Source organism: Pholis gunnellus (assembly GCF_910591455.1).
Source record: "Pholis gunnellus genome assembly, chromosome: 3".
NCBI classification, from domain to species: Eukaryota; Metazoa; Chordata; class Actinopteri; order Perciformes; family Pholidae; genus Pholis; species Pholis gunnellus.
Window position 1 is genome coordinate 18,328,713 of NC_136529.1, and position 288,358 is coordinate 18,617,070.

The 288,358-nt window shown below is 42.2% G+C and overlaps 18 protein-coding genes across 21 annotated transcripts in view; 8 read left to right on the plus strand and 10 right to left on the minus strand.

Moving 5' to 3' along the window:
* Positions 1 to 8,298: 8,298 nt before the first annotated feature.
* kif21b (kinesin family member 21B) lies at positions 8,299 to 59,225 on the minus strand (the record flags this gene model as incomplete). The annotated part of the gene is made up of 34 exons (XM_079156530.1): positions 8,299 to 8,398; positions 9,497 to 9,696; positions 13,882 to 14,052; positions 14,152 to 14,269; positions 14,876 to 15,040; positions 15,284 to 15,464; positions 16,088 to 16,224; positions 19,183 to 19,221; positions 22,727 to 22,837; positions 22,990 to 23,058; positions 23,711 to 23,955; positions 24,704 to 24,752; positions 24,838 to 24,898; positions 25,054 to 25,219; positions 25,770 to 25,871; positions 26,025 to 26,228; positions 26,782 to 26,965; positions 27,180 to 27,496; positions 28,096 to 28,203; positions 28,315 to 28,514; positions 28,643 to 28,831; positions 29,340 to 29,481; positions 29,569 to 29,692; positions 30,606 to 30,836; positions 31,801 to 31,864; positions 32,006 to 32,195; positions 32,752 to 32,947; positions 33,140 to 33,255; positions 33,601 to 33,768; positions 33,926 to 34,060; positions 35,236 to 35,385; positions 36,385 to 36,567; positions 37,360 to 37,582; positions 59,185 to 59,225. 34 exons carry the CDS (start codon positions 59,223 to 59,225, stop codon positions 8,299 to 8,301), a joined length of 5,079 nt encoding a protein of 1,692 aa, XP_079012656.1.
* An 8,892-nt stretch (positions 59,226 to 68,117) lies between these two features.
* lhfpl5a (LHFPL tetraspan subfamily member 5a) lies at positions 68,118 to 71,085 on the plus strand (the record flags this gene model as incomplete). Its single annotated transcript, XM_079186343.1, has 2 exons — positions 68,118 to 68,523; positions 70,790 to 71,085. The coding sequence occupies exons 1-2, from the start codon at positions 68,121 to 68,123 to the stop codon at positions 71,083 to 71,085; spliced, it is 699 nt and encodes a 232-aa protein (XP_079042469.1). The 5' UTR covers positions 68,118 to 68,120.
* Positions 71,086 to 72,277: 1,192 nt separating this feature from the next.
* Positions 72,278 to 88,314, minus strand: srpk1b (SRSF protein kinase 1b). 2 transcript variants are annotated; one of them, XM_079156940.1, is made up of 16 exons: positions 88,283 to 88,314; positions 87,525 to 87,579; positions 79,065 to 79,192; positions 78,661 to 78,769; positions 78,349 to 78,436; positions 78,185 to 78,272; positions 77,302 to 77,408; positions 76,912 to 77,077; positions 76,449 to 76,474; positions 76,118 to 76,343; positions 75,619 to 76,029; positions 75,191 to 75,285; positions 74,912 to 75,019; positions 74,336 to 74,405; positions 74,026 to 74,118; positions 72,278 to 73,708 (listed from the first exon to the last, which is right to left on the minus strand). In XM_079156940.1, exons 1-16 carry the CDS (start codon positions 88,293 to 88,295, stop codon positions 73,512 to 73,514), a joined length of 1,980 nt encoding a protein of 659 aa, XP_079013066.1. In that variant the 5' UTR covers positions 88,296 to 88,314; the 3' UTR covers positions 72,278 to 73,511. The 2 variants fall into 2 exon arrangements, with proteins under 2 accessions (XP_079013066.1, XP_079013067.1); XM_079156941.1 differs by lacking the exons at positions 87,525 to 87,579; positions 88,283 to 88,314 and adding an exon at positions 82,674 to 83,396.
* A 1,667-nt stretch (positions 88,315 to 89,981) lies between these two features.
* mapk14b (mitogen-activated protein kinase 14b) lies at positions 89,982 to 108,651 on the minus strand. Of its 2 annotated transcripts, none has more exons than XM_079186520.1 (12): positions 108,245 to 108,651; positions 101,557 to 101,686; positions 98,634 to 98,692; positions 97,589 to 97,700; positions 97,177 to 97,206; positions 96,882 to 96,929; positions 96,672 to 96,786; positions 95,766 to 95,837; positions 93,676 to 93,755; positions 92,807 to 92,885; positions 92,340 to 92,513; positions 89,982 to 92,182 (listed from the first exon to the last, which is right to left on the minus strand). In XM_079186520.1, exons 1-12 carry the CDS (start codon positions 108,361 to 108,363, stop codon positions 92,115 to 92,117), a joined length of 1,086 nt encoding a protein of 361 aa, XP_079042646.1. In that variant the 5' UTR covers positions 108,364 to 108,651; the 3' UTR covers positions 89,982 to 92,114. The 2 variants fall into 2 exon arrangements, with proteins under 2 accessions (XP_079042646.1, XP_079042647.1); XM_079186521.1 differs by lacking the exon at positions 93,676 to 93,755 and adding an exon at positions 94,189 to 94,268.
* Positions 108,652 to 109,956: 1,305 nt separating this feature from the next.
* tmem167b (transmembrane protein 167B) lies at positions 109,957 to 113,281 on the minus strand. Its single transcript, XM_079156926.1, has 3 exons — positions 113,150 to 113,281; positions 112,112 to 112,243; positions 109,957 to 111,627 (listed from the first exon to the last, which is right to left on the minus strand). Exons 1-3 carry the CDS (start codon positions 113,157 to 113,159, stop codon positions 111,545 to 111,547), a joined length of 225 nt encoding a protein of 74 aa, XP_079013052.1. The 5' UTR covers positions 113,160 to 113,281; the 3' UTR covers positions 109,957 to 111,544.
* A 4,726-nt stretch (positions 113,282 to 118,007) lies between these two features.
* Positions 118,008 to 119,541, minus strand: b3galt6 (UDP-Gal:betaGal beta 1,3-galactosyltransferase polypeptide 6). The gene is made up of 2 exons (XM_079157164.1): positions 119,486 to 119,541; positions 118,008 to 119,040 (listed from the first exon to the last, which is right to left on the minus strand). Exon 2 carries the CDS (start codon positions 119,028 to 119,030, stop codon positions 118,011 to 118,013), a length of 1,020 nt encoding a protein of 339 aa, XP_079013290.1. The 5' UTR covers positions 119,031 to 119,040; positions 119,486 to 119,541; the 3' UTR covers positions 118,008 to 118,010.
* A 1,305-nt stretch (positions 119,542 to 120,846) lies between these two features.
* Positions 120,847 to 129,659, plus strand: dnajc16l (DnaJ (Hsp40) homolog, subfamily C, member 16 like). Its single transcript, XM_079157049.1, has 15 exons — positions 120,847 to 121,184; positions 121,397 to 121,463; positions 121,630 to 121,775; positions 122,576 to 122,751; positions 123,977 to 124,161; positions 124,375 to 124,479; positions 124,939 to 125,097; positions 125,193 to 125,323; positions 125,590 to 125,767; positions 125,915 to 126,097; positions 126,188 to 126,264; positions 126,503 to 126,583; positions 126,863 to 126,952; positions 127,280 to 127,450; positions 127,687 to 129,659. The coding sequence occupies exons 1-15, from the start codon at positions 120,997 to 120,999 to the stop codon at positions 128,168 to 128,170; spliced, it is 2,421 nt and encodes an 806-aa protein (XP_079013175.1). The 5' UTR covers positions 120,847 to 120,996; the 3' UTR covers positions 128,171 to 129,659.
* Positions 129,660 to 130,121: 462 nt separating this feature from the next.
* On the minus strand, positions 130,122 to 131,703 carry LOC306694359 (cytidine deaminase-like; the record flags this gene model as incomplete). Its single annotated transcript, XM_079157162.1, has 4 exons — positions 130,122 to 130,235; positions 130,384 to 130,441; positions 130,888 to 130,999; positions 131,517 to 131,703. The coding sequence occupies 4 exons, from the start codon at positions 131,701 to 131,703 to the stop codon at positions 130,122 to 130,124; spliced, it is 471 nt and encodes a 156-aa protein (XP_079013288.1).
* Positions 131,704 to 132,436: 733 nt separating this feature from the next.
* Positions 132,437 to 136,573, minus strand: LOC306715655 (trypsin; the record flags this gene model as incomplete). Its single annotated transcript, XM_079186096.1, has 5 exons — positions 132,437 to 132,586; positions 134,508 to 134,765; positions 135,823 to 135,964; positions 136,174 to 136,324; positions 136,513 to 136,573. 5 exons carry the CDS (start codon positions 136,571 to 136,573, stop codon positions 132,437 to 132,439), a joined length of 762 nt encoding a protein of 253 aa, XP_079042222.1.
* A 4,349-nt stretch (positions 136,574 to 140,922) lies between these two features.
* LOC306694310 (trypsin) lies at positions 140,923 to 145,421 on the plus strand (the record flags this gene model as incomplete). Its single annotated transcript, XM_079157096.1, has 5 exons — positions 140,923 to 140,980; positions 142,226 to 142,385; positions 143,459 to 143,600; positions 143,772 to 144,038; positions 145,251 to 145,421. 5 exons carry the CDS (start codon positions 140,923 to 140,925, stop codon positions 145,419 to 145,421), a joined length of 798 nt encoding a protein of 265 aa, XP_079013222.1.
* Positions 145,422 to 149,288: 3,867 nt separating this feature from the next.
* Positions 149,289 to 150,358, plus strand: camk2n1a (calcium/calmodulin dependent protein kinase II inhibitor 1a; the record flags this gene model as incomplete). Its single annotated transcript, XM_079186007.1, has 2 exons — positions 149,289 to 149,457; positions 150,288 to 150,358. 2 exons carry the CDS (start codon positions 149,289 to 149,291, stop codon positions 150,356 to 150,358), a joined length of 240 nt encoding a protein of 79 aa, XP_079042133.1.
* A 14,990-nt stretch (positions 150,359 to 165,348) lies between these two features.
* Positions 165,349 to 169,401, plus strand: LOC306716114 (ATP-dependent RNA helicase DDX19A-like). Its single transcript, XM_079186689.1, has 12 exons — positions 165,349 to 165,532; positions 166,002 to 166,041; positions 166,125 to 166,220; positions 166,329 to 166,464; positions 166,730 to 166,822; positions 167,026 to 167,128; positions 167,283 to 167,397; positions 167,553 to 167,730; positions 167,816 to 168,053; positions 168,371 to 168,533; positions 168,716 to 168,907; positions 169,081 to 169,401. The coding sequence occupies exons 1-12, from the start codon at positions 165,476 to 165,478 to the stop codon at positions 169,140 to 169,142; spliced, it is 1,473 nt and encodes a 490-aa protein (XP_079042815.1). The 5' UTR covers positions 165,349 to 165,475; the 3' UTR covers positions 169,143 to 169,401.
* Positions 169,402 to 171,325: 1,924 nt separating this feature from the next.
* On the minus strand, positions 171,326 to 182,515 carry pusl1 (pseudouridine synthase like 1). Its single transcript, XM_079186690.1, has 8 exons — positions 182,275 to 182,515; positions 182,131 to 182,191; positions 180,978 to 181,165; positions 177,767 to 177,916; positions 175,140 to 175,310; positions 171,963 to 172,017; positions 171,573 to 171,735; positions 171,326 to 171,456 (listed from the first exon to the last, which is right to left on the minus strand). Exons 1-8 carry the CDS (start codon positions 182,328 to 182,330, stop codon positions 171,395 to 171,397), a joined length of 906 nt encoding a protein of 301 aa, XP_079042816.1. The 5' UTR covers positions 182,331 to 182,515; the 3' UTR covers positions 171,326 to 171,394.
* Positions 182,516 to 183,991: 1,476 nt separating this feature from the next.
* On the plus strand, positions 183,992 to 235,848 carry acap3b (ArfGAP with coiled-coil, ankyrin repeat and PH domains 3b). Its single transcript, XM_079156948.1, has 26 exons — positions 183,992 to 184,158; positions 209,278 to 209,335; positions 213,098 to 213,217; positions 213,756 to 213,809; positions 216,352 to 216,410; positions 216,656 to 216,839; positions 217,072 to 217,116; positions 217,368 to 217,463; positions 218,001 to 218,075; positions 219,318 to 219,329; positions 224,769 to 224,881; positions 225,207 to 225,258; positions 225,472 to 225,572; positions 225,812 to 225,923; positions 226,054 to 226,286; positions 226,879 to 226,948; positions 227,114 to 227,208; positions 227,479 to 227,699; positions 227,847 to 227,939; positions 228,197 to 228,289; positions 228,460 to 228,680; positions 229,077 to 229,186; positions 229,794 to 229,904; positions 230,649 to 230,710; positions 234,047 to 234,096; positions 234,902 to 235,848. The coding sequence occupies exons 1-26, from the start codon at positions 184,112 to 184,114 to the stop codon at positions 234,968 to 234,970; spliced, it is 2,556 nt and encodes an 851-aa protein (XP_079013074.1). The 5' UTR covers positions 183,992 to 184,111; the 3' UTR covers positions 234,971 to 235,848.
* A 985-nt stretch (positions 235,849 to 236,833) lies between these two features.
* On the plus strand, positions 236,834 to 243,088 carry ube2j2 (ubiquitin-conjugating enzyme E2, J2). Its single transcript, XM_079156944.1, has 7 exons — positions 236,834 to 236,952; positions 239,983 to 240,113; positions 241,731 to 241,771; positions 241,988 to 242,090; positions 242,188 to 242,326; positions 242,428 to 242,508; positions 242,606 to 243,088. The coding sequence occupies exons 2-7, from the start codon at positions 239,983 to 239,985 to the stop codon at positions 242,894 to 242,896; spliced, it is 786 nt and encodes a 261-aa protein (XP_079013070.1). The 5' UTR covers positions 236,834 to 236,952; the 3' UTR covers positions 242,897 to 243,088.
* A 2,221-nt stretch (positions 243,089 to 245,309) lies between these two features.
* On the plus strand, positions 245,310 to 247,203 carry LOC306694204 (uncharacterized protein). The gene is made up of 3 exons (XM_079156946.1): positions 245,310 to 245,375; positions 245,512 to 245,925; positions 246,041 to 247,203. Exons 2-3 carry the CDS (start codon positions 245,606 to 245,608, stop codon positions 246,156 to 246,158), a joined length of 438 nt encoding a protein of 145 aa, XP_079013072.1. The 5' UTR covers positions 245,310 to 245,375; positions 245,512 to 245,605; the 3' UTR covers positions 246,159 to 247,203.
* A 1,128-nt stretch (positions 247,204 to 248,331) lies between these two features.
* Positions 248,332 to 261,103, minus strand: hipk1b (homeodomain interacting protein kinase 1b). Of its 2 annotated transcripts, XM_079156939.1 has the most exons (18): positions 260,804 to 261,103; positions 258,435 to 259,168; positions 257,052 to 257,243; positions 256,773 to 256,954; positions 256,495 to 256,618; positions 256,075 to 256,194; positions 255,865 to 255,951; positions 255,566 to 255,750; positions 255,319 to 255,469; positions 255,036 to 255,222; positions 254,799 to 254,917; positions 253,829 to 253,963; positions 252,691 to 252,851; positions 252,207 to 252,278; positions 251,942 to 252,106; positions 251,616 to 251,830; positions 251,389 to 251,501; positions 248,332 to 250,327 (listed from the first exon to the last, which is right to left on the minus strand). In XM_079156939.1, the coding sequence occupies exons 2-18, from the start codon at positions 259,164 to 259,166 to the stop codon at positions 249,869 to 249,871; spliced, it is 3,399 nt and encodes a 1,132-aa protein (XP_079013065.1). In that variant the 5' UTR covers positions 259,167 to 259,168; positions 260,804 to 261,103; the 3' UTR covers positions 248,332 to 249,868. The 2 variants fall into 2 exon arrangements, with proteins under 2 accessions (XP_079013065.1, XP_079013064.1); XM_079156938.1 differs by having other exon boundaries at positions 255,566 to 255,951.
* Positions 261,104 to 266,004: 4,901 nt separating this feature from the next.
* Positions 266,005 to 288,358, minus strand: part of LOC306694196 (calmodulin-binding transcription activator 1-like) — a gene marked incomplete at both ends in the record, with an annotated part of 47,827 nt that continues 25,473 nt past the window's right edge. Inside the window, 18 exons of the mRNA XM_079156935.1 lie at positions 266,005 to 266,035; positions 266,199 to 266,270; positions 267,003 to 267,074; positions 267,155 to 267,300; positions 267,855 to 267,923; positions 268,145 to 268,388; positions 268,486 to 268,634; positions 269,695 to 270,227; positions 270,923 to 271,190; positions 271,288 to 271,366; positions 271,448 to 271,632; positions 272,554 to 272,705; positions 276,607 to 276,741; positions 277,243 to 277,369; positions 278,434 to 280,310; positions 281,702 to 281,855; positions 283,706 to 283,777; positions 286,126 to 286,261. Coding sequence (XP_079013061.1) covers positions 266,005 to 266,035; positions 266,199 to 266,270; positions 267,003 to 267,074; positions 267,155 to 267,300; positions 267,855 to 267,923; positions 268,145 to 268,388; positions 268,486 to 268,634; positions 269,695 to 270,227; positions 270,923 to 271,190; positions 271,288 to 271,366; positions 271,448 to 271,632; positions 272,554 to 272,705; positions 276,607 to 276,741; positions 277,243 to 277,369; positions 278,434 to 280,310; positions 281,702 to 281,855; positions 283,706 to 283,777; positions 286,126 to 286,261 — 4,501 coding nt within the window. The remainder of the gene's footprint in view (positions 266,036 to 266,198; positions 266,271 to 267,002; positions 267,075 to 267,154; positions 267,301 to 267,854; positions 267,924 to 268,144; positions 268,389 to 268,485; positions 268,635 to 269,694; positions 270,228 to 270,922; positions 271,191 to 271,287; positions 271,367 to 271,447; positions 271,633 to 272,553; positions 272,706 to 276,606; positions 276,742 to 277,242; positions 277,370 to 278,433; positions 280,311 to 281,701; positions 281,856 to 283,705; positions 283,778 to 286,125; positions 286,262 to 288,358) is intronic.

Genomic DNA, 288,358 nt, shown 5'->3' on the forward strand with positions numbered 1-288,358 from the left:
TATACCTGGCTGTATATGAGCAGTATGTTCTCACTTATTGTCAGGTCAGTGGTGCTGCCTTCTGCATCCTCCATTAGACAAACATATCATTACTCGTCTGCCCTTCTTGAACTTCTATTGCTCATTTATTGCATTTTTAGAGCTTTCTTCATATTCCCCAGCCAGTCCTCTTAACTGAATTACGCCTCCTTCGTCATTGTTCTTCTATCCATCGCAATCATTCTCTACATTCAACTTTGTTTCCAAGAGGCTGCTAATTATCAGTCTAAGTTATTTGCTGGTTTCAGTTCTTTTGCATCATCTGATCTGACTCCCACTATCACAGACAAGGGCTGTCATAAAGTTACAGCTTGAATAGTTACTAGATAATGTCCGTCTTTCCCTTTCTATGACCACTACATCAATATGATTTTAGTTACACAGGGATGTGATTAGGCCCCCAAAAGTTCAGATACATACCCGAGGTAGAACAAAGCACAATCATGTTTTTGTCATGAGTTTAAGACATCTAGTTTTTGTTAATAGACGGATGTATTAAAATATGTTACTGATAATTAGTTGATTTGGTTAAATATTGGATCATCCCCAAAACCGAAAGAGGTGACAACGTAGGCTTTTTCAAGAAAGGTTTCATCAATACCTTTGTCCTTCTTTTAAATACCTAAACACACATTGAACACAAAATTGAAGGGAAATATAAAATCCCAAAGGTATGTGTATTTATGTCTGTTATCATTAAGGTTAGATGCCAATCATGAATAATGTGCTATGGAGTGCTATTCGCAGTTCTAAGAGACAATACAGGGACAAAGAGGAGTCTGATTATCAAGGCAAGTCTGGACTAAGAACCATCGCAGACTACATACTATTCTTCTTCAGACATAATTTACTATGCTTTCTTATGACTTTTTCAACATCCTTTTTTTTTTTAACTTAAATCGACAAACTTTTCTGTGACTTTTTTCGACTTACTAAACTGTCATTTTTGATTCGGCATGGGTTTTACACTGGATGTCCTTCGTTATGCAACCCTCCCCATTTATCCGGGCTTGGCATAAAGAATGCACTGGCTTGTGCAACCCCAGCGGCTGGGTTAAAAAGTCATAGTCCTATAGACCTGACCTACTAGTATTGTACATTTTGTTTTAAATTAAATTCTGAGTGGCATTAAAAAGTCTTAAAAGTAAACTTTCAGAACTCTGACCTGATAAATTACAGTATTTTTATTTGTAATGGAGTTAAATACATTTTTGTTTACCCACTTGTAAGCATAATCAATATGGAACATGTCCTATTCTCTCAGGGCATTTGGCTAAATGTCAAAGGATGTTCACAGTTACAGGATGATGGATAGAGTAGGACAGAGATTGATGGATCAGCAAGCAAGAACAGACTTACAAATACATTGGTGTGTAATGAAACAGACAAATGCATTGAAATGAAATTCGGAGTGTTATATAGAGAGTGCAGATGGAGCACGTACTGCAGGGACGTGACAGGGTTTGTGTATGGATGTTTTTTTGTTTGTGACTGGCATCTTCAAATGGGTTTTGCCTCCTCGGAGGCGTTAATGGCCGTCGTACATCACAGTGCTTGCGTCTCCCATTGCGGCTGGGACAAGCGCAGCCAGACATGAGGTAATGATCAGAGTTTGCAAAGGAAATGAAGATGTACGAGGTTCTGAGTCTGTATCTCTAGTCCTGAAGTAGAAAGAAATGCATCAGGATGAAAAACATCTCCCCAAACCCATATCTCAGCCCTTACAACCTCTTTGCCTGTTTATCTCGATATGATAAATAAACTCCACGTCCATCTGCAAGGTGAAGGAGATTTGTTTTTCTTAGCAACTTTGGTCTTTACATGAAACAGAGGAGATCAAGAGCTAAAAGTGATCTGCAGACTGCTGAGTAAATACAAAAAAAAAATCCCAATCAATGTGATCTTGTGAAAAATCTTTAATTTGTATTTATGATCCCAAGAAGACAATATACAATATTCACACTACCCAAAAAAAGACTGTTGTTTTTAACTTATTTATTTTCTTGAGGGAATGTTGGATCCTTCATTAAATACTTATTTACATTATTTACAGTTCGTTATTTTACATGGCTCGGTCACATGCACATTGTCATATAAAAAAAAAAAAACTGTACACACATTTACACTCATTTCAGAGGGAGTAGTCTGTGCAACACAAGGCACAAATGACCGTTGACCCTGCATTTATGACCCACGAGTACATATTTCACAGACACTGCCACATATCGTATTACCATATGTGAGCTCAACATGACAACACACGCATGGAGAAAAACGACTTGAGCAGCTGCAGAGAAGACCTGCGTTGGTGTATGATAGCGATCCACCGACGAGCAGCAAAGCAGCAAAGCGCCCTCTTGATTGTGTCTAAATGCGATTCCAACCCCTCCAAGTCTTTTCAGCCATACTGATAAAGCGAGACGTCGTCTGACTTAGAGCAGAGTTTCACAATCTGTAGGACAATCTACAATCCTCAGAATAAGTCTGTTACAGACTCAGGATATAAAGTGAATGTTTATCAATGTCCTACATACGCATTCTGCTTCTTTAAGGCAGTAAGGCCGGTTGGCTGAGGCAAAAGGCTGAAGCTGAGCTGTACTCCCGGGTTTCACGTCCTAGTGGTCATAAGATGGTTGGGCCAAACTAGAAATGCTACAGGTGGTAATCACACAACCAGTTTGACTGACAGCTCTCCTACCGTACCCGTCCTGAGGTCCTATACCTAATACCAGACGGACTGGTTACAGACACTATTTTTTGGGGTTTGCTTGGGAAAATTAGTGCTGTCTATGTTTTGCTTCCAGCCAATTGACCATTTGCTAAACCCCGCCCCCCAAGCAGCGATTGTCCAATCATGGCTTAGCAACCGTAATGGTCGATATGGCAAATTAATTCTGTGTCACCAGGTGAGATCCATGGATGCATTGTTTTTTGGCACAAGATTATTTCAGACATAAGTCAGACATTTTCAACTACACACATAGTGGCTTTAAATAGTGATCAAGGCTGCTGAACAGTTTTCCAATTTAAACTAGATGCTATTAGTGGCTACAGGAACCTACAACTGATTTTCTTTTTCACGTTTGGCTACAGAACATTGGCTGCAGCTTGTGTATCAATCCGGGATGGTACATCTGGTGTGATAATAATTTACGGTCAGCTCTTATCCTCCTGTATAGCCTGTTTTTGGTCAGCAGTATTAATAGGAAACATGTCAGAATATCAGCAGACAGCCGGAGACATAAGGATGGAGATCTCGAGTGTCTACAAAGGTGTGCATGCTGCTCTGTCAAAGAGAAGATTCTCCCTCTCCAGAAATATTTGCTTGAAAAGGAGGACTTTAAAGGCAGGGACCTACTGGGGACTGTCTTTCTACTTCTTGACTGTTATCTTACATACTGCATCAGCACAAACATTACTATATTTGATTTCTAAACCTACTGTAGAGCTAAACAGGTTTTTTTTCAGTACAACTTCAGTGCTTTAAGCCTCGTTTGGGACTCATAAACTCTGTCTTTGTAAACTAAGTCTAAGAATAGGCTTAATACATATCTGAAAAACAATTCATAGAGTATTCACAGCAGTGTTCGTTATCCAAAATGCATGTAAATCCTAACTTGCAGAGATTATTCTGAGGCCATCTGATGAGGAAGACGTCAATTAACTAAATCTCTGTAATATCAAAGAAGGTATGACACACCTATTTACACATCATCAAGTCATGAATTGGCGCTGACCTGACATCAGCAGAACAAACAACTCAGGGTAACTTTGGGTGGGGCTGATACAAGGCCAGATAATATGGTAGTTTAGGTAATTAGGGCTTCACTGCTTATATACATAAATCTTGCAAGCAAGCGTATTTTGTGAAGCACGCATTAATTTTTTGCAAATATTTTTACGCATAATTAATTGACTGTCAATGCTTCAGAATCCCTCTAATATTTTGATAAATCCACACAGGTATCGAACATTAAGGTTAACAATAGCAGTGGGAATTAATTGACTACTAAATTGCTATGTTTTGAGGCGACCAATCAACCGATGAGCACCACTAACCTCATGCATCCTTCAGCAAATGTACAAGCACAGGGCACCCAAGAGAGTGCCTAAAGCTACGACAAGATCGTCTCCAGCATTCAGCAGGAGTCTGGAGAAGGGACACAACTGAGATAAAGGCTGTCTTAGCATTACTATCACATGAAATCCACCAAAGAGCAGGTGAGCAGGGTCAGTTTGGCTTATGAGCAAAGATAGACACGTAGTGTACAGTGAAGGGCCCAGTGGAGTTTGACTCAAGGTCTATAGTATAAAACCCATTATGTTGTGGAGGTTAATTTCCCCACTGACCACAGTCTGTACCGCTCACTCCAGTTTACTATTATACAATTACCTTATTTTATGCACATTTTAAACAAGTAATTATGGTCAAAAATCAGTGCACATCCTCTCAGACTTACAAGACTTTCAGCTTTGGCCAGATTGGAAGATAAGATGTGTACATTTTGTACAGGAAAGCACAGTATATAGATAATAAGTAAAGGGAATCAAATGCTAAAGAAAAACATGGAAATGAGTCTTTTACAAAAAAAGGATGATACATAATAGTACCTTTGTCCCAACGTAAAAAATAAATCTCTCAAACAATGCATTTGGTCGATTCAAAGAGCTACCAAAATTCACAAGGTCAAGTAATGACTTAAGCTTGACAAACAATATCCTTCAACCTTTACCTGAGTTTCTAAGAATGGCAAAAATATTAAAACAGACAACCATCCACACATTTGCATTCAATGCACTCCCCAACAATATAAAACCAAAACCCATATCATTACTTTTGGAGAATGTAAGCAGCTTCAAACTCATCTTGGCTACATCAACAATCAGCAGAACATACTCCTGCTTGGAGGAGACTTTGTCGACAGTGTTATGATCCAAGCTTTGTTGAATTAAACTACACGTTTCTTTTATAAGGAAAAGTGTACTAAATGACCAACGTATTCATTTCTTTTCAACAGCAGGAGTGATATTTCAGAGCTGAACAAAACGATTCTGTGCTGTGGTATTTTGACACCATGACATGACTTGCTCTTAAATGCTGCATGTCATTTTGAACTGGTAAAAAAAAGCTCAAGTTTATAAACTGAAAGGGATGCGAATGCTCGCTACTATCCATTTTAGAACAAAAAGAGAATTGAATTGACGTGTAAGACTTGGGCTACTACTGTGTGTGTGTGTGTGTGTGTGTGTGTGCGCGCATACAGTATGTGTGTGTCAGTGCAGTGCTGAATGCTTTTCATGAGAGAGACACTAAATCAACACAGTGAGGGATGCCACGACCTATTAAGCAAGTCGAATAACCGAAACATCCACTGAAAGCTTGTGTTTAGTGTGTCCACGGTTTGCCCACACATATAATCTACCACAAATACAGATTTGTACATCAGTGCAAGGGTACAGGAAGTTTCTCCCACTCTTTAAATGTAGCAGCAAACAGTGGGTGGAAGAAAATTGGGATTCTAATAAGAAATCCCTCTCAGTTACGACCTACTTTCCCCCCCAAGTAATCATGCCTGAAAAGCAGCCTGAGCTTAGAGACCTCTAATTAAATTGGCTTCCCAGAGAAGTTCAGTAGCTGAGAAGGAGGTACGCTGTTTAGTAAGGCTGGTCAGTCTGATACAGTCGCTAACCTTAAAGATCAGAGTGGAGCTGAAAGCAGGCAGGGGGGAACTGATAGGGCTCCTATTACCATTTGTGTGGAGGATAAATGGCAGGTATGGGCCACATACTGTAGGATGGTTGAGATAATGATCTGGCACTTTGGCCTCAACAGAAGTACCCGGCTCACAAATGTCTTAGGAGCGTGTGCTGTAGGTACGCACTGTGTCATGTGCATCTGCAGGGGTGGGCTTTTTTTGCCGCAGTTAGCAGTTTTCAGAGCCGATATTACAATTCTGTCAGATCCTCCGGGGCCAGTGCTACCTTAGTTGCACTGCTGGTCGTGTGCTTTCCTGTTTGCAGGGTCAGCAGCTAGACAGTCTTATAGCCAGAGAGCCACAGAGGACACATCCACATAGAGATGAAGAGACGGGCATAAAATAAAGACTTCAAAATGTCAAGCACCAGGTGTTTCCACAGAGACCTGTAAAAATGTTCCCTCCCACCTCACGCCAAGGTCCGAAACAACTGAGGTAGGGAAAATAATAAATTAGTAAAAGTCATTAAAAAAAAATAACGACTTGTGGGGCACAGTAAAGTTCAGTGAGATACCGAGAGCGACTTGAAATTAAAGGATTGGAGGGTGTTTCCGGTGTGAAATACAACGGTGTTTCGTAATTGTCCAGTGATCCATCCACCACAATGAGCCCATAGCATGACCCTCCAATGTGTCCATTATCAGAACAATGCTAATGGACACTGACAGTCTTGAAAGGAGGAACGAGGGGAAACTGTCAGAGGTCCAAGTTGTTAGTTAATGTCCCTCTGGGATTTAAATTCAGCCCGCGTCATGACTTTGAGACAAGGTAGATAGATACATGAATACGCACGTATTTAAGCGGATTCCTCTGTCACTGTTCTACAAGGATATGGAAACCTTGGTGAAAGAACAGAAGGACACTTGTTCTTTTCCTTCTAACGCCAGGCTGTGGTAGTTTTAATGTCAGGAGAGAGAAATTGTTCTGCCTGGTGAATCCACGGCGAGATAGAGACGGTTCATATTGTCCAAGCGTCACACCTGAATGGCTCTTTAAAATTGGCAGTCAAAGAAAATCTGAAAGGCAAATAGTTTTTTGCCTTTGAATACATATTCCGCCTCTGCTTTGTCATTTTGCAACCCCGACAAAGAAAAAAACACCTTGATTGCCTTGGAAACGGTGTTTGCAGTTCCACATCTCGTTGATAGAAGTGAGCAGGGCACAGATCAGGAGCTGAAGTTGCAGCAAGATGGGCGACAAAAAAAAACCACCTCTGTTATCACCTCTTCCTCCACACCTTCGACGACCAGATCTTCACTGTCTTGTCGCTAAACAGAGAGAGAGAGACAAAAAGAGAGGGGTGGGATGATGAGCGAAGGGAAGCGAGGAGAACACAACAAAGGGAGAAAATAACAAGACATCAATAAGACTTCCCTTTTAAAACAAACCATTGGACATCAGTACATCAGACACAGCACAGAGAGATTGACTTAATAGTGCAGTTCACACACCAACTTCATTAAAGACCGCTCTCATGGTGTCAGTAAAAAAAAAAACCACCTCTCCAACTTTCCCGAAAAGAAGACAAACAAGTATGATTCATAACTCTGCAACAAGTAAATCTAATCAACTCTACTCTCAACTGACCAGGAAATTTAATTTTAATTTTCCAGGACATTCCCGGGGTGCTAATCATAACACCTTGCACTGGTCAATTAAGCATTACCCAGGACAGCTTTGTGTTTTCCATTAACACTAGCTAAAGAGGTTAGCTGTGCTCTTTGCTTGGTGTTAGGAGAAGCTAAATGTCAATTGAGTGGATTCTGTCTGAAAGGATAATGCTGAAGGTGTTAAATAAAAAGTTCCACTTGCGGAGAAATACACTTCTTGTCCAGAGTTTGATGAGAACATTGACATCCCTCTCATGTCTGTACGATAAATATGAAGCTACAGCTAGCAAGTATTTAGCTTAGCTTAGCATAAAGACTGGAGACGGGGGGAATAGCTAGCATGGCGTTGTTCAAAGGTGACCTACCAGCACCTCTAAACCTCACAAATGATACAGAAATATATCTTGTTGGTTAATCCCAATGAAAACTGAAATGTGCAATAGTCATGCTGGGGTTTTACAGGGGGTTACACGCCAGACTAGATAGTGCTAGTTTAGCTATTTCATGCATTTCAGTGGTATTGAACTTGGCAAAAAAAATGTAATAAGCATATTTAAAAAAAAGGAGCAGCAGGCTAATCTGTACACAATTAAAAAAAACATAAATTACAAAAAAAAAAGTAAATAAATACACTGTGTATAAAACTGATAGCTATTTCTCCTAGCGGAGGCGAGGAGCTCTAAATGAACCAGTAACCACGATAAATGTCAAAGAACAAAAGAAAACGTAGAAAGGAATGATAACAAATGGATAAAAACAGAACAGGGGCAAACAGAAGAGCGCAGGGACCACCCCGGTAAAGAAATACAAGGAAGACATTACGGAAAAGAAGGTGGAACTTTAGTTAAGAGAATACCAGAGGAAGGGAGGGTTGGTGAGCGGAGAAGAGGCAATCATGGGAGGCTGGTGGCTCTGCCTTTGATGGCAAGGACCCGTCGAGGAAGACACGGGGTCAAGCCTGGCACATAGCTCCACAACTTCACCCTGCAGTCACTGGTGTAGAGGAGGAGGAGGAGGAGGAGGAGGAGGAGGAGGAGGAGGAGGAGGAGGGCAAAGTTTAAGAGACAAAACAAGAGGAAATATCCGTCCACAGAAAAGAAGACGAAAGAGCATTAAGAGATAACGATAAAAGAAGTGACGAAACAAGAGTGAGGAGAGGAGAAGACAGGAAGAAGAGGAAGTAGAAGGTTAGTCAACTTCAGCGATAGCCCACCAGCTGAACGAAAAGTGGGAAAAAAAATGAACACAGACATGCAGAATGCCCCACTCAGATACACACAAACAAGTAAACAAGCATTATCTGACGTAGCTATGGGCTCAGCAAAACACAGATTTGGAGAAAAACAGGATGTAGCCTCCCACTCTCTGAGCTACAGAGGCTGACACACAACTGCAGATTATTGCTTGGGATGAAAAGAGTATGAATCATTCTCCAGTGTTTCATTCACATTTTCTCTCTCTCTCTCTCAAATATAAACACTATGTTTCATGTTCTCAGCCTCCAAACCCTCCTGATAAGGCTGGCATTATTATATATATATCTTTGCTATTGTCAACAAATACCACAAAAACAAAAACTAACAATGCATTATAGTTAATCTCTCGTTAGCTTCTGACTTCCCATACCTCATCTATGGCTCTGAGCTGCAAGCCCATATGGTGATACTGATGATTTAAATATTAACAATTGTATCCTTAAAGTAAAGTTTCATTTTTAAAGAAGGCCAAGTCATTTCCTTAAACAGCAGGGCACTGTAGTTTTAAGCAAACCTTATTCAAAAAGGAGTAAACTGTGTATTTGTTGGGGGCTATTTTCAGCAGCGGATTAACACACATTTTGTGCTCTAGTGAGTATTTACAGCAGTAAAAGGTATGTGTGGGATTGATAAATAATGTTAAATAGTTTTTGGACAACAATCAAGCTCTATGGCACAGAGGAATGAGACACATCAGGCCGGCAATACATGTTAGCAGGATCAAATCATTCAAATATAATACAATTTGATGGACACTTCTATTTCACAGTACTACAACAGGAAACATTTTTAGATTAGTGGCAGTGCAGTCTTTTTGCATTTCCTTTGTTTTTACCTGGACGCAGTGAAGATCTGTCTTGAGTTGGTACATATGGCGTTAATGGGGCTTTCGTGACCCCTGACCTCTCCTATGGGGGTGAAGTTTTCTACGTTCCACACCTTCAGCATGCCGCCCCTACAGGCGCTCAGCAGCATGGGCCGGCCCGGGACATGTGCCAGAGCGCACACCCAGTCCTTATGGGCGTTGGGGATTTGCTGTGGAGTCAAAGCAGAGACAAAGTCAGAGAGAGATAATTATATTAGCATAAATCTCCCGTTTCTATAATAACTCTGACATGAGCCGCTGTTTCATAAAGCAACAGGAGAGAAATAGCAAAGAAAGGGTGCAGACGTGTGAGGAGAATCATCAAAGTTAGTAGGAAGCGTTTCAATTGTCTTCATTTCAAATTACTGAGCAAGTATTTGGCAAAGTGTGACGGCTCATTTATGAGTCATTTCTATGGTCAGACTTAGTGTCGACATGACTTTTTAAGAGATTCTGATTGTATTGGATTAATTGTTCCTGCAGCTCATCTTCACACTTCTGCTGCGAGGAACACATTGTAACACACTGAGAAAAACATCTTGACGAATAGTTTCAAAATTGACATTCCACTTTTTTTTTTTAAGGACTTCAGTATTAATCAAAGAGATGAGGCAGCACTGCACAGTTGAGATGTTAAACACAGTCCGCATCTCAAAATACAGAACAAACAAAGAAATATTTAAATTTGACACAAGGCTTATTAATTTAGGTCCAAACAGAGGAACACATGCACAGGGAGATAACTTTTATTACATTAATCTACTTTTTCATGTTTGCTTCTCTCACTCATTATTTTCATACAGCATTTGAGATTAGCTTTCCACCAAAATAACACTGCAAATGAAGTACCCTTTGATTATTGTTGTTCCATTATTACCTCATATATACTAATTTGTTTTTCTTTGTCTTACACACTGCAGTTTGCAGTTAGAAAGCATATGTTTTTTCTCTTCAGCTTTCTGGGCATAATGATAAATCAATATTATTTTGACTGAAGGAGATTTTACCTTGAAACACAGCCCTAAGTTGTTTTTCTGTTCAGCTTTTCTTGCAGAACAATAGTCCCAGCAAAGAACAACACACATGTTGTGAGAAACATTTCACATGGCTTTGTATAAAGAAAGGAGTATATTTAAAAACACCATGAGCAGCTCTCAAGAAATCATCATGATTCACAATACAACACAGAAACTGTTGACAGAAATGAATAGAGGTAGACAGAAACAATGTTTGTTTACAATGCACAGACAACAGGTAGGTAGACTGAAATCCTGGATTCATGCTGCTTACCCAAAAATCTACTTGAAGGTTTGAAAGTTCATGTTTATGTCCTTTGGCAAAAAACTGATGTGTTTAACTGTGAAGTGTTTGTTAAGTGTGTTTATGTGGCCTTCCTCTTTGCCCTAAAGAGTCTTTCACTGTAGAACACAAGGATGTATTGGCCACTGGCATCACAGGTTTTGTCCATTCTCTATTAGAGCTAGACTGACAAACTGTCTGGCTGATAAATCGTGTGATATTAGTTTTTCGTCAATATAAGTGTTGAATTATAATGTCGGCCGATAAGGAAATAAGAAATGTCAGAACAGAAATGCCAAAGATATATTTGAGGTATTTAGAAGCGCCGACAAGTTTATTGTTCAACTGTAAAATATCACATATTTAGGGGAAAAAAAACTATATGGCTGATGTGATGTTATCATATTTAAATTCTTTAACTCTCAGAGATCGATGCCATTGACCCTGGAAACCCCGATACAGCTCGGGCTCTTGTCTCATCATCGATGCTGTTATCATAGATACTAGCTCTGGCATCAGTCATTGCAGTGTGCCATGTTCAATGCTGTTCATTTATGTGCTGAACGAGATGACGTTGATTACTTTTTCTAAGCGCCTGTAAATCAAAAAATCATCTGCATTTCCATCTTGTCGAAAACTAATATAAATGTTGATATACATGTATTTTTAAGTAATTGCATGAATATTAAATGGGTTTAAAATATAGCACCATCTCAGTATAATCTATTTGAAGCACCCGCCATGACAGCTGACAGGACAACTTCCTGATTCCGGGTGTCAGCAGTTTGTCATTTTTAGTTTCGGATCTATAGGCCAGAAAAGTGGAGAAATTAGAAATCCTCCCTTAACGCTCAGGGGAAATGGAGGAATCCTGCCCTGACCCTGAATCCACGGGTAATTGGGAGTGAGATAAGAGCTGTAGAAGGGGAATAGAAAGTACCAAAAGAAAGGGAGAAAGTTCTCACATATATTACTTCTACCTCGCTATCTCTAACAACTTTACACCAGTGGGTAAAAATGTGTCGGTGCTTTCCAACACCTCATAGAGAGCAAACATCACACTGCAGCAACAGCTGCATCGGCATGTCGACAAACCAGCAAAACACACACAAACTTGAAATTGTTTTTGGGAGGTATATTTTTATAAAGCAATTGGGAATCACTAAACTAGAATTGAGTAATTATAAATAAATTGCTTCCCATATTCTCCCAAGAAACACACTATGGCGTATGCATTTTAACAGAAGGGTCGGAGCAGCAGAAGTCCTGGAGGAGGCCGAGTCTACTGTAATATATTCTATTGTACCCTAAGCCACAATTTGATCCTATTACATAATTAGACAGAGACTACAGAGTTAGAGAGGCTGTAAAACGGATTGTGCTGGCTGCTTCACAAATGAGGTTAAGGTTATATGCCGCAGACCACAGCACTAACTGAATTGATATAATTCAGCCTTTGAATGGAAACTGTAAGGTCTTATGTTCTTGTTTTCTCTGTTCGGATCAACAAAGGCTAAATAGAACTTATGCAAATAACAAGAAAGTGCCGATTAATATGCATTTTGCTGTGTATGCAAATGAGTAAGCCACATCCACCCACAAGGGGCATTATAATGCACTATAACATATGCAGCGCCAATGTGGGATGCACTAGAGACATCACAGGAGTCAACACATGCATACAAAGACAAACACATACAGACACACACATAAAACCTTCCTGTCTGGTACCTGTGGCTATGATGCGTGTGTGCTACAACACCCTGACATAACAACACTCTGTTGACCTTCTCCACAGAGAGAACCCTCTGGGAAAAGGAAGACACGAAGGGAGCTGTCCACCAACTGAACGCTCAACAGGCAGCGCATTTCTTTTAACAGCAAAGCCAGTGTCAGATAACGAGTAAAGTACAATCTCTACTGGGACTGAATGGTGTGTGCGTGTGCTTTGTAATGTGTGTAACTAATGGTTATTTTTACTCTCAATTCTTTAGTTCTTCAATTCATCATTTAAATAATCATGACATTTCCAACCAATGGTTATTTAATAATAGAATAAAACAAGAAAAGTATCAAACCCTCACATTGGAGAAGCTCGACCCAGAAACATGTTAAGCGAGTGGCCGGGATGGCAATATCAGTCTGTCTGATACGACATTCATGCCCCCCTCAGGATAGATTGTAGAGACTTTAGTGATCCCCTGACTTTTTAACTAGTGTCACTCTCAGAGCAAAATTTAAATTCGTCTAATACTTTTGGTTTAAACTAATGACATCCCCATCTGCCTCAGCTGTACTTTGTGTTGTTCTTTTTGGGGGTCTAATGACCAAATGTTCGCATGCTTACACTCTAAACTAGGATAAACATTATACCTGCTAAACATCAGCATATTATCTCTGTCACTGTGAGCATGTTAACATGCTGCCACTATCATTTAGCTCAAAGTGCCGCTTGACTAAACACAGCCTAACAGAGCTGCTAGCTTAGCTGCTAAATCATTTATTTAATTTTCAATCAATTAAATGTTTAATTACTCAAACAATCAATTGATTATCAAAACCACGACTCCACACTAGAAGCATATTCAAATTTGGTATCCTCACCAAAAGGAATAATTTCCCCACAATAATCTCCCAAAGCCCCCTTTGTACTGTGTTGGCAGTCTATCGGCACTTCATGCACCGTATAGAAAGTCTGGCTTTGAGCGCAATTTAAGGGTCAAGATGTCAGGAAAGAATAGCCTCAGAGAACGATGGACTTCTACTACCTGCAGGCTCGCTGCCCCTAACGTCAGGATTTTAAACTTTGATGTTTAAACTCTGCCTCCACATGAATATTTAATAATTCTGCTGCCTGCTGAACTCGACCCCGCTGACCTCACATACTGTGTAGGAACAGACAACACATGCGGTCTTGATTTCAAATAACCCTTAGCGAGTGTCTGTATGTCTTCAGCAGAGTAAAAGAGACGTGTTTTATGCTTTAAAGAAAAGCCCCTTCTTCATCAATAACACATATCTTGACAAAAACACATGCTCTCCATGCAGACACACACCTGAGTGAGTTCCTGATGCTCTAAATCCCATTTTTTGATGCCGTTGTCTCTGGACCCGCTGAACAGCACATCTCCCTGTACAGCCAAACACTCGATGCCGTCATAATGGGGCGGCTCAAAGTTATGAGCTGGACCTATATTACCCAGCGCTCCCTCTGCCACGTCAAACACCTGAGGACAGAAGAGGGAGCAGGAGACTAGATGTGTCTGCATCTGTGACACTCGGATATGGTCTGAATGTGTGTGTGTGAGAGAGAGAGTGTGTGGTACCTTGACATAATGGTCTTTGGAGCCAGTGATTACTTGGTCTTTGCCCAGCAGAGACTGCCCCACTGTCAGGCACATGACAGACCCGCTGTGGCCTGTCAGCTTCCCCATTCCTTGCATCCTACACACACACACACACACACACACACACACACACACACACACACACACACACACATACAATTGGTGAACCAAACATCTGTGAAATACATTTTCAAGGTTTCACTGAATGAAATCGCTTTCCATCTCGCTAGTGAAGCAAAACTACTGAGACACAGCAATGCCATAGGCAGAGACGATACTAAAGAAATGTTTAATACATTCATTTTTCATTTCTGGGGGCTGTTATGCATCATTAATTGGGTCTGAGCCCCTCAGTGTAAACTGTCTGGTCCAATCTGTTAATCATTTCCCTCTAGATGCATAAAAAGACAGCGAAGCTGCTGGATCTCAGAAAGAGGTGCCTTGCAGAGAACATACTCAAGCACACGTCAGTGCTGAGTTTGTGCCCTTTCTTTTGACAGCCTTTTTAATCTCTTATGTCAGATGTTAATTAACTCTCTGCTTGATTAACATCCGACAAGTGAATATATACATCCACGTCAAAAAATGATTTAGGGCTGAACCAAAAGAGGTGGGGGATGACTACGAATATTAATCAGTGAAGGAGTTCATAAATACATACATACATACAAGAATGACTAAATTGATTAATGAACAAATATACCTGTTGAGGTCCCACATGCGAACAGTGTTGCCAGCAGCAGCGTAGAGCACAGATCCTGACGGGTTGAGGGCTATCTGGTTAATCTGACACTCACCCTGAGCAAATGTTATTGTGCGGGTGGTGGTGCCCGCACATACATCCCCCGAAACCACCTGCCCCGATGAACTGTTTGGGGTAAAGAGAAGCAAAAAGGTTTAAGAGAGATTTTACAGTTGTCATATCCTGTGGGTGCATTTCACGTAAACATTTAGCACATTTAATTTGTCACTTTCCTGCAACTTGATAGATCAGTGAACCGAAAAAGCATATCCCAACATCGCTTCTAAAAATGATCTCCTGAGCTGCAATTTTTTTTTGTTCCACTGCTCCAAAGCGTTCCATGTGGCGGGGTGAAGGGAGGAAACTTACGTAAGCGTGCGGACACACTTGGCAGAGTCGCGGATGTCCCACACCTTGATGTAGGAGGTGGAGACGGAGAAGACCAGACAGGAGGAAGGACAATATTTGACTGAAATCACGTTGTTTGGGTGGCCTTTGAGGGTGACGATCTCTTGACCCGTTACCAGGTTCCACATCTTACAGGTGCGATCTGCACAAGGAAAAAAGGTAGTTCCCTTCAAATTCTCTCTTTGGGTATCATACTGCAATAAATGGATCAGATTATTCTATTCTTGCTACATAACTCATTGTCAGTAATCTGACTTTTGACACATTTGAGAAAAAAATTATTAAAGTTATTATTTTTACCCAGAAGAGTTTAAATGCTACGCCTAGCTTAGCATAAAGTTTTAATGCTTAGCCTAGCTGGGCAAAACCAAGGAAGCAGGGGAAAACAACCAGCCTCTCTCCAAAGCTTCAAAAACATGACTATCCACATCTCTAAGGTTCACTGGCTAACATGTTGCATTTGTTTAATCTGCACACAAACACAAATGTAAAAATGACAAAGCCACAAAAACTACAAATTGTCTTTTTTTATTTCTGTTTGTGATGGCAGATTAGAGGCATTGTTTGAAATTTTGGAAAATATGCTTATTCACATTCTTGCAGAGTTAGATGAAAAGATGGATACTGCTCTCACGCAGAGCAGCTGTGATTAGCTAGCCAGCGGCACACAGGGACTCACATGCACACTTTAAGTCATCATGTTATTTGTTTCAACATGAATCCATTTAAAAGAGCTTTTAAATATATATAGCATAGTATGTGTACCTTTAGATCCAGTAAATAGCAGCTCATCTGTGGCATCAACACACAGGACCGCCTTGGAATGGCCCTCGGCTACAGAAACACACTGCAGGGGCGCTGTCCGACCCCCCTTCACACCCCCGATGGGATTGATCACACCCCTAAAGATCACACACACACACACACACACACACAGACACGGTGTCACAGTGTCTTCCAAATTCATCAGTGAGGATGATTTCTTTCCACATATCTACAGGTGTATGCACTTTAAAAACACAGGCCGATCACAAACATGCACACAAATATAACACAAAAATAAAACACAAATATTCTTCCCATTATACAGTGACAATACAAACCTCAATAGATACAATGTGCTCCCCTAAAAACTATGCAAATATGCCATCACACTACTTCATGTTGGTTTTCAAAGCCCACCCACTCTATCTCTCCGGCCTGCCTTTACTCCCCCTCCCCGCTTTCCTGTTGTTGTGGAACCAATTAAGGCATTATAAGAGCTGCTTTCCTATAGAATCTCTCTCTTTCCCTCCTATGTTGTGTGCAGTCACTCTCTCTAGCTGAACCTCTGCAACCCCCCCCCCCCCCCCCCCAATCTATGTCCCACTGACTGGAGAGCAGTCAGCAAAGTGAAAAGAATAAGAGGGAGCAATGTGGGAGAATTGGTCCCCAGTGGTAATACCAGTGGTGGTTAGTGTGTATGTGAGTGCAAATGTTGGTGAGAGAGAGTGAGGTGCAGAGCAAAACAGTGAGGGAGAGCCAGAGGATGTGAGTAGGGAAAAGAGAATCTGTGATCACACACACAAAACTTGGGACAGATTTTGTTTCTGCACCCAGTGAGAAAAACACAGAAGGGTGTGCTTAAAAATAAAGATAGCAACATGCTCCTCTTCTGTGCCTGCACGTACGCTGATGTCACAGCGGGAAAGCACACGCACACAAACAAATACACACGTCAAATAAAAAATTAAACACTACACACCATACTTTCTGTGTATCTTTTTTTACGACGTAAAAATGTCAACCAAAATCAAAAACCGTCAGTGAAAAAAGGTTGCATGCATGTCTACCAAGTCTCATGAAACACAAAAGAGCACCGACTTGTGCAGAATAAGCTCAAAACAATTGTTTATGACAGCCACAGCCTGAAAGACCAACTACACAACAGCCTACAACTCAAAAATAAACCACAGCACAACGTCCTCAGACGCCGTCATCATCACCACATGCAGCATCCATTCTCCGCCAGTCAGGTGGGAGCTGACTCTCAGTTCAGCATCCCCACAGCCAATCGCCTTTCAGGGCCCGGGGAAAAGGGTAAGTGGTACATGTGGGTAAGTAGAGGAATGTAACAAGTTGATAACACAGTCAGATTATCAGCTTCTGCTCTTCTGCAGAGCTGCAAAACCTGACTGTACATTCAATTTGTCCCACCCACTTTTTGGTCCAAATCCATTTTTGCAAAGACTTTGGAAAGGTATTTGATAAAAGAATGGGGAGAACCATTGATGTGACTGATATATTAACATGTTTTTTTGGTAAATAGAAAAGAGAAGGGAAGGTTAACGGTCACTGAAGGCTGTTAACCCTATTGTGTTGTCTGAGGAAGGCCTTACGCTCCATTCTGATTGGTAAATGGGAAGTTGGGTGAAGTACGATGTTAAAACTTTTTTAAGTCATTCTTTACTTTAAAATGAAAAAAAACATAATTTCGCTATTTTACCAGAGCCCCTATATTTACAACCAAATTGTACCTGCTACGGAACCATTATGTTGAGTTATTTTCAGAGCTTTCTTTAGAGTTTGTCTTCTGTTTTCTCTGTAAAGGACATACTGTACACTGCACATACTGTAATATTGCTTAATGCAGCACTCTGTTTCTCACAGCACGGCGCTGGTCCAAATGGCAGAAAGTGTTCCAATTCTATCAGCGCCTGTGAAAGATATCATAGTGTGCCGTGTTATGCGCTATGAGAGGGCTGTTAATGGCTGTTGCAGGGCCAAGCACCAAGAGACCAGCAGACTAATGAAAACATGGAGGGAGAGGAGTGTGTGCTCTCTGCCATACACATAAAAACAGACAGAAGAGCCTTGGTGAGAGGTGCAGCTAAAAACACAGAAATAGACCAGAATGAAAGGAGAAAATTATGTTTTTATCATTATTATATCATTTGATTCCATTTGTCTAAAAGGCGTAGTTTGACATTTTGGGAAAACATTTAGCTCATTTGCTTTCTTGCTGAAAATGATATAGGAAGATGGATAACTCTTTCATGTTTTTACACTGATTTCAATACTACAGCTAGTAGTCAATTAGCTTATCTTAGCATAAAGACTGGAGACAGGGTGAAAGAGCCTGGCTCTGTCCAATGGTAAAAACACTAACTAACTCATTAACTTGTTCTATTGCATTTAAAATGTACAAAGAAAGAAGTAGAAAACTAGAGCCTCTGTTGGTTGCCTGGCGAATTCACAGTGATGACAAGAAGCCGCTGTATCCGGTCAAAAAATAGTCCGGCACATAACCCCCCTCCCTGCAAAACCATAATTTGTTGTTTTTACACTTAGAGAGCAGGGCTTAATGTCCCCCCCCCACCCCATTTCCACTCTTTGTGCTAAGCTAACTGGCTACCGCTACAAATTTAACAAACAGAGTGACACCAATATCTAACACTTGACAATAAAGCAAGTGAACTATTCCTTTAATTTATAAGTATTTCTAAACCTCTTTCAATACTGCAGGTTTTATTGGAAATTAGGCTGTATAGTAAATTACTGATCATTGTTGTTGGTTGTTTCACATTTAAACCAGGTGGTTGCTAAAGTCATAAGATGTTTGTTTCAATAATATTAATGGTACGGTTCACTCAGGTTTTGTGTGTGCGAGCAACACAACGTCACAGGTGAGAAAGGCCGGCGGGTCAAGAAAGCCGCATGTGGTTAAAACATGCAAGACAGCGACCTCACCCACAGCGTGGGGCAAAAAGGAGGCGGAGGAGAGGCCAGGCGAGGCACTGACTACCGGTGGAGACGAGATGACACCAGGTGACTTAACAGGCAAATGGGGAAACAGAGAGTGACAAACACAGTTCCTCTACCTGAGCACCTCGGAGAGCGAGGAGTCGCTGTCATCCGACCTGGAGGCAGAAGAGGAGCAGGAGAGGGGAGAGCGGGGTGGGAAGAGGAAAGGGTTAACCACGCTAAGGAAAGACAGAAGGGTTACTGGCAAAGGGTTAAAAGGAGGAGTGACTGGAGGAAGGGTTTAGATATAAAGCAGAGAGCAAACTGGCAGGAAAGCTCAGTCAAATAATAAAGCTTGTCCAGTTTTTATCAGGCAGTTTGCCATCAAACGGGCTTCTTCCCAAAGATGACTACTGAACAGTCTGTATTCTTTAACCGCTGTCTGCAGATGTTTACCGTAGGTAAAGGTTGGTTAAATGGACGTTTCCCTGGTGGTGTTAGGGCTAACATTAAATGTTAAAGGTTTAAACAAATAGTTAGACATTTTGGCTTGTCCACTTTCTTGCTGAGTTTGATGAGAAAATTGTAATCAAAAATCAAAAATCAAATATCAAGTTACAGCCAGCAGCTGGTTAGCTTAGCCTAGCTCTGCCTGACGTTAGCATAATTTAGCCTGCCAGCACCTCTAAAGCTCACTAATAGACAGGTTATAACTACTTTGAATTAGAAAAGTTACACGGGGTTATGTGCTGGGCTATAGCCAAGACTTGTGATAATTACACAGCGTATTACCAATTAAACAAAGAAACATGTTAATTATTGAGCTTTAGAAAGGCTTTTGGCAGGTTATCCCTGTGTCCAGTCTTTATGAGAAACTAAGTTAGACGACTGCTGGCTGTAGCTTCATATTTGACATACAGACATGAGAGTGGTATCAATATTTTCATCTAACCTTTGGAAAGAAAGTGAAAAAGTAGTTCGCACAATGTCGAACTTTTCATTTGAACAAGGCAGAAAGGTACTGAAAAAAAGGAAGTAGTCGAGGGACCACTAATATAAAGCTAGTCATACACTCAGGTCAAAGAACTGCACGTTACAATTTGTACACTTTTGCAGCCCCAATGCACGACTCCCCTGACGCCAGTGTACGCTCTCACATCAACTCTTTCCAGCCATATACAGGCAACTAGTGCAGGAAGGAACATATTAGGATTAGGCTCCAGGGTTAACAGAAGGGAAAATGGAGGATACGGTTGTGAAACTCACAAGCCGGTCCGCTCAAAGCTGTCGAGGGAAAAATCTAGACCACACCAATATAGTACTTCCACTGAGTGGACACAGTGCAATGAAAGTGTTATTATATTGTAAATATTTTATAGCTTCAGGTTTGTCGCCACGGGTGCCTGTGCTTTACACGCAGAATCAGGAGACAAGAAACTCATTGAGTCTTTCAAATCTGTGTCAAACGCCGGATCCCTGTTTCATAGCCAACCAATCTCTTCAAATATGATTTGATTGAAAAACAGAAGCAGAATACATCCATACAGTCCCAATCACAAAAACCTCTTATTGCATTTCAATAAGTTTTGTGAACTTGCAAAAGGTCACCACCATCTTTTGTATCTTTGCATAGCAGACAGCTTCTCATTTGGCACCCAATTACACAGAAATCATACGATTCAGACTGGCTTTATAATGATTATTTGTATAAATTGTCTCCACTTAAAGCGTTGAATGTATGCTTGTTGTGATGCATTAAGTGTCGGAGTTAGGTCAGTGTGAGTAATGTTAGCATAATGAAACCAAACAAACCGAAAATGATTAAATATTGAATCTTTGGTAAAAAAAAATCATTGCATCCAGTATTTACTTCAGTAAAAACAACAAAACATTTACCTCCAGACACACCTCACTTAAAAATAGTGTAAATGACAAAAGTATGTTACCACCCTCCATCAGGTTGCAACTATGCAAATACTCCCAAATATGAAAGGAAAAACAACCTCACACCATTTCATCCTCATACATCAGGCTCTACAGGAGGGCTTCTCCTGTGGGAACTACAAACGCGACCCTAAACATAAATATCCTCCCTCACTGACACACTGGCTTAATTTTAAATGACTACCAATCACAACAGCTGCATGGAAAGATGACAAGAGCCAACTACCCGTGCTCCAGATAATGAGGACCCACAGGCTCCTATAAACAGAAATATTCACACACACTGCGCACACACAAACACAACACCATAACTCATTTCAAAAAGCATCCTCGCTAACAATTAGGGGTCAATAAAGCTGAGAAATGTTCCGGATTAGTGAATATTACAAAACAAACAACTTCAGAGCCAAACGCTCACTGAAAGGCTGCGGTCCATCGGGACCAAGACCTCACGACACATCAACAGTTTCTTCCCATCCGCAGTCGGGCTCATCAACAGAACCCGGGTCCCCCGCTGACTGTCATCCCCAGGACACTTTCCTACCGGTCACTCCCCCGCACATCCCTTCTAGGTTCTTATTTAAATACGCTCGACACCTTTACACTACACTTACATCTCACTTGTTTATAGTCCTGTTATCTGTTCGTTTGTGCACTTTATTCTATATTTCACTTTATTCTATATTTTTCTGTACATGTTAATATGTTTCTACTTTGCACTGTGTTGATTGTTAAATGTTATGCACCTCCGGTCACGTCAAATTCCTTGTATGTTCAACATGCCATGGCAATAAACGGTTCCGATTCTGAAATTAACTGTTGACATTTGTCAGCGTTGAAAGCTGGAATTGATTGTGAGCAGGAAGGGAAACGGCTGGTTGCTCATTCCAGACTTAACACTTTTGCGGCTGACATAAAAATGTGTCTTATATCCACATTGTGTATCTACCCTTCTCAATGTGTAAGCATGGAGTCCAGCTACACACATTGAGACACGTTTATCAAACATCTAACTACAGCCTCAGAAATTACCATACATTTAAATCTAATTCTCTCTGACAACAAACCTGAATAATATGAGAAAAAGATTTATTGCAGAGATCTTTTTTTATTGGATTAGATTGTAGAAGGTGATTTATCTTTCTCTTGTCCAAATGCACCTCGTGACATCTCAGAGCAGACATATTATACCACATCTTGCTTTTTTCCCCAAACAACCACAAGTGCCCTGCCAGTTTGCTCCTACAGAGGATGTGAGAATGTGAGCTGATTCCCTCCTGTTTTGCATTTGTTTCCTAGTAACTGCTATATGTCGACTGGAATCATGCTGCAATTAGTACAGTCTTGTTGGTAGCCTGTGGTTGTGGCTCGGATGATCCGATCTTCCATGCCTCTTGAGTGCACTTAACACCTGGATTCTGTGAATGTTCGCACCATCCGTCCTCCCAGGAACTACCGGTACATTAATCCCAAACAAGAAGTTGTTTTTTTCCTCGAAGAGGGGATAAGAGCGATTCGTCTGAAGATAGACAGTTGGAATAGCACACTCTTACAGCTACAACGCGTACAAAAAGCCTGACCATCAGCCTGTCTACAGGGCCACTTTATACCATGGAAGAGAAGAAAAGAAAAGAAAGGACTGGTTCAAAGTGAGACTGAATTGACCCGATGAGAATGCAGGGACAAAAGGACAAAAGCAGTGAGTGTAAGTTTGTATCTGTGCAACAGTGTACTCACTTGTCCAGAGCAGAACCTTGGGTTTGGTTGCTGGTGAGTCTTGAGAAAACATTGCGGTCGTTCCTGGTCCTTAGAGGAGGGGAGGAGGGGGGAGTATAGCCGTCAGTGGGCCTGATAAAGGGGCAGGAGGGTGAGGAAGGTTTGGGATAAGGAAAGACAAGAAGAGTTAAGAGGGAAAGAAGTAAAGAAAAATGACATTACAGTAAAATAATGTGATCAATCTGCCAGCAAAATAACAAAAGATTTGAATACAGTGCATGTACCTGTACGCGCGGTCGTAAGATTTCCTCCTTGTTAGAGGGGAAGTGTCATAACCCCGAGACTGCCTGGGACTGACACACACACACACACACACACACACAAAAGCAAACTAAGCAAATCTTCAAGGGAGTGCACAGGAGGATGATTCACGTCTATGTAAACTGTTGGGAATCTATAAGCAAGAGGGGCTCTTTGGAATTCAACAGCACTTCTAGCAGACTAAGCAACTGGCAGACTAATTTCTTTAATTATCAAATTGCACACAACCATCCCCGAGGACTGATGCAGATCTGACTGACTCATTGGCTTCTCTTTTTCTCTCCTTGAAGCCGTTTTCTAACCTAAGAAATGTCAGGTTTCTGGTAGTTTTCCAGTGGTTGTTAACTTGGTAGTGTGCAGAAGGAAAAGGATTTTGACAACTTTGTTTCTGTCATTAGGATTAATAATGTTCCTGTTGATTTGTGATATTCCACTGGGTGTATGGTTATGCAATTATCCTTGAGTTTTTATTCCACTTGTTTGTTTATCCTCGTAACACGTTTCATGTTTAAATGTTCCAGTTCAACACGTCATCGTCATTCCATGACTCTTCTGCTTTGTGGCCTATAACATTTGCATATTATATATTATATTTAATTTCATCTAACTTTAGAATTTCATCCTAATGATTTTCTTTGCCTCTGTAAATTCACCTTGCTTCATCACATATTTTGATTCACTTACAAGGTGTGTCCCCTGACAGGTAGGCTGATGGTGCGGGACACCCGGTCCCTGTGGTAGTGGTCTCGTATTGCCAGGCTGAGCCCCAGACTGGCTGTCCCCAAGCTCAGGCCGTCCTCCTGGATGTCCGTCAGCGAGGCCAGAGACTTGGTGATGTGCTGCTGCTTGCTGCCTGATGAGGGGTCGACGCTGGGACCAAGATACTCTGCAGACACCGCCTTCATCTGAGCTGACAGACGAGGCTCCATCTGATGAAAAATGTTCCAGGGGACAATAAGAGGGAGGATGATATGAGAAAGGAGGACAGTGTGATATGAATAACTGAGCAATACAATAAAGATAAATATTGACTTTAATTAAGGCACAAGAGGATATTAAGATGCTGCCTGAAAAAAAACAATCAGCGAGGAGAGAAAAACAGTAAAACAAACATGCTTGAAAAGAGACAGCAGCCAGTATGGGGTAAAACAAAGGCTGGATAGGAAAAGCAACTAAAATACCCAATAAAAGGATAAATAACACAGTATTAACATGAGGATAAGAGGGTTTGCTGTCAAATCAGGGGTACCTCCTCAGAATATTCAACCAAGTTTTTGGAAGTGGAGACATTTTAAGTGTTTGCTTATACTGCCACCTCATGGTTCCAAACAAAATGGCAGCTGCTCTGACAGACAAACTGTGGCATGTGTTGACAGTTAAAATTAGAGCAAGGTTCTCAACACAATCACAAACACTAACGCCATCTGATAACATGCGGTGTCATCATGGTTCATTCAGGTCTGACCGTCTAGATACTGAAAGACGCAGCACTACCCGATGCTTTGAGCACTGACACTAACAGAAATAGATCTATTCTGAAATATGAAGATGGAAGTAATGTTAACATCTGGGTTTAAGAAAACTGGACAGAGGACACCTTTCCTGTGTAAAGAATGTGGATTTGAATCTGCAACGGCTAAAACAGCTACGCACTTCAACAATAAAAATCTGATTTACCTTTATTTTGAAATCATCTTGGCTGTTGGATTGTTTCATTTGAGATACACTGCAGAAAGAGAGGAAATCAGACTTTGGCACATTGTGGTAAACTTCTTTTTTTTATGATTTTGCGTGGGTGAATGCAGTCTCACCTGCTGTCAGAGGCTTGGCTGAACTCAGAGGGCTCCTCGTCTGTGCTGGCATAACCATTTTCTGGAAGCACACAAAACATACGACTTGTCAGCCCCCAGCACACCGTACATACACTTCCACTTGCTAATGTCATGACCTATGACACTATCAGCATTCAATACAAAGTCTTACACACTGCCACACAGAGCTAGACACAAACAAAAAGCACCACTCACCCTGCTGTACATTGTGGATGAGAGCCTGAAGTTCAGGGATGTATTCTGCCTTTTCCCTCAGGGCATCGAGGATTATGTGATTGTGAGCTGAGCCAATCACATCCGTCTGTCTCAGCTGACCCTCCAGCAGGCGGATCTGAGCCTCCTTCTGAGCCACCTGTAGACTCTGCACGCACACAATGACCGGACAAATCAAAAATGATGATGAACACACACACACACACACACACACACACACATAGTAATGTTGCCCTCAACCGTTACACCTGATATTAATCAAACAACAGTAAAGCTACTGCCTAGTAAATATAGTGTTGTACTTTTCTGACTGGTGATTATTTGCCAAGATAAAGACCACAAAAAACATCTTGCAGTGCAAAGAGACACAACTAGATGGCACCACACTCCATTATTCAATGCACCTCCACTTTTCTCACTAGAGACATTGCAACATCAATATATAAGAATAAGGAAATAAAATGTTTGCCAGCTGCAAGACATGATAACAGTACACAACTATTTTAGTTCACCGTATTTAACACTCATACTAAGTAAGTATATACTTTTATCTTTGTTTTGTTATTAATGCTACATATATTCTTTCACACCTCCAAGAGTGCAGATTTAAATTGTTCATTATTGATTTTTCAGATGTTTCTAAGCCTGCAAACCCACCTATTGTTAAGTTTTCGTAGGGGCCCTGTGTGATAACTTACTTTGTCTATGGAAGCCTTCAGGAAGTGGTCCAGGAGGTGGCGCGCTTCAGCCAAAGAGCAAGAGCTGATCACCACTGATGTGTCCACTGAGTCCAGCTCATCCTGCAGGAAAACACAATCATAGGCATTGCTATAGATCTTCTGTCACTTTTCACAGCTTCGAGGCAAACATTACGTGTGTGTGTGTGTGTGTGTGTGTGTGTGTGTGTGTGTGTGTGTGTGTGTGTGTGTGTGTGTGTGTGTGTGTGTTCATACCTTGGTCTCCTCTATCTGTACAATGGTGGCCTGGCAGTCAGACAGGCTGTCATTGATGTAGTCTATGTTGGCGTTCAGCACCTCAATGTCCTCGTTAATTTCCTGAAGGAGGCGGTCTTCTGCTTCTGGCCCCTCCCCGTCCGCCATTAGTACCTCCCTCTTATGTGAGAGCGATTCCTGCTGGACTGTCAGCTCCTCTCGCTTCTGACTCATCGAAAACACAAATGCACACAGAGAAAAAGAAAGGTCAGAGCTATACTTACAAAAACATATGCAAATGTAAAGGATAAGGACATGAAATTGTTATTTCCACAACAGGAAACTATATTTACTACAGTATATCCCTGTGAAATACAAATACATTTTTATATATGCTCTAACATCTTGCAGATTCATAGAAAAACACTGATTTTATCAGTGTTTGTCTATGAAGAGAAGAGGAAGGGAGAGCCTCACTCACTTAGGTTTGAAATACTTTGATGATGTGAGCCAAAAACAGTCACTAAAATGTCACCATTGAAACTGCTGCTGACACTACAATAGGTCATTTTAAGTCCTTGTATTTTAATCACTGTTAATAGTGCTGCACATCTCATGGTGTATATACATTTTGGCAATTTGTATGAAACGGTACAGCCCTGCGGAGGCTTTTCTTTCTCTAGCGCCACCAAACCAAATGTAATCGCACTAACAAAGACGCCTCAAATAGCACCATTTCCAACTTAATCTCGAGAGAAAATGTGAAGGCCACCCCTACCTTGATAAGGCGATCCATGTCGGCCTCCACGTTGGCGATGGTCATTCTCTGCATGACAATGTCAATAATGCGACGCTCGAGTGCTTGCCACTTCTGACGGGCAGACTTTGAGAAGCTGCTAGCTCGGCCCGCCGCTCCAACGCTGCCCAGGCCTGCTGGCTTACGCTGCAACTTCTTCCTACTGCTGGGAAGAGATAAAGGGAGAGAGGGTTATTTTGACTGGATGGCAAAATAATTAGCTGAAATGATATAAACTATAAAGCTCTGTAAAGCTGAGGGGAGCTGCAGATTCAGGTGATAAAGCATCACTACCAGCAAGCCCTTTTGCCCTTTTGATAAAAACATCAATAACAAAGACAGTGTAAACATGTGCACATGTAACGTAGAGCCCATCTTACCTAATGACCCTGGATCCATCCATGCTCCCTTCGCTCTCGGCCATATATCCAAACACATTGTTTTTGTTGTTCCACTGCTTCACCAGCCCGCTCACAGTCCTCGTAGTCTCGGGTTCAGAGCTGCTCGCTGTAGTGCTGGCCGATAACTCGGCTCCAGAGTCTGTAACTGAGGGAGAGTAGTTCCAGCGGGCCACACGCCCGGCCACGCGGTCTGACATGGGCTTGGCCAGGCGCCGCAGGGCGGTCACCTCCTGGGTCTTTCTGCGCAGCACCTGCTCCTGTTGCCGCTTCTGCGACTCTAGCGCTCGAATCTGGTACTGATGGACAGGACGGAGAGAAACAGTCCTTTAATATGTGTTTATCAGTCCTCGCCCACATCTTTTTTTTTATTGATCTTGAAACATTTTTTGGTTTATATTCCTAAGCTAAATAAGACGGTTTCCACAACAGGCTTACAAAGTGTTGATCATGAGAGGATTTTAGAACGAAACCCTGAATAAAAGGATTACGAATAAGGCAGTGCAAATGTTTCCCTCTCCTCCTGATATTCAAAACATAAAAGTTAATCCAAACGATCTGTGTGCAATATGTACATGATACTTAAATCGGTTTTAAAGTGCCAGGCTGACAAACACAGCAACTCATCAGCATGAATCATTCTTTAAATAATCAAATGAGAATGTGGACCATGTTGACAACGGCTGAAACATAGATTGAACACGCTCATATGCAACATTGCTCATACTGTCTCATCTTGCTCCCAATTTCCAAATAATTCTATTCCAGCATGAGACATTAGAGGGAGCCGAAGCACCAAATCAAATATGTTAATATGTGTTTCTGAAGACAGTAGTATCTACTGTTTGCGGTGCTGAAAATCTGCGTCCTAAACACACACAAACACATGCATTCTGACCTCTTGTCGGCGCTGCTCTTTCTTGAGTTGGGCGATCTCACGGTTCCTCTTTGCCTCCACCATCCTCCTCCTCAGCTGCTCCTCCTTCATTTGCTTCATCAGCGTCACCTGGAAATAGCAGAGAGGGCAGGTTTCTTAAACTGCACTAGTAGTCCTGCTCAAACCATGTCGTTTATCCATGCTCCTGGATCCTCCCCACGCACTCTTCCTTCTGTTTACCTTGGCTTTCTTCATGTCGTTGACCTCTGTCTGGAGTTTCTTCAGCTCCCGTTCATACCTCCCCTGGTTTTTGAGGAGACGCGCATGCTCTTTTTGTGCCACCTGTAGCTTTAGCAGATCTCGGTTCATCTCCTTAAGACGTTTCTCATAGTCCTGCTTGATCCTGCTGGCCTTCTCGTCCGTGTAGTTCTCCATGGACACTGTGTAGCCGTGGAATAATGTTAATGACCTGTTGTCAGGCTTTACCTTTAGCGACACTTTTGACTTTTCTACTGATCAACAACTTCCCAACCACATGTACTACTCCTTTCATGATGTTTAAACTCACTGAGATTCTGCAGTACGCGGTCTCTCTCCAGCTGAGTGTCTCGGATCTTGTTTTGCAGGAGAACGAGCTTCTCCTCGTACTGCAGCTTCAGCATCAGCAGCCTCCGCTGGCTGTTCTCCAGCTCGTCTATCAGCTTCTGTTTGATCTCGATCTCGCAGGTCAGATCAGCCAGGTCCGCCTGGAAGTTGGCTGCAAATTGGAAGGGAAAAGTCATTGGAAGGGAAAACTGCATAATGTTCTTAAGAAAAACAAGATGTAGGTTACGTTAAATGGGACGAAGATTCTACAGCCACGCTAGCAGCTCTAAGGCTGAAGACAAATTACATATCAATCACGTGATTAGTTTTGCAAAGATTTAGTCATAAATTGCAAATACATTGAAATTTAGACCAGAAGATGGAGCTAGAGGAAAAGTTAGGGAGGTCATTATGATACATCATCTAGGAATCATGAATGCAAGATTGTTGTGTCAATTCATCTGATGGATGTTGAGAACTTTGACCAGCTGGTGGCGCTAGAAGAAAAGTGTATCGTCAATTAATTAGGATTCATCCTCTGGGCACAATGATTGACTGTACGAAATTGAATGGCAATTAGTGGCAATCATCCAAAACTTCCCGATCGACCGACACAGAGACAGACAGAAAAGGGTGAAGAGCTCTGTTAGTTTTTTCAGCAGCAGTTGTCAGGAACACACCTTTCTCTTCAGAGTCTGAGTCTGAATCCACCAGGCTCTCGTCACTGTCAAACCCGTCCTCTTCCTCCTCCCTGCCTTCCTCTTCCTCCTCCCCCTCATCTTCATCACAACCGCTCTCCTCCTGCAGTGGAGACATGACATCCTACACACAGAAACACACAGATACATCAGACTTTGTTCTGCTTGTTTTTGTTTTAAATTGGCACGAATGCAAACGTGTAAACATTACCTCAGTGTAATTGTCGTCTGAATCAATCTCTCCATTCTGTCCATTCTGACCACTCCGCCCGTTCTCTCCATTCTCGTGAGTGTGCAGTTTCACTCGTTTCTTCAGACCTTTCTCCAAATCAGGACTAGAGGAAGAGAAAAGCATGATTGTTCAGCAACATGACAGTTGGCATTCTATCATCAAATTATTTTCCTTCATTTCTTTTACTATTTTCACCTGTGGATGATCGTCTATCAAATTCAACTACAGTAATATGAAGGTTTTTTTTTGTCCATTACCATGTCTTACAAACACTCTCTGTCGTGTAAGTGAGATGTCACACACTCCTAACAACCACCATTAAGGCTTTGGGACTGTTGCCAAGTGATGTGCTTATGGCAAAATGAGACCTCTGAAGGCATTAGCAAAGTCTTCTTCAGCTCATCTACTATCTCATCTATCTTGTCCTTTTAGCTCTTTACTTTTTATTGCCAATTGTATTCCCCTTTGATCCCTCTTTTACAACCATCCCCAGTCCCATCTCTAAATTCCCGTCCACCTCCATCTCGATCCCATTAAACCTCAATTAGCCTTTTAGGCTTTGGACTCTTCATTCTCATGACCCACTGGCCGACTGAATAAGACCTTTTTGTGTCCAAGCCAGCGTTACTACTCAGCACTGGCTGCATCCCAGTTCTATTCAGAAGCTGTCCGTCCCAAAGCACTAATCGACTTGTGATGTGGCTCTTAAGCTAGAGGAGAAAAGCAATGAGAGGGGGAGAGTATATGAGCATGCACAAAAACGTACTCATTATACTCTCCTGGCTTTTAAAACATGCACAGGTTAATTGACAATGGCTTAGAGGGAAGAATGAGAAATTAAATTTACATCAAGCTGAGATATTTCTGAGTTTAGATATATGAGGAGAGAACAGCTTCCCGGACTTCCTTAGGATGTGACTCCTCCGGAGACTTGTGCCATGATTTCAATTATATTCTATATTGTTTTGTGAAATTAGAGTGTGATAACATCTTAAAATGCATCCCTCTATCCTCACCTCATTCTTCTCTGCCTCCTCTCCTTCTTCTTCAGCCTGTCGATGTCCAGCTTGGCCCGGCGTAGCACGTCCGTCAACTCAGCCTCCATTGACAATGAAGCAGGGGAGGAGCCAGGGGGGTGGCCGGGGGCGGGGCTGAGAGTGGAGGAAGGGAACGGCGAACGCGAGGAAAGTCGGACTGTCTGCCGTCGCAAAGACTCGTTCATGGCCTCGCTCTCAAGAAGCTTGGATCTGAGGGAGGAGAGAGGAAGAGAGGAGGAGAAAAAGACAACTCATCAATCCATATCTGCTTTGTCCTGAGAAGAGGAGGAAATATCAAAACAACATTCAAGTTCAATTCATAAGCAAAATAAAAATGACCTTATCTTCAATTCAATACACTCAGGGGTTTAACCTTTACAGCCTTGCTTGGTTTGGTATTACCAGAAGCATATAGTAGCTTATTTTAGCTAACATTAACAAATTTGCTAACTCTAATTTAACATTGTACCATAATTGTCACTTGTGGTCACATTTTCAGCAAAAGTCTTGCTTTAAAGGTATAATTTGCTGATTTGGCAGTGAAAAATTATGATAGCAAACTTAAAGTACAGAAAAAGCAACTGATCCAACCACATCCATTTGGGGAAATGGAAGTGGTCTGCATAGTAAGTCTCATGCTTTCTAGTGGCGAGTTAGATGAGACAATTTATACGGATCTTGTGTCTCTCTGGTCAGTATGAAGCTCCATAGCCAGATGGTTAGCTTAGCATTACAACTGAAAGAAGGGCAAAACAGCTAGCCTATCTCTATCCAAAGGTAGCATCCATCATTTTTACATGTGAGTCTTTGACCAGATTAAACAAACAACATATATCTTGTAAAATACTGAGCTTTGAAGGTGCTGGTAGGCGCACTTCCAACAGAACCGAGCGAGCTGTTTCCCCTTGTTTCCAGTCTTTATACTAAGCTTGGCTAAACGGCTAAAGGGCTTCAACTCCATATGGAACAAACAGAAACAAGGGTAGTATACATCATCTCGTCTAACTCGTGGCATGAATGCTCATGAGCGCATTTCCCAGGAATGTCAAACTATTCCTTTAAAAAACAAAGTCAGGTCAAAAGTTTGTAAAGTAAGTTTCAGATTCGATGATTTCAGTGATTGTAATGCTTCAAGCGATGGCAATACATAAAAGGTATAATAGGAGGTTCTTACCTAAGTTCTTCAACCTCTCGGATGTAGTTCTGTATTAATGCACCGATCTCCTCATTGCCCTCACCTAAAATTCAAAGGAAGAAGGAGCCTCAGCGCACAGAAAGCACTCAATACAATAAGGATGCATGAAAGTAAGATTCAACACGGGGACTTAGGAGAAACTGAATTCATACATTCAGAGCAGTTACAAATCTCCCTCACGTACTTGACTTAGTCAGCAGAGTGTTGACCTCATTGGCCAGCATATGTGTTACACGGGTGTTGAGGTGGTCAATGGTCTCCTGCATGGCCTTCACCCTGAGGCGCATTGTGTCGTTTTCTCTCTGCAGCATGGCGTTCTCCGTATACAGGTCGCTGTAGCCCTCTGAACCATCCTCACCTGACACACGCTTGCCCTGCACAGAGAGACCCAAACAGTCAGCATGAACATCAATGACCCTGAACTCTACAAGCCTTTTATTGTCTCGTATCATTCGCCACTCTCCAGTCTTCTTTCTGCATAATGGTTGACATTAGATAAACCATGTGACACAGAGCTTCTCAGCACAAGCACATTCAGATTCAGGATTTATTTCTTTGGAAAATGCTGACGTTCCACCGATTCATCTTTTTCATACTCTGCATGCACTATAGCAAAAGTATAAATGGATGTGTGTGTTCCAGTAAAGATCTTTAATCTGATATAGTGATCAGCTGCTGCTGCTGCTGCAGACATGGTCTCTGCTTTTCTTACTCACTCTCTAATACCATCTTCACATCGCTCCCATTAGTGTTGTCTTTTTTTTCTTCTTCTACTCAGTGACTATTCTCAATTTCATCCATCATATCAGCCCTCCCTTACCGCCTCATTGCATCAGTTATACTGACAGCCATGTGTTGTCTCTCTTCTTCAACTCGCCCCCCCCATTTTTTCCCCCAGCTTTTTTCTCATCCATCCCACCCATCTCTCACCGCCTTGTACTCCATCAGTTCCATCTGAAGCCGGGCTATCTCGGCTCGCAGGGAGCTGATCTGCTGGCTGGTCTTGTCTTGGTTCACCACCACCTTGTTCCTGATGTTTCGGGCACGGTTGGCGTACTTCAGTGTGTTCAGTGTCTCCATGAAGTCCCGGTCTGACGGACTGACGCAGGCGATCATCACTGTGCGACTGAAGAAGAAGGAAATGTATCAACTAATCGCTTCAGCTCCAGTGCCATAATAAATTACGACTTTCTCTTTTTTGAAACAATTTTCATATTATCCCAGAATTATATTATTTTCCTACGACATAAATAATTTGTCTGTATGTACAGTGTGTGTGTGTGTGTGTGTGTGTGTGTGTGTGTGTGTGTGTGTGTACCTGTTGCCTCCCAGGGAGTCCTGTAGCAGACGAGTGAGTTTGGAGTCTCTGTAAGGGACGTGCCCTCCCTTCTTGGTCTGGTCTCCTAAAGCACTGATCACATTTCCCAGCGCCAGCTACAGCACGCACACACACACACACACACACATTCAGAAATTGATAAACTGATTTATAGTATTATTAACATGCTGACATATAAAAGGTTCTTAACACTGTTGTTTGCTGCTTTATTAATGCTCTGGGTATTGTATCGAGAACCTTTAAGAAAGCAAAAGAGAGATATGGAAACTAAATACATCCGAGTACAAACTGACAGTGGAAGAACGGATGAATGCTTTGTCACTTTCTTTGTTTACATGTTTTTTCTATCAGGACACACACACACACACACACACACACACACACACACACACACACACACACACACACACACACACAGTTTATATGTCTGTCTGTCTCACCAGTCCACAGTTAATGGAGATTCCCTCACGGGCTCTCTCTCCTGTAGCTCCTGTGCGTTTCAGCCTCTCAGAGCCGGCCAGGTCCACAAAGTGGAACTTGGCCATCAGTGTCTCGAACTCCGGCTGAGCGATGGGGCTGGAGTCCACGCCGTTCAACTCCCCGTTCTCTTCTGCTCCTCCGTTCTGAGGGGTGGACAAAAAACAATTCAAAATGAGTTCATGAGTTGAGAACGTCTTACTCGAAAATAGCAATGAGTTCGTCACCTTTAATGGTACTATAACTGTAATACTAAATTGCCCCCCCCCACTCCGCTCCATATCTCACCATTTGAGCCCGCTGGAACACTCTCATCTGACAAAGGTAGATGGTGAAGATGGCATGCGAGCGGGAGCTCGTGGCGTTCATCTGTGTGCTGGCTGTGGTGCGGGACAGAGCACCGAGCTTCAGGCACTGCAGCAGCTGCAGCACACACACACAATATGGAGGACATTTGGTTACGACTGGTTAGTTTCAACTAAAGCAGAACATTTCTGAGAAGAACTCAACACATGAGTCTTTGTATCAAATTTCTACTTTCTTTTTTCTACAGAAAATGCTGGCAAACGCAAGAGTTTTCTCCTATTTTTGCCCTCTGTACTGATAAGTCCTCTCCTGCTTTTTATCCTCAACCTGATCAGCTGACTTTCCCCACTTCCATCAGTCTCCCTCCCCCTGTTTCGAAATTTCCCATCCACAGGAGCACCCATTCGTCTCTACTTGTCTCTCAGCTGTCTGAAATTTGGGGAATAAATGCATGGATAACCTCACCCAAATTAAGCATCTCTTCTTCTTTTCTTTCTACTTTCATTTAACAATCTGCTCACATCTTTCTTTCTACTCTGTCACCTATTTAAGAAGAAACAGGCCTGGACCAAGCCAGTGTTTTCTGTAGCCCTTCCCCTAAATCACCACCTGCCACCTCGTCACACAGACATGACTCCTGCCCTCTTGAGCCCATCACATCCTCCGTCTTTCAAAACGTCACTGCTGATCTGTTCCCCCTCTTGGCAACGATCACTCACTCCTTATATTTGGAAACTTCTCAATAAAGCTACCCTCAAACCGTCGGGTTTCACAAAATAGCCTCGTTGGTTTAACCAGTCTGGGAAAAGGCAGCATATTAGCACCAAGTCGCCCTTATTATCATCTACCCATTTGTTGTTTTTGACGACTGACCCCCAGATGGTTCATGCCAGACATTTCGGGGTGCTGGGGATCTCTGGCTGCTCCCATACTCTGCCTCAACCAATCAGCATTCATTCACGTCTTCACAGTTAATTGTTTGCGATGAAATGCAACAATCAAAGCAAAAGTAGGCTTTTGTAGTATTGTGTTAAGAGAAGTATCAAATATAATACAGACAAAGCCATAGCAGTGGATGGGGATGACCTTTATGATCTTTAGAATTTCATAGTCTTATAAATTATAAAATGAAAGAGCCTCAAATAAAGGACCTACAGACCAACACACATTAGCAGATGAGTAAATGCGTAAGAATATAGTGTACAGAAATACTACGTATTAAAAAAGATAAAACGATGATGACTGCAGGTGGCGCGCATACGATACCAACACACACACAAACATGCACCCACCTCCTCCTCGGAGTTCACCAGTCTAGCAGTGACTCCAGTGGTGTAAATGCTGCCACTGGCGTCTTCATGAATCTTAATGTTGGACTTCCTGCTCCGATGCTCTGGATCTCTGGCTTCGTCGAACAAGTCCAGGACCTCTTCATTGTACAGCTGCAATAAACAGAAAGCACAAACACGTATGCATCATTATACAATATATATACACCCAATGCTAAGGCAAATACTAAATTTTAACATTACCATGAAACATAATGAATTAATGAGCAGTTTGTCATATGCTCCTCATGGTCTCCCCTTTTCTCACAGCTGTGTTTCTTATTTACACACAGGTCAAAAGATTGACTCAGAAACTAAAGAGGGCAAGGGCCACAGGGGTCAGCCGAAAACTCAGCTGTTCCCACACACACACACACACACACACACACACACACACACACACACACACACACACACACACACACACACACACACACACACACACACACACACACACACACACACACACACACACACACACCTGTTAACCGTCAACAGAGATAACCTTGTAACCTGAGAATAAAAACACATGTACAGCAGAGAGCAGGACAGACATAGGACATAGAAATAGGACAACAGACATTTATTTTATTGTAAGTATTATTACAGAAATTGTATTAAAGTAATTAGATCATGCACACACACACACACACATAAATGTCTGCCCCCACAGGCAACCCAAACATTTGCCTGCCAGAAACCTCTGGGGGAAATGATTACTTGTCATATTATCTCATTGCTCATTGCTCCTACACAAGCATCCCTCCCTCCCTCACTCTTATCCATCCTCTACCACACAGTGATGAGGAATAATGTCCGAGGTAATGGCCAACATTAATCAAGACCAACAAAGCACACGCAGACATTCCTGCCCATCTGTCATTGGGTTGTCACTTCCTGTTTGTGGAAGAGGGGGCTGATCCTCTCGTCTCCCCGTTTTGTCCCATCTGGTTAGAGTTAATATGGACCAATAATCATCCCAACACACACACACACACACACACACACACACACATTTGCAAGCAAGAATATCAATACCCTGTTAAATTGTTAGATCAAGTGTGGTTGTACATGTGCTCAACATCCATTCACATCTACATGTGTGTCACCCACCTCTAGGAACTGGGCGCTGACTTTAAACTCGGGTGGCTGGATGCCGGCCTCCTGGGCGCGCAGCCTACTGTTCTGGATTCCCTCAAACAGCTGGTGAACAGCCCGTGGGATGATGCCCTGCTCATGCTGGCCCAGGCTCAAATCAAAGCCCGTCCCCATGGTGTAGGTCTTACCCGAACCCGTCTGAAACACAGTTCATCAACCACGATGAGATACAATTTACCGAGTACTCCAACCATCATACATCTATGTACAGCCTCCTGTTTTCACATGCGTATATTGTCAGTTAATTAAACTTCAATAAACTGTGTGTTGAGGTGCGTGTGTGCTTTTATTCAACTAGAATATTTGGGCACCAGAGTATCAGTCGTTATCAGTTATCCAATAAGTACCAGGCATATAGATCGACATCATCTTGGTCTAACTGAACCTCTTACAGAGAAATCTCAGAGTAAATGTTCACAGTAAAATGTAAAAACAGTAAATATACATAACACAACATTCAAAACTTTAAAATATTCAAAATTAGTGCTGGGAACATAAGTGCATAAGTCATGATAGTGACAAGCAGTGTATGATTAACCCTGTGTCACCACCCACTACTAAGTGCTTTAATTAGCTTGATTTGTTTTGCAGCTCCAAGCTTGATATGAAACAGAAAAATCAATCACAAATCTAGAAAACATATATTGTTCCAAGATAGATCTCGATTAAGTGCCAATTGGTGTGTTTAAGATGTGGTCTTCTTCGCTATCTCTCACATGTGTCATCAGTGTAACATGTGCATCACCAACAGGATTGGGATCAGAATTGGATGGGTATTCAGCCTGCTTCTTTGTTTTTTTATATATATTTCTTACTTATTAAAATATTATTTCATATAAAAAAAAAAACGACAAAATCTGTGGAACTCTTTTCTATAAATTCATTAAAAAAAAAATCCCGAATATAAAAATCCAAGTCTCTGCATCATACCTGCCCATAAGCGACAACTGTTGCGTTGTAGCCCTCGAAACAGCCCTCGATGAGCTTGTAAACACAGGCCTGGTAGATTTGCTGCTGCTCAGAGTCGATGTCAAGCACAAAGTCATAGGTGAAGGCTTTGTCTTTACCCAGGAGGACTTGTGGTTCTCCGGGTGTGACCAGCGTGCACACATGACAGCCCTCTATCTTCTCCTTGGCCATCTGAGGACGAATCCTGGAGGAGATAAGAAAAGGACGGAGTGAATGGAAAAAAAAAAGATTCTCGCATCATAAATCAAAAAGTGTAATATGGGTGTCACTGTTTTAATGCACCCTGCAGATCCAGCATGACAATCTGATCCGCAAACTAGACACGCTCTGCTCTGACCTCATGATCATTTTGAGTGGAAACATTTTAAGTGGGATATGGAAATCATCCAAAACTAAGCCAGGACTGTAAAATCTGTAATCTATTTAATAAGATATGACCTTTAAAACATCAGATGCTTTATCATAGTAACATTTAATCAAAGAATACATTTTTATCATGTTTTCTGCTGTTTCTGTACGTATTTTAAACATATTTTGGAACTGGGTTGTCATTGGTATCCATTGTAATAGTTGTGAAGCCAAACTTACTGCATGTTTTTAATGTTTGACACTCAAAACATTTTTCATTGAAGTATTACTTAAAACCTTGGTTGTCACTGTCCTGGGTCTGCAAACATCACTGCTGATCCACAGATTACGAAAAGGTGTACGCCATCAATTTAGCATTATATTCACAAGACATTAACAGACTCCAGACGCAGGACTTTAAAGGATCAAAGGGGGACCAGAGATAATGTATTTTATATTCCATACATTGTCAAAACCTGGCGTCTACATTACCCACAATGCAACAATTCACTTCACTGTACGGATTTGGGTGTGTTTTGCTTGTAGTTGCTAATATAGCTTCAAGCCGCTGGCCTCAGGCAGAGATCGGCAGCAGACTACAGAGGTCAATCCTTTTAGCTTTCTAATTTTTCAAACTTGTAGTCTTCAGTATCAACCGACACAAAGGAATTTATCCAACTTTCCAGATCCCTCTGGAGCCGGGAAGGGCTGACAAATAAGGCAAAGTGGTGTAGGTTTATGACTGATCTTATTGGTTGCCTTGTAAAAAAGTGTCCCATTGAGAAGAGCAGAACGTATATGGTTGAGTGGGCTAGAACATCTACCACACACTAACTTTATAGTCAGCTTACAGTAACCCAAAACATTTACTGCAGAAACCCATGTTCAGCCTTTTATATCAAAACCCAGCTGTGTCAGACAGGCAAACTAGGGCTGACCTCAACCAAAGAAATTCTTAGTGGATTAACACTCGCACCATTTTGTCGACTAATTGATTAGTTGATTTAATCGACAGATCTGTGAAACTGGGTGTCTCCACAAAGAATTGCATAAAAGCACCACTTGTGTTTACCAAATCTGTAATGATGAATTAAGAAAGCATAGAAAAGAATGTTGTCAACTAAGACCCTAACTAGCCCTTTAGCAAACTTTGGTCAGGAACATGTTATATATATATATATATATATATATATATATATATATATAAAACATGTATTCATAACCCGTTTGTTAACATGAGTTTACTCACTCACACCATCCTCAAACACAGCTTTATCCAAAAGGGGCATTAAAATGAACCATACATTTGATTGACTGCTAGAGGAACGTGAAGACAAACAAGACATTCGCTTCACTTGATAGAGTGGAACTAAACAGAAATCAGTAACAGAAGAACAGCCCTGAGGACAAAGATCATACACAGTACTTTGTGCTGTTGATTATAAAGTCGGAAAAGTGTACGAAATGAGTAATGAGCCATAAATAAGACAGTTCTGAGAGAAACTAGAGGCCACTGAAGATGATGTGGCAGACTTTGGCTGATAAGTCATCATCAGCTGTTAATCCTGCTGCTCAGGACTCAGAGTTCTGCTGGGCTCTCTTTCCTGACAGGTAGTTCATCGCAGTTAATTGCCTTCACCTTGCATCCCATAATCCCTGATTTGATGAGTCTGAACATCGTTGAGCTCAGTGACAGAATGAGGGCCGAGTATTTAAATTTAGGCTCATTTCTTTTATCTTGTTTGGCTGCAGAACGACTGAAAGCCTTGCAGGCATCCCTGCTGATTAGAGGAGATGTAGCTGTTAAAGAAGGGACACTTTTTTTTTTCTTTTTTTTTTTACTTGCTTCTGCCGCAGCGCTAATTCATTGTGAGAAAAACACTGCAGAGAAAACTCAAGAGTATACGCAATGTACATAAAACAGAAGATCTGTCACATGGCACCACTGTTAATCTTGGGCTTTCAGTGGTACAATGCGGACACAGTTGGGAGGTAATCACTTTAAGCTGCGGAAAGAGCTGTGAGCCAGCAGTATCGGAGCACTGGGGCCACCTCTACACATGCTCCCCCCCCAGTTCAGTCTTCAGGGGATGCAAATCAACTCCCCCGCACACAGTGAGTTCGCTCCACAGACTCCCTTTGGGATGCAACAACAAAGACACACACACACAAGCTGTATAGAGTCATAAAAAAAACAAGAGAAATCCCCAAACACATACAGCTGCTATACGGATAGCGGGCACTTCACAAAGCCCCACAGTAACTCAAGACACAAACACTGTACACACAGTTCCCAAACAACCTAATGTACTATCTTCAGTTCACACATGGTTCCTCTCAAGCATGCATTAAGAACCACACCCACTGCTAACACTCGCAGTAATCATTTTACCGCACGTCGTTATGGTGCTGCAGAAACACACACACACATACAGCTGACAACAGCACTTTTTGGTCCTCTTTTAGGCCTTGAGGCGTCATGGAAGAGGGTCTTCCAGGAAGGAATTAAAGACATTAGAATAGTCCAATTCAGCAGCAGCATGCTGACCCCCGACCACCTTATAATAGACAGTGTGATATAGAAAGCAGCTTGCAGACAGATGAGTCCTTTATATTACTGGAGGTGACTTTGACACGGAGGTTAATGGATCTAGAACCACAGATCACACACGAGTCCGGTTTAAGCCAATTATTAACATAAAGTGGATGCGGCAGGAGGAGAGCGCTGGCTCTGCACAATGGATTTATGAGAAGACAAACCGTGTGTGTGTGTGTGTGTGTGTGTGTGTGTGTGTGTGTGTGTGTGTGCTGCAGCTGTATCGTAAAAGGGTTGGAGGTCATTCATCGCTCCTTGTCTTTTGTGTGCAATATTTATAGGTCAGGTGTAACACTTGACAACTGACATTTAAATGAAAGAAAAGAAAGTAAAGTATACAGTATAGAGTCTGGGTTGGTAATTGTTTAATTAAAGCAAAAAGTAGAAGTGTATTGAGTATCACATCCATTTGCTGGGACTCTCATTGAGGTACCACATTTTGAAATCATCAGTTCGTCCCCCATTAAGATGATCAACTTTTCATCATCACTCACAGTGAAACAGAACATACCAGCTTTATTACTACTTTGCTTTGTCTCGCATTGACCACTGACTGACTCAGAGAAGATCGGCCTCTGCTGTCTGATCTCTGACGCAGTACATAGAACAGACACTTTCCAATTCAGAACTTCTACGTAGCCCGACACAGCAGTTTGGTTTTACAATTTTGGTTTCCTTGAGTTTAGCTGAGACCCGAATGCTGCAGTATATCCGTGGCAATGGCTGTTGGTTAAGTGGTCCACCACTGTTTGGAGAAATTGAAGACCATAAATGTCTGCACAGAAATGTAATTGCAGAGGATGAAACCCACAGACTTTGGTGATCTGCTGACTTTTACCCTCGCACCATCATCAGGTCAGAATTTTACCTCCAAATACCTGCAAAACGAATAAGCTGTAATTTGTCGTCAGCAATGCTAAACATTAAAACAGTCTTTTGTATGCAGACATGTTACCATTGTCACTGTGGGCACGCCATGTTATCATGCTGATATTAGTATTTAGCTCAAGTCAGCAATTTAAGTCATTTATCAAGCACACATTCTAACCATTTGTTAGTTACTGCTTGTCAAATGTGACTATTTGTGCTTCTCTGTGTTTTATATCAAAGTCAATATTCATACGTTTGGACTCTAGGTCAGACAAAACAAGAAAAGTAAAGACATCCACTGGGGCTCTCTGAAATTGTGAAAAATAAATTCAATTTCCAACATTAATAATTGATAGAAAAGATTATAGAAAGACCGCACGACAATAAATGATCATTGGCTGATGCCCAAAGTATTCCAAGATAAAATAGAGGCCTGTGTCGACATGCATCACTCTACACACGTCTTCACAGAAGAGTAAAACATTCCCCAGACAAGTCTGGCTGAATTCAGGAAAGTCTTGACAAGCTTTATATCAAACAATAATACACACACACACACAACAAAGAGACACAAAGACAACAATGACAGCCCGTCAGTTATCCACAGGGAGAAGAAATGGAACAGCTATAAATAATCAATTCACACACACACACATGATCACACCATGGCTCAGCTGGATGAACATTTAAGCCAGCTGTGCGAACAAAAGATGGGATCCATAACATTGATCGGAACAGTGAACATCACACACACACACACACACACACACACACAAACTTAGACCACACACTCACTGAAGAACATTTAGCAGCTAAAAATAGCCCTTAACAACGCGGCTAAATGAGACAGAGTCGTAGAGGGACACAAAGAGAAACAGACTGTGGATCCCTGATGCGGCAAATTAAGGCATTTATCTTTTCTCATCTTTGTACACGAATAGAAAAATGGTTTAAATAGCCTGAAGACTAAACAGAGTCCATGAATGAAGCAATACAAAGCTACACACACACACCTTTCTTTCTTTTACTTGCATTCTCTATATACAGATGAATGTATAGGTAGGAACATGGTGTCTATACACTCATTATGCCAGTGTTTTCTCAGGGGCTCTTAACCTAGTTCTGTCAGACACACAAACAAACACACACACACGCACTCAAAGTCAGAAACTCATTATCCACAAGCTCTGAGGGAATTCACTTATTACAATAATTATCAAACCCAATAGTGCTAATTAGGATCAGAACCATAAAACACACACACACACACACACACACACACACACACACACACACACACAGAGTAATTGCCATATCAAACCCTGATAGCTGCAAAAGTCATTGATGCAAGACTTGAGACTGAAGTAATCTGCAGCATGAGGGAGGCACAACTGCAAAGTCCTTGAGACCTTCCTGGCATCTACAGCAACACTCGTCATCCTGCCTTTCAGATTTAAACTCATCAACAAGAAGACAAACCATCGTCTTCTACATGTTGAGAGCCATTGAGAGGAAATCGTGGCACTCCCAATCTTTGATCTCGCACCATCAAGTCTTTGTATGTATGCTGTATGTGTCACGGTAATATTAAACACATGCATTGAGAAGTAACTGAAAAATCTGTAAAAACCTAAATGTGATATATGACGGACTATAAGGGGGGAAATCGAGATTGACATTTGAAATATTTTGAGAAGCCGAGTTAATAATATTTAAAAGAAAATCACAAATTCTTCAACACAAAGTTGTAATATTTGAGGGAAAAGTCATAATCTTTTGAGGAAAAAAGTAATAAGAGAAAAAATAACTCAACCTTGTTTGTAACAACTTAGTTCTGAATTAATCTGAGACTATAATTCCAACTGTTATGTGGATGAACATGCTTCTTAAGGTTCATGCTGCATCTGTTGTCTTACTGAAAAAAGAGCTTGTCCTGATATGAAGGAACCATTTCATTAGTACCACAATATTTTCACTATGGACACACTACGAATGCTAACAGAGTCTCATTCTAGTGTTCAGTTTTGTTTTTCATCAGCTGGCACACTTTAGGAGGGTCCAGTTTCCTTGGGAACTGCAACCACTGCTCTGGGACTTGTAATGTGCAATCCTATTATGTCTGTGAGCATATGTGTGTGTTTTTACACCAGTCAAATAAATAATGGTATTCTAGTGGTGCAAATTGCAAGTTACAAAATGCTAATGCCCCAATTATTCAGTTATCTTCACCTGAAAATCAACTGCTGGCCAACTATCCAATCACAATCCTGGAAATAGCCAGAACCAAATGCCAAGGCTGTTACCAGCAAGCCCAGAGTACCAATAAAATCAGCCCGCAGCGAGTGCCAGTAATGCCTGTGTGTGTGTGTGTGTGTGTGTGTGTGTGTGTGTGTGTGTGTGTGTGTGTGTGTGTGTGTGTGTGTGTGTGTTCCTGCTCCATAAACATTCAAAGAGACCGGTGGTAGCCACAGAGCTCATTTCCCTAATGTAAACACTTGAGTAAAGACACAGCACACACACACATAAAGAGACAGAGTTAATCGTATTCTCTTGAGCTGTGAGCGTTTCAGAGCTCTGTTGTCTCCCCTCCTGGCTCTGAGCCAGTGGAGGAAGCCAGCCACTGCGTCCACGTTTCCGTTAACACCATTTATCAGAGGACATCATCTACTCTCTTCAACTTTTCTCAATCAAGGACTTTTCACTCGCTACCCCCTCCCTGTTATTTGTTATCTTTTTTTTTTTAGCTTTATCATCACGTTACAGGAAAAGGTAATTTGTCTCTGCTTCTGTTGCCGTGCTCTTGTCCTCATCCTCACACCTCAGCCTGTTTCACAGCCCTCACGCAGTTCGTTGCCAGTGAAAACAAGATTATCGGGCCGAAAGCATGAATGGCAGAAGCAGCATAGGGGCTTGTTCCATTTCCTGTCTCCTGATAACAGCGGAGACTAACCGCCTCACTTCCCGTCTTTCTTTCTATCGATCAAATATCACCTTCTTAATGGAAAAACACATATCCATCAGTTGGTGTCTGTTCCTTAACAACTGTTTTAAATGCAAACACGCAGTCACCCCCTCTCCTCCAACAACTGCTGACAGACGACTAAACAGTCAGTCCGCCATTCAGGAAAGGTTGTGCTTACAGGTGGAGAATAAACGGTCTACAGGTGACTCACTGTTAAAGACACATTGATCAGTGTTAAGGGATGGAAGATACAGTAGAAATGCACAGTAAAGCTTGTTTAAGGACTAGAATAAGAATTAGAATTGATTTTGTTTTGAGGATCACGTTTTAAGAAGCGGGGAGTGCACTGATCTCAGATCGTTGTCCAAGTCTCCCAAGATCCTCTCATTCATGAGGATCAGAGAGGCTCTCAGTTCTGTCTTTCCAAACAAAAGCAGACACAGAGTTATTGTTTTGAATCATGTCACATCCACATTTATGTTTGAAGCAGAATGCAATCAAGCGGAACTCTTGGTGAGAGTTTGTCTGCATACAAAAGATTTGATTTTCCACAGAGAAATTCAATGAAGATGACAAAATCACAGCAGTAAAGCTCCACTAATCTTTTTTGCTTTAACAGGAACAATCGTTAAAATGACTGCGTAATGTGGAAAGAGATCATTATCACAGTCTGCAGGCTCCCTGAGGTGGACATTTTACAGTCTTTCATCTTATTGCTTTGGGTTTATGGCCACACATTTACTGGTTTGGTCCAGTCTGGAAAGTTAGCAGAGTTTTTACAGATAGTTACAGTCAGATTAGCAACTTGTGAATGGAGTTAAGAGGCAACATCTACGACAGGATTGTTTAAAAATGTATATTTTAGGTCTGCGTCTGCATCATAAAACCAGATCCTGCCCTACACTCGTGCCCTGCTCTCTCCTCTCCTGACAAACTAGGAGGTGGTGAGACTTAATAACCCCTTTGACATCCCACTCATTAATTCCCACTCAGCAGAGAGACGAGTGTTAAACCTGTCCTCGTATCCCCTCTACTCTCTGGCCCTCTCACACAACTCATGTCCTTTGTGTAATGACTGTTGGTCCTCACACAGTGGCCCCTGTGTCCTCCATACTGAGCAAGCAGTGTCCATTAGGCAATGTTGTCTAACAGCTTAATATTGGTGCAAATCAACACCTACAGAGGAAGAGGGTTGTCAGGCAGGAGGAATCCATGTTCATTGTATGTTTATCAGTAAATAAATGGTTGCGAGTCTTGTGCATCTATGTTATCAAGTCCTCCACATTGAGAATACTTTCACTTTCCACAAAAAAAACCCTCAAGAATATGTTGTTTTGTTCTGCATTGCCGGTCAAAACCCATCTTTAATCGTTCTTCTAATGAACGTTAACAGTGCTAAAAGGTGTTGCCCTGTAATTCTAAGCCTGCCAGTGCCTGTCTGTGGTTGCTAACGTGGTTTCCCAAACTGCTTGAGGATGCATGCTGACTTCTCTGTACCATCAAACTGCTGGTGGGGTGTCGGCTCCACAAACACACCGCAGGCTCAATTACTCATAAAACCTAACAGCGCTTTGCAATAACATACTGCACAAACACCTACAGACGGGGTCTCCATTTATCAAAACAGGTCACTGATCTTAATATGAATATACAATTATTTCTTGAATTATACATCAAAACTCAATGCTGTGCATGTGTATTGCTTTTTGTAAATGAAACTACTCATGACCAAAGAGACCATGTGGAAGCAACTGGTCCGGTCATATTACACACAATAACATCATGTTAAATGCCACCGGCCAGTGACAAAGATCATTTTGTTATGATGAATACAAAAAGTGAGTTTATTTAACCAAAGGCACCGAATACCAAATACAAGCCACACACCTGAAATGAACTTTATACAATCACAGTCTTGTGATGTTATTAATAGTGAGCAGGACTGCCTTTCCCTTCCTGAGAGAGATTAACTTCATACAACTAGCCCAACAGAGATTACATAAACAGGACCACAGTGTCTCCATCTGGATCTGTTCCGTTTGCTCGTACCATACCTCTGATTAGTGCTTTGTCATTGTCGGAGTTCAGATTAGGATTAACACAGCTGGCACAGCGGTGGGTGTGTGTGTGTGTGTGTGTGTGTGTGTGTGTGTGTGTGTGTGTGTATGCACACCACAGAGAGGGATACAAACGTCATTTTCAAAATATATTTGTTCCTTTATTTTTTCTCCTAGAGTGAAAAGTATAGGGTATAAAGTCATGCTGTCCTATTAGTCACAAAAAAAAAACATCCTAAAAACAATCTCCAAGATGAGAAAGAGTCCGACACTAAACAGCTGTAGCTGTAGTGTGTTTTCTGTGTGACAAACCCAGCTGCACTCTTATCACTGTCAATGTGAGCACGTCAACGTCCCAAAATGTGAGAAAAAAATACTACCGTAAAAATATTTTGAATAATAGTCGTATTTCTCTGTCTTTTCTTGTCGGGAAAAACTACAATAATACATCTTAATGGATATTACACCCAATCACACTGTACACCTGATACAAAACCTCTGAAAAGCAGTCGAGGTGGGGCTGTTTAACGCTCTTTGAACCATTTATCTCCCTCACTGTATCTGCCTCTTTCTTGTTCAGTCACACAAATAGAAAGACAAGAGAGGGAACAAGAGAAAAGGGAAAACGAGAACACGAACAGTAGAGGGGGAATAATATGGCTTTTCACGAAGACTGTTGCGTGTCTGACATGAAAAGCCCTGAGAACTCAGGAAATTGGCTTGGCCTATTTTGAGTTAGGAGCTCTGGGCGTATCAGTGACTGTGGGATGAAATGTGAGAGGCCCCAAGGTGCAGCGATGGATAAAGGAGAGGCAGACCAGTGGCTGCTAAGATCAAAACAAAACAAATACATTTGAACAAACTGAGTTATAGAGAAGAATGTAGGGTAAAAAATACAGGTGTTTCAAGGCTGATTGATCAGTGGAGTGTCCCAAACATTAGCTGACAAGTAAGACTCACATGGAGCTTTTATCTAAGCCAAACTGTACTGTTGATGGACCCAAACATGTGTTTTATGTTGACATTTCATCATTAAACACAAAGTACAAGCTGATGAGAATATCATTAGTGTTTCAGGGTTTTGGACACAAACCAAACTAATTCGACAAAGAACATTTTTGACCATTAAAAGGTTGGAGTTATTACAATTCATCCTGACACAAGTTTCTTGGCAATCCTTCCAATAGTTGACAAGTATGCCAACCTCAGTGAAACACCAAGGGGAGGAGTCAGCGGATCATTTCAATCAATAAGGTTATCCATCCAAACAGCTGTTGACATGTTTCAGTCTGGATTTAAGACATTAAGTGACCAACAAGTAAACTTCTCTGGTATAGTTCATCTAAAATATAACAATTTTCATATCAAAATGTATTTTTGTTTTGCATATTTCTCCAATATTTAAAAAATAAATCACCGAAGAAAATGTTCACAAACATCATGAATATTTACAGTAATATGTGTTTTGCATTCCAATGCAGTTTAGCTGGCTGAGAAATCATCTCTGGATGCAATTCCTTGCTTTAATGTAAATGTATTCAGCACTAATGAACATCTTCTCGTATCTTACAGCTTTCATTAATTAAAGCCTATGCATCAAAGAGTTAGTGTAATACCAACCACATATATAAAACACGGGCATATTTATCTTAACGGCTCCATTTCTGATAATTGAGCTACAGTAGGCATTTCTGTCCTGCTCCCCATTTAATCAGTCCTCCCATTGATTTCCTGGATTAACTGTCTGCAGAGATTCGGCACATCAACCCCTCAACTCCCTCTCCCCCTACAATCGACCTTCTCATCTCTCCGTCTCTATCCATCACAATCCATCTAAGGCACCGCTCCCCTAGCATCTATGCCATGCTCTTATAGTGATCAGTTCAGCATCTGTGCATGAGTGTAATAGCAACACACGCACACTCACGACAGGCCATTCACTAAAACAATCTGTCTCTCGCTTCGGTCTCCAATCCTCCACATGGGCCCGACATCACAGCAGGCTAACAGGCTGGTAGCCAAACACACATATACATATACATACACACACACGCACACACACACACACACACACACACACACACACACACAGAAGCTCATATGCTGGTCCAACACTCTCCAAGAGGATGGCAGAAATATGCTAAGGGCACGTGGCTGTGCTTTGTCCCTGGCAAGGTGAGGTCATGTACGCTATGAATGAAATAAACTGGCATCAAAATAAAAGTGGAAGAGGGTTGAAAAATGGTATTTAGTGAGCATTGACTTCTGATTTAGGGAGAAAGAATACCAGGAGAAAAAGGAGGCGAGTTGACACAAAGGCAGCAGCGTTCAGAGAGTAAATGGCTGGCTCAGGTGACACAGGAAGAGAAAGCACTAACGAGGACCACTTGGACAAAACGATACGTACACTACCGTTCAAAAGTTTGGGGTCACCCAGGCAATTTCGTGTCAATTTTCAGTTTCTTCGCAATTTCTCGCATGGAATAGCCTTCATTTCTACGAACGAGAATAGACTGGCGAGGTTCACATGAAAGTTCTCTTTTTCTGGCCATGTTGAGAGTATAATCGAACCCACAAATGTGATGCTCCAGATACTCCTATGTAGATATTTCATTAAAAACCAGACGTTTCCACCTAGAATAGTCATTAACCACATTAACAATGTATAGAGTGTATTTCTGATTAATTTAATGGTATCTTCATTGAAAGAAACAGTGCTTTTCTTTGAGAAATAAGGACATTTCTAACTGACCCCAAACTTTTGAACGGTAGTGTAAATGGGAAAGCAAAGAAAGCAGCGCACATTAGAAGCAAGCCTCCTGTGACAGTGGTCACAGGAGGCTGGACCCGGGCGAGGGCAGCTGGCTCGCCCAGGTGGTGGCAGGCAGACTCCGAGTGGACGCCTTCTGCCACTTCCATTTGGCGTCCGTCTCGCCACACTGAGACGCACGTGCTGATTCTCCCAGGGCGCCTGGCGCAACAATGCTTCCACGAGGCCACTCTAACAACCACATACTCAGAATAGAAATGATGTCCTGTGGGCTTCATCCTCATGTTTGTTTACTTACGCAAGCTAGAGCTGAAACAATTAGTCGATTGACAGGAAGAAATAATCTCAAACTACTTTGATTGATCAATAGTCAATTGTGAGGATTTACTTCTATAATGAGATAGTAAATTAATATCTTCAGTTGAGAATTTAACATGCATTTCGTAGCTGTTCTGGAGCTTTCAGTCACATCATGTGATCTTCATCAGCAGATGGCGTTTACCCAGTAGTCGTGGAATTTTAACATTGGAATTTCCATTTCTTCTACAACGTTGGCATCAAAAAAGGTGAATCTATCTTTAGATTTTGGACTCTGAGAAACCAAAGGTTAAATGAATCAGTTAATTGAAAACATTTGAGATTAATCAGTATTGAAAGTATGTGATAGTTTCAGCCCTTCTCTAATGTTTAACTCTAATGTTTAAGATCCTACGTCTTGAAAGCATTCATATCAATTCCATCTACCGTCTTAGTATATAAACCGTCTGTGAAAAGTCTCTCTATTGTAGCAGCATTGAGAATAATGACGTACACTCACAAACAACCACACCATCTATACAGGATATTCTCTGCTTCCTGGATTACATCTGATAGTGCACTAGCAGTGTATTCACCTCTACACTCAGACATACAATAGATGTGAGCCACTGTTCGCGTCCTTTGTATTAACCCTATCTATGGTACTAACCTCACAGACTGGCGGCCCCTGTGGCCCGAGGCACCGCTGCCGATTGGTGACCGGCGATAAGGAAGAGCAGTGCTCACAAACACTGTGCTCATTGGTTTGACTGGTTGTGTTCGCATTCAATGTCGCACAATGGAGCTCAAACGGGCGAAATGGTTCATCGATGTTCACAAGCGTTTTCTTAACTGAGCCAGACTTCAGGGACGGAGATGTCCTACATTGTCTGGAAAGAGCTGGGTCGACTGCTCCGCAAAGATCAACTCACTCGCTCCTTCAGCAACTTAAAAGACATACACTGTCATCGTAGGTTGAAGGTCCGTCTTGATACACAACTGTGGCCTCGTTGCTTTCTTTTTGTCTGCTGCCCTTGTTGAAATCAAAAAGATGAATAGACATCCATGTCCTGTGACAACAAACCCGCACATTAAAAGGTAGAATGGGAAGTGAAGCCGAGGCTTCAGAGGGGGATCTGTGGGACATTTTCAGGGTCTTAAATATCGCATTTTCATCCTGATAGTACCAGGTAAAGTGAGACAGAGCTGCGTGGCTACGCATGAAACTGGTACACAACACAAAGTGAACAACGTCAGCTGTGACAGACGTTGGCCTCAACTTTAACAACCAGCCACCACAGATTATATTTACTGTCTGAGTCTTTTCACACTCTCCTCATACCTACAGGCCTTTAATGTAAACGTCTGATACTAAGATGCTATAAAATTCATTAGTAATTCATACTGGTAATAGTTTTAACTGAGTAACAATAGAAGACTTATTCACAACACCAGTGCAATTTCAGTTTCTTTGATTATCAGGGCGTGAACTGCACCCCTCACTAAAGGAAACTAACTTCTCACCACTGTCAAAGACGAGTAGCCATCATTCAATTTCAGATGAGCATCTCTCATTGTTACAGGGTCACATCAGTCCGCATCATCGGAGCTGATTCTGGGTCAATCCCCCCCCCCCCCCCCCCCCCCACACACACACTTCCTCATCCCCCATCTCATTTCCCCTCCCTCCCTCCCCCCCACGTCTGCTCTGTCTGCCGCTCCATGGGGGAGGAGGCGGCAAGAAAGAATCAAATTAGCTTCCTTTCCTACATCTCCGTGACAGACGGCCTTGTCAAGGTCAGGGAGGTGTTAGCCCATTTCTGCATGATTCCAATTAACTTCAATGGCCTGAAAGAGGAAGCACTGGCTATCAAGATAACATTTGTTGTTTGTTTTTATGGATACTGGAAGCTTTTAGCCAAAGTGCTTCTTCGTACCATGAATGTGTATAATTGCAGTCTGAGCCACCTTGTCAATACTCAGAACCTGGAGGTTGTTAGTGATTTACTCAACTAACAGACCACAAACTATTTCCCAACATTGATCCGGTGTGACATGAAATGATGGCAGTGGGAGAGTGGGAGACCCAGTATGAGGTTCATAAAAAGATTAATGATTAAAATACAATGTCAACAAGAAGTCCTTAATAACCACAATGAGGCAAAACATGTGGTTTGGTTTACGTTTTGCTTTTAATTATCCAGAGTTCAGCACACTTACAACTAAAGCACATGTGAAATAAATGTTTCCACATGTGAAATATCACAGATGTTTGTGCCTGTAGTATGCCAATTCTTTCACATGGGAAACATCTGAAATATGTTTTTTCACATGAAATACCATTTTTGCATGTGATAAACCACACGTCTCTATTAGTGAATTCATCACATGTTAAATGTGTTTAACTTGATATAAGGTGTGAAATTGATGCTTTGTGGAGTATTCAGACGTGAAATAGTGTTTCACAAGTTATCTAACAGTGTAGTTAGTAGTAATAGTGGTAGTAGTCTAGGAAGTCCAGAAAAAAAAAGACACCAATACTATGCATCATACCATATTTGTATGTTGTGGTGTATATATTTCAGGAATATAAAGGTTTCACGTCAAACAAACACACAGAGTGGTTCTGTTCCACTTTATTATTCACACTCTGCCTACAACGCACGCTGCTGAGCTGCAGACTGCTGCCATGACTCTGCTTGTCTGTCTGCCTCCCTGGAGGGCTGGTTAGCATTAGCACCAGCCCAGCCTCCCACTCTGTCAGACAACATTTAGCATGAGTGCTAATGTAGCCACCGCGTCTGTCTGTAGGAATGTGTACTTAGCCAGGGGGCTGAAGACCTAGCTTTTCTGTCGGGTACATGTACACACACGTTTGTTCTCTTTAAATTGCTGCAGAACTATATGAGGTTATGTGATAAATATAAAAAGAAATATCTATAACATTACTAGACTTTTCTATTAAGTATTATTTCTGTATATTTCACTTTTTTTAAAGAGAGATTGTCAACAAGACGAAGAGTCTACCGCCATGTTAGCAAGCTTTCCTAGACGCACAGCGGCGATTTAAGCTGAACGCTAACATCAGAATGCTAACATGAGCATGCTAACATTACAATTTTACCGTGCTTATGTTTAGGAGGTATAATGTTTACCATGTTAAGCCTTCAGTTTGGAGTGTTAGCATGCTAATATTGGCTTAATAGCACTAAACACAAAGTGTGGCACATAGTTTTGCAGCTATTTGGTCATAAACCAAAGTAGCAGACAAATTAAAGTAGATTTTAAGTTCATTACTTATTTAGTGATAAAATCAGCCATTTTAAAGCCTCGTCCTGCTGTCGTCTCTCTCCAAACACACCCAACTACACAAAACAAACTCAGAGACACAAACTCCAGCAGTGATTAAGCTACTTAGTGCTGAAGGTGATTATGGGCCAGCTGGTCGCACACACACACACACACACACACACACACCCCTTCATATCTGCAGAGCAGACACTGACAGCAGCTCTAGTGAAGCTCTAGTGAAGCATGCACATAGTACACAGTCTGGCACAAATTCAGGTCTTCACGTCTTTTCTTTCATCCATAATACTCTTCCTCACTGAGCTGAATGTGAATAAATCCATTTAAGATGGACACAGTGACATTAAGGCTGACCTGCTTATAGTGTGCAATGCTTAAAGAGACACAAAAGCTATTAAGTGATTAATAATTATCCACTCCTATCACTTGTTTACTGGCAAGCCATGTTATATTGCTAGCACACAGATTAAAAAGCAGAAGAGAATGGCATTTTAGATTGTTTAGAAAGATCATGCAACAATAAAATAGAGAAGTAAATAAACTATACAGTCTAGACACAACACCTCCGTCTCTTCCTCCCTCTGTGGGAATATGGCAAACACGTGCAGCTGCGCCCAAATTATTCATACACACGATGCTCAAACGCGCGCGCACACACACACACACACGCATGTTTGGCTAAGAGCTCATATTTGCATGCTACAGTAGCCCCTTTGACAACAGAAGAGACACTTGCTCCTTTTTCCACCCCGCCCAACTCTGTCCCATAATCTCTTTGATTTTTCTTTGTATTTGTTGTGTTGAATTGCAGGAAGCATCGCTCTTTTCAAAAGGAGGGAGAGCAGTTCATAAAACAAAGACGACATCAGAAATAGACTCCGCAAACCTCTTTCTTTCGCCCCTTCCTCTCCACCGTACTCTCTAAAATCCAATCCAATTCTCTGCCCTTGCAGTGTGTCTTTACATGCATATAAGTGCGTGTGCGTGTGTGTGCGTGTGCGTGTACATGTGCGTGTGTGTGTGCAAACTCAGCACAGAGCACAAAGACGTGCAGTGACATCAGACTCATTCACACTGTGTCCTCTGTCTACGCTCAGCCGAGAGGTGCTCTGTTTAAAGGGCCTCTGCTACGCCTCATCCCCCCACCACACACACACCATCAAGCGCGCACACACACACACACACACACACACACACACACACACACACACACACACACACACACACACACACACACACACACACACACACACACACACACACGTCCCCTGTGACTCCTAAATGACCACAACAATGTCAACACACACTAATTGGTTATTTGGTTTATCAAAATATTCAGATCACAGATCACTCCCACCAACATGCTAAAGAATCAATAAAGTATTTTCTGTGCTGACCACGCAGTCCATAGAAAGGTCTTCTCGTGTCCGAGCCACATGAATGATTATAGTTCGGACTGTTTAGAAGGCCAGCAACTGACATATGATGACACCCGGATAACAGAATGTTCAATGCAAATGCAATGCAAATGTTCATACTGAAGCGCCTTTCATTCCTTACTGAATTCAAATGGATGAATTCAAATAAATACAGCTGGTGTTGTGTGTGTGTGCGTCTGTGTGTGTGTGTGTGTGTGTGTGTGTGTATGCACGTGCAAGAGAGGGTGAATAGAAGGTGGAAGGAGCTGAGGAGGGGGAGAGAAAGCTGGTGACCTTCCAGCATTCTGGTAACAGCTCCATGCTTTATTTTGCTCACAGTGCAGACGAGCTTGAGCAAAGGGGAAATAAAAGGATGAGGCAAGTTTGAGATGACGTATCGTCATCAGAGAACACAGTTAGCACACCCGGGATCAATGTGGGTTTTCCATTTTTGAATCAGTAACAGAAGGCCCCTTTCTGTCTCAAAAGAGCAGAGAAATGTATTTTATAAAGTAAAAAGTCATGCTCTCATTCAGCCTACAGAGCAGAAGACTGATTCCTCGAAGGTTTTTTTTCTTCACACTCTCACTGAGGATCCAGTCTTAACTGAATTGTGTCAACAGGCTCATCAGCAGTTCATAAAGCAGGAAGTGAGCAGGAAGTGTGGATAGTCCAGAGACAGACCTCACAGGAAGTCATTCTGACACAGCAGCACACCATTTGGGAGTGCACACCCGTTGCACAACTCATTTTAATGCCAAAGCCTGGGCCACGTCCCTAATATTTCCAATCAATTGGATTAAATACACACGCCATGGTGTAATAAATTCCACCCTATCAATCTCTATACATAAGCACTACTTCCCTCATAGTCAGGCCTTTTCAGAAACACAGTCAAATAGCTCTATTGTCATTAAGAGGAGTTGTGTTTTTGTTTGGAAAACCAGGATTAAATGTCGTAGCTCGGCAACGTCTCTAATGTCTTTGTCCTGCAGACCTTTCGCACCTCCTCAGCCACAATCTGCTTGTTTAAAGCCCCGGAGCCCAAAGAGCCCGATTAAGCAACAGTTACTATAGGTGATAAACAAAACACTCGGTATTATTCATTTTAAGCCCATTACTGTCTGGAACTGTTTGGCTTCTTGCCTTCCACACATCACTATCATTTTGAAACATGACGTTCCGACCAGGTCTCATGTCAGAGCATACAGGACACACAAATGCTGAGCCACTCTAGACTAGCTCACACAGAACTGTTAGGTCTATTAGGTTTGAAGGGGGAACAATAAAAAAAAAAAAACATGTGACCAGCAGGGCAGCGTGAGGAGGAAGAGATGTGCACAGCTGTGGACGGCCAACTTGGGTGTGTGCTCTGTCATGTTTCCTGCTCCTCTTTCCTCGGCAGCGGCCAAAGTTACCGATCAGAAACAACATCGGTGAGCGACTCCCAACAACAAAGCAAAACCGCTTTCGCTTCTCCTGGCGGCCCCGGGGGGACTGTAAATCCGAAGCGAGCCGGTCAATGGGGGATAAATGTTGTAGACCAAGTGTGAGAATGCATTCATGAGGAGATTACATTGCAGCGCTACCCTGTGACAAGTGCATAGGCCGATGCCTCGTCTCTCACACAACGACAACACACACAAAACCGTTTCCCCACCAGAGTCCAGCCATTTTTAAAGAGAACACCCCCCCCCCCCCCCCCGGGGAGATGTGTAACCCAGACAGAGCCTGTGTGGCAAACTGGTAACACACACAGGAAACAGGCGAGACTGGGAGCCTACACAGGACATTCGTCCTGCAACAAAAAAAAAACTCCCATTTAAAAGGCTTTGTGTCTCAGCTGTGAGGGGGCCCCTTCCGCAGTTGTATCCCGCTACTCCTGTTTTGTTTTGAAGCCAGTGTTGTGGTCATGGGGTGGCTTGAGTCTGCAGCACTTTTATGGATTTATAAGAAAAAAACGTCTGTGTTTCTGCAAAGCACCATTTTGGTGTGGTTGATCAACATGTTAGCAGAGAGAGCCTCGTGTTCATGCTCAGCTCCCTCGGCCTTTAAGGTACAACGTCTGCGTCACAACTGTCCACAATACCACCGTTTTTCCACCTGTGGGGTCTGAAAGAACACTGGATATTTTGTGCTCAGTTTCCAAAAGATTTTTTTATTTTTCATTCTGCGCCGTTGCCGTCGTCACTTGAACCACAAATGCATGAAATACAAAAGGACTGAGGAATCATTTACTCGTGATTCCTAAGGCCATTTTCCGGCAAACAGCTTTCAGATTACACAGCGAGGAAAGCCTGGAGGAAGACTCTGTAAAGGTGAGAACATCAAGCAGCAGTCACAAGTTCAGAGACCACAAAAGCTCTAAACAGATTGGTCTTTGTGTCTATTTATACAAAGATACGGAGGCTGACTTAGCACTTTAGCGGAAGACGAGAGTCGCTCGCAGGTCTGAAATGAGTAAGTGGCAGCGCTGCAGAGAAACGAGAGAGATTGATATACGCAAATGGAAAAGTTACACGCTGCTCGTAACTCAAACGTCAAGTTAAACCCGACATACATAGCAAGCACACACAAGTGGAATTATTGACATTTATAACAGCAACATAAAGCTTTCAATCTGGGGGAAATGCAGCACTCAACTTAACATCAGCGAGAGGAGGGGGCTCCCTCGAGATGAAGTGAAACCGTTCACATGTCGGTGTGTGAATATGAGTGTGTGTGTGTGTGTGTGTGTGTGTGTGTGTGTGTGTGTGTGTGTGTGTGTGTGTGTGTGTGTGTGTGTGTGTGTGTGTGTGTGTGTGTGTGTGTGTGTGTGTGCGCGTGGGGGTTCAAATGGGTGAGACTCAGGAAATGTAAGTCTTCTCGTTCTTATATCCTGTTTGCATCTTAGCTTGTTTTTAAGTGAATGTAGCAGTTTGAAGATGAAACAGCCAAGCCAGAAGCAATTTAACGACGGCCACTTAGTAGGGAGTTACATTACATGCATAGCGTCATGTTTGACTGCAATGCAGAACCATTGACTGAAGTTAATGTGTGTGTGTGTGTGTGTGTGTGTGTCATATCCACATCCATTCCTGAGGCAGTCAGGTCTGAATGCAGGATTGTAGGTCATGTCACTGGTTATATAGCCATTGTTTAGGGAAGGCAGTGCAGACATTCAGGAAATGGATACTGGCGATACTCAGACTATGTGTGTGTGTTGGTTGGCCCACATGACAACCCCATTGCCCTCCAAATGCATACTCACACATGCAAACACAGAGTCCCAAGCTGTATGCAGCCTGCCCGAGGGCTGCACAACATGGGAGCAATTATACACACCATCCTCTCTTGTCAGCAGCCGACTTTCTCAGGAAAAAAAAAAAAGACGCATGGCGATCATTGGGAAAACAGTCGCTTATACGACAGGAAGTCATCCTTCTCGGTGTTTATTTGTGGGCTTCCCATTTCCTGTCAAACGCACAGACGCTTTTGGGGGCATTCGCAGTGCATGTAAAACACACACACACACACAGATCACACACGATGAAGAGGAGTAGCGCTGGCCCGCCCACTAGCCTAGTCATGTAATTACACAAACTCTGTTTAATTACAATGTCAAGTTTGTGCTAATAAAACTGATTTAAAGGGGGACTGCTGTGATTATAAGGCCCTCTGTGTTGACTGTTACCCTGTTTTGACAATATGCTCATACACTGACAATCATGTCAATATTTGCATCACAAAAAAAAGAGGGGGGGACAGCTGAACACACAGGCGTACCGTACCGGTGGTGTGTGAGGCCGAATCTGTCACCTTCACTCATTCAGCTACACTTACACGACAAGCCTCTTTCAGACTTCAATCAATAACTTCAGTTGAGCAGCAGCCACCAGCTGGCTCGTTGGCTTCTCTTTTCACCTCCTCTCTTTGCTTTTTTTTTCCGCCAACACCACCCAGCCCACTTCCTGTTACAGTTGTCGCTGTGAGCGAGCACAAAGGAGATCCACTCAGCGGCTGATTGACAAGTGACTCCGAAAACCTTCCCCTGGGGAAATGGGGCCATCGGTTGTAAGGTTCATCTTAAAAAAAAGGGCTGCTCTACTGGGCCAACCACCGCCCCATCCTCAACCCCCACTAGGTTGGATCAATGGTTCCCAAACTGAGGTTGGAGGACCTCAAAGGGGTCTTTTAGAGAGGAATAGTTAGATTTCACTATTACTTTGTTGCTCTACATTTGCACAATAGGAGAGGGTGTAAGGATGCCTGTTTTCTCATAATCTTCTTATAAAGGATCGTCAGTATGACCAATGGGGACTCATTAGCTGATGTGACTCTGGGAGGGTCTGAGTTAAAGGACCACCACCGCCTCACACACACACACACACAACACACTGCAAAAAATAAAACGCATGATTACAGACGCAGACCCAATCACACTCATAGAGGCACGCAGTGTCAGCACATTTAAGTGATCCCTCCCAATATGCATTTAGTCTTGGCACACACACACACAATTAATGGGTTGCTAATATCTCCTTTACACAAATCCAAAAGCTGCTCTGCTGCCTGAGCTTTTGGGTGCATGTCCGACAAAGGCAGTGGATGACACAGCTCTGAAGGAGAGCATCTCTTTGTGCTCGATTCATTTTTTTCAAGCCTCTGGTTTCAAAGCCTTGGCTGTGGAGCTAACTCTGCCATACACATGTACGGTGCTCACTAGACACCGGTATGATAAGAAAACACTGCATATAGTTGTCTGTAGGAATAATAATACAGAAAAGGGGTTTGAGGAGAAACGCCCATTCTCCTCCCTGCACCTGGCTGCAGCTGTCCTTGTCACTTCACCCAATGTTAAATAATGAAGCCGCCGATACACATGCATCACGGACTAATGCCCTGGATGACTTATGCCCTCCAAAATGAAAACAGTCATCCGGAGACGGTGGCGCATGCTTTTGCCTTATCAATACCGTGCACAGCACCACCCATGTATTACAAAACAAGGTGCTCGCACTCTTCTCTGCAGCTGTTATCTCACAATGTGCAGAGAAGGTGAGGAGTAGTGAAATAACACAATAGGGTTTTTGCAGGACGCATTTAACTGCTCGCCGGGAGGCACAATATGGTCTGCTAAGGTCGGCAGGTTTTCCAGCATGCACACGTCGGAGGCTTACCTCAATGCAACCTTCACACAGCAGTCACCCTGGCTCGCCATTGTCGCGTTCAGTGTCCACCGGCGGGATGTGGTGGAGTATTTCGGCTCCGTTGGGTTTTCGGCGTGCGTGTAAACCGTGCGGTGCTGGGCGGTCTCAGGTCAGCGGGACAGCCGTCAAGACCTGCCGACGATGAGCTTCCTCATCGGGACTTCTCCTGTCTTCTTCTTCTTCTTCTTCTCCTCCGCTGTGCCGCACATTTCTGTCTCAGTGGTGTTTAGTCACATCGCTTTCTTCTTTTTGTGTGTTTCCGTGATGTGTCTCGGTCGCTACATCCTGTTTAAAGTGCGTATGAGCGAAGCTTTTCGAGCGCTCCTCAGACACCACACCGGCTCACAGTGAGAGACGCGATCACGTTGAGTCGGCGCTGAGATCGTAAAACTGGAGGGGATGCTGCTGCCTTCAGGGGCTGTCGGAGAAATTGAAAACAACCGTTGTAGCGTACATGGCCTCTCCAAAATCTAACCGTGCACTACAGGGGACCATGGAGGATAACTTCGCCCAGAATTTAGATTAAAAGAGAAAATGGTGAATACAAAATCATTTGGCACACTCAACCCATTACCATGGATACCGATAGAAGCTGGCACAGCTGCTGATATATTATGCAAATACAAAACATCCAAGAAACAAGAAGAATGTACCGGGCACACAAAGGTGTAAGAAGTATTCCGGGTTTTTTTTGCTTAAAAGGGTATTCAAGCAATGCCACTTCCATAAAGAGACCTATTAAAACAACAATAGTCCAAATTGATGCAGCGCAGAGGACAAAATAAACTGACTTTCAGTGCCCAGTGTTGCTCAGGTTCCAAAAACACTGGATCTTACATTTCCAACGATGCAACCGGATCGCATATCCACCTTCTCAAACCCCATAAGTCTCTAAAACTCAAGTTTCAAGTTCCCGTTTAAATTAAACTGCATTTACTGTGACAACACAATAATACGAGGAGCCCCTGAAAGCAGCATAATCGCAGTCGATTGACATGCAGTTGGACTAACTGCTGTATTAGCCCCACCACGATCGAACATTATTGACCAATCAGCGGGCTCGATTGGCCTGTGTGGCCCCGCCCAGCGGCACACCCACAACGGGCTGCACAGATCACACACCTACAGCACACCGACTCCCGGCGCCGACATCTGAGGACAGTTAAACAGCCATAAACAGGGGGAGACTGCTCCCATGACGGAGAGGAGGGGCCACCGGTTTAAACGCCTTGAGGTCAAAGGTTGAAACTCCTGCGAACGTTATTAGGTTCTTGCAGAAGAGTTCATTTGCCCTGGTTTGAATGGGAGTTCCACATCTGCTCACTTCCCTCTACTGCTGAGTCAGATTTCTTGAAAAGGAGAACTTTCTTTAAGTTGAGTCAAACAGACATGATGCTTTCTCTTCTCCTCAATATAGTTTCCTCTCACAGGTTTTTGTTGGACTTCTTTAACTGCTCCATGCAAGTGACTTTACCATATGTTCAGTGCCACTGCAGCTGTCAGTGATTATGCCAGTGTATCTAGCAAGATTAAAATCTACACTTGCGGAGAAAACCCCAACTTTTTCAAATCCTCAGCCTCTTCATTATCTATGACTCATGTTGAATACTGACAAACAGTTTGCCAATGACAGTCATGTCTTAACTGCCGCAAGTTATTTCCCAGCACCGTGCAGTTAACAATTTCACAATTCCAGAAACATACAATTTAATCTAAATGGCCAAATATGCATATTCTAGTGTCACCACGTAGACGCCAGCTCAGCAAAAAAGTCCCTGCACAGCCACAACACCAATCATTTTTATGTAATGAAACACAGTCCGCAACTGATTGCATGAGCTATAAACCCATTCTGTGTGCACTGAGGAGCTTATGACTCTAAGCATGTGTGTGTGTGTGTGTGTGTGTGTGTGTGTCCTGAGGACTAGGTGCCGATGTCAGTGCTGCACAGGCTACGATCTGCAGAAGCAGTGTTGGAATCCACACAAGATTAACATCCAGTTATGAGGATAAAGCTACAATCCTCCTAGATCTGCTGGGAACTGGGAACTGGCCACCAGCCACCGCAAACAACAACACGCACAAACAAGGGTGGTGCACACACACTCCCTTCACACAGCTTATTGTGTCTGGTGAACTTTTAAGACCATACCAATTATTACATAATTAGACTGCATTGTGTCCCTAAGCACATGTTAAGTCCCTTTTATTCCTCTTCCGGCATGTTTACAGTCTTAAAATAAACTCTGGCTGATTTGTTACATGTATGCCACCTCCTCCTCAGCACTTTGAAATGTAAAAAGCACATTTCACAACCAGACTGTGTGGGTTATACAACCCTGAAGATATTTTAAAAATTGCAATTGCCAAACTGCAGCATAATCCCTGTATTTAGGGCTTCATGTAGTCAAAATAACAGCACCCTAATTACATAAGAGGCCTTCAAATACAATCATTTCAGCCACCCTCGGGTTCTGGCAGTCACGGTGAAGTCAGCAATTCAGTCTTCCTCTTTGGATTTGACACTTTTCTTCTTCCAGCAACACACACACACACACACACACACACACACACACACACACACACACACAAACACACAAAAATGATCTTCATGAATACTTGTGGTCCATCTCCTCATTTCTGCAGCATGTGATTATATTGTGACCTGAAAACAAGACGACTCTTATCTTTAATGTGCTATCTTTTTGTAGCTATTTTCAAATATTACATATTTCATGGCCACACTGATGGAAACAAATCTAAAAGACACTGGTAATGCACAAAAACAGAAATCATTCACTGCCAAATTTCCGACACAATATGCCACCATAATACACTATGACGTGTAGAACCCATATAGCAACCTTGTGTTTTAGATTAAGCAAAGACTACGATGCATTTATTGCCAATGAATTCCCAAATCCTCTTTCTCTGCACCAACGTCTGCGTCACATGGCTTCTTTCGGTGAAGAAGACGAGAAAACGAGACAGAGAGGGAGGGAGATGGAAGACGAAACTGCACCCTAATATATTCTCCATCCTTATTCTTTGATGTGTCTATAATCCCTCACATGCGTTCTATATTTGGCTTTGAAGCTCCATAAACTAATCCCCTATTCTTTACCGTAACAAAACTGTTTGAATTGGCCATGATTTCTCAAACACACATTTGATGAATACCCGGCTAGCTAGCAGAGGCAGAGGTGCACCACCGCAAACAAAAGTTGAATTGTGCCCATGTTGTGTAACGTGTATTTTTTTTGCTTCCCTCCTACATGACTGAGTGTAATGATTGTGTGCACAGATGTTTGATGGTGTCTGTGTTTTATGTCTGCCTGTGTGTGACAGAGGAGCTGCTTATGTGGTTTAGATTTATGTGTGTCAGCTGCAGTGGCATAATGCAGAGCAGGTCCTCGCCAGGTCCTGGCAGTGATGGACCCCTGTAGTGCTTTGTCCCACCATCACCCTGCAGAGCTCAGCTGTCACTGCTTACAGTAGAAGTAGTGAATGTCTTTACTGCAAGGAAGTTAACCCCTAATCCTTAGGTTCAGTATATTCTCAGTGTTGTAACATTTTGTTGCCAAGATAGTGCTAATTCTCTGCAAGAAAGTCAATAAGCGTATTTCCCCACATTTTAAACTATTGTTTTATTCTAAAGTACTTTTATTGATATAACAATAATTAATAAACATTAACTGCTCTTTCCTCACAGCTACAACTAATCAGATAAGAAATGTTTATCCCAGGAACAAAAAACATTTAAACAGTATCCCAATATGATATTTAGTTATATAGTTAATATTGTACTCTGATATTGTAATAGATAGACAGATAGATAGATAGATAGATAGACAGACAGACAGATAGATAGATAGATAGATAGATAGATAGATAGATGGTTAGATATATATCTATATAGATAGATAGATAGATAGATAGATAGATAGATAGATAGATAGATAGATAGATAGATAGATAGATAGATAGATAGATGGTTAGATATATATCTATATAGATAGATAGATAGATAGATAGATAGATAGATAGATAGATAGATAGATAGATAGATAGATAGATAGTTAGTTAGTTTATTAATCCTGCAAGGGGAAATTTATTTGCTACAGCAGCATTTATAGATACGGGTAAGCAATCAAAGTAACAGAGTAAAAAAAAAGAATATTGAGTATAAAAATGAACAATATATACAATAAAATAGATTAATATCAAATTAACTAACTAAACAGTAGTGCAAAGATTTAACCAAACAAACAAACAGCAGTGTAACGGTGTTATAGTTGTTTATTATAAAGACTTATTGCAGTGGGGAGGAATGATCTCCTGTATCTGTCCTTGTGACAGCGGAGCTGGATGAGTCTGTTGGAGAAAGTGCTCCGCTGTCTCTGCAGTAGGTGGTGGAGAGGGTGATCCGGGTTATCCAATATGGATGATAGTTTCTTCAGTGTCCTCCTCTCCACCACCGTTTCCAGACTGTCCAGTTTGCAGCCAATGATGGAGCCGGCCTGCTTAACCAGTTTGTTAAGTCTGTTGGTGTCTCCTCCAGGTTTACCACAGCCCTTCATGGCACAATTAACATGCTTAGAAAAAGCATTATACTGTACGAGAGCCCATAAGAGCCTCTGTGTAGAAGATCATGCACATATTCATACACGGAGCTCCAGTTGCAGAGCGATATAACGATGGTGAGCGATCAGTAATCAGTGGAGAACATGCTCCCCTGTAGAGCAGACCTACATTCCAGCTTGCTTCCCCAGGGCACGTACTGACCCATTGCTCCGCTTCCTGCCGGGCTGTGGCCGGGCAGCGGCTCGGGTGGAGGCTGGAGGGCGGCTCATCGTGGCTGCTGCAGCCTCGGGGTGTTTCAGAGATGTAGTGACACCCATTGACTGATTTACTGCTATACATCACAGGGCATGAGGTCAGAGTGTGTGTGCGTGTGTGTGAGTATGTGTGCGATATGAGAGTAGGAGGTCAACAAGGAGGGGTGGGTCTTTGGTCCCCGGCTTCGAGCCCACTGCATGCTGTTTTTCACACATTTAAAAAAGAGTAATCGAGTCCATCTGTGACAGCTGACCCCCACACAGCTCCAGGAACAAGCCGCCCCGATACTTAAATCATAAGAAATAACTATTTACATGCGTTTGGTATCCATTCAGTACACACGCAGAGTATATCAGGTGGAACATATTACCCATAATACCTATGTGAATGTGTTATTAACAATGCACTTTCGTAAAGGTATCATTACCAGATTATTTCCTGTCATCTTACCCCATCACCTCCCTGCTCATCTCTCTGGGGGCGTCCGGCACCTTGTTTCTATGGGAACAGCCTCTAAAGAAGGGGGGGGGGGGGGGGGGGGGGGGGGGGGAGTAGATGCTGAAATGGCAGAAAAGCCTCTTTGTGCTCTCAAAGGCTCTCCGATGAAATAGCCCTAAAGAGAGGGTGAAGGGTTAATCACACACACATGCAACCTCCATCTCAGGCAAAATGGAAGAGACTTTGCGCATCAATACATTTCTGAATTCCCGTTGAAGCCATTTAAAACTGTTTTTTCACTAAGCGTCTCTGTGTGTGTAGCTTCTGTTAAAAGTCTTTCTGTGGTAAAATAGTGACCACTGTCAGCAGGGTCTTGCTCATGATTTGCTGCCTTTTCACATCACAGTTAATGTATCCACTTAGAGAGCTGTGATTAACAGGTTTGATCACATTATGCATTCATAGAAGAAAGACGCCAAAAAATAAAAACATGGACATGCACAAGGAAAGCATTCAATCCCAGCATCACACTAACACACACACACACACACACACACACACACACACAGCCACACATGAAATCCCACTCCAGTCTGTATCAGAAAATTGGATTGCTGGTCCCAAATAACTTGATTATAAACAACGTTCCTCTCACTCTAGGGCGGCATCACTTAATAAAGCTAAGTGCATTGACATGCCGGCGCCCATACTCCTACACACACACACACACACACACACACACACCGCAGATCTATATATCAACCTATTACACGATCCAGATCAACAGTAGAAAATATTAGGCTAAAGTAAGAGTGGAAAAACATCACAGGCACGTCTTAGGGAAAATTATGGATTCTGGGTCGAAAATCTCATTATATCATTATACATATTATTAAATTATTCAGTCAGCAAGGGGCATTGTTAGCATACGTATTGGCTGATTAGTGCAGCAGTTTGTGGGCCAACACTGAAAAACAATGGAGAAAAACACTGTGACAATGAGATGTGTTATGTTAGCTAGCAACACAACTTCCCTTTAGTTGTGTGTGAAATGCATTGTAGAAATATCTGCGTCTCACTGCACCAAAGCAACACAAACATGACTTTACACATTGCTTTGTCTGACATGATCATTTAATGTTGCTGGAATAAATGCAGCAATTGTGCGATATCATTTTGAACAGGACACCACACACATCAAACAATCGGTGAATACACACCAACAGGAGAAGAGGAAGACAATATAACATCCTCTTACACCAGCTTATGGGTTGATAGGCTACGACATTTCAGACGGAAATATTTTACTCAAATATGGATTTTACATTATGATACAAAACATATCATCTTATAAAATATAATTTATTGCTATAGATTTAACTAACCAACCTAATATAAATGCGTTACATTAGCATTACATTATTAAAGTGCTTATACATGAATCAGCAATAATAGTAATCTTATCATTTATTATATAAATACGTTGTACATACAGAATATATGCAGTTTGAAAAACCTAATTTGTAGGCTACTTTTACTTTTGGCATTCGTTTTCACTAATAATACTTGTTTATTTGCATCCAGGATGTTGTAGGCTAATTGATTTATGGTATTTGGTATTGCAACTTAACATACAGACGGAAAAAATAATGTTACTTTCATCAGAACCACTGACATTTGACACCCTCAACACCACCACCACCACCACCACCACTCAATCAAAATTCCTGTGGTGTTTGACACATCTGGCCTGTTAAATAAAGATACAAAGTTCAAATCCTGTCAGTTTCCTTTAGAGCAGTGATTCTCAACTGGTGGGTCGCGGACCCGTTTTCAGTGGGTCGCGGGTCTTTGCCTGGGGAAAAAAACAAAAACTCCTTAACAGTATTTGCCGTTAATGCCTTGTAATGCTAATAGACACCCGGCGAAACGCAAGTACGACACCGACTACATGAGACATGGATTTTCTTACATTGAGGACAAAAGAGGGCAAAAACCTCAGTGTGTCTTGTGCAGCGAGGTTCTGGCACAAGAAAGCATAAAGCCGTCAAAACTGAAGTGGCATTTGGAAACAGAACACCCTTCTCTCAAAGATAAACCTGTTGAGTACTTTCGAAGACGACTTCAAGACCTGAGGACATCACAAAAGTGTCTTACTTACCTGCAGCCATGGACATGGTGAGAGAGGTGTTGGCTCAATCAGCAGAGGATGAACTGAAAACTATACCTCTGTCAAATGACACTGTAAGGAGGCGAATTGAAGACATGTCGGATGACAAATGGACGAATCTACAGACATAACAAACAAAGCAGTTTTACTCGTTTACGTGAAACGTGTGTGGGACGGGGACTTACAGGAACAATTTCTCTGCACAAGAGAGCTCCCTATACTGCGACTGCAGACGACATTTTCAGCTCAGGTTCAAACTGCACCATCTTTTCATTAAATACATTTGAGAAGTTGAACATTTGGGTCAAGGCTTGTCATTAAGGGGTGATGGTGGGTCCCACAGCCAGACCAGTTGAGAACCACTGCTTTAGAGTTTGGAACATGTGGTCACACTGAAGTTCTGTAGCTCCATCTGGTGTTAGACTGTAGTACATATAAGTTATTCAGACCTTCACAGGCTCTACCACTGGCTCGGTCTTTACTTTTGACAGGAAGGATAGGTTCACATTTCATAAATTGAATTAAAAAGATTGCTGGAACATGGCTCAGTGGTCCTTCAGTCAGAGGATCGGTCGATGTGTTCTTGGGCAAGACACTTGACCCCAAATTGCAAAAGGCTGTGCCTGCGGTGTATGAACGGGGATGGATGTTAGATAGTCCTGATGTACAGGTGGCACTTTGCATGGTAGCCCCTGTGAATGGGTGTGAATGAGTAAATGACATGTCGTGTGAAAGGACTTTTAATATCAGTGTTTTACTGTTATAAATGATGTTTCTGGATTTAATATGACTGCTAAATGATTGTTTGTTGCATATTACTGCTGTGGGTGGTTACCGTTGTGCTAATTGAAGTCCTTTTTATACCGTGGGTATAAAATCTACAGCAGTGCATCCTATTCTGTAAGATGATCATATATGTGACACATGAGTCCAATACAACAATACAAAAAGACTCCATTACAAGTAAAAGTCCTGCATGAAAAAATGTAACTTAGGTAAGAATACATATTAGCAGAAAAGCGTAGTTCAAGTATCAAAGTAAAAGTGCTGATCATTCCTGATTCCCTCTGCTGTGGGTGTCATTTCTTTACGTATTTGAATCCATTTAAGGACCATTGCAAATGTGTGTCTAGGTCCTTACAGCCATTGATTCTGTGGATCTTATAACCATTAATCATTCATTAGGCTACCTGAGGACAGCAGCCGAGAGGAAACACATTGAACACACTGGAGAAAGTCCTTGCTGCTACTGCAAGTCGGTTTATGGAGACTTACTACTTCTGACATTAACTACAAAGACAGATTATTGAGCATCTAACGTCATATTTGATCCAGGAAACTAAAGGGCATTTCCTGTTCACTCTTTAAAGACATTTGCAGAAGGACAACCCAAGAAAAAGGACTTTCCCTCTTTTTCAGACCATCTCAGAGACATTTGAGAAGCCAGCTCCCTGTCGCCATGCTCCCGGCTCAGGAGGCCGCCAAAATCTACCACACCAACTACGTGCGTAACGCCCGGGCCGTGGGCGTGCTGTGGACGGTGTTCACCATCACCTTCTCCATCATCACCGTGGTGGTGTTCATCCAGCCCTACTGGATCGGGGACAGCGTCAACACGCCGCAGGCCGGATACTTCGGCCTCTTCCACTACTGCATCGGGAACGCGCTCACCTCGGAGCTCACCTGCAAGGGGAGCGCGCTGGACTTCGGCTCTATCCCGTCCGGCGCCTTCAAGACGGCCATGTTCTTCGTGGGGATCTCCATGCTGCTGGTGGTGGGCAGCATCGTGTGCTTCAGCCTCTTCTTCTTCTGCAACGCGGGGAGCGTCTACAAGATCTGCGCGTGGATGCAGTTGGCCTCCAGTGAGCACGAGGTTTTCAAGTTTGTAGCTGGATAGAGAAGTTTACAAAAAAAAGGGCCTGGCAGTTTATATGATTCATATAAAAACTTGTAATATAGCCCCTTAAATTGCATTATGAAAAAGGCTATTAGCATTTTAATCCTATATATTTTGAAACTATTTCATATACAAAACAAAATGCAGTACAAAAACAATACAAAAATACATGAACTTCGTATTCTTTCAATGTATTCTTTAAAATTATGGGTTGCATCTGTGACTTTGAGTTTCTTTTCATGTCTGCACACCCAGTATACTTCTTTTACCACACTAGTGAGGACCTTCTCATATCACATTGGTTTACTGAACACTTATTAACCTTTGCCATTGTGCCTAATTTTACCCCCAAAGCACGGACCCAAACATATTTAAGTTTCTGAATTCAACATGAAATTATTTATTCTGCTCTTTATCATTTAAACAAGTCTTGAATTACTTCACCAACACATAAAGAAATAGACAGGAAATCTCAGAACACCTGCCACCACTAACCGTAGGCCCTTCGGTTATACAGAAAGAAACGACGAGTAGGTTCAGGCATAGAAGTGAAAGAAAACTCTGAAAGAAACTGAAATTGCAAGACAATTTCCAGCTACATTCCAGTAGTTCTCTTTAACAGACGCAGAAGGGAAACATGATCCTGTGTTGGAAACATGAAGCAGCTTGTGAACAGATGTAGCTGCGAGTGAAAGGACGAGCCTGTAATGAAACTAATAATGAGATTAACCTGGAGGTGTGCAGTTACACTTTCTCCTCTTCCTCTTCATGCCGCTCAGTGTGAATGAGTGCGCTCCAATAAATGCCAGACTTTTTATGTCTGTATATTACACACACATGCATAATATGCCTATATCTGTAGTAATCTATTCAAGCCTTTAATTAATGAACCATGTTTATTCATTTTTTTCCCACAGAATCCATCCTAGCTACTAAGTTGGTCTGAAATGTTTCCTTTGGGGTTGGATCACAGAACTTTTGTACATTAATTTGTTTTTAAAGATGCTATGGCTCAGAAAAAATCTAAACATCCCATATTTTTTTTAAATTGTATAATAGGAACTTCATCTCCTTTCATAGTGCGTAGTAAATCTTGAGGTGTGCGCTTTATAAAATATGTTATTCCCCAAAATTAGCTTTCCCTAACGTTCATGGATGGCCATGCCTGGTGCCGGCCTCAAAACACAACTTTTTAATTAACAGGTTTGATCATGTATGTACACAGGGTAATACAATAATTGAGTCCTAATTGTTTCAGGTGGTGTCAACATTTAACTTGATGTGTTAGTAGCCGATGAGAAGTTGCAGTTTAATGATAGATATTGAAATTAGGGAAGAGACTTGAGAAAGTGAGCACGAGAGCTTTGAGAAGGTTGGAAGCGTGTGTGAGGCTCAGCAAGTGAAAGTGTGTTCTAACATTTCACCTCGTCACCAGATAGTTCACGTGGCTCCTCGTGCTTAGGTGGGACGGCACCAGGGCGAGAGTTAATAATGGATGAACAAGTTCGTCTTTCTGGAGTTGAGATACTCTGGAGTTGCTAGGCAACTCAACAGCGTGTGTGTGTGTGTGTACTTGAATGAGAGGAGTGTATATTTAATTTCTCCGGCGGTTTCTCTGTCTTGTTTGCTGTTTCAGCGTTGGAGGTGGAGGTGGTGGTTGTGGTAACAGCATCAAGAAGCGTTTTTTACCAGTTAGCATGTCAGTATCTAAAAATCAAAGACATTCAGTATTGAGATCCTTTACTCGAGTACAATTATTAATACCATCCTGAGAAAATACCCCATTACAAATCCTAGATTTAAAATATTACTGAAGTAAATGTAAGAATAATCTGGTAAATTTATATTAAGTGCTTAATGCGAAAGATGCCCCATGTGAGTTATACGACGTATCATTATGATTCATTACGCATTGATGTGTAAGCAGTAAGTTGGTGGAGGTGAAGCTGGCTTTTAACTATTTGATATACTGCAACTAATGACTATTTCCCTTATCTGCTGTTTGTTTTATCCGTTGTTTGGTTTGTAAAAAACTAGTGACAAAAGTCCATCACAATTACCCAGAGCCTAAAGTGACGCCTTCACAATGTTCGACTTATCCAACCAACAGTATAAAGGAACAGCAGTAAATTCCATCAAAATCCTTGAACGTTTGCACAAACTTTCAACAGCTAAGAGTGAGTGCTGATGTCGAAGTACCCGATTTTAAACCAAAACTCCCTCTTTCTCAGGCACCTGCATGGTGATTGGCTGTATGATCTACCCCGACGGCTGGGACTCGGAAGAGGTGAAGCGCATGTGTGGCCAGCGGACCGACAAATACACCCTGGGCAACTGCACGGTGCGCTGGGCCTACATCCTGGCCATCATCAGCATCATGGACTCGCTCATCCTCTCCTTCCTGGCCTTCAGCCTGGGCAGCCGGCAGGACAAGCTGCTGCCAGAGGACTTCCAGGTGGAGGGGAAAGGTATCCGAGTAAAACAGTGGGGTGATAGAGGAAGACAAAGGCTAGATGAGGATATTTAGCTGGAGAGAAGAAGAAGATGTAAGAGGAAGAAGGAGGCTGGAGGACAGGGAGTTAGCAGGAGGAACGTTAAAGCTCTCAGAGGGTTTGGTGCAAGTCCTGCAGGGACAATGGAAAGAGGAGAAGCAGAGGCGCTCTGTATAAATGATCACTCATCCATATTTACCAGATGATTAACTATGATACTTCAGAACCCCTGACCTTTCATCTAGGACCATCATCAGCTCAAAATTAGCATTTGTCAAACGCTAATGTCAGCCTCAGCTGTGCTTTGTATTAGTGCTATTAAGCAAATGTTAGCATGCCACCATGCTAAACTAAGATGGTAAACATCATCCCTGCTAAACATCAACATGCTAGATGTATCATGGTGGGGATGTTTGCATGCTGATGTGAGCATCAGCTCAAAGCTGCTTGAGGACAGCCTCACAGAGCCACTAGCAGGGCTGTAGGCTCTTGGTTTTGTTAGGTGTTAATGTTTATATTCAGATGAGCTACTGACACATATCTGTCTGCGTTTGAACTGATATTTACAGTACATCTCCTTGCCTTTGCAGTAATGTTTTTCTCCCAATTACAGATAACGCCTAGGCCCTGTGTGGACAACGGAGGGAAGAGACGGACAAGGCTTCATGAGGAGCACAACCGACTCGAGGGATTCAAATGTATTCATGGGCTTCGGGACAGTTAATTACAACCTAAAAATAACTTCCACGAAGTTCATCCTGACTTTGAAAACATGGGAAGAGTCACTGTCCACCTCCAGCTCAGACCATACGGCGTTGGATTAGCGGAGTGCTCCAGCATTTTGCACTAAAACAAGTGAACTTGCTTGACCGGAGCAGATCCTCGTTACTACGGAGAAAATTGTCATAAGTGCTTAGCAGGCGGTTCTACATGGCAACGTTAAAATGTACGTTCATCAGTTGACAGGAACTAATAATCGTGATGTGTTCAAGGAGCATTTTGTAGTGATTTTGGTTCGACAATCTAATAAAATATGCTCCAAACAATTCTCAAAATAAACGTGGATCATGGATGGGTTAGTACTCAGTGAAAATAAAATCTGACTGTCTGCCCTCTGGGTGTCCCGATGATGCATTATGTTAATGACAGAAACTTTGGGGATTTATATCCTGCATATGTATGTGTGTCAGAGGATGGAAACACTGCAATGGCAAATATGATCTAGTTAAATTTTGAAAAATGTTTATTTTTTATTACCTACAGAAAAAAAACTATCAGATTAAGAGCGGAGACATGGACAGAAGGAGAAGAGACTTTGTAGAAAAGAAAACAAAACAAGCAAAATGGTTTTAAGAAGAGTCAGAATGATTACAGCATTTGTTTTTAGTACAATCTATTCCCAAATCCAACACCTCCGTGTGCAGGGGAAACACTCGACACAGCTTTAGTTTCACTGGATATCACCTGAACATTCCTCGAGGCATTGCCAAAAAGTGTTAAAAAAAAAAAAGCTCAAACCTTGTGCCTTCAACATATAGAGCAGAGAGGGAGACGAAACAGGCCAACTCTTTGGTGCACACCGGGCATGGATCCACATGAAGTTTGATATTTGACTGTTAATGTGAGATACCTTATATGGAGCAAAAATGAAAAAGTAATCCAGGTATGAAACATCGGAATCTTTTTCACATAATGTGTATTTAAGTGCTTTTTTTAAAAAGAACACATACGGTGATGCTGAAACTAGCAGTAACACTAGAAAAATCTGAGATTACAGAGTTTGGTTTTCCTGAAAAATAGTGTGCGATTTGTGATGAGTCCCTTTCTGTTATGCTTTCCAATCATGTAGTTCTGCCAGTATACAAATGTACAAAAGCTAACTTAAGAGAGCTAAGAATGTTACTAGTCTCTCATCAGGGCTGTTAGCATTACACACTTACTATTGAGCACTTTGCACACATGTGACAGTCAAAGGCATAAAAAGCTGGCACGGCTAACAAGACGACTGGCAAACAAAGACAGATTTGGCTTATTAATGACCTAAATGATAACAGTATGTAGGTTGGATGTTTGTTATAATCCTGCCCTTTTCTGCATTTGTAGACAAGTGCAACCGTTTAAATCTGACCGTCAGTCCATTATTTATAGCTAAAAATACAGAAAGAAATGTGCTGCACAGAAAGAGCTGGAGTCAGGAAAAAAAAAAAAAGAGGGCAAGGTCAATAAGTCCTATACAGCCAGAGAAAAGAGCCATAAATATAGGAAGTCACCAGTGTAATCCAAAACAGGGCCAAGACTCGGCAGCAGTCTCTCTCTTTACTGTGAAAGTGTGTGTGGGAAGCCTCCGAGAGCCACGACGGGAGGATGCAGGCACGATGCAGTCACAGGGTCTTGCAGACATGAACGTGTTTGTTTACTTGGATGTTTTCAAGCCCAGGATCTTCAAACCTAATTTATCCCTTCACAAGACGAGGGTGGAGGTGAGCCACGGGTGGGAGAGGCACTGGGCCGCGGTGGCCCTCCTTTCGGGCACCAAGTCCAGCATGGGCAGCAGGAAGGTGCTGAAGGTGTGCGCCTCGTCTTTGGACCACTCGTACTTTTCTACCAGCACGTCGAATAGACCCCACGGTTTCAGCTTGGTGATGTGACGCAGATCGCCTGAGAGGAAACGTTACATTCCAATGATTACAATGCTGAATGTTAGCGTATTACATATTTAGGATGCAAAATGATGGTGATGTATCAATAAAGAGTGTTTTTTGGTTGGCATAAACCCACTGCACCACCTCTATGAACTGGAAATAGCTGCACTATATTTCATTTGGAAGCCCTGCCTTCATAACTGAGCAGAGGGCCGTTCCCTTGAACCCTCAGGTGCTCTGCCTGAAAGAGTAACTTTAGCACCGACTACCTGAGCATATTTTAAACTGGACTTAGCTACAGCAGACAGCTGGTGGCAGGGCCGGCGTGTTTACCTTTCTTGGTGAAAAACTCCTTGGAGTATTTGCCTGCCAGGATGAGCTTCCGGGGAACTTTACCGAGCAGCTCGATGATTAGCGCGATGTGATCTACAGGGAGGCGGAGAGACGAGCAAACGCAGCTGATGAAGCACAAGAGGGAAATAACGCTTTCAAAGAAGTTCTGGAGAACTGGAGTCTGTAGAATTTACATCACAACGTCTACAACTCCCCATGTTAACCGGGCATTCACACTCATGTCAGCGTGTCTTGGTTACTGGAGTAACTCAAGTTAAAAAACGATGTTTCAGGGGAAGCAGACACTGACCTTCATCTCTGGAGTAGTCTTCTCCAGAGTGGGGTTCAAACAGATAATCTCCTGTGGCGAGCTCGAAGGCCTGAGGATAAAAAAAAAAAACATACACGCATGAACTTAATAACCGGCAGATGTATAGGTTTAATCAAATAAAAGTCCACTAGTGTAGTCAATGAGCTCAAGATCTGGATTCCCTGACTTTTGCATATCTTAAAGCAAGCTAGTTTGTGTAAATGCGGTCACACCATGTGTGTGGGTGCATCAGTGTAGGCTGTCCTATTAAGAAAAGGTTTACAGGAGTTTTGGACTAATATTGTGATGATCCGGCTCCCAGACTGTATCTTATATCCTAAAGTCCTACGGGCTCATGCATATGCACGCGATACACATTTCAGCCGAGATTACACGCAATGTGTTTTGATGACAAATGAACTTAATAAAAGCGCGTTTGGTAGCGATAAAAACTCCACAGGCTTGAAGCTTTTAAATAACTTTACAGTCGATCTTTCCGGTCAGCGTTAAAGATTTAATCTAGTGTTAATTCCTTCGTAGTTGTGCAGGTGCGCTGGGTGTTTGTGACTGTGTTACCATGCAGGCTGTGCTCCAGATGTCTGCCGGTGTGCTGTAGCCGGTTCCTGTCAGCACCTCAAGAGAACGATACTGCCGCGTCTGGATGTCATCTGTGAAATGTTTGTTCTGCGGGAAGAAGAAGAGAAATCCTGAATGCTGAGGCTCAAAGAAATAACTGAGCAGGTCTTTCCGAAAGATTAAAAGCTCAGGTAATCTTCACCGTCGATAAATCTTTCAAGGGCGCAACAAGAGTGCTTCAAAGAAAAATTAAAAGTGCTAGTGTAAATTTGCACTCACCACCCAGCAGGCGTTGCCAAGGTCAGCGATCTTAACCTGCAGCTTGTCAGCGTTAAGAGGCTCCAGGGGGTTCACTAACATATTGCCTGATGCTCCTGTTAAAGAGAGTAGAGGGAGACAGGGACAGAGGAGGGTGAGGTGGAGGAGCAGGCAAAGAATGGCCGACAAATATAGAAACATGGGAGACGACCAAGAAAGTCCAAGATGGCAGAATGCTCATAAGTACACTGGGTCATTACAACAATTGGGAGTAAAAATCCAAAAATTATATTTAACTTTTTACAAGCAAATGTCCAGGATGGCATTTTGTGGACGCCAACCTCTATTCTGATGCAGTGTGTTCTCATCCAGCTCTTACTAAAAGCTGTCCGGGCCACTCTTACATCATAGAGTATATACCGTATCATCCTACATTTGGTTTAACTAACCGTCTTGGCTGCCGTCTTCTTCTTCCTCCCCTCGTTTGGTCTCCCCTTGAGTGTCCATCTCCTCCCCCTTCTTGTCCTCCTCGTCTCCCTCCTTCAGCTCCACTGTGACAGAGTCTGGGCCGAGCGAGGCCGGGAGCTGTAGCAGGTCGGCGTCTCCGGGTGTACCGTTACAGATCTGATGCTCTTCTTTGTTACTTAACGTGTCCTGGGTCTCTGCGTTGCTGTCTGGCTGGTTTGCGTTCTGTTGGTCCTCCTGCTCCTCTGTCGTCTGCTTGGTCCCTTGTACCTCTGGACTGGTGTCGTCCTCCGGTGTGGCAGCGTGACCGTTGCATTTCACCTCCGACCCGTTCTCACTCTCTCTCCGCTCATTGACCTCTGGTGTCTGCTGGGGCTGCTCGTCGGGAGTCGGGTCTGTGGTCAAATACGGAGCTTTTAGAACGATAAATCAACACAAACCTTTGAACTAAAACAGTTATCCGCTGTCCTCCATCTCATTCACCTGTGACAGTATGGTTAGCGATGTCCTGCAGCGTGGCAGACATGGAGAGGGTGGCTGACGAAGTCGCATCTTCGGTGGCCTCTGTTGTCGTCTCCTCGTCGTCCTCTTCCTCTTCTCCTTCAATAGCTCCTCCCTCCATCTCCTGGATCCTCTTCTCCAGCATCTCTGCCTGCTTCTTCTGCTTCTTCTTCATCTTCTTCTTTTTGTTCTTTGACATTTTGGCCATCTTGGAAAAGAGAATCAAGTGGAGAGGAAAAACGTGTAAGCATGTATTCTGACTTAACTTGTATTCAAGTCACTCGATTAAGTCAAATAAACGAACATAACTTACTGGTTTGGGTGCTGGGGCTGTACTCACTGTAGGAGACAGAAACAAATCAAAAGGGATTACATTTGGGAGCGACATACGCGGCATGTCCGTCACCTCTCTATAATTAGTATTCTGTTCGGGTGGCGGGGTTGATTCACACTGAGCTGTAGTAATAGACTCACACTCCAGTGGTGACTCATACTGATAGACAGCTCAGCATCACTTTCATTAGAATCTTCCACAGGCGTTAAAGGTTTCTCAAAGCTTACATCTCACACACAGACACTATATGATTATAGTCGTATTAATGGCAATACTTGAGGATAATTGCTAATAATTATTGTAAGTAAAATGTCAAGTCAACCAGTGAAAAGCATTGGACCTGCTGCTAAATCTAAACAGAAAACGTCTTCGCTGTCAGCAACATGCCGATCAAAGCACAAAAGCTGCTTGGTGAGGCACTGAGGAAGAGAAAGGTTGTAACCTGCAGAACCCGAGGGAGGCGCAGCGCCAGTCTTCTGCCACTGAGTAGCTTCAGCGGCCATTTTCTTGATGTAGGGCTCGTTGACGGTCAGCAGAATGTTCTCCGGCTTGATGTCTGTGTGGATGATCTTACACTTGGTGTGGAGGTAGTCTAAACCCTGCAGGACCTGCAGTGCAGAAAAGTCAGGAGTGTCAAAATGACGGATGTTTCGGAGTTCAATACATACATTTTCGAGCCATCAAGATTTCTGTGATCTTACACCGGAATGACCCAAATGTTTCTGATGCGTCTACTGCTTTATGAAAAAGCTCACAAGAGTCCAAAAAAAGAAACGCCAATTTTTCTTAAGTGATATTTTATAGACAACGTTTGGATGCAGCTGTACAGTACCTGTTGTATGATGCTTTTAACACAGGGGAGGGGCAGGCCCTGATAATTTGACTTGATGATCCACTTCAGTAGGTGGTAGCCCAGCACCTCAAATACCATGCACACATCTGAAGAAATGCACGGTCAAGGACTAAAACAATGCCACTCCTCACAGCTTTCTCAATCGTCAGTGGACTGAAGCCAATAACGTTTATAACAACACACATATAAACATACTCATGATTACACATTTCTCATTATCAAAAGACAGCCGATTAAAAAATACCTTTCCCAGGGACATACTCAGACTTCTATAACTTTTCAAGGGTTCTACACCACAAAAGTTAACTTGAGTCATGTCTGGTGGACTGCGCGGTGTGGGAGAGACGGGGATGGAGCGAGTGTTGATACATCGAGGACTGTGACACTTAAAGACGTGCCAAAGCACACAGCTAGCCGAACGTCAGATGAACATCTGTGAGCCACTAACAGCCGGGCGGAGCGTGAATCTGTCATAAAAATACAGGAGAATATAGACTGCTGCCAAATGACTGGCACTCAAATTGTAATTCTGGCAGAACTCTCGCTCAGATATCTTTTAAAAGTAATGCAGACAAATGTGGCCTTTCGAGCACAATACCATGCAGTCCTACCCTTTGATTGTTCAACACGGAACTGGCTATTTGTCCTGGAATGAGTGTAATCAACATGTCCAAACCATCACATTGAGACAGCAACAGAAGAGGAAATGGAGGGACGGCAAGCATTTAAGTTCCTGTTGTTGCACCGGTAAACCCTCTACAGTGTTAACTATGGGTTGACAAAGCCAGAAAATTGATCAGTATGCGCCAAGTGGATTTCTGTATTTTAGGAACACACAAACTTCTAAACAACGAAAGGATACGAGTGCCGTTCATTCCAGAGATTTTGAAGTCGTCTAGAAGCTGCACCACTTTCTCTCTGCTGGGGTCACTGGGATCTGTGTTTCTCACCTGGAACACACGCAGAGGGTTGTGAAAGTAGTGGACAGTGTGAAAATATTGACGTTGTGGTGATTGTGTGGCTTACAGATTTGAGCAGCTTGATCTCATCCAGAGCCGTCTCTGTGTAATGTTCAGCACTTTTCACAACCTTCATGGCCACAAAGCGCTTCTCCCTAAAAAAAAAAAAAAAACACAAAATCAAGGACTCAACTCAACCACATGGACGTGTTGTTGTAATTGTAACATGATACTCAATACGTATTATTCAGGGTTGGATCATTCTTCAGTGTATAATCTATAGATATCTTATTTATAGGCAGCATGGCTAAAATTTGTGGCCCTTTTGTTTACATCACCGTCTAAATTTCACTGTGTGAAGTTTAGGAGCTAAACTTACTGGATGTCCCAGGCCAGCCACACGGTGGAGAAGTGCCCCCAGCCCAGCTTCCGGATCACATGGTACCTCCCGTGGAACAAATCTCCAATCTTCACATGGTGATATCCACCTGACCCATGAAAGATGCAGATACATTCAAACAACACTGTTTCATTATTGTATGTTTGCATATGACAGTGTGTGTATGAACATCAATCAAAGTGGATTTGAGATTACATTTTTATTACACATATCAACATGAACACAAAACAAAAACACATTTAGCTCTACTTCAAATGAGATGTATAGTCATACTTTATCCTCAGTAATGTGTAAAATATATGACAATACTATACAAAAGTAACCATTTATGTCACTGTGTTGATGCTATGTTTTATTGGCTTGGATATATACACAAGTCCTACCCCTGCAGTAGTCGTTGGGGTCCTCCTGCTCGTCGTCATCAGAGCCCAGGATCTCCTCGTCCTGCTCTGGGAGCGGAGAGTCTGCTTGGCCCGGCTGAGAGCGCTCCCCACGACCATGAGGCTCTGGTCTGAGGGGGGAAGACAGGGAGACGGGCGGTAATGGAGAGAAGAAATCAAAAAGACAAGAGAGGAACATAAATGACAGCGAGGAGGGATGGAAGTGCAAAAGGGAGGGAGGGTGACAGCGGGGGAGAGGGGTGAAAGACGACCGATTGCCTCAGAGAATAACAGGAATCATACGACACTGAGGAAATGTTTCCAAATGAAACAAAATGTACAGAACAGTAGCGATATATAGTGGATGAATGAATAAATTGTAAGCGAATGTCAGGAGCCTATTTCTGTAATAACAGCCACGTAAGCACGAAGAGACAGGAGAAAGCAGTGAAAGACAAAAAAGATGCTTTTAATGCTGCGGGGTGTGACACCGGAGATCAGGGCACCACGCTATTAAAACTAAAGATCATTAAGTGTCTTTCACTGATAAGGACTACGTAATAACACACTTTGTTCATTGTTGTGTCATCATGTTTAGATATTTGAAGCCACTTCAAGAACATAACTGCAGAAAAACCTTTAAACAATTTAAAATACCAAATGTCAGTCCCTATATTTTCTCTTTGAAGCCTGGTACAAAAACACTGGTCTCCTGTGAAAGCTCACTGAAACATGGACCTTTAACTCACTGAAAAACAGAACGGATGAGAAAAAGAAATCCGGTTTAAAGCTCATGAATCAGTGTCAGTCGGCTACACAATGAAGACCAATGGATGGGTAGGAAGTACAGGAAGGAATCAGATGTTTTGTTTTTCAAACCCAACTACGAAAGCTGCAGCATCATCACAATAATCAAAATAAACAATAAGCCTCCTTCAACCGAGACCCAATACCATCAAACATTAACCGTATTGTTGAATAACTGATGGTGATTGCGCGGTGTTTAAGCGAGCATGTCGCGTTGTGTGAATCTGAACAAAGTGGAATTAATTATTTAGTTACAGGACAGCTCATTGGAGATCTAGCTACAAATCAAACAAGTGAAACAAGAGGCTCCTGCAGATGGTGCAGCATGTAACGACAACCAGATTCTCCTGAGGAGAGAATCCAGCCAGCAGATACTACATTACAGTCATTTAGCAGACGCTTTTATCCAAAGCGACTTACAATAAGTGTTCTATGAACTAGGATCCCTACATAAGCTCCCCGAGTCACTTCATAAGTCTAATCATTTATCATACACCATCATCTCGTCCTCGTTTGGTCATTTAATGAGTAAATGACTTGTTTCTGGACAAACTGAATAGCTTTAGGTTTGTTGTACCAACTATCTTCTTGGTGCTGTCCGTGGTGCTGAAAGACGTCGCCGTCTCTCCCACTGAATCCAAACCACAGAGTAACAATCATCGTATATCACCAATGAATAAACTTTACGACACCCTTCAACCAATCAGTAACAGCGTCCCCTGTAAGCCAATCAATATATACCTAACAAACAACATTGGTGTTCTTCACTATACTGCAGTCTTGGATGCAGAGTCTCTTGTTTTCCGAATGGGATTCTTTTACAGAGCACATCAGGCCTGTGTGCTACATTTGGACTTGGTGTTTGGGTTTCAGATACCGAGTCAAACAGTAAACACTGCGTTAGCTGGAGCTAATTAAAGCAAGTCACATTATCTCTTAAGCTACGAGTGGGTCTGAGCAGCTGACTTTGCCACATCACATACCCTCAGAAGAAAACAGTTCATTCAGAACTGGGTTTGTTGCCATTTCTTCTAAAATGTGATGCTGGAAAAACAAAATAGATCAGTTTGATTGCTTTGACTAACGGTTCTTTGTTGGGATGTGCTTGCAAACAGAGTTAAATGTCATTAGGATTAGCATGCCTAGTTAATCAGTTCATCGGCTTACGTCTTAAGCAACAGAACACGAGGGAACATTTTGGGTGAATCTTTGCCTGCTTACAATGCTGCGTCATGTTCAACTCAACGGTTTAATACCGTTCCTCGGGAACAGGGTTAGTCTCGTACAGATTTGACAAGAAAGGGCTCAGAGTTCAAGTGAGGATGTAGAGTTGTTAATGCAGACACCAATATCAACATTACAGAGTCAATATGTATAAAAATGCAGCAAACACAACATGTACTGCAACCTCTGTTTGGATACCTGCCAACATGAATTTATAAGCTGCATCTGGTATGTCGGCAATAATCCAGATGTCAACCAATCATACCTCCCTGCTGATATATCTGACTGTGTAGGAGGAAGCCTCCTCGGAGAGAAAGCTGAGACAAGAAAGACGATCATTATTCATTCTGTGATTATGCTTCTACATATTCACCCATCTGCTGTGAGATGTTGCTCTCAAAAGAAGAGGTGTCACTGGAGTGGGCACACAGAATGTTTTCAACCAAAAATAATGTTCGGGGCTCCGTGTGTTTCGACAGCACCATTGTAGAGACGAGACACAAAAACTGCTTCAGTGATTTTGGGTTTTGTGTTCTCATTAACTCATATTACTCAAAGACACGCGCGTGAGGCCTCCAGTCTCTCTCTGGGCCTCATTGTGAAGCAATTTCAGCAGTTAATAACAAGAACTTTATCAGCCCACTCAGGCTGTGGAAACAGTGAAACACTACATTTATTAATTTACTCGCATGCACACCGTGTGCAAACCTATCAGAACACTGTGAGGTCAGTCTCCTGACTGACTGAATCTATTTATATTATTGATACAAAACGTATGAAACAAAATTGATTAGATAAACCATTGACAGGTATTGAAAAGGCATTTTTACAAAGAATCAGGTGGATTTAGGTCATTGAAAACCTCTCTGCAGCACCTGCTGCATTGAAGGAACAGACTAGATACTGAAGGTATTTACTGTAGATGTTTGTGGTCCGGATAATGTCAGATGATGATGATGATGATATGAAGACGTTCAAATACTTTGTCTTGAATAAAACGAGTTCACATTGTTTACATTTGACTGATATATTGAGGAACAAAAGACTCAAATCTAAAGTGTTTTCCTAAACTTTTGCTCCTGGTTGTTGATAACTATGCACCAACATCTTACATTACTGCTGGCTAAAAGCTCTTAAAAATATAAAGGACGAAGCTTAAAAAGTTGATCCCAGGACAACGACTAGAACTAAATATAGCTGCCAGAGTGAATACTAGTTTTAAGAATTAGAGCAAAAAAGATGGAGGGACAGAATGGTGGAGGTTAAATATTCACCAAATATGTACGACATAAAAATTGCAAATTGAAACAAATATGAGCATTCTCACATTTATTGCCAAAAGACAGCAGGGCCCTTCAAGACTGTGCATTCAGTTTCTTTTCTCACTGCGGTACATCGCCAGTCGGACACTTCAATGCCCTCTGATGGCCAGACAACGTGAACTTGAACTAAAAGCCGGACAATTCAAGGACTTCGTCAACACTCTGAACACGCGGCGCCTTGAGACAACCCTCTGACTGACTGTGACGAATGCCTAAACTCACACTCACACTCACACTCACACACACACCCTGCTCTTACCTGGAAGATGCACGGATGCCCATGGGACGTGATGGAGGGAGCAGGGCAGGAGAGAGTGGAGATGTCAAAAAACCTTCTCACTCCATCCGCCGGGAGAGAGAGAGAGAAATAGAGAGGACCAAAAGAAGGTAAAGGAGAGGATGGGAGGTGAAAAGTAGAGTGGGAGGAGGAGAGCGCAAGCAGTGCTGACAACTGAAAAGCAGAGATTTACAGGAGGAGGGGGGGGGGAGAAGCAAACAGAATGAGAAGAGGAGAAAGAGGGTGGAAAAGAGTGGTGGGAAGACTGGTGCAGAGAGGAGAGGAAGAAGAGAGAGAAGAGGAGGAATGTGGGGGCTCTGCTGCAGGCTGAACACTGAGACTGAGTCCTGGAGCACGCTCGCTGACTCTCTCTCCCCCTCCCTCTCTCTCCCCCTCTCTCTCTCTGACCGAGAACTCTCCTTGGCTGTTGTCAGCCGTTGGGCCGGCCCCCTTCACTGACAGCTGGGACATGATTGGCTGATGCAGCCCAGCACTGCATTGCAGGTGAGGGAGGACATCAGCCCCCTCCCTTCCTCCTCGTCTGACCAAAACAACACCATTCCTGCTTGTTGTACACGCGGTACGTTAATCCTCATGCTACCACAACCAAGACGATGTGAACCACTAGCTGTAGGAGAGGACTCAGAAGGGAATCCGTAATATAATCCCATGCTTGAGGCAATAAAACATACGGTTTGTTTTTCAATCTGTACACAAGCCCACGCTGCACAGAGGACAACCCCCCTACCACCAGAGGCATGTCCCAAATGTATGAGCACCCTCAAAAGGAATCGCGGTCATGGCTCCATTTCAATTTTCAATAGTGAATATTACATTCATACTTATGTTCGGGCTTTAAAAAGGTTGGTGAAGAGCTGCAGATTTGAATAAACGCTTCTTTCAGAGTCAATGTTTAGGCCCAGCAAGTGCTTCATTATGTGGATCAAGTACCAATCTGTTGAGGTTAGTCATTCATGCTTTTGTCAGTAATAGTAGTGTAATGGACCACTGTTGGTCATCGGTACGGATCCCCCCTCGCAGATTAATTACACAGTGTAACGTTAATCACAGTGTGAAATTAAGTTTTACTGACGTTATATTATGCAAAATATGCGATCAGGACATCGACATTTATGCTTTTCTAGTCTCCGATCTCTGATAATGTTACATTAAAAACAACCAGTCTGTGTTTAAATCAGCAGGAGAGAGAAGCTACGAGTATTATTATAACGTTATCATGATGTGATCACATGTGTAATCTCATAATATGTAGTGTTGGTGAGAACATATTAGAGATGAATTATGACCAGATTACAACACCTCTAGCAGCTTTTAATACGTCATTAAAACTACTAATGACCAGATGTGTTTTAATCCATAAAAAACACAATCTTTTATTTCCTTATCATTTGAATGGTGTGTTTTTACGAGGAAAACAAACAAACAGGTGACTATAACAAAGTAAAACATTTAGGTTGTCTGATGGTTTACAGACTTCAGAGCGGTTGAAATCATTTTTGGGACGATGGCAAAAATAATAATAGTCTAAAGCACATGTAGACCGGCTGCTATAATCAAACAACATGGATCACCAGTGACCGGCAGCAAAAAAACATATATACAGTATATGTAGATATATTTGCTCCCTTTTTTTCCCCCTTTTGTGCCGATACGATCTGTGACTGCGATACGATCCGAACCGTCAGTTTTATGATCCGCTGCACCTCTAGTCAGTAATATGTCATTACATTAATATCATTAGCATGTCTGCGGGGTTTTGCCATGAGAGCAGTGGTGCCAATATAGTGCAGCCATTCTTCCTCGGATTCAATCTTTGTGATGTCATTTTTGATGGAGAGTTACTTCATTTGCTCTTCCTGCAAAAACACCCGAAGACACCCAAGATGGAGGGACATCCTTGGATAAGCACCATGTGAACCTAATGGCTCTGGTGCACTGTAGTGGGATCATGGGAGTTCACCACCATTCAGCTTCTCCCGGTTCCTTCAGTGTTCAGATTTGTTTTTTTACCGGGAACCGAATTATCTGCCAATGTCGTCTCCTCTCCAAAACAAACGGACCAGGTGAATAAAACCGGTAAAAAGCAGTTTCACGTTAAAACTTAATCGAAGCGGTTCGCTGGACATTCTGGAGAGGCTGCAAGCTGAGCTGCCGCTTGTGCTCCGTTTGTTTCTCTGATAACTCACAATCCAGACGTCCAGTGATTAAAATCCTTCATTCGCTTGAAATACATAACGAATAATCACCAACATCTAAAAAGGGTTTGCCAAAAATGTGGCTTACAGAATAAACAGAATAAAAAGCTAATTTATGACAAAACGGACTGTTTCCTGAGTTAAAATCACAGATGTCTTCACGTTTGAAAGCATAAGGGATACTGTAAGAACACAACTCAATATATAACATACCTCAAGTCATTTGTATCGTAACACAATGTGCAATGACACTAACGAAAAGGAGAGACCCATCTCAAAAATATTAACTACAGCCTCACTTAATCCAACAACAACCATCCCACTGCATATCTTGTCGAACTTTTACATCTCTTTAAACCACTCATCAGAAGCTGAAGCTGACACCGTCTTGCACACAAAGGGCCTTTTAAATGGTCCGTTTAACTGCAGCCCGGGCCAATGAAGGCTGAAAGGTAATACAGAGCCACAAACACTTGACGTCTCCATCACTGCAGTGCACACATCTGACATGACAGTGTGTGTCAGTGTCTCCTGGCTGTATTGTCTCCACCCATCCAGCCCCATCAGATCTCTGGAGCAAAACAAACAAGGACACAGAGGAGGAAAGAGCTCTTGGGGGATGGAATGTGGCCAAAAAGTGAACGTCGTCCTCCTCCTCCTCCCTCCAGATAAAATCAATGACAAGTGCCCGAGCAGCAGAATGAAACGGCAGCACGAGGTAACTGTACTGAGGGTGCAATGCACACAAAGTGGAAGCGAGTGTGCTGCAGCACCTTCGCTTCAGCACCTGCACGGTGAGGACGACGGCAAGAGAGAGAAATGGAGGGACACGGAGCTTTAGTGGGCCGCAGATGATGAAAGATTTGATGGGTTATGTAATGAACTGCGGCTATGGAGGGAGAGATAAAAGCACAAAACAATCGAGTGCAACTGTGCTGGTGAATACTCTGCAGCGCTGGCTATTCCTGGTCTGTCTCCTGAGTGCACATGTGATCCAAAAACTACATCTGAGGCACAGAAAGTTAGAGGGAAAACAAACAAGTGGTTTCATGTCTGAAGTGACGCATACAAATATATTGTAATGCAGGAATAAAAGTGAAAGAAATAGTTAAGCTCTTTCAAAAGCTGGCAGCACAATTCCACCAGGGAGTCAGTCCTCTTCTCACTCAAATGAGCGGGTAGTCAGGTACCTAATAGAGCAGCAACAGTCAGCATCCGCTCCTTAATGAAAAATGGATCGGCCAATCAATAACTCAGCCAAACTCTGTTTAATCTGACGATCCGCATGGGACACTTCGTCTTCCTTCAATCTTGCTTCCACTCTCTCATACACTAAACATGAGACGCATTATTACACGACTTACTTGCACGTGAGACCGCTGGCTAACTTCACCACAGCTGTATTGATGGAGAAGATCCAGTCCAGGAGCCACATGACACGGAGGACACTGAGCTGAAGCTATTCTTACACGAGTCTGCACTAAACGAAACTTTGCAAAAGCGAGTTGGCGCGTTAAAGCTCGGTGTGGTTGCGGGACCGGGTCTGCTCTCCTCTCCTCTCCTCTGGCTCTATTCGACTGAGCGGTGGCTGCTGCTGCGTCCTCTCAGCAAAGCAGCCACAACAAAGCGACCAACACCAGAGCGAGGGAGGGAAGGAGCGTAATCGGTGCAAGCGAAAGAGAGAGAGAGAGAGAGAGAGAGAGAGAGAGAGAGAGGGAGGGAGGGAGGGGGGGGTTGATTTAGGCTTGGATGCTCGCCACTTGCTTGATGGTTATTGACAGAAATGATGCATTTCAGCTAGAAACTCTTGCACAGCATCACTGACAAGAGGGGGCGGCGACAAAGATACAGGTGCATGCTGGCGTCCTAAAAACAACAGGAAGTCAGTTATGGTAGTTTGGCCCGATTATAAGTCCAACCGCTCATGGAGGCAATTAAGGCACTTTAAAACCCCCAGCTAAATGTTCATGAATAAACGTAGAAGTTTTAGAAAACAGATGCTCCTTGAAACTCCAGAACTTGCCTGTCAAACATCACATATTTATGTTTTTTAAGTATCAGGGTTAGCGGGTTGATGACAGACTTTGAAACCTCGGCTCTAAGTCAACCCTGGAATTAACTTTAAATGACTTTTATCACAACAAGTACGAGAAACTGTAGCTTACCAACAGCTGGAAAGATTAGTCCTCCAGCTTTGACTATACATTTAGGAGACGATGAGACTGCGGCATCAAGACACGCAGTTATTTAAAAACAAAAGAAAGAAAGAAAAGGACGACAATATTTGGCTGAAAGATAAATGATGTGGTCCCTACAATTAAAGAGTGAACTAAGCTGAGATTTAAGATTTAAGAAAAAAAGAGGTAGTAGGGCTGGCATGAAGACAGTGAGATGGTTGAGACTGATGAGAGGGATCAAAGCATGGGGGGGTATATATATATATATGTGTGTGTGTGTGTGTGACTTGCTCCTGCAGCACAGACAGGTGAAGGTGTAGTCTCCTTAGAGGAGTTATTTAGTGAGTCATGAGAGAAAATGCAGCTGAGCAGCTCATGAGTGAACCTCCTACTTTGAGTGTCACCTGTGAAATGACAACACGGATGTTTTTCCAACTTACTTCTTTCCAGGTTTCCTTGGCCTTGTCCTCTTCTTCCTTGCTTGCATTGCGAGTACTAAAACAATAGGGGGGAAAAACTGTTATAACGCAAATACCCATATCTACAACTCACTGTTTTTTCCTCTAAACACGACACTCTTTGTTTCTCAAAGCTATTAGCTAGGTAACGGGGTATTTCGTGATTTTAGAGAGAAAGAGTACCCGGTGTGTTCCTAGCTGCAGGTGTATGATACTCGTAGTTATCGGTTACGTTATTAACTCTGCGTAGAGCTAGCAGGTTACTTAGCTTTGAGTCAACGCCTCTCCAGAAGCTAACGTGGAGTGAACCGGCCTTGGCGGTGTGTTTCCCCGTGGAAGAGGTGATTTAAGTTAGCTGCTAACCGTAACGTGGTGCGTTTCAGCGTGTATGTCGAACGTGGTTTTGTCCATTAACATGCCGGGTCCTGGTATACGTTCATGGGGACACTGTGGCTTACTCTTTTAGTCTAACCCGGGTGAAAGTTTTGGCGCATACTTGTCCACGACCAGATGCTAACGTTGGTCTGGTAGCTACAGCTAGCATGCTGTTAACACACATACACACACAGCAGAGCGCATGGTCCACTTTTACTTTCCATCGAGCCGTTACGCTGTTTGTTACAGCGGTTGAAACAGTTATGAGAATAAATTGCCAGAGAATTGTCTTGAAGAAGCGCGCGTGTGTGTGTTTCAAGTACTATGTGTGAAACGCATTTAGGAGTAAGTTACAAAAACGTTACCTTTTCTTTCCATGGTGCTAAGCAGGCAGGAGATAAGCTGCGTTCAAGGACCGTTGGAAATGTCGGAACTCTAAAGTGCGCGAAAGGGAACGATCCAACAGAGTTGAGCTGTAGGGGGCGGAGTGTGAAGAAACTGTCAACAGCTAATAATTATAATAACAAATTGGACTTTACAATAAAAACATGATAAAAATAAAATAAAGAGCTAGATAAAATAATTTAAATAGATACAACTATTTACCACCTGAAAAAAAAGACATTCGATAAAAGCGAGTATTAAGAAGAGATTTAGAGGAAGATACTAAGTTTGTCTGTCTGAGATCCACATGCATTTGGTATTTGTGATGTTTGCCGTATCTTTTGATGAATACATTATCAAATGTAAAGCAAGCACAGCTAATACCTGAGGCATTCACTTTCTAAAAAGGAGTACAGGGATTGCCATGTGCAGATTTACATGTCAAGGGGCCCAGGGCAAAATAAATACTGTTGGGAGCTTACTGACCCTCCTTCCAAAGCAGCCTGTGAAGGTGCAACCAGAATACTCTTGGGTATGAAAATAATGTTGTGGTTTGTGGTACTTTGATTAAACACAATTGTATTGGAAATATGCGCCATGTGAGCTCATAGTGAAGATACAATGTGAAGATCTTAACACTTCGTTTTGACACAGAGCCACAACATTTGCTAATAGCATTGCAGCTCCCACATTAGTTGAATTTTGCACTTTAGTGATGGAAATTCCCAAACAAATATGCAATCAATCAAATTAGGCTGTCATGTTGCTAATCCAGTGTTTGGGGATTGTTGGTTATTTACAGTCATGGCTGTTAGAAGAACCCTCTCTCTATTATTTGCATTGCAAGCTAAAGTACTGATACATTTGGTCCATAGATAGCAATGTAAAGGGGAAAATGTAACGGTAGAAGAAAGAGTCATAAAGTCAACAAACTGACTCAGTATTGTCAGTTACAGAGGAACATGTTGACGATAAAGTTGGCTAAGATTAGCAACAAAAGACCCTTGGTCCTACCATACCAAGTAAAGCTTTTGTAAGAGGAAGAATGTGTTATCTTTCAAAAGATAAGAACACATTCTTGCTTGAAGTCATAATTTTCACACATAATTTTGAAACACTCAGTCTATTTAATTCAGTATCTGTCTGTTTTATTTTGAATGACTATTTTTGAAATTTCATTCCTAACTTTTTTTCAATTTGGTTTCATATCCTGCTCGAATGGGCTTCCGTAATAAAAAGCATGAAATCAGCCATCAAGCTGTGAAGAAAATGTTGTTGTGCACATCTCCATCTAATTTCTCAGAACACACTTATTTTTCATACAAAGCTGGTGAAACACAGTGAGGACACAAATTTACCTCAGTTTTCTTATTTATTTACCCTTTCACTGGCTGGGCAAACATTCAACTGATTTCTACCTGACAACTAGTTACCTTGATTGTTGTTATTGTTGTTTTAATATATTATTAACATTGAGTTTTGGGATTCTGTGTGCAATGCAAGTACCCATACTTGTGTGTCGAGTGTTTCATTCATAGTTGTTGTTATTTAGATTATTGTTTGTTTTATTTCACCTTCTTTTCCTACAGGCTCGGTCCCCCTGCTTGTGCTGTGCTGCCGCCCAGTGGTGGCATATTGACAGCTGAAACTTACCACACAATATACTGAACACTGTTACAGGTTTGAAAAATAGCCTTTATTTTCTAATGGTGGTATTTACAGGCGGTGTGGCGTTCTGTCTTGATACATTTGAAAATGTAAAAACATATGAACACATCTCGGGCAAAGAAAGCATAAACTAATTACCAAATTATCTAATGACATTTGGATATGTAAAAAGACAACTATTCTTTTTAATGTATGCAGTTGTTTTAAAACTACAGAGAACGAGGCTTCAGCATTGCCCTTCAGCATCCAGTGAGTAAACGTACACTCTTTCCCACAAACATGTGCCCTGCTAAATTATTCAAATGAATGGCAAATATATTTCTAGCATTACTCAAAAAACAGTCAATATTACAAGAATCACAGAATAATAGCAAATCTTGATTTAACACACAGAGAATAAAATAATACATTAGAAAAAGCACTATATAAAAACAGGCTGTTGCAAATGAAATTGTGAAGACACTGATGTTTGGTTGACATTAGCCAGAGCATCTGTGGATGTAGCTTGTATGTCACAAGGTAATCTGACCCCTAAAATAGTTTACATAGAAAAACATTTTGTCAACAAATGTTTGTAGTACACTTCAGAACTAGGAGTCTACTGTTTAGTGGTTTGTATGTCAATAAAAACAGATTATGTAGTTGAAATACATATCTTGCTTTGATGTTTTTCATTACATTTCTTTTTAAAAATATTCTTTTAGAGGGCAGTACCTCAGTGAACAAAATAACTTATATAAATGTTTAAGAACTGCTTTAAACTAAAGAAGAAACCACTCCGAAATGAACAGTTGATCAAACCGATTTAAAACTATATGGTTGTCCGCAAAATCTTAATATTGTTGGCTCCGATAAACAAGCTGTAACTGCAGTCCCCACGGTTTAACCGACATTTGAGATTATTGACGATACATACAGTAAGCTTTCCATAAATAATAAAAAGAACCTTGAATTCTGACAAATAATATTCTCTTTTACATCGATATACAAACAACATAACAAAAGATCATAAATACAGGGCAGACTGGTGCCCCCAACATTCAATAAACATTAATAGTACTGTATTCTATAAATGCATTATGATAAAAGTACATTGTCAGTTGTGGTGGGAAACATCACATTCCAATAAACGAATAAGCCAAATCTGGCTTTATCATGCGAAGGTGTAGGTCGTGGTAATCGGGACGGTAACATTCTTCTGAAACACCAGGACAGAAGTGGTAAAAGAAGAATTGATATGGATAAAAGAGAAGAAACAAAACAAATGTTAAGTACGTGAAATGGATACATAAGCCAAGTCTCCATACTCTCCAAACTCATATTTTGGTGTAAAAAGGGACACTGTAAACCTTCAAATCCAACAATGAGAACTATGAAGCCTTGAATTTGCCATGTAGAGGTAAATATTTGAGATTGTAGCCTATCCTATACATACTTGTGTTAAATTACATACTGTATCTTTTTATATACCGTTTTAGGCTAAACTCTAGTAATAAAATTCATACTGTCAAAAGGGGTCGGCTGAGATGTGACTCAGTAATTATGACTATTACACAAATACGCTAACTGTTTGACTGAAGTATTCATGTACAAATACTGTTTGTCATATTTACACAGTTCTATGCAGCGATAGAAATAACATTTTATTTGAGTGTGTGGAGGAAAGATACACAAAGACACACACCGCAGTGTGAAATGTTTCTATCAAACCTTTTCCCCAATAATATTAATTACTGCGAAGTGGTACATTGTTATAAAATACGTATAAGGAGTTACATTTCTCCAAGATACTGACATATAGTTTCTAGTTTTCTGAATCAAAGAGGGGATTAATACAAACAAATGTTTGGAGGTAAAAACTTACTAAAAATATAAAAGGAGAATTTAAAGTCTGCCTCGGCGCCTTGGGATGCAAAATAACAAAAACAGCAATGTTTGGGGACAGAAGGAACAGGTTGTCAAGTTGTATCCCCGATTAAACAACGTCCCCCGGAGATGAATGACGGCAGGCACTTGAATGTTGTGTGTGCGTGTGTGTGTGTGCGTGTGTGTGTGTGAAGAAAGTGGTGGATAGTCACAAGAGACTGATAGTCCTTTAAGTTTCTTGGAAAACAAAAAGATGGAAGAAAAGGGGCCTCGTCCTCTTCAGGATTCCATCTCGTCTCCATCGAACGACGGCGGCTCAAAACTAAGTACCTCCTCATAGGTTAACCCTGAGAAACGATAAATAATGCGTGAGGTTATTTACAAATTATTTGTGAAGCAATCTATTGGATGCACAACTTGCATCTACCTATTCCCCCCCCCCCCCCCCCCCCCCCCCCCAGCAGTTCAGGTTCTACCCCAGGCATTCACAATGTGCCAACTTACTCTTCCATTCCTCAATTTCCAGCTCGCGGCTTTCGAAGCTCTGGTCGTAAGGCTCCGCTTCGGGCTCGTCGTCTGGATCGTGGTACTGGGCAAAGTACGGGTGGGCCAGAGCCTCAGAGGCTGTGATCCGTTTGTCTGTGTCCAGCACCAGCATTTTCTCCAGCAAGTCCACCGCTTGAACACAGCAACAAGAGAACAGTGATGAGCATGTGAAGAGGCAAGACATAAAAATCCATCTAAAGCTTTATCCATAATCTAATAACACTGGATAGGTGTTAAAACTGTTACCACACTGCTGTGGTCAGCATTTTTCATAGTGGGTTATTTAAATTGGACAAACACGTATAGTAATTGAGAATGTCCGTGACCAAACAACAACAAAAAGGTTGACTTTATGATACCACTAGAGGGACTCACTGAGCCAGGAGTAAAGTCAGCCATGGCATGACGCGGAAAAGGGAACTTACCAAGAGGGTTGGCACCAATAAACACATCAGCAAAGTTCCTCTTGGGCATGTGGGGAAGTGAGTTAATGTAGTTCCTCGCCTGTGAGAAACGATTAACAAAACAGTAAAACACAACACAGGGGCAAGAGGTTGCACTTTGTAGTGCTACAGCTCAAAGGGACCGCTTACCCCAAAATAAAAAAAGACATGTTTTTTCTGTTACCTGTAGTGCTATTCATCAATCTGGATCGTTTTGGTTTGAGACGCCTAGTTTTGGAGATATTGGCCATTAAGATGTCTGTCTTCTTATGAATGTAATCGGACTATATGGCACTCGGCTTGTGGCGATCAAAGAGCAAAATTACATTTGTCTCTTTCCAGAAATCATGACCCAATTATTCAAGATAATCCACAGACGTTGCTGTAAGCAGTTTGATATCTCCAAAATCAGGCAACTCACACCAAAACAATCCAGTAGGATAAATAGCTCCATGGTTAAGGTTTTGGGATGAACCATCTCTTTAAAATGGAAAATAGTTTTAGCGTGATACTTAATTTGCCTGGAGCAAACACTATCATTACTGTACAGCCTTCCAGTAAGGCATGCCCCAAGCACTTTAACTACCACCCAAACCACACATTAGACAAACATTGTGCCCTAAATTTCAGAATCAATACGTGTGACCAATGCCACGGATCGCTCATCAGAATACACTGGCAAAGCGCTCTGGGAAGCCTTGCTGAGACAAGCACATTGAGTCAGAGAAGAAACAGGAAGTAATTTCAGTGAGAGCAAAGGCTAAAACACAGATGCAAACTGTAAGAAACTTAAAAACGACACAAAGTCTTGGCTGTGATTCCAGCTGTGTGGGGGGGGGCACGTGTCTCACCTCATGGCTGGGCATCCTGCTTATGAGGGAGGCTGGGGGCGTCCCCGTCAGGCGCATTATCTGCTGCAGCTGGTTTATATCTATAGCTTCTGAGTCAAGGGGCATCATAACATGACGGTCAGCATGTCAAAGAGCATGAGTGGTTAGGATAGGGTGCGTATGGAAGGGTGGAAACATACACACGCACTTTCCTGAGCTTTGCTAGACAGCAACCTTCACCTGACTATAACCTATATATCCATGTATGTACAGAGATTTATGGATGCTGTAACCCAGCGCTACACTACAGGCCTCTTACTTTGTCATATGAAGATAGTGCGTGCTAGAAAAAAGTGGGAAGTAAAGCCTTAAGCTAAAGCACAATTTTTTAAAACAGAATTTTAGGGCAAAACAGGAGCAGCACAGAAGTAGTAGTAGCAATACAAAGTAGTAAAGTAGACTGTCGAACTCTTGCCAAGGCAACACAAACACAGGCGGGGGCGGAAGCCCACCAGGACGGTGCTCCACACTCACAGACTCTGAAGAGATTTTCATCAAGAGCTCGGGTTCTGGGGTTCCGACGAGCATCATTATAAGCTTCAACTGATCAATGTCTACCACACTCGCATGAAGGAAAACAGGAGGGATGGAGGGTGATGGATAAGGAAAGAGGGGCGAGAGGTACAACAGTCAAAGCTGTCATCGGCAAAGAAAATATTCTTTCATTCAATCAAAAGTAAAAGAAATGGAAACCAAAAGTCAACAAATGAATGTCTACTGTCAAAAGTCAAAATTCAAGCAAGTAGGGCTGCAACTAATTATTGTGTTCATTGATCCGCCGATTGTCATCAATTATTTGGACAGTGAAATGTCGACAAACAGTGAAAAAATGTGTACTTCAAAGCAAAACATTTTCAATCTACACATTATATAAAACAGAGAAAAGCAGCAAGTCCTTTCATTATAGAAGCTGGAACCTGAGAATGTTTTGCTTGTATAAAACCTAAAACGATTGGCTAATGCATTAATCCGATTACCTCATCGTTGTCGGTTTCACAAAGCAAGACGACCCAGAAATGTCAGCAAACAGGCTAAAGTGCATTTTTAAAGTCACTGAACTGCTCACTGACAGTTTTCTTTTGTATAATAGATCATCAACACATCTCCAGACAAAGCACATGTACATGATCTGTTTTAATTTGGAAATGTCAGCAATCATTAGAAAATAAGGATGATTTACACCCTCGATGATCTTTAGATGCAGCTCCTGCACGCTGCACGTTAAAATGTGCAGGAGTTGCTCTGCTTGTAGCACCGATACTAATGTAAAGATCACCTTTTACTGAGACAAGTAAAGTAGGACAGACCAGATAGACTACTGTACTCTGTATATTCCACAATGCTTTAGGTGGGTAGCTCCACCAACTCTCGAGGTGATTTAGTGTGAGGGCACACATTCAAACGCATACACACACACACACACACGCACACACGCACACACGCACACACACACAGAGCATGCAGTGAAGGAGTGAATGGTTTGATTGATCATTCAGAGCAGGAATCACAAACACAAGAAACACCAACAAGCTTATGCTTTTGATCTTAAAGAGAACAATGACCTCAGCAATGTGTGCCAATGTCTGTATTTGGCGTGGGACGGTGTGTGTGTGCGTCTTCCTGTACTAAACATTGTTATGTGTTCTGCTGCTGCATGGGAAGCTTTGTGGGAGGGGAAAACAGGAAGGTGTGCTGTATCTTGGAGAAGCAGTTAAGACAACAGTGGGCAGCGCTGAGTCATAGACTGCAGGGGACTCTTAACTCCCATCACATGAATGCACACACACAACACACACACACACACACACAACACACACGCACCCTTGACTATTCTGGCATGCAGCTCACAAAAGTCAATACTCAGCTTTTGAGTCAGCTTGAAGTAAGTAAAACTGTGCAAGTGTGTGTTTGAAACACCGTGGCATACATACACAGCAGGAGAGTATGCATCCATCTACTACCTCTTCCAGATCCACCAAAGACCTACAGAACAGGGCGACTCCAAGGAGCCATTCTATGTTTGCATGACAATGACAGCGGTGGAAGGATACGGTCTGTGCCAGGGAAGAGCGTCTGTCCAGTAAGTAGTTCAGCCATGATGCAGCCCACCGACCAGATATCGACTATCACATGGTATAAAGAAAGATATGCAGCACAGTGAATACTTAAAAATATGAAACAACATATTCAGTATCAGTTCCATTATCTTCATTTCCCCAAGCTTATGTTTTTCAAAACATAGTGCAGACTACGAGACTCATAAAGGGATTTCACAATCATTTGTGTGGTCTGCATACTTGTGGCTAATTTAACAATTCAACATTCTTTTTTTTCTTTTCTTTTTTTTTTAGACGTACAGTGTTGTTGTCGTTAAGCTGTGATATCCGTTTTTGTAAAATATTATTTTGTGCTGTACACCCGCTGCGAAACCACTCCAAAAATATTCAAGCTAAACTCTTTGTTTGATTAAAAAATGTTTGCATTTTAATTTAGTTTTCAGGATTTAAAAAACAACAACAACAAAAAACTTGCTGGTGACAAAAAAAAGCACGTTATTTGGAAATATTATATTCTAAAACAGGAACTCCATCAACAGTGCCTGTTGGCACAGCTAAAAGGCAATTTCTTTTTACATCTATTTGACCATTTACACCAACACCACAAAGCCATGTAAGACAACTGCTTTGGCTGGTGCTGCACCTTGATGTCATGCTGATTCCAAAAATTGAAAAGCTGGCCGAGTTTCTCTATAATCGCCCAATCATGTCTTATGTAATAAAGATTCAACAAGTGAGGCTGCAGAAGAAAAAGCTACATACATCTATATTCCTAAATCTATATATAGCAACGTATACTGCAGAAAAACTTCCATTATTGCACAATCACATTGTGTGAAATTGCAAATGATGTACTTTTCCATTCAGCTCACAACCTTATGATTCCGTCCTCGTGTGTACCTGTCATGTTGTAGTGCATCCAGTTGAGCATGATCTCGGGGGCGCGGTACCACCGGGTGGCTACGTAGCCCGTCATCTCATCGTCTGTGTGCCGCGCCAAACCAAAGTCCAGGATCTTAGGGACAAAGTGATTTCATGAAGATTTTCTCCTCCACGTGATCGTCTAAAATCATATGCCGTGAACCTCGTTTCGAGACGACCGTTTCTCACCTTGAGCTCACAGTCTTCATTCACGGCCAGATTACTGGGCTTCAAGTCCTGAAGAGAAATGGGGACAAGAAGGAAAAGTCAAGACTGCATAGAGAAGTAATGGAGAAGTATCCTGCCGCTCTCCGCCTGTCCACGTTTATGCTAACCAAAGATCACACAGCTGATGTGGTATTCACTGTTTGGGCTTTTGTCAGGAGGTTTGATCAGCATTAAGACATGTCATCTCTGAACAAGACGATCTTATCAGGACTGAAGTGTATTAAAAGACATTCAACGAAAGTTTAATTCAACTTACTCTGTGGATGATATCTGCAGAATGGATGTACTGTTGGGAAAAGAAAGAGAGAAGGAGATTCAATTTATATTATACTCTCATTTTGTAGAACACAGTACAGGATATTTAATTAGCTATCTTTGTACCTCCATCATAGTTTACTGTGTTTGTGATCACATGTTGGAGACAAACAACAAAATACTGTAAGTTCTGCCAACCATTTCCCTACTACTCTCTCCTTTTACGGTGGTTGAACACCAAGTAACGGGATGTTAAAATGTCTCTTGCAGAGTACACACAATAAAAGGCTTCAATAAAAAACAAACAGAAACAGAGTTAAACAATCACAAAGAGGGTTCAACAAGTCAAGCAAGCATGGTGACGGACATTAAGCATTCTCCTGTTCTCCTGTTACGCTGGATGCTTCACTGACCTTTAAGCCTCTGAGGATCTGGTAGATGAGGAACTGGACGTGGTCATCGGTCAGCTTTTGACACTTGACGATATTGTTGAGGTCTGCACCCATTAGATGAGTCACCAGGTACCTGCGAATCACACAGTAGAGCCGATGAGATGTCCGTCTTTGTCTTCTGCAGCTGTCTTTAATTCATTGCACTTTTTTTCTATAAATAATGATTTTGGTGTTATCGTTTATGAAGTGCTTTGTAACTTTATTGTGACAAATTCTATTGAATCTCTGTATTATCCTCAGCATAATTACTTTATGAAACATTGAATTCATTTATAACTTGCTCACTATTCTGTGAAACTTTGCCAACGTTAAAGGAAAGCCAGTGGTTCAAGCATCATTTCTACACTTTAAGAAAAGGAGAAAAAGGGAAAGAAACTAACATGAAACTGTTTGATTGTGTCACTTGTGTTTTCTTGATAGCGGAACAGATCAGCAGAAGAAGGCCAAACATGTATATGTATATGTAAAGTTTCTGCCTGGCACATCTGCTCGATCTGACTGCAGGACAGCAGTTGCCGGCTGCCCTGTAAACATGTGCGTGCGTCTGCTTCTCCTGCGGTGCGATACAACGATCGGTTGCACAATTGATTTCATTATATCTTCATTGTGCAACTTCAGTGCCAGGTGTCTGTTGTGTTGCTTCATCCCACATTTCAACAAATGTGCTACATGCTGATGACGCGACACCGTGCTGAGAATTCAAGGACACTAACTGAATATTCTGTGCACACACACACACGCGCAACCCCCGGAGACAGCCAGATGGCTGTTACCATGGAGACTAGCTGTGATGTGCATAGTGCACAAGTTCAGCAAACGATCACGTTGGTCAAACCTGCCAGTTGCTGGACTCGCATGAAGTTCAGAGCTGCAGGGTTACGATGCGTTTGTAACTCCACCAGTGCTATCGTGTTCATCTTGTTCATCATCTGCTGATATGAAGGCTGTCATTGTGGGAAACTAAAGAGCGCTTAAGACAGAAGGAGAAAGTAAAAGAGTGACTTACACATCGTTGAACTCCTCTAAGCTTGTTGCTGGTGTGAAAACGTCTAATAGGCCGATCACCTGAAGGCAAAAACAGAGGTCAAAGGTCAGAAAACATTGTGACAGAGTTCGTGCTAGCTATTGTGTATAGTGACGTACTCTAGGTTATCCTCGAGCTCTGTTTTGGGTAACAGTAAATTGAGTCACATTAATGGAGCTGATAACGACCACAACAGATATGATTTCAGAGGAAGCGGCGAACATTATCTGGTATCTGGTCAAGTTTGGGCATCATAATGACAAGACAGGCACCCGTGGTGTTATATGATGTGTGAACAAAGGAGAATACACATTTAAGACATGGATTACATTGAACTGGTTTCACATGCTTGTTCAAACAAAAGCCACTTTGACTGCTTTGGGGATTAGCTATGTTAAAAGTGCTTTTTAGATGGTCAACATGCCGTTTGCAAGATCTCTTAACGACAGATAACTAGGTTTGTGACGACCTGACAGGCAAAACAAAAATAACATGTCAATGTGACAAAGTATGATAGCGCTAAGATAATTATGTGCACATAACAGACTTGTTTTTCTGTTTGAACAGAGCAGAAAAAGAGAGAAAGAGGACAAAGACTGGAAGCATATTAGAGGATTATCATGTATGTGTGTGTGTGTGTGTGTGTGTGTGTGTGTGTGTGTGTGTGTGTGTGTGTGTTTGTTTGTGGATATACAGTACATGTATATGCACACGTTCATGCATGCACACTGGCTCCGAGTGCCAATCCTGCCCCTGGCCTCTGGAGAGAGACTGAGGAGGCTTGGTCTTGTAATAACACAGGAGGAGCCCGCCCGCCCACACAGGGCACAAAACCACAGCTGATTGGTGGACTGGAGCCACAACAATCCAGCTGATTGGTCCACACAGGCTTTCCACAATCAAAACCCAGGGAGTCTCCTGGCAACAGCGTGAGCACAACACAGAATCCCTCCCTGTGTAAAGCATAGGTATTAAAATGCTTTGATGATTTAAGAACAAGAAGCACAGCTTCATGCAATACTCCCTGTTATGATGAAACAGAAACATGCTCATTAATGACCACAAATAGCAATATAACCTGTTAAATAAGCTGTCTGCACCACCACACCATGATTCTGCTGTAAAAGTCTGTTTTTTAGCGACATGTTTATACGACATCGGCATCTTGTATTTGGCGCAGTGATATAGGCACCGACTGTATAATCTTAAATAATCCTAGTAAACCCATGTAAACCCAAATGAATGCACTGAGATATTTTACCAGTAGTACCAGTGCACCATGAAACACTATTTATCAGACTGCTTAACAAGAGAGCTCAGTCTGTTTCAGCAGTGAAATAAAAAGAGGATTACAGAGGTTGTATAAAAGTGATGCAAAATGTTTATATGAAATGAAATGTACTTCCTTAAGATGGGCTTTCATTTCAACATGGGCTCTGCTGTACTGTTGGCCTTCAAATGCTGCTGCTGGGTTTCCCCCCTTTGAGACTTTCCATACTTCTCCGAGCTGCAGATTCTTTTTTCCTCTGTGTGCGTGTGTGTGTCTGTGTGTGTGTGTTATCTAAAACTGCTGTGCTTCACGGCGCCTGCAGGTTGACGATACTGGAGAAAGCACTAGTGCACCCTGTCACTCACCAGTGAGCTCTGATAACAAGCTATTTCCACCCATTACAATGGTCAACAGCAAACTATTGAGGGAACTCTTTTACATTGTAAAATTCAACCTTTTTCAACCCCACAAAGACCACAGCATCAACAGAGGCTTCTAGTCTTACACACACACACACACACACACACACACACACACACACACACACACACACACACACACACACACACACACACACACACACACACACACACACACACACACACACACACACACACACACACACACACACACACACACACACACACACACACAGTGGAACTGCTCCCACACAGCACACAGAAATCCATCACATGCACCACAGCTTGATAAATCATAACCACTACTGTTACATAACATGAGAGGATGCACACTAGTTGGTCAGAGTGTTATCTGAATGTACCAACAACACACAGTAAGGAGCTGTGTTTGTGTTTTGTACTTGCACATAAACACAGAATACTAAAACACAAGCAGAGATTGTAGAAGGGGAACTTAAGCCACTGCCCTAACACATTGAAGTAAAATGGCATGAGCCAAAAATTGCTGCAGCAACAAAATGACACAACAGGAACTGGCACCAGAGAATGTGATGGGAATGCAGTTGTAAACCCGTTTGGTGACTCACTGCATGTTGTTATTTTTGCAGTCAGCTGAATGAGGCGTAAGGCCGCACGAACCGACCGTGTTCTATAGTTTACAGAGTGGATGTCCGTTTATTGATGTATGCATGCACATGTGGACGATTAAATGACCGGAGTGACTGTGTCAAATGCACGCAGAGTGTGTACATGCCACTAAGTGCCTGCAAAATGGAGTTGTGTTTATCTTCTTCACAAAAGGAGTGTATGTGAACGGATGAACTGGAACTTTTCTGGTGGCCCCAAAGTTCCATTTCACACTTAGAATTCGACACGTTTCTAGTTTTAGCTCAGTATCAATTGCTATGTTACATAAGTCTCCATTCGCATAGCTTCAGTCCTGAGGGCAGATCTAAATGAGCTCCAGCAATCATTATAAGCAACAAGTCAACAAGGATACAGACGGTCTGACAATGTAACCAGTGGTGAATACGCCTGCTTCTGCACGTTACTACTCGCTGTGCAAACCTCATGTGCAACATCATGTGCACACATATGTAATTCTTGCTTAAGAGCTAAACTACAGAACAATGCACGCACGCACACACACACACACACACACACACACACACAAGTCGGGGTGGAGGTGAGGGCATGTTGGCTGCAGCCGACTTACATTCTCGTGCTTCATGTGTTTCAGCAGTCGCAGCTCTCTGTAGGTTCTCTTTGCGTGGATGATGGACTGGAACGGTCTGGACAACTTCTTCACTGCAATCTTCAGGCCTGTCTTCACGTCATACACCGAACTGAAAGACACGGTGTTTGAAATCAGTTAGACCGTGGTTGTAAAAAGTAAAAGCATTCAGGCTGATAATAATAATAATAATAATAATAAGTCATATTAAAACCTTAAACATTTCCCTTTATTTAATTGAGAATGACACGTTTCACTGGACTACTTAGGTGGCCTTAACCCAGTAAAAAAAGCAAATAATTGCATAATTCTTGGTTTAGGGTCGCTTCTTATTACACTCTGCAGCCTGAGGCTGTATGGGGGAACATGACTGGACATGACGACATTGTGTTCAACAACGAATGAGTTGTTTAATTCTTTACTTTGTTTAAAGAATGGTGGTAGGTACTAAAAAGCACATGATGTCCAGGACCACTTGACACGTGCCATTAAAGTCTATAATTACAGCTCTATTTGCTAATGTTTTATTCTTAATTCATTCAAGAAATGAACTGCTGTCTGTTGAACCAATCCCTCAAAGCATTATAAGAATGTTTACAGTATTTCAATAACAAGAACGTAACAATGAGGGATTACTAATTATTTCAATAAACAGGAACAAACAAACTAAATAACTGTCGACGTTGCAAAAGCAGATTTTTGCATATCCACGTTGACTCAGCACCTGCCCTGCCATTCTGCTGGAGCTGTCCCTGTAAGTGTGCACGGCTATGTTTGTTTTAGTCCTCATTCATTATCTTACTCATTTCATTGTAACGATCATCCCCATTGTCACTGTGGAGGCAGTGTGAAAGAAAAAAGAAGAAAAAGAAAAACAGGTGTGGCCAAAAGAACATAGACAACAGAAGTGTAACATGAAACTAAGAGGGAAATGTGCTCTCTATTGATGCAAATTGAGCAATAAGCAAGGGCTGTTACTAAAATCGGTACAATATGTTCCGAGATGGAACCAGTAAAAATCAACACACTTGTCCACAGACAGACAGAGAGAGAGAGAAACGTTGTGAGGGTGGTGGAAAGAGAGGCAGATGGGCTTTGCCTCCCTAAGAAGCGTGACATTGCTGTATTTCCTGTGTGAGGGAACACAACCCACTTACAATAAACCACATTCCTTCCAGGTCAATCACTTCAGCTGCATCACAAATGGGTGATTTCAAAATAACGTAAAAAAAAAAAAAAAAGAAATCTGTGCTCAGTGCGCCAAAAAGTATTGTTTCCTCTCCTTGTGGTTGCGACCACGTGGGTGGGGGAATGTACACGGGTGTTTTTCATCAAAATGCTTTTCCAAACTACAGAATAAACACAAATCCAGCGGACCTGCAGGGATTGGTTGAAACTCATATTAGTGCAAGCCGCTAGAACTACCTGAGCTACTGACCCCGTATCAGCTGTTTGAGGCCATGTGAACACTTTTGTTACGGGAGGAGATGACAGTCATTTCCCTTGAACAAATTGCACAAACTGGTGATTTGAACTGTCGAACTTTCCCTGCACCATGACTGGGAAGATTAAAGATAAGTCTGCCTTGGTGCACAAAGTTATGGTCCAGATAACCACACGTCCATAATGATAACATTAAGATAAGCGGTGTGTTTTTGCCAGTAAATCGGAGATAATCTCCCACACCCACTGTACTCTATGTTCCCGGCTTGCAGAATAACTGGTATATGCGTCACTTGTGAGGTAAAACCCATACTTGGTAAACACAGAGTATACCAAACGCTAAATGACAAAAGAAAACACTGTTGCTGATCTGCAGGACAAACAAGACGGGTCTAAGCATACACCATCCAATTAGTCTGTAATAAATGGAAGTGCAATAACAAATCACCAAAAAAATGTGGGCTGTAAAAGGAGCAGCCTCATGAGACCGGGATCACAGGGAAGGAGCGATCATCCGCGGTGCGTTGTTGACGAACAGGCGACAGAGTGAGCCGACGGGCAAATGTGCACTTTAAGTGACTTGAGGAAATGTCTGTAGTAAGCGTCCTTCCTCTTGCCATCAACTCACTTTACTTCAGAAATTAAGACTCACAGGAGATTTGAGAGACGGAAGGATAAAAGGTTTTAACAACATTTCTCCCCCGTGGCGGAAGAAAAACAAACCTCCACAACAGTCAGCGTAACAGAAATGCATTTCTTGCGCAGCTTAAATGAACCGGTGCATTCATGGCGTTTCTCTCAGCATGCATACGACATGTGGGTGCACTCTTGCTGACAAACATGGCTGGCACTAGAACATCTTGGCGCACGCACGTCAAGAGCCTCGTGGCTTCATTTTGAGTGATTATAATTAACATAAGTGTTACGGGAAGCACAGACATTTCAAAACTACAGCATGCTGTGCATTTCATCTAGGATGGTGTATGTCATCTGTACAATTGCGAGCATCTTGAAACACATTTCTGTTAGGAATACGTTCAGCATTAAACCTGATGTCAAAGGCAGCATCACATCAGGGGCACATGAGACCAGGGAGGAAACAGCACATTACAATGATCAACACAGTAGTGAGATTAATAAAAGAGACACAAGCATTTCACTTCTGAGACACATCATCCATACAACGTTTAAACAGGAACACCTAACCTCACGAGTTGGCATAATAGTCAAATGTTCTTCCCCACACAAGAACACCAGAGAAGATATTTAAGTAAACTTCAAAATCAATCTGTCCTTACAAATCCTCTCAGTCCTTATGGAAAGTACACTATCAGGCATATATGGGCCTGTGGTTATTAAGAATAGTTTTAATCAGTTTATGGTTATGACAGGAACTAACAAGCGTGAGATGGCAGTCAGGTAGAACACCGTGGACTCAAATGGCCACATATCAAGATGGGAGAAGGGGAACACGGTTTTTAATGGAGCATGTTTTTAGATCATCAGATCTCATTAACACGATGCACCTTAATCTTCAACAGTAAGCACTTTGTTGCGCGCACTATGACCTAAGGCACAGAAAAGCTTCCAGTATAACTCGACTTCACCTGTTCCACTCGCACGGTATTATAAAAAGGGCAAACGGGTTTCAACGCTGACCTTTTATCAACAAACGCACGGCGAGCATAATGATTTATTAATCTGGCCGCGTTTATAAAGAAGCACGCTTGCCGTGATTATGACCTTGGTGGAAGTAAGATAACATGGTTCAGGTGTTTACACAGCAGCGGCAATAACGTCAGTATTTACAGCTTTAACTTAATAATCACATAAACACACTCATTTTCCAATCTGCTCTGCTAACAGTGCTACTGGTGAAAGGCAAACCGTAATACTTAATGAAGAAATGAGTCTCCTAGTGTGTCCACCTCACGTGTGTTTTCGTCGTGTTTGTAGAACTCAGTTGCAAAAAGTTGTATCTTTTTGAATCCCCACCCAATGGTGTCTGCATGCCAAGATGTTTTGGAGCTTCTAAAGCCTGATCCATCATTTTATACCAAAATGAATGGTTTTACTCTTCTGACATCACTGATGCATTCAGTCGTGAGTCTCACATGACGGAATGGAGTTATTTAAATTGCAGGTTTTAAGCGTAAGCCTCCTGTTTGTTTGGAAAGCTGACAAGTCAGTGCACGCATCTCTGTGGTCAAAACCAAGCGCGTCAGCCAAACTCGCCACAATTTGCACCTTCTCGCCAAATTGGCTTCACCATACAGCAACATCATATTGGTTTCATGATACGGGGCTAAATATGAGCTTAGATTTTGGATATCGTGACATGGCATAAGTGTTGTCTTTTCCTGGTTGTTCGTGGCATTTAAGGCCGCAGAGGCAATAAGCAAAGCACAGGTTTTTTTTTTAACCAGAGGGCCTTGAGCTGGGCTTGTGCACAGAAACATTTTTGTTCCATAAAATAAGCAAATCAATAGCGGTTTAAACGTTAATGTGTTCTGAGAATGAGGGAACATCCAAAGAGCAATTATATGAATGTCTGAAGGAGAGCAGGAAAACTTAAAAGCTTCTACACAACTTCCACGTTCTGATGAGCAATAACTGCGTTTGATGATTTCTGCTGTAGAGACGTGATGTGAATATTTCCAACGAATCTTTTACTGGACTGTCTGTGCATATGCCATTAGTTAAAGGCTGGGAAATGACTGTTATGATTACATCAAAACCAAAAAGACTTAGATATCGTTTTATTTATAGCCATGATTCATTCCTCTGCACCGAGCTAAAAATGAGCAATTGATTTAATATGCACACATGTCCCGTGAGCCTGTGAGTTACATGGCTTGTTTTGGGTTTTTTTGCTTTTCTTCTCAGCTGAGAAACTTAGACCGGACAACACGAGGCACTCAGCACACTGTCCATATTGTAATCCCAGCCAGCAGCGAGCACTTTCTTACCACACTAGCCCCTGGATCCCCTCCAAGTCTGACATTTAGAAAATAGAACAAAGGTCAGAAATAAGGAGAACGTGGTCAGGTTGTTTTCTTAGAAGACGTGGTGAAAATGATTTACGACCCCACGTAGTACATGCTTTCAATATTTAAAAGTTGGGGAGAATTCAAGCCTAGAGCCGGAGGAACGTCATGGCAGCAACAACAAAGACTAGTCCGGCTGACCAACAGCCGGGACATGTTGGAGTAGGTGCTGTGAGGTTATTTATACATTTCAGATACCTTCTAAAGGATTTTAAGGACACCCTGCTGCTTGGACCACTCTGCCTGCTTAATTGATTCTGAGTTATAGTATTCAAAAGACTCTGTGATCACAGGATGTTTCCAAGCTGACAACTCCTTGCCCTGGTTTTGGATCTAGTCAAATACAGAAGAAAACAATGAGGAATTTCCTCAAATGCAGCAACAAAGGAGCTGCAGCAGGCGACACAGAGGATGGGAATATTTGGGAATCATACGATTTAATTAGGTAGTTAAGGTAACTGGTCATGATGAGGGTTAAGTCCTTTGTCAATAATGAAATGAACATGTCATTTACTGACCGACATCACTGGTTAAATGTTGTTCCTATAATTGTTCTAATAATGTTCACTGTTGAAATTATTCATAATAATTCATAAAGGCCTCTATGTTAAACAGCTAGTAACTACTTCTAAATTAAGTTGACTCTAAAAAAATGAGCCAAAAATCACTGCCCCCGTGTTTGAGCTCAGTGGATTCAGACTGCTAAAAAGTCAGCTTTGGTCATTACGAGTGGGAGAATCCCCACAGCTAGCTCGAATATACAACTCTTGCTTGTTCAAATAACCTGTTTTGCTCACAATTCTGTCCTCCCCTGCGCAAAAATCAGATTATAAAAATCTAACTATTTTGTTGTAAAAACACTGTGTGCTCTTGGGCTGACTTCTGCTTTTTTGTTTTGTTAACTTAACTGTATCAACAACATACAAAAACTCAATTTTGGGCATTTGTGAATTGTGCTCGGTAATAATCAGGATTCTTATGTGAATCCATTGTTTCCCCCACCCCTACTGTACCGGACATCACTACGTTACTAATCAAAGAGAATTGAATGGGAACATGAACACACCGTTTTTGTCATTATCAGCACTCTTTTGGTCATGATAGAGGTGGATGTTGTTTATACACATCATAGCCTCACACAGATTTCTGTGATGACACACTATGCATGCCTTGAATGTACATTAACAGATCTTTGTTGTGGGTACAATACAATAGGGTCATGGTTAACCCTTCATTCACTACTAATAACTGCAAACAAACACACATTCACATCACTCCAAAGTTGAAGATACATTACACTACGACCTCATCTATGACTTTGTGATGACTAAAAAGGCGTCACAGCTGAGGCCACTACCTAACCTCGGGACAGTGAGTCATGGGTGCACCACAACGGGGGGAGAAAAAAAAGGGGTGACATCATTCTAGAGTCATCGTCGTCGTCGAATGGGCTTCTGTAGAAAGCTCTCACTGTGCACGAGGGGGGCCTACTTTCCGAAAACCACGTGACCTGCTGGTACTCTGCAGGCTGCACCCAACTAGAAAATGCATAATGCACGCGATGTGCGGATGTGTAAAGTACCAGGTTGTACATGCAGGACTACAATACTGTTGTGGTGGAAGGCGATTATTTCGCTAGGTGTTGGTTAACCCTCACTGTATCTCACGGGTGAGGCACTTCTTATGCAGATGATGCAAGCACATGCCACTGATCAGCCTGCTTTAAAAACAGAGCCTGATAAACGTTTAAAGAGCAGTCTGTCTGCATGTTTAATAACACCGGGGGTCTCGTGCAACTTGATCCCGGAGCTGTCGGTGAGCGTACTGGATTTTAGCGGTAACGTTACATACATGTGTTTACCGGACAAGTGTGAGCAAGACAGCAACAACAACAACAAAAAAGGGTACACAACACAAATACATTCCCCACCCGCCGAAAAAATGCGAACCACCCCGAAGCGTGCACGATGTCTAGACGGTTGACAACAGCCGGAGTAAAAAAATGTAAACAAAAGCACAAGTGATTTTTCCCCTTCCTTCCACTGCTACCCTTCACAGGTTGACAAGCAGCCCGTTGGGGAGGTACCTCTGACGGGCCTCTGTGGGTGGTGGGAACCCGTTCGGCCGTTGTGCAACCGTGCGGTGTTCTCTCGATGGTACTCTCTGCAACAACTGCTTACCATACGGATCCGTAAGCACCAGAGCCGACGGGAGATAAGTTCTGGTAGCGCTCCGGGACCTCCCACACGGTTTTGTTGAGCTCCTGACGGTAGAAAGTGGGTCTCTCCTTCTGCGACATTCGTGCGGATTTAAGAGCCGCGTATAGCGACAAAACAAGCCAGCGGAAACTTCTGCCCTCTCTCCTCTCCACCCCGTGTGGCACGACGTGGAGTGGTGCTGCTCCCTAAGAAACTAACAACTGAGACGGTGCTCAGTCGCATAAAACTTCAGCCGGCCAGTCGTGCAAATTCGATGCAGTTGTGCAAAAAAAAAAAATCCCCACCTCTCCGTGTACGTCGGGGCGCTTGGAGACAACTTCCTCTACATAAACGCGCTCGGGTCAGGAAGCAGCCTGGACTAGCTTTCGCTGAATTTTTCGCACTGTTCTCTTGCTTTGCTGGGCTCGCGGAAAACGTGACCGCGCACGTCCCTTCGTCGGTGAACGCTCCCGTCAATAATTATCTTCTCGCGAGAACTGGGTCGTCTTGAGGAGATTGACAACCAGGGGATACCCCCAAATCCCGCTCCAACTCATATCATGAGTGGGAATCTCCCTGCCAGTCAGTTAACAGCGTCACCCGTTTAAACTCAGATATAATAACGTAATCTAAAACAATCTCAAAAGTGTTTAGAGAAAGATATCTGACTCATGACTGAACATTGCAGCATTATATATAGAAATCATAATTATGATTTTGTTTAATACAAATCAACCACTAAGACTCTTTTATACCAAATAAAAAATATCTCTCTGTATATATAACATATTGGTTGATTGCACAACTACCAGTATTCATCAAATTATTATGGCACACACCTTAATATAGCAACGTTTTTATTAGCTGCAAAAGTAGTTGAATGTGTAATCTAGGTGTGGCAGGCCACTGTGAGTTGATGGCAAGGGAAGGTCCAACAGCTGATTAGACAATTTGTAAAACTGCATCATTGAGGACAAAGGATAATTACAAATAGGCCTTTTTCATGGGGGGAAAAAAAGTGATATGTCCATAAAAAGAGAACAGGTGTAAATATTAGATTAATTATAGCTGAGTTCCATTTGGCTGCTTTGGTTTTAAGGTCCTGGTACTATGCTTGTCAAAATGTCTGCTGCGAAAAAAAGGTCATTAGCAGAAATATATATATATATATAACCTTATGCTGTGAACTTTCTATGTGGTTTCTCTGCTGCAGAAATAGAGATATCTTTGAAGAAAACTTAAGAGGAGATGATTTATTTTACAGCAAGACAACAACCCCAAACATGAAGCCATCGCTGCACATAGATGGCTTTAAAAACTACATTAGGAATGAATGACTCGGTCTTAATGTGACTCGACAGCACAAGAATGGGGCTAAAGACAGAGCAGAATAGAATGGGGGCTAAAAACCAAGTGCAAATCTGATGCAGATCTACCCACATGTATATGATAGAGGCTGTAACTGCTGTCAAAGCTGCCTCAACTAAAGGTAGGTGAATATGAATACATTACATTATTTCAGATGTGTACTTCTTTTGAATTGATTTAGATTGTTTCCCTTTTTGTTAAACAATGCAAGTGCACCCAATGTGATTCAAATCAAATCAAAAGGGACTGGTGCAATACATTGAATAAGGGACGAATGCTACTGGAGACTTGACATTTGTTTTTTAAAAAGACCACAAACACAGAAATTGTCTGAATAACGTTTTATTCAAAATTGCATTGCATCTTCTCTCAGAACAATTTATTCCTTTACCAATGTAAAATAAAGTGGCAGAATTAAACTCTGAATAACGGCATGTAATTAAGATGGGATAAGAAGCACCATCACTATTTGGCATCGCATTTAAATGCTTTAAATGTTTAGGCAAGTCGGATATAGATATCCAATTTTCACAACATGTTGAGATAAGCTTCTTTCAGTTATTCTTCTCTCTGCGATACTCTACAGTTGCGTTAGAACTTTGTCTTCTACGTGTCTTACAATTCACGTTTTTGTGACATTTAAAACGTGTTCTAGAATTAGATGTCAAAGTAAATACAATATACAGTTGTGCAACATCTGTATTTCAAACCTAAAGCAAAGCTTAAAGGAGCTATATACCACATTCATAACGTAAATATAGCGGAGCAATGGCATCCTGAGCAGAGAATGTAGTCACACTCCACGTTTGTGTTGTAATCGGAGCTTCTTTGTTTTGGTAGCTGGGCTGGCCGTGTGTGCATGTTAGAGCATGTGGGTCCGGCTAGTTTTTAAAACTGTTGGTCCTCCCAGTTTCTTCCTCTGCCTCCCTTTGTGTTCATGTCCCGCTGCTCTTCACTGTGCACTACCCAGGCTGGGCGTGCATGGGAGAGCCGTGTTTATCAGGTGGTCAACGCTGACTTTGCCGTCCCAACCCAGTGACGTCGTTCTCACGGAAGCTAGGCCGCCCTCGGCGAGTGTCGGCACCGTTGCCATTGTTAGCGCCGTTAACACAGCTAGCACGACCATGTCGGCTCTACCACTTCCATGTTTTGCTTGTGATGTCAGAGGTGAGAGACACGTGCAGGCGATCCCAGGCCCGGACTCTGAATTTTGCATATAGCTCCTTTAAGAGATGTCAAACAGCACTGTTGAGAAAAGGTAAGAGTTCTAAAAAATAACGTAAAATATAGTGTACACAAGAACATCTTTATATATTAGCTTTGTTTACCTTACCCTACACCCTTGACACAAGAAGTGATACAGAAAGAAAAAAAACAGCATAGCTGGGAGCAAGCAGAATTGATCATTTTCAGTTTGATCACACATAACTCCTGGCAAATCTCTACTGGTCATATCTTTTTCCAAATATATATATAGCTAGGCTAATTTTAGGTTGTGTACAGGTATACGATATAATGCACACACTGCCCTTCAATGTTCTGCATCCTTCAATAGAAATATGTATGGGGTGTGGATGGAGACAACAAACAGTGTTACCCTACAACAGAATGATCCCATGTGACCCAACCGACCATCTCCTCTGTAATAACTGCGGAGAAGATGCCGGATGCCCTCAATGTCTGTAGTGCATACAAATTATCAAGGGAAGAGTTATGTAGCCATTCACCAGAGGGGGGCAGCACTGGCTAGTCTTTCTCGGAGCGCCACAGGGCCAATGGGGTTTCATTGGTCAGGTAATCCAAGAGGTTCCCCCTCCCCCCCACCCCCCACAACAAGGATTAGCACATGACCACAATGATGAGTCCATCCCTAGCCTGCACCCGTCCAGTGTCCTTTCCAGCCCAGCCCGACTATCATTTTAAGAAGACACCGTAGAAAGCCATGGCCAAACAGGAAATTGCCACGGCAATGTGAAGCCGCGTCCCGATCACCGCAGCTGAGAAGAGAGATGGAGGATAACGAGGGTGAGTGAGGAAAGTTGCTGGTCAAACACAAACATACAGAACAAGGAGAATATTGTTTACTGTGTAAACAGATGCGTTATCAGTGAGGGGAGTGTTACATCACAGTGTGGTCTGTAAATATTTGGGCAGGGCCACTTTTTCTGTTGTTTTAACTATATACGACAGAACAATACATTTTAAATTAAACAATGACTGGGACTTAAGTTCTGACTTTGAGCTTAAAGGGTTTTTATTTCTACATACAAAGGCCCTTTTTCACATTGGACATTGTTGCTTCTTTTAGCTTGTAGAGCACAGGTGGAACTAACATTAAAAAAGGGTTTGGTTTCATTAAAGTATTCAAAGCTCCTCCCAGAAAGATACACAAAAGAAGTCAAAGAGACTATTGACACGTTTCCCCCATTTCAGATTTAAAGTTTTGTATAGAAATGACAGCGGTGTGTTGAAAATATCTACCTTTGTAGAAGACGCCCCACACTCCTTTCTTCTCTGACAGCAGCCAGCTGTTGAGACGAGGCACCTTCTTGAGGTATGCACAAGTGCAGACGAACAGCAGCCCAAAAACCAGGATGCCATCGAGAGAGTACACTGAGGACGGAGGGGAAGATACTGTCACACAGTCTGCCTTACCTGCCAGGCAGCTTGAGCACATTACTCATTCAGCTTACTTACACAGTACAAAAAGAAGGTTTCATGCAATTTAAGACAGTTGTGAGATAATCCATTCATTATAGCTACGGTACTGCACAGATTTGTTTTAATTTACGAATTAGAAAAGGCCTAATTGTAAAACAAAACACCAATGGTTGATGTTATGGTGTGTTTTTTGGGGAGTAAACAACCATCTTTGTCTGTACTAATGTCCATCTTTGTGGTAAAGATGTTGCTGTTTCTGCTGTTTTATGTCCGATAGTTTCTCCACAATTTTAAGTTACGTTAGTTCAAACACTAACATATAAACCCCGTTTTGTGGTGGATTTTCCCTTTAAAATACATGTAACGTTACATGCTGTGTTTGTTGTTGACTGCTAAATCCACAGTTTCTTGCAGTTGAAGCAGAAACTTTAATAAACTCGTGTACCAAAATCAGCGGTGGGCGAGAACAGAAAAAGCTAAATATGTTAAGAACTAACCTCAGTTAGCTTCCATGATAAGTACGTTTTGTTGCATTCATAGATTGTTGTTGTGGTCTAGCTATCTGGATTTTAGCATTAGCCACTGATACACTAAAGCTAGTTAGCACGAAACCGTGTAACGTTAGCCTGACCAAAAACGCTGTTACCCACATCAATGGTTTGAAGAAACGTTTCAATTAAAATGGAAAAACTGTGAAATAAATCTGCAGCCCTAGCAAACGAGTGGCATGTTACAATTCGTACAGAGGGCCACGTCTACAGCTAATCTAACGTTAGCTTCCTCGTTAGCCGAATTTAGCTACATGTCCTGTTCTGCTGCTGACACTTCTAAGATTGTTGAATAACACAACACACTTACCATTTGTCATGTTCGCAGTTTGCTTTTTGACAACGTATAGTGACTGTTTCCTAGATCAGCAGTCCATCATGTAGCATAAAGTGGAGATGCAGCGGTCTACTTCGCTTCGCAGTCACTCGGTTGACATTTCCGGTTTCAGTACTTTACAATTTTCTCTCTTGTGCTTTATGTGTCTAGCATTACTGCCATCTTCTGGAATTTATGAGTTACAGCTCCCTGTAGTCCATATAAGGCCCATATGTCTCATGGTCACCATCTATAACGAGGACATTTAAATTCTGCATTTGTTTGGAGAATGTATTGCCAAAAAAGGTGCAAAACTGGACACAAATAGACATACTGTACATGAAAAGGCAGAAAAAGCCCACTGAACTCTTCATCATCTATGGATGCTGCACACTAGCCTACAAGGATGTCATATGCAGGATTAACAAAGTGGTAAAACAAATTATGGCTCTGCTACAGCTCTGAACCTGGACACACCTTGTGCGGTACAGAGGGACAGATAAGGATTAAATTGAGATTCCACCGACAGTACAACGAGCTGACACCACCACAGTCACCTCCACCTCATTCCCAGAGGTCCACCATGGAGCAAATTGTGCTGACAGTCATCAGCCATTCCAGAGTGCTCTCTGTCCAAATAACCTCAGTCTCAGCCAGTCAAGAGGGTTCTGAACCAGGGTACCTGCACTGCCTGTAGGACCCACTCAAACCCATATAGTGCCTGTACAATTTATAGAATATAGAAACAGTTTATCTGTTATACTGTGCATGTGCTCCCTTCTACCACCATTGTTTCAAACCCACTGGATAAACGGCAATGTTAGGCTGAAAACAATGTAATTGTTCCTATAATAATATGATACTTGCATGTACAAAAGCATCCGCATACACTTTGTCACACTGAGTTGTGTAATACCTAAACCTATTTATTGTAATTATATTATTTTGCACATCAGTATCTATTCTGTATCGATTAGTCCCAATTATGAGTTTTTTTAACTTGTTTATTAATGTGCATAATTTGCATCACAGCTCCTATTTGGAACATCCTCTTACCATTATTATCTTCTCTATTTAATATGTTGTGGCAGAAGATTGGAATTGTCAGTATGTGTTGTGTCCAATAGTTTACTGTTGCTACACTGACCTGATTTTGTTTCAGAATCATGCTCATGGACCTCTGTTTCAGTGCATTATTTATAGTTTGATAGATTTAAAAGAAACATATAATTATTGTGAATCTGTGATATACTTCACTTCCTTCAGTGCGTGTGATATTCATATTGTTCATATTTTATGTTGCTTTATCCTAATCATTGCATTACATTATCCTAATCTGCCATATGATGTTTTTGCCCCAGAAACAACAACAGTTTCTCTCCTGGAGGGAACACGGCTCGGACAAAGGGTCGTAAGACATTTAATAGGATTTGATCACAGGACAGTGGAGCACACCTGTTCAGATCAGCCTCACCACAGCTTGCTGTGCAGCCTGAGAACCACAACATTTATCTTCTGCTCCTTCTTCTTCTGCATTTGCTTCTGTGAGAACAGACGCTAGCATATCTCTCCTTCCTGCAATGTGTCTTTACCCCAGCACATTGGTAGGACTGGTTTTATCATTATTTTCCACGGTATAGCATTTTCATCATAACCTGAGAGGGAAAACATCGCCTATTTGCATATTTGAGTTTGGCAGTGTTTGTTCAGGGCTCAGGTTTTCAAATGTGTAGCACATAGACATCACTGCTGGATGGTCCCACCTCGCCAGGTGAGGAGGGTGGTGACCTCATTCAACACAGGAAGCTGCCAAATCCCGTCCTGTTTTCTCACCAGCACAGAGTCCTTCACCAAGAGCTGCTAGTCTGCCTCAGAAGGTGAGAAAACACTGAGCTCTGTACCCGCTGTGAATCCTGTCACATAGGCAGCAGTTGTCACAGAATATTTACCGCAGAGTTTTATACCTTGAAGCCATGTTTACGAGAAGGATTCATTTTTCCACGTGACATTTTTCAGGCCCTGTGAGTAATAAAGACAGGTTGTGACTTCTTTCAGAGAGTAGTTATCCAGATCAGCATTGTATTTGTCTCTTTCCTCAGACAGAGAATCCTCTTAGGCTTTCCAGCTGACTGGTGTTGTGGCCAGGGATAAGCAACATGTTTAGGTTGTGTTTAACACCGATCAGTGAAAAGTACGACGCCTTTGACCGGGATCACTGCTAATCTCTCATCAGGGGGCCAGTGCTCTCACTCTCTTGTGTCGGATGAAGCAAAAATAATGTAGATCACTGCAAAATCAACAGAATTATGTTATCATTAAGCTTCATTAAGAAGTATACACCCACCTACCACCTACTGTGTATCTTTGTTCTTAAAACGTTTTATGGTATTTTTTGGGTCGCCTATACCTCCATCTAGTGATCCATCTTGTTATCAGTATTTTTATCCTTTATCTCCATCTAGTGATCCATCTTGTTATCAGTATTTTTATCTATGTGTCATCAGAGGACCAGAGCTGCAGCGTGTGCTGGAACACAGACAAAGAGAGCAGCACAAGCAGAGCGAGCGGGCTCTCTGTGCTCCCTCCGACATGGCGGTAAAGCTATGCGCGGACGAAAAACCACGCAGCCAGGAGGGAGTACAGCATTTGTAATAGTCAAATTGCTTTTGGGAATGTGTGAGCAAGCCTGCAGATATTGGCAAATATACAATCTTATTAAGGAGGATGACCAAACAGATGTTTTTTTCCTGCCTTGCAGTACGAGCTGGAGAAAAGAAAAGAAGAGAGCCTACAAAATATACCGGAGTTTGTTCATGTGAGAAGAACCCTGAAAGGTACCCAAACCTTTAGTGACGGCCAGAGCTGACGGACAAATAAAGACGGTTAACGTGGAGTCCAGGCAAGTGCCTACTGTATCTTGTCCGTTAAAAAGACCATTGACTGACAAATACATTTATTTCAGATTGGAATAATCAATTGGATTTTGGGAATTCAGATGGCAGTTTAAAGATATTGTGCTCAAAAGTGTTTTTTTAGTTCGAGTTGGGTTATAGTATTTTTGTAACATTATTTAGAAAACGTTTCATCAAGTCCTCTTAGTAGCTATTCTGCCTTTTGTAGAGAATCGTACAACTTATATGCTGCGACATAAAAAAAATGAATATATAAGAATAAAAGTGACAAGAATACATTTATTTGTTCATAAAACATCAAGGGAGGCTGACCATGTACGTAAAAACGAACACTGAAACTTAGGTGATATTGAATTGCAATCTGCTGACAACAGTGAGAAAAAAAAGTCACGTCATTATTGACAAAAACATTAACAGCCGTCATGAAAACGAGCTTGGACGCAGCCTGTTTTCCAGCATTCTCAGCTGTTGGTGCTTCCAACACATCGCACCCTTTAACCAACGCTGTACACATTTCATAGGTTTCGGGACACAGCTACTGACATCACAGGGTAAGTTCAGGTTAGAGAGCTTAACATCAGCAAAAAACAAAACTATGAATTCACAGAACAATGATTTACAGTCTTTAAAACTATAGTTCTTGTTTAAAAAAAAAAAAAAGTGACCAAGTGCCAGCTGGTAGTCTATATCAAGTTTCTCAATCTGAATCAAACATCTACAAGTAACTTGACATTTCCACACAGTAAATGCATCGACCCAACCATTAAAGTGTGAATCTCCTCATAAAGGCTCCAGTATAAGGAATAAGAAGGCCTGCTGAATTAAACACATTCAACCTTTTTCCTCTTAGACGTTCTTTCCACCTCCAAACACATGAAACCGTGTCGTGCCATTGACCGTAAACAAAGGTTTTACATTTAAAAAGTGAAAATGTTTTCGCCCATTCATTCTGTGAATTACACGTTATTCCACCCCGACACATGTATAAATACAAATACAACTCACAAGTAGCAGCCACTGTGCTTGTGTCCCAACTCAACACAAGTGTGTTTGCTGCAGAATAAATTAACAATAAATAAAAAAAATACCAATAAAAATTGCTTTTCTCACAAATAAATGTAGACATCATAGGCAGGGTAAGATTCTCCCGTCTGCGTTTCCCTGTACTATGTACTACACTGAAATAACCGTAAAACATATCCCATAGTGTTAGAAAATATTTAGCAAGAGGTACAGCAGAAGAAGCACAGACAGGGGAGAGCAATAGGCCACCGGCGTGGTGAACTGACGGTAAGGAGAGCACTGACATGAGCGTGGGTCCAAATAACAAGGCCGAAGGAGCTTATGGCCGAAAAATGACACAAGGCTGAAGTTGGCTTCTTGTTTGAGAGTTAAGAGGTAATACTTTTCAATCCCATTGTTACACCACTTAAAGTTAAAAGGCTTTAATGTTGTATGAAACTTCATTCTAGTGGCGAAAGCAGAGAAAAAGTGGGATTTCATTACTTTTACTCCATCAAGACCACATTAAACCAGGCAGAGTCACACCTGTACTAGATTAAAATGGAGACTGTGCAGAAACTACATTACCTATAATTGTCAACCTATTCTAAATGAACCTGAAAACACTTAAGATTGTTTCAAACACAATTTCAAATCGGGGAAATAAAAAAAGCGAGGCCTACTCTTAAGTGGCCTACATGATGAAAAAGCAGTGAAATTTGCCATTTTTGTGTTCTCGCAATGAGAAAAAAGGTTCTCCGAATCTGAAAATGTGTTTTATCAACATTAAGTCATTGACTTTGTTGCCTGGAACTTGTTACACAACTTTAAAATGGTGTAACACTGAAGAATTGGTCGAATAAACACGATCCCTTCATTTGTTCCTTGCTTGAAGGATACAAATCGGAAGCCAACTTCAGGTCCTTGTAAAAAGAGAGAAATTAAGGAATGCCATCCTTCCTCTGGCAGCACTGTGAGGGTGGCACACTCCAGTCATACACATAGGACAGTCGCAGCTTCACCTCCTCCTTGCAGAGCCTGCCGTCGCGCTGCAGAGTCTGGTGTTTTTCCAACATGTCCTCCAGACTCTGCTTGTGTGTCACCAGGTATTTGTTGTTGCAGCCACGCGATTTATACTCCGTGTCAAAGCGCGGGTCATGTGTCCGCCGGACATCCACTGGTGCCAGCCAGGCGCCCAGCGACACATCCTCACTCTGCCATGTCTTGAAGTAGCCCGCGTTAAGATGCACGTAACGTACCAGGTCGGCCGAGAGGATGTAGCCGCCGCCCAGCGCATAGGGCAGGTAGTAGTCACAAAGCTCCCAAGAGCTCTCACGCCACTTCCCAGCAGTTTTCACTCGCCCTCTCCCTGAGAAGAAGCCCCAGTACAACCGGCTGGGCTCTTTCCCCTTCAGCTCCTCCTTAAGGAGGTCCAAACGAGCAAACGTGTCATCATCGGCTTTCAGGACAAACTTGAACTCCACATTCTGGTCCAGCCAGGAGTACATGTGCAGCAGCTTGAGCGTTAAGTTCTCGTAAGAATCCCGCAAGTCGGGCAGTAAGAGCAGGTCCTTGTGCCGCCCTTGCTCTGTGTTGAGGTTCTGAAGGTCCTCACTGGGTAGCGCTTGAGTTCCCACCACGAACATAGCCAGAACATCAGAGTCCCGCTTGGCCAGCCAGGTGCTGCGGATGATGCTCCTCCGCTCGGTGTACTTGGGTCCGGTTGTGATGAGGACCACCAGGAATGCTGACATGTCTTTGGACGTGGAGGGGGGATCATGCTGCTCTGGACGGGATGGCAAAGCATTGGCACGAGGTGCTAGGCCTGGAGGATCCTGGTGGCCCTGTTTCAGGGTTTCTGAGGTACACTTAGCCAAGAAGACCAGAACCACAGCGAAGCTGCACACGGTGCCGATGACCAGGGCCGTCTTGTGGCGGCACACCAATCGTAACAGATTCATGGTGCCGAGTCTGGGGTGAGAAAAACACAAAAGATTGGTGCAACCATACTTTCAACAAGCATTGGCAGAAAGGTGAACTGAAAAATCAAAATGCATTTTGTGTGTTTCTCATCTTATGATAAATTAACAGGACTAGGTGAAATACTTGCAAACATTAACAAACATGTATTAGCACCAGAAAAGATGTCTAGTGTTGTGTTTAAGTTTGATTGTCGTACTACATGGCATTACATTTGTGCGTTTTAAAGTGTGGTTGCATTCGGATCAGAGGCTTTGCTTTGAATAACGGCAGCTGATAAACAAGTTAGCAACAATAGTAACGTTAGTAACCCCACATCAGCTGCACACCCATGTCTTTTGTAGCACCATACCTGCTAGTTGAATTGCACGCTGTCAATAACGCTACGTGTCGATGTTGTAAAGCAGTGATGCATTTAAGAGGATTTGTTCGTTACCGTAGCTAATTGAAAAGTTCCTGTCCCGTGAATGATGCAGCCAGAGCGGGCCACCGATGGCAGCTTCTTCTGCAGGGCTAACGCTAGCTACCGAGATAAGACCCTCTGCGCACTTTGTGAGCTCACTCTGCTGAGCACACACGGGCTGTTCATATTGGTCTAAACAGTAGATGGAAGACAGAGAGCTTGGTAGTGGGTTTAGTGGTCAGGTAGGTTTCAACAAGCAGGGTAACTCGCTCGCTTGCGTGAGTTCAGCCAGGTATCCGTGTATTCATTTTTTTGTCTTTTGGTGTAAAACCAAATCAGTTCTGTGGCAGTGTGACGAACCGGAAACGGAAGCGAAGCCCCTCCGTGAGAAGGGAATTAAAATAACACAAAATAAAAAATGTTTTTTGGGGGGGGGCGTTTTCTTTAAATAACTGTTATTATTATAAGAATATTTATAATCCACACCAGAGGAAATGGACTAACCCCGAGCCTAACTTTGTCAATAACTGTTATGACATCACAATTACACTTACCGTTATTAAAAAATAAAAATAGAGCAGTAGAAATCTTTTCTTAGTTAAATATGGCATGTGTAATGAGAAAAAAATATATTTCATTAAAGATAATGAAATGAAGGGGGGAGCAGTGTGTGGACAGCTGCTGACCGGCGCATGCGCGTTATCTGAAGTTGGAGCGTCAAGTTTGGAAAGATAGCCTGAACAAGACCGGACGTTGTTTTTTTTTGCTTCAAAATAAAAACCCACAAGTGGCCTTTTAGAATTCGGTAACTGTAATACATTTAACTTTAGTTGTATTAGATAAAAATGCCAAATTGTAAGATATATATTTTCATTTTACTTTGAATGGATGAACTAAGTATTATGAGTAATGCATCAGAGTGCTGTTTATAAATGAAAATATCTAATTCATTCAAGAAATGTTGCTGATGTGGGCTGATTTCCAAACACTATAAATAATTGTTCCTATATGATTACGATTATTAACAGTAATTTGAGATCTGCTCTTACTATTAATCATTCATCAACGAGTGTTCACACATTTGTGGCACTAGTTGTGGACATTAATCATCAATATGCAAATCTATCACATGTAGCAGTTTAGATATTTTGACTTTCAACAGTATATATATATATTATGTTACACAGGCTCATCTCTCATGGCAATTTAATTTCAATTAATTGCAAAAAAAAACACCATTTTCAGTTCATTTGTAATTCGAAGAGGGTTAGGGGGATTTTATTTTGAAATATACTAGCGGAAAATGAATATTTCATTGCGGTCATGACGCTACCGCTTTGCTTTAGCTAGAAAAATAATGGCCTCATCGTAGTAAAATACCAGTATGTCGACTATATTTAACCTAACGTTCAAGAAGTCAACCGACCGTATCACGTAAGCTCTAAACTTGACATATTTGTACGGAATAGCTGCGTAACATTACGTCACCTGATAGCTCGGTGGCTAACTGACGTTAGCGTTGGGACGAGGAACAGTGCAAAGCGATGACGCTCGGGAAAATCCGCCGACATCCTCGGACATGTCCGCTGTTGCTCGCCATCTTTCTGCTAATTTTGAGTGTGCAGTTGGTGAACGCAGCCTCTGAATATGACCCCTACAAAACCCTGGGTGTCAGCAGGAGTGCGAGTCAAGCAGAAGTGAAAAGGGCGTACAAGAACCTCGCCAAAGAATGGTGAGTGACATGACAGCAAGTCTCCTGGCGGTAGGCCAAGCACACATCTTTGACTGTATTGCAAATTAGCCCCCGTTCAGTTATAACAGTGTACAGTTGACACCTTGACTGGTGCTTGTTATCCCACCAAACCCATCACGAGCTGGTCTAACTGAGAGCACGTTTAACCCCGCGTGACCCAGTAGTGATTCCTGATGTTCCTGCTTCTCTAGGCACCCTGACAAGAACAAGGACCCTAAAGCTGAGGACATGTTCATCAAGGTGTCCAAGTCATACGAGGTGGGTGTGAATGCATCACAACACATCATGTAACTCTATTTCACACACTAACTCCAGCTGACATGCTGTATTTATTTCTATAAGGCTCACTGAGTCTGTGTCACACTAGCATCAAGGTCTTTCTGCAGTTGATCCATCATGAATAACACTGTCCTCTCACACACAGATTCTGTCTAACGAGGAGCGACGGTCTAACTTCGACCGCTACGGGCAGATGGAGGAAAACCAGCCCCTTGGCCAGTCACAGCATCAGGGTTTCCGCGGCTTCCACAACAGCTTTTACTTTGACGAGTCTTTTTTCCATTTCCCCAGGTACAGGCTCACATTAAACACATGTCCCATTGTTGCACGCTTGTGAAGGTGCTATTGGTAGAGGAGTACTTTGGACATAAGGGAACACGCCCCTAATTACAAAACATGTATTACTCCATAGCCTCTAAATATTTATTTCCCAGCATGTTGCTGTGTCTATCCCATAGTGAGTGATGTAGGTTGGGCACCTCCTTGTGTTTGCTTTTGGTTATTGATAATAATAACAAAATGACAAATCTACTGTCAGCCACTTTTAGTTGCATCCAGGTATTTTCCCCTTCCTAGACTTTGGTCATGTGTTGAAAACGTGTATGCATCATACTGCTAATCAGTCACCAGAAAATGGATGACAGATTCATTGAACACCAATCATTTGCTGGAGCTTCTCAAATGTGAGGATGTTACAGTTGTTCTCCTTCTTTTCATACCACTGTGAGTGGAATACCTTTTGGATTGTTTGCCTGCCAGTCAAGCAAAATAAGCAATTTAAAGACATCAGCTTGAGCTCCGCATACCTACGATTGGAGTTTGAGTAATAAGACATGATCGTTAGTTGCAGACTTATTGGACTCCTTATATTTTGATTTTGAGACTTAAAGGAGAAACATCTTTTGTTAGATTAATAAACTAAAGTAACCTCTTTGTGAAGATATGTTTTTTTTAGTGCACCATGATTTAGACTGAGTGAACACATTAAAGTTATAGAACGCTTACTCATGGTTCATGTCCTGACCGCCCTCTGTAGGCTCTGTCTAAAATAAAAAATGTCTCTCTGTCTGGTTTTCCAAACCTTCCTCCAGGTCCAGAGACTTTGCAGACAGCAAGTACCTGCTTCACCACGCACAGTTTAACAGCGACGTCCTCCCAGACAGCCACAAGAGGCCGTACCTCATCAAAGTGACCTCCGAGTGGTGCTTTGCCTGCATCCACATTGAGCCCGTGTGGAAGGAGACGGTGCTGGAGCTGGAGCCACTGGGTAAGTCTGCTGTCCCCCCCCCCCCCCCCCCCGCACTCTCAAGACCAGGGTTGGTTTCCCTAAAAGCATCACAACCTAAGGTTGATGTTTGCTCGGTGGCAGGCCATTATAGGACAAATGCGATTCCAAGTGTTAAGATGCTTTACAAGGAGCCGGCCATTTCATTAATTATTCATGAGGGTTTATTTGTTCTTTTCGGTTCCTGAAACGGAGCGTAGAGCCAAGGGAGGAATTCAACTCGCAAGCGTCTGGCACTGGAGATGAATTTAAAGTTGTTGAGTTAATTCTGCTCATTAAGGTTCGCCTGCCCCGGAAAAATATCCTGCATGTCTGTCTATGCACCCAATGGCTTTGCTATGCTAAAGTCATAACCGGTAGAATTAGTGTTCAGTATGGATGGGTTTGTAGTAAATGCTCTACAATGTTTTTAACTAGGTGATAACTTTGTTTGCCTTTTTTGGTGCTGGGTTAGGTGGCTTACCCTTACCGTGTGTATAGTGTCAGAGCGCTTTTCGATGAAAACGGCCGCCTTCTGCTGCTGGTTGATCTCTTAGGTTGATTGGAGCAACCTAAGAGAGAAGCGACGCCTCTCACATTTCACCCATTGTTCATATACAAATAAACAATGTCTATCTCAGAAGCCGTCTAACACAACCCCTTTTTATAGAGTGTTAGAGACCAAGATGAAGTCAGCTTTGGCTTGTTTTTCTCTGTCACTGTGCTGGTACGGATACTCAGGATTCTGTCAGACACTAAAAACAGATGTTTGCATCTTTTATGAACTCTAGTCAGTCCGTCACGAACTTCCAAGACTCGAGTAACAGTCCCGCTGCTTGGAGCGGTTCTTTTTTAAGAGACTCTGCGTGCCTCTGTTTGGTGAAAGAGACAATTCACTTTAAAATAGGGTTCACATTTGTCGTGTCTATTATTATACTACTCGGTTTTAATATGAACCTACTTGAACAGCATCCAATCAGTTGTCATTTCTGCTGGACTATAGGTGCATTTTCTGCTACATTCGCCGTCAAATAATAAATCACTAAATGTCTATGAGCCAGTTATGTCACCAGTTTGCTGTCAGAAGCTCTCTGTGCTCACATGTACTGATTTTATTTGTATCTATGTGAAATTAGTTTTAGGTTGCGACCTCAATTGAAATGTTTTGTTCAGTGTGAGAACACTGTGTCAGGTACAATAGCGGTCTATTTGTTTACTGTTACACCAGGTGTTGGCATTGGCATTGTGGACCTGGGTTATGAGCGTCGCCTGGCTCACCAGCTGGGAGCTCACCACGCTCCCTCCATCATCGGGCTGGTGAACGGCAGGGTGACCTTCTTCCATCAGGCTGTGGTACGAGAGCACCTGCGGCAGTTCATTGAGGACCTGCTGCCCCAGAAACTGGTGGAGAAGGTAACCGATGTCAATATACTACTACGACATGTATGCGTCTTCAAAGGATTATAAGTCAGATAATTGGATTTTTTTGTTTTTGTTTCTCAGCTGATTATAATAGAAGATTTTGATCTGATTTTATTATCATATATTTACAAGAGGCGCACTTGTTATTTAATTCAGCAAATATGCATTCATGAATAATAATAATCATTTCCATTGTTTCTCCAGATCACAGATGACAACTACCTAAGTTATCTGGATAGCTGGCAGGCGGAAAATAAGCCCAGTGTTCTCTTGTTTGACCAAGTCCCTATTGTTCCCCTACTCTATAAAGTAAGCAACGTATTTACACACACACACACATGCACACGCACACGCACACGCGGGCACACAAGAGTTGCAGTAATTGGACTAGATGTCATAGTGGGAAGCAGAAAGCTGTGCAGCAATACACAAGAGAGCAGATAGATTAGACCCGCACGGAAACTACAGAGGCATGTGTTCCTCATTTTTCTTTTTACTCATGAATCAATATTTCCTCTTTTGTTGCACAGCATTGTACTCTTTTTAACATCAATAAATGTGTTCGATAGAGACAGACACAGAATATTTCAGAGACAGTTGTGAGAACACGGTTTCAACCAATCACATTTCCTAGTTATAACTATCTAATGTATGCAGTTATGAGTTTATATACAAGCAGCTTTCAGCCTCTTTTTGCACACCTTCTTCTTCTATTTGTTTTAATGTGTTTATTTTCTGACGCTCTCATCTTCCCACTCCGCTCTCCAGTTAACAGCGTTTGCCTTCAGAGACTATGTGCGTTTCGGCTTCGTGGACCAGGGTGAAACGCACAACACTCGGCTCCTGCGGCAGTTCAACATAAACACGTACGCCCCCACCATGCTGCTGTTTAAGGAGGATACAGAAAAGCCTGTCGACATCATACAGGTACAAAAAGAAAGAAGTGACCCATCCAAAGTTTTTAAACGGGAGCCTAAATTATTTGTAATATTTAATTGTTGAATTACTGAATCATTTTTCAGGCCAAAGGGATGAAGCGACAGATAATGGTCGAGTTTGTCTCCAACAACAAGTTCCTGCAGGTGCCTCGGCTGGTCAACCAGCAGCTTTTTGATGAGCTGTGCCCTGTGAAGCAGTTCCACCGCCGGAGGAAGTAAGACATTTTATGAGTCCTTAGCCTCTGGTCCCTGTAGTTCATGTAATACCTCTCTGAAATTGACCTCTTGTGTAGTAACACTTGATCGAAAGAGGCGTCTCTCTGCTGCGTGTCCTGATTTGACCGTTAACATCACATGACAACTGTAAGAAGCGGAAATCCAAACAGAATAGTCGGGACAGGCCTTTCAGTAGCTGTCACTCTGAAATGTTGTGTAAGGTCGGCTGCTGCAGCAGGTGAATTGACCCGTGAATGCTTCGCAGGTACTGTGTGCTGCTGATCACAGGGGAGGACCAAGCCTTTCTTCCGGGCAACAAGGCCTTCCTCGACTTCGCATCAGTTAACAGAAAAGACGTGCTGCGGTTTGCTTACGTCTACCAGCGTCAGCAGCAGCCTCTCTGTCAGGCACTGCTCCACAATCAGGCTGCAGTCTCACCGCAGGTCAGTGGCAGAAACATCAAATGCATGACAACAAAACAAAAAAAAAAAAAAACGTTGAGGACAACGTGCACTTGCTGGAACGTTTTAATACGTGTCAGATAACCAATATGTGCATCCTATGACTCTGCATTTTATCACCACTGACAGGTGGTGATTCTTGAGAGGCGGAGCCATGCTGGCAAGGTCATGTATCGCTCAGTGAGCGGTGGCTGGAACGGCAGTGAGGAAGATAAGTACCGCCTCCACGAACAGCTGGAGCTCCTGCAGAAAGACCCCACCTATCTGAGCTCAGACGCCACCCTGCCCGAACTCAACAACGAGATGGCGCCTGTAAGACACCGCGGACACATGCTCGACACTTAGTTCTCAGACCAGATCTTTTTGTTTTAATCTCATTGTTTCATTTTTTAACTTCCCCAGATTTTTATTATTCAGTGGATGAATGCTGCCTATGATTACATCGTTCAAATATATGATGACCTTCTCTACTCAAACTGGTAAGACAACACTCACCCAGAGAGTCTGCAGCATCTCTCTCAAATGTGTCTGATGCTGAGTCATGCTTCGGCATCAAGATGTCATAATAACCTGATTGGGGGCTCTGTAGGCTTGCATTTAGTGTGATACACTCATTCAAAAATGTCGCTAAAATTAGAGGTTAGTTTAATTGTTTGATATGGCCTGCTGGGTGTTTTCTCCTAAATGTTTTAAAAGTTACATTTTTCTGTCCTCAAGGCGAGAAATGATGCCCATTCTGTCGTTGATCTTCTCCGCTCTCTTCATTCTTTTTGGCACCGTCATCATTCAGGCCTTCAGGTGAGCGCGGCATGAGCCTTTTGTATTCTGCAATATTCTAATCATAGGCCCAAACTTAAATTAATTTAATTAAAATGTCTTATACTCAATGATACTGACTAGATCTACAATAGAAATGTGTTTTTCAGCATCTTTTCAGCTTAATTGTCTTCTAGTTCTGCATGATTAGTCCTGATTTTGATGTGAAGTGAGTCGAATCCTGGCTGGTTAGTGTTGCCCCGAAGGAGTTGTTAGTGCCCGTACTGATACTTTCCTTTTTTTTGGGGGGCGCTTTTCTAGTGAGCCAGGGGAAAACAAACCCCGGAAACCAAAGCCAAAGGAGCAACCACAAACTGAGGAAGATGCATCAAGTAGAGCCAGTACTTCAAGGTAATGTAGTGAAGTGACCACAAGATGGACGCAGAATACACCAGATAACCTCTGGTGTGTTTTGTACCACATCTTTTGCTCTATCCACTATGCAATATTTCACACTTCTCAAGTCTCAGTTGAGTAATTGTACTTGACCTGCTGAAGATGAACCATATCGTCATGATAATCACTGTATGTGTGGACTCACACAGGCCTGTCTACATGCCACATGTACATTTAGAGTTAATACTAGCTGTAATCGTTCCTCTTCTCAATACTGGCTGTGAAGTGTTCCCCCTCATAACACAATATACCTCCCTCCATCTTTCTCATCGGTCCACGTAGCCGTCCTCCTAAGAAGGACTTTGTGGAAGTGACGGAGCTGACCGACATCACGTACATCAGCAACCTGGTCAAGCTGAGGCCCGGACACATCAACGTTGTCCTGGTGCTCACCAACGCCTCCAAGAATGCTCTGCTCAGGAAATTTGCCAAGGAGGTCTTTTCTTTCTCTGGGTAAGTTAATATTGTTATTTATTTCTATTAGTTTATTCATATAAAAGAGCCTTGTGAACGCAGACTACAGCTGAACATGATTTCTGGTCGAAAGGAACTGTTAGTAATTTCGTGTCTACTTCCTTCAGTGATATTTCAGTTGTTTGCTTTTTAAGTAGGCACCTTGTCCTCTAAGATGCCCTGATTTGACCCATGCTTGGTCCACCTAATAACCCTGAAGCCCTCTGCCACTACAGGACTCAGACTCTCCACTTCTCCTTCCTCAACGCTGATAAGCACCGCCACTGGATGCCATCGCTCCTTCGCTCAACCTCTGACGCTATGCAGAGCGAGGGCCATTCGGACGAGGACGAGGAGTCTCCAGACTACGCCGGCCACGTGCTGGCCCTCAACGGCCACAAGAAATACTTTTGCCTCTTTAGACCCGTCTTCACAGGGGACGATCCCAACGACTCCTCGTCCGAGACCTCCTCTGACAGCAGGAGAAAGTCCCGGTCCAGGTCCAGGTCCAGCTCCCACTCTCGGTCCAGGTCCCATTCCAGGGAGGATGGGGCAGTACCCAAGAGGGGCTCCAGTAGGGCCACCAGCATAGAAGTCCACCACAAGCTCGACAGGCTGGGCCTGTGGATGGAGAGGCTAATGGAGGGCACCCTACCCAGATTACAGGTCCCTGCATGGCCCTCCCTTAGTGAAACCACTAACTCCTTCACAGAGAGCTGAGGTCAAAGTAAAACAAAAAAAGGTTTGATGGTAGTGGAAACACTTTGTGGTTTTGCGTCCTGATTACATTCTTCAGAAAAAAACAACAACACTGTAGAACAATGTTGCAGTTTTCAAATCATCATTTAAGTTCTCTTACACAGAGGTGGGTCGCTACAGTGAACCGTTGCGACCTGTTCACAGAATCATTTTATCTGTTAGATCGTGTGAAGCAGATGGACGTTGAGGGCATAGAGTAGTGTGCTACCGCAAACCTTCAAAATGTGCTTATTGTAGCAAAGGTACAGAGTCTGCGCTGCATGATGCTGCTTCATGTTTTCTGTAAGGAGGAGGAAAACGGAGACTCTATAGGGAAACCACAAAAGCTGTAGTACATGCATACACAGTCAATCTTTACACACGTAGAGATCCTGTTGAAGGTGGTGTACTCATTCCCCCACAAAACAGCCAACAAGCATCATGGTACAGACGAAGGCTGCAGCTAGCTGTGTGCGTTACAGATTAACTCTAGTTCTCCGTGTATTTTTCCTCTCTTTTTAACTCATTATGTGATATTCAGCTCGGAAAAAGCGCAATTGTTTTGCTCTACTCGAGTCCTTTTGAACCCACCTAGAGGCTCTCAGCCTGAACACGTGACCGCCTCCTATCATTAGTTTTTACTTGGCAGTAGTTGTTACGAATATAGACTTGGAAACTGAGCCTGATGCACTACGTTTATAGAACAATATTTGTCTTTTTTTTTTTTTTTTTGTACTTTTCAGAGCCTTCAGTTGAACTTGATTATTGATCTTTGTTTGCTGTTATAGATCTGCTGACCTTTTTAATTCCAGACATTGAGACAGACAAATCCACAGCATTGTTGTCAATAATCAACTCGCACAACACCATTTTACATTACAATATGTTTTTAGAATTGAGCTAATGATTAAATAAGATTTTTCCTGGTGTTTTCAGCTCAGACCAAGTTGCCATGTCATGCTGCTGTTTGTCTAGGGATTTAACATTAAATATGCTACCAGCCAAGTGACCGATGCAGCTAAATATCATCTCGGATAAGTCGTACCCAAAATGTAAAAAAATCTGCCTTTTTGTTTTTACACTTGCTGTTTTGTTTGGGGCTGGTTTCACTTTTCTTTTTCTTTTTTAAGTTGATTGTCTGAATCAGAGGTAAAAGATACATGTTAACAAATATACTTTCTCTTTTTTAAGCCTGTTTCCTTAAACCACTGTAAATGTCAATGCATGGAATATGTAGACCTAAAATCACTAATAAATGTTTAGTGAATTTGCACTGGCAGCTGAAATGCTTCACCCCGTCTCTCTCCTCCTCTTACGCTGTAACTGAATAATTTGCTACTCAACAAATATTTGCAGTACACTGTAACCTGTAATCCTTATTTTTCTCCTTGTATGCCCTTTGAACTTCATTTTTGTCTGTATCCTACTGTGAAAAATGAAGTGTAAATTATTAAAAGAAACTCATTTTAAAACCGTTTATTTATTAAAATGTATGGATATACGAAATGTCATTTGTGTTGCTTCCTTAAACCAAATATTTGTAAACAATACAGCATTAAAAGGATCACTAATTAAGGCCCAATGCATTTTCCAGCTAATAGTCTGACAGTTAGCTTCACGTGTATAATAATATACATGAAGTAAATATCAATATGTGACGTTCAACAGATAATACAAGAGCAAAAATGTGCCATAAATGGAACTTCTGCTTAACATGAAAACACTTTCAGCAGCATGTTAATTATATACCGTCCGTGCATTGTCAACCACGTGTGTGTGTGTGTGTGTGTGTGTGTGTGTGTGTGTGTGTGTGTGTGTGTGTGTGTGTGTGTGTGTGTGTGTGTGTGTGTGTGTGTGTGTGTGTGTGTGTGTGTGTGTGTGTGTGTGTGTGTCATACAACAATGCAGGCGCCGTACTCAGTAGGAATGTCAAATCACTTCCTTAACAGTTCTTCAGGGCCAAAGGAGTCAGGTAGCAGCTCGTCCACAGTCCTTTTCAGGTACAATCCGTCGGGCTTTGACAAGTACACATCCCAGTGTAATCCAAACTGTGAGGGAAATGACATCAAAATAAAAATATAGCAAGTAGTCAAGTCCTCTCACAGAGCATCCCCAAGTTAATACGAATATATCATCACAAACTGGAAACTAAAAGCTTCTTGAAAAGCTGCACCAAACCAGTAGAGCAGATTGTACCTCTCTCATGAACTGCCTGCAGCCACCACACGGGGAGATGAACTTGTCATTCATGTCACTGCAAGGAACACACGAGGAAAAATGGAGTTGAGAAACAAGACTGGGATTATTGTTGAGCACAAATACACTGTAGCCTCTACTGTTTTGGAGTGATGGCAGTGTCTCACGGTGGTGTGACTTCACTACAAATCTTGGTTATTTTTTTTCTAAAGTCGCTCTGTTCTATACAGCTTTCTCACACAAACCTTATCATCACAAGCCATTTAAAAGAAGCTTCTGCTCATTTTGGTGCAGCGTGTTGGTTTCTGCTTGACAGAGTCTCACATCCAACTTTTTCTTGCCTCACTTTTTGGTAAACCAACTGTTGAAGTTTAACCAGAGACAGATTTGTGTTGTGCAGAAAGAAAGTGAACGTGGTGTGTCATGGTTTGGTAATAGAGTAATGGTGACTGCCTGGGTGGATGCTGACACCTTGAACATACTGTGTTAAGACGCCGACATTACCTGGCAATTGCAATTGCCTTGAAACTTCTGTGACCTTCTGACACTGCCTTGGCGATCACATTCCTTTCAGCACAGACACCCAGATTGTAACATGCATTCTCCACATTGCAACCTGCCAGAGGACACAAGTACAGTCATGAGTTATTTAAATGTATGCAAACTTACACAACAAGAGGCCTTTCTGCCATCAAAGTGGGCCGTCTATTTACTTCTTCTCTCCTGATCAAACAGTTACTCAACAGGTCATTGCACTAACAGCAGTTTGCCATGCTACTTTCCCCCACGGAGGTACACGAGACTCGCTTTGTACAGTCAAGCAACATGAACCGGAGAGTTGCTCCTTTGCCTCGTGGTTGACATTGATTTGTCATCCCCGTCAGTGTGTTCATTGCTGTTGACGCAGGTAATAATTAACATAGCACAGCAAAATGAAACCGATCAAGCCAATGATGAATTTCCTTTTAATGAAATGTTGGTACTTAGAGTTAAACAGAAGTAATTCCTCGACTCTAATTTGTATCACGGCTTACCATGTGGTTAACTTTTACAATGCTTAATGTAAAACATAATGGCAAATAACTTGATAGATTTGTTTTAGGAAAACACTTAAAGCTTCTTGTGTGTCTTACCTGTAATCACAGAGTTGTCTTTCGTCAGGAGAGCAGCTCCCACTCTGAATTTGCTGTAAGGACAGTAGGCTTGCTGCTTTGCCTCCTGAGACCGTTGGATCAGCTTCTCGACTGTTTCCTGAGACAAGGGTGGAGAGCTGTGGTCCTTAATATGCATCACACCACCGCTGAACTCGACTTGGTCCATGATTGCTCTTGGGGCTTGGAAGGCTGTTTTTGAGTCGGTGACTGAGTCAATTGTAGCTCAGCTTTAAATAGGAATGGGACAGAGGGAAGGGGGAGAGGGAGTGGTCACAGCCAGTCACTGGCTAGGATGCCAACAAGCTGTCATAATTTAATGGGCGGCGGCTTTGTTGTATGACTAAACAAACAATTTTCCCGAATTGCTTTTGTTCCTTATCGTGTATAGGGGTCTGATAAATAACCAAAAATAGCGGAGACAGTTTTAGAAAACATTTATATTTATTGTTAAGTCCAGTACCTAGTACAAGTCCAGCTTTTATTTCAGTGGAGAAATGGAGGCTTAAAAGATCAAAATGATCTCTGACATGATCACCAAAATCTGTGACATGATTTCTGGAAAACACCACAAACACGGTAAAATAAGTAAAATACAAAGTGCATTTAGTTGTAGTAGTAGTAGTCATTGTATGTCAGACTTTTATTTCACAATAACCCTGAGTCTTCTCTCTCTGGTGTTATTCACTGAGTGTTAAAAAAAAGAAAAAAGAAACTTCACTGTGTTTATTACCTGTGGGTTCACACTCATGGGGTGTTTGTTACAAATGATTTAGATTTTTAAAAATAAAAGCACTGTATACAACAAAACAATATCCATTAAGGCCTTTGGTTCCCTCAGGATCCACTTGAATCTTCATCACAGTAGAGTCTTAGGTGAGTTTGTTGTTAAGAGTCTGTTATTAAGAGTTCTGGGTAACCCAGTTGATCCATTTGAGGTAGTTTCTGACCTTGGTGTAGACGCCAGGGTAGTAAGCATAGGCACAGCCGATGCCCCAAGATACAATGCCCACAAATTTACCATTACAAATAAGAGGTCCTCCTGAGTCACCCTGAGGATGGAAGAGGAAACAGTAACAAGTTGTTATTCAGGTTGTAGGACAAACGGGGAACATAGTGGAGCATTTAGCAACAAAAGAGACAGATTTCTTTTCCACCTGACCTTGGTGAAGACAAAAACAGAGCTACAAGGCAAATGGTAAAGTCATTTCTTACCAAATTTACAACAACACTGTAATGAATTGCTGGAAATTTACGGTGGATTTTCAACTGTATCTTACAGTATTTCATAACTGTATCATACAGTTAAATGTTCATCCCTCGCCTGTAAATTAACATTCAATGCCGTCAATTAACATTAAAGTTTTTATTTTGTTTAGTCACTCGTCATCAGAGATTGAGGATACCAGCCAGACGCTGCAGTCAAGTCCTCTTTTAGGGTGTCCTCTCTTTTTACTGTTTTCATTCATGTGAGTTCATGCAGTTCAAATTAACTATAAATGTGTATAAGACTTGTTAACAAGCTAGACTGTGATGCAGTTCTATTACACTGTTGTTGATACTATTTTAATTGATGGTTTCACTCTTATTGCTATTTTAATTCAGTGTCTGAGGGAGTGACGCCCAGATCGAAAAGTGGCTGATGGTATGTTACTGTTGTTCAGGGTTAGGTACCGATACCTGGAGTGGTATGTTACTGTTGTTCAGCGTACCTATCCCTGGGGTGGAATGCTAGTACTTTTCCAACCGTCACACCGTGTCCTGAAGGCAGGTGCCGCTTGAAAGTTCATATTTGTGGTATATGCCATGGAATCAGAGTGGTATGCCATATATATATAACGGCGTTCCTGCTGCCAGTAAGTTACCGTTATTTTGGTGAAATTGTTTAGAGTGAATCTATTTCTTGGGTTGAAAATGGCTTAAAACGATTGTGATCTTACCGCTGTGTAAAATCACAATCACGGCACAAGCCTGTGCCGTGATTGTGATCCTGATTGTTTTCTCCTGTCTGTTTAACTGGAGATTAAGCCGTCAGCATATTACCAAATCTGGTGAATCAGTGTTAATGACTCATTATCTGGCAATAGCAAGGTGCTTTCCTATGTTGTAACAAGAGTGTGTAGATGGAGCACTGAGTACAATTTGACTAGTTTAGCAGCTAGCTAGCTAGCTAAAGTAAGCTTGCTAATTCCACTATGTTTTCATGCTAACGATACCCTGGTTACAGAAAATGAGCGGAACAGCAGGCTGGTTGCCAGCAGCAGCGCTAAGTCCCAGCTCCCTGCCGCTAGGAAACAAGTTCACCGGGAGGAGAGCAGAAGGCCGCTCTGAAGAGAAAAGCGCCAGAGTTTGCGCTGGCTGAACTAAAGTTGCTACAGGCGCAGCGTCAGTCTCCGGAGCTGACGTCTGCTCTCCTCCCAGCAAAGTAGTCACCCAGTAGCGGTGAGTGAGATGGTGTGACTAATTCTTCTGATAAACAGTAAATTCATCAAATTCAGTTCCCCATATCACTCTTTTGTCGACGCTGTGTGGAGGTTTTCGCGACAGGGAAGCGGCCATGCATATAATCTCTCACCCCCTTGCCTACTTTTATTTTTCATTTGATTCCCTGGGTGGACTTATCAAACCTTGGGGTGAAGTTACAGTTTAAATTGGTCAGTCAAACACAACTCCAAATAAATGTTTGCTGACACATTTTGTTTTCATTTCTACAAGGATATAATATGTGAATGATGTGTTCCATCGTTACACTGCCCCCAAGTGGCCAAACAAATCTATTAATGCATATTTAACAGTGCCACAAAATGAAGTTACTCAAATGAATTGTTCTTTGCTGTCTCTCAGTTTGAAAGTAATACACGTTTCAGTAAGTTGGAAGTCCTAAAACACATTGTTTTGAATTATACTGCAGCAAACTTCGCCTTAATGTGACATCTCATTATAACAGTACACGATTACAACTTCATGCCTCACCTGACAGGAGTCTTTCCCACCAGAGCGAGATCCAGCACAGATCATGTTGTCTGTAATCCTGAAGTAGTAGTAGTAATTGCAGTTGTTAAAGATTTCTACATCCACCGACTTCAGCACAGGTGACAGCTGGTAGCTGTACAGCCAGGTCACACCCCAGCCACTGACTGTGCACCTGGCAAATCTGGCCAAGGGCGGTGAGTCCGGGTCTGGCAGAGAAGCCAGCTCGACCGTGGCGTTGATGTCAGCTGGCCGGTCCAACTGACCCACAGAGAACATATCCTTCAGTCAGTCAACGCAGAAAGCTAATGCTGAAGGTAGCATTGTACATTTTCTATTTGCATGCAAATGCGAGTGAAGAGGGTTATTGATCTTCTAAATTACCTACTCTACTTGACTGATGACTCATAGATATTGCATACAAACACTGTATAAAACAGAATACAATGAATGAAACAGGAACAGACGGAGGCAGAGAAGGATAAATAAGTACATCACTGTGAAGCAGATCATTGAATAAAGGAGTTTAACAGCCTCTCAATCAGGCCTCTAGATCAATAGGTAGTAAGGATCATTTTTGTGTTTCAATGGCAAAATTGTTAGAGTGCACTGGGATTTCAGTTTCATTAATAATATCCAATATGCACAATACAAATCAATGAGGAACTATTCACTGACTGAAAGTGGAGTCCCTAAAAGAGCCTTTTCAGTGAGTCACAGGCAGGTCAATACTGAGCCAACGAATAAAATGAATAATAGCTAAAGGGAAGCTCCACTGAGTACTACTCAGCCTGTCAAAATAGTAGTGTTCTCTATTTGCAGATAACTGTAATACTTTACTGGAGTAAGATTTAGAATTTTAGATTTTTGCTTGCAACAAAGTATTTTACCTTGTTGTATTGGTTATTTTACTGAAGTAAAGTATCTGAATACTTTATCCACGACTGGCTATCAGAGGCTGCAAATGTATAACAGACAATTGTATCTGTGTTTACCATAATATGACACATCTGTGTGAAGGGTCATTTGAGGAGCAGCACACATATGAAACCTGACATACATCATTTAGAAATGTAAATATTTGTATTGCTATATATTAAAGAGTTTGAACTGTTTATTGCATATCTATCATGACATTGTTCTGTTTACTCTGCATCAGCATTGTGTTGCAGGTCACTGACTCATCAATGTTAATCAGAAGTCTAATCAGTGTCTGCAATCGGTTTCAACTCAAGCCCAAAAAACACAGGATCTATATATCAAATCCATATCTGTATCAAAAAACAACCCTATGTCACATTCCACAGTCAACCCTTACCTTAAGCAGCATGATGTCATTGTCAAATGTCCAGTGTTGGTACTGGTAGTGCTTGATGACCAAGGCGACATTGAACCTCTGCTCAGTACCCTCCTCCTTGTTGATGTCATGCTCACCCAAGACCACTGTGATCATGTGACTTCTAGGAGAGCACAGTAGAAGGCAAAGGACAAGACCCTTATGGTGCTTGTTCATCAACTACGGATCAGACCGTCCAACAGTTACTTCAGCGTCTCATAGCTGTTCCAGATCATTCTAATACACAGCTCTGAGATTCGTATGCAAGGTGCAGTATGTGCTTCTGTGGTCGTTCAGTAAATCTGTCCCAGGTGTAAAACTGCAGTGACTTACGGTCTCCAGCAGTGGGCAGCAGACACCACCCACTGCTTGTGGATGAGGGTGCCTCCACAGAAGTGGTTGTTCATGAACAGGATGGAGGCCTGATACTTGATGGAGAAGGGTGGCACCTCTGCACCCCCGATGATTCTCGTCCCGTACACACCTAAGAGCCGGGGAGGGGATGCGACACACAGAGTCGGAGAGGTTCTCTTCCACAACATGAGAAAAGCTCGAAGCTTTTAGTTTTTAGTTTTTACTTAGGTGGAGTTACGTGAAGTCAGCCCTGCGTGACTGAAGGTTTAAAGGTTAAGAAGACAGTATGTACTGTAAATATATTCTCAGATGGCTCACCTGTTAGGTTTACAACAAGCAGAAGGAGCAGTGAGAGGTGACAAGATGGAGTCAGGTTCATCTTAATGGCTACCAAAAAAAAAGAAATCAAAAGAAAGAATAGAGATGAGAGCTGGTTTAAAAAAAAAGTTCATTACAATCTAGATCCTACTGCACAATTTATGTATGTTCTTATATTTGAAGAATAATATGTTCACTTTGTTTGAAGATCCTGTATCGTTAACCACAATAACCAAAAGGGTCGTGAGCGAGAATAAATGTTTTCACTTCTGCACTTCTGCGGCAGGAAAAATCAGTGCTTTCTGTTCAAGTCTTACTGAAGTGAACACCAAATGTCAAGAAGTTATTCTTGAACTTACCTTTGAACCTCTTCATAATCTGTTCCCAGTGGTTTGTATTTTATAATTACAGTACACAGTGAGGAATTAAGTAAGCAGGAGGACACTTCCTACTCATTGCATTGCTTCTTCACACTCACTCAAATAAGCAGAGGTTATTTTTTTCTAACTATAGTTTCAAGTTTCAACTGATTCATTTGAACTGAATAAACTGGTACTGCTAATTTAACTGAATTTAATTCGATACAAAGCTGTCTCACCTTATCAAGAGTCAAGTAAGAAGACAGTCCAAGCATCCACACGGCGGCACGCACAATCTCACACGCTCCTCTTACACCGCGACATACAGCAACGCTTGAGAACTCTCAGGCCTCTTTTATAACCATGCAACTCACGCTCATTGTTCCATTTCATTATCCGCCATATATCTAAACACATACAGAGAGACAAGAGTGTGACCTAGTACATGATTTTTTTCCCCCTTCTCTTTCATTACATCTCTCTTTCCAAGGGCTTTGTTCTCAGCAATTCAGCCTATTGGTCAGAAGTGGACACAAAGTGATGCTTGAAACCCAACCAGCCACAGAAATGACACAATGTACTCGCCAGACATGTGTATCCAACGATGTTAGAGAGAGCATGACAAAATGATGTCTGGGTATGATTTTACTCTCAACCTGAGACGTAGCATGACATGACACAATTTATTCAGAAGGAACTACTTTTTCTCAGGAACCCTGTTTACTGTAATTGGACCGAGTTACAGTGACTGAACATGTCTTTTGTGCTTCTATTTTCCCTGAAGTCGACTAAGGGTCAACATAAAACAATCAAAACCAACTCTGTGCTACAGCTTGGCCTGTGTTCATGCAGATCAGTCTGATCTAGCAGGAATACACTGTCTTGCAACTCTTGTCTGCAGTAACCTTCCTCTCGTCTCAGATTTTTCCATCTCCCCAGGTGTCACTCTCAATTAGTTTCCCACCATTTTTTTGTATTTTTTTTTTTTCATTCTTATTTCCCATCCACAGGGGCATTTGGTCCATAACTCATAGTCTCCATACAGTCTACAATCCCCAGCTGCTAAGGTGGAAGGTGATAGCGTGCCCCGCTCTCTCTTGCAGGTGCAAAGCTGAGATGACAATCAGGACACACCTCTGTGTGTGTGTGTGTGTGTGTGTGTGTGTGTGTGTGTGTGTGTGTGTGTGTGTGTGTGTGATATAGACAGTGAGGCAGATGCCTTGTACAGAACCACATGTGCAGTATAGAAGTAGAGCAGGGGTCTCAAACTCATCTTCACTTTGGGCCACATCAGCATCATGGTCGCCCTCAAAGGGCCAGTTGTAAATGTAAGACTGTAAATGTAACTTCTCCTAACATATTGGTAAATAACTGCATTTGATTATTGTTTATTCAAGTGTTAAAATATTGTACATGCAGTTATATAAATGTAAAAATATATTTCAGCACATTTCTGTTATTAGAACTTAAATCCTTTTAATTTAGGGTTAAGAAACCCACATTACTCTATCAAACCTTTAAAGAAAATAGCAAAGACAAATGTCAAACACAAGTTATTACAATAACTTTGTTCAATGCTTAAAATCCTTTCAAGGATGCGTTTGCACAATCCCACGGGAAGTATTTCATGTGTTGTAAAGCCACGTTTAAAGTAGTCTTCAATGTACTCACAATACATTTCCATGTTAAATGTAACCTATGATGAGCTGCGACTGTGTGCTTAAGTATCTCATAATTATGACTTTCTATCTCATAACTTCGACTTTCTCTCTCATAACTTCGACTTTCTATCTCATAATTTCGACTTTCTATCTCATAATTTCGACTGTGGGGATATTTTTATTCTCAAGTCTAACTTTTAATATTTAATTTAAAAGAAAATGTTTAATGTAACTTTTTTTTTTTTCTCGGGCCACATAGGATGGCACCGCGGGCCTTGAGTTTGAGACCCCTGACGTAGAGTATATTATTTAGTATTGTATAGAGTGTTGAGTTTGAGAGGAGCATGTGTCGCTGAAATGTAGTCAGTACACAGACACTTGTTTGCCGCATCCAGACATAGTGTTGTGGTTTCATTAACAAAACCGTACTAAATTGTAGTTGCATGACATGACAAAATCTTAAATTTGTGAAAGTTTGAGCTCAACAAACATGAATGCATTGTGGCTGATCCAGCATATTAAATGTCTGACGTGATACTATAAAAATCAATATTGCAAAGCAATAGATTTAGGATTCATATCCTTTGTCAACAATGGCTGAATACATGCTATAATTAAGGATATACCTCTTTATGAATGGCAGTTCTCTGATGGTTGACAAATGTTTTGTCATATGATCCAACCCTACAGGATTCCAAAACTACATTTGAAGAAATAGAGATTTTGGGAAATACACATATTCACTTTTTTGCTGAAAGTTAGAGAAGAAGATTGCTACTCTCACATATGTCCATTAAGTATGAAGGTATAGCTTTGGAAATGTTAGTTTAGCATAAATAGGCAAGCAGAAGCTACCTGGTTCTGTTTTAAGTTGCAGAATAGTACAAAAGCACAAAAGCAAAAGATGACTAATCGACACATTTAATCTTGTTTGTTTAATTTGTACAACAACTTGGTTTTGTGGTGCAACAATTTCAAGGGCGGGAGCGGTGATCTCCTGGAAATATCATGAGATTTGTATACATTTTCTCAACTAACTTGTCAAGAAATAAACAAATGTGTTCCCTAAAGAATGTAGAAGTAATAAAGTTAGTAATTAAGAGTAGCCCCTTTCTAAATCAGACATCACAAAGTGCCTCACAATAAAAGACCAAGACATAAAGCAGAGACACAATATAAAAGCAAAGAATAAAATAGTGATACAAGTAAATAAATGTACACAAAAGCAGGTCAAATCAGGTGCATCTGCTAGAAAAATTGCTTTTCATCGGGGCCGCATAAAGTAAAGTCGTGTTTCATTGCTATAGAATTCAATTGTGTTACCAAATCTATCTGGGTGGCTAGATGCCAGATAGTGAGAAAATATGTTTTTCTGTAACTTGAATAAACCCTTTAGAAGTGTAAATATATTGTAAAGACTAAATTCAGGTCAAATATAATATTTCAGTCATGTTTGCTTTGTCTCCATGAACGAAAAAAAACAAAACTCTGACGTTTGAAGGTGATTGCCTGTGAAGTCGGCAGGTGTTGGTCCAGGAAACACCTGACAGTGGGAGGCCACACAAAGCCGTCTCTCCCATTCTACTTTGTGGAGCATCAATTATTCAGCTCGCTCTAAATGTGGGACAAGAGGAGGTCAGGCAAGATTCTCCTCCCATGCTGTGGATGATGCTGACTTGCCAGAAGGCTGATGATGATGATGATGATAATATTGATGATGATCAGGCGGACGATAATGAGTTATTATCATTGCAGACATGATGATTCATTCTCATAGAGAGAAACACTTGTCTAGTCGAGTCTGCGTAGAATACCTCTGTGTTGTCTTGACTCAGACGTGGATCTCCCCACAGCTACAAAACAAAGCCACACACACACACACACACACACCCACACACGCACACACACACACGCACACACACACACGCACGCACACAGTGGGCTATTGAGACATTTCAGCACGGATAAGCCTGGATGATGACACAAGCGGAGCATGCTGATACAGTATGGATGAACCCGCTCGGCACAGTACCCTGCGTTACCATGGCAACAACACAAGGCCTTTTCGACAAGTCGGGAGGATCAGGAGAAAGAGTTGTGATCGCGCTGGGATGGCAGCAGGAGTGAGAGGGGGTGGGAGTGGTGCTGGGCAGTGTTTCAAGGTCAACTTTGTTGCTCTCTTTCCTTTTCAATCAATGCCACAGTGTTGGACCCTGGTGCTGCATGTCATGGTGAAGGATGAAATCGGGGATAAAGGGTGATGTGACTGAATCCTACTGTTTCCAGAAAGGAGTGGATGCCCAGTGTGTTGGGCCGGCAGACAAGAGCAGAGGACACTGGTTTCCTGGCTGCGTCGGTTCAGCTGCTGTGAGGATAACTGCCTAGAGCCTATGATGAACCTGCTCATGGGTTTATGTTGTGTGCTGCTGGACCTCATGACAGTCCACAGTGAGTACATGTTTTTTTTCAGTTTTGCGAACAAAATGTGTGAGGATTTGTTTTAAATGTTGTATTCTCGTGCAGTTTAATGGTCTTTTTATTCAATTAATGTGAAAGAGGCGGCCAGTTTAAAGGGTTTAACCCATTTGTAAAGGAATACTTATGATATGAATATGAAATATGCACATTCGCTTCTTTTGCAGAGAGTTGGAAGAGAAGATTGATACCTCATGTTTCATTGTCTGTGCGGTAAATATGAAGCTAAAGCCAGCAGCCAGTAAGCTTAGCTTAGCATAAAGGCAAGGGAAACAGGGGGAAACAGCTAGCCTTACCTGGCTCCATCCAAAGGTAACAAAATCTGTTTACCAGCACGACTAAATGACAATTTAGCTTTTTAAACAGGGTTATTCACCAGACTTCTTGGCTGGGAGCAGTGACATTACATTACATTACAGTCATTTAGCAAACGCTTTTATCCAAAGCGACTTACAATTCAGATTCTATCACATTCATATACCGTAGGCACAGCTACACAGCACATAACCCTCCGTGAAATGGTGAATTCTTGTTTTGACACTTCAGTGTTTGTACGGGATGGTGGCAAGAAAGCAAATAAGCTTATAATGTTGAACTCTTCATTTAAATTGCTCTCCTCGACTTTACAGCGTCAACCGTGTAGAAGTTTATATTTCCAGGAGATAGTCTTTACTGCTCCAATGTACAGTCGTTGAGCTGTTGCACAAGGCAGGAAGGGAGAGCCGCCACTCTAATGTTTCAGAGCTCAGAGTGAGGTGGTGACACGAGAAGGTCAGGTTATATTGGATTACCTTTATTACACAGTGGCCTCCCAGGTGATAGAAAAGCACTAATTGTGAAGCCGAGTCAATGGGCTTGAAGGGTGGATTAGTAGGGCCTCTCTCTTTATGCTTTTCTTTTGTTCTCTCATGTTTCATAAGATGGACTTTTTAATGGCTGAAATCCATACCAGGTGAGTTGTTACTATATGTGCAGGATGACATTGTGTCATGTTTCTACATAAGTAAGGGAAAGTATGTTTTGGGGAAAGCGGTTTTAATGTCCGCTCTCCATCAGCTTTGTGAGCACTGACTTGGAACGATTTCAACAATTGTCAGTCTCCACCAGAACTGAAGAGGCTTGCGGATGTGAGGCTGAAAACGGCTTCAAGAATCTACATCAATGTCAAACAACTCTAAATCCATCTGCCGTCGTGTAAATGTTTTTGTTTCCGTACAGGTTATGTGTTCATGCAGGGCCGTATAGTAGGTGGTCACACAGCTGCACCAAACTCCATCAAATACATTGTGTCACTGCAAAGCACCAGGGGCCAACACTTCTGCGGTGGATCACTGGTTCACAGGTACTGGGTGGTGACAGCAGCGCACTGTAACATCGGGTAAGAATGAAATTTGGAACAGACACTTGTTTTCCCCGGATGACAAATCCCAATGAATTGGGTGATCCCTTAACTTTTCATTTAGTGCATTGGTCCTGCAGAACTAATCACATACCTATTATTGCTCATCAGCAAATCCTACTTTTACGACGCATTGATCGACCACCTCTAAAGACACACCCTTCCTAAGGTATTGGACCATCCAACACGCAGTTCTGATGAAGCATACTGGCATCTTACATTAGCATTGTCATTAGCTTTTAGCTTATAGCACTACCGTACCTTATTACACTCCCAAGGAGCCACTGGTTGTAAACTGTTAGTCATATACAACCTTTGGTTTTATTAACCATAAACTAGTTAGTTAAAAGAAGGATCATCAAGCAACAACCAAGGCTGTTTCTCTGCCTCCTGAATAGATTGTTTTCAAATCCCCTGATTTTGCTTGAACTGTACTCACGGTAAAGATGAAACTGTATCTGAAACACTCGCGTAAGGCAGAGACGTTCTTCTGGCATTCTCTCAGTGGACTCTGTAGAAGTCACTGTGTGGAAGCTTACTTTGCATGATTATATTTTGTAAGCAGATGGTCCTAACAGATGCCTAAAAGCAAACATCCACTCTGCTACGGGGTCGGTAACGTCAAAACGATGCTGCTTGGTCATGACGCATAGTAAACCTGTATGCAGGCCACTGGGACGTCAAACAACACTCAGATGCGGTTGAGTCAACTGACCTTGGCACATCATCAGTGTGTGTGTGTGTGTGTTAAGTGGGATATTGTCTGGATCCAGGAAATTGGCTGTATTTCTGTTATACTGCCTGCACACAGTAAGCCATTGTATGCTGGCAGACAAACACTTCTGGCTTCATGTGTCTTTGTGACTTTGTGTCCTGGTCAAGAACTCTCATGTATTCCATTTCACTTTTCTGCCTGATATAATACTCAATTCATTGTGACTAATAAATCACAATCACTATTATCAGTGATGATCAAATGTCAAGGCTGTGATCTACTTGGTGTTGTATTAGTTGATAAATGTGATGTAAAATGGAAATGCCCTGTCTTTTAGGGCAGAGAACATGATGATAGTGGCGGGCGATTACATCGTAAATAGCTTTGAGGGTACTGAGCAGTACGCCAAACCCCACAGGCTGGTCACCCACCCCCTCTACAACCGGAGCACCAACAATGCGGACATCATGCTCATTAAGGTGCTGCAGACACAGTGCAGACATTCAGCCACACACACAGCAATTGTTTTTTTTTTACAAATGTAGAGTATATAATATTGTATATTTTGATCATGTTTGAGAAGATAGTTACATCATTTTTTTCCTTCTTCACATGCTATCTCTAAAACTCTCTCCCGATTTTCGGTCCAGTTGCGGGCCCCCATGGTGCTGAACAAATTTGTGTCGCTGGCGCCACTCCCCAGGCAGGGGACGGGAGTGGTCGAAGGCTTGGTGTGTCGGGTGTCCGGGTGGGGCTACAACAATCTGGGTGGAGGCCAGGCCCCCTACACCCTGAGGACGGTCACAGTGCCCATTGTTTCAACTGCAAGGTGTAACAACAGCGAGTCCTTTAACGGAAACATCACGGCAAACATGATCTGTGCAGGCTACGGGACCGGGGGAAAAGATGCATGTAAGGTACAGGGGACAAATGCTATCATACCTTCCTTCACTGGTAATGATTTTAAACAGTTTCAGCTATCAGGTAAATGGGTGTTGCACATTAATGGCTGCCCAATCTGCCCCATTGTAAAAACGTGATGATTTGATCTTTGAAAAGCCATTAAATCCATTTTTGAAATATAAATCCTTCAAGGTACTGGCCCTAGTTCCCAGTGTATATCAAATAGCGCAGGGTCATCCTCTTTTCATCAGCTCACAGCGAAACAATAACTCAGTTTTGGGAAGCTTGTCCCCACAACAGTATATGAGGGTCTTCCGTTCATCATGTCAGTGTTGGTTCAGCTACAAGTTTTTATTAAGCAGACATTGTGGCCCACCCTCAGGAATTGTATTGGTTATGATAGTTACAGAAAAGACACAAAAACAACTCTGACAAAGCACCAGGACTGAAAACCTTGCTGTCATTTTGAAGAACGGCCATTTGTAGCCACAGACAACAGCACGCTCTGATTTGCTTTTTGGTACCATGAAAGAATTTCAGCCCCAACCTTTGATGTAAGAAGGAAATTACATGAAATGCAATGTGTGATATACCAGCCCCAGACAAAGAATGACTAATTAAAATGTGCTATATTTAACCCTGCAGTCGGCAAATTTGTGTGTTGGCATTTCCAAGTGGCAGCAAGAGATTAGGATTTGATGACTCCAACCATCCTGAGAGTTTGTTTCGCACGTCTCTGTTGGTCTCGTAATTTCCCCTTGGCACATACAAATTTATCACATTTGTGGGACATCTTTCACATGTGATGAACTCGCATGCAGGCACATGTGCTATCCAAATATTGTACAAATATGAATGCTGTTTGTAAGGGTGTGCCAATGTGACAAGACATGTGACAAATTCACATAAAAGCCAATGTGGAGATAGCATTTTATATATATATGTATATATACAGTATATATATGTATGATGAAGTGGTTTTTGGACATTTCACTTGTGATAAAAGTTCATATGATGAAAGCACATGCCATTTTCTGACATTTCTCATTTAACGTGAGTTGTAAACGCTTCTTGAAACTGCTCAGACTCTTGGTATAATTTAGTGTAGCACTATCGAGGACATTAAAATGGACTTACAGTAAATTATGAGAAAGTCAGATCATTTGTTTCTTCATGAGATCAGTGTGACGTGATAACTGATGGAGGGCGTTGTCTCCTTCTTGCAGGGAGACTCTGGCGGGCCGCTGGTGTGTAGGGGGGCTGTCTATGGAGTGGTTTCCTGGGGCAACGGCTGCGGTGATCCTAAGTTTCCGGGAGTCTACACGTCGGTGTCCAAATTCCGTCGGTGGATAGACCAAACCATCTACGGGTCATATCTACGCTGCAACAGATACTGATATATGATATAACAAAAATCATGAACGTATACCCATTTATGCCTGAAAAGGCTCATTACCCTCAACATGTTTTTACTGGCATGGACAAAAGCTGGTTCTGTGGAAAATATGAAGAGCTTCCTTTAATCCACTGCTCTGATTATTCTGATAATTTGTTTGATACCAATATAGGCCTAATAGTGATGTGTCTTATCTTCTCAAATTATCCAGCTGTGGCTGGTCTCTGCCTGTAGCTGAAGGATATTCTGCAATGGGCACATTATAAGCCCTCTGTATATGTAATCCAGTGATGTCAAATTCATAACTTGTAAAAAATAAATAAATATTCAAATTTAAAGAATGTGTAATGTTGTGTCAGTTTAGTGTTGAATGTCTACAGCAAAATTCTAAGTGTGCTCTCACATGTTCATCAATTATTGTTTCTTAATTTCTGCATCAGTGCACCCTGAAGGCCTTGAAAACGTCCTATCAGGCGCTTACTTTGAGCAGTGATGCATGCATGAAGCATCCTCTGCCAGGGCAGTTTTGGTTATTTCACACATGAAATTCCTCTAGCCTATTTGTGTTTTTGTCTGTGCTCTACTCACTGGTTTGAAGTCACAAATCCAACAAAAATCAGATCTTTAAAATTAGACTGTACGCACAGTTAATTGCAAGTGATCCGATCGGATTTGTGTGTCAAGACATCACCGATTCGGCAAAGGTTGCTGTGGTGACAAAATAAGCGGCAGTAATCTAGCTACACTGGTGCTGCGGCTTTCCAATACGGGAGCATTAAAAAAGGAGCTTCTTCATTTTGCCCTCCAAACAATCGGCTGTTAAGTCCCAGTGCTGAGAAACACCCTGTCGTGTCTATCCTCGACTCACTTTCTGACACCAGCGTCGCATCACTGTCGCTGCACAAGCCTTTTCTTTCTGTTCTTGAAATGAATACATCAGAACATTGCAAAATGTGGCGAATCTGTGTTAGTGACAATGTGCAAAGTGCTTATATGTGCCGAACTTTACTGTTTTTTAAATACCGTTCATGATAGCCATTACCTTTTCAAGGAGCTGATTCTAATTACGTAAGTGCTGTAAAGGGTCTGTTATAGTGACAGAATACAGTGTAAATATAAAGCAGGTAATTTAAAGTGAGACTATGTAACTATTGAAAGAAAAAAAGGTTAATTCATAAGCAATACAATACACCCTTGCTCAATTCAGTACACTCAGGGATAATGCGGCAACATTTTTACTTGATATGGTATGTAGCTTAAGGTGGCTAATGGTAGCAAACTTTAGATAGCTACTGCTGAGTAACTGACATTACTGAGTCTGTTCATTGACTCATTAATGTCACTTAGGGACTGTTGTCCGCTTGTGTTAATCTTACAATAGGTTTTAGCATGATCATCCAATAATAGTCATTTGTGGCCACTGTGCAAAAGTTATATCTTGCTTAACAAAATGCCAGCCTGATTGTGATGTTGTTGTGGGGGTTATTGAGTTTAGGGTGTAGTTATATGTCTATTCTAGTTTATTTTTCCCATATTACGTCTCATTTTCCATCCCTTCTTTCTTCCTTTTTCTCATTGTTCTTTCCTATGTTAATTGACACCAATATTCTTAGCGGTTTCGCCTTTCTGCCTTTTTTTTTGGTATTGTTGTGTTCAAAAGTTTCTCCAACAGAGGAGAAGAAGACCACAGAGGAGAAGAAGCTGTATCACACAATATCCATCATTAGGAGTGCTTTAAAACTTAAATTCCTCACAGTATGAGACTATTTTTGTGTTTAAACTAAAATTCTCCGCTCAAATGTACACAAAGCTCCAAAGCAAATTGTTAAGGTTGAAACTTCATACAAAGTGAATATTTCCTTGTTGTTCAATATAGGCAGGTTTGTTTAAGATTACTATAGTGACTAATTCTAGCAACTATAGCCACTCGGCTGAGTGCGGGAGAATATCATGTTTCTTACTCGCTTCAATAAAGAGATTCCAGACTGTTTACTTTTGGGTGAGGTTCCCATTTGATTAGGCTTTCGGTTTACAGATGATGATATGATGACTGACTTATCTTCCTGATGTAATTCTGGTGTGTCTTACGAGGGGTAAAAACCGTGCGATCTCCCCGTCACCCATGCATCATTAGCCTGTCTGTTGCACCTGTGCCCCATTTACAATTTACCTGCCCCACTAATCCACACTGCCTCCCATGGTCAACTTGAGGCTCCCAATAAAAAACAGACATAATACACAGACTTATCGAATGGCTCCTACAATTACTAATGAATTAAGATGTGAAAGATGTGAAAGATGAGCCTCTGATAAAATCATGGCTTCTGTCAGTCCAGGCAGCAGGTGTGTTATGACTGCACCTCCTCATATGAATAGTTGACGGCATATCAAAGTAAGTTATGTTGCAGGCTCAGATATCACCTTTCATTTCATTGTCTGTGTAATGATATTTGGTTAAGTTCCCTTTGAGAAACGATAGCCTGTGTCAAGACTTAAGACCTGTCCATTGCACCTCAATGTGTTTCATAAGATCCCTTTGTGCTTCTCTCCCTAAGACAGATTCCTATAAACACTGCAGACAGCAGTGGGCGGTAAACCGAAGGAAAATGTGTTTAAACCTAAAGAGAATCCCAGTGGGCTTCATTTAACAGAGCAGCCCATTTTATAGCGCCCTCTGATCTTGTAACTTTACACCTAGTGTGATAACAAAACAGAAAAAAACGTTCTCAAACTGGATCCTATTAGGTTTATGGTTATTATTAATATGTCTACAATGAATCATCATCTCATCAATTAAAAAATTTACAGTTGAAGGTCATTTTAGGAGTAATGGAATGTATGTATATACCTATCTTCTGTTGCAGCTATTTTTAAGAACATCCTAATAAGAAGTTTGACAAGTTATCTGGATACTTTACTGAGTAAAACCTGGAACATCATCAAATCCGGAACAAAGAAGTTCCCTGATGCCCAGGTGTAGCATCGTCAACCTATATCCAAAAGTTCCATCTTGACATGAGCCTATAGCTCTGTAGATATTGTGGTGAAAACAGGTGAAAATAGCACAGAATCGTTGTATTAAAACTGGAAGTGCGCCATGGGGCCAAAAGTCACATCTCAGCCTATAAAACACTGCCACCGTATGGTGAGCTCTGGTGGGCATAGCCTATAGAATGCTCACAACCTGCCAAAAAATAAATCGCCAAATTTGTAAAATTGTAAAACAGGTTGGAAGATTTGACATCTATACCACTAGTCGACTGGTGGCGCGTAAACGACGTCTAGCAAGGACCTGAATTGGTTCACGTTTTGGTGCCATCTCTGGATATAAAGTCGCCATTTGTTTGATTGCATCTAGATCCCGGAGAGTGGAGCATTGGGACGCCACAACTCCGACTGGAAGCTTCTCTGGGCTGCACCAGAAAACCCCCGTACAGCTCCCTCGCCAGGTCTCCCCGGGATCCGTGTTTTGCATCGCTCCTCAATTTGCATTTCTTCCTCAGATTTTCCGTGCGACGGGTTCAGCCGCTCGAAACCAGCGGGCGCTCCACGGCTCTATTGTACGTGCGCCTCCATTTCCAAAGCAATACGCGCAGACTAAAAAACAAAAAAATCTGGAAATTTTGAATAATGTTGCCGATGCTCCACGAGCGAGAAAATTGAGGACATTTTCATTTACTGTTATTTCTGTTGCGTACCTACGGAGACAGACACGTGTCTTCGGGGTAAACAGAAAGGGCTCGATCGTGTCAGCAGATAGCGTTGTTTTTCTTCCTCGCTTTTGTTTGTTACAGACGAGCGGGTTCAAGCTTGGCGACGAGCTGTACATTTCAGTTTATGCGCCTTGGTGATAAAGACGCATTTGGAGATGTCGGAAGTGCTGCCTTTCAACGAGGAGAAAATGAATCATTATGGAAATGAGGGCGACGAGGGACACCTTTCCTTCACCTGTCGTCTTCAAGACACAAACAACTTCTTCAATGGATCACAGAACAAACGTCCGCCGAAACTCGGACAAATAGGCAGGAGCAAACGGGGTAATTATATAATTAAGGCGTTTTCGTTTGTATGGTGATGTGTTGAATGCGCACGTAGGTTACTAGTGGACCATAATTAAGGACGGTTCCCTGTGAAGCCAGAAAGGCAACACCTTTGCTTCGAAGTGGTCTTGAACCGAGCGTATACTAGAAACATTGGCTATTGTGTGCATGGTGCGATGTACGGGTTTTTAAATATTTTATTCGCATTGCAACACAAGTTGGATGCGCAGTGCGTGCTGTTAAATGCGCTGTGAATGCTGCCCAACAGAGTTGTGCTGAATGTCCCCTCCCCAATGATTGGATGGAATGGTTGAAATGTGGTTTGTAATTATGATTTTTGTGTTTGCATGATACATTGAGGCTCTTTGTGTTTCGGGCTTTGTGTGTCCTGCATTTCCTGATGAGACCCATGAGATGGTCCTTGAAAAGAACTGAGGCTCACTTGTAGTGGTACATGCATGGAGAGGCAGACACAGTTGCATGAACAGTGATGCACAGACACCACACGGACCAACATGGAAAACAAGCAGACATGTAAGAATTGCATGTGTATGTGCTGATGACCCGCACAGCAAGAAGACCCGCAGACATTTAGACACGCACATTCACAAATGTGCATCGCACACACTGACGCACGCCATCGCGCTAATGGTTATCTTTTTTTTGCGTACTCTTACTCTCTCATGCATGCACACACCACTACTGCTCATGCAGCGCACTGCTAATGGTTCTGCGCTTTAATGCCCTCCTGTCAGCCGGTGGTGAATTTTTGAGACGCCACACCAAGATGAGCCTCCCTCATTAACTCTCTCCCATGTCATCCACAGTTATTGAGGATGAGAATGGCGACGCTGAAGCACTGCAAAATGGAACAGAGAAGACCCCGGCAGAGGCTTAGAGCGCTCGGCTCAACACCCCCCCAAAAGACACTCTTGAAATTTTGTATGGCGATGTTGACCAGTTGTAATCCAAAGACACTGTATATAAGCACTTTCTCTCATGTGGCAGCAAGCAGCACTTCCACGCCCTGCTCTCCCAGTCAGTCATGGCCATCCGAGTGACACGCACTGGCATGGGTGGGAGATGGCAGCAGAGGAGACCCCCAGGTGGACCCCCCCCTGACATACACACACACACACACACACAAACAAACACACCCTTGATTGCAGGGTTTCGCCATAAATCCAAAAGCGGGAGAAGACAACAAGAGGGGGGGAACGAGGTGGAGGAAGGAGGCGACGCTGTCGAAATGCAGAAATCAGGGACAGGATACAGAAATAAATCTAATATATAAACTAAAGCACACACTTCTCCTATATCTTATCAATCAAACCTATGGTACCATCATTTCTGCTCTTCATTTTGATCGAGGGCAACTGAGTAACAGAGTTTGTAAATATGGAAAGGGTAGCCCATATTTTCTTGCACAAAGTGGGAAACTGGTTTGTTCTCTGTGTTGAAGACTTTATTTATTGATCCTTTGGAATATGTCTTTTGCAGTGACTTAAGGCCAGAGGGAGTGTTCTTTTGTATGTTGAGAAAACTTGAAATGAATGGGAGTGACATTTTTTTTTTTTCACTTAACAATTCTCGATGTTGCCTGAGTGTTTTTTGTTACCATACTTTGCAGCTAACGAGTCATTTATAGACGGTGTACCTCCCACCTGTTTGTAAGCTTCCCAGGCTTTCACCTGGATTGGTTGATACTGTAACTTGACTGTACACACCCTATTGATAAACTATTTATATTGCATTGTGCATTATCGTGTGTGCCAAATCTCATGAGGAATAATACTGTACAAGATAACTTCTTTTTTTTGTGCTTTATACATTAACTCAACATCAATTCAGTTGTTTTGTTGGGTCGCCATTTTTTAGGGCCCTTTCTTAAAACACTGAGATACCAACTCATGCATGGCAAATATGAAATCATGCATGCACGGCAGAAGCTCCGAAACTCTTGTGTATTCTTGGAGCACCTCGTATACAGCTTTGAATGACAAACCTCGAGAAACAGTCTTAATTCTGCGTTGTACTGTACGATTCACACTGATTTGTACAGTGGCCTAATATCTTGTAATAAAGATTATGTTAAAGTACTATTTACTGTTTAGTGTTGATTGTGATGTAAGTAATTATGTACTTGATGTTGCTTTTTGTTTTTTGAACTAACTGTTTTAAAACTGTAGCAAAAACACAAAAATATAGTTTTGTATCAGAAGGATGAAGACACACACTAGCTTGGCTGACTTTTGGACATTACTCCTTGTACAGTTTCCCCTGTTGTTATTGGATTGCCTATCTGGGTGCCAAGGAAGGTCAAGTCAGCATCTTCCACTGTGAGAAAGTAGCATCCCATTCTTTGGAAAGATCAGATATGGGAGGAGACAGAAAATGGGAAGAAAGACGAGCAAGTAATCCCATCAAGATTTTGAAATCCACACTCCTCATTTGTTTAAAGGAGGATTGAGACACTCGGCTCGGACGACTGCGCAACAGACTACGATATCAGAAAGTACAGTATTGCAAATGATTCTGTGGGGAAAAAATGTACACCACTGCTTCCCAATGCAATAAATGTCTGTTTGCATCTAAAATCTCAGCTCCTCTCTTTAATCAAGTCCTCTTTTTTAACTCCATTGCCAGGGATGTAAATGGTTCAGGGGGCACCGAGGCGTGAGGAACATTGATGAGACGTGACATTTCCAACTCTGCTGCTGTGGTGACTAAATGATTCATGTTGTGTGACGAGCCTCTGTCAGCGTACAGCATCTTAAACCCGGACCGCCGGGATGTGAGCTGGGAACACATACATGCAGCAAAACGCACACACAAACGCACACACGTCTGTTTCAGCTCCAACTGCAGGCAAGCCTAAAATATAGTCTCTCTCCCTCCCCAGTCTTGACAGACATGAAAGGGGCTGCCTGAGCTGGGTACCATGGTAACAGATGCACCTTCCACTCAATGGGTGCCGCGGTGGGTTTTTTCGGCGCAATAGTCTTCCCCGAGCCTCGGCGTGATACCATCGCTATCTTTAATGGAATGTTCTCCATTATCTTATCTCTGCCCTCTTCTCTCAAGACCTCCTATTCACTCAGTGGCGTGACCGCATTATCCCGCCAAAATAGTCCCTTCTTCCAAGACGGCAGTCAAGCATGACGACGGCGCCTACTGCAGTAACGTCCTTTCCCCTCGCACAGAATGAGAGGGTTTTACATTTAAAGAGCAATGGTCTATGATTTTTCTGCGTGGTGGATCCTTTCATCCGGAATGAAGGCGTGATGTGATCAGATTGAGCTTGGCTCAGATCAGTCTAAACAAAGGGTCAGATAGTATTCAGACGCAGTCAGCCCTGTAGGACTTAACTAGTAACATACTGCAGAAAATCACAATTCATTCATTTAAAACGTTATTTTACATATTACTATTATTTGCCTTTCAGTCAATTTGAGGGTGCATTGTTATTTGTTTAATCAAGGTTCTCTATAAAGTATTCAGAGCATTCATAGCATGCATAGCAGCAAACAACTATTGTCTGTGTAAAGATATAGTGGAGTAATGTCTCCCTGAGCAGAGAATGAAGTCACTCTCCCTCTGTATGTTTTGTCATCCAAGCTTCTCTGTGCTTTGTTCACATAGTCGGGCCGGCAGTGTGTGCCTTTTAGTGGATATTAGTGCATGTGAGTGCACTAATAGCATTAGTGCCCCATTGGCTAGCTCATGGCCAACGCTCTGCACTGCGCTCATATGGTGTTTACAGCTGATATCGCTGTCCCGACCGACGGGGGTGTCGCGGAAGAGCAGCACCAACCCTTTGGATTCCCTCAGGTAAACACTGTTTCTCTATCAGCACTGTTACCAATGTTAGCACTGTTAGCCGTGAGCCACCGGCTCAGCTGTCACCATGTTAAGAGCAGTTTGAAGGTAGTAGATGTGCTCTGAATTTCATATTGAGCACCTTTTAAGTGTTGTTGCATTTGCCATTATGTCATACTTTTTTCATAGTAAGTCAAATATCAATTATCAGCATTCATCACCTTTAGGCTCAAGGTTACAGGTGGATTTTTTGAGGAATCGTAAGGTGACCAATAGAGTTACAAAGATGCCAAAGAGTTATCTGAATTGCTGATTTGCAGGTGCATCAGTCACAAACACTGAAATGTCATTGCATTCCAAATATCATGACGACAAAGTGACAAACTGCGTCATCATAGACGACCACCACTGACAGAGGGCGAAATGTGTGATTTTCTTAACAACGTCCAACTTCAGAGGGACCTCAAAGTCAAATCAACACTTTCGACAGTGACAAGAAATATTTAAGATTATAAGCCTCTCTATACACTGGAATTGTATAATTACAGTAGCTCTGACATTATGAATGATTTGATCTATATACTGTATCAATTGGTTGATATCAAACTGACTTATTTTTTTATTATAAAACTGACCTAAGTTGATTGTGCATTTTACTAAAGAACAATTTACAAACTTATTCTATAGCAAGACTTTAAAATATCTGGATTTTAATGAAACATTTGGATTTGGATTCAACATAAGTGTCCACAGTAATGATATTGATGCTGATTCTCTGTTGCCTTTGAGAACTGGAGCTTCCCATTTTTCAAATGCTATTCATTATTGGAAAACCAACAATATTGTATTTTCTGTAATTGTGTGTCTAAAAAAGTAAGCTCTCAGATATTTATTAAATGTTTGTTTGTGGTTTTCTTTGACTTCATTTCCCTTCAAAAACATTACAGAGAAGTTAAAGCAGAAAGTACGTTGGATGTGAAGCAGAAGCTGACATAATGAAACATGCAGATGAAAGGTAACTCACAGAGGTTTTAAAAGACAACAGTAGTGGTTGTAATAACCAGTATATACAGTAAGTGTGTGATTAACAGACTTAGGAAAAAGTGACCAGTCAAGCAGTGCCTCCTTTATTGATGTATTTCTTATGGAAAGCTGATGGAAAAAAGGAGAAAGGAGAAAGTAAAGAAGGAGAAAATAATGAGAGAAAGCTGTCTTTTTATGTAATTTCCTGATCAACAGTTGGTTGGAGCATTGTTGTTATTATAACTTTGTCTCCTGGGAAGGAACTGAGGCTCAATTTAAGGTCTACTTTATGATATCCATTCAAATTTGTTCCTACCAAGTATTTAAAAATAGACAGTTATGAGTGTCAAAGTGCTCCTCACTGTCACATCTCTGTCGCTATTGACAGCCTCCTCATGCATTTAATCACAGTGATAATCCAGGAAAACATATTTCTCAGTGTATTTAATACAGCACATATCCAGTTGACATGCATTGCACATATTCATTGATAAACCTATAAGTCTCAAATGCAGGTTATGTGTTTATCACACAACCCCCCAGACAGTATAGCTGCACACTGACAAGATGCTCAATCCTAATGCTGTTATCACAGAGATGCAGCAGATGTTGCACACCTCGGGCTGGACAGATAAGTTCAAATTTGAGCTCAGACTTTGTGACCATCGCTGTTAGAAGAGGCTCAAAATGACACTGAAGAGCGAAGAGATCCTCCATTATTGTCATTTATGTAATGGCAAGCTCTCTATTGCCCATAGTCAGTCACTATTTGGATAATGTTGTGGCAAATGCGTTTTGTAGTGAGGAGTGATGAGAAGCTAATTACTCGTGCTGTGAAAGGAGGGCAGACGGAAGTCAAGATCTGGGTGGCTGTTAGTTATACGCTCTGACAGGTGAAGAAGAGAAAGACAGGAGGACAACAGGAAGGAGTGAAATAGACAAGGGAAAGAGACCGGTGAGAGCATTCATAGGTCACTGACACAAGGGGGGGAACCACTCCCTGCAAGCCCCCTGTAAGCTGCACACACACACAAGCGTGCACTCACTTGTACACACACTCATTGAGGAAAGCCAGCCTCTGCTTCTGCATCTCCTGAATCTGACCTTTTGTGTCGCAGCATGCTGAACCACTCACTGGGAAAACCACCTCCTCTCTTACTTGGAAGAAATCAATGGCCTTTTAAAAAAAGAATATGATGCTGGGGCAACATTTGCATTTTATTCCACTGGCATGTGCATCTTTTGTCTGTGTGTACATGGGCAGATGGGTGTATTTATTCAGATTTTGTGTGTCTACATAGATGTGCGCACATATATGTGTGTGCATTCCTGTGTGTGTGCGTGTAGTGGGCAAGCGCAATTGGCATTGGGATCAGGTATTCTCTCGCTGATTTAGACTCTGCTGGGAATTCAGAGCTGCGACAGCTGATAACAGGGAAAAGGGAAATGCAGTCTTGGTTGCAGTCCTGGTTGGGAAAATATATGAATATCCCACTAGACACCAGTATATTTTGTCTGCTCTAGAGTGTTGGTTTTTTCGTCAAGTTTGTTTGAGCAGAGCTGAATCAGAGGCTTTGACCAAAAAAAACAACCCTGCCTATGATATGATGGTAAAACCCACATTTATTGCAGCTAAATCGTGATTGCAGATGACGTCAATCTTTCAAGCAAGGTCCCTCTCAGATATCAGTCCAGCTTCTACTTATCTCCAAAACCTGAACGCCTCCCAAATGCTGGCTCGGTGCACATTGTCCTCGTGTGTTGTTCTTGTCTGAAAAAGGTTGAGAGTCCAGATTTAACAGATGGGACTCTCAGGACAGAGTCATAGAAACGAACAAACAGCCAAAAAGACTGGGACCACTTTAACATTCTCTCTGTTTCTCTCTGTTTTCCAAGGAAAGTGAAGAGAGCAGGAGGAGGGGGGAGGGCGGGGGGAGGGCGGGGTAGGCAGATCGGAAGGGAGTGGGACAGCGGCACGAGAGGGAGATGAGGAGATAAGAGAGATGGAGAGCCAGGAGAGAAGGAGGAAAAGAGTGGGATAAACGAAAGTGAGAGTAGAGGAAGAGAGAGAAAGAGAAACAGAGGCTCAATATGATGAAATGAATGTCAGGGAGGAACAGTTCAGACCCACCAGATGGTTACTATAGCAACCACATCCCCAGTCTCTCTCTCTGTCTCTCTGTCTCTCTCTCTCTCTTTCTCTCTGCCTAGTTGCTTTGTTGCTGCTTTAAGTCTGTGGAGGGAAACCAACAGCTGAGAGAGACAGCTTTTTACATTTTGGTGCAGTGGCATCGTAAAGCCTCATTATCAACTTTACATACTTGTGTGCGCACTTATGTAGACTCAGTATTTTATGATTATTTCTTGCCTCCTGGTTAAGGATTTCTGTCACAAACACCACCTGAAGCAGCAGTTTGCTCCCATGACATAATTCCCTGCAAAAGCTTTTGTATGTTTAAGGGTTAGGAACGAGCAGCAATGCTTTACAGCGCAGTGCACCAGTGCGGGGTCATGAACAGTTCAAGGAAAAGGCACCAGCAAGAGTCTCTAGTGACCTTAACAAATGTCATGTTTTTACCCATGACCCTGCCTTACTCACAGACACTCAGGCATCTACTGTATGTAGAAATGTGTCGGGTTTGCATTGCGAAGTGTGCATCGCTGTAAACACCGCAGATTGAGATGCTGCTGCCGAGCGTTCTCTTCAAGCTCGGCAGCAGCATTGGACTTCTCCATCGAGATTATATCCGCCTCTGCAGCATGCAAACAAACGCCCAATTAAAAACACGAACACAAGCATATGCATGCTCACAAATGCAAGTCTAGCACCATGCATGCACGCATGCCCTGCAAACACATGCACACACACCAGCCGGGAAATATCCAAACTGGGATACACAACAAAGGGAAGAGCTTGTGGGGCCCCCCAGCTAATCTCATGGATGGAGATCATTTTCAAAACAGAACAAAATGGTGGGCCATCTCTTGGTGGCTGAGTGGGTCTCCGCAGGACCCCCGGGGCGGGATGGCATGTAACTGTGTACGCGTGCCTCCTGAATAAAAGATGCTGACCTAGATGGAAATTTGCCATTGGTCACTTAATTTGTCCTACATGTGTGATTGGCCCGTGCCCATCCACACAATATGGCTGTCCAATTGACCCGAGAGCGGAGGTGGTGGTGTTTGTGAATGTCGCAAACTTCTCTCTACAAGTTTTCACAGAATATTTTCTTTAAGATGCAATAATAGGTGAGGTAGATTTAAGAATGTATGGTATATATTGTTAATCACACTAAATCAATTTAAAAGTCTAAATAGTTGTCGTTTTTTTCAAGTCCTTGTAGTGTATATGTGGTTCTCTCCTCGCCCCAACCTATAAAAAGCTTCATTTTTCACCTTTGGGTGCTTTACTCTGCACACAAGACAGAATCACGAAAGGAAACATGAAACACATTCATAGCTGCTCCATCATCAACTAACATCACACAGCTCACTGATGCAGATTGGATTCATGCGATGTGCCAGCGCTGGACCACGTGGGACTGAACTTAGTGCATATGTCTGCAGGTCTGTGAGCATGAATGAGCCCAACTGAAAGGGTGTTTTGTATCAACATTGTACTGAGACCTTCTACATAATTGATATGCAATTTGACTGCTCGCCATTAATAACTTATTGAGGAATTGAAAATTGTTGAGCCGGGGCTTGATAGCCTTGACGCTCTTTGGCTCCAGTAGATGAATGAACACGGCCATGGGATCGTCAATAACTGTTGAACTCTAAACTGCACGAGCGAATGAAAAGTCTGCTTCATCTCTTTTTCAGGTTTTTCAAAGGACTCACGGCTATTTAGCCCCACCTTGTGTTATGTAATAATCCAGCTGTTGAGTGACGTGGTTGGGTAGTGAGAGCTGGGTCTCCCCCGGAGAAAAGAGGGAGGCTGGGTTCCAGATGTTCGTGGTTGTCTGGCAGACCTTGGGGGTCTGAAACCGTGTTCAGTCCTTGAGACTCAGCCTGTGTGAGTCCCAACACACTGATTCTTAAATCTTACATTTCTCACATATTTGTGATAAATAATCCCAAAACTGATCTTTGGTACTATAGTGAATTATTCAAAAGGACCACTGACAAATACATTTGTGGAAATATTTATTACATGGGCTACTGTAACCGTTACATTTGACATCACTCAAAGATCAACAGGTGAGCCTAAACCTGCAGCAGTTATAGACCCTCAGGGAACAAAATGTAGAACAATACTCAACAAATAAACTAGAACAGTTGAACAGAGTCATTGTTGCCCTTTAGCAGGCATTGTGAAGGTAACCAGGACTAGGAAGCAGCTGTTGGTCTCACCAGTTACGAATCAGTACTGACATGGTTAAGTCAGAACCAGGAACTATTTTTTCCAAAACGTCTTAATTTGTACATTTTTGCTTTTGGGCAGAGTTCCAGAATACAGTGTAGTGCACCATCAACCCCTAACATCAAGTTTCCCCCTTTTATTTCCTCTTAAGTGGTTTGTGTTCTCCACTATCATTTGAAAAGACCACTGCTTGTTAAAGGGTTAAAACTGGATTCTGAACATAAAGAATGAAGAGGTCATTTTTGTCCATATCAAAGGCTTAAAATGTCGTCAATTGTCTTATAAAACAAACAGAAAAACACTTTTTATGAATAGTATGATGAGATATAAGTAATGTCGGTGATTTTCAAAAAGAGGCATCTGGAGCAACATTTTCTGTTAAAGCAGGTTCATGTTTAAATCGGAACATATGCATGAGCAGCTTTTGCTTTACTAAACATATTTTCGTTTTTAAAGCAGGCAGGTGTGTAATATAAAGGTTGGAGCTCTGACTCTGACGAGAGCAAGCCGTTCCATCCACATTGAAATTCCTCGGTGATGTCCACTCTGCACCATCAGCCTCTCTGGCTAAGCCTCAGGAATACCAACCAGCTGTCAGCCCCTTACTCTCTCTCACCCTCTCTCCCTCTTACCATCTATCATGTTATCTCTATCTCTCTCTCGCTATCTCTCTCTCTCTCTCTCTCTCCCTCTGTATGCTCTCTCTTGTTGACTGAAGACAAGTGCTGCATCACCATTTTAATTCGAGCGTGGGCGTGCAGGTTTTGTTTTATTTTTTTTATTCTTGCCAAATATGTATGGAGCAAGCAGTGAGGAGCCGACACACAGAGTGAAGGATCGGGGGTATGAATCTTAATGACTTCTACCAGAAGAAAGTGGGGAGAGTATGTCTGGGGAGAATCTGCCCTTAATCTCCCCCTCTGGTTTCCTCTCTGTCTCACCTATGGACCCTTGCATGCAGCTCGTCTGTGTTTACAGGATTTGTCTCCCTTTGATTCAGTTTAATTAGTTGATGATGGACAATGAGCCGAATGCTGCCGTGTTAAAGACAGAGAGAACAAGACAGAGGAAACAGACTCCTATTGCTGCATAGCTTTACACGCAGTGTTGCCGTCACTCCAAAGTAGCATGAACAGAAGCATGTTGGTATGTCCTGTTGCGTAGGATGCATACCATATTTAGAGGTAGAAACATTTATGTGACTATTAAACTCTTCGGTATTATTCAAACAGTCAAGTGCTACGAGGAACAGACCTATGACAAGTAAGGGGCGCCACCCTGGGTAAAATTCATTTACACTAAATAACCATGTCCACTTCTGTGTACTTTTGGTTTGGGCCTGTTTTTCATGGTTTGGACTAAGCCACTTAGTTTCAATCATTGGGAATATCGGATATGTTGATGTCTTGTTTTGTCCAAGCAACAGTCCAATACCCAAATATATTCAGTTTACTATCATTTCTGTCAAAGAGAAGCATCAAATCCTTACATTTGAGTCACTGGAACCAACAAATGTTTGGCATTCTAGCTTAAAAAAAAATGACTAAAGAATAGTTTTAGAATAGTTGCAGATACATTTTATGTCAATCGACGAATTATTTTACTGAAAATGATGGGTGTGATGTTTGTGTGTCCATTCACTGTCACCTTGTAGTGTATTGTTGTTCCCACCACACACACAGAACACAGAACACAGAACACAGAACACAGAACAGGACACAGAACACAGAACACAGAACACAGAACACAGAACAGGACACAGAACACAGAACACAGAACACAGAACAGGACACAGAACACAGAACACAGAACACAGAACAGGACACAGGACACAGAAGACAGAACAGAATACAGAATACAGAACACAGAACAGGACACAGAACAGGACACAGAGCACAGAACATAGAACACAGAAGAGAACACGGAACACGGAACAAGGAAAACCCAACACACAACATACACACATGTAAATAGGCAACTGTTTGCTCACACATTAGCCATAACAACCTTATGAAGCTATATCGAATGTGTTTGTAATAATCTACTTGTTTTGGGGCTTTGCTGCCAAATGGCAAAAAAACAAACAAACAAAAAAACATTGAATGCTGCTTTCAACGTCTCCTGTCTTTTCTAGACTTGCCCTTCTGCACCTGCCCACCAGTTGTCACTACAGAGCCCTCACCTCATCTGTCTCAGTCACCTGTCTACACAGCTGCTCAGACCCAGTATGTATTGAGGACAGCTAGCGCTTGCTTTCACCCTAATAGTCTACTGCTGCTACCTTTTGCTCAGTTCTGCCTGTCTCGTCTTGTTATGCCTTCATGCCAGCATGTTCAACCCTTATTGAAAAGACTGTCTTCTCTGTACCGACTGTAAGAAAAACAGTGTTTACCTCACCTTTCCTGCCTTTTTATTCTGCATATGAGTTCATGTCATGAACATTTAACTTGTAACTAATCTGAACCATCTTTGTGTGGTTGGCCATCACAGAATGTAATATTGGTCCATAATTAGATTTCATTTATTCACTAATTGTCTGTTACTAGACATTTGTATTCTGTATTTTGGGGGGCTTTCAGAATAAAAGTCGATAATCATGACACAATCTAACACATTTGCCTCCAAATTAAAGGCACACCTGGACACTGGTGAACTGCTCGTTCAACCTTTCACAGTTCAAAACCGCCTTGAGGCGACGTATGAATGATTGAATGAATGAACGACTGAATACATTTTTAATTTTTGGGTCATACCACTGAAATGGACCATCCAACACACGATTATACCACATAAACAAAGACTCATTGCTGCATACTTTGTATGTTACAAATGAAACTAAAAATAGGAAGCTACACGTTTTACACAAACAACAGAGCAAAGACAATATAAAGGACACCTATTAAACACATGTTTTTAATAGCATTGGAATTCAAAAAATGTCCAGATGATCTGCGAATGTGAGTCTTTTCATTAATTAAGTCTCCCAATAAAACAGTGGAGCAATCCCCAAAAAACTAAATAATGTCCAGTTTCATGAGGAAACAACACCTAAATTAAATTTCACCCATGAACAGTTGTGAATACTAAGAAAAAGATGTTTACCTCCTCTGTCAACATTACCCATACAACAAAGTTTTCATTGTTGCATTGCATACATTTTTAACTGGTGGTGAATCATCAAGCTTAAGCTCCTGTGTTAGTACCCTGCTGAAGTGTTACTGTACACATTTATGGAGCGCATAATAGAGAGTATATACTGCCTACATAAAGTGTGACATACTGCATACTTATGAGGATGAAGTAGTGTTTGAGGCGGTCTTACATGATGTATTTGTGGGCTGAGTGCTTACCTTACCTGAGATTATTCACATAGAAAACTATTTTCTACTGCGACCACTTCACTCTGATATCCTCTCTGTCATACTCAGCACTTGAAATGAGTCCTTATGTGGCAACACAAAGTTCTTCTCTCTGTCTCTTCCAAATTCTCTGGAGACATCAAGCCTTACTTTTACTCTTTCAGTTGCCATGGATACCTACGGCAAGGCAGCTAATTCGAGGCAACAATAAACCCCGCGCTTCCAAGCCGCTGACAAATTTGTCTCCGAACTGACAATCTAAGAGACTCCCTGTACCCTCGCTCACATGCTGACACAAACCAACCGACGTATCCACACATAATGATGACGATAAACCTGGACTGACGCACTTGACCGTTGGATGACAGCGGAACCGCGATCAATGTAATCTCCTTCGGCACAATCCAAAGCCACTGTCATCATCAATCTATGTATCCCAGTGGAACAGTGTGTGTGTGTGTATGTGTGAAATCAATTCTGCATTCATTTAAGGAGCAGCCAGCCTCATCAGTCGGGCTCTAGAGGTGACCCCGAGTGCTCCTGCAACAGTCCAGCTCTGGTTGATAGCCTGGTATCCACTAACTATGCTGTACTTTACCTAAACAAAGTGCAGTAGAACTCTCAGATCTGTATGTAATTAAAGAGATAGTTAAATATTTTGGGAAATACACTGTTGGGGGTTTCACCATGTGGGGGAATCAAAAAGAGAGAGGCCTACAAGTCAAAAGTAAAGCCTAAACTGGTTTGAACCCCCATCAGGTGTTGAAACCACAACACTGGTGGCTCAGTGGAGGAGCCCCACAGGAACCCCAGGGAGTCCCTGTGACATGGCAATGAAGTCACCACGACTATAAACAAAGGTTGCTGAAAGGAGGTAACAACATTGGTACTCAGAAAAAACCTATAGGTCCCCACCTCGCTGGACGAGCAACAGGCTGTTTTTGTGTGCACGAACACACTTGGATCCTATTGGAGAAACGGATAACTTGCCCCGTGCTCCTTTAACCTGCAGAAGGAACATCAGGTAATCCCTGATTCTTCATTCTGCCACATGCGGAGCAGCGCGCCGCTTAACCCGCCGACAGAGGGCGTCACGGTCCCCGGGCATCGGATGGAGAAACTCCGCTGATCAAGCCCGAAGAAACACACGCCGATCGCTGATATCTGGGCAGAGATAGCTCATTGTGTGTTTTTGGAACCTTGTTTGTTTGTTTTAGCTTTAACTTTACTGTCACTGTGTATGTTACAGACCGCCGAGTCACGTTCAGTACAGTGAAACATAATTGTTGTGCTGCGGCTGTAATAATGTTGATCCACGCTGCTGAGCTTTGTTGTGTTTAAATCCGCCACCACGAGTAAAGTCGGTAGATTGTATTTTCTCAGTTGAAGGACCAGTGTCAGCAGCTATCAATCCTGAGTTTGCCCATCAGGCTTCTGTGTGATAAAGTTAGAGTTACTGAACTGCTGTGTTGAGGATTTACTTTGCTTTGAGTGCTTCCCTTTCTTTTCACACACACACACACATACGCCGTTACGCTCAATCATACGCGGCCTCCATCGTGTGTCTCATTCGCCCTTTAAATAATCGCGCCATTGTTAAGTCTCGCGCCAACTTTCTCTTTTTCTCTCTCCTCCCCCATCACACACACACACTCACACACACACTCCTCCCACCACGTGCTTGTTTGTTGATTTTAGGTATATGCTTGTAATTGTACAATAGCTGTTTTGTTGATTTATAATATTATAGATTTTTTTTTATCAGTATTGTTAAGATGAATAAACTCCATTGTAGTTTTAAAGAGCAGTTTCTGTGATTATTTTGTGCATATGTGTTGCAGTAAGAGCTGGTTCAAAACGTCACTGTTCACTTTATAAATGAATAAATAGTATGTTAACTATTGACATTTTGAGTGAATACCAATTTTGAGACTTAATCCACAGTTTGGTGGATTCATCCTATTGATATTAATATGAATACTTTTATTAATATCAATAATTACATTTTCAAACATAACCAAACCCGCTCCTGCCAGATCCCAACAACACTAATTTCTGGTTGCATCAGAGGAGTTCATTAATGTGTCTGAGTTTTTTAATTTGGTAATATTTAGGGTTTTCCCACTCATCAAAAGGCTGTTAACTGATGCAGTCATGCTACGTGTATCTCAGAGAAACAGCAATACAAGAGAAATTCACTTCCTCCTTTAAGCAGCACAATGTTGGAAATAGTGACAAACTCCAACATGTACAAGACTCCACTCAATTCATTTCAAAACATCTGAGTGCCGAGGCTGTTTCCCAGTGCTTCACTACATCCTCAGGGTAGACTTAACAACGAGGGGGCCCCAGTGCAAAAATGAGCTCTGCAGTAGTATTTTGTGATCATTTAATTACGTTCAACTGTTTTTAGGAAAATACAGGATGTAAACACGATATTAACTGAAATATTACTGGTATTTTACATTTTGACACAGCCAGGGCCTCTCTGCAAGACAGGGCCTCAGGTAAAAAATGCAGGAGACACTTTAAAGGTCTAGTGCGTACAGGAGCTGGTGGCATCAAGCGGTGAGGTTGAAAGATTGCCCTTATCTAGAGGCAGCGTTTGGTTTGTCCACTAACAAAAACACTACAATTATTTTTTTCAAGTGAATATACGCTGATGAAGTAATAATATAATTGTATTATATATATCCCCCTAAATGGTACACACTGTACCTTTAAGGCCCTTACAGTTTATAATGTGTGTTAGTGGTGTATAATACCAAACAAATTTGCAATACATCAACTTTCTACAAAAAATATTGCCAAAACGTGAATCTAGGGCCTTGGGGCCTTAAGGGTCTGGGGCCCCGTGGCACATGTTTTCTGGTTGGTAATCCAGCCTTAATATCTATTTTGTCACACAGGTGGGCTGCCTGGCCCCTGGTTTGGATTATAAATAAAAAAGACCTGCATCATCTTTGTTAACAGTTTATGTGTGTGCGTGTGTGTTTGTGTGTGTGTGTGTGTGTGTGTATGTGTGTGTGTACAGGCAGGCATAAACAGTATTTTTGGAGGGTGAGTCTATGCAGACCGCTTTCGCGCCATCTACAGGCTATTCAGGGAAGTTTTTCTTGAGATTCAGCCTCCAATCTCTGACCAAAAACGTTCAAATAAAGTTTTATTTATTTATTTATGTTATTTGATTAATTTAGTTTGAATTGAAGTGCCAGTCATACCTGCTACTTTTTGTAAGTTGGATAGGAACATTCAACAAACTGGGAAATATTATCGTGTGCACTTGCGTTCCACCCGGACATGATAGCGGTTGCACAGGTGCCCAGAATCGGTTTCGGCACGCCATTGTGGAAAATAGTTACTTTCACATTACTGACTCCTCGCTGAGAGCTTACCTTCCTAGTTGAGACGACCCGGGTAAAATAACGAAAGAAGAAACTGTTCCACAATGGCTACGGACTCCTGGGCACACGCTGTGGACGCGCAAGAAGCCGCGGCGGAATCGGTAAACCGTAACTTACGCAACACGAGCTAACGTGTTGTTAGCATGTTTAGAAGATGCGTTGGCCTGTTGTGGATCAGTGAAACGAAACTTTAACTGCTCGGCGTTTCTTCCTACATTAGAAACTTCCCAACGACAGCGCTGCCTGTGAATAAATTATTGTTTCAATAACTTATCAACTTAATAATCTAAACTACCGGTTGGCGTCTGTTTTTTCGTGAAGGCTAAGTTAACTAGCTCGAGCTGAGTTGCTGCGTGCTCAGTGAGTTACTAGCTTTAGCTGTTAGCTGATTAGCAAGAAAATGATGCAACATGCTCTAAAATAGGACTAACGTTACTAATGAAGACGTAACGTTAGCCATGGCTTAACGATAGTGTGTCTCATGTGTTACCCTGTCCTGACTCGTATACTTTTAATCATTATTTTATGAGAGAAACAACTCTTTAAACTTACTTATGTTCCCCCTTACAGATCGGTAGCCTCCAAATAAAGGATAAACCAGAGGAGAATGGTAAGTGTGAGATGCAATAGTAAGAACTGTAATCCCTTAAAACGTTTGGGTTGTAAATAGAAGCACAATATTCACTATTATAGGCACGGTGGCAAATGCTACAGAGCCCAGCAGTGCCGCTGCAAAGACACAAGTTGAAGTAGAAACCAAGGGAACAAATGAAGAAGAAAACGACAAAGGTAAGCACTTTATCATTTAGATTTTTCATGCTTTATTGTTTTTTTCATTGAGATATTTGGTTGTCTCTTGAATCGTTGCAGTCCTGATAACATAACTTGTTTTTCCAGATGACAAAGCGGCACAGTCATTACTAAACAAGCTGATCCGGAATAATCTCGTCAATAACACGAATCAAGTGGAAGTTCTTCAGAAGGATCCCAACTCTCCGCTCTACTCTGTCAAGTCCTTCGAGGAGTTGCGACTGTAAGTGAATCTTCTGTTCGTCCGTTCACCTCTCTTGGTGCTCTACAATATTATTCAATCATGTCACAAATATTTATGACATATGCATGTAGCCAAAAATTATGCGTTGGAGCCAAAATGTTACCAACAAGACCCAGATGTAAACCAAACCTGCTCCAGGGGTGTTTGCAATCAAAGCTGCTTAATTAAAGATTCTTTCGAAAAAGATCTGTCTTCAGACTTTGCCGAAGGTGTGACGTCTCTACCTATATTCTCTCGTGTGCAGCAAACCACAGCTGCTTCAGGGCGTGTACGGCATGGGTTTCAACAGACCATCCAAAATCCAGGAGACTGCCTTACCTATGATGCTGGCTGAACCGTGAGTATGCTTTACACTGTACATGCATAATGTGGAGTCCTCTATAGCAAGGCATTGTGTCTCTTAAGGCTCACTGAAATTGAGTTTAGAAACAGTTTAGTTACTATACAACTAATTAAATTAATCACACCTCTTGTAACTCACTTTAAAATGTAAAGGTATTTTGCCTCTTTTGTGAGCTAATTCTTTGTTTCTTCCTAAAGTCCACAGAATCTGATTGCTCAGTCGCAGTCGGGAACAGGGAAAACAGCTGCCTTTGTCCTGGCCATGCTCAGTCACGTAGATCCCAACAAAAGATATCCCCAGGTTAGTCCCCCCCCCCCCCCCCCCCCACACACACACACACACACTCCACTTCTACAAGATCTGAAATTGTGTGTTTTAAAAGGCTGTTTGGGAGTATCTGACAGCCTCATCCTTCCTTTCACAATAATTATTAACCTTTTTATTTCTCCATCAGTGCCTGTGTGTGTCACCCACCTATGAACTGGCACTTCAGACTGGCAAGGTAATCGAGCAGATGGGCAAACAATATCCTGAGGTCTCACTAGTCTACGCCATCAGAGGAAATAAATGTAAGGCTTCCCTGTGCTCTACAATGCTACATCTACACGATTATAGAATTACATTTTGTCAAGCGTTTGAATCGTTCCCGCTGATGAAAACATTACTGCGGCTGAGAGTTGGCTCTCTTGTGTTGATGCGTTCTCGTTTCTTGTGAATTTTGCAGTGGAGCGGGGCGTGAAGCTGCAGGAGCAGATAGTTATCGGCACACCTGGTACCATGCTGGACTGGTGCGGCAAATTCAAGTTCATTGACCCCAAGAAGATCATGGTGTTTGTGCTCGACGAGGCCGACGTCATGATCGCCACACAGGGTCACCAGGACCAGAGCATCCGCATCCAGAGGTCAGAATAAACACCAAATGAAAAGCACCCGCGTTTTTAAATCCACAACTACCTTCCGTTCAGTCCTATCTTCTCTGCTCCACAGGATGCTGCCTAAAAACTGCCAGATGTTGCTGTTCTCAGCCACGTTTGAAGAGACGGTGTGGAACTTCGCCCAGCGCATCGTGCCTGAACCCAACATCATCAAGTTGAAGAGAGAGGAGGAGACGCTGGATACCATCAAACAGTACTACGTGTTGTGCAACAGCAGGGAGGAGAAGTTCCACGCCCTCTGTAACCTCTACGGAGCGATCACCATCGCCCAGGCCATGATCTTCTGCCACGTGAGTTCACTCGCTTCAATCATTCAATTCACATAATCTGTACTAAAAACACTGAATCTCACTTGCGCACCCCACATTTGATAGGGATAAAGAAATATAAGCTCCCTTAAGTTTCTCCTCTGTGACCCTATGAGGATGTCCAGTAAACCGGCTGTTCTCCAATGCAAAGCTTTTTATATGTGAGAACTATTAGTCAGCTTATTTTACCAATACTTTCAACACAAGGCCTTCATCACACCCTAACTCCTCCTGTAAATCAGCTAGTCGTGTCCTCGCATTAGGTCTTGTATTAAGTTACGCTCCTCTCTCTAATCCAGACGAGGAAGACTGCGGGCTGGCTTGCAGGGGAGCTGTCCAGAGAGGGCCACCAGGTGGCGCTGCTCAGTGGAGAGATGCAGGTGGAGCAGAGGGCTTGCGTCATCGACCGCTTCAGAGAAGGCAAGGAGAAGGTCCTGGTCACCACGAACGTTTGTGCCCGAGGTAAGGACCAATCAACAGGCATCAATGTCATCACAAGACTTTCTATTATAATTATTATTGAATTATAAAAGGTAAAAATAGAACATCATGGGTATTTTACTGTTTAATGTGCGTAAACAGTAAAATACAGATATACAGTGCTGCTAATGATTAATCTTTCTCTCCCCTTTTCCTACATGCAGGCATTGATGTGGAGCAGGTTTCTGTGGTCATCAACTTTGACTTGCCAGTAGACAAGGATGGTAACCCAGACAACGAGACGTACCTGCACAGGATTGGTCGCACGGGACGATTTGGCAAAAGGGGGCTGGCCATCAACATGGTGGACAGCAAGATGAGCATGAACATCCTCAACAGGATCCAGGAGCATTTCAGTAAGTCTGCAGCTGCTACACACAGACACCTTCTGAAACACACAAACGGTGGGATGAAGTTGGTGAGGGACGTTCATCCTTAAAAATAAAATAACTACTCAATTTAGGAAGACTGTGGCTTTCAGTGCTGTCAACCCTCTAAATGATACCCACCATGTTTTCTCCTTCTGCAGGTAAGAGAATTGAAAAACTAGACACAGATGATCTGGATGAAATTGAGAAAATCTCCAGCTAAAGAGAAAGGCGTTTATCGCATGAAGGACGACCACCCGACTCCCCTTCCCCTCTTGGCTCGCCAAGGACTGTACGCTCCTACAGTGTTTTACGCTTTTATTTTATTTTTAGCCGTCGGAGAAAAGAGCAAAACCACAAACACAGCATATGTTTACACTTGGATATGTCTCCTCTCAGACGAGTGTTTTGGAAGTCTCTGGAACATACCCCATCTCACTCTTTGTACTTCTTTGAATAAAGTCTATGAGTTTATTACTGTGTATCGTGATGCTGCTGAAGCAGCCATAGTTGACTCTGTTTTACTGAACACACGTAGAGTTAAAAACACACTTTTTGGTGTTGGCTGTAGTGGTGGCATGATACGAGCTATTCTGTAAAGAGATTCATGAAAAAAAAAAAATATGTGCCACAAAGTCCTTCATTTTAAAAGGAGCAACGTATAATTGAATGTAACTGTAGTACGTAGATGATGACTACCAAACCTCAGTACAAAGGGTGAAGTTGGGTATGCTGCTCCGAGCAGTAGTTTGATCATTGCGATTGTTATCGAGATGGTGGTGGTTGGGTTTCAAGGGTCTATGCAAAACTTATCAACCTGTGATAGCATTCTCAAATACTATCAACCTGTATTTACATGTCGGAAATTAATCCTGAATTAACCTCAGCTTTAGCATCAGGTTGTGTAGTCGACTGCCAAAAAAGGCGGCCTAGAGTGATATTACACTAACTCCCAAGTCATGGGCATTTAGATATTTGTTTTTAATTAGTAATCAATCATCAGTTAAATGCACATCTCACACACGTTATTTATATCATTTTATAAACTATTATGGCTATTATCAGGACAGGCTCGGCACCACTGCTGAGCTCTAATCATTGGTCTTCTTTTCCCTTCATCTGTCTCGTAAAACCTCATTTTGAACTCAAAATGTGGCCGTTCAGGTCTGATGTGATCAGTTCCCCTTTGTGTCTCACTGTCCCACGCAATCTGTTCAATCAGGGTCTCCAGTTTGATTTGAGCTCAGCTACATTCTTCACCCAGACTGTGCTGTTTTAAAGGATTACACAATGCCTTCCTCAAGTGCATTATATACACACACACGTATGATTTTGTTTTTACGACATTGGGCTTAATATTCTGACTAACACTTGAAATTTTGATTATATATTGAATTATGAGCGTCTTCAGGATGTATGAATTATCTTAAAACCAAATGCTGAATTGACTTGAGGACCTATGCCAATCAGATTCACTGTGTTGCTCCAACATGGTCACATGGATAGATGTACTTGTGTACATATTTACAAAAAAATTAGGTCAAATAAATATTGTGACTGAAATATTATTAAAATAATATGTTTGTCACTTCTAAGAAGTGCTAAAAAAAAACATTCCTCGTGAGGTTGAATTTTGACAGACGCAGCACTTATACGAATACAAGCCTACATCGGTTAACCTTGCATCAGTGGACGACCGTACAGCATTATGGAAACGTTGGGGATGTCTGGTGTATTTGATCAATGTGCGGGAACATTAAGGGCAGCGATTGGTCCGTCTGAACCTTGTGCAAACCTCATCCGGCTCCCACCGGCACGGAGAAGACTGCTGGTGGTAGTCCGGTTTAAATGGACTGTTTACGGACAACTTAGCCAAACTAGAAGCAAGTGAGAGTGTGCTGAAAATCCACGAGAATGCTCTGTGAAGACTTTTGGGTAAAGAACCAATGTATGCAGTTTTATTTGGACATTTGGATGTATACATTATCAGTGAGAGCGTGTGTGCGCACTTTGTTGATCCATAATGTAATAGCATTGTACGAGAGCCACGGACACACAAAGCCGTTTTAGCTATACAACACAATGTTTGATAATTGTCAGAACCAACCAAAACCCGGTACGTACATGTATACATAGGAGTAATACTGCCCAACCAGGCTTAAAGCAAGTCGTCTGTTGTAACCTGAAGGTCATGTGTAGACGATGATAGGTTCAAGGTGTGTGGTATTCTGTAGCTGAGCTGCGTTCATGGACACAGTCATGTATTCTTAATATGTTGAATTAAAAGAACATGTAGTCAAATGCTTGTGTCAGTGGGGGAAAAGATTTGTTACAAACACCAACTGGGGTCACTGACTCAAAGTGAAGATGCCAGGTTCTGTTGTAAGTGAAGAAAACAAATATACACACAAATATAAAACTTTATTACAACTGTTGTAGAAATACAGTGTATCAACGTGACTGAATGATGCAGAATTACTCTGATTTTTCACTGGAGACAAATTGCTCCTCTGGTGTCTGTCGTGAAAGCTGCAGGTCTGAGGAAGCAAAGAAGAGGTTATACATCTGAAAACGTTTTATAGTAGATGGATTAATAATAATATACAGTACTGGGATGTGATTTTTAATATGGAATCAGATTCTGCCTCCTCACCTGTCTCTCTGTAGTCCACCCTGGTGAGGAAGAGGCCGTTGGCAGGAGCAGCCAGGCCTTGTGGGTAGGCAAGAGAGTCCCGAGCCTCCAATATCTCCTGCAGCTGGGGCACTGAGAGCTGCCCCCGGCCTACAGCCACTAGAGCCCCCGTCATCCTCCGCACCTGGAGCACAGGGCCAAAGCAACCTTTTGTTTTTACAATAATATTACTGAAAATATCACAAAATAACCGCTTGCCTTCATCTCAGACATTTTTATTACCCCGTTATGCTCGAGTAACTTCAATTACGAGCCATAGTCAGTCATCACCAGCAGATGGCGGTACTTACTAACAATGAACTGCACCACATATTGATTTTTAAATAATTGAGCACAATAGGAGGAACAAACCTGCTTATAGAGAAAGGATCTGCTTGTAAAAGTCAGCTCCCAGAATGGTATCTCTCTGGGAAAAACACAACAAAAAACCTTAAAATGTGCACAAATGCGTGAACATCATGTACAGTACACACACACACACACACACGCACACAATTGTTAAACATCACAGCTGTATATTTCTTGAGATGTCTGCATAGTGGGCAAAAGGAGCACTGGCTTTAAGGCATATTTCCGACACTCATGAAACGTTACAACGACAGCATCGAGTCCTGAAGGCTTGGCCGTCTACTCGGCGTCACTGACTGAATGTGCCGCACGAAGGAAAGGTTAAATATTGCCACAGGGGTTAATGAAGCAAAACAATCTCTCAAATGGTCGCCAGATGTAATATAGCATTACTTGATCACATAAGCACAGCTATATAGGAGAAGCATGGATCTGAATGACAAAAATTGACTGACCGAAGAAAATAACTAATCCAAACATTTCTTTAACAAATGTATTTCCCACGATTTAAGTGAATCGACTGAAAAAAGATCCTGTTTTATGTCTATTATACGTTGAGACGTGTCTCTCCTTTATCTCTCTTTAGTTGGATGTTTCTATGCTTTCCCCCCACTATGTGGACAGAGTTGGAGGCTGATGTGATATTCACGCTCATGCCAGACATCAGATAGAGTCGAGACTTCTCCTCGTGCACAGAGTTGTTTAAATGTCACATGCTGAATACTGCAGCTTAGGCCCAACAGGATTATCTTTAATGCCATACAAAATATGAATCTGCGTCTTTTGCAATTTGACATTGAATTTTTGTTATCTCAACATTTAAGTCACAGCACTGCCCCCCCCCCCCCCCCCCCCCCCCCCCCCCCCCACACACACTGACAGACTTTATATTTTTGGGGAGGAAACAGTGAAGTGAACAAACAGGCACATGGGAAGAATTGGGTCAAATGCAAATTTGACTCAGCGCTTGCTGTTCGATTATATTTGGCATGTAAGGAGTGCAGAGACAGATTTATACAGCATGGACTCTGGTGAGGGAAAACTTCTTTACGCGGAAAGATAAAGGCTGTCTCATGTTGCACAATCACACACGTGCATCTGCTGTGTGTGTGTGTGTGTGTGTTCATGACATGGTATGACAGAGGTCAGGATGAAAGCAAGGCCTCCAGTTTAGAACAAACTATTTTGATTTTACTCTTGTTCGACTGAAATAAAGCTGAAAGGATTAATTAAGCAGCTTATCTAAAGAAAATTATCTTGTAACTAATTTGATATTTGATGGTTTAAAGCAGGGGTGTCAAACATACGGCCCGCGGGCCGGATCCGGCCCGCCACGTCATTTTATGTGGCCCGCGAATCCGCCAGCAAAAAAAAAAAATTTAAAAGTCGGACAATTTACAAATATCCGTTGTATCGAGCACGGCGGAGCTCCTCCCCGATCCGCACACCTCCACCAGCGTATGTGGCAGCAGCAGCAGCAGCCCCCCTCCCCGCCGACGAAGAAGGAGCAGCACCCCCCCCCCCCCGCCGACAACCGGCCCTTTGGGGGCAACCATGATGCTGATGTGGCCCCAGAGCGACAATGAGTTTGACACCCCTGGTTTAAAGGCATTTATCAAGTAACAAGACTGCTATAGTCATGCTAGCAGGGCTTTGGGACAGTTCTTATGCACAGTGGGGGTTTGAGCTAAATGCTAACATGCTCATAATGGCAATGCTAACAAATAAATAGAAGCAGAAAAAAAAATATGAACTAATGCTAATGAGGCTCTACTACGGTGATGCTTTGAGCCGTTTTCTTTAGTTAGCAGCAGATTAAATATACAATAAATCCCTTCCAGCAGTGAACATGCTCAGCTGCACTACAGTTGATGTACGACAGCCTATGGCCAACAACCCAACGTTCAGAAATGGAGCACTGTTCACTTGTTTACGACAATGAGATGAGAAATATCCATTTTCTTCCAAGTCGAGCAGAGACCACAGAAATCTGCCTCAATATCCTACAGCTCCTCATTTTAGGATCAAATATTTAGCTCAACCTTCTGCTTTTAAACAATTCACAACTCAGTTTCTTCTCATCGTATCACTGTTACTTAGAATAGAAACCCTTATCAAAAAATAAATACTCTTTTCTCTACTTTTGTAGAGAATAAAAGAGAGAAAAGACTAGTTCGGTGAAAATGCAATGAAACAATGGACACCGTGTTACAAGCCTGTGATGCTCACAGCCTGTTAAGGCTCCACATGCGTTGAGGTTGTGACATTTACTCTGACAACTGCTAACAGTCTGCCTGTGTCCATATTGTGCGCCATACTTTCAGGGCAAATAATTAATGCCCACGGAAGTGGTATATGGCATGCAGAGTGACCCCCATGGACGTGTAATCTCCCAAAGCCCACATGGTCCTCTCTCAGCCCCCCCCCCCCCCCATCTCTGCAATGGATTATGTTGAATCCTCATTGTCTAAAGTACCTGCATGGCACACACACACACACACACACACACACACACACACACACACACACACACACACACACACACACACACACACACACACACACACACACACACACAACTTTAATACAATGTGTAACAGCTAGACATCAGTTGTCCTTCAGTAGTAAGCAGCACTTCCTGTGATGCAGCCTTTTGTTGCACTAAAGTAAATCAAGTTTTTTTAAACTTTCCTTTTGAAAAAGATTAGTTTGGTCTCCAGATCACAGTCTACTTGACCTGTGATTCACCTAGTATCACATCAAACATGCCACTGAGTCTGACTGAAGCTTGAAAGGGAAATCATTTCAAGGCTGTACATGCAGTGGAGTGACTGTAAATGATTCAAAACTTTGGCTTCCTCAGCATCAGTTGATGCAAGATTGAGAAATACCAGATTGATCTTTTGGGGGGTTGGAAAAGCACATGCATCATTTCTTTATTTGGCTTTCTTCTCCTCCAATTTGGAATAATCCGTTCTTCTTTGTTACTGCAGATGTGAAGAGTGTATTTTGGACTTATATTCATGAGGCTAATTTTAGTACAGGCAAAGATTATGTCAATGTTTTGTTTACAGCTTGTCATTCTGCCCCCAAGTGGCCCAAAAAAACCCCGTCTTACTTGGCCTGGTGCTGACTGCCAGTAGCCAATGTGATCAGTCTACCTGAATATAAACAGCCTACCTGTGGAAGTGTGCGTGTACGAAGGAGCTTCCTGGCTGTACGCTGGCCACATTCAGCGTCTTCACAGGGCTTTTAAAATGAATGTCGGAGTTGACTGCCCTGAAGCTGCTGAAGTCCTGAGTCCCGACCAGCAGTGCTGCAGCCTCACGCATGGCTTCCACATCCAGCTTCCTGATGAAAGACAGAAACAGGAGACACTTTTCTATAATAAGTCATCACAAAAAATGCTAGATTTTCTATAATTGTCAAGAACACCCACTTAATGTAAACAGACTTCTTCTCATTGTGTTATTGAAACTTGACCCGGAAGTGACCTGCATGACCAGCGAGGTCAAGCAGCTGGGATGTGAAAACTATTTTCCTCCACACCTGTATTTTCACCGTGGTCAGCACCTTTCACCGGTGTGCGTTCCTCCTCTCTCTTGGCCTGAAAGTACACATTAAGTACGACCATGTTCCTGCTTTCAAAGTAGAATAATTTATTGGTTGGCTTATATAATATGAACTTCTTTGACGCACAATGCCACGTGAGGGAGCAGAGCATGTTGACGACCAGCTCATTTGAGGGAGAGAGTGAAAGTGGGCCCTGTGCTCAGACTCTGTGCAGTCTCATGCTTCTGTCACCGCTCAAATAGGATCTGACAGTGAGAGAGAGAGAGAGAGAGAGAGAGAGAGAGAGAGAGAGAGAGAGAGAGAGAGAGAGATACAGCGAGCAGGGAAATGAAGGAGTGTGCTCAGTGACTCGCTAATTAAAATCTTAATGCACCGATTTAAAATCTTGAACGAAGACGTGGTGGAGCGCTGCAAAAAATAGCGGCCGATTTATTCTTGTATACGGTGTCTTTTTTTAAAAGAAATGCTCAATCCGTCGCAGATCAGGTCAGTCTATAGATTATTTTGTCATTACAAAAAGCTTCATCTTTCAAGGGGAAGTTGGAAAATGGCACACAGTTCAGCAAAACGTAATACTTGTCTGACTGACGCATTAATATGGTGTAAAACATATGATTGAAATAATTTCTTTGAGTCAGTACTTTGCAAAAACCTATGAAACTTATGACATTTTCAACATCATCATCAGCCGTGCTGTGTTTAGTGCTAATTAGCAAATGTTAGCATGCTGACACACTACACTAAGAGGGTAAACATGGTAAAGATTATACCTCCTAAACATCAGCATGTTAGCATGTTTTAGCATTACTCAAAACACTATTACAGCCTCAGAGCTGCTTGTGTGGGTCTGTTTTTACTTAATTGACAAATTTATGTCTATCCTTACTTTTTCCTCATACTTATTGTTATTTTGTCTATTTATTTGTGGAGATTAGAGATAAATCGATCTATTAATTGATCAGTAGTCAAACAAAAATGTTATCTGGAACATTTAGGATATGCGGCTAAAGGTGAGATTTCTTGCTTTTCTCTTTATTACATCACTTTAATTTTAATCTCCCGGGGTTTTCACGGGAGTGTTGGTCAGACGAAACAAGAAATTACCTCGAACTTTTTTATTAATTTGAAACCCCTGTGTGGTGTCGGCTGTTGGTTATAATTTTTCAAAAGCTGGCAATGTGCAAAAACCGGATGTGAATATAAATACCAAAGAAAATATAAAAATATGTAAAGATTGGTTGCATTCCATCCAATTCATCTTTTAATCATTTCAAAAGTTCTGCTGCAATATGATCACTGAACTTCAAAACACAAAGAGATTATTTCCCTTGTTCTAAGAAATGCAAGGTTTCAAGGCTAAATTCAACATTAAAATGAACCGTGGAGATTCATATTTTTTGCAGTGGGAAAGATGGGGGTGTGTGATGACGAGGGAGAGGCAGATCAAAGAGAGAACGGAGAGAGGCTGCTGAGGCGGAGACGCGCTTTGGGGTGGGATGGACGAGATGGATGCTGAAAATAAGAGAAGGGATGAAAAAAAAGAAAAAAGCAGAGACACCAGAGAGATAGAAGCAAGGGAGGAAAGGAGGAATGGAAAGAGGTAGAGAGAAATAAGTGTAGTGGAGAGAAGGAGAAGGGTGGCAGAAGGAAAGAGAGAGAGCAGAAAATACCCACCGTCAGGGTAATGTGCGTGGGTGTTGTTCTGCATGTGTATAAGCCTGCAGCTTATCTTGCCCTACTTTTCGCCCCAAAAAAGTGGAGAGAGAAGAGCAGACAAATGTTCATACGTACGCTCTCTGAAATGTGCTTCTTCACGCTCCCTCCCTCCCAGCTAAACGAAACATTGTCTAAGCTACGAAGCACTAGCCATTTCATCGGTTTCTTTCTCTCTTTCTGTACTCTGTCCATCCTGGTCCCCCGTCTCCTTTCTCCCCCTCCTTCCCCTTTGTTTGTTTTTGGGATGTCAGCTCAGATAAAAACACTTTCTTTGACTAGCCCTAATTTGCAGTTCCGGCATGGCACGTGTGGATTATTCATGTGTTTAACATGCCATTGTTTCTGCAAGGCTTGGCATTAGCTCATTGAGGGCGTGTCTGCGTCTGGACCTACATGTTAGATTGAGTCCGAGCTCGATTTTTCGATCTTATGGGAAATCATCAAACACACGGATGCAGAATGAAAAGACAGATGAGTGAATGAAGGGAGGGGGCGGCGTATGAAGTGGGATAACTCACTGGTTGCGGAGGTTCCAGCAGAGATCGCGTTCTGTGAGGGGAAGCAGAGAGTGGTGTGAGGTTCCCAGGGCTATCCGGTAGACGTAGGTCCGGGACCGGGCACGGAAACGGGCGTGAAAGTCATCGGGCACACGGTGGGCACGTGTGATCCTGGCAGAGTGACAAAAGAGCAGTCAGAGGGGAAAGAATATACATTCTGAATATGCAGTCATTTCTTCTAAAACCACAGAAAATAATATTAAACAATCCCCAGACCCAGGTGGTGTTAATACTTTCATTTTGTACTGCCAGAGAGAAAAACTGAGCACAAGTCAGTGTCCAAAATGCCAGCGTTGCAACTTTTTACACAAAAGCACACCCGTTGTCAAGAGTCCTAAAAGGGCAGCCAAGAACCTTCAAGAGCCAAGCGCTTATGCTCACACAGATAGCATCACAACAGACTCAGAAGCTGGAGCCCTTTGATGAGACTCCAGCAGGGGCACGGCTAACACGGAGAAGCACACAGGCAGAGACAGATCATGTTATAACTCTAAGTCAGTCAGACAAAACCCCCTTTTATGATTAAGTCAAACAGTGTGGATCAATTTATGAGTTTGAGCAACATCAACAAGGAGACCAGAGAATGTAACTGGCATTGCTGATCTGAGTTCTGCACATGTAATTGAATCCACTTGCTGAAACAATGAACCACATTGTGTTGTTTAACGAAGATATACAAAGAAATTGTAAATTTGTAAAGAAGAAAAATATGAATGTATTTGGCTGTGTTGTTAACTTTTCAAACTGTCCAAGTCTCTTGTGATAACTGAGTGCAAGTGATCGAGTTGTCTTCATGGCTGGTGCTACGGCAATCAACATCCTGGCAGCTTTTATGGAAATCTTTTATTCCTAATAAGTTAAATGGCATATGGCAAACTTTCCCTTTTACTGCACAAGTCACTGTTTTCAGAGTTGCAGCATTTTCTTTTTAAATGGTCCAAATTATAACTGGGCAACATAACACAAAACCATTGTCTTGTACTGGCTGGTTTCGTGATCATTCTTCATATGTTCATGGCTGATAAAGTAACACTCCACACCATCTCCCTTCAATGAGGCAGAGATGTTTGTACAGTAATATTACAGTGACGAGTGGGGAATCTTTAACACTTACATCTGTAGACTGAAAGAACAAAGAGCTGCAGCCAGCTGTGCCAGTGTGATTGTGAGCACACTAGCCCACTTGTGTTTATCCATACACGAGTATGCACTCATGCATGCGTGTGTGTTGGAGAAGGCGGGAGTTGACTAGGGGGTTGAGACGTGTTAGCATGTGCATGGAACTATATGAACAATGTTCCAATACACACACCCCATGTATGTGCACACGCGTCTCTTTCTAGTACACAGCAGTGCATGTACAGTCTAGTATATGTTTGTTTGTGTGTGTGTGTGTGTTTGCCAGTGCACATTCAGAAAACTAGGTTACGTTTCCAGGGGAGGAGATTGGGTGCGACACGTGGCAGAGGAAACCCTTGCGACTGCCTTCAGCGCCTGCTCTGATGTGAAGTGACAGCCTTTTTGCCTGGCCCCCAAACCACACACACACATTAAATTTTCATAAGCAGTGTACAAAGCATGGCCTTACACAATTGTGAACTGGTGCATTGTTTGGCATGGCACCATTTAGCTAATCAGCAGTTTCCCCAATGGGAAAAGAGGCGGTCATTTCATTTGGGCTAATTTAGGCCCTTTTCACGGCAGCACAGCAGACAAGCGAACCCCCGACTGAAGAGGTACTTTTTTTTACAGTGTGCTAGTCTATGTTTACATCTTGATTTGGCACACTGTTTCAGGAGGCAGCAGACCAAAGCTATGAGCCGGGAGCCATATTCTGATTGTGACGGTGACAAAAACTCTTTTTGATAACCTCTTCCATCCAAGTAAGATGTTTGTGTTGCCAGATCTGACAATGTGTTTTTAAGACCGATCCAGAATGAAAAAAGACGTGTGTTTGTACTGCATATTTCTCAGCAGGTTTCACATTCTAATCAAACAGTAATTTCCATTTAGCTAGATGAGAGTATCCTTGTGTGTGTGTGTGTGTTTGCTAGTGACCAAAAAGCAGAGCAGGGATAATCCTTTCTAACCTTCTCTCTGCAGGTTTAGGGATTAGTGGGATGCTGGGAGCTTCCCTTTCCTCTCTCTCTCTCCCAGATGGCTCATTCTGTTTCAAACTCTCACTGCTCCGTTTTAATGCAGTCTGTGTCAATATCGGTTTGGTGCTCTTACTTTGTCTTTGCGCACCACTTTATCCCTCACTATCTGTACCTCTATCTGTCTATTTCGTTTGTCATTCCCCTTTTCTGTCTCTTTTCTTCATCTCTCTCAGACAGAGAAGCTGCCACACAAAGTATCACAGCAGTCTAAACCTAAGTAGTCATAAAAAAAAGGGACTATGGCTTTGAATAATGCAGTGGTATGTAATAAAGGGATTAAAAGGAGGAGGTGGAGAAAAACACAGTGAGGAGAGAAAAGGAGAAGACGGGACACCACCAACCAGGAAATGAAATACTTCCATACAATTCATATGGCTCTTTACCTCGAAAGCTCAACTTGTGGCATTTTATCAAAGCTATATGCTAACTGCTGGAGTAGATTTTAACCAAACATACTGTTGTTTTTTGGGGCAGGTCATCAGGAATACTTGCATTGTTGTATGAATATGAGAAGAAATGTTCTTGGTGATTTAAGGTTTTAAAAACAATGCCCCAGGTTTCTCTACAGTACAATTATCTTAGAATGTTTGAGTCAATTTGCCAATTTTGTCTGCTTGCAGTAATATTAGAATCATGGATATGACAACCAATAACTTGGGGTGTTCATCACAAATCATAGAACATTGTAATTGTATAGCAGCAATAGTACATACTTCTCAAACCTCTGCGCCTCTTTTCATGTCTCATAGTTTGAATAAAATGCTCAGATTGTCCTCTGATCTAACATGGTGGAGGAATGTGTTGTTCAGTGGCTTGATTCCACTTTCATGCATTCACTTAAATGAAAACTTCTTGGAATTAATCTGAAACCTTCACACCTATAAACTACAGATTTTCAGCTTACTGTGGCTGGGGAATGTGGAAATGTGTCCAGATGTTCAGTTTGCACGACCCTGTGTTACATTGAAACCCTGTGTGAGGAGAACTTTTGAGACGTGACACTCCTAACTCACCTGATCTGCTCAGCTTTGAGATGGAAATTAAGAGCTTCAACAAGAACGTCTTCAGTAAACGGCGGCTTATCGTTCTTGCGTTGGAGGTCGAAATGGGCGGAGTTAGAGAGGGCGTGGACACCTGTGTCTGTCCTGCTGGAGACTGACAGAGACACTGGGTTGAGCGGCTTCAGCCTCCTTATTGCATCCTGAACACAGACAGAGAGAACATCACAGAGATAAAAAGCTGTGGGCTCTTTTTTTTTTTTTTTTTTTGAAAGAGTAGCTTTTGAACTCTTTAAACCACTCTCAGCTTACCACAAATAGCCAGACAGATACGTTACATCAAAACAGAGAAAAAAGGAATATCAAGTAAAGCTGTAAACAGCAGCTTGCCGCAAATAGAAAGTGTTTTCTAACATATTTTTGTCCCTCTTCATGCCTTTATTAGAAACACAGTATTAGACAGACAGTAGCGGGCTGACGGGAAATGAGGGGAGAGAGTGAAGGTGAATGACATGCGACAGGAGTCACCAACACGCAGACTGATGAGCTGAATAATCTGCCGTATGAAACACCTGCCACGTATAAGACAATGCAATTAGCTTACATCTGGAGGAAGACATTGGTATTAGTAGGCAGGCTGAAAAACATCTGAGGCACGTAAAAAGTCTCAATCACGGTATCAAAAGGTGTTGTACATAAGACGGATTTCTAACTTCACAATCATTGTGCCTTGGATGTTTTTCAGACTGCCAACTAATACCACGGACTTCCTTCAAACGTAAGCTGGACAGTCAAGCCTTGAAGAGCACTAGATTTTATTTTTGTCTTGAGCCAGTGCAGCACTCCATGTATTTTCTTCACAATCTTCAACAGGTTCAACACAAACTAAACATTAAAACCTTTATCAAGGGAGTATTTGGTGCAGGGCTGTTTTGATATATGCATTAGTTTCAGTTAGGTGTACCTAATAAACTGGCAACTGAGTGTAATTCACATAGCATTTGATATGATAGCGAGCCTACTGCACAGTCTGCCTGTATGTTGTTATCTATGCGATACATGATGTTCAGGTCATTTCACAACAAAACCACATAGTAGCCTACCAGTAGCTTGTTTTCTGGTTTGTAGGACTAGGAGTGATGTTGTGACGAAGGAAAGAAAAACTTACCTCCAAGTGGTCCTGGACCCCCTTCCTAACCAGCTGATTGGGAGGCACTTTCACTGCACCCCTGCAGAAATAAGGATAATCAAATAATAGATAAATAATAACACACCTTACAGTGTAACCAGTTACCCCGTAGTATACCCTTACCTGTAATTTGTTCCAATGTATTGAAAAAATACGAGATAACGTGCCCAGTTGTGCATTGTCTCTCAAAATGTCTTTGACACTTCTTGATCATATTGTTCGCGTTTACAAGAGTGAAACGTTACATTTGATGAAAAATCCCTTTTTACGCGGACAACTTTGACGTAAACACCGCGTCCATTTGGTTGCTGACGGGGACTGGGCGTCAGTGAAGGACGACTTTTACAAAACCCTGTGAAGGACTCGTGTGTGTTTAGGGACAGAGCAAAAGCGACGGACTACAGCGGAGAAAAGGCAGCAGGCGGCGGAACGTCGACATGTGCCGCATTTCCGAGTAGTTTTATTTGTAGTCCGGAAGAACCTTAAAGACTCGAGTTGCAGCGTCTCAGTTGAAACATAGCGGGTTAGTGTATCACTATACTCAGTATTTTGTTCTCAATATTAACTCGATACAACAACCAACATGTGCATTGTGTCAAGATAGACAAACTGTGTAACCAACACTGCACACAAGCTAAAAGACACATGATGGACATCCCGCCTCTGGCCATATTTCTGTGATCACGCGCTGCCTGTAGTACAGCGTGCGTTCTGCACGTGTGCACTTCTGTGACATCCGTGGCCACTGCACGTAGTATAAATGAACCACACATATGAACGTTAATGTAGTTTTAGGCACAACGTTTCATCTTAATGTCTGAGCAAGGACTCTGTCCCTTATCGGTCCCTTTTTGATTGCGTCATAATCCACTGAGGCGGTGCGTGACGTCGTCCTCGGCTCTGACCAGCCGCAAAGCCATCTGCCTTTTAGATCATTGAGGTCAGAGACAGTGGAGATGTGTCAACTGCGAGTGGGATAAAGAGAGTCAACATAATGGTACAAGATTGAAGAGGATTATGACATGAAATTGAAAAGAGAAAGTAAATCAGACTTAGTATTAATCATTCCAGAGGCAAACGATCTTAGCCTGCAGCGAAATGCTCTTTTCACTTCTCTATTGCGCAATTTACAGCCATAGTACATCTGAGATTAAAGTCTGATTTCCTCGATTAAAGTAAACAAATTCAGATATTCATCTTAGAACTCAATATTTTTTCAGAAAGCAATACACTTTACACTATCAACATGTATAATTGCAAACCTTTGTTGAAACTGCCAATGTTTTATATATCTGGGTTCATTTGGCCTACTAATCACGGTGGCAAGTTATTGAGGAGGTAGTCTACATTTGGAGGTGACAGTGTAAGATTGTATAGTGTTTGGCAGAATAATTGGGTTAAGTACTAGCCTGTAACCCAATTATTCTTAATATTAAAACTACATTGTAAAATATTAGGCCTACTCATATTCCCTCTTTTCTCGATGTTGTAAGAACATGGACTATTTTTTTAATGAAACAGACATAAACATCACCATTGTTGTATCGTTATGGGGAATGATGATGGGAGGATGTAGTCTACACCAGCGTGTTTTATGTTGTAGTGTCTGTTATACTGATGTAATATCTGTTCAAGGCTCAGCTCTTCTTCCTACCAGGATTCCTCCTGTTGGCCAGAGTTGTTACGGCGGATTGTAACTAGACGGCGCTCTCCTCTCCTTTTTCAGTGTCCACGGTGCAGCTACGCCTCTCGCCTGACTCGACTACAGTGGCAGCAGCGTAGTAATAATCAGACTGCCGCGCACCGAGCTCGCATTTTGTGTCACGGTGCCACCGGGAGAGAGGCGACAGACTGCTGCGCGTCAGGGGACACCAGTCACCATCCGCACGGTTCAAGCGACATCCCGCCGCGGGCAATGACATTGGCAGACTGAAGTGGGAATACACGATAAAACGCAAAAATGACGGTGGACTTTGAAGAATGTATAAAAGATTCACCCCGATTCAGGTAAGGCTGCTCCTCGCAGACACATCACAGCGGTGCGCAAAAATGGCACACCTTCTTTTACGCATGATTTTTTTTTATGATGGGGACTGACCGCTTTCCGCTCATGTTTGTGTTGGCATCAACAGTGATACAAGATGATTCGCTCATGTGTTCAACAGCATGGCGTGTTTCTTTCAATTTGGTATTTTTTTTTGCATTGGTCAAAATCCAGATTTTTTTTAAATGACACATTTGGTTGGTTGTTAAAACATGTATTTGCATTGTGATGCATTTGTGGGAGACACGGGTGTGTCACTGGTTCCAATGTGATCTTTGAATGTGGGTTAGCTCAGCACATATGAGAGGATCGGGACACTCATTGCCACGCACAGTGAGGATCCATTTTGCTTTAGTGTAAAAATGATAAGTGATTTCCAGCATGCTTTAATAAACCACCTGATATGCACTGAATAAGAAAGGGGCACTCCTCTAATGTGGCCTTATAACAAGTGAGAGTGTATGATGGGAGGCACCTGTGTGTGGATGACTGTTGCAGCATGGCATACAGGTTGAGTGCAGTCTTTTCATTTGCTCACGGAGGTGGTGGTAGGAGACTGGAGAGGAGATGCCCTTGCAGCAGCAGTCTTTGCCTGGCTGGCAAAGAGGCATCAGGGCGAGGAGTTTCTCTCTGCAGGAGACGGAGATAGTATCCTGGGCACAGATCCAGCTGTTCGGCCCCTTGCCTGCCCGCTGGAGGGTTGTAGCCACACTGAGTCCACGTGCCAGTCTGGCACTCCTGAGCAGGCCGATTAGAAACCAGCAGAGGAAGTTCTAACAGCATGTAGGCCAGGGATCTCATGTTAATTATGTTAGAAAAACTGTCTGGTAGTGTCATTTATTCAGTGTTTCACTCAAAAGGAGCAGGATGTGGGTTTATACTGTTTATTGTCAAATATTTTGTTCCGTTTTCTCTGTGTCTCTGTCTTCTGTTCTGTTCCTTCATGTCAGCGTCTGTTGCCTGTTTGCTCTCTGTTCTCTGTGTTTGTCATTTTGTTGCTCCCCTCTCCCTCTTCCTCTCTCTCAGACACAACTTGTCCGGCTTATTGAACGCTGTGCGACTCACAGATAGTTTGTGATTTGAGTGATAAAGCAGACAGTGGAATGAAAGAGAAAGAGCTGAGAGAGACAGACACTGAATTTGCTGCTTAAATCCCGCCTCAGTGATGGATGGTTGCGACGTAAGGTCACAGGAAGGGACGTTTTCTGCCTGGTTCACTTTCCCATGGTCTAATGAAGACTGCTATTTGGAAAATCCCAACACTGACAAAGGAAGCTGATGTTTCCTTGCAGTAGGGAAAATGTAATGTTGTGCAATACTGCGATCATAATGATGGTAGTGAAAATCCGTATCCTGGTTTGGATCACATTTGGATTACGATGTAACATGGAGCATGAGATACCTTGTTTTTCATTCCTCTGTGTACATGATATTATCCCGATTTCTCTGGTCATCTGTCGGTGAAGGTTTGTCTGGGGTTTGGTTTCTGGCTGTCTGGACACTCTGCTGAACAGCGCTCAGGATACTTGTGTTTATCTAAACAGACACATTGTTTCCTGCTAAAAAAAAAAAGAAAAGAGAGTAATAGTTGAAACCAGTGCACAGTTTTACCTCCAGATATAATGAAACAAATATCCAGGAGCTATTCTAAATGCCTAAACAACTACTAATAAATAAAGAAGGCATTGTCCAAAGAGCAAACGCAACCATTGCTATACATTGCCATATAATTAAAGACAGTGACTGCAGATTTTTCCATTATGTTGTAATGACTGGTGTCCCAGGTTACTTTCTCCTCTTTGTTGTGTCATTCTGGAGAAACAGAAGAAGAGCAGAGAGCCGGTCTGTCTGTCTTCCCACACATGGTGCTAAAAAACCCGCTCACACACACCCTCTCACTGCAGGTCTTAACTTGTGCCGGTCCTGCATGTGCGTATGCTTGATTAGGTGAGCGTGAAAGAATTTCTAGGATATGTCTGGTGTGGCTATAACTTACACCTTTTTGTTCAGTCTCCCTCTCATCTCGTACCTTTTTCTTCTCTGCCCTGCCTGCTATTCAGCTGTCACCTGCTGCATTCATTCATTCTGTAACACAACCTGAGACAAAGCCCTGTGCACCTGCCAGGTCATTAAAGAACTAAAGAAAACAATTGACTGAGCATGATCTTTTGATGAGCAGTGATAGGCGTTTAGCTCGTTACTGTGATAATCTCACTCATCCGCTAACAAACAAGTGTAACAAGTTTTACCAAAAGTAAATAATAGCAAGTATTACATTAACCTTTGATTTATTTTATATTTAGTCCTTTCATTGACGACCTTCTTATGATATAAGTAATCATATGCATATGCGGGTGTGAGCTGTTGCCTAGCAACAGCTGCTGTAAGTGAGACAAATGGGAGCTCGGAGAAAAGAGGACAGAGAATTTAAGAATGGGAGAGGAGAGTGGGTGCTGTGAAAAGACACCGCTCGCTACATTGAATATCCCACACCGAGAAGAGTTTCATTGGGACGAGTACGTCCCAATGAAACGAATAACGAAATTCAAACGAATAACAAAATGAAAAATACTGGTTATGGAAAAGCAAATGTTTCCTCTAGCGATGGGTATCTCAGGTCAGTGAGTGTACAGCTGAGGGTTTACAGATCCGGAGAACCAGCTGCACCTGTCGGCCTGGCCTCTTTACTGTCGTTTTTCTTTGTCTTTTTTTATCTCGGCCACATAGAGTAAACTGCATTAGGCTGTCTAGACAGGTTGAATGAGTCAGTCAACAAGATTTCACAAAGTGACGGGTGGAGACAGATCGGCAGATTGGATGCATAGGATGTTTTGTTGCAAAATGGGATAGACAACCTGAAATAGTCTTATCAGTCTTGGGGATGTCGTTATCAGCGGGTTTTTACCTTCAATCACAGTGCCTGCGGTGTATGAATGGTTAGTTAGTGCTGATGGGCAGGTGGCACCTTTGCATGGTAGCCCCTGCTATCAGTGTGTGAATGAGTGTGAATGGGTGAATGACATGTAGTTTAAAAGTGCTTTGAGTGGTCGTAGGACGCTATACAAGTCCATTTACCACCATTTTATACCAACCAAAATTTAACAGGTTTTAAATGAATTTTAGTTCAAAACATTAATAAAAAGTGTAATCGGTGACACTTTCCATATCTATAATGCATTAGTAACGTACTTATAATGCGATATAATCTGCTTATATTATTGTACAATTTAGTTCAAAACAAAATGACGTAAACACAAAACATAAATGAATATACATATTCAGAATACGTTATAGCAATAATCATTAAACAATATAAAGCATTTTATAATGACTTATAAGGTCAAGTATCATAATACTTCATAATTACTGTCACTCACTAACATGTATTTGTTTTGCAAGGATTATAGTGTATTATAATTCTCATAATTGTAATACATTATACTTTTGTTTTTAAATGCACTATAATGGGATTTTAAGTTACTCTTAAGTGGTCAATGTTTCTATTTTCTTCATTATTAAATATATGAAAGAACAACCACAAAACGTTGTAAAGATACTTTTGACTTAACTTAGAGTAACTTATAAAAAAGATTATAATGTATTACAACTCTGAGAATTACAATACACTATGATTGTTGCAAAAAGTCGGTGAGTGACAATTATGAAGTATTATGATACTTGTCCTTATAAGTCCTCATAAAGCATTATATAGATATAGTCATAGAAGGTATTACCATAGAATACTGTTGAAGCTGTGTTGCAGTAGTGAACTGCTAAATGACAGCATGAAAATGAGTTACTTACTAAAACAAATTCAGCATTAAATCTTTGGCTATGCTAAAACCAGTTGGCATGTACTGTCATGAGTAATAAATCATCAACAGGGAATCATTTCCCATACAAGACTGGATGGGATTGTGTTACACGCATTCATATCACATGAAAGTTGTCAAACCTGCATGTTAGTCGACTTCATTCAAATAATCTCTTCATGTCGCTGCATGTCAAAGCATGGCCACCAAGCGCTAAATACATTTGAAAACCACACATATATACAGATGTTTAAATCTTCTATTTATCTGATCTGAGCACCATTGCCTGTTCAAAAGGTATGTTTGATGATGATTTATCAAGTTCCATGGACTCTGAAATCTGCAGCTCCTATTAAGCACCTGTCAGGTGTGTACTTCCCCTGTGCCTGCAATGTTTACTTCCAGACAGATATTAGATTACAACCATGTCTGTGTGCTTTTTTTGATAGAGGCAGCTCTTAAACCCTGTGATAAGTAAACAAGCTCGGTATGTTTTATTACGTTTGCTGAGCCAAAGTGATTCTTTTTTCAATTCCTTTCTTGGCACCTTCTCTTACAAATAAAGACAACATGTTTTTGCTTGTGCTGCACTTCCAGACCCAGTTGGTTAAGTTCCACAATCAGAAAGTTAAATCTGTAGCCTTGAAGAGTTCTCATGAATACATGCTATTGAAAATCAAGAGAGAGAGAGAGAGAGAGAGCGAGAGTCTACATCATTATATATTCTTAAATAAAGGAAGTTTAAGAACATTTTAAGTTTATTGAACTCATTATTGATCTGGATTTAGTATTAGATTTGAAAGCACTATGTAAAACGGGGCTTTTGGCCCCTCTTATATGTGATTTCCTGCATTATTTTAAAAGCATGTCTCCATTTATTGGCAGATTAAAGTGCTCCTTGATGCTCTAGATATTTGTCTGGCGCCCTGGTTTCTCCTAACTGTCTGTACAGTTTTATTCCCCCGCCTGCGTCACCATCACCTCTAATCCTCCTTTTACACACATCATCATTCTGCTCATCTGAGATGATAAAGTCCTGTTGGCCAGCAGCCTGTGAAATAAATATACACCACGCTGCCTTCTCTTGTCGGATTAGGGAAAGTAGCGCTGTTGTTGCAAAAGGTGACCAGCCGCTTCGGAGGGCAACTACCTCTCCCTCTGACTCGGTCAAGGATGTAGAGAGAGGCTCATATCTGGCCCCTTCAACACAGAAAACACACACAGTGCGGCACAGTTGTGTTATTTGCGGAGTAGATGGAACTGTACACAGTGACCTTGAAACGGTGCAGATGATTTTATAGCACTAAAGGAAATGCATTAATGTGCTGAATAAGATTACCTGTTGCCAACGTAGGCCGACATTGATAAACTGCATGTTTGGTAAGTCAATGATGCCTGGACAGTGTCCCGGACTAAAGCCGTAGAGGTATGGAGTGCCAGCTGTCACCCAATGTCCTTGTCTGTTTGTCTTTAACTTATTTTGGAGAAAACCTCTTTGACAGACACCGTGACCCTCTGAACTTCACCGGCAATAGATCCTCTCTGCAACATCAAGTCCTTGGCAAAACGTCTCGAAAGATCCCAGACCACTCACATTAAGTTGCTAATGTCAAGACACTCGTTCCCAACCACTCTCCCTAATGCATCCACGTACGCAGGAGATGTGTGGTGACAGAAAGAAAACCACCATGCTGGCCTAGAATCCCTGTCCTCTTACCCTCCATACATGGAGCTTCTCCATCCAGGGCAACAAAATTGCTCTGCTTGAGAATTCTGTCTCTTTGACACTAATCTTTAGAGATTTGGCCTACGATCAATAGTCATTTCTTTGAAGGTAGAGGAAGGTCAAACAATTTATTTATGCTCAACGTAGTCCCACACCTGGGGAGGATGTATTTATGTAGGTTTAATATCACTGTGGTGGGTCTTATGCAACAGCAGAAGTTTATGATCAAAGGGTTTTTTAATCTGCACAATGCAGCCAACCGCAAATAATGTAAAGATCTAAATCCCCTTTCTGTTACATTATTTTTGCCGTTGTGAGATGCATATACTTTCCAGTGTAATTGCATAAAGTATATAACTGGACATATCTAACAGTGTGGTCGAGACTAATACAGTTTAGCAATTTGAATAGATTTTGAATACTGCATGGGTACTTTTTTATATCTGAATTTGTGTACCCTAAAAATATATATATACACTGGACAATATATAATTTTGGATTTGCATTGCACTATTTCTAAATGACGTCAAGTCTTGCTACTAACACGTTCTTTTATTATGGGATAAAAGCTCTGACGGGCTGGGTTGCAGCAGATGATCAGGGAGACGGTGATAGCTCTTAGTAAACTCCTAATGACATTGGAGGTGACTGTCCTCCTCTTCCTCAGGGAAGCAACCATTTAACCACCAATTGACCTTTTAAACTCCCGTAACCTAGTAGTGTCACAAAAAGACAATGCAGAACGTCGGGGCTCGTAAAAACATCTGACGTCCCCCATCAGTTCACATAAATATTTGAGTTCCCAGTCTGTGTGTGTAACGGTAGATGCCTTGGTGGAACGCTCATACTGTGAACTGCAGGAAACCCGTCTTTCATGTCAGAAGCATGAAAAATTGTGGTTACTTCAAAGGATTTGTGTCAATGGAGATGTGGCGTTAGTGGGCAGGAGGATAGGGGTTACTAGGTTGGATCCTATTGGCACTCCAGCATCTATGGCTTGTCTAACCCTCTCTGATATAGATATTTGTGGTGCTCTTTCTCTCCTCATCAAAGACAATTCACTGAAGACAGCAGACCAGTTGAACAAAGAGGGCAGCCCCACCCTTGTTGGTTTGAAAGCATGTGTGCGTCAAAGTGATTTCTCTAGATGATGTCAGATATTATAAGTGATGAATTAGAGTCATGTGGCATCCCGTGAGACCTAAAAGGGTTCAAATAGAAAAAAGGCAGAACACAGTAGCTGTCTGCAGATGTTTGTCGAATCCAAAAATATTGGAGCCGGTAATGATTTTTCAGGAAGTGATTGAGAGTCTTTAACATCCCCGGAGCTGCACATTTGCTCACACAGCATCTTGTGTGTCTACTGACCTGTTTGTTCGAAACATGGTGTGCACTGCACGGATTGGGATTGCTTGTGTGCTTACAAATCTGGAATTCCTCTCACATGAGATCAAGTGAACAGGATCTGCGTCACTCCCGTCACTGGTGATTGATTGAATTAGACCTACAACACATCAGGAAGGTTTAACAGGGATTTCTGCCTCTTCAGAACCGCTTTACCTTCTACCAATTTTCAACAACTGAGCTTTTAAAACATCAAGGCTTTCTGTTACCAGTGCTGGTACTGATCTGATGCTGTATACACGTGTGCATGTAGGCATGTCATATTTTCATATTCCTGTCCCTGCCTGCTTGTCAGGCAATTCGTAGTTTGACGTGTTCAATGGGAGAGCATCAGTTCAGCACGTGGACACTTCCACTGAATCCACGGTGCGGCAGATTTTCCGCCGCTCTGCTGCACGTGTTGCCGACAGACTTAGCAGGGGACCCACACATGAAATAGGATTATCAGTAACCACCACAGTCTCTGATTAAATCAAGTGGATAGCCTACACACCCTATTAAAGCTCACACACTATCAGCCTCTTACCCTGAGAACCTCAATACAATTTCCCTTCCCATTCAGAAGCAGTGTGCGACACAGTTTATGTCGGATTTTCAGTTCAAAGAACTTGTGAGCCTTCGATCTGTTGCACAGAGGATTTCTGTGCTTGTTGGAGGATATTAATATTTTTGCTAGTTCAGATACCGTTCGCCATGGCTTAATGGGTTTATCCATAATATCAATCTGACCCTTTAACCTAATCTAGCCGGGGTTATTTTAAGACCTGTCGTCGTGGCACACGTCATGCTTCACACAGGAGGATGCTTGAACCGCAGTGCAGTTTAGAATTTGCTCTGATTTTTCCAGATTAAGGGCAGCAAGGGGTGTGGGATTTAACATGAATGTATGTGCAGATGTGCATTCAAGACAATTTGATGCAGACAACCGACCCTTTGCTTCCCTCTTAGTTTCTTTTGCTACATCTGTCGATTGCATATACAGTTTATGATGATAGCGGGGGCAGTTTTACCAATCAAATTTAGGAGTCATTCTTGCATGTCTCCAATTTCACACAGAATTTCAAGCCGGTGACTCAGGATTTTGTTGGTTAAAGTGTACTGCTAGCTACAGCCGATGAAACTAACTCAGTAAGATGGTCGAAAACTCTGTCTCCAGCCGAATCATTTTAAATGAAGAACCATGTAAAAGGCTCTTATATAAGGACATGATGGCTGTACACATTTAGGCTAAAGCTGCACGTACCAGGAAAAAGGTCTGCATCATGACCTGTTTATAATTCATAAGTTGGTTAGCCACTATATTATAGACAATATTTGTATTATGTAAACTTCCCTGAACCAAATAAAAGCAGGTGCTTAGTTACAATTGCTAAGCTATGACTGAACAGTTGCGTTTCATGGGAGAAGTTTAGCAAGCAGGTCACTTAATGGTCACAACTGTAGAGAACTGTACAGAGCAAGGATTGATGTTTAGGTAGATCAAAGGGTAATGAGTAATGACTTCCTCAATAAAGACATTGCCATCAGCAGGAGCATGCACTCTGAAAATAAAGTATTAATGACTTACATTGCTCACCAGTCAATCTATTTTGAAATGACCTGAAATGAAACATTGGAAAACAATTCACAAGGTTAGTTAGGTTTGTGTGGGGCTGCACGATTATGGACAAAATGATAATCAGGATTATTTTGATCAATATTGAGATCAATTATTCATTGATATTTTAAAAAGTGAAGCCAAAAATTGTGATCGCCCCCTGTTGGCTGGCAGTTTTCTGTGCGCGCGCATTTAATATGTCAGTATCGCAGTTGAGGATGTTATAATAGTAATGTGAATAATTGTAGAGATGTAGAGGTCCTATCCCAGAACAAATCTGAAACAAGAGAGAAAAATGTGGCAGAAATTGAACCTTCTCACAGATCTCACTGCAATCATTCATTCCCACTGAGATCAGGATTCGGTGTGGAGTTTGTTAAAATCCTGCCAAGACCTGTTAAATCAGAACTATTAGGTAAATTGCCTGCGTCTTGTTCCTGGGCTGCTTTCTTCATCTTGGCACTACATGGTATTTTCTCAGTGGGAAACGTTTGTCTCTCCTTGGGTGTCCTGTTTAAACACTTCTTTTTGTCTTCACTAAACATTTTCTCAAAACCCTATTTGCTGGTTTGGCGCGTTATGGCAATCAGCCGATATCTTTTGTCGTCTTGACTGACTGAAGAACAAGCAGACTGACTTTTGATTTAGCCGGACAGAGTTTCAAAATGTAAATCATGTCTGAACTGTGAACCTAAAGACGTGCCGTGGAGAGTTCGCTCCCCAGGAAGTCGTTAAATCACACTGGAGGAAACAAGCAGGACCAGCCGGCGTGTTATACGTGGAATGTATCTACAGTGAGCCAGACTTCTGGGCTGACTGCCACACATTTAGGTATGCATGGATAAACCCTCTCAAGACATTAGTACATATATGCACACATGCATAAGGTTGTTGAACATGTACAGTAACAGCATGCATATTTGCACATTAAAGACTCTTTATGGCATATGGTGCTATAGTGTCACATAACTATTTTTACGCTTGTGTTCTGCAGGGTGAAAGGTTTACGCTGCAGAATCAAGAGGTCCTAGATGAGAACAAAGGTCTCAAAACAGTGAGGTTTGTGTCTGCAGAAACAGAACTTTCAACTTCATGGTGGCTTTCTGTTTGTTTGGGATTTTCTCATACACAATTTTGCCATTCTTTATACAGTAGAGTTAAAGGATCAGTAAATCATTTCTCCTCCCGAAGCGTTTCTTGGTCAGGGAAAACCATTTAAAAACTAAACTCTCCCATGAAATATCAACTGCAGGTCTTGTTGACATAGTGGCTCACGTCAAAAGTTAGAAATGTATCGGGACAAGCCAGTTCCACAAGATTGTCTATCCATCACACACACGCACACGCACACACACACACACACACACACACACACACACACACACACACACACACACACACACACACACACACACACACACACACACACACACACACACACACACATTCATTCTTCAGTTGTTCATCTGTTTATCATACAAGATCATGTTGGTCAAAGAAATCCTTGCCTCTGACGATGGTATGACTAATTTTACAATGTTCCTGTGAAAAGAAATGTTTTGCCGCAAGTGGATGTTTGTCATCCACACACAATGTGGGTATTATATTGTGTTGGCAAACCTCGCTCTCCTTCAGAAAACAACCCAACTGGTTTAACCAACTGGCAGATTAAAGACAGAAAAAGATAAAGAGTGAGAACTCTTTTGTCAACATCTGTCATCCCTCTCACTCCTACCCTCAGTCATTCTGTCTTTCACTGCGGCAGTTACACATGTTTGTCTTCCTCTTGACATCTATCCTACAGGTATTATGTCCTGCTCTCACCCTTTTACCTTTGTTTCTGCTCCCCCTCCTTTTCTCCATGGTTATGAATCAATGTCAGGGCTGCAGCAGCAAGGCGGATTGGGTTCAGATTACCTGAGTCTATCTTCTAACTGCATGTAGCTAGAAGGATGCAGGGAGAGAAGGTGGTATGGCTGGAGGGACGATAGATGGCTGACAGGATAGGGGAGATAATTGATTGAGAGGAGGCGCATATAGACAGAAGGATGGATTGATCGGGTGGATGGACTCAGAGGAGGTGTAGACCAAGGACAGAGGATGGAATACAGGACGTGAAGAGGGATTAATGGTCTCCATCGTTACTGCAGTCCTGGTAGCCTGCCTGATATTTCATACATTAACACACTGAATGTGTCATGAGTTACATTGTGTGGCTGGACACACACCCTGGCAGCAAAGCATGAATGAAAAGATTCGCACAGAGGACAGCCAGGAGAAGAAGCGGACAGCTGTCCTGTCAAATGGAGGGTGCTGCTCGCACACAGCTTCCCTGAGGTGACAAATGAAATAGTCATGCAGTTCACTCTGGCTCATAGCCGTCTCATGTAAACTAGGAGGAGAGCTGCTGTGTGTTGACTCTCAGCCTCTCACATCTGGGATCCAGTTAAGCAGCTGGTTCAGATTTGGCCCAACTTTCTCTGCCTTTGTTTTAGTTCTGCTCTCTTATAGTTGTGTGCACTGTAGTTTTCCCTTCACATCTTGTTATTGTTTTCAGCTTGTTGTTTCTCCTTCCTGTTTACTCTTCTTCAACCCTTTCACTCATCTCTCTCTCTCTCTCTTCCTCCACCCACGTTCCTGTCGCCCCGGGCGGTATGTGACGCGGTGAGGAGGAAGCTTAACAGGATTGAGTCAGAAGTGTTGATCACTGACTTTAACTTCTGGTGTCTTTAGTGAACACCACCATTTATCTGCATTTATGTTTTTTCAAGTTTTTTTTAAAATTAGTTTTATCTTCTCAGTTGCTCCTTTGTAATCTCAGCTACAGTGTTTTGAGACATTCGTCGTTGATTGTTCCCTCGCAGGCTCACTGTGTGTTTGGCGGACCACCAGCCCCGATCCTCACTGAATCCCCTGAAACCCCTGCAGTGCTGAAACCAAAAGTGTGATGGACAGGCCAATCTCCTTTTGTGACACGAGGAGAGGCAGGAGCACTGATTGCTCTCTTAAACACTGATGGATTCACTTCACATTCCGCGTTCTTACATTATTCAGCCTGCATCCTCGCCTCAGATCTCTCCGGAATTCTTTGTAACCAAATGAAAACATTCCCATCTGCCGTGTCAGCAGTCCCCCACTTTCTTGGATCCATCATTCCCGCCTCCACAAAGTCACACACACATGCACTCTTTCGCATGGGGAGTGCCTCCTTCCATTTGTTGGATGGATTGCCCGTCGCACACAAGTGGAAAAAATCAGAACAGCTGAAGCAAAGTCACCGTTCTATAATGGACAATATATCTTGGAGCAGGAAGGAAGGATGACCATGCTCCATATACCCTAGCTTTATAGAATAGTGGTGGGAATTATAGTGTGTGTCCATGTGTGTGTGTGTGTGTGCATATGTCACAATGTGACTACATCTGTGTAGACAGATGTAGCTAGCTGAACAGGGAGGTTCTGTAAGAGAGGTTTTGGCTGCAGGGAATGGAGATTAAGGCTCAACTGTACATGAAGCAGGCATAACTAAAAGTTTCACGGTAACTGCAACTTGGGGATTACTTTGGACAAGAGGGCAATAAAGCATTTCATAGCTTGGGCAGTGAAGGCTCACTTTTCCCACATTGTTTCCACAGTTGTGAAAGAATAGGCATCAAGTAGTAAAGGTACTGTAAGAATTGTCCTTTTGCACTGTAGTTAAGTTTTGGTGAAGCAAAACTTGAGTCAGTCAACTGCAGGTTAAATGTATTTCAAATGTCACGGACAAATTAAAAGTTTTTAATTTACATTCCAGTACTTAATTCCATTAATTTGTAATATAACCCCACTGTTTTTATTGAGTACACTTTCAAGTAAATCCCCCCTAAAGATTAACAACTGCTTATAAACTCAATACAACAAAATGAACTCAGCTCATCAACTGCTTTAGAATAGTGTCTCTCCTCCATCATTAGCACTGTTTTACAACAGTTCTTCTTCGGAAACGACCTAGAAAAGTTATTAGCAAACAATGGGACATCTAAAACAAAATGTTACCAATTTACATTTACCTCACGTAAGATAACCTGAGAAGAATCACAGCAGTGGTTGGTATAAAAAAAACAACCATTTGTCTGTTTTGCTCTCGCTCAGATGCACTATTTTATGAAATCCCTCCAAGCTGAACCAAGAAACACTGTACGATGTGCACTTTGAGTCTAACTGCGTACATTTTCCAGCTCTGTGTCCTGCCTGCTTTGTTTCTCTAGCTGTCTCAGTGTGCGGGGGTCTTGTGTAAGACCACCCCATGTGTTAATGTAAACCTGTCTCCTCATTCTTTCTCAATCCCTGAGCCTTCTCTCCACTTTCCATCAAGTCCCCATCAAGTCTATTTAATGATTAGTTAATAAATACACAATCGCATTACACATGGATGCCTGATCAGGGGATTCCGACTGAGAACGTGCTTGAAGTTTGGCGTTAGAAATTAAAATCTGCTTCGTGTCCTCAACTGTAAAATAAACTCTGGTGTCACTGCATCCTTCGCAACATTCTGAGATACAGGCTGCATTTATGGAGTGAATTAATCACCAGATCAGGCCATTAGAAACTGGGCATTCCCAATTACAAGAGGCAAAAGAACTAGCTGTATGGTCCTAGTGTCCATTAGATGTATAAATGTTGTCCCAAACTAAATGTGTCTAGTCTGTGAGCTCTGTGTCCCAGATCGTCTACGTGGCCTCTCAGCAGATTCCATTTCCTTTCTTACATCACACACACACATGAAGATAAGGGACCATATGTGTGTGTGCGTGTGTGTCTGTGTGTCTGTGTGTGTGTGTGAGAGAGAGAGAGAGAGAGAGAGAGAGAGAGAGAGAGAGAGAGAGAGAGAGAGAGAGAGAGAGAGAGAGAGAGAGAGAGAGAGAGAGAGTGAGTGCATTCATTGAAAACATTGGGGGCTGTGTGACTTTTTAAAATGTGCTGACGGGTCTTTTAGGATTTTGAGATTGCAGCCACTGTCTTCACTGACAAAATAGGTGAATCACAGTACAATTAAGCTCATTTTATTTACCTTTAATTGGAGCTCACCTTTTCCATGAATCAAATATACATCCATCCTTTTTTTAACAACCCAACATCGCATTATGGTTACAGTACAGTACAGGGGCTGGCACCACATCCCAGCATGTGTTGGGTTAAAAAGCTTTCTGTTAAGACAACACATTCACACCTGCAGGAACTTTAGGCTGTGAGAGAAAACTGCTAACTGCTTAGCCACTGCTCTGCAATGATTGAGGATTACTATTCCATTTGACCTCTTCGGTCTCACGCATATGATCATAAAAATGACCCGCTGGTAAAAAAACCTGAAAATGTGTGGCTTCCAGTGCATCCCCCTTTTAAGTGGCTTTTAAAAAATAAAGTAAAAAATATAGAAATACTTTCCTGCATGTGTTTTATAATGCTGTGTAGAGATAGATAGGAAGCACTTTTACATGCAACAGTTAAAGAAAAAAACTGTCTTAATGGTGTCTCACACATGCATAATTCGATGTACTCAGGTTCCTCGAGAGAATGATTATCAGAAATAGTCCTGTTTGTGGAAGTAAAGTGCATCAGTGAACCACAGCTAAACCCAGAAAAACAAAACCAGACCGTGGGTTACTTTTTAGCCAAGATTTGATCACATTACGTGAGTGAGATGCACATGATCATATAATTATCTAATGCCAACCAGACAGACAGAATGTGCCTCTTCCTGAGTTTCTGGCACTGACTGGCCATTCTTAGATGGATAAAAGTGTAAATTGGTGGTTGTTTCCTCTTTGGCAGATCTGACCGTGGTGTCAGACACGCTGATGTTCGGTCAGTGCTGCCAAAGATAACAGGAGGGAAGCTGGTTGTGGTGCAAAGCTCACTTCTTTCTTCTGGTACACAGCTGGTTCAAAGCAGCATCTCTTCTCTTTCACATCACACAGAGCCATAAATAGACGCCTTTACTTAGAACATATATCTTTAGCTCTGCTACTGTAGGTTAGCGTGGGAAGAGGCATATCATCAAATATTAACACATACTAAGCCATGACCTATTCACTGTGACAAACATAAGCCTCTTGCATGGAGGACTTCCTGCGTGATATTTGTGCCCTAAAAGAGAAAAACAGCAATTTACAGTCCCATTGATTGAAACATTGGACAATTCAGTAAAAATATAAATTGAGCAAAATCATAAAATCAATTGACAGAAAGAGTCTTAACCATATCAGACACAGACAGTTGTAATAAACTGTACTCACAGATGTCACTTTCAAACAGACAATAATGGTGGTCAAAGGAGATTAAAATAATATTGTCATCAAGCACTTGACTGATTTTTATCCCATTTAATCCAATACATTTTAATGTTTCACTTTTCTTCCCTCTGTCTACACTCAAATAAAGTAAAAATGGCAGAAACACGTATAAAATAAATCACTTATCTTTCAATTAGAGGTAAGAAATGTGAAAGACAATATTTCGATACTACTACTATTTCAACAATTATATAGAGAGATGTCAATATTAATATTACATTTAATGCCCAGCCCTAAAAAGCAGCATTTTGTAAACATCACCACATGGGATCAGGTTTCTGACTGGTGATGTATGTGCATGAGTCTAACATTTCTTAATACGGTGCATACTTGTGTATATTTGCATCGGCTTGTGTGTGCGTGCGTGTGTGTGTGTCTGTGTGTGTGTGTGTGTGTGTGTGTGTGTGTGTGTGTGTGTTTCAGGGCTGAAACAAAAGGCTGGCCATATCTGTACCAGACATTCTTTAAGAAAGAGCTCTGTGCTGAGGAACAGTGTCTCCTTGTGCTTTGCAAATCCTGAGGAATGCAGAATTGCTTTACCTGTAAACTTGTCTGTATCAGCCGATCAATATCTGTATTATGCTCCTTTCAGTTATTTATCAACATTTTACAAACCAGATCATATGAGGGGTGTATGAAGTAGAGTTTCTACTCCCTCTATATTTGTTAACACACATTTTAACAGGTGCTTTGCAGAGGTGGCTTTATCCAAATTCTTGCTTATTTTTTATCATCGCTAGTCAAGTTTCCAGCGGACTACTGTTGTTTCCAGTAAACGAAACCTCACGCTGGCATCTTAATGTGCTACTATGTCCTCAAAAGCCTGTTTTGATGGAAAGAAAGGGCTGAAATATCCTCAAGGATAACATGCACTTTCATTCTGATTTTAGTTTCTGTTCATGGCTGCAGGCGTGTGGGTGTTGTGATACATAGCTGGGTTAGTTACTGGCATCACAGCATTATAATATCTCTGGAGGTCTTGCAATGTAGAGTCATCCACGTGTAGTGAGAACATCAAGCGTGTTTTACACTGTAAAACTGCGCTTTTAGAAAACATTATTGCAGAGAGGTAATAACTAATTTGAACATTGTCCTCTGTTAGGATGCGTTGGTTTGTGCGTGTTCCTCTTTACAATAGCTCTCATAAATTGGAGAATTTGTTCCTCCGATGTGAAGAGGCAGCTGGATACAAATTGAAAAGACACTGACTTCAATTCATGGATACAAACCAATCTAAAGACATACTGTGGATCTGTATACAGAAACGGATCCTTTGTGGATCAGCCCAGCTGGACTGTTCTTATTTCTGTGTGTACAATAGCCAATAAGGAGCTCCCGTATCCACTACATGAAGTCTCTTGTGTCTGTCTGAGGAACTGGGAGACATACATTCATCCCCTCCCAGACTAATATACAGATGGGATGTAAATATTTAACTGTGGTCTTAACACAACACCCAAGATACTAGGCAAGTCGCTGCTGTCAGTCCCACACTTTGTCTTCTGGACTGTAGAGAGGATAATCTCCCAGCGCGACTCCAGCTCTGCACTCCGCCGCTCCTCCGTCATCCCTCACAATCAGCTGGCTGTTAGTTGGATGGGTGCAAAGAGGACAGAGGCAAAAGAGGCCTGGGAACAAAGTGCTTATGCACCACAGGAGGTCTTCTTCCTCCCCTGTGTTTCTCATGCGAGCTGCGTCTGTGTGCGTGTCGTCTGCTGGTTACACCCCGCTGGCAGGTCAGCGAAGGCTAAAGAGGTTGGAGTACGGGATGAGCTTGCTGTCCCTTTTGGCATCCTGCTGCTTTCAGTTAGCTCTGCTGGGCCATCACAGTTTGTCAAATCACAAAAAAAAAAAGATGCTCAGGGAGTATTGCTGCCATGTGGCATCAAGTGATCTTGACATTCCTGTTCTTGATCAGATTCGTCCATCCCTTCATCTTCCAACTATTTCTTTAACCCCCTAATTTGAGAGGATGAGGCCCGTCATTTAAACTATGTGGGGGAGTGAGTCTATGAGTCCACATTCCTCAGAGTGTGAGTGGAGCATGATCAAACGTGCCCTCAAGCCCTAAATGGTTCAACACCAAAACTCCCAACTCCACCCTGGCCACAGCTCTACTCCCCCGGGACAGAGGGCACAAGGCTGTGTGGACCAAACTTGTGCTGCCTTTTGTCACATTAACAACTGTAGTGCAAGTTGGCAAAGTAGGTTTCTGTATGTTAGATAGCTCATCTGAACGACATGTCGGCAGGCTTGAGGTGCCTTGTGGTTGCATCTTTTTCTTCCATTCCGTCTTTTGCAATATTTAGAAATGATCTGCCTACATTAAAGGAGTGAATACGACCCCAAATCTAGATTGTTTTGTTTTACTGGCCAACAAAAAGAGCCACAAATTTCGGAGATCAGTGCTGTTGCCTCCTGCTGTGAGGATGCATTGGAAATGAGCCCAACACGCTCCACCATGAACAACACTAAGAGGGGATTTTTTGTTATGCTGATGAGAATTATTTAAACTGAAAACGTGTCGAAATGAAGTGCCACAGCGCGGATAGGCTCAGCAGGAGGAGGGTAGGTTTGTGCGTATACACAGTAAATGTGTCAATATAGGAAACCTTGATGTTTGGGAGCAGATTGTAGATTCCTAATTTTATTACTCTCTGTTTCTTTAACTCACACGGGTTCAAGACTTTCTGGCAACAGAGCAGTTATGGTCACTTGATGATGATGTAACTCAAGTTGCATTTCTCGAAGTCAGCAGAGTAGCTTCCTGTGGAAAACCGTCGCTGAGTTTTCCCTGTTTCACTCTCAGCCTTTTTCCTTGTGGCAAGAGAGGAGAGAAATACGTTGTATTTTCCAAGATAAAGCAGTTCCACCTGGCTTGAGTTGCGGTTACAATACATTAGAGGGAAATCGTTTCTCTCCGCTTTGCACTCCGAAGCTTCGAACACACTTCCTGTTGGCCTGTTGGTGGAATGTACTCTGGAATGATATAATGATGTTCCCACATCCCAGGCTGCTTGACCAGAAATATTTATAAATGTATTGTGTCTATAGAGAGTGGCGTACAAAAATTCTGCTTATGAGTAATGGTAACACAGACGCATCACGCATCAGTGAGGCGAGCAGGCAGGTGGTCCAACAGCTGCTGGGAAGCAGAGAATCTGTGTCTACTGACTTGTAGTGTGTTTGTGGTAATGCGTTGTTGAATTATATACGTAGATACTGCACAGGCCACTGTTGTCCATTATCCTCTGCTGCTCATAATCAAATATCCCTGACAAGGAGTTTGAAACAAGAATCCACCAGCATTGACAGCCATGTCCTCTTTAAAAGTCGCCTTTCTTATTGGAATAACTTGCATTAAAGCACAGAGCAGGAAAAATATAATATTGTAAACTTAAGGTGTAAACAGCTGAACGTCTTTGCTGAGACTGAGTGCTGAAACTGTTCATCAACAAAACCTTAATCAACAACAATTTTAACAATAGCTTAATTATTTAAAGAATTTATCTCTTAAATATGCAGACTTGATGCTTTTTTTTTGTTTTACATGATTTTAAATGTAAAATCTTGTTGGACAAAACAAGTAATATGAAGATATCACCTTGGGTTCTAGGAAATTCTGTACATATCATAGACAAAACAAATACTCTGTTAAAAATGTGTGGCTGACAGATTAATCACTTTAATTGCAGCCCCTGTGAAGAAAATAAAGTTTAATAATGCACCACTTTCTTTCCAAGAGATCTTTTATCATATCTGGCATAAGTTACACCTATTCCAACATATGTAAAGCTCAGTAAGACGTTATGTCTCATTTGTTTAATAAACCAAAGTATAGAAACGTCTTTCTGTTTACTCTGGTCTCCTGGATATAAAGGTGTTAGTGGGTGGATTTTGTTATCTTTGGTCAGGGCCAGGCTAGCTGTTTCCCCTTGTTTCAAGTCTTTATGCTAAGCTATGCTAACTGACTGATGGCTATAGACTTATATTAACCGTACAGATACGTGTGTGGTATCAATATCTTCTTCTAATTCTTGACAAGAAAGCAAATTAGTGAAGTATAGTTTTATTTTAAAAGAATAATTCAACACATTTCAACTGGATTGCACTGGATCCGCTCATTACTTTGTCTCAGTCGGCCCAGTTTTCTTAAATACCCTTAAACTGAGGCTGGAGGACACGAGCAATGGTCTTTTCTGTCAGCATCATGTTTGGTCTCTTTGTCTCATCAGCCATCGGGGCAGTCAAATGTTTTTTCAGGGAATGAGTGTGATGTTTGTTGCGTGTTGGGTGGGGGCTTTAAAGGGAAGCAGTGAAGGCGTCTTTGTTAGACACACATAAGATACTAGTGTTTGGCTGGGCTTGTTGTTGGTGTGAAAAGGCAGTCTGTTTAGGCACGTGTGTATTTTTTGTGAGAGGATCATTTACTGGAGGCTCTTTTGATAGAGTCTGTATGCACGTGCATGTGCTAAAGGTGCTATTGAGACTTGAATCAAGTTGCGTTTTGTGAAATGGATGGCTGAGCAGCTTCAAACACTTTCTGCCATGAAAATGGAGCTTTTTTGATTAATATATGTCCACTTTTGCATTTGTGATTCTCTTTGCTTTGTCCTTTTTGTATACTTGTATACAGCCCTTCCCAAACACACAGTCCTCAGATTCGTGCCAGCAGCTAATGAAGGAGCGTTACTGTCAGACAGCAGGCAGACAGAGATAGAGAGACTGTCAGATGGACAGACGGAGGCGCGTACAAAACGAAACAAAGAGAGAACGGGGAATAGATGATTTCTGGGGGGGGGAGAAGGCTGCTGTGGTCAAAATCATTGAGATAATTTGACAACATGATGACTAGGACTCCTATCCAGTTATAAAGAAACATTTCACAATGCAGTAGATCGATGTAAAAGCTGCACATGTTTGTTTGAGGGGACCAAAATTGGTCGTTAATATCGAGGCTGGGCGAGTGTGGTTAAGGATGTAAGAACAAAGAGAAGGATGGGCTGCAGTTACTGTCCCCACCCCAAAACCACCTGCGTCTGCTCAATTATAGACAAAGACAGCAAGTGAAGACATGTGATAAGACAATTTTATCTTCAAATCTGTAATACAGATTCAGTGAGCTGATTTTAAGTTGACAATGTAGTTTCACCTTTTTTCTTGCAACAAGTGATGGTGTAAAAAAACATGGAAGAATAATGCAGATTACATAGAGGCAAAGAAACGTCTCTTTAGTTAATAAAGATTATTATTATTTAATAATATGCTCGTTTTAACAAACTCTTATTTGTTTGTTTAATTTATTTTCGATTTTGAAAATTATGTCTTATACTATTGCAATTGTGTCTATTGTTACGCACCAATCACCTATAGCCACATTATTTGTATGTGTAACGTACTTGGCAATAAACAGTTTTTGTCACTTAGACAAAAATGTGAGCCTTCAATGAGAGAAATGACTGACATGTTATGATTATTTTTACCGTGAGCAGGACTGAGCACAGAGCCTTCGTAGCTTTTCGGCATCAGTATGCTACTCAAGGGCACTTTGCCTGTGGCAGCGGGCGCTGCAGATGCAACACAAGCCACACGACAGCCACTTACTCACCACAGAAACACACGGGCCCGTCCATGATTAACATTGTATCAGCAGGTTGTTGTGTTTTTGGCAGATTTTCTCTCTCAGGGAAAGAAACGGTGTAAAATACAACGCTGGAAAATAAGCAGTTTTTTTTGTAAAAGACGGAGCTGGTAAGACCGAAAGGCAGATGTACAGAGACAGACACATCAGACAGACAAAGAGGAAATTGGTCAGTTAAAAAAAAAAAAAAAAAAAAAACGCGAGTAATGCTGATGCCTGTTTCCATGGTGATTGGGGTCAATGAATGGTTGCCATGGAGCTCGCTACTTGGAATTCTGGGAAGGGGATATTTTGATGTGTGTGTATATGTCTGAACTTGTGGGGAGAGGATGATGAAAGCGTGTATACATTATAAATGAGACCGTTTGAAGCTCTCTGTGTACTTACAGTAATAACAAGACTTTTGCCATGCTCCCCCTCCTGTTTATACTTTTTAAATAAAAAGATTGCTGCCGTTCATCGTCTTTGTTGCATGAAAATGTTGTTTTATGTAAATGTTCCAGCTGTTAGCAAACAGTTGTTCACACGGCAGCAAGAGACTCATTCATGCTCTTTGTTCAGCAGACAGTTAAGGTACCTGTTTGTGTGAATGGAACTAAATTTGGCTGATTGAATGTTTTACACGTAGTTTTGGCTCGTGTCCGAGCAGAGCATGAAAACCATGTATTTAGTATTTTGGGTTTCTGGGTCAGTGTGTGTGTGTGTGTGTGTGTGTGTGTTTACTCAGTCTGTCATATCATATTTGTTTATTCACAATATTTGTGCGTGTGTGTGTCGACTACACACAGACAGTGGATTTGCTTTCCATATACCTGATGTCAGTAGAATATTAGGTCTTTGCCCATTACAGCCTGATTTGCTGAAAAAAGAAATTACATGAGAAACTGTTGATGATACAATAAACTGTCTTAGCTATATATATATATGTATAGTACAGTATGCTTGTATTCAATAAACAAAATGCACATCTGTCACACAAATACACACATGCATTTTAGGTCAGGGGCTCAGATTAGGAAGCACCACAGACAAGGTTGACAGTAAATGAAGATTGATCAGGGCACACGTGTGCACTCACACTTTGCATTGATGCGCCATAACATTTGATGAGACACTGCGTCTATAAAGTTTTTCGTCTGATGTCATAGATTTGTCACCGTTGCTCCTGTTCCTTTGTTCAACAGGTTTATATCTTGCATCTTATAGTCACGTTTGTTTCACTCAAGGCAACATACTGTTTTATAGACATGCATCATGTCACTTCCAGTGAATATCTTTGTTAATCTCCAGTTGCATGTGAGTATTTAAGGCATTGGGGTACGGGCTTGTCTGGTATCAGAGGACTTGTTGTTCCCTCTGGTCCTTGAATGTGATGCTGATGTGCATGTGATGCAATGTGACACATCGAGTCTGGAAGACATGGGGGCTCAGATATGTCTCTGGGCTGGAGCCCGTGCAGTGTGTGTCCACTAGGCTCTCGTGTCAAGAGATGTGAGAGGGTAGCCACGCAAGCTTCATGCTAGAGTACACACACGGCATGGGGGACAAGAATAGACTCTGTATGTAGTGTGGATGGTCGTCGGGGCTGATGGTAGTGTACTCAGAGCTTGTGCACGTGAGGTTCCCCTCCCCCGCCCTCACTATGATGTCAGACGGTGTACAGTATGCTACCACTGGCGAGTACGAGCCCATCCCCCCCCCCCTCCTGACTGGGCAGCATCATCCTCAGTGGAGCAGCTTTGGGGTGTTCCTACAGCATTTCAACACACACTGAACACACACTGTATACACACAGGAAGCAATTGTCATTGAGACCAGATTTTGAAACACACATGTATGCTCTTCCTGCGTCTTCATTCAGCCATCGTGTCTTGCAGCATTACCCATAATCCTCCTTGGGAGTCATTCATTCTCTATTTCACTTTAATCTCATAACTCTCTGGTGCACTTAGTTATGGAAACACATTAATAGCTGAGATACTGAACAATGTAAATGGTTTGAAAAAGGATAAATAGGGACAAACCTACATTGACAAGCTTACACACACTCTCAAACACACACATTTGCCTCTGTAGTGTTGTTTCTTTGGTATTTAACCTTGCCAGAGCTGACAAGCTTCTTAGTATATTGATTTTCAAGGCTTATAATTCCCAGTGCACATACATGCATGATGAAAACAGGCTGGAAAAAAAATGCATTCAAACTGCAACTAAAAGCACAAGTACCAGTCATCCTTTCTTCTGAAGACTGTACTGAACTTGAAAACTTGGATCAATAGGTCATCGGCTGCTTCTGTATTAAATGTCGTCTGTGCGTCCTTGTCATCAAATGTCAGTCACTGTTTATTGGCAGTGTGTGCCGCCCGAGACACGACACCCTTGTAATGAGCTTATCCTCTAGATTGAACAGCTGTTTGACATTGTCTGTTTGGTTCCCAGTGACTCAATGGAGAACACGATGCTGTTGGGAGTGGAGCTTGGATGTGCAGTGTTGTATTTCTAATTGACATGCAGCTAAAGAGCAGAACTATAAGCCAGTTTGATGGATTACACTGCATGAACAACAGTCTTCGTAGTAGTGCAACAAATTACTCAATCGGCTCAATGAAAGGTTTCTCAACTCTGATCTCCAGTTCTCTCTTTTTTCTCTGAAACAGTATGAATCAGCCTTCTGTGCAGATCACACACATGCCTGCCTGCTGTGTTAGTGTGATGTTGTGGTGAAGAAAAGTGCAGTCTGTGCTCAGTGTGTGTTCTGGATGAGAAAAGAAAACGTGAAGAACAGACACAAGTCAAGAATAAGCAGAACATCACCAAGCATTGTAAAAAGAAAAACGAGGTCAGGAGCAGAAAGGAATTCTGGGAATGTTGTTCTCCAGAACAGGTGTTAAAGTTGCAGACGCCCCCCCCCCCCCCCCCCCCCCCCCAGCTGTGGTCTTCTCTAAAGCAGAAATAGATCGTGTCACAACATTTACAAAATAAACTAGCTGAGAAGGTTGCTTTATTGTTGACATGTTCTTCCTCTATTTCTGCTAAGATGTATAAGATCAGCTGTCAGGGTGTTTTCGGATGTTGAAGAGTTGGAGACGAGGGTGGGGTTGAGATTGTGTGATGAGATCATCGTTTCGGGGCTACGATCGACATGTTCCAGCACATGCAGGGTGTGACGCTGATCCTTGGCTCGTCCCGTCTCCAATAAGCTCCAGATGATCCTGGAGACAAATGAGTTCATACTTATTTGTTTGAGGCGATATTATGTGTTGTTGTTTTTTTTTGACAGAATTACGTTTGAGCCTAATGTGCCTTTTTTTTTCTTTCTTTGGTGTAAAGTTTGAAATAGAAAAGATAGAAAGTACAGCCTCTGTGGCCCACATATAAGGAGCTAATATTAAGGCTCCACCAGTCCATGTCGATGGGTCCTTGGGCAACACACTGTGGTGTATGAATGGGTATGAACGGTTAGTTAAGAGTGCTGATGGGCAGGTGTCACCTTGCATGGTGGCCCCTGCCATCAGTGGATGAATGGGTGTGAATGGGGGAATGATGATGTGTAGTGTTAAAGCGCTTTGAGTGGTCGGAAGTGTATAAAAACGCCATACAAGTACAGTCCATTTACCATTTACCCTGTAAATGTGTCTTCCTGTCTGTGTGTGTTTGCCGAGCGGGTTCCTCCATACTGTATCAGCATGCTCTGTTTGTGTCATCATCGAGGATTATCCGTGTGTGTGTGTGTGTGTGTGTGTGTTTGTGTGCTCTTGCATGCTAATGGGAGAAGACCCCCAGGGGAAGGATGGTGGTAAAACCTTCTTGCCCACCGAAACCACCTGACACACACTCACACACACCCTGCTGATTGTCTTCATATTTAGTGTCGATTTCTTTTAAACATAGAAAATAACACCAAAACCTGGAATACTTTAATGCATTATTGTTATTGTTGTTTATTAAATTAGAAGTTGCCGGTACCCAATATAAGACCTTCTGTGTTGCCGTGGCCTCTTTTCACCGCTCACCTTATAGATACTTAAGTACCAGTCTATATGTCTCTGCATGATGTCATTCATTGATTTTGCAGCTCGGCCGTGGCCGCTAATCTTTCAGAGTGATGCCTTTGTCGATCCAGTCATTAATGTTCGAGTCTGTGAGGCTGTGATGTGTGGTTTCTGATTGCAGCTTGATTTTCAGTTAAGGTAAAACAAAACAGACACAGTAAACGCTTGATGGGTTGGCTCATGTTTCAATGCAAATTACAGTACAATATACTTTTACTTTCTCCTTCCAATCATGTTTTCATCTCTCAATCCCTTTTGTTCCCTTTGCATCATTTGTCTGTTTTTAAAGACGTTACAGACATGGTTATTTGTTGCTAGTCACTGTGACATTGTGGCGTACCACTAATCCAAGAATCTCTCCCAATCTCGAGTCTGAACCTTGTTCTGACTGTGAGGGTTTTCAGCTTAACGTGATGTGGTTCCTCGTCTCGGAAACGGCCGTCTGTCTGGTTTGTACAGAGTCTGGCATATAAAAGAGCAGATCTGATTAACTGTGTGGCTTTGTGTTCTCTCTGCAGGGCTGGCATCGATGATGTGGAGACAGACGTGGTGGAGATTGAGGCAAAGCTCGACAAGGTATGAAATATATATTTCTCTGGACTGTGCTGCTCATTAAAATGTCAAATCTGACCGATATACTGAGTGTGTAATGCGTGACCTTTAACTGGTGTTAAATTGGGTTTCTTCCACCATGTTTCTAGTGAAAATCACAAACAATGACCTTATATTGCACATTGTTAGAACACTAAAAGAGCAACGTTTTGGATTTGAATCACATTGTTTGAATGAAAAACGCCACCAGGTGACGTTGCCTATTACAGTTTGTTTTGTTTTAGCTAGTGTGAAACTGATTATAGAGCCTTTTGCCTGTCTGCCTGTCTGCGTGGACCTCTGTCTCTGTAATTGTGTTTCTCTTTTTTGATTTTTTTTATATCTGTCTGTCTTTCTCTCGCTCTTTGTTATCTAAAGGCCAATGCTATTTAAACCAGGAAGCACTGCAGACTTGAGTTATTATATTTAATAGGTTCATGCACTGCTAGATAACACACACACACACACACACGTTTGCACATTGGTGCTTGTGCACGGTAAACACTGATTAATGTCACAGAGGCAGGTTTATATTCTGTAGTATGAGAACAGCCCTTATCTGAGCACGTGATGTCTTTGTTTCTCCTGCTTATACAACAGATGATCATTAATTGTTAGTATTTGCAAGATATGAAATAAAGCTAACTCATTTAAGACCCACCACCGTGGAGACACCACATTTTTAAGGTTTCAGTTCAGTGCATTGTACTTGGATTATTTTCATATTATTTAATGATACACGTTGTACACTAGCAGTCTGCCACAGTTCTACATAGTACTAGCAGAACATGATATGGATTAGCTGCACTCACCTAAACAAAATCATGATGAAAAATAATGGTTCAATTTGTTAATGGTAAACTAGATAATGGAAATTAATTTCTTAGGTAATCATTGCCAGATAGTATTACTTCAAAGGCTTCCAGTATGTAAGACCAGCAAGAACTGTCTCCTAAGAAGCAGATAAACTGTCTTTAGATAACCTAATAGACGTGTTACTCAGAGAGCATTTAGAGGACGAGGTAGCGTTAATGTAGTTATGTGTTGACCGCACCTTCTTTCCTCTATCTCCCTTTCTCTCCGTTTGTTTTGTAGTTTGTTTTTTCTAGTGTTGCTCTACTCGTGTCCGAAACGATCTGCATCTTCTCATCAATAATATGTTTAAATAAAAGTCACTTACGAGCATACAGTCCATCTTCATCTGCAGCCGGTAGATAATAAATACAGATTCATGTCCTTTGTTAGGTGATAGAGTGGTTATTTAGAAGATTGTGACATTTTCTTGTCACTGCAGTCTATCTCAGGTATATGAATAGGTCCACCTTGTTAAAACCCCATTTCTTAAATTAGTGAACCAACAGGCGACACTTTGACATTTCAAACAAATGTCCATTCCCCCACCCAGTCACACACACACACACACACACACACACACATTATTCCTGCCCCCAATAGGTCAGGAGCCTCCGTTTGAACTTTGAGCTCCATTTGAACACCATTGAAAGATGACCAGTGTGGGGGGGGGGGGGGGGGGGGGGGGGGGGGGGGGGGTTTCCTTCAGGGTGGGGGTGTTCTGTTCAGCAGGGGTCCTCACACTGCTCTGTTAGGGTGCTCTGAAGCTGCCTGAGGCCATTCTGGCAGCAATGACGGCTCTTAGAGGAGGACGTTTATGACATTGACGACAGCTGAACCTGCCTGCGGTGATGTTGACTGTTGTGACCGGTGTGAAAACCGGTGTGAAAACACAACAATGATCATTGTAATGCTTTCAAACCCTGCTCGCTAGATTTTGCAGTTTACTAGTGTACTGGATTGAAGTATTTCTACCACAAACCATAATTAGCAAAACCAATAGACAATTCATAATTTGCCCCAAAATGTAAAATGCCCATCCCACACCTCATTGACCAGCGGGACCTCTGAATTTCACAGTAACTGTTTTGGTCAATTTATTAACAAGGTAAGATCTGTCATGTGGTACCAGATGTGGCATTTTGACTTCGAGTTGACCCCTGTGGCTCTTCCAACCCATTTATCAACAAATCCTGACATATACCGTGCCTTTAATGGCAGAGCTCAGACCCTCGGGGCTCCGTATAGCACATGATGAGATCAGATTCCCGCATATTGGCAAATTTGATGGCAGATTTGTTGTCAGACCAGCCTGGGAGCAGCAGCAGCAGGGCAGGAATCATGCTGCCTTGTCCTTTAAATTCATAATAGCGTCAATCATGTACACGTGAACGTAAACATGTATACTGTGTGATGTACATCACATAACGACATCTATACAGTGTGCACACTATACATTTTGCAAATCACACATGCACACATTTGGAGCCAGCTGCTCGTTTCAGCAATGCTCACATATGTATTACAACTGTTATTTTTTAGTCACGTTGTCGTAGATCTGGTTTCTCATCTCTGGCCTGTCGGCTACCCAGAAAACCGCACTTACTTAGCAACAACCTTGGGAACTCCGACACCAAATTTGATAATTAAAGGTTTTTTGCTCTCTCTCTTCAGCGTAACCCCTCACCAACACACACACATCTTGATCCTGTACTACACATCAGCTGCACCAGTGTGGTGGTAATGACAGTGTACCACTCTGTAGCTTATCATATAACCCGTAAAGAGGGAAAGTGCGGCGGTTGCCAGTTCATGTGGTGTTTAAAAGACTACATACCATTGCTATGAACTGTCTGCAGCTGGTAATATATTGTTATATATTAATATGTTTACAGTTACATTTTTGCTCTTATATGGCTGGGTCTGAACTCACAGTCTTACTTTATGCTGTTTTATTTTACTGCCTAAGTATGACATGTGCACACTGAAAATGGCCTCCCTTCATAGTGACTTTTAGTCATGGTTCTAAGAATACCAATGTCGGGGGGGTTCTGTCTTCCACCACGTCGGTCCAGACTAAAATACAGTAACTATTAGATGGTTTCCTTTCAAAATCTGTTCAGACACACATGGTCCACATGCCACAAACATTGATACCTTCACTTTTAATCTAGGTTGAAATCTTTTGGTTTTGCATGAAATTTCTCAACAATAATTTTATGGATTATCATGAAATGTGGTATATATATTCATCGTGGCCAGTAGATGCTCTGACTTTTCTTTTTGTGCCATCAGAAGTCAAAGTTGTATCTTTATCCTGTGAAATCTTTTAACATTTACCTCATGGATCGGCATAACATTTTGTTCATGGCTTCCACATGATGTATCCTACAGATTTTGGTGATCTCCTAACTTTTCCTCTAGCGCCACCATGAGGCTGAAATGTCTCAACAATTATTGGACGGTGAAATTTGTGTTCAAACATTTATGTTCCCCTCAGGATGAATTGTAAAAATGTGGATGATCCCTTCATTTTTAATTTAGCGCTATCATCAGGTTATTTGCAGTCAAGGTGCAGATTTACAGATGATATTGATCACATTTTAAATTTGCTTTTCTATCAGAATGCTTAATAAATACTACATTTTCATTTGAATAGCAGACACACTAGCTTCAACAACGCCTGCATTGGCCTTGATTCAACCAAGAGGATTATTCTAAATTTGAGCATCCTCCTGGATTCTGAATGTGACCAACAATTCTTTTGATACACGCTATCACTGTAACTATTAATATCCCTGCACGGCACTGTGTAAAACATGTGACTCTTTAAATAGACAATGTGTTTGTTGTGTATTTGAAGTGATTATTTTTGTGTTTCTCCGTTCCCACTAGCTGGTGAAGCTGTGCAGTGGGATGATCGATGCCGGCAGGGCCTACGTCAGCGCCAACAAGCTCTTTGTTAACGGAATCAAGGATCTGTCCCAGCAGTGCAAGAAAGAGGAGATGATATCGGTGAGCGGGGGTTGCACTTTCTTTAAAACTGAATTCAAATCTGTACATTCACTGAGGAGTATTCTAGGGTCGGCATCTTAGCGAATGATTGCTGGGACATTCCTGTGATTCTCCACAGGAATATTAACAGGAGAGCAGCATAAACGGTATTGTCCAGACACAGAGCTATCCAGCTGTTTTAAACATGACAGATGTGACCACATTCAGGCAGGAGGAGTGTGTGCTGATAGTTTACATGGCTGGAAGCAGAGACATCTGAAACCTGCTTTATGGTTTTCTTCTAGGAAAACATTTGGACTAGATTTCCTGTCAGTACGGGTGTCGCCTTGGTAGCTTTGGGCGAAGCAGAAGAGACATAATTGTTTCACAGTCGATAACCATTTAAGGTTAAGCTTAGGTGTGCATTACATCTTGTAGACAGTTTAGAAAACAGTTTTTTAGGGATGTTATATTATTTATTATGTGAAAAAGAAGTTTATGTTTATATAGAAAGCTGTGTAATTACATTATATGTGTGTGTGTGTCTTCAACATTGAAGGAATGTCTTGAAAAGTGTGGAGAAAGCCTCCAGGAGATCGTCAACTACCACATGGTAATATGCACACACACTCACACACACACACACACACTAGTTTTAGCCAATGGCGAGAGGTCGAGGTACAGTGTTGTTCTGATACGCCCAGGTCCTCTTGGCATGTTAACGTCTTTCAGACATCCAGTCCCTCCTGGGTCCAGTGTTGCAACACACCCACACACCCACACACTCATACACACGCACACACACACACACACACACCACACAATTTAACTGTGACCTCTCTCTGTGACGGTGAATCTGTCCACACAGGCCAGTCCATATGCGTGTGTCTGATTCAAACCACATGTGTTGGCAGATGTGTACGGCAGCTATAATGTACAAACATTCACTCGCATACAAAGCACACACACACACACACACACACACACACACACACACACACACACACACACACACACACACACACACATACAGGTTCATATGACTCCTCATGACTAAGTGTGATTAAGAAATGTCCTTTTCTGGGAATCTGCGACAGGTCTGGGAAGCCTAAAGTCAGTTTATTATTATGACATTTTGGAAGTCATACACACAGACTTCACAGTTCATGCACGAGTGACTCTGTCTCTCATTTTACGACACTAATAATGAGGCAATATGTGAGAGTGTGTGGAGTTTTGAGGTATTTGCCTCTCCATGCCTGCGCATGATTGTTTGTGCGTGAACAAATGCAGCAAAACGAAAGGTGAAAGTAGTAAAGGAACAGTGGAAGAGGGATCACGAGGGAGAGAAGCAGGGCTGTGGGAAGAATGAAGGGGAGAAAGGAATGAAGAGAGAAGATTAGAAAAAGAGGCACTATTTTTAGGGGCATGGCATCATTTCGGTTTCATAACAAAATGCCGTTGTTCTGCTGAAGTTTTGAATTAAAAGCTTGTAAGCTCTATATATTGGACTTCAATACTCAGACATATACTGTATATGTTTTCTAATAGAGACCCTAATAATTAAGCTGGCACTAGATACACTTGTTGGTATCCTTTTCTTTGGTTTGTTTGTTTTTTTATCACTCATTTTTCAAGCCTTTTTAACCCCCACCATCATTAGATATTCCAGGAAAATGCATCATTTGGCCATGCTTAGAGGCTACTGGCTGTGTTGTTATTTTTTTGTCACCACCTGTTTCTCTTCCATTGCCCCTCCACCACCGCTCCATCCAGCCTCCTTATACCATCATCTCCACCCGACACTCACTTACCCTTCACCACAGGCCTCCCACTCATCCTCTCTAACATCCAGGAATTACACTAATAGCTTGTATGGCAGACAGAATGAGGTGGTGAAGGAAGGGAAGAGAAAGACATAGTGAAAGGGAATCTGTCTTTGTTCGACTACCCACTGATGCTTAGTTCTTCACTTTCTCTGCTCTCGTCAGACACAAAAGAAGCCAATCAAACAGGAAAGTTAGTCTCCCTTTAAAGCACAAAATAAGCAAGTGTTTACTTTCAAATGTACATAATTCCTACCCTAATCTTAACAGATTGAGAATGATATCACAGTGTTTTTGAACAGATTTGCTCGAGATTTTAGTGTATTTTTGTCAGAAGTTGAGTTGAATAGTCGAAGATAGAAAAAAACGGTTCTTTGCTGATGCAACCACACCGTTGCATGGGCTGTGAACTGTTAATTTGAACTATATTTTTCCTCCTTGCATTGATAATATATCGCGCAGCAACGAATAGATAGGACTTGTAGAAAGGGACTGCAGGTGCAAAGACACGTAGAAATGAGCTGACTGACCACTTGTAACTCCACCACAGTGTGGCAGCCATTTAAAAAGAGCTACAGCAGCTGATTTATATTCCCACAATGAGTGCAGTGTACATTTGTGAAAACGTGTGTACTGCCATCTATAGCAAGAAATCAGAGTACTAGCATGTCAAATCATTAGAATGAGACATACACACACACACACACACACTAAGCCTGTAATTCTCAATGTGTATGTTCATTAACTGGGGATTGCTTTAGAAAGTTTAATCACAGCCTACCAACATTAATTGTTGTTGACATTATTTGTGTATGTCTTGGATTAGATTGTGAAACAATCACAATCTAATCCAAATTGGCGAGACATAGGCTACATATTATTACAAAGATGGATGGTCTGCTCAACAGCAGCCATTCTCACCATGCATAAGAAATAATGAGAGAAAACATAAAGAAGGAAGAGGAGGGGAGGTGAAGGACAGGAGTGTGAGATGAGAGAAAGAAGGAAGAGGAGGAGAAGATGTGGAAATCACACAGTTAACCGGAAGAGTAAACTCCTTTAGGGCTAAAAATCTGCTGAGGCAGCAGCTGAGTGAGTGCACATGTGTGTAGATCCTCGTGTCTCTGTCCTCCTCTGCCTGAGGCACAATCTGCTACAGCGATAACGTGGAAGGATTCATACTGCCATCTTGTGGCGTGATGTAGCAACTACAGGTTTTCAGACGCTACTCTTACAGACGGTGCTTTAATTGATGCCAAGCATTGTAGCTCATGTTGTTATATAAAATGCTGATGTTTCACACCTCTGTCCCCTTCTCTATGTCTACAGATATTGTTTGACCAGGCTCAGAGGTCGATCAAGCAGCAGCTTCACACCTTCATTAAAGAGTGAGTATCTCATCACAATTTATTAAGTAGCTAGCTGATCTAAAGAAAGATGTAATCAAGTTTATATATAAAGACAGGAAACAGGCATCTTGGGGCAGAAAGTGAAGGTGAAGGTTTTTGCCCCAAAATGCCCGGTAATAACACAAATCATGCATTTCAAAATAAAAGACCTACACACTCTTGTGATTTGGCATAGACGTGGAGATAAATTAAACTCGTTGCCTCTATCTCTGCGCCTCCGTCAGGGATGTGCGTAAATTCAAGGACACCAAGAAGCAGTTTGACCGGGTGCGCGAGGACATGGAGCTGGCCCAGGTGAAGAACGCCCAGGCACCCAGGAACAAGGTGCACGAGGCAGAAGAGGCCACACAGGCTCTCATCCTCAGCCGCAAAGCCTTCAGGCACCTGGCACTAGACTACGTACTGCAGGTGACACAGACACACACACACACACACACACACGCAAACATACTCAATATTGTTTTATCAGCGCTGTCCAGTAAGTGGCGCTGACAGTTAATAGCTGCTGAGCCTAGATATACACACACTCTCAATACTCCTCAATGCAGAAGAGGAAGCGCTGTGTTGTTTTAAAAAGGGATTAAATCACATATTGTCTCAAAAAAGCAGCCTAAAACCTACATTTTCCTTTTTGTTTCAGATTAATGTGCTTCAGGCCAAGAAGAAGTTTGAAATCCTGGATGCAGTGAGTAGCCCAAATATATATCCTCTAATTTCTGATTGACATCTCAACATTATTGCATATCTTCTGTTTATGGGAGTCTATCAAACATTTACATTGTGGAGTCCCTGTGGTGTGAGAAGGATAACCAATGTTGTCACGCACCATTCACCAAGCCATATTCCTTGTATGTGTAACATACTCTGCAATAAATCATTTCTGATTCTGATTCTGATTGTATTACAACCATCATTGCCTCCATGTGTCTCCTCCAGATGTTGTCCTTCATGCGTGCCCAGTGCACACTGTTCCAACAAGGCTTTAACATCTTGGATGAGATTGACCCCTATATGAAAAAACTGGCTGCGCAGGTAAGACGAAATTAACGAACTGAAACCACACACACACACACACACACACACACACACAGTTGAGATACAAATACATATGCAGTGTAGCACTACTTGTGTTACTGCATTTGCTCAGCACTCCCTTATGACCAACAGCCCTTTTGGCAAATAATACACATACCTGAAAAATAAGTGCGCTCAGTTTTCAGTGACATTTTCATTTTCACTTTTCATTTTTTTCATTAAATGTATCAAATATGTTTACAGCAGAAACTGTGACTTGATCTTGAAGTTATTTTCTAGATTTATTCTGGTTTTCTTTAGTCATAGGATAATATACTATCAAGCCAAACAACAGCTTTACCGATCTGTATTATAAAAAAAACTTAACTTAAAAAAGTGGTTAAGTTAAGCTTACGGTTAACATACGGCTGGACTGGGCTGGGCCAGTATACATTAATGTTTCAGCGTGTGCTTCTATTTGTGCATAGTTTTCTGTCTTCATGCTTCTTTTATTCCGCCTGGCGCGTTGACTCTGCTGTCGTTTTCTCTGTGCAGCTGGATCAGCTGGTCATCGACTCGGCCATGGAGAAGAGGGAGCTGGAGCACAAACACGCCGTCATCCAGCAGAGAGTGAGACAACAACTCTTAACTCTGAAAATGTGGTTAATATAGAGCCCCTCAATACTGTGGCCATGATGCTTACATTGTGTTTTTATTCTTTTTTATAGCCACTGCATTTCAATTTCAATTGCAGATTCTACATTATTTGCATCTAAAGTGTTTTTGTTGAACCATGTTGGAGTGTGCAAAAAGGGAAGATGTCACAGTGGTTTATTTGATGCTTTCAGGGGAAGATTAGATAGTTTCCTAAAAGGTCGCTGAACTAGATTTTTCTCATGACACAAAAGTTATATCAACATTTTCCAGTCTCACTTAGGGTGACGAGTTCCTCAGAATTCAGTGGAAGAAGCTCTTTGAAGACCTATCTGTCAGGAATCTAAAATGGGTCTTGTTAAAACAAAAAAGATATCTTGTGCAAGCATCAAATACCTTGAAAGTTTGGCAAAAAGCTTTCTGTGGAAGCGTTGAATTATTTTTACATCGTCTGTTTCGTGACTTGAGCTGCCGTCTTTTCTTTTACTCTTTTTTTTATTCACAGAGGCTTCCAAAAATAATTAAAACAAGTTTATGAGTGTTGAATGTATTTTTTTTTTCTTTGGCCTCAAATTAAGAGTTTAAAGAGAGACAGCAGTTTCCATAAAGACATTTATTTTATGATAAGATATTTATTTTATGGGTCCCTCAGCTTAATAAAAACAATTCACTCAAAAACCTCACCCTGCTTAACAGTCACGCTACACACAGATGCCCAACATTCCTCCATCTGTTACCTGAAGAGATGCCAAAAACATGGCAGTTTTTCTGCTCGACTTGGCCCTTCCCGCTGATCAATTTATGATCCAGGAGGCATTTTGCCAGACACAGCACACAGCTCTGTGCCCGACATAATGGCCTTTCAGCAACACTGACCACTGAAAGATGCTACTTGACTTTATTTTATTTTTTTCTGTACTCAAACAACGAGGTGAACATGCTTCATGTCTGAGGTGCTTCAGCTAAAGAGTCAGGGATTCTCGATTGAGATAAAGAACAACTATTTCCTGGAGGCCTTGTGTGTTTCAGGAGGACTCTGAACTAGCAAGCTTATTACTTCTTATGTGAAAAGACCTTCAAGACACTGACAGGGACCTGATGTCTCATGATAACATATTTGGCTTCATGTGGTGAAGTCAGTGGTGATCTCGTATTAACACTTGTACCTCTCTTTTTCTCTTCTCACCCGGTTCTCTCCTGACCATGTTCCTCCTCCAGACTCTGATGCAGGTGAGTTTATATTTTTCACTGCGATCTGAACCTTGGAATTCCACTACCTGCACATGACATGCCCTGTGATGCAGTGCAACACATCCAAATAGGGCAATCTTGTCAAGAATCAGAGGTTTAGATAGATAGATAGATAGATAGATAGTTACTTTATTAATCCCACGAGGGAACATTTTTTGTATGGGAGTGTTGCATTATGTGATGTTCCACACAATGATGTTCCAGGAAAACCACAGTAGGGTTTTAGGACTTCTGACTCGTGTTGTTTATCGGCCTGCCTTGGCAGTAACGTCGGATTCTTTTGCAAAGGATTATATTTTACGATGTTTGTCCATGAAATGCGGGCTCTGTTGTCAACAGAGATCGTAACTTCTGCAAAGAAAGAATGTTTTTTTTTAACCACAGACAGTAGAAAAAAAGCACAACGTTTAGATTTTTAAATGTTTTCTTACTTCCAGTTTGGTACATGTCTGTACCTGCTTTTAATTAGTAAGAACTTAATTTGACAGTTGTGCGTTGGAGGTGTGTATGTCAGTTTGCCTGGAAGCGTTGCACATAAAACAATGTATCTGTCACTGCTCAGTCACAGGTGACTACATGCTGCCTCTGAGCTTTTGTCTTTCTTTTCTTTTCTTTTATTCACCTCACTGAAGCTTGAGCTTCATTACTTGTCATGACTTTGTGTACATGAAGTCTCGCCTCTTCACAAAGACCCTCGGTCCCCCTGACAAGTGATACTTTTCTCCAACCTGCCTGTAATACTCATCCGAGTACTTTCTATTGTTTCATTGTACCCTGCGTGTTTATTTTTGTCTCTCTTCTGTTGTTGTCTTTGTTTTCTTGTTATCTCTCAGCTTCGCCTTAATATTTCTGTTTATCTGCATTCCTCCCATGCACACATGCATTGGAGGCAAACACACACTTCTCTGTTTCTCATATCTACTCACGCATCCCTTCAAAAACACACACACACACATACACACACACACACACACACACACACACACACAAAGCTTCACACCCTCACCCTCTTCTGCCTGTGCCTCTCTTTGAAGCATACAGCTCTCCCAAATGTCCTCCTGCTCTTTTGTGATGGTCCAATTTGTTCCTGTATGTCTGTATTGCATTGTGCAACATAAATGATGCGTTACACAGTAAAGCTAGTACACATTAGGAAATAATCCAGGGCAACATATCAGGAATTGGTACTTTTATTAGTAAGGATGGTCGTTCAAGCTTTTTGTGGATAACATTTTACATCTCTGTGCCCTTCTTAAAGTAAATAGCTATATTAGATGTTGAAATATTTAAAATGAACCCTAATGCCCCAGATATCTATTACATTTTATTTTTAGCTGTCAAATCCTGACAGTCCTTGTTTCAGTCGGTATAAAAATATCATCTAATGAATTAAGCCTACAGAAGCAGCAGTAAGATGATCTGAGCACAGCTGGGCCTGTTCTCTGCCGCTTTGCACAATGCCAGCATCAACCCACTTCCTCCTCCGTCCACTGCCTGCCAAAGTCAACAGATGGCGTTATGACGCACAGTCAGCGTCTGAGCAGAGTGGAATGAAAGACAAAGAGCAGAGGACAGATAAAGAGAGAAGACAGATAAAAAAGGAAGAGATCAGTTTAAGATCCAGACAGGGACTGAGTATGAAAGAGAATACAACTATAGAAGAAGAAAAAGGGCGTCTCTGAATTATAGCGTAAATGTTCTTAATGTAAAGAATTAAACTTTATAGCTCCAGTTCAGTTTATTGTCCAAAATGACATGATCAGAATGAAGCCGCTGCATGGAGCTTTTTTAAATTAATGATACGCTTGATTGTGACTTAAATGAGCCTTGTTTTACAGTGTTTTCTTTTCATTTATAAAAACAACTCTTATAAAATCATTGAAGCTTCGTTCACAGCATCTTTTCATGCACTCGTTGCACAGTTAAAAAAAAAAATATTTCAGATTTTCTCCCCTTATTTTTTGGGGGGAAAACTGCCCCTGACGTATTTAAATGTAGCGATACAAGAAGCAAAGCCACAAGACAGCAGAGTTTGTGAATTATAGATGGCACACATGCTTTATTAATAGACCATTAAGTAACTGCAGAAGTCATACTCGAGAGAGTAGGACAGCTTCGTTATGAATGTAGTTTAGGCTAAACTGGATGTCATCTTGGGCAAGTTATTTTTCAGTTGAAGGAAGAAGGTACATGATAGTGATGATATAAATACTTTCTCCTTCAGTGGAAATCCATTGTGACATCTGTGCACTCACGAACATGAAGCCAATCTCTTTCACAATCGTTCACTTCTCTTCCTCTCCTTTTTGTGTTGTTCTTCACCTTGCTTTTACTTTCCCTATCTCGACTATCCCCTCCCCTTCTTATATTTCACATGCTCCCTCTTTCTCCTCTCTATTCTTTCTCAGCCGTCTTTTATGTTTGTGCAGGACTTCATTGTGGCTCCCAGGGGGATTGTCGCCTCAGCTCTCTCCTCCATTGTTGTAGCATTTGGCTGTACATCTTTTTAAGTCAGAGAGACGTAAACAGAGAGAGAGACAAAAACACAGAGCAAGATATGCATGTGCTGTAAGAAAATGGAAGGGAGTGGGAGAGTAAACATTTTATAAACCAAATGTGTTTTTACATTACAATGCTGACTACACGTCATCACTTATATTAAATCATTTAAGTTGTTTATTCACAGTACCCGGGTTATGATGTGCATGCACAATACGTTAAATGTCTTTCTAGCCTCAATGAATCAGTGCTTTGAATACATTTGTGTTGAAAGATGGCGGATAGGGGCGTCTTCAATTTGATTCAAACTGGGGATTTGTTGCATGTCGTCTTCCTCGGCCATTCCATTTCCTGTCAGTCTCTACTATCGTATTAGAATTAGAATAAAGTTAAATAATTAAGTAAAAGCAGGGCGACTTGTCACTGTATCCCAGACAGAAGCTGTGATTTAATGTGGTCTTTAATTAAACCTTGTAGCCTAGGCTGTGTTGTGTCACTGGGGTGTGTTGGATTGCATAATTGAACAGGTGTGTCTGGTATGTTGTTCATCCTGTGGACAAACTAACAGACACATCTAAAGCCTACAACATAACAATTACCATATAATTGAATTAACATCTCTGACAGTCTCACATTGTTTCACAAATCTTGGATCAATTCTGCAATATATACATTTCTAATGTAGCCTATTTTGTGGGTCCCTGGTTCGGATAGAGGCCGTTTTTCCTCCTCTGCCATTGGACGCTTGTGCGCTGCAATCCTCTGTGGTCCGGCTGATTTAAGGTGGGAAAAAGGGGCTCCGGCTGGTGTTTGGGGAGCAATAATGTTAGCTTGATTAAGCAGGAATAGTGATCAGAGCCGCAGGCAGATGGAAAGCTGACTCCTCCAGAACTGTGGATGAAACCCCGCGCTTCATAGGGGGGCCTTAAATCGTGCTGTGGGGCGGGGAGGAGGCACGGTACGTAAAAATGAAATGTTTGATCCCCGGCAGACCGAGACGGGGTCAGCGGGGCACGGGGACTCCGCGGCAGCTGTATGATAATGAGCTCTCGCGCCAGATACACGCGACCGCGGCAGTCGACAGGTGGCGTTGAGTGAAGGAACGGCACGAGCGCGCCGCTGCTGGCAGTCTCTCATCTGGATTCGCGTGGGATGCGCGTGTTTCTCCCGATCCGCTACCCCAATTTATTAACCTGTGGGATACTTTAGAGATGCTCCTTTCTCTCTGACAACTTTGCATGATTTAGTTATTTATAATTACGTGTTTTGTTATTATTGCGCTTGAGATGCTGTTGGATGTCAGTGTGGTTAAGATGAAGATATTTGGCAGGCTGGACTATACACTGGTGAGGATCACTTCTTTCGTTTTGTCTAGTTTTCAGGAATGCTTCTGTTATCAGTGCTTTGTTTTACGTCTCTATGGAATTTGTCAAAGACAAAAAAAAATCTTCTCTTTTTGTCATTTTGTCTACTCAGGGTTGATGAAAATGAACTTGTGGTCTGTTTCAGATTGTGGGAGCAAACTGTGGTGCTTGTGTGTGTGTGTGTGTGTGTGTGTGTGTGTGTGTGTGTGTATGTGTGTGTGTGTGTGTCAAACAAGGTTGTTTCTTTGGAGGAAACACCTCTGAGCTCTGAATGCCGCATCAGCTGGCAAGGAGACAGACTGTTGTGTCACATCCCACTATGTTTTTTGCTTCACGTGGCCTGAATGTTTTCACACAATCACTGAAAAAATGATTAAAGCTGTTGCTTAAAGTACATACAGCAGTTCAATTCTGGTCACATTCTGGTCACCAGTGTCACATGTTGTCAATCTCTTTACGACTCATTCAGCTACCCAAAGAAAGCAGACATTTCTAGCGGTATTAAATGAAAAAATGCTGTTTGTGAATGTTGCGGCATCTGGGTTGATCAATGAAAAGGCCTCGATACTTTTAACAAAGACAAAGGGGCCCTAAATGTACATGATGACATCAGTGTGTGATTATACAGTCAGTGGGGTTTTGTGAAAAAAGAACACAACAATTGATGTGTGTGCGTGTGTGCGTGTGTGTGTGTGTGTGTGTATTCGCATGCCTATGTGCACCTTGCCCCAAACCAAAGGCCTCCTTAACAATAGTGAAACCTAACCTCAGCCTCGGCTTTAATTAAACTCTGTCGCCTTGTGTTTTTCACCTCGCTGAGCAGGTGGCATCTCACTTTGAACGTATTTCTTGGGAAATCAAACTCTGTGTGGACAAAATAGATTAGAAATTAGAGAATAGCTCTTAGATGACAGGTTGAGAACTGGAAATGTTACCTATTCTTTAAAGGTAAACTAATAAACAGATGGTAGGCCGCAACATTTGTTTGTGGAGGAACACAGACGCATTTCAGAAAGAAAAGGTTAACATAACATACGACATGTTGCACAGTAGCAGTTTGGGAGCACTGTTATTGAATGTGGTGCTGATAAGGCGCTATCTCTGTTATGATAAGGTGGACTTTTACACATATTGCTCCACGGTGTCACCTTACTTAGTATTTATGCAGTGTGTCCTACCTTGTATGAAGTGAACTTTACCATGCATTTTACACAGAACGAGGACTGTGGATTTCGCCCCCCATCACTCACATTGGAACCGCTTTAAGGCAGGAAACTCTTTGCCGCTGTGTGGACGGGAGGAATGATTACAGACACCACTAAATCTTTCAATGTACATGCTAGTAATATTTAAAGACAGACTTGGAAGAAAAGAGAGCCATCGTTAAACTGGCTATAGGACGGCATCCATTGTTTTTTGCAGGAGCAACTCAATCATGAAACGTTGGTCTTTGTAGAACACTGGTTTTATTTGTTTCATTTCAAATGAAAGCATGCTGAATAAATGAAGCTATACCCTTATATTGATCTTGTGCACCTATGTGTCCCCCCTACAGGACTTTTCTTATGATGACCACAAGTTGGAATTTAATGTGGATGCACCCAATGGTGTGGTCATGGAGGGCTACCTCTTCAAGAGGGCCAGCAACGCATTCAAGACCTGGAACAGGTAAAAGACTGAAGTGAAGAGAAGGAGTCAATTTAATGTATTATCAGGAAAGGTCTGGTCTGTTTTGTTTTGTTTTTTGAGAAGGCATTTGAATATTTTTCACCAAATTCTAAAGGCCCCAATGTTAAGGGTCTTTTCTTAACTTTGGACTGTCTATGAACTCCTTCATGTGATGGATGACTATTACCGTAGAAACTGATTTGCATAAGAAAGAAGAATTTCCAGTGCTTTTCCCTTCCAGGACAAATGTCATCATGCAGACATTTGATTGATCATGTCTCTCTCTCACAAACTGTCAAATCTCATACCTTCTCCCCTCCTCAAGGCGGTGGTTTTCTATACAAAACAGCCAGCTGGTCTACCAAAAGAAACTCAAGGTACAGTTTGATTTTGTCAATTTGAACTAAACTAATTCTTCACTAAGAGTAAACTATTGAAAAATGTTTGACGGTTTAGCGTCATTGGTCAAATTATTGATAGTTTGCACATTAGAGGAGAATAATGGTGGATTTATGAGGAGGATAACCTGCTTCTGAGGCTTGAAGAGTAAAACAGGGTAGAGTTGTGACCTTCATCTCTGCCAATGACAGGACTCTTTGACAGTGGTGGTGGAGGACCTGAGGCTGTGCTCTGTCAAACCGTGTGAAGATAATGAGAGGAGGTTCTGCTTCGAAGTGGTTTCACCCACTAAGTAAGTCTGAATGTGTGTGTGTGTGTGTGTGTGTGTTTGTCCTTTTATAAGGATAAAGGCTAATCCAAACTAAACCTCTCAAAAAGCTTTTGCCATTATCGTCTTAGATTTTCACTCATTAATTATTACATTATTGACTGTATCATTTGGATTTTACTTATCAGCCAAATAACAAGTAGCTTCATAGCATTCGACAGCTGTGGGCAGGTATTATATAACTGGCCTCTACAAACCTGCAGGAGCTGTATGCTGCAGGCAGAGTCTGAGAAGCTGCGGCAAGCTTGGATCCAGGCAGTCCAGGCAAGCATCGCCTCTGCTTACAAAGACATCGGCGACAATTATTACATCGAGGTATGCACACGTACATGACTACGCAACGGTAACATAATAGCACACGAGTGGTGTTTCTTTTCATTACAAGTGGCTCCCCAGGTATAGCTTCAGATTCTCCGTCTCTGACTTGTCCACCTGTGTTTTGCAGCGTTTGGACCGGACAGCCTCGCCCTCCACCAGCAGCATCGACTCTGCCAGCGAGCCCAGAGAGAGGGGGGAGAGGGCCGAGAGGTTTGTTAGGGGAGGCGTGGATAGCCTCCTCCAGAGGGTACAGAGCCTGCCGGGCAATGAGTTGTGCTGTGACTGTGGCCAAACGGCTCCGTGCTGGGCCTCCATCAACCTGGGAGTCCTGCTCTGCATCGAGTGCTCAGGGATCCACAGGTGACTGCACTTAACAATACGAGAGAGTATGTTTGGAGGCGGAAAGAACCACAAAGGAACTGGTTTTGCCTGTGTGAAACAACAATCTACAGCAAGGTGTTGCCAGAGATAAGCCACCTCAACCATCTTTCCAAGGCTTCCTCCTAACTTGTCACAGCCTGCCTGACTTACATGAGCAAACATCTGCTATAAAGCATACTATCTTATTTGCATGTTACGTTGCAGTGACTACTCTGCTATGCTATTATGTCAACTCATCAATTAAAGCTCTATTGTCAATAGAAAAACAGCAGTTATTAAGATATCCGCTCGAGGTCGTTAAAGATATGGGTATGTGACTCTTATAAGAATTACAGTCACCAGAGTGGATGTTTAAGTAATTAGAGAAGTTTTTAGCTTTGCTCTCTAGAGACTCGAGTGGAGACACAGAAAACGTTGCCACCTCAGGCAGTTGTGCTAAAAGAGGCAAGAGTAAAACTGTGCTAAAATCTTGTGGTTAAATACTCTCCTTACACTGTCTTCATATAATCTATTATATATTTATATGTATAAATATTAATATATAATCTCTTTTTCTTATTATTTCTTTCAGGAGTTTAGGTGTCCATTGCTCTAAAGTGCGTTCACTGACGTTAGACTCATGGGAGCCAGAATTGCTCAAGGTGCGTCTCCCCGACACATTTTCTTCCCTCTCTGTTCTGTGCTTTTTTCCACCACCAGAGTTTCATTTAACAGTCCTTAGTGCTTTGCAAAACAATTTTGAACCGCTACTTTTTTCTGTTTCTGTCTTCCATCTCTGCCCTCCTTCGTTCTACTCTCATGTTTAGCTGATGTGTGAATTGGGGAACACTGTGATCAACCGTATTTATGAGGGAGCCTGCGGGGAGCTGGGAGCGAAAAAACCGGGACCCACCAGTTCAAGGTCAGTCTTTTACTCTATTTGGCAAGAAGAAGAGCATCCCAGCAAAAAGGAAAACATCATTTTCTCCTGTATATTCCATTGTTAGATACTTTTGGCCACTCTAAATTCAGTTAGTTTATTAAAGGTGTCTTCACTGGCTTATCTGTATGGTGTCTGGTAGCGTCTGTCTTTCAGTTTCCCATATGACTCAACCCAGGGTAAACTGAATTATCTGGATATGTCATGTCTCCAATTATTTTAAATATTCCGTTTGTGACCATCTACCTCCAGACAGGAGAAAGAGGCTTGGATAAAGTCTAAGTATGTGGAGAAACGCTTCCTGAAGAAGATGAGTGGGAGCGAGGCTTTGGTGGAGGGTGAAAGGAAGTCCCGGCCCTGGACAGTGAAGAAGTGCCAGCGGCACAACAGCTCTGTTCGGGCCCCCCACAAGGCCCGCAGGAAATACCATCGCTACGAGCCGGGAAGCGCTTCACCTGCAAACCTCTCAGCAGGTCAGTGCAGAGAATGAACTTCTCTGTAGAAGCACAAGGCCCATGAAATTAAGAGCTACAAGATATGAGTATATATAGATATAGAGTCTGCAAATACAACCCGAAGTCCAGACTGAAATCTTGTTGTGATGTTTTGTCCTTTGGCAGCTGCTGCAGCAAAGTTTCGCCGGGATTCCCTGTTCTGTCCAGATGAGCTGGACTCACTATTTTCCTACTTTGACACTGGCTCTGGTCCTCGCAGTAAGTCCACTACACAGTCAGTACACACAGGCACAATGCCCTTTGTTCGATTATTGTACATTTTCAGGAAGACGCAGGTAAGAGTTCCTTACTGTGACAGAATAACTCGCACTCAGAGAGATCGTATTGCAATTTCCGAAGTGCATTCTATTGATTGTGCAGTCCTTCCAGTGATGGCGGTGTGCGTGCGTATAAGAAGAACAATATGTGCTGTGTTAATTAACGTGTCCGTGGCTTGGCAATGCTTGGCCCTGCAGGTCTTAGCAGCGACAGCGGCCTGGGAGGAAGTACTGACGGAAGCACAGACATCCTGGTATTTGGCTCGGTGGTGGACAGTGTCACAGAAGAAGGTATGTGTGTTTCCGTGTTGTATTATGTTTTTGTTACATTTAGTTGTCATTTGTTTTACATATATCAATACCAAAACTTGACACTATTTACTGCCTTACCCAAAAAGTTGGCTTAAAGAAGACATCCTCCCTATTTATTTCCATCATCCTGTTACCTTACCTACCCTCAGAGGAGGAGTCGGAGGAGTCCTCCAGTGGTGAGGTGGAGATCGAACAGGAGGTGTCTTCAGACCCCGAGGACCCGAGGGAGCTCCACCCCGGGGCTCTACTCCACCGATCCTCCCGTCTACACAACCTGCCACTCATGGCTGAGGCATTAGCGCACGGCGCAGACATACACGCTGCGAGTGAGGAGGAGGGTAAAACGCCACTCATTCAAGCCGTGGGCGGGGTGAGAGACTCTGTTTGTTCAGCCTGTTTGACAATTAGCTGGAAGTGATTAGGTTTGTAAACACGTAATGGTTAAGCCTGACTAACTGAACTTTTTATTTGATTTTATTACCATTTTTATTGTTAAGATCTTTCATCACTATGGAGTCTGTCTGGGTTAAAAATTAAAAACGGATAAGGACACAGATTTTATGCAATCGTAAACACAGCCATAAACATTAAAAACATGGGAAAGATCTCCGCCATCAACATAATATCTGCTGCTATAAATGAAATGACTGTCCCTCCTTTTGAGGAAAACTAAACAGTTGAAGTTCTAATAAGTATTGTTGAAATGCCCAAAACTAGACTTCTCAAAGCAAATAAACTAATATGAACCACTCTGTCTGTCTACTAGGGTTCTTTGATAGCTTGTGAGTTCCTGCTACAGAACGGAGCCGATGTGAACCAGAGGGACATGAGAGGCAGAGGCCCGCTGCACCACGCCACCTACCTGGGACACACTGGGTAAGAACCGCCTGCAACGTGGCAGGAAGTTGTTATGAGGGGTCTTCTTCCACTTGTTTTTTACCCCCGGTTCACGTTGCAGCCTGAATGTTCATAGTGTGAGCACATCATAACTGAAACTATTCAAGTTTCCAAGTATTTCACAGGCGATAATCTTTGACCCTTCTTGGCCTGTAAATAGAGCGTACAAGGAAGTTTGATCAATACAAAAAATCACGACACAGCACTGTTATAGAAAGCAAAAACATCTCTGTGTGGCTCTCTTTGAATGGCATACATTCTTGTTGAGTCTTGTCTCCCCGACAGAGTGTTTCACAGCATGAGGAAGGATGATTTGAAAACATGTTTGGGACAGCTTAAGTCGCCCATGAAATCTCATCTGTAACTGCAGACTGCAGCATGGAGTAGGAAGACAAGCAACGAAGACGAGTCATTGCATTGACAAATCCGTGAATTGTTTACCTAGGCATACATCCACCCCATCAGTTTATCTGCTCTCCTGACTCTATCATACAATATCTTTAATTTCCCCTCTCATCGTCTGTCATGGTGTCAATAACTCTAATATTCACCTCTCTCCTTTGTGTCTAATTCTTGTTTTGCGCAGTCAAGTGTGTCTGTTCCTGAAGAGGGGAGCATCTCAGACGGAGGTGGATGAGCAGGGTCATGACCCCCTAAGCATCGCCGTCCAGGCTGCCAACGCAGACATCGTCACCCTGTGAGTGATCCTAATTCAAATAGCCCCTATGAGCAAGTTCCTTATAACGTCTTTATTCACTGATAACCACTCATGCTTGAGAACGGTTGGTTGAAATAACTCATTGGCTAATCAAAAGTAGCTCATCCTTTCCTTCAGCAAGTAACACGCTGCGTCATTAAATCAAATTAATTGTATTTAGTGAAATGGGCTGAGTGTCTTTTTGTCAGATTCAAGCTGTATTTTGAAATTGGTAGTCTGATCATTTTGTTGGTTAACAGTCTAATGTGAGCATTAGACTGCTTGGAATATACTAAAAGTGATAAAACAAACAAAATAATATTCACCCTATGTCTTCTTACTTGCTTTTCTTTAAACTGAGATGTGGTTGAGCCCTGGAAGCTCTGGAAGTTCATGAATGAACCTTCACGCTTCAATATCTAAAAGCTGTTTTGCATTATGTTTCAATTATAAAATCTGATGCTTGATTGTCTGAATTGTATTCCTTATTGTTGTCTTTACTCTCTTTCCCTGCTTTCCTCTCTTCTCTCATCCTCCTCTCTCCACTGTTGTTTATCTCCCCCGCCTCACCGCGCCACCTCAACACATTTCTATTCTCACGGTCTCATCCCACCTCAACATCTCAACCTTTTCACTCCCTATTCTTCTTTTCTCACCTGTCTTTCTGTCCTCTTACTATCCCATTTCTCATGTCTGCTTCCATGTGTCTCCCTCTGCCCTGTTTATTTTTCCGCTGTCCTCCAGATTGCGACTTGCACGGATGAACGAGGAGATGCGGGAGGCGGAGGCTCCATTGGGTCAACCAGGTCAATACCACAGCAGCAGCCCCACTGAGCAGCAGTATAGGAAGTGCATCCAGGAATTCATCTGTCTCACCATAGAAGAGTGCTAGTGGCCACTTTTTTATCCAGGAGCGAAGCTTGTGCTCTCTCACTCTCTTTTTCTCTCTTTATATATATATATATATATATATATATATATATATATACAGTATACATATGTATATATATATATATATATATATGTATGTATATATACATTCTTCCTGAATTAAAACCTAAAATAATTGTGTAGACGAAGTTGCCCCTAGACACTGATCTTAGGTCTGTTGCTTACAGGCTTATGATCAACTTCTTGGGGGGTGTCTAAGGAGAGAGGAGCGTACCACTTGCGCTTTATGGGGGGGTGTTGTGTCATAGGGAGACCCCTGATGGACCTTTTTAACTCTACTGACAATACAGTCACCACCACCAGTTTTCTGCATCACAACTATGTTTCTGCTTACTCGCTAACAACCACGCTATGCTAGCTACATGACACGCACAGTAAAATGACATCTGCTTTTTGCCAACAGGGTTATCCTCTAACTTACCATAACGTGGTGTGTAACCTCTTGAGTGAGGGTGTGGGTTTACTGTTGCCTAACAGACTCTCGCGGCATTGAACCCCGCACACAATATCTATCCAGACCATCTGTGTGACCTCCAACTTACCCATCTCTTCTTAATCTGAGATGTAAATATACGTATTTAGAAGTTATATGGGTAATCTTTAAACTATGTGCTGTGGCATGAGGTGAAAAAAAAATGCTATTTGTTTCATTACCAATAGAAAAAGAGTTAACTGCTGCAGTAGAGGTGAGCAGGGTAGTTTACTGTGTATAAAGAATGTCAGGAAGGGAGATTTAATGTAAAACTGTGACAAAAATACTGAAAGACTTGTGGAGAAGAGACCCTTGCCTGCTTTGTAAGATACTTTGTGAGTGAGTGAGTGAGTGAGTGACTGAGTGAGTGACTGAGTGAGTGAGTGAGTGAGTGAACAGGTGAGCATGTCAAAGAATACTGAGAGAGAGAGAGTTAAATAATATGATATTATGATACATTATGTAAAGGAAAAAAGAAACTGTGCACTTTTCCCATCTACAGTATTACATATTTTATCAGTTTTTTTATTTTTTGTCTATCTATCTATTGTCTATTTCATTTCTGTCTTTTTAATTATGTTTATCTCCCCAGAGGACCAGTGCAATTCATTCTTGGGTGCAGTTTACGTCTGCATTTGTGTTAATGATTGTCATTTTAAACTGAAAGCATTACTTGGAATTAATGAGAGGATTCCTTAGATTACCATGTACCATTTTGACTTCAGATTATTACGTATTAGCACTCATAAAAGACATTTTATGACATTTCATTTTCCATTTGGAACAGCCTTACATTGCTGTGATTATTGGCATTCAAACACATAACTAAATTAGATTGTACTAGCTAATATATGGAAATTGTAGTTACAGTGTAATTGCAGTCATCCGTTGTTCATGTGGGGAAGTAAACTTGCTAAACTGTGAAGGTGAAGTGCAGACAAAGCAGAGCAGCAACAAATGAGGGTGTATACAACTGGATTTACTTCTCACCTTTAAACAGCTCTTCTGTTCACTTCCTTTTACAAAACAAAGATGACTCATGACACTTCTATTGTGTTGTAAATACTCATCCATGTTATGGTATCTGTGGTGAGATGAAGGTGCATTTTCTTCAGAACAGTTTATACACCCGTGGGATCAATGGACTTATATACCTGGCTTCCTTCACTGGTCGATGCTTGCAGTATTCTCTGCATGCTTTACCAGGATTTACTTTTGGAAGTTCAACATCGTTTGCATTCTGAGCATGATAAGATATTTTATTATGGTTTGATCATGTCGTGCAGTGCAGTCCCGTGGAATAAGCATGTACCACCATGACCCCTCTGGTGTCAGAAATATCTCACTTTTTGCACCTCTGTGCCATTCTTCCATCCATGGACCAAATCTTTGGTGACCTCCTCATGCCTGTCTCTTTTTTAGTGATTTTATTTTGTTTTTATCTTGTGGTTTATTTCCTCTGCCAAAGACTATTTAAAGGGAAAGTGTCTGACATTGTATAATATCACAGTTGTTTTTGTTTTTTTGAACTGAAACTGTTCAGAGTAGATTCAGTAAAGCATAGTTTGACCATGCTTTGTGAAGTGACAGAGTGGTAGAAACACTGTTGGTGTACTCACATGTTGAAAAGAGGTTACAGAAATGTGACAGACCTGAGAGATTTTGATATGGCAGGTGATATTCTGCAATAGTTCAATGTACTGCAAGTAGAACCATTCTAGGGGGTTATGTGAAGCTACTGTGACCAAACTGTTCAGGGCCATCGCTCTAGCGGAAGTATTAAATGTTGTGTCCATTGTGTGTATTGACATAGGAGTGATTAAAGATGCTGTTCAAAGCAAACCTGTTGTAAATAGTACACTTGTGTATTTAAACCCAACTTTCTGCCTCTCAGCATTCAGTCACGAATCCTGACCGTCTGATCTGGTTTATGTCATGTCTTTTTATTCTCTTCCAAAAACAACAACCTGTCAGGCAGAACTGTACCACAGTTTGAGGTGTTCTTCTGCTCACTGACATTTGGATATCTTTGAAATACTTTCTTCCTTGTCTTTAGAAGCACTGAGGGGGAAAAAGACAACAAAATACGTACAATAAAACAGAAACTCTTGATGAACTAACCCTGCTTCCCGCTTGTTGCTCTCATTTCTGTTTCCTGTCTCATCTCTTATGCGTAACATTCTCTCAACATAGCAGCAATGTATTTGAAAAAATAGTTTCTCTAAAAGATTAAATTAAATTTGAATAAATATAGCTATGAAGAAATACAGTCTGATGTTGGGAGAATGCTATTTTTTTTCAATCTGGTCTGGTGTGTCTTTTGGTTTATAACACACTTTTGGGCAGCACTGGGCTTATTCAAAGCAATTAAATGATTTCCTTCATGACAAATATAAAGGAGCTGTACACTTGGACATCTCCAGACAACCAGGTCAATGTCAACACACAATTTAAAGATAACTTGAGTGTATAGGATCACATGTGTTTCAAATAGTACCTCCGTTTCTAGCCTGCAGCAGCAACACTGTGCCTTGAATAATTCAGTGTCTCCAAGGTGTAAAACATTTATGTGATCTCACAAGCATTGTTACGCCATCACTGAAAAATGTTCTCACATGCCAGAAATGTCTAATTCCTCACTTTACACTTCAGGCGAACGGCACATGTCCACCTGAGGAAATAATCACTGACTGACATATCATTGCTTCTGTTACCACAGGGGTTGCCACGGGCAGCAGGAGAGTTAAACCAAAGGATGTTCGGGATAGAGTGAGTGAAGCATCCTGGGCTGTCTTACTAGAGGACTAGTGTGATACTGTGATTCTCTCTGCTCTGGTGGCTGTGGGGTTCTGTTGCACACACACACACATACATTTGGAGTGGTCTTGGTGTTTTTGGGGGTTCTGGGGAGCAATGAAGGAAGGACAAAGAAATCTTTTGTAGAGGACTATTGTGTCTAGAACCTAGCTATGATGCAGAAATCCCATACATTTGGATCGCTCATACTCAGAAAATGTCCAAACATCAAATGTATAGGCTAGGTCTAATGGGTAAGTATGGTACACTTCATTTTATGAAATGCAAATTAGTATATTAAGCCCATGAATTGAGATACAACTTGGTAGTGACTTCAAAATATAGAGGAAAAAGGATCCCAGGATGATGTAGGAGTGAAATGGACAGAATGTTCATCACTCTTTCCCTGCAAGTTCCTGATTTCTGCTCTGCAAATTAACCAAGAGTCCCATTTAGAAGGTTAATCGTTTAAAAATGTTCATAAAGCACAGCTTAAGTTTTTGGTAGGTATGTAAAAAGAATCTACTCATAAACCAAAGACGCTTAGAAGAATGAGTCATTTATAGTACCTGAAGGAATAGGGGTCGTATGTAGCACCAAAGTATTCTAAGGAACGTCACTCCGTCTTGAGGCCATGCTTTGGGCCGTTTTCTCTTTCTCTTTCTCTCTTTCTTCGTGGATTGGGAAATGTGGTTAAGTCAGAGATTGCAGTATTGCAGTCTCAACGGTGCTCTGTGGCGGGACAAACCCCCTTTGACTTTAGTATCCCCTGTTGCAGGTGACATCTCCTGCGTTGATGTCTTTCGCGAGTTTTCTCTCCTCGCGTCTCTCCAGCCCGAGAAGTTGAGGAGAAGGAGTATACAGTTCAGCCACTGCAAGAAGCCACAGTGACCACTGACCACCACAGCTTGTGACCGCTCTTCAGTCACTTTGGAAACAAGAGGGAGCCAGCCATATGCCATTAAAAACAATATTTTGATGCTGGGGAGTGAGTGCTGCAGACGTAAGCAAATGGTGAAAAGCAAATATGTTAAGTCAAGGTAAAAATAATATAACTTGGTCATGTCAACATGTTATGATATATATAGTTCAAACAGTTCCTTTGCACAGGTATCAATTCAGTTAACTTCACACCAGTTTTGGTGATGGCAAGGAATTAACAGCAGTCCTAATGGCATGTCAGAAGATCTCTGGACAAAGATTACCAAGGAGTTTTTAAAAGGGGCAATGCACGCCAACAATTTAGTATTGCACTTCAATCAAGTTGTCGGACTCACATGAGATACATTTAGAAAGAATATTTCCAAATTGAAGCAGCAGAAGCTGAGACTTTTAGTCTCAAGTATACTGTAAGTTAAGACCCAAAACACTGGATATTATATTCGCTATATTGTAACACCATATTTGTTAGATTCTCCCTCCAATGCAATTGTTTCCATAGGCTTGATTATACTCTCTATGATGAGTAAACTAAACTGAAAATCAGTGAAGTGAACTTCAATGTTTTGTATGATTTGACTTTTTGACTTGTAAACTGTAAATCTCTGATGAAATGTTTTTTTAAACAGTTTTGAAACTGGTGGCAGAAATAAGATAAAGAGCCTATAGTCAAAGAAGGTCTATAACATGAAAGTTTTTGTGCATTTCATTCAGTTTTCTTTTCAACTTTGGCTAACAATGAGAGCAACAATAAAGCACCAGCAAGACGACCTCAAGCTGATTATTGAAAAGATGCAGAAAGGGTACTCGGGGTAGACACATACGACTTTGTTATGTGTCATGCATGTCTCAGAGATTAATAGAATACAAATGTAAGTATGGGTCTATAAATAATTATATTCCAGGGTAACACTATTTCAGGGTACAGACTTCCTTCTGTATGCATAATATTCCAGATCAGCTACACAAATAAAGAAGGAGAACTTGCGAGTACGTAACAGAGCAGTTAATAGGGCTAAAAGAATGACATGTGGAGTTGAGAAAAAGGAACCAGCAGGGGCGATATACTCCTAAACCCATGAGATGTTTCAACTGCCAAGAATTTGGGCATGATGCAAAAGTTTGCAAAGGAAAGAGAAGGTGTGCCAGGTGTGGAGGAGAACATGAATATGGAACGTGTTGAGAAGGAGTCCAGCCAAATTGCTGCAACTGTGGAGGGAAACATAGCATTGCATAAAGTCGGATGTGTCCAATACTCGTCAGGATCTGTTATTCAAAATAATGTCAAGTCACTCAAAAGCAATAAAAACAAGGCACTGAGGTTACATTTATATGGATTCCGGCTCATATAGGTATCAGAGGAAATGAAAAAGTTGACAAACTAGCAAAACACGCACTAAAGGAAAAATAATATAGACATCTGTATCAAGTCATCCAAACCAGAGGGAAAGGGCATTATAAGGAAAAATATCAACAACATATGGCAACAACATTGGGACCAGGAGACGAGGGGGAGACACCTACATTTAATTCAAAATAAAGTGTTCAGTGTACGATATAGGGGAGTAAACAGGAGAGAAGAGGTCGCAATATCAAGGTTAAGAATAGGACACAGCAAGCACAACCAGGCCCCAGAAACTGTAGAACATGTTATCACCACTTGGAAAATTGGCAGTAATGCAAGTAATAGGTTGCAAGCTGCCGTTAAACATCACAGAAGAAGAAGAAGAAAAGAAGAAGTAAACCGGAAGCGTGATATTTCCTCCTACTGGCGATAGCTAAAGCTACGTTGGTGTCATCGTCTTATCGGGTTGGGGTTTGACAACAGAAACAACAGCTTTATTTCGTGTCCAACCACGAATACCTGTCGTCACTGGAGTGTCTGGAGAGGTATGTCTATACCACACTTCCTCTACTTTGTAAATACGAGAGATGCGGAGGACAGCTCTTGCTTGTAACACAACTGTTTGTGCTAGCCGCTGCTAACGCTAGGTAGCCAAACATAGCTCTGGCCTACGTTAGCTTAACGTTAACGTCAACATAGTACACACAAACAGTGACTTCTCATCAGCTGTGCCTGCTAGCTTAATCGAAGGCGCTGTATCAAGTCATCCTGTCCGGGAGGACAGTATTGATACGCTGTGTTTGATAAAAACATTGTCAGTCACATATGTTGAGATTATGTAGTTTGAAGTTGATCTACACAGTTTACAGTTGGTTGTTGATCGATATTGAGCTAACCAATCGACCTGTGCGGTTAGCCAGAGAAAGCAGTAGCAGTAGCTTGCCAAGTAAGGTTGCGGATTAGCCTCAGTTAATAAATAAATGGCGTTAACGTAGCCCGTGGTTTATTATGAATTTACCCTGACATCATTTCAATACTCTTACAGTTAAAGTACAGAGCATTAGCGTTACACTGTCAGCTGTTAGCGCCATGACTCCGGGTCAGCAGTGTTTGCTGATAGTTATCTTGAGTTCAGTTGGCTGAGATGGAAAGACAGTTAAAAGTACATTTTAAATCTAAATCATGTCTTGCCTATACATGTAGCAGTACAGTCTCAAAATACTACTACTTTGCATTTTTCCATTTTTAAACTTTAATAATTTCAAGTTCATTATGCTGATGTGTCCTGTATGTAGTAAACGTTTCACTTTATTATTCTAAAACACAGAATAAGCTCGTCATATAAATACATGACATTTGATCCCTTCATTTAGCCATGCTAAGCCGTTTAAGAGCTTACCACTATATAATTTTGTTTATGAATTCCCAACAGTAGCCCTGTTAAAGCTACTGCTGCCTGATTCTACAGCCATAAGATTAATCAGTGACATTTGTGAAGAACAATTATTGCTGGTTAACAACTTGAATATGAGATTTTTCTGCTTGTCTTTGTATCGTGACAAGATACCTTTTTGTATCATTTGTAAATTGACTGCTTTTGGGTCTTTTGACTGTGGGTCAAACTCTGTGAGCAACAGCTCGCAACTCTTTATTGGCATTTTACAGATTAAACAATTCATTGGTGCGCTAATAGGTAATCCATAGACAGTCATTCATTGCAGCATTGAAATACAGTTGCACTCAAAATGATTCAACCCCCATTGCAAATTAGGGTTTATTGGCACAATGTACAAACTTTCAGCTGTTCAATAAACAACTCAAACAAGGACAATTCAAACAGCTCAACACAACTAATGTTACAAGTGGCTTCTCCAAAATTCAACATAAAATGCCACTTTTAATGACTACTGCAGTCTCAAAATGATTCAGCCCCTTCATAACAAGCATCTTTAGTACTTCATAGACTAGAGCACCCTTTTGCTGTTATGACCTGATGCACACCTTATGCAACTAATCAAGGGCCTCATTAGTTGCATCAGGTGTGCTTGAGGTAGAACACATCAAATACCTGGACTGGCAGTGACGTTTGAGTGCATATTAGAAACGTGGGTAAGTCAAGAGAATTGTCCAAAAAGTCAAGAGAAGAGATCATTGCCTTGCACAAACAAAGAAAAGGATACAAAAAGATAGCAAAGGCACTGAATGTTCCTAGAGATACCGTTGGAAGCATAGTTCTCAAGTTCAAAGTTATAGAACACTGGCTACACTACCTGGACGTGGCAGAAAAGAGGAAGCTATCGACGGCTGCCACCAGATTTCTGAGGAGGCAGGGGGCCAACAACCCTCGAGTGACTGCAAAAGACCTGCAGCAGGACTTGGTGGCAGCAGGCACTGAGGTTTCAGTTTCCATACTAAGCTGCATACTAAACGCTGAAGGTCTCAATGCCCGAACTCCAAGACGTACACCACTACTGACCCAAAGGCACATTAATAAGCCACAGAAGTTTTGGGATTCTGTTCTGTGGAGCGATGAAACAAAACTGGAACTTTTCGGGCCTATGGATCAGCGGTATGTCTGGAGGAGGAAGAACGAAGCATACGCTGAGAAGAACAGCCTGCCTACAGTGAAGCATGGCGGCGGCTCGGTGATGCTTTGCTTCTTCTGGCACTGGAAACCTGTAGCGTGTGGAGGGCAAGATGGATTCAATCAAGTATCAGGAGAAAACGTCATGCCGGCCCGTCTGTGAGGAAGCTGAAGCTTGGGCGTCGTTGCACCGTCCAACAAGACGATGATCCCAAGCATACCTCAAAGTCCGCCACGGCTTGGTTTCAGAAACAGTCCTGGAAGATTCTAGAGTGGCCGTCGCCTGACTTGAACCCCGTAGAAAATCTCTGGTGGGATTTGAAGAAGGCTGAACGCAAACCCAAGCATATTCGAGAGCTGGAGGCCATTGCCCGTAAGGAATGGACTCGGATTCCTCAGGAACGCTGTCAGAACCTGGTGTCTGGCTATGCATCACGTTTGCATCAGGTCATAACAGCAAAAGGGTGCTCTATGAACTACTAAAGATGCTTGTTATGAAGGGGCTGAATCATTTTGAGACTGCAGTAGTCATTAAAAGTGTCATTTTGTGTTGAATTTTGGAGAAGCCACTTGTAACATTAGTTGTGTTGAGCTGTTTAAATTGTCCTTGTTTGAGTTGTTTATTGAAAAAAAGTTTGTAAATTTTGCCAATAAACCTAATTTGCAATGGGGGTTGAATCATTTTGAGTGCAACTGTAAATAACAATCTCACCAAAAGGGACCAGTCTTCACAATTACATTTTGTTATTTAAGTGTAGTATCAATGAAATCTAGATACATTACAGCTATACTGTGGTAAAATGACCCATTTTTACCATCGTTAGGTTTTTCACCACTGAGTCAAATGTAAAACATCTAAAAAAATGTAAAGGAAGGCCACACCTGGGCCTAGTATTGTAAGGGAATATAATAGTGGTGCCTCTGTGTCTCAGTAACACATATCAAGATGAATTTCATTAATTCCCTTTTGCATGTCCTCCTAAATCCTCAGATGAACAGCAACGGGAATAAGAGAGCTCCAACTACAGCCACTCAGCGACTTAAGCAGGATTACCTCAGGATAAAGAAAGACCCTGTGCCTTACATCTGTGCAGAACCTCTCCCTTCTAACATCCTAGAATGGTAAGGTCTCCATCCCGTCAAGAGCCACGAGTCATCACCACCAATACGCTGCATCTCAGAGCTCCAACGTGGACCTTTTTATGTTCTCAGCAGAGTTTAAACATTCTCTAATTCTGACATGTCACTAAATCACTACGGCTCTTTGTCCAGAGAAATCTGTGAATCAACATTTAAATGCTAAAAAAAAACAGGTTAGCTTAAAAATATGTACTTCCAAAAATGCAACTATTTACTATTAGTTCATTTTTTAAAAACTACTTCATCAAGATTTTAACAGCTTTTGGGTGTGAGGGACATTCAGTTTTAACATTGGTGTATAGCAGTGGTTTCCTAAGGGCCTCAAGGGCCACAAGACAATTTCTAAGATAGATATATGATCATTGCAGCGCATAGTAACGTTTGCTTAGTTTCGCGGCGGTTACGTTCCAAAGCGCAAATAAACACACCCGCACACAACCCTTAGTCAACCTGACATCAATAGCAGCACTCTGCACACAGCAGAGGAGAGAGAGAGAGAGAGAGAGAGAGAAGAGGGAGGGGGACACTGACGCACGTCCACATAAAAACACACCGCAATCTAACAACCCTGTTGTCATCCGTCAACGTGCCCATGGGTGTGATGCTTCACTCGGTATCAAACGCAGATGAGCTCGACAAAGCAGCCTGCACACCCATCTTTTTTAATTTGTTATGGTCAAATCCTTAATGTGTAATAAAGATAAGCAAAAGTTAATATTTAGTCAGTTGATGAGTTTTCCAGGGAAAACCTCAACTACCAGTATACAGCTATTTATACAGAATATGACATCACCTCCAGCAGTTTGCATGTTAACAATAAAAGCCGTTATGTGTCACTACCAACAATCATTTGTCTTTCTTCCTGCTTCCTGTAATAACGTCTGTATCTTTATACCTTAATCTATATTTTATTTTGCTGTCAGTCACATTATTCTTAATAATTGTTCTGGAACTAGTGTTGGGTCATGTTCATGTATTTATTTATTTTAGTTCTGTGGATGGATGATCTGTAATTAGTGTTAGCAAAACAATGTCAGTCAAATCAATAAAACAATACTAAACAGACAACAACACTGCACTTTAATGGCTGAAATGAGCTAAGAACGGATACAATTAACAACTGAGTCAATTATCATAGAATTTACATCTGTCTTGACTTCGGCCAGATGTGTCATGAATCACATTAGTCTGACCTGTCTCTAACGTGTGAGCGGCATACAATTACACTTCTTCCTCTTGATTCTATTTCAAGTTTCACCCGTTTGTGGAGCAGAAATCTCAGCATTTGTCATCTCTAGCTGTGCGTTAGAGATTGACCGCAGATGAACTTCTTGTGATTAAAAATATATACGACGGTCCGAAGGACGTTGCAGCTGTATGATGTGCATCTTAACTACCAGGACACTTGTTTAAGATAATGGAAACGTAACAAGAGAGAATTAAAAGTGGAGCTGCTGAAGTGAAACAGTCAGTAGATTTAATTGTAGGTCATTGCTAACACATTAATGCAGTTCTACAGGATGGAGAAATAACCAAAAATGATTAGTTTCTGATGTTATTTTTAGTCACTAACGGAATTTTTTTTTCTGTCTTCTCTAGGCATTATGTAGTCAGAGGTCCTGAAAAAACTCCCTATGAAGGTAAAACCTACTCACAGTTAACACATCACACACTCATCAAGTAGTTTCGGTCACGCTGCGTATTTTGACAAGTTGATTCCTGCTGATCTCTGTGTTTTGTGAATGATGTAATTTCAGAAGTAGTGAGTAGTTCCGTCTCAGCTTTACGCATGCGTTTCTTTTTCGTGTTAAGTGATAAATCAATAATAAATAAGTCGTAAATTCCATTTTCCTTAGGAGGATATTATCATGGAAAACTCATATTTCCTCGGGAATTTCCTTTTAAACCACCAAGCATCTATATGATAACACCAAATGGGAGATTTAAGTGCAATACAAGGTAAGAATACGGTTTTAATTGTTGAATTAAACAAGTTTTTTTTTAAGTGATTTTGCTCATGCTCTTCTATTGTAACGCCACCCCGTCTTCTCCACAGGTTATGTTTGTCCATCACAGACTTTCATCCAGACACGTGGAACCCTGCGTGGTCCGTCTCCACCATCCTCACAGGTCTGCTCAGCTTCATGGTGGAGAAAGGCCCCACCCTCGGCAGCATTGAAACCTCCGACTACACAGTGAGTGCGAACGAATGACCCAAAATGCAGCACATGGTAGTAACCCACCTGTGACGCCTCAAATATCTCATGTGCTCTTTTTTTTTTTTTTCTTTCTCCAGAAAAGACAGCTGTCAGCCCAAAGCCTGGCCTTCAACCTCAAGGATAAAGTGTTCTGTGAGCTGTTCCCTGATGTGGTCGAAGTATGTATGAGGGGATCTCTAACATCTTGTCGTTTTCTGTTTTTCTGTTGTTTTATTGGCCTAATACCGTCCAATTTCCGTCCTTCCCCTACACCAGGAGATGAAGCAGAAACAGAAGGCCCAGGAGGAGTTAAGCGCCCGCACTCAGCCCCTCCCCTTACCCGACGTGGTTCCTGACGGGGACCCTCAGCACGCCCACTACGGGCTCCCCGCCCTCAACGGAGTTCCCGTCCCCCACGGGGGCGCTAACCCCGCCCCCGGCCTGCAGCAGGCCAATCGCAACCACGGACTTTTAGGTGGCGCTCTTGCCAACCTGTTTGTGATCGTGGGCTTTGCAGCGTTCGCCTACACGGTCAAGTACGTGCTGAGGAGCATAGCCCAGGAATGAGAGGAGCCGGCGTTGTAGGGCGGCGCTCCCCCCTGCAGGCGAGCCAGCTAGTGGACTCCAAAATTCTACAAACACACTACGTCGGGGAGGGATGTTCAGTCCTGGGTTAAACCCCTCCACGACCATCACCACCACCACCACCACCACCATGGACTTTGGATGACGGAAACTCAAAGCCGACCCACCCGAGAAGGATTGAGAGGAGGAGGAGGAGGAGGAGGAGGAGGTGTGGGGGGGGGGGGGGGGGGGTGGACGGGAGTGGCAGTAGGGCCGGGAAATTGGAGGGGCTAATTAAAAAATGGTTGAGATCCACTCTGTGCTTCAGTGGTTTATGTCAGCAGTAGGAACAAACTTGGCTCATGGGTTGTGGAAGAGTGTAGAACTATAGAAGAAGAAGGCTGGAGGCAGGTCACAACAACAGAAATATGCTAAAATGCACCATTGTTCTCCTGCATCATCAACATTACTGATAAAAAGCTTAAGTCGGTAATTCTCAAAGCAGGCGTCTCCCTGCCCGTCACTTTTACAAGACGTAATTCCCTCTGCAGTGTTTACTCGTCATTCATCAGATCTAAGACTCCTCAGGCTGTGACTTCACGCTGTTGCAACTCCAAAAGTTCCCAAAATCAAGAGAAAAGGAGAGCCACTAAGACCAGTTGTGTGATTTCAACTTCATTCTTATTTGACATACATACACGCATATAACGCTCTTTTTGTATTTGTCAGTTTTCGTTTTCCATGCCTTGAATAGCATCGAGGCATCAGGTGCCAGTAGCTTGCAGCCACAGCTAAAGAACTGGTTTCTCCACCTTCAATCGCACTACGTACCGAGCGTGTATCTGGCCCACAGCGGAAATGTAACCTGTTTTTTTTCTTCCTAGGAAGACGCTCTAGTTTAAATAGAACACATAATTGTACAGTCACGAAAGACCACTTTGTAACATTTCTCCTGAACAGCCCCTGTCAAAGATTGACATGCAAACTATTTTAGATTATACATGTGCCAAGAATGTGTCTGAGTGATTATCAAGCACAAATGGAAGCTCAGAAGAAATGCCTTTTGGTCCATGTTGACAGTCAGGGAAGGGTAAACGGGAAGCTTTGTAACCCGATGCGTCACCCGTGAATGGTCGGGAGGCTCATTAGTGCTCAATGACATAGACACCTGCAGATCTACATATTAAAAAAAAAACAAGAAGAAGAAGAAAAACAAGTCCCATAACAGTGCGCAACAACGTGATGCTAGTCACACTTAATACACGTGTCAGTATTTCTGTATCTCATCAGGAGGGGGCTACTTTCTGCACGTATATCTGATGACGCATCACAGGCCGGGCAAGTAGTGCAGAAAGGTATTGGCAAGTGTATTTTCTATATCTGTATTTCTCTTTATCTCAAAAGATTTTTTAAAAAACATAAAGCTTGGCATGGTAGTCTGCGAAGCTACTGATCGGTGGTCAAAGTCTGATGCGAGTCCAGACGTTCCTTCCTGTCAACCCATGAGCCAAGCAGTGAACCCAGTGTCTGCACAGAAGTACATACAGACCAGTATCTTTTTTTTTTTTTTTGGGGAATTGGTTTAGCTGACCAATACAACACCAATCTATAAAGGTCCATGTAAAGAGACAGAAGAAGAGAACCACCGTTTGTTTCTGTATATTATTTTCTGTTTGATCATTTTTGGGGTTTTTGTTCTCTTATTTATAGAAACTGCCTCGGCTTCTGTGTCACGGTTCTAAGGATGTTGTCCATGGGCCAGGCTCACATATTTGCTGATAATTACTGTTGTGCATTGCATTTAGTAAAGATGGTTCTACTGTGTATCTAATGTTCAACAGAAAAATGGTCTGAAAGCAGAAGATTTGCCTTTTTATTGCTCCTTTCTTGGCACCATCTTAAAAAAGACAAACTGATGACGATGATGATGATGATGAGTGCGTTTTTTTGTGTGATTATACAGCAAATGCCCAAATTTCCATGCTTCAGTTAATCTTGTGTGACATTGTATGTTTTCATAGTAAATGCAAATAAATTGCCTTTGAGAAAAGCTTCTTTTTAATGTGCTTCTGTGACAAATTGTACTTAAAAATACAACATCAACAACCTATCATATAGCGAGGTCAAGGGTCTATGTTCCTCAATTAAAGATTTCCTTTTAATCACTGCGTTTGCTTACAAAGGCAATCATCTTTTGATTTCGAGGCTATTAAAGTTATTTGCATACAATGTTGGCTCTTGCACAATATGTTGACTCTCGCACACTTCAGTTGAATTCCACAGAAGAATTTTCCACAGAAGAATTTTACCTGAGGCCACTTACCTGGAACTGTTGGAATCGCATGACAAGACGAGTCACGTCTGCACGCAGGGAAGGCTTTAAAGCACCGAAGCAGCGAGCAGACAGTCACAGTAGAGCGCCGTCAGTCCAGCAGACACTTTACCTTCAGTACTAAAGCAATCCACCCGATCAGCCCTCAAAGTAAGTATTGTTCTAAAACGGTTGATATTTAGTGTTTTGAGTATTTATTTTTATTTTTTATTGTGGAACATTTATCAAGAAAATAATTTCCCTCATTTTTCTGATATTTAATATTTGATTTTCTCACGTGCTGCAGGTTGTGCCGTGACGACTTCCACTCTGCTTCTAGTCTGTGCTCCAGACTCTACACACACACACACACACACACACACACACACCACTCGTTCATCATGCTCATAAACGAAGAGCTGGAGTGCGTCGTGTGCTGCTACGAGTACTCGCGCAGCGACCGGGTCCCGAGGATCCTGCACTGCAATCACACCTTCTGCGCCCCTTGCCTGGAGAAACTGTCCAACCTGCAGGGGGTCATCCGCACCGTCTCCTGCCCGCTGTGTCGCTGGATTACCTGCACCCAAGCCAGTCTGACCCTGCCCGGGGCCCTGTGGGTTAACACGGATATCTGGGACCAGATTGCGGTGGAGCAGCAGAAGAATCAAGAATCGATGAAGGATTTGAAAAAGACAAAGACCCAACTCATCAAGTCAACAATGTAAGTGTATCCTCAGTTTTTATTCTAATAGATTCTGCTTCTGTCACAGCAATTTGTAGCTGCAGTGTAATGTATGCAAGCCCGAGCCAACAGATCTCTCTCTGTCCCTCTTTAGCCCCCATTCAAGACACGCTGGCTTCATGTCCACACTTCAAAAAATGTTCAGCTGTGTGCTGCAGCACAAAGGACGGATGGACACCTTCGGACAGTCTAACCGCAGAAGAATCGCTTAACCCAAATGCCTCACTAGTGACATTTTTGTCTTTTTCCATTTGTCTTTTCCCATACATTTGTCTGTTGTAATGCTAATTTTTATAAAGTTTAGCAAGGTTGTGAGTTAGTTAGTTTGTAGCCAAAATACAGACACTAGCTCCTTTTATAACAAACAAGTCTCTATTGAAGTCACAATGTTTGATGCCACAACCTTTGCAGAATTAAATCATACATTCATTCTATTATGTCAGGTGTAGCCTACAGTGTAGCGCCCTGGCTTTAAAAAATGTAAAACTTTGAAGGTTAATAAGAGTAATAAAAAAAAGGGTAGGCTAATAATTGACATTTAATATGGCCTATAAATGAACAGGTTATTCTTTAATCTAATACGGCACAAACAAATCATAATAATATTCATATTAAATATTTTTATTTAAACTTACTCAGACATTTTTGTTTATTAACAACAGAAGAACTTTTTGTTTTTTAAGTGAGGAAAACGGGTTAAATGTAGGCACCTGATGCATGTGGCAGCACATCTCTGCAGTTAGCGGGACCGCAGCTGTAATGGACAGACATCTCAGCCGGGCCTGCATCAAGGTCCCTGCTTGTGTCTTTGGAGCGAAGGACCTGAACCTTTGTGTGAAGTTTTTTGTTATGACTAACTGTGAAATATCAACAAATCCATATTCATCAATTCTAATTTGCTTCCCAAAGCTGACTTTAATGACCAGCTGGTATTTCAGTGGGAAGAGCTCATTCTGATTTAGAGGACATGATTTATGTGATATAATGTATAGTTGTTTATAAATGTATATTTTTTTTACTATTTTTGTCACTTTGCCCACGTGTTTTGGTGCAATTGTAATAAAAACAGGTCTGATGTGGATCATTGCATGTATCCGTGACTTGAAGGATTCTTATCCTCAAAGTTGCTCTAAATTCTGAAGCACAATTTACTGTGATTTATTTATTGAACAGAAATAAAACCGTAACTATTGTTTGCTTGACTCAGACATTTGTGGACATTTCCATGTTAGAGTAACATCATCTCTGAGGCCAAAGAAGGGCAATGTTTTTAATAAAGTTGTTCAAACACATCTCTTGGCTGAATTATATTTTCTTCCTCATGTGTCAGATGAAAACTATTGATATACACCTTGACATATATATATATCACTTATTTTGTAAAAAAATACATTTTGCTGCCTTAAATGGCTTTTAAAAAACGTTACTTGAACGAAATGAATCTGCTGAACTTCAGAATGGAACAGTTAAAACATCAAAATAAAAAAGGTCAAGGCAAAGTATGTCAAACTCAGTCATAGTAAAGTATGACTTAACATAACTATCATATATCAAAGTCATTAACACATTTTTCACACATTTTTGAAATAAGTCATATTACAGTATGACTTAAAACAGGTACTGTATCATATTTTAAAATCATAAAAAGTGAGTATACTGTAGTGAATCGTAGTGAAAAAAGTCATAGTATGCTGTATCAAAAAGAATTGTCAGAGTACAGTATGACTTTAACTAACTGTGTCATATGTCTAAAATATATCATAAAAAGTCATACAAATGTCATAGTATACCATGTCAAAGACAGTATTACTTAACTGTATCATAAGTCAAAATAAGTCATAGTACAATATGACTTAAAAAGTAACTATTTGTAAAAAAAATTACAAAATAAGTCATGGTAAAGTACGTCAAAATCAGTCATAGAGAGTATGACTTAAAATATGTCAAAAAGTCATTAAATTGTCAAATCAAGTCATAAAATATGAAATAAATCATAAAACAATTAATGTATCATATTTTGAGAAATCATAAAAAGGTCATAGTCCAACCTTCAATACCATGGAAAAACATGATAAAAAAACATAATAAAAGCTTCCGTTCCATGAACAGATTATGAGCCATCATAAAGTCAAACACTCTGTTCTCTGTAAAATTCTTTTGTCACTTCATCGGTTAATATACCTTGGAAGAGGCCTGAATAGCCCGAGCTTAGGTTTATTTGTCTGTGCTCATGCCGGCCACTGTTCAAACAGTTACAGAACTCAAAGATCATACATCACGACTAACGTGGAGCTTTTCTCTGCAGCTCAGAGTGATGAGGGGAAACTCACCAATTCATAGAAGTTGTAAACCGGGGCGAAGAAGAAGGAAACAAAACGTTGTGAATATGTGGTTATTTTTATTGAAAACAGTAACAGTGGATTATTTGAGCTGAAACCTTTTTTCCCTGAATTAGTTCTACTAAATAGCCTCTTAACTATACTATGTTAAGGTGAAATACAGTTAAATATTCAGGCATTACAACACAAAACTGATGCAAACACAACAGGGAAGTGTTTACTAAAAAGCTTTCATAACCCACAGAAACCATCCCGAGATCCACCTCCTTCGACCAACAGCCACCAATCAGCTGTATGCAGACCAGACCACCGGCGTGAGGGTTGCATCCATGTGTGAAAAACAATGGAGTCCAACATTTCATATTCAGACAAGACTGAAGCCAAAGTGGCACGTTTGCACATTTTCTAGGGGGGGGGGGGGTAAATACACCATGTATATTTAGTAGACAGCGCCACCTTTGACTGACGTATTGTAAGAAACACAAGTGTTAAAGTGGTTTCTCGTCAGATAGCAGAAGGTCCATTTTTGTTACAGCTTCCTAGCTAGCGTTTCCAATGTGTCATATGAAAACAGTTCAAATGGACCATAACTCGCGTCTATAAAACGAGCAGGTCCTACACAATCAGAATTCAAACATAGGATATTTTTCAGTACATGTCAAACTATTTTTTTTAATATTTCAGGGGCAGATAAGTAGGGAAGATTAATATCTTTAAAAAATAAATGAAAAATAAAAGCTACCACATCATTCCTCAGGATGGTGATCTCACTCCGCTGTACTTCATAAATACATTCAGCACTCATTTTTTTTTCTTTTTTAAAGTTTCTATTGCATAAGGACATGATTAATGCTGCCTAAACACTGTCACTATATTAACAGACTATCACATGTGCACTTAAATTAACACGTATCCATCACAGTTTGCACCACATCTTCATGGACCTTCCTCTTCCTCTCTCTCACACCGACAAAACATAATTTAAAAAAAACATAGTAAAAGACATATTCGTGATTAATCAGACATGGGTAAGGTAGTCACTATTATATGTTAGCTAAAAACACAGGGTCACACTGGGTTAGTGTGAAGACGTTATAAAGAGGGTCATGAGAAACTAAAGGACTTGTAACTCTTTCAGCTAGCCCTTCACTAGCTTCGAGTTAGGCGTCGAGAAGTTCGCCTAAAGTGTCGTCGCAGCTTGTGACAGGAGGAGAATCTCTCTCCACACACACACACACACACGCACACACACGCACACACACGCACACACACGCACACACACGCAACAGGAGTACAATACATCGACCACAATGCCATAATCATACATCTAGAGAAGATGGTTATACAATAAGGGCTATAAACAATATTGTTAAGGGGAAATAAACTAATAGGCCGACATCAAATAATACCCAGAACACATTTTAAAAACACAAAAGAGCACGTGACTGAGTTGCAGGTGAAGACAAATAGGTGAGCAACAGTTATTCTACTAGAAACACAGTTTAAATGTCCCTTTGTGATAAATTGTGGGGAAGTAGAATTCTTTTTTTTTTTGTTGTTGTGTTCAAAGTGTGCGTGACTCCCTATAGGAATGGATACTGTGTGAGGCGCCTGGGGCTTAGCTGGTAGGCACTGTAAGCTTCGGCCCGGGGAGTCACACTAACGTAGGGAGAACCAGTGGCGAACTGGTGCTGGTAGGCCGCAGGCAGGCCGTGCAGCAGACTGCTGACAGAGTCCTTACGACTGGCCGAGTCTCTCCTGGAGGAGGATGCTGAGGCGTACGTTGCTGCATAGGCGGAGGGAGAGTGTCCGTGGCTGGCGTGACCACGGCTTAGCAGCTGCTCCATGGCCTGAGAGGCCGAGGAGAGGGCCGTGGAGGCCGGGTAGGCGTACAGGCTGGGGCCGGGGGCCGAGGCCGAAGCCAGGGCCGCCACCTCGGGGAAGTTGAAGTGGGACGATATGACCGGAGGGAACGTCGACTGGCGACGCATTGACGAGTCACTGTGGGAACGCTCCTGAGATGAAGAAACAACCGGCTGAACCTAAAAAAAAGAAAAGAAACAATACTCGGTATTAGTGGTGTAACGTTGTACGGAGCAACTGGATTAATTACACAGTTTAATGCTGAAATAAAGTTTTACTGACCAGTTGTATGAAGGAGATGTTTTCACAACAATATAAAATAGATATTCGAGATGAATTATGATCCTCGAAGCAGCTCATAATGCATCATTAAAACTACTAATGACAAGATGTGTTTCTTATCTTTTACAATTTAAATGTGTTTATAGTTAAGGCTCAAGCGCAACGAACACTAAAGAGGATCTATAAAGTAACGTTTGATATGAAGTAATATTAAATGTGTGAGACGCATCATCATACCTGTAATGATGCCTCTCACATTACATTTATACAGTCTGGCTTCAATTCACCACCTTCGCCATCTGTGTCGCCAGTTTCCCCGTGTCTCCAAAATGTTCGTACGCATGGGTCAGAGTCTCCACACAAGTGCGCACATTCTCTCGTCAAGTTTATATAAAAGTTAACTTTTACATGTGAAGTGGCGTACACCTCGTTCAGGGCCAGTTTTGTGCGTACGCAACAGTTATAAACGAGACCCCAGAAGTTTGTTTTTCAACATTGACATTTTGTAACTTTTTAATTAAAATCTTAAAATAAAGATTTAAAGAATTCTTGTCAAAAATTACGAAATAAAAAGTCGTGGTTTAGAGTCCTACGGCTGCAAACAGTTATTCAGGATATGTCTTTTGTACGTTGACATAAACCTTCCAGCCCGTTTTCCTTACTGTAAAAAAAGGCTGTTTTTGACCAATGAACCTGCAGTTTGGATACAGATGTTTAACCTTGTTGGAGCTCCAGATGCTGTCTCATGTTGCTCACTGCTTCACCTTCACAGCTGATAACTTTCACCTTCTAAGCAGTGTTAGACACTGTGATGAAGATACTGAAGTGCTTACAGCATTGCCTACGTCCTGTGACTGACAAGTAAATGATTTGTTAAACTGTCATTTTAACGGAATTAAAAACAACACTAGCGGCGACATCAAAGCTTGTGAAACCGCAGACATGAAAGAAGCCTCACCTGGCTGAGGTTTAAGGGGTGTGACTGGCTCGGCAACAGTCCATGACGCTCCAGGTTCTCCCCGGAGCTGCAGGGCTGTCGGTTGGATGATCTCTTAGGCTTTATGTAGGTCACTGTGCATTGAAACGTATTATTAAATAACACTGCTTTCATTCCTGATCTCACACACACACACACACACACACACACACACACACACACACACACGGTAGATGAGGGACTTTTACCAGTCTCCAGGCGTCCACGAGAAGCGGCTCCTCTCTCAGACCCCTGGGTTTTGATTGAAGGGGCCACCACTGCCAGAGACTTGGCCTGGCGTGACGACACGGTGCTAGCTGGGTTCAGTGTGCGGGGCAGAGGAGTCAGGGGACTGGCTGTCGAGGAGTCCGAGTCGTGCACCGTCACACAGCTGATGACATTAGCGCGCTGGCTGAGACCAACGCTATGTAAACAGAGAAACGCGTGTTGTGTTATTTCACCAGAGGAAAGAGGTAGATCTGTGTGGAAGAGGCTCAGAAAACATATGGAATAGTTTAGAGTATCTTTTCCTCACCTGGCGGGGTGGAATTTGCGCTCATCCTCTGTGTCGGTGTCACTGTGAATAGTGATGATGCTGACCGCCGGGCTGGGTGTGTCGGAGATGACGATTGGCTGCGACCATGTGGCGCTGGGTGGAGTCACACCGCTGCTGCTGAGCAATGATGCAGTGGATATACCCCTAGGCAGAGAAACAAGAGGACATGTTGAGTTCTCCCACCGAAAGATGCAAAGGTCTTCCTCCACTTTAGGAAGAAAAAAAAAAATAGGACACGACATACCTGTTTCTGTTCTCTCCACGTCTGGCTTTCACCTTCTTCCTCTCCGGCTGGGTCCTGGCTTGGGTTGTGCTCCTAATAGGGCCAAAGATCAAACAAGTCAGAGGTGGAGACCACTGGCAAAATCACAACATGAAACAATAAACAAAGAAAGCTTACTTTTCCAACATTGTGCTGGAAATGATCCCAAAACCACAGTATATTTAGTATATTTACCATGTTTTGTTATTCAAGAATACATTTGGGGTACCTTACATATCGCAAATAAGTCAATATAATGGCCGAACTGGTTGGATGATGAGATGATTTTTTTACTATAAAATGTCAATGACGTCATAACCTCTACCATAATAAGTATTAAGTGTGTAAAAAGAAGTATCCTTGATCAAGATACCAAGATGTTTGACATAAAAAAAACAAAATTCAAATAATTGTAAAAATGTAAGATGCTAGTTCACGTTTGTAAAACAGTCGTTGGTCGACTCACCTCCAGCTGTGTCCCTGCTGCGTGGAAGCGTTGGAGTGAAGCGTTTCAAGAGGGGATTCGGGTACGTTGGACTGGTGGGCAGAGCTGTGGATGGCCACACCGGGGACCTGCTGCCACGAGGACGGGATGAGGATCTGTTGAGTGCCAGTGGGCCAGGCCTGCTGAGAAAAAACCACAGACATCCACACTTTAGCACATGTAATAATACCAAGGATTCGATATTAAGTCAACACAATTGATATGATGCTGGAATGGGCCAGACAAACTGAACCATGCCGAGAAATGAATCCAAACACTGAAAGACAAAGCGGCAAACCGACTGGCCAAACTGTTCAACGGGCAAAAGCAAAAGAGATAGACAAGCGAGCAACCTTTCCCCAAGCCATTCTCTTATTATAGCATTGCCCTGCAACAAACGCACGAGATGATACCCATGCAAAGCACAAACAATGAAGCACTGTGAACAGTCAGATCGGGTATAAAGACAAGTATACACAGAACCACGGTGCCTGTTAAAGAAGAATACTGAAGAAAGAGATTAGTTTAGTTCACTGAAGCCAAACGGTCTGCTGATAAGCTGTCTTGGGAAATGTTCTGGGGCTGAAACGAAAGGTGTGTGTGTCAGAGAGTGGGGCTGTTGAGTGGGGATTTTAGTGGGGCTTTGTAGCGGCAACCTCCTTTGCTGAAAACGAGGAAGGACGGGACAAGAGAGGCTGCAAGCAAAGCGCAGACTAACTCGGCAACGCATGCGCTCCATGCCCTCAGCACACCTACGGGAGAAGACTGTGGGGGAGGGAATGACAGTGTGTGAGGGGGGGAGGTGGGGGTCCTTTGGAGTGGAAAAAAAAGTGTTGTATATTTTGCCAATTCTAGTTTAACGTCACAAAGGGGAACAAAAAAAATGCCAGATTCCAGAAAAACTGATTGTCCTACAAAAAAATAAGGCTGCTTGTGAAAAGGCATATGAGGGAATATGATGCACACAAAGACTAGCCCTGTGGCACAGAGAGGGGAGGAGAAGTTGCAAACAAATGAAAAAAGAAAAAAGCAGAGTGGGGCGGGAAAGAGATGGCATTGTTAGTGGTAGTAGCAGTGTGCATGTGAATGAATTTCTTCAGGGATGTCCTCGTTGCTTTACCAGCACTGTGGCTGTGTGCTCCAGGAGGGTGGGCCGACCCACCCCGGGGCCCAGCCCGAGGGGCAGAGAGTACTGGGGGGCTATGCCTGCTGAGGGTGGGTGCAGGGTGGCCACCATCAGGGGTGTGCAGGAACCCTGGAGGAGGGAGGGAAGGAGGGAGGGAGGATAGGGGAGGGCAGGGTTAGGGCACGGTGAACAGTAATGTCCATTAAAGGCTCTGAGCACCACCTCTATCCAGTACCACTGGACACCACCTGGACACCTGCAGTGTGCAGCGATTATTCATTTTTTTTTTTTTTAAAGCAAATAGCAATTAAGAAGCTTTTTGAGCCAGATGAGTCTCCCACATTAACCATCTGGCCTCCATCCCAGACAGCAGACTGGGAATAAGAGAGGCCTGACTCTGAATGGCAACCCAATCAGTCCTGGAAGCAAATACAGGGCGAAAAACAGCAACAAGTCAAATCTTTTGTAAATTCAAAAGTCAGGGGTATAAAAAGCCATTTAAACAAACAGCTACACTGAAAGCAAACCGTTACATTGAAGAAGACTCTGAAACGGGTTCCCACTAAACTTTGGCTCACTCTGCTGGCAGCAGAAGAGAGAATGAAAGGAGAACTCCAACACGGACACTTTTTTTGATGCACTCGTTTGTATCCTTGAAGGAGCAAAGCTGGGCACCATTGCTCTCAGCTTTGCGCTAATGACATGACATGATTCATGGATGTTGCCAGATATTTCATCTGCAACCCCGAGTTTAGGTTTCTAAATGACAGATGACAAAAGAAATAGGTAGGAAACGTCTGAAATTGAAGTCAATACGTCTCTCTCTCATATATATGTGCACGTGTTCTTTGTCCATCTTGTCAAAGAAACTCAAGTGTGCCAGAGACGATACAATCACAGTGTCTCTTCACTAAAGACCGCAGTAAACACACACACACACACACACACACACACGAGCTCTTACCTGTGTGAGCATACTAGGCTGGAGCTGCAACGACTGCGCAGACGGGTTCTGAGGTACTATGGGTACAGAGTTCTCCATCCTCACAGGGAAACTGGAACTCTTACTGGATGGCTGTAACCCTGGAAAACAATTCAGCATATCAATGAGTAACACCAAAAATACTGATGAAAACACTGCCGCAAACCCGTGCGTCGTTTGGGCCTTTCTTTCAGTTTGATTGCGACCTTGTCCTTTTACCTTGAATAGTGGAGGGAGGGCAGACGATGAGAGTCTGCTGGAAGGGTTCCGTCTGGCTACACAGCCCAGCAGGACGCGTTGGAATCGGGACGCTCTGTTGAGCGAGCCCGGGAATGTTGATAGTCGCCTGCTGGTACAGAGCCGGCTGGTAGTTCAGCAACGGCACCGCTCCCCCGGCAGAAGGCACCTGTTGGGAGACATTTAGAACGCCATCGATTAATACTACAGGCGCTGCACGTCCCCGAAAACCATGTCTGAGAATTAGCGAATCAACGGCTCATACCTGGTTATGCTGGTTGAGTTGGCTACTGAAGGTAACGGTGAGGTTGCCCGCCGCAGCGCTGGGCACTGCACTGGTGGAGTACAGGGATTTGCTACTGTCGTAGGAGCTCCGGCGCTTACAGATCTCCATGTTCTGGAAGCAGGACTTCACACTGGAGAGAATGGAGTAATAGTGTTTCAGCGACTGCATTTCAATAAAGACCCCCCTCCCTAACAAAGTGCAGCAGTGTCTCACATCGTTCACTTACTGTGAGCTGTGGGGATAATCCATGAGGTGGCTCATTGTGACGAAGGGGTGACCCAGAGTTTTTGTAGGCGTGATCCTTTTGTCGGCATCCAGACGGAGCATCCTCTTCAAGAGGTCGATGAACTCTCGTCTATCGGCTTTCTCCGCCAGCATGTCCGTCCCCTCCAAATGAGAAGACAGGTTGACCTGGAACACATAATGAAATAGATGAGTAATAAACAATATACGGTAACGTGGTTTCTTGGGTTTGTGTGTGTGTGAAAACGATGTAATTGGAGGATATTTGTGAAAGCCATCTACCTGCATCATGTCGTCCAGACAGTTGAAGATATACTTCCTCGCCTCCTTGGACTTGATGCCCATCTCCATCTCATGCTCCGCTGGGGTCTGGAAAGAATAAACCATTTCTGATTCAGTATGTGTTAAAAACATTAAATGTCATAGGAACGACAAGACGTCTTTATATTTAAATGCATTCAGTCATTTTCTGATATATGAGGTTCTATTAACCTTAAGCCTCCAGAGAGGGTAGCTGGAGTCAGGTCCTCGATTGAAGAAGCGACTGGTTTTAGTTCCGGCGCTCAGCAAATACTCTGCAGGCAGACCTTGAGTCTGGGAGATGTATCGGATCTGGAAACAACAAAACAGCATTCAGGGGTAAGATCAGAGTGAGACAAAACAGTCAGTGGACATGACTCAAATGTGACTGCCTGCAATAGCCTTACAGTTTATACTTGTTCACCTGCAGCACTTTAGGATCTCCTGGCTTTTGACAAAACTAGCAGCTCTCAACACAGCGCACCTACAGTCCCTTTTATTACCAACTAACAAGCTGTGGCCTCAGTTCCATCTCATCAGTTAGCTTTTTTTTTCCAGACATTTGAGCATTTTTATTTTTCAGTCCTGGGAAACACTGACGTCAGTACTGACCTGGTCGTACTCGGAGGCTCCAGGGTAGAGAGGCCAGCCCAGAAACAGCTCAGCAATCACACAGCCTAAAGACCACATGTCAATGGCCTCACAGAACGGCAAACCCAAAATGATCTCTGGGGCCCTAGAGAGCAAAAAGGAGGGTTAACGGTTAAGTACCAAAAAACTGAACTAAACTACAAAGTTTAGTCACAGTGACTTATTTGTCACCACTCATCCTCAAAGGGGTACAAAAAAAAGACGTGTTTAAATGAACCAAACGCAGCGGGACGTCTTACCTGTAGTAGCGAGACTGTAAGTAGGTTGAGCAGACGGCTTTGGACACATGGCTCGCTGAGCCAAAGTCGATGACCTTTACCCTGTAGGGCTGTCTAAGAGGGTCGACCAGCATGATGTTCTCTGGCTTCAGGTCTGCATGAATCAGACCAAGGCTCTTCAGTTTCATCAGCGCTGTAGCCACCTAAAGACACAAAACACGCAAATATCCATCAGAAAAAAACTACTTCACCACAACATTAAAGTAATAATATGATAGGTTTTATTAAATGTCTGCCAACCTGCTGTAGGATGGGTCTGATGTGCCTTAAGGGAAGCGGGCTGAACTTGCTGTGCTTGAGGAAGTCATATAGGTTCTGCTCCAGCATCTCAAACACCAGGCAGGTGTGACCCTTGTGCTGGAAGCATTCGTACGAACGCACAAAGTTGTACTCGTCCGCGTTCTCTGCACTCAGCCGGTTCAGGATGCCCACCTGTAAAGAGAAACACAAAACCCTTTTAGCACCTGTGATGCAGCCGCAGGTGAAGTGGAACTCATGGAAACACACCAACGGGGGTGAAAGTAAGCCGGTGGAGCTCGGTACTCCGTAGCACTAAAAGATTCAGTGGCGGTACGCAGAACAACCACCCGCCAAGATCACATTTCCAACAAGAAAACACATCCGCTCATGCCATTTAAATAAGTAATTTGTTATACATTATGTCAAATGTTTCTTCTTTTACCCCGGCACACTACTATGATCATAGTTTTATAGTATAACTGACCATTTCAAAACAAAAGTAGCGTCTGACACAGGGGAGAGCAGTGCTAACAAATTAGCTTTGCTGTTAAATATTGAATCGAACAACAAATCGGTGTTGAAATTGGCCGGCGGAGACGTAGTTCATGTTAGCGGTCAGCATTACATTACAGTCATTTAGCAGATGCTTTTATCCAAAGCGACTCACAATAAGTGTATTCAACATCGGTATTCAAGAGAACTACTAGTCACCAGAAGTCATAAGTGCATCTCCTTCTATAAACAAGCATCTAAGAGCATAAACCAGAGCATAAGTACAGTGCAGAAACAAACTAATATAATAAGTGCTAAGTGGAAGGAGCAGCAGGTGGGAAGCACAGTACTGCTTGGCTAAATAATGAGGCTGCGTTGAGTTACATTATAGTAGTTTTTTGGTGAGAATATATATTGTATATTATATAAGTTGTTTGAAGGAGCTGTTTTCACAGCAATATAAAACACACATTGTGGATGGAGCAGTAGCTCTAAGCAGCTTATAATACATCAGTACAACTAGTAATGTCAAGATTTTTCATAATCAAATGAAATATTTAATTAGAAACACATTTATTTCTTAAACATTTGAATTGTGTGGTTTTATGTAAATAACCACCATAGATGACAACAACAAGGATACCATAATAATAATGCATTTAAATAGGTTTAGTTTTGACAGATATTATTGTTGAAAATGTTGATTTTTCTAAAAAGGGAACCAATTAGTGAATAATCAGTTATTAATTAGTGTATCTAATTAGTTTATCTAATTAGTATTATCTAACAGCTGGATAAATAATAGATAGCTGCAGCCATAAACCACTGTCCATGTAGTTGTTTTTATCAAAGCAGATACACAAATATGTGATCAACAAAATGCTTAATTACCTCGATCTGGCCCTGACGAGCGTACGAAGGATGGTTTTTCAGGATCTTGATAGCCACGATCTCATTGGTGCCCCTCTTCCAGCACTTGGCCACTTGTCCAAACGTGCCTCTTCCTAGAAACTCCAGCACTTCATAGCTGCAGGACACGGAGCAGAGGATCTCGTGCTGCACCAGCTGATAATCCCCTTCACCATTGGAGCTGCTGCTCTTGGTGGTTGTAGCCGAGTGGGGTATCGACTGGCCCGTGCCTCCTCCACCACCGCCACCAGTACGGGTGGAGTAAGTTGCCGCAGGGGCCGAGAGCTCCTCCAATATTTGGACACTGCCACATCCACTCCCGCCGCCTTCGTTGGTTTCCTCAATCTTCCTCTTCTGCCCGTGCCTGTGGCCCCTCGTTTCAGCGGACGTCTCGGTATGAGCGTAAGAGGAAGACGTCGCCTGCTCCGCCACACGTCGGCTGGATCCACGGGGAAGACTGCCGGTGCTGTCGGCCGCCCGCACCACCACTTGACCTCTGGAGCCGGGTGCCGCCGGGGGGAAGACCAGGGATGGAGCAAAGGGTGCCACGGCCATGGCCGGGGCAAAGGTGTATGCCGACTGGCCCGCTATGGAGCTGTAAGCTTCGGTGGTGGACACGTCCCAAACATTGGTCTCCACCTTCACCTTCTTAACGCGGCAAAAGGCACTGGAGGAGATGGAGGGAGGAGAGAAGACCTGCAGCTGAGAGCTCATAGCTGAAAAGAGATTGATGGAGGATCAGAAAACCAGGAGCCTAAATCACCGTAATAACTTCTTAAGACAAAGCTATTACAGCGTTACAATTTGTGTTGCTATACAGCGTTACATAATGTGCAGCACGTATTTGGTATACTTGGCTAAAATGAACGCAGTCTAATACAACAGTCCAGCCCAAACATCAGTGACTAAATGTTACAAACAGCTCCCAATATCATACCATAAACATTAAGAGCACCCTCAGACCACAGACTCCAAAATAACTGTCAAGTCGAACACCACTGCAACACAGTTTCAACAAAAGCTGAATGAAACAGGACTAAAGATAAAACAATGAATAGACTGCACCGGAAGTCTATTCTGCCAAACATTCTCTGGTTTCAGCTCAGATGTGAGGATTTACTATGTTTCCGTGTTATATTTGATAACAATGATAACATCTTTGGGGGAAAAACAAGTCATTTCAAGAAGTCCAAAAGGCTCAGAGGAATTGTGATGGGCAGCAATTAAATCAGCAATTTAATGGATAATTAGCTGCAGACAGCCTTACACTTTTTACCTTGATGAAGACTGGGTTAATAGCAAGGTTGTTATTGTTGTATTGTATTAAACGACAATAGGTTCAGTTAGCTGTCCTTAATAAACTGGCAACTTGAAATCAACAAAAAACATGGGAAATGCTCCACAAGCCATCAAACCCGAGGCCATAAACGTGCAGTCTGTTTTCCATCGAAGCGTTATATTTTAAGAGACGGTAAAGGTGTTATCTGAAGGACTGCAAATTATTATTATAAACTATTTATATTACAATTATAAGGAGACACCCCGAGCATCTGGGTTCCAGCATTGGATGTCATATAGGATGTGTAATTTGCAGGATGGACAAAACACTTTTCCTAAAGTGGAGCATGTTTACTTTAAATAAAAGCAAAAGGATAAAAGGGAGCACATAGAGTCACGTGTGAGAGTTATGCATGAGCACTTTCTATCAAGATCCTATTGTTTCTATATCACTTCGATAGACACCTCTTTATTCAATTTCACATTAATTTATCCTACAGATGTTATATTTCAAAGTAAATCATGCAAGCAACACACACACCTTTAAAAAAATGAACATGTATGTCATAACTTAACTGTATAATTGAAGCTGCACACAGGATTTCTATGCAATGACAAGCTGGGATCTAAATACCAGCTGGGCCTGTATGTGATGTGTCCGATTCCCGGTTGAGCTACACTTTCTTGTTAGGAGTAAGTAAAGCAAATGTGGGTTTCGACGCAACCGAAAATGCAAAAGAGAGCAGTGTACATGGTTGGAGACAGAGGACAAAATGGTATGGACCACAGTGGACGTCAAGATGTGATCGACAACGTTACTCTGTTCTAATGTAACACAACACCGACATTTATTGTGTGGATCGTCGCTTTGCTGGCCATCAACATCGGTAACCCCATGACACGAATCAACAAGGCAACATTACTTAACTCGCTAAAGCTAACGAGCTAACGCTTAACTTCATGGAAATATGGCGTTAGATGGATTAGTGGCTTAACGAACAACATAAAGTTAGGTTGAATGACATAGATTGGATGAGAAATCAACATGTATTTCAGAAACCGTTGTTACATACCGGTTAGGATGTTTTTACAGCGTCGAAAAACTGGGCTTCGTCCGAGGTTTAAATCCCACTGCAGTGTGCTGGAGCAGCGTTATCCTGTTAGCTTCAGATGCTAGCTAGGCCTGCATTGTTTCTTCAATCGATGGAGAGCTGGGCAGCAGGGGAAGGCGTTACAGTGTCGAGTTTTCAGAGAAAAAACACACGGGTCTCATTGTATTACTAAACTTAAAACATCTAGTGCTAAAAAATATGTACATTTGTTGATTAAAACATAATAAATTATACTCTAAAAACCGCTTGTCCTGAAGCAGCAAATCCACTTTTCACCGGAACAACCACGTCTTTATATCAGCTGCGATTCGAACGTCATTTCCGGTACACTACCGTAATTACCGTGGAATTGGCAGGCGATGCACATAGATGCGTTTCTTACAAGATCAACAACTAAGGCGGTTTTAGTGGTTGTACAATTTTATTCTCAACTGTTATAAGATTTCCCGGTTGTCGAAAGATTAGGTCGAGGGGCATTCTGGATCGTTTTTTTACACATCCAGGAAAAAGGGAAACAACAAGTTTACGGTAAAAATACATTGTCGTGACGTAATGTAGAAAATACCAGTAATTTTCCGGTAGGACCAAGATGTTCCACACATCCTGGGACAAATCTGAAGACCAACTGAAACCTAAAAACGACTGGACAAAGCACACTGAAAGATTGTTTCCATCAACCTGCACATATTTTAGTCAGTAAGGAGCTTAAACCTAACATATATAGAAACGAAAGGACATGTTTCAAAATATCAGAGTGGAGTCAGGAGGGGTAGAAATACAATGGACCCCGATTTGTGTTGAGAATATGAAATAAGAAAAGCAGTAAAAGATACACATAATAAATAAATGTCAGGCGAAAAAAACAAGTTAAAGTGCAAATTTTCTTTTTATTCTGATTTCATTTTACAGCAGAAATTATGTAAAGCATTCAGAAGACATTTTCCACATATAAGGGCAATATTCAAAACACTTTGCATGGCCTCAGCAACAAAATATTCTTTTAAAAACATCAACACTTTAGTGATGCTTGTGCATGCACGTTTGTAAAACAAACAAAATAAAAACTAGGCTACAAAAAAATAAAAGAGGAATGAAAGACTGAGATTGGCATGGAGAACACAACAGCAGGCAAGGTGGGAATACAGCAGGAAATGATAGAGAGAGAGAGAGAGAGAGAGAGAGAGAGCAAGAGAGAGAGGTAAGACGGGGTGAAATAAGAAGAAGGCGAGGAGAGGTCTAGCCATAGATTATCTATAAGGGTCTACCATTCTAGCATGCAATGTGGTGTTTGGCCACACCCTCTCAAAACAAGGCCTGAAAGGTTATACCATTCATTTCTAGGCGGATTTATTAGAACAGAGGTCCTCTCTGCGCATGTCTACCAGCTGTCTACTATGGCATTATTTCTTAATGTTATATTTTTTAAAAACTTTTTCTACTCTATATACTCTTTTTACAGTCACCATCCTCTCCAAAAACATGAATGGATTGATGGATTATCTGCAATCTGTGTGTCTAGTTTCATCTGTATGTGTGTGTATTCTCTGTGTGTGCTGATAAGCGCAGGCATTTGGATGTTGGTGTATATTTGACTGTATGTTTGTGTATATATATGAATATATATTTATATATATATAAATATATAATATATAATATATATATATATATGTATACATATATACTGTATATATATGAGGCCAAAGCAGTGTTCTTTGTGACTTGAGTGTGCTGATGTGAGAAGAGGGGCAGTTTAAGAAGAGGTTCATGTGATAGCGTAACATGAATGCTCCTTACAGCGCTGTCCTAACCATGGCTGTCTCTCAGTATGATGAAAATTCCGAAAACATGTGAAACACGCAGAATAGAGATCGTCCAATTGTAAATCGTTCAATATATTATCTCTTACATTTTTTCTTATTTAATTAAGAAAATTGAGGTGATATGTGGCCCTTACCTATTTTTATTTAAGAACTATTTGTATCAAGAATCTTGTGCGTTTAAGACAAGAGCAAGTATCTGAATAGAAATAACACTTATTACTTGCTTTCAATTTAGTTCATAATCATCAAACAAAATCCTATAAAATACCGGATTTGGAGATTTTCTCTTCTTGTAGAAAAAGTGATGCAAAGGCAGCTTGATGAAGCATCACACTTGCTGCCTCACAAAATGAGACTATCAGAAGGATTGCGTCGATCAAGAACATGATTTGAAAATTTGTAGATACTAGGTTAGTGAATGAACAACTGGAGTATCCCTAACATACACAAATACATACATATACATAGGCACACACAAATGTACACGGTCACCAGTAGCAGTACAACTCTGTGTCAGCAATCATCACACTCCACATACCATCTCCCTGTTCTTCAACCCTGAGTAAAATCTAAGGGAGAGATTTAATTGTTCCCAAAGACATAAGCACAGAGAGAAAGAGTGTGGCTGTTTGCGAGCGTGTACATTTGTGCACTGTATGTATGTGTTCATGTGTGTGTGTGTGCGCACATCAGTGTGAGAGAGAAAAAGAAAGGAAGTGACAGCTATTTTGTCCTCTGGAAAACCGTCGGCTTATGCTTTCGTTTAAATGCTGCAAGATTAATTCTCTAAAGAAAGACAAACAAAGTGAGTCCTTGCAAGAAAACACATCTTCCTCCCAACAGCGACACTGGGACGTTGAATAGACTCGTGACAGTGCCTTTCATACACAGAGGCTCATTTCTATGGGTTTCTTGTTCTAATACTGCAAAACTGACACACAAGTGGGGCATAAAGTGATACTGTAATTACTGGTTTGTCTCATAAAGCAACACACAGCATCCATCAGGCCATGAGCATTCATTCATACCACTGACAAATTAGAGCTTCTAACTTAGACTCAGATCAAGTTTAACACTGTCAAGTTCACTTTTAACACACAATTTAGGAAAATAAACAGGTAACTGGCAACCTTTTGGATGACATACAATAGATATTTCCTGATATTCGCTTGCACTTTTCTGTTATTGAGCAGGCACTTTCTAAACAGAGCTTTCCAGAAGTCTAAAGTACATGTATCATAATGGCAGTGACAATGAGGAGAAAATAAAAATTAACCAAATGATATGTTAAAAGCAGGGGGGAGGAGACATTCTGTTTGAAGATGGAAAGCTTTGACTGGAGGCCAGGCTGGATCCTCTGTAGGTGTGATTAATGGTCTTAATAAAAGCTAGTATGTTGCTGAAGCACAACCACATTGTAAATAATGTAGTGCCCTCTTCCCGTTTTGGATCATCGTTCATTGCATTCATATTAAAATGACCATCATCATCACCATTAGTATCATTTTCATACTTGCATCATGGTTGTCTACACTTACGTCTGCCTTAGACAAACCCCAGAGCTTATCTATGCTTGAGCTAGTACTAGATCTGTTCCACGGTTTATTGTCTGTGTGTTGCCTCTGTGGATCTTACTGATATCTTTTGGGTGTTGGCTTCCCCAACGTAACATATTGTTAGGCAAAATAGCATTCATAATAATTGGCACTACTGGCAAAAAGGGTTTATTTTTTGCTAGCCAAGAAACGAAAGCACAAAATGTAAATGTTTTGTCTGAAAGGTCATTGTTTCAGCTAAGTTTGTTTTCCCACTTATAATTCTAACATTAGATTTTTCAGTTGCATGCTTTAACAAAATGTTCTTTTCAGTAACACTTATACTGGATACTCTTAAAGTGAAGCAGTTAAAATCCTCTCACAGTCCATAGCCACTAACATCTTCTTTTTGCTGTTTCTTTGTCTTAAATCTCATGCACATTACTCCGTTTGTAATATCTACATTATTTACAAGCAATACAGCCATCCTGTGTACCCAGGTCTCTGTCTTAAGTTCTCATTATGGGAGTAAAATAATTTATAATCTTAAATACAGTCCTCTTATGAAAAAGTTTCAGGGTCCTTGTATCCCCTACCTCGTCAGTTTATATACAGGAATATGCAATAGTCCAAAATATGGATTTGATTGCCCATATGGGCTAATATGGGGACCAATGCCCTGTATAGGGGCAGGTATAGGACCCATGTCCTGTACAGAGCAAGCATAGAGACCTCTGAGAGTCAAGAAGAAGTCAAGGCAATGGTATGTGACTCTCTCCTCAAAACCGCAGTTAGGATTTAGAGGTTCACGCAAAGAACAAACTAACAGAGACATTTAACCATTGGGACATGTCATATTTTACCACACAAGGGGGGAAAACCAGTCTCAAGCTGAACCACTCTTGAGCCAATTAAATAAATAATTAGACCCTTAAATAAATAAATAAAGTTTAAAAAAAGCACCCAAAATAAGTCATTTGTCCTTACACAGTTCACATTACACAGGGCAAGGTTAAGTTGATGAGGACGTAAGTGAGACACAACTACACATAGAAATACAAAAGAAACAACACTAAAGCAGTTTGGCAAGCATGCAGGAGCTCATAGCTCAAACACATGCATTGAATTGAACAAACACGGACACACCACGTCAGGCGAGCAAAGTGCTGCCTCTGAGAACGACTCCATACAAAGTCCATGTAACAAATTAAGACATCGTTATTCAGACCCCAACCCTTGTCTAACAATGCCCCTCTTACATTCAAGTGCAGTTCCTCCCCTTTTGATCGGGTGACTGATTAATAGGTTTGTAAGCCTGTGAGTCAGAGTGGTTAGTGATATTGTGATATACTGAATCAGCAGAATGATTTGCCACTATAGCTTTTCAGGATGATGGAGAGGAGGAATAAGCGAAAAAACCTTGCATGCAAATGCAACACAGAAGTGAGTTTTTTGGTTTATGTTTTCTTATTCTTTCATGGATTACTGTTTGGATACAAAACGCAACAGGGTTTGTATATTTTCTGCATGTCGCAGTAGCTTTTATCTTGAGCCAGCACGTCCAGATGCTGCCTTAAAAGTCAGGATGTCGTCGCCAGGCGCTTCCTCGTGCTCTCTCGTCTGACTCGTCGACTTGCTCTTGCAAAGAAACATACCCATGAGGAGTGCAAAGAATGCCATGAGGTTAATGTGATGGCCTCCCAGTGAAACTGTGGAGGAGGATCAGTGCTGTGGGTAGAGCCAGGTCCCGTGGCTCTACCCAGCAGTCTGTCTGTCTGAGCTGCCATGATGGACACCTATCCTGTCCTCAGTCTGTCTGGGAAGAGTTTTTTTTCCCTCTTGAGAGAAGAAGGGAGATAGGGTGAGAAAGAAGGATGGGGGAGAGGAATGGAAAGGGCAGGAGAAGGGGTTGGGGAATGGAAAATGGAAAGAGTTTTTGGGAGGATGGAAGAAAGGAAAAAGGAGAAGATGGAGGGCGGGGAGGGTTTATAGATTGCTCACAGGCTGAGGGGGCTTTGCGTGGGGCCTGGTGGTGGGCTCTCAGGACCCTTGACCTTTCTCTGCTCTCTGGCCCTGGGGAAAAAACAAACACACGTTGGAGACATGCTCAGAGAAATTGGTGTGTGTGAATGTGTGTATTTGTGCATGTGTTTTTCTCTACATTCTTATATCTAAAGGCCATACCCGGAGCAACAACAAAAGTTATTCAGCAAACCCCCTGCAATTCTGCTCGGCGCGCACACACACACACACACACAGACACACACATCCTGTAATCCCCCCCCCCGCCCAAAGCACAAAGAAAGAGGCTGGCAGGCCAAGCAAGACATTTAAAGTCCCCTAGTGATGTCAGTCAGAACATGCTCCCATGAACACCATGTGCAAGAATCGCTCCTCTATTATCTATCTATCATTCAATCATGCAGACGTATCGACATCATTCAGCAGTCCTCGGAGAGAGACAGAGAGAGAGAGAGACTGGGAGATAGGGAGGGAAGAAGAGAGAGAGAGAGAGCGAAAGGGAAGGATGATAATCCAGGATCTCCTCTCCACCTCCCTCCGCTGACATGCAAACAGGCATCAGCCACCAGGAGAGAGGGAAAGACAGAAGAAAGAGAGAAAACTCACCCGTTTCAGAGGCCTATGGTCCATCAAGGGGCTTCACAGGAACAGTAAAACAACACCAACTATTAGCACCAACGTAGAGAGCGCATGAACGGCAGTGCGCTGTAAGTGTGTGCGGGTTTGGATGTGTGTGCACTGTGCAGAGGTCTTGAAGAGGGTGCCAGGAGATTTATGCCTCACCTGTGGCGGCATCGGAGCAGGAATCTCAGGATCTTGCGAGCAGCCTGGTTCTGTTTTTTCGTCAGGAGGCTGCTGTAGGGTAAGACACAGGAGTAAGAAGAAATCTTTTGCATATTTATGCCCCTGTCTGTGTGTGAGAGAGAGTGAAGTACCCGAGGGAGTGTCTATAGGAGCGGTAGTATTGCTGGATGAGGACCGCTGCTCTTCGACTCTGTTGGAACTTCCTCTGCTCATGGAAACTCCGGAAACGACTCTGGATCAGGATGGCTGCCAGGGTCATCCTCTTATAAAGTGCATACTGAGAGAGAAGACGTAAGCAGCGTGTTGTAAACCATTTCATCAAAATATGTGTACCGTTGTTGTGTTTAATCCTGAGTGCACATGTATCATCATTTTTTATTTCTTCATTTTTGTTATGTCAGGCTGTCTGAAGCAACTAAAATGTGTGATAAACTGACTTGAGTGTGAATAAAAGCTTCTACAATAAACATAATTCATGATGTGAACAACTTTAATGCTTTAAACTTCGATATGGAGACACATAGTAAATGACATAACTAAGCTGTATGGCTTCATTATACATTAGTACATTAGTACATTGGCGCTAATAGAAAGTAATCGTAGAAAAGAAATTAAAAAGTTAGCACCATTAAAAGAAAAATATTGTAGCACAGGATGTGCACAAGCCACATTCATATTTTCAGTTCATTAAAAATCAATGTCCAATGCACAAAATAGATTTTAAATTCTTGATGACATTTTTTGGATATCTAATTCAGTACCTAACTGTAGGTCAGCTTGACGTAAAAGCAAGTAGAGGGTTGATGCTAGCTGTGTGCTGTTAACGCTTACCTGTTTGTATCTCTTATAGCAGCGCTGAATCACTGCTGCAATCTCTTTACGTTGTTCCTGAATGGGACCCTGGTGGGAGAGGGATTAAGAGTTTGTACATGTTAAATGGTTCATTGACTTTTTAAGATTAAGATTGTGATTCATGAGAGATAGAAATGGGTTGGAGGATAATTTGAACAAATGTCAGAACCAGGATTTATAAACAACATGGTGACAAAATGCATCAGATTATTTTACAATCTCTTCTGCAAACTTTTGTATTTCTCTAAAGAAGCGGAAACCAGGTGTACCTTGTGTTTTCTGAGGGAGTGCAGAGCATGCCTGATGGTCTCATACAGCTCCCTATGCTCTTCCTCAGTCATAGCTAGACAGGAGTCAGTTTTCAACCTCTCTTCTTTCATAGCTGCACAGAGGAAGGAGGTCCAGTCAGAGGAGGATGATAGGGCGTCTCTAGCCTGTGGACTTTGCTGATCCTCAGGCCCCGAGAGGGGGTTTGGTTTGGGGCTAGGAGTCTTGGACTTTGAGTATAGAAACCTGGAGAAAAGCAGGGAGGAAAGCAAAAGTTGAATACTAAAAAAGACTTACGCTATTTGATAAGTTAGGTAAAGGAATCAGGAATTCATTGACTCACCTCTCCACCTCCCCGAGGTAACCAGACAGTAACTTGACATTGCTGCTGATCCCCACCTTGCTGGAGTCTGTTTCAGTCTCCATATCCTCCTGCTTAAGCCGACAAGTTGAAGCCTCCATGATGTGATCTGCTAGCATCGTAATGTCCATCTGCAAGACAGGCAGAGCAGACGTTACTCACATATTTCTAACACCTGCTGCCCTTTAAGTAAAAGATTATCTTTACTTTTGGCATTTATTTTAATGCCTATACTAATGACACTCAACTCTCTGTACTTAATGGTTTAAGGCAACGACAGCTTTTTATACTTTTAGGTGGGCAAGTGAAAAATGAATGGTTCTCTTAATTCCCTGCACAGACCCAAAGTCTGTGCATTATCATCATCACTTCTAAACTTTCTGTTAAAGTTAATCTGCAGGCAGTGCATGTATGCATATGCTGTATACATCAAATGTGTTTAGCTCATACAAAACATATGACTGCTTCTTGAACAAACCAAAAAGGTTTAATAATGTAATACATCTTCTATCCTCTATTCATGACCCCCCATGTCATGCTAGATGTGACACCAGGGTACCTCTAACAGTTAAATGGGCCTGCACTGATTTAACTATATAATATAATATATAGCCACATGTCTTCCACTGGCTAATTATCTAAAAAAATCAGAGCTTCTTTTTTTTCCAGTCAAAAAGTGATTAGATCAATACAAATGGCTAAATCCAAACTAAAACTATTTTAGCCTTTATCAGTGTTTGGCCAAAGTCAGTGGTGTATACAAACTAAGTTCTTGCCAGTGAGCATCTAGTATGTGTGCCCTGTTTTCCCTTTTTGTAAGTGCACTTGACGTTTTGTATTAGTGTGTGTCTGCTTGTGTGGAAGTAACTGAGTGGTGAAGATAGCACCGCTGCCCTTGCACCAGGTTTCCCTTCTTATGATGACAAATTCAATGTCGACAAAGTTTGAGTACAATAGATATCATTATCTGTTTATATTCAACCCAATGAGGTATCATGGGAGTTTCCCCTTATTCACACTGAAGGTCAAAGTGTTGTTTTCATAGATTTTTTAATGTATTCATGTATGTTATCACAAACATGGCACACATGCAAGCAAGCTGTATACATTGTCCATTATATACAGTACAAAAAGTTCAGTTTTGGTTAAGGACCAAGATCAAAACTGCCCCTCACAAACTGCTCCCCCTACCTGCAGGTCCTCTGTGTTATCCTGATAGGTCAGCAGCTCTGTCTCCTCTCCCCTGTCAGACAGCACCCTTTGGCGCAGGTGAATGGCCAGTCGTTCTTTTCCTAGAATCCTCCTGGCTAGGCTACGCTGTCCCAGAGTCTGTCTCAGACTCCACCTGGTGCCCCCTCCAGACCCCCCTATCCTGGCCTGCAGGTGGGAGAATGGAGCGCTGGGGAGCTGAGGCCGATTAGGGCTGGAGCTGGCAGGAGGTGCGTTCTGACAGCTGAGGTTGGAGGGTTGAGTTTGTAGGGTGTTGGGGAGGAGAGAGCATTGAGGGTTAGGACTAGGGGACGAGTTGAGGAGGGTGGAGAGGGTGTTGGTGCTAGGGGTTGAGTTAGCTAGCTGTTGCTGGGTGTCGGGGCTGGGTTTGAGTCTCTTGGCTGGGGGTGGGCCTCCCTGTTCTCCCTGGGTTCCCTGTTGGGCTCTGTGTCCTGTTTGGCTCCAGCTCGGGTTCTGGTTGTCCGGCTGGCTCTCCGTCCTGGCTCTCCTCAGCTCTGGGGAAACAAAGATGCTGGAAAATAAGAGCAAGTGGCAACATAGATTCCTACCTCAGTGGGTTTCTAACTTATTAAAACGCCTGTTCATCCCAAACAAATAAAATGATATGTTACCCACTTAGACGTAGAAATAGCTTGCAATAATTTGTACCATAAGAGGTGTGTAGAATATCCCGAGTTACCGGACAGACACATTGCTGTTAAGTTTTTCAAATGTTAATTTCAAAGGAATAGGTTAACATTTTGGGAAATAAACTTATTGTCTGTCTTCTTGCCCAGAGTTAAATGGGAAGACTGAAGTCACTCTCACGTCTGTCCGGTTCATTTGTAGCTAAAACCAGCCGCCGGTTAGCTTAACTCAGCACAAAGATCAGAAAGAGGAAACCAGCTGAGACTCTGAGGAAGTTACTGCTTCGAGCCAAGAAATCATACAGCACATAACCCTCGTAAAATATTGAATTGTTGTTTTTACACTTATAATGTATTAATTAGTGAGCTTTAGAGGTTTAGAGATTGTTACCATTGGACAGAGTCAGGCTAGCTGTTTCCAGCCTTGTGCTAAGCTAACCTAACCTGCAAGTCTCACTGACAGATATTTCAAAACATCCGCAAATAAAACTGAAACCTGACCCTTTAAAAGAGACAAATGATTTCCTGGTGGTGACAAACCACAAAACAGCAGGCTTTCCCACCTGAGTTAGGGTTTGGCGTAGGGCTGTTGCTTATTCCGCTGGTCTGTGACTCTCCTCTCCACCTGTCCATCCAAGTGTCAGCAGGTGGGCCCTGAGCTTGAGGAGTCTGTTGCAGCTGCTCTAAGAGCTCAGCTAATCTAGTGTGACCCCGGGATCGAGCAATGTTGAGCGGCAAGCGTCCCAGCGAATCAGGAATAGACAAAGCTCTTGGGTCCCACTGATAAAGCACCAATGCTGCCTCAGTGTGGCCCAGAGCACATGCCCACATCTGTGGAGGCCCAAAAAAAAAAAAAAGATCACACACAGGCACGGAAAGAAAGACACACTCAAAACGCCATTCAGAAATATTGATATTGATTACTCACCAATGGAGTACAGGAGAAGTGGTCTACGTTGAGAGGATCCACCTCTAGCTCGAGGTCAATACTGTCGGCATGCTTTGTGCTGCAGAGCAAGCCAACACAAGTGAAATTAACTGACTGTCTGTGCGTTCACAATGGTGTGTCATGACTGTGTGTTACTCACCGCCAGCGAATGAGTGTCTGAATGAGCCCTGCGTAGCCCTGAGCTGCAGCCAGATGCAGTAAGGTCATTCCTCTGGAGTTCTTACTGTGGACGAGCTGATTAGATGAAGCCCAGCAAGGCTGAGACATCATCTTCTCACACACCACCACAACACGACCCTCGAACGAACCTTGATCGGTAGAAATCTGGAGGATCAGAGACAAAAAGGGTTTCCAGGACTTTTATCATGAACATTTTTGCAGATTTTTTAAAAATGTTTTTCAACCTTTTTACAAAGGTCAGTTTTACCAAGAAAGAGGCTGTGTCCAAAATCCCTCACGACTCACTATATAGTGGACAATATAGTGGGTGAGAATTATTCAACCCTAGTGGACTCAATGTACAGTATACCACCATGCATCATGAAAAATAGTGGACATTGATGGTCAATAACCAGACACTATATATACGATCTGGTACGTTTTAATTGCCTGAGTGGTGTCCGAAGGTATTTTTTTATTTTGCCAATGAGCTCACTCTATAGTCCTCTATATTGTCCTATACATAGAACTCCCTAGATAGTGAGGGAATAGTGAATGAGTGAAGTATTTCAGACACAGTCAGAGTCTTGTGTTAAACAAATTGAAGAGCCTCTGACTGTAAAAACTGTACCATGCTTAGGCTGTTATGGAGGCATGAATAACACTTTTAGGGGGGGCGTCCTAATAAAAGCAACACCTTTGCAATATAATAAAATGACTTATATTTATATAAAATACCACAGAGTGGATTCAACACCTCTGAATCTGAAGTTGGTGGGGCTTTTATACTTGATTGCATCATGTTGTACAGGCTTTGTTATTATTTAATAAACTGGTGTCAAATTCTTAAGTACTTATTTTAGAACAGCCTACAATATACTGTAGGGGTTTACACCATTAGATCATCATCACGCAATCTTCAAATTTAATCCGAGTGAGTTAAGGTTTTCAAGACTTGCTTTAATTAAACATCTAAGACTAAAACAAGTTCTGTTTTGTCTAACGTTGTTCACCTGTACTGCTCTCGTAATACTGTATGAGATTCTATCGGTGAGAAGGAGCTAAATCACTCCTTTTCTGCCTTACTGGAGACTGCTGATCACTAGCTCCTCCTCCTCCCTCCAATCCTCCACCCTTGGTTGCCATGGTTTCTGAGCTGGGGTTCTGATTGGATATCTCAGCCATCCTCTGTTCCATCTGCTCCAGACGTTCCAGGATGGACATCCTGAACTGGGTATCTACAGGAATGAAGGTGGGACATGTAGAGATGTAAACAATGGCTACTTGTTTGTTGCATTTCAGCAAATCAATATCATGTTTTAGTAAATCCTACTTTGAGAGGCTCAGGGAGAGAAGCTCTTCTTTGAGGGGTGCATACTGCAGATTCAATCAGTACTGCAATCAATAAAACCCCTGACCAACAATGGGAACGTGGGAACCAAGAAAACTATGTGTATGTGTGTGTATGTGTGAGTGAAATGTTATAGATCTTAGATCAGAGAACAAATGTCATTCTTTTATGGCTGTTTGTATGTGTGACCCTTTGTTTCAGTCAGTGCTGCTGCAGTCCTGCTGCAGTGCCCATTATGTCATCCCACCTGCTGCTCTCTCACTCAGTCTCTCTATTTTTCTCTCCTCTCATTTCACTCCCATTTTTCTTTCTTTCTATCTGCGGCACACAAACTGAGCTGAAAGGGTGGAGCCATGAGTGTGAACGGAGGCTGAGGCTCCTCCCTTTCCACTCTGCCAATCAGAAAAGCAGGAGAGTTTTCTGGAAACACAGCTTTTTCAAACACAAATCAAAACACTCCACTATTTTAACACATAAGAAGCAGCAGTCTCCCCCCATCTGCAAACTCAAACAAACACATACAAGTACATCCACAAAAAGGAATTTCTGGTTACATATAAAGCATGTTGTGCTTGCTGATTTTAAAACAGAAAGGAATGATTGAGAAGACTACAGAAGTTGACATCTGCTAGGAGGACTTCTTTGTGGTTAATTATAATAACTTAATCAACAAATACATTCAAATATAATTAGAAAGCTGAGAAATAGTAATTTGATTAACCTCCTATATTGACATCTGGATTTTTAACATTTTAAATATGTTTGTAAAATGTCTTTCACACAGGCTTTCAATTTTTTTATTTATTTACTGCGCCTTCATGTCATTTCACATTTTACAATTCACGTATCTACCTGTAAATCATGCTACTAAGTCTAAATGCTGCAGGGCTTATGTTATGAAGGATACAGAGGAAGACAAGAAAGGCCACTGGAATACTGGGAACTCCTTTAAAAGTAAACTAAGAATTTAATAAAAAATGTTTTTATCATGTCAGTTGCATGCAATTATATCCTAACTAATAGCTTTTTTAACCACATTGTTGAAATGCAAATGTAATTCATTATATCATTAAGTTGAGTGTATTAATTAATTAAGTAAATGGATTACAATTGACCAGTAAAAAAAACCCGTCATAAATATTCTAGTGATACACTCCAGCTTCTATATTCCTGCTCTTGAATACAATGTAATACTTGTAGTTGTTCTGGGTACCTGTGGATTTACTGACCAGCTTTTCTGGTCTGTTTAAAGGTTCTATCCCCCAACATGCTTTTTTTTATGGATTCTTATCCGAAGAAATGAAGTTCTGCACAAACTTTCACCACTGGCTAACCACAACACAGTTCGAAGTGACATCAAGAAACTCTGATAACAGATGACTGCATTGCAAACCAATTAAAACCAAAAAAAAGCAGACCATTGAGACAAATTTGTGTTTTTAACAGTAAGAATATGTAGTGTATCTATTTTACCATTCATATTCTATTAAATTATTAATATTAAATATTCTACCAAAACTATGATGAAGGTTTAGAATATGTTAAAATCAGTTTACAGTTGGCACACCTACAACTAGTGGCTTTATTACTAAATCCAAGTGGGATCGCATACAATTTCAAGTCATTTTTTGTTGAATCCAAATATTTAATCGATGTGAAAGTCGTAGGACTCAAACAGACTGCATTGTTTAGTTGAAGTTAATTGGAGAAAAACTCATCAGACAAACACACTTTTGGCATATGGGTCCACAGATAATTGTTCAGTAATAAACATGAACATCCACAACACAGAGTATGTTATGTATTTAAGCTTTGGGTGATCAACAACATGCCCACATGTCTGTGCCTATAGGCTTGTTATTATCTGGGCCTCAACAGGAGCCACATTAGCCCTCCGTCATTTGTTGTGGTCCTGTTCAGTGGAGCTGTCCACTCCGGGTGGTGCTGAAAGTTAACAGTTAATAAACAAGCTTCTAATCATCAGGCCTGCGACATAAAACAAGCAGCCAGTCCCGTGCCTTTTGGTTCAAACAGCGAGCAAACAACGTGAGGACTTGTGGCATTTCTTCCGTCCCATTATCTCAAATCGACATATAGTGCAAAGATTTGGACTGATACATGAAATGCAAAAGCAGTTTAAGGCTTTACAGCTATGAAGTCGAAATAAAAAAAAATCAGCAATCTACAGCAGCGTGATTAAAAAGAAAACAACTTAACTCGGCTACAAATAACACAGACCTAGAAGCCGATAAAAGGGCGCGTTTTGAAGTTAACATCAGTTTAAAATCAAATAAGCTACGAACCCAAACAGCGAGTCTCTCTATCTGCTGCTCTCTTTGTTCCCGCTTCTGCTCAACCCCGTTAGTTTGAAGCGTGCGACTCACACATTGCTACTCCGATCGAGCAAACACAACTACTGTAAGTGCAGAGCAAGAGAGAGAGCGAGAGAGAGAGAGCGAGAGAGAGAGAGAGAGAGAAAGAGAGAGAGTTGTTTCTATGAGAGCAGAGCAGACACGCTTCAAATCCGCCCGCCAGACTCTGAGCTGCAGGAGGCTCGGTCGTCATCAGTTCAACAATAAACTGCACACAAACTAAATTGGAGCAATGACATGTGACAAAGTCGTGTGATGACGCAAATGTGATTAAAACGACTAATCTGTCTATTGTTTCTCTCCAGGCGATGCGCCTTTGATGAACATTTGAGGCCAAACAAAGGACTTGAACACCAGAGCGCACGTTCGGGGTGCTCGGCATCCCCATTGAAAGTCAAAGGCAGAGCCTATATATAGCGTGTATGAGGCTGCACAGCACGTTGCCGGTGGTGCCAAACATTTTGACTGTCAAGTGGACCGCGATTGTGCCATGATGCCTTTGCCCTTCACTCCAGCAAACAGCCAGCCTGCTGTGACTGTAGAGCCGCATTGCCGCATTGCGCAACGCAGAGACGGGGGCGAACACAGAGTAACCCAGGACATGCCTCGCAGAGGAGACCCGTGTGTTTCCAAGCCGCAATTGCATCAGGAGATATATTTGCACACAGAAGACCCCCCCCCCCCCCCCCCCAACACACACACACACACACACACATACCGTGCTGTGCACAAAGTCTATATGCAACTCCTCCCCCAGAGCTGACTCCAACATTTCCCTCTAACATCCATCTTACGTTTTAATTTGATTAATTGAAACCTCACTAAAACAACATCTAAAGCTCTAGCAAAATAATTCAGATTTGTCTTCAACATGCAAACATGCTGAATGGACTCCATACAAAATGATTCTGACCGAAACAATTTCAACAAGACAAAGTCTAAAGCCTTTATAAATGAGGGACTGTTAAAAATGAAAGGAGCAGTACACAGTACACATTTCACTGTGCAGTTGTCAAACAGTGTGGGAGCTTAGATCCCTTCTTTATTTATCTGCATGCAAGCTGAGAGCGACAATAGAAAAAAAACAGCTGCATCCCCAGCACAGAAGACAATTCAGCCAAATAACACACAGCCACGATACCATACATCTGTGGCAGCATGACAACAAGGGATGCATCTAAGAAAACAGAGGGGGGTTGGTTTAACTTTTCTGGGTTAAAATCAGTCAAGTGCATGACTTTAAACATACAGTATGTCTAAAAATACAAAATAAATCGCACACACGCAACACTCCAGGCGCACAATGAAGCAGTTACATGTTTATGGTTTATGCTCTTTACTGAGTAAATAATAAGACAATAAGAGTGTAACTGTGCATCCCTGTGTGGTCAAAAAGAAAAGAAGAATTGCTCTCACCATCGAGGGACAGCCAGTCATGCTGAGAAGATGGCAGGGCAGGAAGGTCACGCGCTTTGTATTCAAACACCACAGAGGAAGAGATGACCTCACCACCCATAGCTACCTGCAGCATCACCAGTCCTGTGTCATGTGCTGGAAACAGACATCAGATAAGGAATTAGTATATTGTCTGTGTGCTGAGACTGATCTCTTGTCAAAGAATAATTTCAGGACAGTCTGTAATCCTTTAGACACTGTGAATGTTGAATATTGCTTTTGCCCACGTGTGCCTGAAAAAGACTTTGTCTTGCAGTTATCCCCTGATCACACCTAATGTAGCAGGATGTGACTCATCTATCATTTACTATACCATCCCAAAAAAACAAATTCCAAGCAAAGCTGTGTTTATAGTATCCCTCCTCACAATGTTCTTTTTTTGTATTGTCCTAATTGTTTTGTGGGACTCTCCCAAAAGGGTGTGCAGCCGACATAGTAAGACTCTTTCTTTGCATACTGAAGAAAAATAAATTGCTCAAAATTGGGGTTAGTGCAGTGACGGTTGGGGTTAGGTTGATATATTTTGTAAAAGTAATGGCTTTTTCTTTGTAAAAGGAGTGTGCGTTGTGATAGTGCATGCATACACACGTGTGTTACCTGGGCAGTAGCAGCGCAGCACCCCGGGCTGGATGAGAGCAGCAGGGACACTGATGTGGTCAAAGAGACAGCTGTACTCACTGCTCGACTCCAACCACGGACCTGTGATAAGCACCTTCACTCCACCCTGTAGCACACAAACAGAGGACTCAGTCTAACACCACACACACACACACACACACACACACACACACACACACACACACACACACACACACACACACACTCACTACACACTTAAGCATTGTGTACCACGTTTCTATCAAACATCGTGATTCCATCTGTGGCAAAAACAAACCTCAGAGACATAGTGGCCTACTTTTTTTGTTTTCTATTATGTGAATCTAAACTGATAAATATAAGTAATTGCTCCATATACTGAAGTGGTTATCATTTTGTTAGTCACAAATCTACGAGTCTAACAAGCCTGGTAGCATCCTCTAGAGGGTGGTTTGCTCCTTACATCCAAGTTGTTAGAACCATCTGAACAACACTGCCATGTGTTTTCTCTAGTGTAGCTAAAAATAAAACGTAAACAACATATGGTCCCCCAAAAATGTTAAGTCATGAAGTAAATATAGATCAACAAACCATTTTCGATTTTAAAACTATTTACTAGCATTTGGTAGTTTTTATTTGGCATTTGCAGTGCACTTTTTCAATTAATTCTAAAAATTCTACCATCACCCTTTGGGGTGAAACATTGCTGCTTCTTAAGATACTCGAAACCGTGGAATAACCAGTATGATGTAACACTGATGTTCCTGGAAGAAAGTGGCAGAAAAATATTAGCTGAATATGTGCACATGAGAGCTCATGAGACATGAGATACAGTTAGTTAAAAAAGTTATTTTCTTCAAAAAAATTCTGTTTCCACAAGTTTCATCATGATTCAGTGACATAACTGGTGTCTGAGATGTTATAAGTGGTACATGGGTAAATTAATGAAGCCACCCAGCGTAATCAGTGTAATATTGAAATTCCATCAAAATCCAATCAGCTGAGTCTGAGATATTCTGACTCCTTAATGACCACACAGCCAGGCTGGCGGTCTTAGTACAAGTACATTGTGCCGAGCGTGATTTCAGCATTTAACATCAGTAAGTCAATCATGTGGTGGGGGGGACGGATTTTCCTGTAGGGAACAATGATGAATAAATAATGAATGATAATCATGTAGGGTTTACTAACTTCTGGATAAGACCACTCTGGGGAGTAGTCTGTCACACCAAACAGCCTCCCAGTCTCCTGGAGCAGTCCCAGAGCTCCCTGCTCCACCTCCGAGCCCTGCAGGTGGCCTGCTCCTGTGCCCTGCTCCTCTCCTGCTGCCCCCTCCTGAGGCATTAGAACCCCAGTCACAGCTGCGCCCACCCCACCCCCAGACCCCTCAACTGAGATGAAATCATTGATGAGATCAGAGAACTGGCTTCCGAAGGAAGCCTCAAAGCCTTCCAGACTAATGGCCGCTCCTGCCCCTGTTGTTGTAGCTGACACCCCCCGACCTTGCTGAGGAAGAGCAGAGCTGTAGAGTGCCCCCTCAATGCTTGTACCAGCAACTATTGACTGAGGACTGGCCACCACTGAACTATTGCCCCCTGACAAGCTAACACCATTACAGAGAATCTCATTTCCCCGTCCTCCTCCTCCTCCTCCTCCTCCTCCTCCACCTCCGCACTCCTCTCCTCCTCCATTGTCATCGGTGGGTTGCAGGTAGTGTTCAGTGTCAACACTTGTGTAGGCCACGTGAGGATCCCCAGGCTTGAGAAGCAACTCCCCTCCATTCTCAGAAGTCTTATCTAAGACCTCTCGATGTCCCCTGCTGCCTGACTGTTCGACGGTGGTATCCTGTGGTGTTAGAGGAAAAGAGCCCATAGCCGATCCTTGTCCATTCCTTCCACATAGGCCCTGCTGGTCTGGGCTGGCTTGGCGGAGGTGTGTATGCGGGTCTCCATTGGTGACTGGTGTGTCTGTTGGCACCGCGGGCAGGCCTATATAAACCTGGGCCTCGCCTGATTCCTGTGTTGCCTCAGTGCCATTGGAGTGCAGCTGGGAGGGCTGGCTTGTCTGGGGGGAGGCCTGGAGGAAGAGGCTGGGGGAGGGGTGGTGTACAGGCTGGGTCAGACTCGGGACACAGGCTGATGACATCACAGCACTGAAGTCCATCTGCTCCAGGGTGGTGCTGGGACTGAGGCCTGTCCCTTCCCCTACATAGCTGCTCTGAGGGGCCAGCGGCGGCTCCAGGGGTGCGGGTTCCGTCTTGATGTTGATGACAAGTGCTGGGTTGTAGAGGAAGCTGTTGGAGGAGCAGTGGAGTCCTCCATCATCACCGTTACATCCCTCGGCCTTCCCTCCACCTCCTCCATACGTTTGGCCCTGCTTGGGATTGTTGAGGAAGCAATCAGGGTCAAACGTCATGGTGGTCTCAGGAAGGCTGACTCCTCCACCAGAGTCTAAAGAGCTAGACAGCAACAACTCTCCTCCCTCCCCTAAGCCCACACCACCAGGAAACGACGCAAACCTCTGGTTTTCAGGGGCAACAGCCAACAGGATTCCAGCGGTGGTGCTCTCATGGGTGGATGCCAGTAGGTGGGTGTGGCCTGCCGAGTAAACCGAATCCCCAGTCAGCGTGGTGACCTCAGACATGAACACAGCTGTGCTCTGTGTCAAGCCAGCCCCAATGGCCAGAGCGGGACTATCAGCCATGTCGCTGGTGATTGACAATGGGGAGCTCTGGGTGGTGTCAGGGACCTCCACCTGGTTGGTGGAGGTAGATGACGACACTTCCATGCTGCTCTGTGGGAGCAAGGAGGGTTTGTTGTTTATCCTGCCATTCCTTCTCTCTCCTCCACCCGCTCTACTCCTGCCCCCTCCAGGACTGGGCTCAGTCTGGCCTTCTGACACATCGCTGTTCTGGACCTCTGTGCCATCTGCTTCCTCAGCTCTCTGGCCTGCCGCTACACCTATACCTGCTGCAGCTCCACCTCCCGCTGCTGCCCCTGACTCCTGCTTGGATGAGATGATGCGCTGCTTGACACTGGAACATTTCTGATGCAAGCTGCTTCCAGCACCTGTCAGAAGAGACATTCAAACAAAAGGAAACAGCATTTAAGATGCATCTTGATTTAATGTCCTTTCATTTGCTCAGGTCAATCTTTACAGTAGTGTGGCATTACCGCACACACATTTGACAGTGTGTAAGGGCGCCCTCCAGTGTTCAGAATGTACACTGATAACTGAGCTCATGAATACTCTGATAACACTGGTTCAGACTCTTGAGTGTTCAAAACTTTCAATACATAAATGCAAAATGTGCAATATGCATATATTGAAAGACATGTCAATTCTAACACCTGAGGGTATTTCCAGTTTCTAAATTCGATGTCTTCATTTACATTTCGGGGATTTAGCTGAAGCATTTTCAGAGTGAAGTAACAAATACCAAACACTTCAAGTGTCAGAGACCTAATGCCCATGAAAAAGCTTTTGAGCACAGATGGCTCAAGGAAGTGATCTAGATAGTGCTAGAAAAGGGGAAAAAAAGCAGAGAGCTGTTTTGTGTGAGCAAATTAGGGCAGGTAGAAGAGCGAGAGGGAATATGATTCAGTGGGGAGAGTGAGAATTGAGGTGCTACTTAAGTCAACAAGCCACTTAGTTTTGGGCAGCTGTCCTGATTTGCCCTTCCAAATCAGATAAAAAGAGGGGGGAGATTAGGTAAGTGTGTGTGTGTATGTGTGTTGGTGTGTGTATTGGAGTTATCTACTCCCTGATGCACATTTATGAATAATACATGTTGGATATTTCTAGCACCTCTGTCTTCTTTCCCTCTATCCTATCCCTCCCTTTCGTGGGTAAATTGTGTATCTGCCTCTAGGTGGCAGCATGGCGCTGACTGATGGAGCCATCAAAAACAACAAATCTAAATCGGTATAAAGCCTGGATGAATGGTATGAATTTATCTTCATACGGTGGCTTTTTAACGCAGAATATTATCGTTTAATACATCACTACTTTGTAAATAAAGCCACTGTTTACACGTGAACATACCTGGTGTTGCATTTTGGCTTACTGAGTTATCTTAACCTACTCTAATATCTTAATAAGATGTTTGTGCTAAATCAGCACTGCCAAGATTCAATATAGTTCATTGATGCAAGAGAGACATTTTCATCTCTTCTCCCCTGAACTGCTGAAATCACCTGTTGTCTGTTCTGATAAGAAATGGCACAGCTCCAGACCATGCCCCATCTGCTGCCAAGTTGTTTACAAAGCCTAAAAGCAAGCCACTGAACCAAATACCCTGTGTTTTAGAGGTTTGCTACAGATTAATTTGAAGAATTACTGCACCGTGACAGGTGTTGTTGTTTTGACCCAAGGTGACTCATATCCCCAGGTTTAGGAAAAATACGAGGGCTGAAACCTGAGAGTAGGAGATACTGAAATGACCGTAACGCTAACTCACACATGGGTTTGAGTTGTCCAATGAGCTCCTCCTTGCTCCACTTGGCCCACTCCTTCCTGTCTGTGTTGATGGAGCAGAGGACAGGACCACATGGCTTCCCGCTATCGTCCACTGCCGGTACATTCAGGTAGTGCACCAGCACAATGTCTGGATTCTACAGCACAGGGACACACACACAGATACACGCACATTGTGTTAGTTTAACATGGCCTTCCTATCCTTTTATTCATTGTAATGTTCTTACCAACATGAGAGGGAGAGAATAAAATGATGAAGTCTATTTAAAGAGGGAGAGGAAATAGAGAAGGGAAGCGGGAGAGAACGTGGAGGTCAGGGAGGAGATTGGGCATTGCGTGTCAGATAAGATTCTCTCACCTGCCCATAAAAGATTTAACAGCTCAAGCCCCCTCATCGCTCTCTCTCTCACCCTGCAGAGGCTGTGGAAGTGTCCATATGTGTGTATGTGCGTGCAGTAGTTCTCACTATACTGTAGGCCACCAGCAGACCTATGGAATTTCCAAGCCATGAATGATTCAACAGGTGCATTCATGTGCTTCTGTGTGTGTGTGTGTGTGTGTGTGTGTGTTTGAGAGGAGAGTGAGAAGGAGAGAAGCTCCTCTTGATGAAAGATTCAGTAGACAGACTCAGGTGAGGGGGAGGACCTGCTGAGTTGGAACACTTTTCTCTCCAAAAGGGGATGGCACAGTGTGCTGCTACAGCACCACACTGTGCCATGCAACAGCACTCACACACTGATTTATGATCATATTCACTGATGTGTCTCGATACCGGCGCAAAGAGCAGAAGATGGCACTTTACAGATAAAGCAAGTAGAATTTCCCTTCATAATTTCAGACTGCAGGAATCAAACTAGCTGGGCATGCTGCAAAAGAAAATATATTGGGTGAGGGCATATTCAATTTACAGCCGATGGCTGGAATGTCCTTGTAAATTTCATGTGACAAATTATGCAGGACATTCCGCCGAAGAATACATAAATATGTATGCATTTCCATATTTTAAATGAACAACGCTGGTTAGCCAATATTTTCTTTGAAATGAAGAGAGAGGGACGAAGAGAGAGGCAGTGTAAATGTAAATGCTTTTTTTTAAGATTCATCATGTAACTTGTCATTTGAAGATGATGAGGTCCTGGTGACCACGTCTTGCATGGCCAATAGAGAAAGAGACATGTGTGTGTGTGTGTGTGTGTGTGTGTGTGTAAATCCTGCTCTCTGTTGTCTTTCACATGAGCAGTAGAGTGAGTCCAACATCTCTATGAAAAACAACATGCTTTTATACACATGGGACACCTGTGCATGTGTGTGTTGGTGTGCGCATGTTGAGCGTGTTGTTTGTAGCTCCAGGGTGTTTTCTTAGACAGGACCACATGGAGAGTATCGCCTGAGTCCTTGATGCTAGCTATAAGTATCGGGAGTCAGGGTCTCGATAACTCACTGTGCTCTGGAAGTTGCAGTCAACTTGCAAAGGAATATTCTTTTTATTTTTCTACACTGTATGTTAACATTATACAAGCTGTATAGACCTGGCATATTCGAGGTATATTCTAGTGGTCTAACTGTGTGTGTGTGTGTGTGTCCACTCAGCCAAAAAACATTCAATTTTATTATGACCCCAGCTTTGTGATAGTAATTTCACTATGTCTGCCTCATTAATTTAGAGGAGGGTGATGTTTATTGCTGGTTAATGGTTTAGCTTAGTGTTTTGTTTTGGAAATGGACGGTTTAACAGACAAAACTTTGTGTAAAACCGATAATATATATTCTGACTGCCCAGTTTTGTGAAAAATAAGGAATAATGCCTTCACATAGCTGGAATACATGTTACAAGATGGTCATAGTGTGGGGCGAAAGACCTGAAATTACAAAGATATGCTGCCATATATGATAAATTATCACCAGACTATGAATGCTGTCCAAGTCTTGTTTTGCATGTGTATACATGTGTGACAAAAGGCAAGGTGGGAAAGGGGGGTGGGCTTACCTGCAGCAGCCAATAGCATCTACGATGGAAGGTGGGGATGATGGAGGAGTGGACGTAGCAGCCATACAGACACTAGAGAGAGGAGAGGAGAGGAGAGGAGAGGAAAGGAGAGGAGAGGAGATTGCAGGGGTTGACGAGAAAAGAAAAATGGAGGAAGCGAGACAAAAAGTGAAAAAGGAGGAGAGGAGGAGAGGAGAGTAAATGAGAGAACAGGAGAGGAGAACTTAGGTTATACCCACTTAGGCTGTATTGATTGCGGTGCTAAAACTAAATTGCAAACATGCTGTATGCATTGTTTCCTAATGTATTTTCTAAAATGCTATAAATCTGATGTTGACAATTACAGCACAAGAGATTGTGAAATTTACTGCCTCAGCAAGACAAGACATAACCCACTTGGAATTCACAAAAAGTCAGATTGTCGTCAGCTCACAGACACTGCAAGAGAGATCAGTAGCAGTGAAGGGGACAAAGAAGAGGAGGAGAAAGCGAGGAAAGTACAGAGTGTCAAGGTGGACGAGATGAAGAGGAAGTTCAGTACGGACTCCATCCAGTAGAGGATGCTTACATACATACTAAATAGTGTGTGTATATGTGTGTGTGAAAATAAACCATATGTGTGTTGCTGAGGTTGATTTCAACAACTTCAGAGTGTTTATAATGTTTGTTAGGTGCAATATGAAATGTTTTTCGATACCACTGTCAATAAAGTGCCTGATTTTTTTGAACCAATACCAAAACTATACTGTTTTTGACACCCTGAGTTCAAAAATGTTTTTCATTTATCAAAGTAAGCTGAATTTCTTAAACGCATCAGGGTGTAATGCAAGGCAAGTGCACAAAAAATTCAAATTAAAAACATAAAAAGACACTAAAAGAAAAGACAAAGAGTCTGATGAAGCATTTAAAACAGGTTCCACTTTGACAGTTTTTGATGTTATGCGCTATGGAAACATTTCAGACAATGTTCAAATAATATTACGGTTCGATACTCGGTTCTAATGGAGGCCGATTTGTGGTGTTTGACAAAGTAGGGTTGCAATAATGACAGGAAAGCCTTCTATCAGAATCATCACTGCCACTTTTTCAAATGCTTTAAAATCAAGGATCAAACACACACGCACACACACACACACACACACACACACACAAATAAATTGGTTGTGTTTGAAGACAAAATTGCACACACAAACACACATGCTCACCATTAAGGCTGCATATAATGAACACTTACAACTTGTCCTGTTTTCTGTCTCATGAACACTCGCGCACACTTATATTTTCTTGCCATTTTGCCTCTCCTCAGAAGTAGCCCGCCCTCTATCTAAAGTGTGTTTTGCCAAAGGCAGAGTGCATTTCCATATATTTCCATTCGATATGAGGAGGCTCTACATCCAGGGTTATGTTTTTCTCTCCAGCTTCCTGCCTCTCCCCATCCTCCTTCACCCCCTCTGCTCATCTCGCCGCTCTGCTCATTCCCGTCCCTTGCTCTAAACACTGCTTGCTTTGGGGGGTCCTGGGAAGACGTGACACAAACAATTACTGAGCAACTACCAGGGAAAGAAACACTTTGTATATGTGTGTGAGTACGTGTACCCATGCACGGTTGCAGAAAATTGCATGTGGGATGAATGTCAATGTGAGTGTGGGGCTGTGAATAATAGAGGTGCAGATGGGAATACTTGATCTCAATTATTCCCTTTACCTCTGTGTCTCTTTCACCTGTCTCCTGCTCACCCTTAATGCAAAACTATTGAGCCCTCTGCAAACATCCATGTGCCCCATCGCTGTCTCCCCTTCGCTCTCCAGTCTTCCTAATTTTGTTCTGTTTCTGACACATGCATGCTCACTCCTCTCACCTCTTGGTATATTCCTGCTGAATAATCAATTTTTTAGCTGGCTGATGTGACTCGAACACACACACACAAACACACACACACACACACACACACACACACACACACACACACACACACACACACACACACACACACACACACACACACACACACACACACTCTCGCTCACGCAGAGACGCTGCCTTGAGACTGGATCGATACCCCTCTCTGTTCTGCTGAAGGAGGCATTGACATCATTCCTGGCCTCAGGCCAAACACACTCTTATCCTTCAGAAAGAGAGAGAGAGAGAGAGAGAGAGAGAGAGAGAGAGAGAGAGAGAGAGAGAGAGAGAGAGAGAGGGGAAGGGAGACAGGGGCACGAGCAGGGGGGGAGCTAAATAAAGAGGGGCACCGCTTGCTCTCAGGTAACACGTTGGCCTGCTGCCTCAGCATGTGTGTTTGTGTGTACGTTTGTGTTACACGTATGTGTCTCCTCCGAGTGAAGTAGAGTAAGTTAGTACGTAAGATTGGCAGTGAAACCAAACAAGATCATCGACTTGTTTTTATATTACAACTTCTCACCTCTACTCCCTGGACTTTGAGTTTCATGTGATCCTCTCTGGTGGTCTTCCCGTCTTTCCTTTTCTTCCAGCAGTAGCCATCCTTCCTGTACTTCACCTTCTTACGATTGTAGAGGATCATAGAGCCATTTTGAGGCCTGATGGAGGACAGGAGGAAGAGTTAGCCAGACAGAAAGACACACATGGTGTTGACTCATGCTAATTGTACAGAGTAAGTACAGCGGAGACTTCTGACTGACAACCGTTCAACTCCATGGAAACTGACCGAAAATGATTTTCATGCTGTCATTTATCAAATATTAACAAATACAGACAATGTGAATCAATGTCCCACAGTCGAGTTAACTGGTCTCGTGCTGCCCCTCCCCTCTTATACGTAGACACGCCTCCGTGTTAATATTTTAGTAGGGTGATTTATCAGCACAGCAGGAACATCGGCCTCTATAGACTCACATTTCATATACACTTGGTAGGATGAACATGCGTGTGCACACAAACAAACACACACAGACACACACCAGGAGCCATGCATGTAGAGAGACAGAGATGCTATAGTGATGTCAGAGATGGCAGGACCCACTGCCGTGCGTTCTTTGAGCTCAATGTCAAACCTGCGGCTCAGCAATCAATCATTACACTTCTAAAACGTTAAGGACAGCTACGTGTGCGTGTTTCTGTGTGTGTCGGTGGAGGAAAAATGCTCCTCTGCCTTATCTCATGACAACAGAAAGAGAACAGGCACGTTAATCAATAAACTAACACATACTCACAAGTGCTCCCTCTCTCACGCACAGTCATGAGCATGCATGCACACCACCACCACACACACACACACACACACACACACACACACACACACACACACACACACACACACACACACACACACACACACACAGAAACACACCCCCTCTTCTCCATCAACCTCCAGATTTTATCCCTTGTATTATAGTATCTCTTCATTTTCTCTCTACTGCTTTTTCAGTCCCTCCATTTTCCACTCCTTTTCACTTATTCACATTTCATCTTGTCTACTCCTTCTATTATCCTCCTAACCTCTGTTTCTTTTGTTGTCTCTCCTCTCCTCTCCTCTCCTCTCCTCTCCTCTCCTAGAATATGATGTAGACACATCTATATGGACTGAGATGATTGCAATTTACTCTGAACACTGTGTGTAGTGAAATTGAATTTACTTTGAGCTGATTTTCTTTGACACCTTAAATCTGTTCTGTTTTGGGGTGAGCCTGCCAGTTTCTTAGCCGAGTGGAGACCCCCACCCTCTGATCAAAGCCGAGTTTAGTCTCCGTCTCAAGCAGTGTGAGTCATCTCAGAGCTGCTGATTCTAATTATGTTATGGAGAAGATGGATGAGATCAGATGTGTGCACGTGCGTGTGGTTGTGTGTGTGAGAAATGCGTGCACGTGTCTTGTGTGTGTGCGTAGAGGCATGCGCACATGGACGGTGCCCATGTTCCTTGCAAACTCTCCGATTCAAGCAGACATAAATGCTATTGATTGTAACTGGGCTGTGATGTGTGGGATATAAAAAGCTTTTCCACTGTTCCACAGTGTAGCAGAGCGAAAACAGAGAAGGCAAGGGGAGGAGAGTGGGGGGAAAAAAAAGACGGCAAGATAAAGAGACGGAGTGGGCGAGTGAGTGAGTCCGGTAAAGGGAGGAGAGAAGGAGGAGTAGATGAGCAAAGTGAGAGAGAGGAGGTAACAGTCATTACTTTGGACTGATGAGGTATTTCAGTGAAGGGAGAAATGAAGGTCATAGATTGTTATCTTAATATTGCCCCCCCCCACAAGTGTGCAAACGCATGCGCACATTGGCATAAAAACACACACACATGAGCGCACATCCAAGCGCACACGTAAAATGTCACTAGCTCCATTTGCTGAGCTCCTTTTCCATCTGATGGGATTAGGTGTAATCTGTCCTAATCGTGCCTCGTGTCATGTGTAAATGGGATTATATCTAACTGCTGCTCAATAACACCAATATGACTGCTGCTGCTGTTGCTGCTGGGAGGCTGAGGCTATACGGCAGCACAACCAATCAATGAGAAATCCATCCACAACATAAACTGTGGTGCTGGCCTCAGGCTGCTCCTGAGAAGAGTCCTTCAGCTCGCACAATGGGAGCGCAGAGGCATCACCCCGGGCTCTCAGCAGTGTCAGTAATCAGAAATGGGGCCATGAGGGGACCTCTTCACTTACTTTACTTTTTCTTTC

Coding starts and splice junctions, on each gene's coding strand:
- srpk1b (XM_079156940.1), bottom strand. Junction 76,030..76,117: donor CGCTAACCATACTGTCACAG/GTGAATGAGATG, acceptor ATTTGACCACAG/ACCCGACTCCCGACGAGCAG. Junction 73,709..74,025: donor GGAGTTTTTCACCAAGAAAG/GTAAACACGCCG, acceptor GTTTCCTCTCAG/GCGATCTGCGTCACATCACC.
- mapk14b (XM_079186520.1), bottom strand. CDS start 108,363: ATGTCGCAGAAGGAGAGACCCACTTTCTACCGTCAGGAGCTCAACAAA. Junction 96,930..97,176: donor CTGCAGATATCATCCACAGA/GTAAGTTGAATT, acceptor ATTTCTCTTCAG/GACTTGAAGCCCAGTAATCT. Junction 92,183..92,339: donor GGAAATTGAGGAATGGAAGA/GTAAGTTGGCAC, acceptor ATCGTTTCTCAG/GGTTAACCTATGAGGAGGTA.
- tmem167b (XM_079156926.1), bottom strand. Junction 111,628..112,111: donor GTGGGGCGTCTTCTACAAAG/GTAGATATTTTC, acceptor CTCTCTTCTCAG/CTGCGGTGATCGGGACGCGG.
- b3galt6 (XM_079157164.1), bottom strand. CDS start 119,030: ATGAATCTGTTACGATTGGTGTGCCGCCACAAGACGGCCCTGGTCATC.
- dnajc16l (XM_079157049.1), top strand. CDS start 120,997: ATGACGCTCGGGAAAATCCGCCGACATCCTCGGACATGTCCGCTGTTG. Junction 122,752..123,976: donor GCTGGAGCTGGAGCCACTGG/GTAAGTCTGCTG, acceptor CTGTTACACCAG/GTGTTGGCATTGGCATTGTG. Junction 126,953..127,279: donor AGTAGAGCCAGTACTTCAAG/GTAATGTAGTGA, acceptor CGGTCCACGTAG/CCGTCCTCCTAAGAAGGACT.
- LOC306716114 (XM_079186689.1), top strand. CDS start 165,476: ATGGCTACGGACTCCTGGGCACACGCTGTGGACGCGCAAGAAGCCGCG. Junction 167,398..167,552: donor CGCCATCAGAGGAAATAAAT/GTAAGGCTTCCC, acceptor TGAATTTTGCAG/TGGAGCGGGGCGTGAAGCTG. Junction 168,054..168,370: donor AGGCCATGATCTTCTGCCAC/GTGAGTTCACTC, acceptor TCTCTAATCCAG/ACGAGGAAGACTGCGGGCTG.
- pusl1 (XM_079186690.1), bottom strand. CDS start 182,330: ATGCACAACTGGGCACGTTATCTCGTATTTTTTCAATACATTGGAACA. Junction 177,917..180,977: donor CTCAAAGCTGAGCAGATCAG/GTGAGTTAGGAG, acceptor TCACTCTGCCAG/GATCACACGTGCCCACCGTG. Junction 171,736..171,962: donor GATCCTTTCTCTATAAGCAG/GTTTGTTCCTCC, acceptor CCTGTGCTCCAG/GTGCGGAGGATGACGGGGGC.
- acap3b (XM_079156948.1), top strand. CDS start 184,112: ATGACGGTGGACTTTGAAGAATGTATAAAAGATTCACCCCGATTCAG. Junction 226,287..226,878: donor GAGTGCTCAGGGATCCACAG/GTGACTGCACTT, acceptor TATTTCTTTCAG/GAGTTTAGGTGTCCATTGCT. Junction 230,711..234,046: donor GGCTCCATTGGGTCAACCAG/GTCAATACCACA, acceptor CTGTTACCACAG/GGGTTGCCACGGGCAGCAGG.
- ube2j2 (XM_079156944.1), top strand. CDS start 239,983: ATGAACAGCAACGGGAATAAGAGAGCTCCAACTACAGCCACTCAGCGA. Junction 242,091..242,187: donor AGATTTAAGTGCAATACAAG/GTAAGAATACGG, acceptor TCTTCTCCACAG/GTTATGTTTGTCCATCACAG. Junction 242,509..242,605: donor TGTTCCCTGATGTGGTCGAA/GTATGTATGAGG, acceptor CCCCTACACCAG/GAGATGAAGCAGAAACAGAA.
- LOC306694204 (XM_079156946.1), top strand. CDS start 245,606: ATGCTCATAAACGAAGAGCTGGAGTGCGTCGTGTGCTGCTACGAGTAC. Junction 245,926..246,040: donor CAACTCATCAAGTCAACAAT/GTAAGTGTATCC, acceptor GTCCCTCTTTAG/CCCCCATTCAAGACACGCTG.
- hipk1b (XM_079156938.1), bottom strand. CDS start 259,166: ATGAGCTCTCAGCTGCAGGTCTTCTCTCCTCCCTCCATCTCCTCCAGT. Junction 253,964..254,798: donor AGCCTAGTATGCTCACACAG/GTAAGAGCTCGT, acceptor TCCCTCCTCCAG/GGTTCCTGCACACCCCTGAT. Junction 250,328..251,388: donor ACCCCTTAAACCTCAGCCAG/GTGAGGCTTCTT, acceptor TCTTTTTTTTAG/GTTCAGCCGGTTGTTTCTTC.